General features: G+C 35.7%; 7 protein-coding genes, 2 non-coding genes and 3 pseudogenes across 27 annotated transcripts in view; 9 read left to right on the top strand and 3 right to left on the bottom strand.

Moving 5' to 3' along the window:
• The window catches only part of Naa16 (N-alpha-acetyltransferase 16, NatA auxiliary subunit), a 58,293-nt gene extending 43,953 nt beyond the window's left edge, over nucleotides 1-14,340 (bottom strand). For all 3 annotated transcript variants that reach the window (XR_013092855.1, XM_076871922.1, XM_076871924.1), the window contains exons 1-5: nucleotides 14,058-14,340; nucleotides 9,099-9,183; nucleotides 7,357-7,461; nucleotides 4,575-4,732; nucleotides 1,606-1,740 (exon numbers count right to left, since the gene is read on the bottom strand). Coding sequence is in view for 2 of the 3 variants with exons in the window: in XM_076871922.1 (XP_076728037.1) it covers nucleotides 1,606-1,740; nucleotides 4,575-4,732; nucleotides 7,357-7,461; nucleotides 9,099-9,183; nucleotides 14,058-14,111 (537 nt within the window). In the remaining variant the exon portion in view is untranslated. The remainder of the gene's footprint in view (nucleotides 1-1,605; nucleotides 1,741-4,574; nucleotides 4,733-7,356; nucleotides 7,462-9,098; nucleotides 9,184-14,057) is intronic.
• Mtrf1 (mitochondrial translation release factor 1) lies at nucleotides 13,992-67,367 on the top strand. Of its 4 annotated transcripts, none has more exons than XM_076871927.1 (11): nucleotides 13,992-14,157; nucleotides 28,264-28,418; nucleotides 30,388-30,807; nucleotides 32,522-32,613; nucleotides 34,193-34,274; nucleotides 34,471-34,578; nucleotides 43,659-43,756; nucleotides 48,884-49,001; nucleotides 50,394-50,530; nucleotides 54,590-54,688; nucleotides 59,003-59,151. In XM_076871927.1, exons 3-11 carry the CDS (start codon nucleotides 30,396-30,398, stop codon nucleotides 59,114-59,116), a joined length of 1,260 nt encoding a protein of 419 aa, XP_076728042.1. In that variant the 5' UTR covers nucleotides 13,992-14,157; nucleotides 28,264-28,418; nucleotides 30,388-30,395; the 3' UTR covers nucleotides 59,117-59,151. The 4 variants fall into 4 exon arrangements, with proteins under 4 accessions (XP_076728042.1, XP_076728043.1, XP_076728040.1 ...); XM_076871925.1 differs by having other exon boundaries at nucleotides 13,993-14,157; nucleotides 43,659-43,831; XM_076871928.1 differs by lacking the exons at nucleotides 54,590-54,688; nucleotides 59,003-59,151 and adding an exon at nucleotides 67,118-67,367 and having other exon boundaries at nucleotides 43,659-43,831.
• Nucleotides 67,368-69,520: 2,153 nt separating this feature from the next.
• Kbtbd7 (kelch repeat and BTB domain containing 7) lies at nucleotides 69,521-74,202 on the top strand. Its single transcript, XM_076872062.1, has one exon. The coding sequence runs from the start codon at nucleotides 69,795-69,797 to the stop codon at nucleotides 71,850-71,852; it is 2,058 nt and encodes a 685-aa protein (XP_076728177.1). The 5' UTR covers nucleotides 69,521-69,794; the 3' UTR covers nucleotides 71,853-74,202.
• Nucleotides 74,203-74,719: 517 nt separating this feature from the next.
• Nucleotides 74,720-74,791, top strand: Trnaa-cgc (transfer RNA alanine (anticodon CGC)). The gene has a single exon. It is a non-coding gene; the product is annotated as a tRNA-Ala (tRNA).
• A 3,635-nt stretch (nucleotides 74,792-78,426) lies between these two features.
• LOC143411412 (translocation protein SEC62-like) lies at nucleotides 78,427-86,137 on the top strand (annotated as a pseudogene).
• A 7,340-nt stretch (nucleotides 86,138-93,477) lies between these two features.
• On the top strand, nucleotides 93,478-103,393 carry LOC143411411 (ATP synthase F(0) complex subunit C2, mitochondrial pseudogene; annotated as a pseudogene).
• On the top strand, nucleotides 96,894-97,019 carry LOC143411913 (U2 spliceosomal RNA; annotated as a pseudogene).
• Nucleotides 103,394-109,121: 5,728 nt separating the features above from the next.
• Wbp4 (WW domain binding protein 4) lies at nucleotides 109,122-132,450 on the bottom strand. 3 transcript variants are annotated; one of them, XM_076872662.1, is made up of 10 exons: nucleotides 131,789-132,450; nucleotides 130,754-130,826; nucleotides 128,089-128,151; nucleotides 127,880-128,003; nucleotides 124,342-124,509; nucleotides 122,358-122,404; nucleotides 121,800-121,875; nucleotides 118,770-118,960; nucleotides 114,974-115,137; nucleotides 109,122-109,637 (listed from the first exon to the last, which is right to left on the bottom strand). In XM_076872662.1, coding segments are annotated over exons 1-10 (1,116 nt in total). In that variant the 5' UTR covers nucleotides 131,791-132,450; the 3' UTR covers nucleotides 109,122-109,429. The 3 variants fall into 3 exon arrangements, with proteins under 3 accessions (XP_076728777.1, XP_076728778.1, XP_076728779.1); XM_076872663.1 differs by having other exon boundaries at nucleotides 130,783-130,826; nucleotides 131,789-132,449; XM_076872664.1 differs by lacking the exon at nucleotides 131,789-132,450 and having other exon boundaries at nucleotides 130,758-130,826.
• Nucleotides 131,991-235,058, top strand: Elf1 (E74 like ETS transcription factor 1). Of its 6 annotated transcripts, none has more exons than XM_076872661.1 (9): nucleotides 131,991-132,567; nucleotides 183,079-183,378; nucleotides 211,093-211,273; nucleotides 216,188-216,295; nucleotides 218,284-218,388; nucleotides 222,553-222,636; nucleotides 223,379-223,571; nucleotides 225,664-226,110; nucleotides 233,226-235,058. In XM_076872661.1, the coding sequence occupies exons 2-9, from the start codon at nucleotides 183,307-183,309 to the stop codon at nucleotides 233,827-233,829; spliced, it is 1,794 nt and encodes a 597-aa protein (XP_076728776.1). In that variant the 5' UTR covers nucleotides 131,991-132,567; nucleotides 183,079-183,306; the 3' UTR covers nucleotides 233,830-235,058. The 6 variants fall into 6 exon arrangements, with proteins under 6 accessions (XP_076728776.1, XP_076728775.1, XP_076728771.1 ...); XM_076872660.1 differs by having other exon boundaries at nucleotides 131,992-132,354; nucleotides 218,221-218,388; XM_076872656.1 differs by having other exon boundaries at nucleotides 131,992-132,567; nucleotides 218,221-218,388.
• On the top strand, nucleotides 132,598-132,669 carry Trnae-uuc (transfer RNA glutamic acid (anticodon UUC)). Its single transcript has one exon. It is a non-coding gene; the product is annotated as a tRNA-Glu (tRNA).
• A 3,365-nt stretch (nucleotides 235,059-238,423) lies between the features above and the next one.
• Nucleotides 238,424-275,411, top strand: Sugt1 (SGT1 assembly cochaperone of MIS12 kinetochore complex). Its single transcript, XM_076872066.1, has 13 exons — nucleotides 238,424-238,574; nucleotides 238,666-238,723; nucleotides 244,252-244,342; nucleotides 245,502-245,571; nucleotides 246,587-246,657; nucleotides 249,034-249,087; nucleotides 249,549-249,565; nucleotides 251,660-251,691; nucleotides 253,781-253,877; nucleotides 254,731-254,838; nucleotides 262,298-262,388; nucleotides 273,157-273,338; nucleotides 275,268-275,411. The coding sequence occupies exons 1-13, from the start codon at nucleotides 238,537-238,539 to the stop codon at nucleotides 275,367-275,369; spliced, it is 1,011 nt and encodes a 336-aa protein (XP_076728181.1). The 5' UTR covers nucleotides 238,424-238,536; the 3' UTR covers nucleotides 275,370-275,411.
• A 12,022-nt stretch (nucleotides 275,412-287,433) lies between these two features.
• The window catches only part of Cnmd (chondromodulin), a 24,233-nt gene continuing 23,308 nt past the window's right edge, over nucleotides 287,434-288,358 (bottom strand). For 4 of the 7 annotated variants that reach the window (XM_076872455.1, XM_076872457.1, XM_076872459.1 and 1 more), the window contains one exon: nucleotides 287,434-287,649. In XM_076872455.1, coding sequence (XP_076728570.1) covers nucleotides 287,434-287,649 — 216 coding nt within the window. The remainder of the gene's footprint in view (nucleotides 287,650-288,358) is intronic. The other 3 variants (XM_076872456.1, XM_076872458.1, XM_076872461.1) reach the window with 1 other exon arrangement.

Here is a 288,358-nt window from a genome sequence, read left to right as displayed (position 1 = left end):
CCACAAGGTTGGTAAAGACTAATAAAAAGCTGACACCAAGTGTCAATAAAGATGCAGGAAAACAAAAAACCATAAAACACTGTTAGTGGGCATTTAAATTAGTAAAGCTGGCAAGGGCTGTGGCACATACACTTAATCCCAGCTACAGGGAAGCTGAACCAGGAGCCTCAGTAACTTAGCAAGACCCTATCTCAAAATAAAAATCAAAAGGGCGAGGGACGTAACTCAGTGGTACAGCTCTCCCATAATAGCAAAATTAATAAACAGAGCTACTTCAGAGTGTGACAATACAAGGTCTAGCAAAGCTGAAGATATGCAAAGAGCTAAAACTCTTCAATTCCAGCTTCAGTTTTACACTAATGACAAACTTACAAATATGGCCAATGAAACAGTAGACAAGGGATATTCACCATAGCACTATTTATCTAATGGAATACCAAACAGTAATTAAAAGTGGATAAAGTAGGCCTACATGTATTAACATGGATATGTCTTTAAAAACGTTGAATGAAAAAAACTGCATTATTCACATATTTTTTAAATAATTTTTTAGTTGTGGATGGACACAATGTCTTTATTTTATTCATTTATTTTTATGCAGTGCTTAGGATTGTACCAGTGCCTCACAGGTGCTATGCAAGCACTCTACCATTGAGCTATAACTCCAGCCCTATATTTTAAATACATAAAAAAAAAAGTTTTGGTTTTTTGTTTTTTGGGGTTTTTTTGGGTACCAAGGATTGAACTCAGGGGCACTGAACCACTGAGCCACATCTCCAGCCCTATTTTATATTTTATTTAGAGACAGGGTCTCACTGAGTTGCTTAGGGACTTGATGAGTTGCCGGAGCTGGCTCTGAACTCTCATCCTCTTGCTTCAGTCTCCAGAGGCCCGCCCATGCCACCACACGTGGCTAGTTTGTATCTTTTATAGATTTATGTATAAAATAAACATGACAAAGAATAATGTACAACAATTTCAGAATAGTGGTTACCACTGGAGAAGCATATGAAAGGCACTTACCTATTTCTGTAACTTCTTTTTTAATGAAATCTGGAGCAATTATGCAAAATGTTAACATTTCATTTCTCTAATGATATATAGTACATGCTTTTGTATTTTTCTAATTTATATATAAATATATTAGGACGCATTTATATATAAAACAAAAAATGCATGACTGTATGTATGTAAATATGTGCATATATATATATACACACACACACACACACAAATATATATACACATATATATGCATGCTTTGGGGTTTGGGTTGTTGGAGATCAAACACAGGGCTTTGAGCCCACTAAGCAGGCACTCAACCACTGAGCTACAAATCTTGCCACATAAATAATACATAACAGAGTAACAATTCTACAACTATTTTCATCTTCACATATTTTCTTTATCATTTGGATACGTTGGCATTATAGCATAAGACTTTTTATATTATTTGTTTTAAGAATTTTACATTTAAAATTTTTCCAACTATGTCAGAAAATTTTTCAAGTTTTTCCATAGGTTTCAAATTTGGGAGCAGGGCAATTTAGAAGTCTCTTTTTCAGTTGTGGAAGGTATGAAAATATATTAAAATGAAGCTCTTACTTGCTGAGTTTGTCTAAATTCTTCCAGTAGTTTTAGTGCCATATCATAATCCTTCAGCAAATGGTATGCAATGGCATATCCAATCCAGGAAGCACGCTGTGTTGGGCGCAACTGAAGAAGCTGGTATCTTGTCTCCTTCAAAAAAAATTTTGTTGTCGTTTTAGCTCTTTTTAACCTTCTCTAAAATGTTTATATTTCATCAGAGCCTTAAGAAAAGATCTAATACTTTTAACACCTTTCTAATGAACTGAATCAACAAACGCCAGTTCCAGAATAAGAGTAAAGCTGTCACTGAAAACTTTCTTACCTTTGTATGACAAAATTTTCCTCTGACAAAACATTTTCTAAGAGAAACGAAGGTAGTTTATTATAACAGATATTTTTAAAACATCTGAAATTACAATATATTTACATTGTTAAATTTGAGTCCAAAAATAGGATGGATAAAGCCAGAGAAACAATCACTGACTGGACTCTCATAACAGAAATACACCCAATGCTACTGTAATACAGCGCAAGTCCTATACTATTTAGGGACAAAACACCAGAAATTCCACCATATTTGGCCCAGAAGAGGTATCTACCCTAGCAGAAATTCAGTCTCCCTACATAAACCCATAACTTCAAGTTCATTTCTCCAAGTTTTTTTTTTGTATTGGTTGTTCAAAACATTACAAAGCTCTTGACATATCATATTTCATACATTAGATTCAAGTGGGTTATGAACTCCCATTTTTACCCCAAATACAGATTGCAGAATCACATCGGTTACACATCCACATTTTTACATAATGCCATATTAGTAACTGTTGTATTCTGCTACCTTTCCTATCCTCTACTATCCTCCCTCCCCTCCTCTCCCATCTTCTCTCTCTACCCCATCTACTGTAATTCATTTTTCTCCTTGTTTATTTTCCCATTCCCCTCACAACCTCTTATATGTAATTTTGTATAACAATGAGGGTCTCCTTCCATTTCCATGCAATTTCCCTTTTCTCTCCCTTTCCCTCCCACCTCATGTCTCTGTTTAATGTTAATCTTTTCCTCCTGCTCTTCCTCCCTGCTCTGTTCTTAGTTGCTCTCATTATACCAAAGAAGACATTTGGCATTTGTTTTTTAGGGATTGGCTAGCTTCACTTAGCATAATCTGCTCTAGTGCCATCCATTTCCCTGCAAATTCCATGATTTTGTCATTTTTTAGTGCTGCGTAATACTCCATGGTGTATAAATGCCACATTTTTTTTATCCATTCATCTATTGAAGGGCATCTGGGTTGGTTCCACAGTGTAGCTATTGTGAATTGTGCTGCTATGAATATCAATGTGGCAGTATCCCTGTAGTACGCTCTTTTAAGGTCTTCAGGGAATAGTCCGAGAAGGGCAATAGCTGGGTCAAATGGTTTCTCCAAGTTTTAGACAAATGCCACTGCTTGGAGAAACAGGTCACATGAAGAACAATAATTGCAAAGGAATAGGAAAAATGCCACATTTAGTTTCCACAACTCTGTTGTTAGATGGTTGAAAAGAGTGCCAAGTGAATCCATCCACACAGGGATCCCCTTCAGATTCTTTATTTTAAAAAGAATTTTTTTAATATTTATTTTTTATTATAGGCGGACACAATATCTTCGTTTATTTTTATGTGGTGCTGAGGATTGAACCCAGTGCCTCACACATATTAGGCGAGTGCTCTACCTCTGAGCCACAACCCCAGCCCCTTAAAAAAAAAAATTTGACAAAACTCCTCAGACTCTGCCCTCATATGTGTCTTGTTGCCTTTAACATATGACATTAAGTTAAATCACTCTATCCCTTATTTTCATTGTTACTTCTCTGTCACTCTTATTTCTTAAGTCTGGGTGGTTTTATTCTCTGTCAAATTCTGCCATTAGCCTGGGAAAATGCAACACAATGTGGGTCACCTACCCAATAACCTATCATTTTAGTTCCAAGATTTCCTCATCTTTAATCATCTCCTTCTCCACCCTGCTCCAGGGAACCACTTTCACAACCACACCCTAAACATTCATATGCCACTCAGAAATTATAAATCCACATATCAAACTCTAACCATAGTTCCTATCCTGCCAATGCTCTCCTGTGGTGACATTTCTACCTTTGTTATTTAATACCACTAAAGTTCCCCACATCTTTCGCTTTCACCACCAGTTCCTTTTTAACTTATTTCACGATAATTCTCTTAAATTATTTCACAATTTAGTTTAACAACCACTGCCTTGCCAATATTCTTAAATTCCTAAAGATAACTGATTTAACTTCCACCACACCCAGGTTACACACTGAAGAAAAACACACCTATACACACACCTTAAAGAATGGTGCATTATGAAATTCAACAGAGTCCTTGCAACTGCTGCAAAAATCTAGGTTTGGGTCTGAGCTTTACATGGCAGTTGGAGGGCAAAAGAAAGAAGTATATGAATTTATTTAAAAAGAACTGTTAAGAGTTGATGGTTCCTTCATATAATAAAGTGAGAATTTCATTCTGACATACTGATTTTAGGATACTATGTGGTGTAAGCATGTGGAGATGCCCAGCAGAGCTGAAGATTGTCTGAAGAGGTCTAAACTACAGAAAGACTGACTTATTGCAATCCTTCTCAAGTTATTTTATATGTACTAACTTATAATAAAGCTAACAAATCTATACATTTAATTTCAATTACAAAAGTAGAATATCAAACTCACAAAAGTGTAGCATTTGCACATGAGACATTCTTTTAAAAAAAGCATTAAATGAATAAATCATTTATCCTTATTTGATGCTCAGGTATAAAGTTTCATAATTACTATTGCAGGAAGGTCCCAACTGAGTTCCCCTTCTGCCGTAGATTCTAATCAATCAATCATACACAATATTGGCTTATGCTCACCACATTCTGAATTCGCATTCTTTTAAATTTAATCTGTGGTTTTAAAAAAATGTACATTTAAAACTAAAGTACTTACTCGGTAACCTTCAAGATCTCTCATTTGGATCTGCAACAGAGAAAGATCCCTCAAAATTTGCAAATTATCTTTATCTAACTTGAGGGCATTTCGGTAACACTTAATAGCTTCATCATATTTCTTATCGGAACGCTGCAGGAGCCCATATACATGCCAACCTATTAAGTTAAGGAAATAGAGACATTCACAGAAACTGGAATATAAAATGTTAACAAAATGATATTTTATCTAAGATTTGTTTCAGAATGATCTAGGATCAGAGTAAAGGGAACAATGAGGGGTGATGAAGATGAAACCAGAGAAAACTTGACTGACAATTGTTGAATTGTTGAAACTGAGTGACAGGCACACAGAAGATCATTATTCAATCCTCTTCATTTTTCTATGTACTTGAAACTTTCTACAACTTTTACCTAACTTTAGAAACTTCTTAGCAAAAGTTCTTTACATTTTTCTACCTCTATTCCCTCACTTTTTTTTTTATCCCAGTAGCCTCAAAATTTACTTACACAAAAATCACAATTATCTTTTTTTCAAAAAGATTTAATTTTTATTTTATTTTATGTATTTATTTGTGTTTCTAGGGATGCCTCATACATGCTAGATATGCATTCTACCACTGAGTCATGGCCCCAGAATGCAATTATCTTTTAAAACAAGTTTACATTCAATGAATTCTAAATATGTAAAATATCTAAAATATCTCTAAGTTCACTAGTGATAATAAAGACCACAAAAATTAAGTACTTCTCCCAAATTAAAGTCTTAACAGATCTTGGAGCCAAAAAACCCAACAACTATCATACTTACATGCCCTCTCTCTTCACTCTGGAGTAGGCACTGGGATAGAAAAACAAGTATTTAGTATTTTGGAAGAACACTAAGCTAAATATGTGAAAACACTAGTAAGTCTATTCATGTTCAATATTAGTTGCTAAGTGAGATTGTAACGTAAAATTTAAGATATAAGAGCACTAAGTAAAAAGACTGTGAATAAAAATATACATAGGCAAAAGAAATGAAAATCATTTTCAATGATCCATTTTTTAAAAATATCTTTTTAAAAAATATATTGGAATACTATCTAAAGAAAACTACAATTGTAAAGATTCAGTGAAGTAGCCAGGCATTGTGAAACAAGCCTATCATTCCAGCTACTCAAGAGGTTGAAGTTAAGGGAATCACAACATCAAAGCCAGCAAGGGCAACTTAGAGAGATCCTGCCTCCAAATAATAAATAAAACGGGATAGGCAATCAGATAAATGAAAAGTTGTGCTGCAATTGTGTACAATGAATCAAAATGCATTCCGCTTTCTATATACCTAATTAAAATAAATGAATATTTAAAAAACTACACATTTCTGTATACTTTTAAATCATAAAATACTATACATGTGTATGTCCTTGATATTTGTGAATTTCCTAATTTACATTCTCTTTTCTTAGATCAGTGAAAATATACATTTTTCAAGATAGCTAAAAATTAAAGTAATAAAATATGTAGAATATCAACATTAAATGGGGGGGTAGGGTTATAGCTCAGTAGTGGAGCACCCCTGGGTTCCATTCCCAGTACCAAAAAATTAAAACAAAAATATTTCAGTAAAGTAACAGCTATGTCCCTGTGCGTCAACAGAAACCAAGTAAATAACCAATATAGTGTCTTTCTTGATATTAAATAAATAACACTGAAGGAAGGGATGATTGCTTGTTTGTTTTCCAGTACTCTTAAATTTCATGCCTTACTCCTAAAGACAACTGATTTAACTCCTACAACACCCAGCTGAAAAAAAAAAAAAAAAAACACACCTGGGGCTGGAGCTGTAACTCAGTGGCAGAGTGCTTGCCTAGCATGCATGAGGCACTGGGTTCAATCCTCAGCACTACGTAGAAATAAACAAATAAAATAAACGCATTCTGTCCATCTACAACTACAAAAAAAAATTTAAAAAAAAAAACACACCTATATACACACCTTAAAGAATGTGCATTATCAATTTCAACAGAGTCCAACCTCTAGGTGTAAGGTGTAAGTGTTACATGGCAGTAGGAGGGCAAAAGAAAGAAGTAAATGAAGAATTTATTTAAAATGAACTGTTAAGGGCTGGGGTTGGGGCTCAGCAGCACAACACTTGCCTAGCATGCATAAGACACTGGGTTCGATCCTCAGCACCACATAAAAAATAAATAAATAAAATAAAGGCATTCTGTCCATCTACAACTACAAAGAAAAAAATTTTTAAATGTTATAAAAAGAACTGTTAAGAGTTGGTAGTCCCTGGGGCTGGGTCTCGGGCTCAGCAGTAGAGCATGTGTGAGGCACTGGGTTGCATTCTCAGCACCGTATAAATAAATAAAATAAAGGTCCACCAACAACTAAAAAAAAGAAATGATGGTTCCCTCACACAAGAAAGTGAGAATTTCATTCTGGACATAAATGATTTTAGGATACTAGGTAGAGTAAGCACATGGAGATGCATGCTATACAAGTATTCTACTAGTAAGCACACCCAAAGCCAAACCTGTTTTAAAAAGTAAATATGCACATACACACTTTATAGGGATTCTTTAAAATACACCAATAAACAAACAAGGGGTAGGAAACTGATGAAACTAGTAATTACAAAATGTCAGTAATTATTAGAGATGAGTAATGGTTACAAAGACTTCACTGGATTCTCTTCTATGTAGATTTAAAAGTTTTCATACTAAAGGTTTTTTAGTTTGAATTAATAGAAAAAATAAATAAGTAAAATAAACTATATTACTATAAAAGGATACAGACATGACTCTTGACATCATTACGAAGTCCTTTACGAACAAATTCATATGCTTCTTCTTTTTTTCCTAAACAGTTCAATGTTAATCCTTTCATAGCCAAAGTCTCTGAAAAATAATGTTAACCTCTATTTACACATGAAATATTCAAATTATTCTCTTAGCACTATTTTAATATTTGAAAACTGAAGGATTGGTACTGCTTTAATGCTTACACTAGTCATCTTTTTAATCTCAGAATTTTTCTACAAATACAAAAAAATAAAACTACACTTAAGTATTTTCTTAAAGTTTAGTCCAAATCCTTTTCTAAAAATTCCTTAGGTTATAATTAAGTTGTTCAAATGCTTTCTGTCCTTTCAAAACTATAGAAAATGTTGATATCCTATAGAAAAAAATCAACAAAGCAGACTCTTAAGTCCTACTGAATTAAATGTATTACAACTCACTATTCCACAATTAGATCAATTCTAGCCAATCATCATTTAATTTACATGTCACAAAACAATGAATCTACCTAATAAAGAGATAGACAGAACTTAAATAATATATTCAATATTGGAACAGAATTTCAACTAATTCTTAGCTAATTAACATCAGCTTGAATTTCAAGAACATAGGGACTACAGGAGTGAATAAGTTAGCAAGTTAATAAATAAAGATTGTTTAGAATAAAATAATCTCTCAATAATCCACAGAAGGGAATAGACAAAAACAGCGGTTTTCAAACTGAGCTCCATAGATTTTGGAATTTTCAGAACTCAGTGATCCAGCTGCCCAGACCCCAATAACCAAACATCTCTCATCTCTCTTACATATTGAACTTTTCCAGAGACTCCATTTTGATAAAGGTACCATAGCTAAAAAGCTTAAAACTAAGTTTTAAATTTCAAAAATTCCATAAAATGGAAGATTCATTTCCTTCAACATTACTACAAAAGTAAGCAAGGGTCAGCTTATTTTCCCAATAAAGTATTTTCAAGAATTCCTTCTGTTGTTCAGAGACCTCAACTAGTTTTGCTATGACATAGAATCCTATTTTTTTGACTACCCAGATTCTTTGAAAAACACTGAAAATGGATGAAGCAAACACCAGTGCTGGAAAAACAATACAATATACACAATCTAATGGTAGATCAACAGTACCATATTTATATAAAAGGTCAGCAGATATATAAAAGCACATCTGCCAAAGAATAAAACACATGTGACTATCTTCACACTACTTCTGTATTATAAATATTGTCCTAGTTTTATATACAGAAAATCAAGGTCTAAACAAATTCTATTCAAAAATCAGGCCTATAACTTGAACAGGTTGAGCATCCCTAATACAAAAAACTCAAAAGTCAAAGTTTTCTGATCACCCACAGATTCAACATGTATTCCACAACTTTTAGATTTCAGATTTTTGGATAAGGTATATTCACTTGTAGTCTATGCAAAATTCCAAACTCTCAAAAACTCTGAAATCTAAAATAGTCTGGTCTCAAGCATTTCAGATAAGGGATATTCAGCCTGTTAATTACCTCATCCAATTTTCCCAATACATCTCACCTAAAGATACTACAAACACTGAAGCATAATAAAGTAGTCTAGAGTAAGACTTATATGAAGCATAGCTAAAAATAAACTCAATAGAGAACTGCAAGGCCTTGGAATATGGTAAGTACTCTTTCATTTTTAAGTATCCTATCTGATTTTGGAATCAAATATCTCTAGGGCAATCTCTCAACAGACAATACCTCCATGTTCAGCAAATTTGGGGTTCGAAAGAATCATCTTGCAAAACTTGAGGCAATTTTTGTACTGCTTCTGTTCATAACATTTCTGCAAAGAAATATGAACAAAAATTATTTTATAAATGAATGCATAATAAAGCACCTTTTCATTGCATCATATAAATTCTAAATTCAAGATCCAAAATAAGGTCTAAAACAAGACTTGTAATCAATTTATATCACTTAAAACATGAAGTGTACTTTTGTTACCTACTCTTTGCCAAACTGTTCTAGAATCTGAGTATTTTTACTTTAATAGGAGATAAAGAAAAAAGACATTTAGTAAATAGGAAATTTATCAACCAACACTGCCACAGAATTTAACTGAAAATTCAAAAACAAAACATGTGTGATAACAGAAAAATATTAGAACACTCCATTAAAAGTCTTTGCTATTTCAAGAATGAAACCAAGAACCAAAACACACATTTAAAAATGACATTTATTGAGTTATTACTATGTATCTGTACAAAACTTGGCATATCTTAATGCTTTCTCTCTCTCTTTTTTTTTTTTTTGGTACAAGAGATTGAATCCAGGGACACTTAATCATTGAGCTATATCCTCAGCCCTTTTTATATTTTATTTTGAGACAGGGTCTTGCTAAATTGTTTAGGGCCTCGCTAAATTGCTAAGGCTGGCTTTGAACTCAAGATCTTCCTGCCTTATCCTCCTGAGCCACTGGGATTACAGGCATGCATTACCACACCCAGCTTTATTTGTGTTTTAAGTCATACATAAAGATTATATTTAGTAATGGGATACCATCAAATGTTTCAATATTACATACATTGCAAAATGCTTAAATTAGGCTAAACATTTACCTACTCAAATATTTATCATTTCCTTATGAATGAAAATCCGTTCTTCTAGCTTTTTGAAATCCACAGTATATTATTATTATTTACAGTCAAACTACTCTATAGCAGCATACCAGAATTTCCTGCTCTTCTCTAATTATAACTTGGTACCCACTGTTCAGCCATTACTCATTCCGTGCCCCCACCATTCTCACTGACCTCTGGTAACTACCATTCTACTCAACTTATATGAGATCAACTTTTTCAATATTATTCACATGAGTAATATGTCTTTCTGTACATGGCTTATTTCACTTAATGATTATCTCCACTTCTACCCATGCTGCTGAAAATGTCAGGATTTTGTTCTTTTTTTTAATGACTGAATAATACTCTATTGTGAATATGTACCACATTTTCTTTACCCATTCATTAGTTCATGGACACTTAGGTTGTTTCCATTAGCTGTTGTGAACAGGGCTGCAATGAGCATACGAAGATAAATATCTCTGTCACACCGATTTCATTTCCTTTGGATATTTTGTGAGGAGCCTCCATACTGTTTTCCAAGATGGCTGTACTAATTTACATCCCCACCAACAATGTCCAAGGGTACTTACTCTTCTCCATATTCTTGTCAGCACTTATCTTTAGTCTGTCATCTTAGTTCTTATAACAATTCCTTAAGGTAGGTATCATTACTTCTACTTTGCAAATGTGGAAACTGAAACTTGAGAATGCAAAAACTTATTTATAAGTAGTTCAACTTAGCTGAAAACTCTGGTCTAGCTCCAAAGACCATCACTAGCCCAACACAAGCATAAGCAACATCTTTATTCCTAAATGCTACCAGTTCAGGCTAAGTGATCAATGCACTGATCAAGAGAACATGTCATCTCTTTCATTCTCCCTCACTTATGCTATTCAAAAAGACTGGATGTTCTATCACTCAGGATGATGAGCTTAACCCCACTTTAGGGCTTCTACACTGTGTTCCTTCCCCTGAAATGTTCTTTCTGGGATATTCCCATGGCTGATTTCTTATTATACAAGTCTCACACATTGACATGATCATGCTAGCTAATTTGCTACCCTCCTATCCTTCCACCACTACATAAATTTTTCTTTATAGTGCTTTCATTAATTCAAATTTTTCTTTATTCATTGCCTATTTATTATCTGTTTCCCACTATCGCCTAAGTTCGAAGAAAGAGGTGGTCTTGTCTAGCATAAAAACATTTGTCATAGCACCTTCATAACCTAGACAAATTGGAATACTCGATAAATACAACCTCCTAAATCAAAGCAAAATGGCAATTTATATCACTTAAAACATGAAGTATACTTTTGTTACCTACTCTTTTGCCAAACTATTCTAGAATCTGAGTATTTTTACTTTAATAGGAGATAAAGAAAAAAGACATTTAGTAAATAGGAAACTTATCAACCAACACTGCCACAGAATTTAACTGAAAATTCAAAAGCAAAACATGTGTGATAACAGAAAAATATTAGAACACTCCATTAAAAGTCTTTGCTATTTCAAGAATGAAACCAAGACCCAAACACACATTAAAAAATACAAAAGATAAGGACATGGTTAAATCATTGCAACAGTGGTTCAATGTAGGGTGAATTTTAAAAGTTATCATAGAAAAGAATGTTTAAATTGAGTTTGGTTGCCTCTGAGGAAGGAAACTAAATTTCTGGAATACAATGATAGTAAAGAAACCTAAATTTTCAACCATGTGAATATATTACTTATTCTAAAAATACTGTAGAAAAACAATCTGAGTTGGACTTGGAGTTCACCTGACAAATGACAAGAATGTGGGGAGGGGAAACACAGAAGGAACCACTGGGGAAGAAGGAAAGAAAAATATTATATATTTTTTTCTGACTTACCAAGTGTTAAGTAACACTTTTACTGGAAACATTTACTGTGTGTCAGGCACAGTTCTCAATTAATCTTTATTTAAGGTCCTGAAAGCCTATGAGATACATGATACTCCATTTTAGATGGAGAATCTGAGATAGTTATTGAGCTTACCAAGCTAGGGTCAGAACCACAATTCTTATACAGGTAGTTTGGCTCTGGAGTCCAAGTATTCTAGTAAAGGAGTCTAAGTTCAATAAGGAACTATTTATTGCACATTTAATAGAAGAAAAAAAAAAGACATATTCTGGGTCCAACTTTATTATTAACCTGACTCAGAACCTTAGACACTTGGTCATTTACCATTCCTGAGTTTGATTTGTCTTATCATAAAAGAGAGCATGAAATAGCTCCAAAGTTAATACAATGCAATGCTGACAGCCAGTCTAGGGAATATGACAGATATAAGCCAAAGAAAGTATGTAATAAGCCATTTGCGTAATTTATATGAACGTGTTTAAGTATAGTAATAACTAATAGAAAAAAATTACTGTTGGTGGCAAAGCACTTTGGTTAGTGCTTACATTAATAAAACTTAAATAGGAATTTTTGTTTGCCATGGAATTTGTTGTAGCAAAATTTTACCCACATTTATTGCAATTGCAATGATAAAATCATTTACTTTTCAGCTTCCTCCCCAATTCATGCAACTTTATAGTAAACATTTTGTATGCCCAGTTAAGAAAATGTTTTCCCCAACATTTCCCAATTTATTGGTGATAAAGTTACTTCAGTAGCATCATTATTTTTTTGTAACCTAAGTGTAATAACTCATGGAAATGTTTTCTTCTGTATGCTGATACATGATTTGAACTAGAAAATACTTATACAGAGAGAAAAGAAGTATCCTCTTTTAGAAACAATGCCAAATGGCCTTAAATCCAAGATGATCTCTTATTAATGCTTCAGATCTCCTGGACAAAAAATTTTTTAAATCTGAAGGGGCAAAGAAATTCATTCCTCCAATTTCACAATGCATAAAATAGAAGGGTATAAGAAAAACAAAAGTAATAAACATACGAAGCCCAATGAAGCAATCAGTCATGCTTTAATCATTAGTATTTTTATGTTTTTACACTTGTCTCTGATGGTTTGCTCAACATTAAACTCATATAAAATTAAGATTTAAAATTTTCTTCCCATCTATTATATATCATTCTTAACATTCTGAAGACAGTTGTTTTTATTGGATTTGAATATCTACGAATTTTTATCAGTCGGTGATAATATGTGGAAATATTCTATAATTAGTATTTTATTTATAGTCAAGTCGAGCAACAGCTAACCGCTATTTAGCCAACACATGCTTTCAATACATATTCACCCTTAAAATCTAAACGCTTGTTCTGCAACTACACAACTCGATTTCAGATAAAAAGACAAGATTACGAAAGACAGTTATCAATTAACAACATTAGTTTCAGGTATTGAGTCTCCAGGGTGTATTGAGAAAAGCAAAGGCTCCCCTCCTCCCTGTAAGGACGCAACCTGCAAAACTATGAAGGGCCCAGGGACGCGGGCACACAGCCCAAGGAAAATCCCTTGACGGCTTAGCAGCGGTGTCATTATCGAGTCATTGTTCAAGTTTCTGCTCGGAAACAAAAATAAATGCTCTCAAGTGCAAAACCAGTTGGTTTTACGAGTTAAAAGCAAACAGCTGTTCCAGTTTCTGACAACTTAAAAGTGCAGTTCGAGTCACCTATTCACTTCTCAACAAGATAACACTCTCCCAAAGGGAGTTGGGTTTAATTTTCCCATAACCTTAATCAACCAGGGTCCCCACCCACCAGCTGACCGCTCCCACTTTGACAGGTATTGGGGTGCAGTGTCATCGAGTAAATACTAAGCACCCAGGAACAATCCCGGGACCGGGGGCGGGGTGGGGGGAGACCAGGGAAACAAACAGGGGAGGATCCAGGCGCCGCAGAGGACCCGGGGACCAACGCTGTCCCCGGACTGCGGGAAGTTTCTGGAAAGCGCGCAGCAGGGGCGAGGCGAGCCGCACCGCTGCAGGAGGAGGGCCGGAGCGCGGAGCGGCCCTGGCGGCCTCGTCGGCCGCGGGGCGGGGAAGTCGGGCTCCGAGGGTTCTGAGGTAAACAAAGAGCGCAGCGGAGACCGAGCCCGGCCCGCACCACCGCCGCCACCGCCCGCCCACCGCAGGAGCCCTTGGGCCCTCTGGCCGCTCACCAAAATGCGTTTGAAGAGGTTGCTCTCCTTGGGCGGCAGCTGCACGTTTGGCATCGCGGCCGGCGGTGAGACTGGCTGTCCGGCGTCTCTTTTCCCAGGGGTAGGCACTAGAACTAGTCGCTGCTCTGAGTAGGGCCGCAGGAGACGGGTTACTGCATTAGCCTAGACTCGGGGCTGGGCAGCCAGGGCGGGGCTGCTTGGCAGACTGGCAAAGGAAAGAATCTATGCAGGACACGCTTTTGCTAACTCTGGCCACAGTTTCTGGCGAGCGCTCCCGCGCGCTGCAAGATGGCAGCCAGGGCCCGCCCCCCTGGAGCTGAAGCGGGCGCGGACGCCGGGGGCTGAGCGCACGCGCAGAGCGCAGCTTCCCCGGAGCGCTCAGGGAGGCGGGGGCGAGAGGGCAGAGGACTGGGGCTGATTGGCGTAAGGCTGTGGTCACCAGAACTGAGTGCCTAGGACTTATCATGCACCATAAACCGTAAAACACTGGCTTGAATTGCGCTTCTGGCCCAAGATAACGTAGGCTTTTCCCGAGTCAGATATTTTTACATTTCTCCTCTCTCAGCAACTTAAACCGTGCTCTTCACATAATAGAACCTGCGTGTAGGACAAATTTGTTTTCCTTCCCTTCCCCGCCCTATTTAGAGGGGCCTTCTCTTTTCAGTGCAGATCTAGAAAATGGTCACGCCTACGTGAGGACACATGGGCAGGCCTTGAAGTGAGCAACTTGATGTGAAAGAAACTTCAGACAAATATTCCCAGCCATTTAGAGCACCTACCATTTTCAGTGGGAATTATGATGGTTTTATGGGGCCATGAATCTTCCAGATCTACCTCTTCTTTTCCCTTGGTTCCCTTCTTACAAGCCATGTGAATAATAATAAAATAATTATAATAATAGAAACAGGATTCAAACTCAGGATCTTCGAATTCAGGGATACTTTCTACAATAAATAAAAGAGCATAATGAGGGCTGGGGATGTGGCTCAAGCGGTAGCGCTCGCCTGGCATGCGTGGGGCCTGGGTTCGAGCCTCAGCACCACATACAAACAAAGATGTTGTGTCCGCCAAAAACTGAAAAATAAATATTAAAAAATTCTCTCTCTCTCTCTCTAAAAAAAAAAAAAAAAGAGCATAATGATAGTAATGTTTGTGTTTAGACAAATACAGATATACATTTGTAACACGAATAACTGCATCTACAGCCTTACTTTAGTATTAAGGCATATCTAAATATTAAATACATAAATAGATATCTTGGATGGTAACTTGTGCATATTTATGAAACTATAGAGTGATTGATGCTTAATTGCATTTAATAGGTCGTAATGAGTGCTGAGCTGGTATTTGATTTTTCTTCTCTCTCGTCTGAGTTGGTTGGAAATGGGAGAAAGTAAGCATCATAGGAGTCTTTTAAAATAGGGAAGAGACTATTATAAAAAGTAGAATCCAGAAGGCCTATGTCTTCTCTACTGAAAATAGGCACTCCAGCTATTAGGGAGGAAGAAGTCAAGAAGGACTTTTAGGGAATATGACTGAGTTGTACCTGAGGACTGCCTAACAGCCAGCAAATACAAAGAAGTCCTTGCTCACAGTATCCTCCAACCCAACCACTTCCACAGTACCTACCCACAGTACCTATTACTGTGGCATTGTTAATTTCTGAAAATTCTCTGGCTCTCAATTTATCTACATCCTCTGTAATAATCTAATTATTAACAAAGGGTTAAAACTGAGACAAGCTAAAGCTCCAGTGCTCTAGTCACGTCATCCCCAGACCTTATAGGTCATTTTTCTATAATATACATCAGCCAGCTCAAAGCCACTGTGCCTTTCCTCAAGGCTCATTTCAAAATGACAACAAAAATTTTAAAACAAAATGGAAAAAAGCATAGTACTAACTGTAAATATCTTAGAGACAAGGAATATTTATCTGTTATGAAAATTTTCTGTGGGCCTCATCCAGCCTTAGTCACTACAAATCATTGTTTCCATTTACTGTGGTACCTGCCAAATCTTCACCCTTATTCACTGTGACTCTCCCTCTTCTCTAAATCGGCCAGCTCATGCTGGTTCATCATTTGTACTTTGCTGCCTTCCACCACTACCAACTTCTCCCATTTCCCATGATGGATCCCCAACATGCCGCCTCCACACTTCCAGGGAAGCACAGTAGCACAAAAGAAACCTACAATCCTAAACACTGGGAAGTGAGTAATTATAAATTATTCATATTGAATATTTTCCTCACTTTCACACACTATGCATGCATACCTTGGTAGCTTATATAGAGTGAGGGTAAGGAAGGCAGTCAGATAATGAAAAATAAAACACCAGTTGTGCTGCTGGTAGTTGTGAGCCCCAAACCTTAGAGTATATAAAAGATGTAATGTATGCACAATCAGAAGGCCTATATTAACCAGTTGCTGTAATTTTATTACTGACTTCCTGTTTACTCTGGAGAAAAATCTTATTTCCACCTTTCAACAGAAAATGGAGTTATAACATTATTATAATCTCTTTCACAACAAGGTTATGTGAATTTAATGCTTAGTCATTCAAAGCTTATGATTTTTTTTAAATGCTGTGTAAATATGAATTCTATGTTTCTCAAAAAGAAAGCTAAAGCCCCTTTGAAGGTATCATGGACTTCCATCAATTGTTCGTTCCTGGTATTTCAGACAGGGTGTACCTCAATTCGAATCAGCATTAAATTATAGCTGCAATAGTTTCCTATAAAAACCCTCACAGGGCTGGGGTTGTGGCTCATGTGGTAGAGTGCTTGCCTGGCATGTGTGAGGCACTGGGTTCAATTCTCAGCACCACATATAAATTAATTAATAAATAAAGTAAAAGTCCATCAATAATTTTAAAAATTAAAAAAAAAAATCTTCACAGTTCCCAAAGCAATTTTGGCATACATGATATGGGCCAGTTCTTCTATTTGTTTAGCCTAGTAGATCCAAAGAGAAAAAAAAAAAAAATAGGAAAAGGATTTTCTTCATTCTATGCACGTAACATATCTTGCAGAATCTGCTGGCAGGGTAAAATTAAGAAGTTTGCTGCTATTCCCACAACCAATTCAGCCGTGTAAAGACTGATGGGAAAACAATTTACTGGATTTCATACTAAATTTCACTCAAATTCTCTGATGTTTCTGCTCCCTTCTTCTCTCCTTGCTCTTGTTTCTGAGGGGAAAAAAAAAATGGCACTCTCATTCCTCCCTTGAGTTATCCATTCCATTCCCTTTTTGCTCTTCCTGAACTTTTATTCATCAGTTACTGTTTCATAATTTGCATATTGTGGGAGGAAATAGACAATAAACACATAAATGAAAAAACAAGATAACACCAGACAGTGAGAAGTCCTATGAGGGGAATAAAATGAAGTCATGTGAGGGCAATGGGGGCTGAGGAAGGGACTCCTTAAATCAAGTTCTCAGGAATAAGTACCCTCTGGGAAGGTGGTAACAACTGAACAGAAACCTGAGCATGAGAATAGAGCTATCAAGGTAAAAAGCTGGGACAGCATATTCTAGGCAAATTGAACCATGTACAAATGCCCTAATGTAGGAACAAGATTGGCATGATCAAGGAACCAAAGGGGCAGGTGAGAACTTGTCTCTATTCTCACATTCAAAGAGTGGCTAGAATATAGTGCATGAGAAGGGAAGTGGCATGCAGTTTGGTTAAAAATGTAAACCAGGTTTGTCATTTCAGGCAAAGTTGTTTGGGGGTTTTTTTGTTGTTGTTGTTGTTGTTGTTAATTTGTTTTGGGTTTTGTTCTGTTTTAGTCCATTTTTGTTGCTATAACAAAACCCCTGAGACTTTATAAGGAAAAAGGTTTATTTAACTCAGAACTCTGCAGGCTCGAAAACATAGCTCTGGCATCAGCTTCTAGCAAGGGCCTCGTGGTAGATAGTATCACACGACAGGAACTCTAGTATAAGAGAGGTGTCAACAGGATGGGAGAGGAAGCAAAAGACTGGGGAGGAGTGAGTTTTGTTCTTTTGCTCTTCTATAATAATCCACTTGCTTGTTCTGGGGAACAAATCCACTCTGGAGTCATGACCCAGTCACCTTCCATTAGGTCATACCTTGTAAAGGTCCTAATACCTTTCAACACCATTACATTGAGGACCAAACTTCTAGTACGTGAATGTTTGGGGGACAAACCATATCCAAACCATACCATATCACAAGTTCAATGGGAATCCAATGAAGCATGTCAGCAAGAGAGTGATGTGATTGAATTTATTTTTTAAAAAGTTCACTCTGAGTACCCGGGGAAAATAGACGAGAAAATGCAAATTGTCAAAACTTTGTTTCTTAAGATTTAGCTTCTTCATCCAACAGTGTTCTTAAAGTATTTTCTGAAATATCATCAGTTCATCTGTTCAGTTTTTATCATTGAGTATCTACAACAAGTCAAAAATATCTGCCCTGGTGCTGGGGTTATGGCTCAGGGGTAGAGTGCTCCCCTAGCATGTGGGAGGCCCTGGGTTCAATCCTCAGCACCACATATAAATAAATACATAAAATAAAAGTATGTGTCCAACTATAACTAAAAAATAAATTTAAAAAATCTTCCCTCATGAAGCATACATTTTAAGATTGGTCAGTTTCAAAGATTTTTTTAGTCCACAGTATCCTTTACCTTGAAGTAGCACAGTGGGCCACTCTCTCCTTCAGGAATTTCTCTTCATTAGGTCACCAAAGCTCTATTGTACCCTGGGTTTCCTTCTGACTTTCTTCCTAGTTATCTGCTAAGTCCTGGATTAACTCCGCTTCTCCTAAATATAGGTTGTCTAAACAGTTCTCCCTCAACAATGGGAATAAAACATGTTCATTGAGTACCTACTGTAACCAGCAAATACAGAATTAATAAATTCTCCTCTTGTCATAGCTTTCATTATTAACACCAAGTAGACGTTTTAAATCTGTCTCTAGTTTCAAGTCCTCTTCTAATCACCTTCCCTTCATTCCCATTTTGTTAAATATCTTCAACTAGACATCTTATAAGCATTTCCTTCATGAACACTTAAAATTTATCATCTTCCCATCAAACCAGTCCAAGTCCTGACTTTTCTGTTTTTATTAATGACATCACTCTTGTGCTTGGCCTCAAAATTTTGTAATCAACTTTAACTCTTCTTTCTTATTCTCCACAGTCAAGTTGCCAAGTTAGATTATAGATCTGGTATATTTCTCCCATTCCATCTGAAAACTCCTGGACTTATGATGGGGTTGAATTCCAATAAACCCATCATAAATTGAAAATACCATAAATCAAAAATGCATTAAATGCAGCTAACTATCAAATGTTGTAGCTTAGCAATACAATCCACAGTGAAATATCAGTTGTTTTTTTGTGATGATGTAGCCAACTGAGAGCTATGACGGCTTTCACTGCCCAACATCACAGGGGAGGATCTGATTTTCTTGCATAGTCCTAGCCTGGAAAATGATCAAAATTCAAAATTCAGTTTCCACTGAATGCTTATTACTTTCATACCTTAATAAAATCAGAAAAATCACAAGCCAAACCATCTTTAAGTTGGGGACCATATGTATTACAAAAGCATCATAACTGGTTCCTCTACTTCTAGGTGCTTTCCTCTCGGTAATACTTCCAAATAAGTCTTACCTATTGAAAACTCTAAATGAGCCACTGAGAATATCAAAACTGTAAACAACCTTCTCCATTGTCTAGAACTTGGTCTCTATTCTCAGATTTTTCCTTCACTTTGCTTATACAATTATATTACATACCTGTGAAATTTTATGTCTCTATTGATCCAATATTTTCTAATTATCACACTTTTGTTCAACCTAGTAGGTTTATCAGAAGTCATTTTCTCATTACCCTAGACTTTATCTTTTCAAAACCTTCCTTTTACAAAGTCCTTCCAATTGTTCCCAGGGGATCTGTTCTTTTCCTATTAATTTTCAAGGCACTTTGTCTTTTTATATCTTTGTCTTATCCTGTTTTTTGTCTCATGGATGGTATGTTATTTGAAGGCACTGGTTCTCAATCTTGGCTTTACTTTTGTATTATCTAGAGAGGGTCAAAAACTACTCATGCCTGAGCCCAACCCCCACAAATTTTGACTCAACAGAAGTAAGGTGAAGACTTGGTATTTAAAAAAGCTTCCCAAATTATTATAATATGCAGGATTGAAAATTATTGTTTGAAGGCCTTTTTATACTAATCCAGGCTTAATCGTGCCACTCTTTTCCTTTAGGTTGAATTTACATGAGGCACAAAACAAAACAAAAAAGGAAAAAACTGGGGCTGGGGTTGTGGCTCAGCAGTAGAGCACTTGCCTAGCTTGTGCAAGGCCCTGGGTTCAATCCTCAGCACCACATAAAAATAAATAAATAAAATAAAGATATTGTGTCCAACTACAAATACATATGCTGTGCATGGCATGACCCCCTCAACAGGATTTGGAGCAGCACCCTGTAATCTAATACATTATTTATTCAGTAAAGTATATTCATGTTTACAACAACACTAAAGTGGCTTTATACAGATATAAATTGCTTCACCTCCATATTGATCAGGTTTGCTTACCAAATGTTCATGTTAGGTCAAATTGAAAACCTTTAATCTTCAAAGATTTTGAATTCTGAATCACAAATGAGGTTTTTCAGAGCTTTTGGGATTTGGGAAATTGAAGATAACTGCTGTATTACTAAAATTTTTAAAACTATGAGATTAAAATAGAATTTGGAAATCCTGGAAATCATTCAAAAAACAAGATTTTGAATTTAATTACATTTCTACTTTGGCAAAGTTTTAATTTTTTCCTTTTAAAAATTGCAAAGCCAAAAGCAACAAATTATTGATACAGGGAGGTTTCTCTTTATAAATGTTTCAGCTAATAAAATGAAGAAAGAATTTGATAAAACTTCACATTTTAGTAGCCCTTAATGAAATAATGTACCTAGGTAATTAAGAGTTTATAAGATTATTTTCAAAGACAACTGAATATTTTCTATCTTCTAATGGAAGTATCTAACCCACTTATGAAGCAGTTTTGCAAAATAAATAAATAAATAAATAAAACTGATTTAATATTTTAGATCAGGAAATAACAGTGAATACAAGACTAAAAACATCTTGACTCTTTGACTCAGAGCAGAGGATCTGATTTCATGAACAAATACAATGTAAGGAGAAAAAGAAGTAAGGAAGCCCCAAAGATTGAGATTCACAATAAATATAACAATCAATTGCAATGCATCTATTTGAACCCTTTGAATCCTGATGCAACAAAATATTCATGTTAGGCCAGTAAACAAGAAAAGAAAAAAATCTAATACAATTAGGTAGATTTGAACTCCAGCTGGATATTTGATAATATAATTTTTTTTAATTTTTAGGGATACTTACATTTTTAAAAGCCTTTTATCTTCTGGAGATACTTACTAAAATATCTGCAGATGAAAATATTTGATGTTTTGTATTTGCTTTAAAATAATCCAGTGGAGATGGGGAGAAAAGAGAAGAAAGAGGGCAGGTGAAACAATGTACCTAGGTCTAGTTTAGGTGGAAAGATAGTTTTGTCCTGTCTTTCTTCTTCTTTTTCTTCTTCTTTTTTTTTTTTTTTTAAATAAAAGGAAGAGGGCTGGGGTTGTAGCTTAGTAGTGGAGCACTTGCCTCAAACATGTGAGGCACTGGGTTCAATTCTCAGCACCACATAAAAATAAATAAATAAAGGTGATATGTCCATCTACAACTAAAAAAAAAAAAAAGATAAATGGAACATAGGTTGACTTTGTATGTCTTAATTATTTGAGAGGGGTTTAGTTTCAACAATGCCAGCAGGTGGCGCATTTCTTAGGATTCACTTTTCAAGCTAAGAAAAAATCTGAGAGCCAGTATGAACATGGGAAAATAAGATATTCGGCCTTTTCATCCTTTGTATTTCTGCTTCTCTCAGGGAAAACAGTTTATAAGAATACAATAGAATAACATATGCCTTGCCAGTTCTTTTCATCCTTCATGAGAGTTTGAATTTTATATTAAATTGTTAAATAATTTCTGATTTCATCTTTTCTATTGTCAAACATATCTGATCTTTACATTTCTAGTCTTCATTTTGTGGGACATTAAGGTATTGCCAAGGGCCTAAGCTCCAGGAAACCAGAAAAACAGGCTCATCTTCATGGTGTGCTCAAAGCCAAAGAGTATCATAACTTGTATGCAGGGATTTTAAGTAGCTTTCATGCTTCTGAAAATTTCACAGAAGGAATCAAAGATTTCAGCTTAGTCTGGAACCAGTATCTACAGCAGCCCTGGTTTGGATCCCCAAAGAATGTACAGAAATGTGGAAGCCCTGGTGCTCTGCTCTGTTTCTCTGAAGGAAAACCCTAAGTGGACACTTAACTAATTTGAAGTCCCTACAAATGGACACAAGTTGATTTGTGTCATGCAAACACATAGAGAGAATCTTTAAACTAGCCTAGGAGAAGAAGCTTAGTGAAATTCCCCCAATAACTACCTCTTGGGTATTTGGACTAAGCTTGCTTTTCTAAAAGAATCTGAAAAATGGCCCTGCATAATTTGTTATTTTAGCTTGCTCCAAGTTCTAGAAGGTGGACATTTAGGTTCTCAAAGGGATATAAAATTATCAGTACTATCACAAATTCACTCAACAAAGAAACTCTTTATTATTGACTTTACTATGAGAAATGTTTCAGATATGATAGTTCTTATAACTAATTTAATCAAAATCTTATACGTATATGTTTTTGTCACCAAACTAACAGTTTTTATTATTGATATTACTGTTTTGGGAAATATTTATCTTTTCATGATATTATACTCTTTAGAAGTAGAAGTTATTTAATTTTATAAAATGATCCTTAATACCTTCCATAGGTTTTTTCCTTTTATGGCCTCTTACAATAAAATTCATCACAAAACTAAGGAACCATGTTATGATTTCCATCTTAAATGTCTCCCAAAAGCTCATGTATTAAAGGCATAGTTCCCAGATAAGGTGCTTTTGGGAGATGGTGAAAACATCTGGAAGTGGGGCATAGTTGGAAGAAGTTGGGTTATTGGGTCACTGAGGTTATGCCCTTGAAGAGGATATTATGATCCTGGCTATTCCTCCTCCCCAACCTCCTCAGTTACCAAGTGGTGAACTGACCTGCTTTTCCCCGTGCTTACTGCTGTAAGGTTCTTCTCTCCATAGGCCCAAAAGCAAGGTGACCAATTGACCATGGACTGAAACCTCTGCAATAGTGAGCCAAATAAATCTTTCCTCCTTATACACTGTTTATCTCAGATATTTTGTTACAGTGACAGCTGACACATACAAATATGAAAATAATGATTACTTGTAATTTTACTGGACTTTTAAATATATAAGCATTTAAAATTTTTTTTTTTTTTTTTTTTACTTTCAGTAATGGGAATTGAACCACGGCCTAGCACATGATAGGCAAAGCACTCTACCACTGAGCCACATCTTTAGCCCTAAATATTTTTTAAATGGAATAGCTGCCTATTTTCAAAATATGTTCTTTCAATTAATGATATAATGTGTGGGGCTGGGATTGTGGCTCAAAGGTAGAGTGCTCGCCTACCATGTGTGAGGCACTGGGTTCCATCCTCAGCACTACATAAAAATAAAACAAAGATATTGTGTCCACCTATAACTAAAAAATAAATATAAAAAATGATATAATGTGAATATCTTTGCATGAAAATAAATATAAATAGACCACATTATTTTCTTTCTTTGAAAATTTACAGGAGAAAGCAATATTTATAGTATCAAGAATAAGTTCTTAGTGGGGCTGTAGCTCAATGACAAAGCACTTGCCTAGCACATGTGAGGTACTAGTGTGAGGCACCAGGTTCAATCCTCAGCACCACATAAAAATAAACAAATAAAATAAAGCATAAGTTGTTTTTTTGTTTGTTTGTTTTTGGTACTGGGGAATGAACCCAGGGATGCTTAACCACTGAGACACATCCTCAGCCCTTTTTATATTTTATTTATATTTTATCTCGCTGAATTGCTTAGGACCTCAGTAAGTTGCCGAGGCTGGCTTTGAATTCAAGATCCTCCTTCCTCAGCCTTCTAAGCTGCTAGGATTATAGGCATGGGCCACCATGTCTGCTTAAGAATAATTTTTTGTAAAGATTTTTACAAATTGAGGAATAATGCAATAAAGTGCATGAAGTTTCATGTATATCTCAATGAATTTTTATATATTTAAATGTTAGTCTACTTGTACTGTTGTAAGAAAATACCATGGCCTGGTGGTTTTAAAAACAAAAATTTGTTTTTCACAGTTTTGGTGGCTGAGAAGTGGAAGATCAAGGTACAAATCAGCAAGTTAGGTTTCTTTCTAGGGTGCCTTCTTTTGGCATTCAGGTACATGACCCTTCTGTGTGAGCAGAAAGACTGAGAAAGCTCTCTTGTGTCTCTTTTCAGAAGACACTAATCTTATTGGATCTGGATCAGAGCTCCACCCTTCTAATTTCATTTAACTTTAATCATCTCCTTAAGGGTCCTATCTTCAATGCAGTCACATGGGGAGATAAGGCTTCAATATACAAATTTTGAATATATACATGAATAATATGGCTATGAACAATGCAGTTCATAGGAAGGCTTTCAAAGACTTGTTAAAGACTTTTTGGCAAAAATTGTACTGTAACTTCTTTTAAATTTTTATATTTAATTGACACATAATTGTGCACATTCATGGGGTGTTGTATTATATTTTAATACACATGTATAATGTAGGATAATTGGCCTATCAATTACCTCAAGAGTTTATTATTTGTGTTGGGAACACTCAAAATCTTTTCTACTAGCTCTTTTGAAATATACAATTATATAGTCCCTAAAGCAAAGGGGGACTGTAAAACATCATGTCCCTGAATGCCTACTTTCTGCTCCCAAAGACCTCACCAAGTTAAGGGAACAATGAGAGCAAGCCTGGACTAGAAAGTCCAGATATATATTATCTTAAAGAACAGAGGCTTTCATGTACCCTGGGAATTAGAACAAGTTAGTGTTATCTATAAAAAACTACTTTTTGCATATACACTGGGACAATTGCTCCTTGGGATGCTTGTCAGACAAGCAAACTAATGCTGATGTTATCACAGCTTCTGCAGCCTAACATCTAAAATCCCTCTCTGACAGGAGGTTGAGCCATGAGGATCAAGAGTTCAAAGCCAGCTTCAGCAAAAGCCAGGCGCTAAGCAACTCAGTAAGACCCTGTCTCTAAAAGAAATACAAAATATGGCTGTGGATGTGGCTCAGTGGTCGCATGCCCCTAAGTCCAATCCCTGGTGCCAAAAAAACAACACAAAAAGTCCCTCTCTGAAAGAGGATGGGTGTAAAACTGAAGGCACTGTGGAAAGGATACATGTCACTTATCCAGCTAGCTGCCATTGGACAAAACACTGTGAAAGAGAGGAGGTACTGCTTAGCACAGCACTATAAGGGATGGAGATGCGGCAGCCTGTCACCACTAAACACTTCTTGGAGCAGTTACTGATCTTTTATAAGCGTTCCCTAATAAATCATCTTTCCCATGCTGTCTTTGGGCACCTTCTTTGGCCTGTCTGCAATTTACCCCACTGCCTTGACACAACTGGGCTGTGGATGAAATAACAATCAATTCTTGTCAATCAAGAATACGCTATAGGATATTAAAAATTATTTTCCTATCCAACTGCACATCTGTACCCATTCACCATCCTCTCTCCAGCAAACCTGTGCCAACCTTCCCAGCTTCTGGTAACCATTATTCTATTCTCTATTTCTGTAAGATAAACTTTTTTTTTAAGGAGGGCTTACTTTTTAAGGAGAATAGTTTTACATATGATACTTAAGTTATTAGTTGCATACACAAATCAAAGAATTAAAGGACTTTCTTGAGTAATTTAAGAGAATGGCTGTGCACAGTGGTGCATGCCTGTAATTCCAGTGACTTGGGATGCTGAGGCAAGGAGGATCACAAGTTCAACTTAGTGAGGTCCTCAGCAACTTAGTGAGGTCCTTAGCAACTTAGTGAGACCCTGTCTTTTTTAAAATTATTTTTTAGTTGTAGTTGGATACAATACCTTTATTTAAATTTTTTTTTTTATGTGGTGCTGAGGATCGAACCCAGGGCCTTGAACATGCTAGGCAAGAGCTCTAACGCTGAGCCACAACCCCAGCCCCACCCCCCAGACCCTGTCTTAAAATAAAAAATAAAAAGGGTTGGGGATATAGCTCAGTGGTAAAGCACTAGTACCTCTAGTACCCCTCCCCCCATAGATAATAATTTAGAATGACTTATGTAGAATTTGAAATGTATTCTCATATATATATATATGATATTATAATAAATAATATATATATACATATACAAATTTTTAGTTGTAGTTGGACATAATATCTTTATATAATTTTATGTGGTGCTGAGGATCAAATCCAGTGACTCAATGTGAGAGGCAGGCGCTTTACCAATGAGCTACAGCCCCAGCCCTTGAAATGTATTCTCTATTAGAACATAAGTTCCATGTGGCCAAAGATATTTTTGTTTGTTTGTTCTTTGAATCCAAGGGTACTTAACCACTGAGCCACATCCCCAATCCTATTTATTTATTTATTTAAATATTTATTCTTAAGTTTTAGGTGGACACAGTATCTTTATTTTACATTTATGTGGAGCTGAGGATCGAACCCAGTGTCTCATGCATGCTAGGTGAGCACTCTACCACTGAGCCTCAACCCCAGCCCCCCCAATCCTTTTTATTTTTTATTTTTATTTATTTACTTTTTTAAAATTTTGAGACAGGATCTCATTAAGTTGCTTACAGCTTTGCTAAGTTGCTGAGGCTAGCTTTGAACTCTCAATCCTCCTGCCTCAGCCTCTCAAACTACTGGGATTACAGTGTGTACAACCATACCTGGCTGTTTGTTTGTTTTTTGTTCATTGCCAGATCCCCATACCTAGAACAGGGAATAGCACATAGTGGTGTTTAATATTTTTTAATGAATAATTGAAAGTTTTCTCTTTCTAATTTTTTTTTAATTTTTGGAAGTGGGAAGGGAACCATCTCAGAGCTTAGGAGCCACAGATTATGTAACAGATTGCTTTGCCTGAATCTCTGCTCTGTTATTTATTAGGTCTTTTACCTTGTATAAATTACTTAAGCCCTCTGTGTCTTAGTTTTCTCTTCTGTAAAGTGCGTATTTTAGGATTGTTATGAGTAGCAAATGAATTAATAGGTTTAAATCATTTAGAAAAGTATCTAGTATGTAGCAGGTAGAAGTAGGTATATTTAAGTAGCTAACCAATCCTCCATTTTATTTTGCATTTATGGATAATCTCTTTTTTATGTATGTGATCATAACTTTTAAAAAAACCTTCTGAATTCAATAATATGGGGTATTTTTCACCTTTTCTTTTCAGAAGGAAAAAATGGAGGCACAGAAATCAAATGACTCGTAAATGTGATAGCCAAGGATTATATCCCACTAAAATATTCAAAGTATAGTAATATGTTCGCATTTTCTTGGAATTGTTTAATTGAACTTTAAAAATATTTATTAAATTGGTGGATTACAAGCTATAAATATTGGTTGAGCCCGTGAATTCTATATGTGCATGCAACATTATAGTCATTACCTTATAGAGATATAAATACATATACCTGTGTGTGTATTTACCTGTCTTTTGGATCCTGTTGTAACTTTTAGGTTTAAGGTTTCTTTTAGTCATTGGATATTTTCTCAAGTTTTGGGAGCTGAAAATATAGCAATTAGCATACAGTATCTCCTAAATTTGAATGATGAAAGTGCTTACTCATAAAAAATCAGGGGTTCTGAAAAGCAAGTTCTTGTAATTTCACCTATAATATATTGTAAATCCTGAACTCTTAATCAGAACAGAGACCATCTCTCTTCTTGGTTTGCACATGCCAGTGAAAATCAAAGCTCCTCCACCTTTGGCTCAAGGTCAGGTGTGGAAGTGGTGGTGGTAAGGGGCCTTCTGCAGGACAAACTACAACTCCCAGGATCCCTTGGTGGTGGCCCTTGGGAGTTTTGGTTCTTTGTAGGCAGTGTCCTTCCGTCCTTCCACCATTGGACACACGCTCTGAACTCCCACTCCGGATAAATAAAGCGCGTTTTCGTTTCGTGAAGATTTGTCTCGCTTTGTCATTTCTCTCATTCTAGCTCATAGTTAGGGACGCTCAAAAACTACTCTGCAGAAGAGTCCTGACCGACGAGGAGCCTGCGGCAAGCGTCAACCGGAAGGAGTAATTCACAAAGTGATAGTGTTCCGGGTCTGACCAGCTGAACGGTAGAGGGTCACGGAAGGTTCCGCCTCAGTAAGGAAACTTAATACCTTCTTTTCTTTTTCTTAGGTACTCAGAATTCTCTTCTGGTGTTACCGGGACTCGTTTTCCCCTCCACCTCCTGGTGGTGCCTTCCTATGGAGTCGCTCCATAACAGAGTTGTACAGTATGGTTTGCACGTGCTGCTTTAGCGCCGGCTTACCATCACTTTTGACACGCTAACACCGAGAATTGCTTTTAAGATGGCAGAATCACACTTGTTATTTTGGGTGCTAGAGAAATTTTGCTCGAATCAGATATAAATGACCCTAGAGAGTAAATGTCTCTATTTGATCCCTTAACATGAGGTTCATGACCTTGAGAGTTATTCACTCTACTGCTGTTCATAAAATGGAAATTTTAGCTATAAGTATTTTATCAAAAATGTTTGTCATCTTTTTATTTTTTCCACTATCAGATGGGGGACACACTCACTCTGATGAGCTTGAGGCACAGAAACTGCTGGAGGAGTGTTAAATTTGTGGCCCTGAATAATGTTGCATGCTTCCACAATTCATTTCCAAATGAGGTTCAATATGTTAAATCAGTAGAACCCCAAATGTTGAATATTTTAGAGACCATTTTGAATATTTTATTTCCTAAGCAATAATGCTGTTAGCAGATTTAGAGAGATAAAATGAGCTAATATGTAAAATACACCTTCTGTCTGGAGATGGTGCCAAAATTTAACTCTTATTTCAATTTCAAATCTTAGAATTTTAGAGGCAAACTGTTTTTCTTAGAACGCTTTGTATTTTCCCTTTCTTTTTTTCTTGTTGGGTGCTGGGGATTTAACTCAGGGGCACTCAACCCTTGAGCTACATCCCCAGCCCTTTTTATTTTGAGACGGTGTCTTGCTCAGTTGCTGAGGCTGGCCTTGAACTTGTGATCTTCCTGCCACAGCCTCTCGAGTCTCTGGGATTATAGGCATGTGCCACAGCACCCAACTCTTCTTTTTCTTACTTAATAAAATCATTGTGTACTTTTGTTAGCTCTTGATTATCTGAGGGGAAAACAGGTAATTATTGTACAGAGCCAATTTCTACTAACCTATAATTTTTTTAAAGTAACCTTTTTAAAATTATGAAAGTAATATGTGCTTTATATGTAAAAGACTTGGAAAAGTGCAAATCAAGCAAAATGTACATAATCTCGAGAGATCCTCTTATTAACAGTTTGGTTTGCTCAGCTTTTGGTTTTTTTTTTTAAAAATACTTTCATACTTCCAGTAGAGTTTTTTCCCCACATATTGTAGAATGTTTTGAAAACATAACTGAAATTATATTATTTTGTATCTGCTTAATTATCATCATTGTCCCTTGTTAACCGGACCTACTTTATTGTTCTCTTAGTATTTGAAGTTTTCTTCTTGAGGATCTCGGCTATAAGTGACTGCAGAATTGAGAGTGACAAAGTATTAATCTTGGAGTAGGCAACTTGCATTCAAATAACAGCTCTACCTCTATCCAGTTAGTGAATAATCACGATAAAAGTACTTGAATTCATAGGTCATTTCGATGCCTAGAATGAAAAGAATTAGACAATAGTATTTCCTTTAAACTTTAAAAGGCAACAACCATGAACCACTTAAAAGTTTGCACAGTTGTTTTGTAGCTTCCAAATGTTTATTGACAGACAATTCTTGACCCTGGATATTTTCTAAAAAATAGCTAAGTTAGCCCATTCTGTTTGTATATTTGTTTGTATATTTGTATATTTCCCACTCATTTGCCTTCGTTAATTATATGTGTTGGGTGGGGTGGAAAAGGGGTGCTGTTTTCATTTATTTTAATATGTTGTTCAGAAGTTTGAAGAATTCTTATGAGTTGTTGGAACTTTGGGGCTGTGTTTTGAGCTGGCTGATAAAGTGAGCAAAGCATGATTTATTTGAAGTTCTAGCTCTATTGTACCATATATCTTTAGAGTTTATTTTTCTTTTCAAGTTGTGTTTATTGTATTTCAGGTGCTGAAATGAATCGTCACCTGTGTGTTTGGCTTTTTAGACATTCATCTCTTAATGCTTATCCCCAGCATCACATACACCTGCATTCTCATCAGTTTAGACAGATACATCTCTTTACAAAGCCATTTAGACAAAATAGGAATCACATTCTCCATCATCTGTTAAGTAAGAATTGGTCCAGGAGATATTGTCATCAGGATACCAGGATGCTCTGGAAGCATAAAGCACTACAGAAATATGTGGAAGACTTAAATAAGGAGTATCAAGCACTTGGTCAGTGTTTGCAGGATAAGTCTTTGAATGAAAGGGACCAAAAGTCCTTGAACCAAAGGCATGCTGAGTTGGCACCACTTGCAGCCATTTGCCAAGAAATTCAGGAGGCTGAACAAACAATTAAAGAATTAGAATCAATGTGTGAAAGTAAGTAAAAGATATGTGTGTGTAAGTACAGGATTGGCTTTTTACGTTAAAGCTTTAATGAACTGTATCTTTTTTTAAAACCCTACAAGCAGTAAGCTCAACACTTGGCAAGAAAAGAACTCTGTACTTAGAGTGTTTGACATATTTCAGCTTCTAAAGATAACTACTAAGACATTAGTTTCCTTAAGGTACTTGCTAAGAAGTCTCCACCCCTGACTTCATTGTCTGTTCCTCAAGGACAGGGCTTGAGTCTTATTTTTTTTTTTTTTTTTTTTTACTCTCTTATGCCAATCCTAGGATGTAATAGGCTCCCAAATACTTACTGATTTAATAAAATTGAACTGGACTGGATTTTACAGATTTATAGCAAATAATAAGAGACCACAAAAAAATTATATGATTAGAAAAGAAAATTTTCCCAATACCTTTGAACCAGGACTGTAAGGGTTATGTCAGCCTGGTTTGTGGTGTATGTGCGCAAAGTGATACCAGTAGTGACATTACAATTCTGCAGCAGATGATTTACAAGCTCAGAAAATACCTTAACCAGGAAGCTCTCCTGAAATGCTGAAATTTGGATTATCCCCCTTCATTTGTGTCCTGTGACACAATGGCATTCTGCTTATCACATACCATGATTGTGTGCGTGTGTCCATCTTTCCCAGACTGACCCACTTGAGGCTTGGACCCATGTTTTATTCTTCCTTGAGTCTTCAACAACTAGAAGTATGTCTAGCACATAGTAAGTGTTAAATACTGAAAACGTGAATGAGGCACAGAATCCCCATTAAAGACTTGTGTGACTAGAGAAGAATTTTATAGAGCCTTCTTTCTTTTACAATTATTTCTTCATTTCTATTTTCTTCCTAATAATTATTGAGAATCAAAAATTTCTACTTTCGTTTGCAACTCTCACAACTGATACATGCTCAACATCTAGAGCAATGGAGTCAAAGTTTATGGGATTCACCATACTTGGCCATTCTGTCATTGTTATCTTGTTTTGCTAGAGTTGCATAATTGAACTTTCTGCTTTTGAGATATATGAAAAGGACCGTTGTTTCCATGTAGCACAGATTACAAGGCTATATTTTATTTGACCCACATAGTGTTTTTAAAAAATGTGCTAGACATGAATGTGTCAAGAGATTTCAAGACTTCTTATATATGACTTCTTTTAAACAAATGAGTTCTAGCCACTACACATCACAAGAGTACTGAGTTATGGCTGCCACCTTCAAAGGGAAATGATCACCCCAGTTTTCTCCAAAACTTAACCTTGGTTATTTGGGTTTATATTTAGTTAGCTAGTTCCTTTTAAGACCTCTTTAGTTAATCACTATTTTCTTTTTTAAAAAAATATGTTTTTAGTTGTAGATGGACATAATACCTTTATTTTATTTATTTATTATTTTTATGTGGTACTAAGGATTAAACCCATACATGCTAGGTGAGTTCTCTACCCACTGAGTTCCAGCTCCAGCCCATAGTTAATCACTGTTTTCTGTGCTTACTTATAGATATTCAAATCACAATCTACAGAGGGGGATGGTCAAGATGCTTAGCAAAACTCATTAATTGACATTCTCCAAGTATTTTAATTGCTTTGCCTTCCTAACTGAAGTAAAACATAGACAAAAGATGAGGTGGCTATTTAAGACTTTTTCTGTAACTGTTTAAAAACTTTACCATAATTCCTGTTGCTTGTTTTTAGGTCTAAATAAACAAGATGAGAAGCAGTTACAAGAACTTGCATTGGAAGAAAGGCAAATCATTGATCAAAAAATCAACATGTTGTACAGTGAGGTATGTTTTAGGAAGTAGACTAATCCAATAATGTTAACATTAAGAAATACTCCTCCTGCTAGAGTGAATTGGTGCCTAAAGTACTTCCCAAACACTGGTTTATTATCTTATGAGAGGTAATTATGCTAGGTTTACTGCTGGGATTTGTTATACAATGAGATTGAAGACATTGGAATGTTGAACAATAAAACAGAGGTGCCCAGAACAAAAAAAATAAATAAAAAATAAAATCTGAATCTGTTAACTTGCCAGGCAAGAAAAGATGTGCTAGTAAAGAAATTTAGTCTGCATGGGGAACAATCAGGAGTTTTTAAACTGTTGAAAGGAGATGATGTGAGTCATAGTGGAAATTTGCACTCTGGATAGAATGGAAGGAATCCAGGGGCATTAGAGACAGTTGGTTAATACAAGTCTTTAGTTAGGTTTAATAAGATACTGGGATTTCTCAAGGTTCATGATACTATACATCAGTATCAGCTGGTATCTCCTAGAAACATAGGGGAAATTTTTCTTTCAAGGTGGTTTCTTTTTCTTCTAACTCAGTGGATGGCTTATCTCCAAAGACAGTGAAGAATACATTTCCCTCTATCATATTTACCATCATCTTACCTTCAGCTTTCTTACTCTGGGAATCCAGGAGAATGGCTCTTTCAGGGGTTGGAGGGATGAAGTAGAAGTATCAGTTATTCTTTTTTTTTTCCCTAGTCACTGATGGACCTTTATTTTATTTATTTATACGTGGCACTGAGAATCAAACCCAGTGCCTCACACGTTAGGCAAATGCTTTACCACTGAGCTACAACCTCAGCCCTATCAGTTATTTTTATCACTGCTTTAACCAGTTAATCAAAGGCAAACTAAAGTATCTGACACTTAGTTTAATATTCTTTCTCATGTACTATCTCATTTCTAGCAGAGATAGAGTATTTCAGAAACTGGCAGTAGAAGTCATGACATGTAGGTACTTTTGACTTGGAAGACTTTGAATATTAAGGAAACTTTGTCCCTTTTATCCTAAAAGGAAAGTTGATTGCTTTCTTTATTAGGAATCCACTTTTTTTTTTTTTCCTTGTCATGGCATAGAAACTCTTTGAGTTTTATCTCCAGAGCCCTCAAGCTAGTGTTTAAAGAGTGTCCCCACTGAGAAGGCAAGACATGGCATGGTATATCCACTGACACTTATGGGAGGGGAGAATATGCGATTGTATGTATGTATTTATCCCAAATGAAAACTTTGAAAGCCTTACTTCATTCATTAGATGAAAGAAGCTACTGTTCAGAACTAATTATGAGAGGCAAAATCTGAAGAAAATTGAATGGAACATTCTGGGCTTTGATCTAAACTTCTGCATTTTAGAAAATTAATCTGATAGCAGTGCAGAATATCTGAACAAGTAACTTCATTGTTAACATGAACTGATCACCTGTTTTAGTCTAATTTGATCTACTCATTATAGCATTTAAGGACTAACCTCTTGAGGATACTATATAATTTTTTTAATTACTGATTTTTTTAATGATTTAAGGGCTTTTATCTAAGTTCAAGTAATAATAATATGCTAAAGAAAATCTTTTCCAGCTTTTTCAGAGTCTAGTGCCAAAAGAGAAATACGACCAAAATGATGTTATTTTAGAGGTGACATCTGGAAGAACTACTGGAGGTCAGTAAAATCATGTTATTGTAAATGACCTAAAAAACTCTTGAAGTTTACCTTGATTTGACATCACTATAACATTAAAGTCCACTAAATGAGTTCATCTTTGGAAGTAGTTACTTCTCATTTCCTAAGGGACTCATTTCTAAGGATAGCTCTCTTTAAAAGCTTTGTACTAACTGTTTTTTATGTTTTCTTGTAGGTGATATCTGTCAGCAATTTACCCGAGAAATATTTGACATGTACCAGAATTATTCGCACTATAAACACTGGAAATTCGAACTTGTGAATTATACACCAGCAGATTATGGTAGGCATATTTGAGGATTTTGTCCATAGAAGATGCTGAAAATTATATTACATCTGATATTGATTAGAAACATGCTGCTACATTTTAAAAATCATTTGATCTGTTATCTATTAAATACTATGACACAGACTTACAACAGTTGTTTAGAATTTTACTGTAGTATAGTTCTAAGCCGGGAGAAAAGAACAGGAAGGATGAAGCATCATCCTAAGGTGGAATATTAAAGAAAATTTTCCTGGGCAGAATAGATATACCTACCTTGCCTTAAAATAATTACTTTCTATTATTCAAAGTATATATATATATTTCATGCTCTACCACTGAGCTTCATTCCCAGTCCTATTTATTTATTTAGAGACAGGGTCTACCTAAGTTGCCTGGGCTAGCCGTGAAATTGAGATCCTATCGCCTCAGCTTCCTGAATACCAGGGATGACAGGCATGTACTAATAAACTTGGTCAAAATAAAAATTAATACTAAAGTTTTTACTCTAAAAGAGCTTTATCAATTATGTAACATTATCAGAAAATATTATCAATTAGACTAAGTGTCTAATTGTGTTAAATTTTTATGGGACTGCAAAAAAAGTCATTTGTTTTTATTTTTAAGAAACTTCCACTGAATTGGGCTAATAAAAATTTATACAACATGAACAATAACAAACAGTGTAAGACCTTACACTTTTACCTTTTTTGGGCGGTGGGGGATACCTGGGATTGAACTTAGGGACACTCGACCACTGAGCCACATCTCCAGCCTTATTTTGTATTTAGACACAGGGTCTCACCGAGTTGCTTAGGGCCTCGCTTTTGCTGAGGCTAGCTTTGAACCTGAGCCACTGGGATTACAGGCTTGCGCCACCGTACCTGGTGACCTTACATTTTTAAATACTCAAGTTAGTTATTTAGGGTATTTAACACTAATTCTTTTTTTTTTCTCATTTAGTCCATCTGAATATTTTGTATTCTTAGTTACATGGTGCTATACCACAGTAGGATTATCGGTACTAAACTGCAAACTCAAAATAGGGAAAGAGGATTAATTTAAAAAGTAGAGGGAAATGAAAACCAACATATTATACATATGTAAGTTGTACTTGGTATAGATTTTAAATATGACAGGAAAGGGGAATATCAATAGCAGAAAGAAGGACCCTCTGGAAGCAACAGCATGGTGGTAGCAAAGACTTTGGTTTGTGGGTAGGACAATGAAGAGTTTACTGACAGCATATTTAACGTGATGTAATAGCTGAAATAGATTTGAGTAGGTGGATTTTGGACAGCCTTGAAAGTTGAATAAGCCTTGATTGATAGAGAATAGGGAACTGTATACTGAACACTGAACTGTAAGAATCAGTATAAAGCAGCTGTGGTGGCACACACCTATAATCCCAGCTACTTGGGAGCCTGAGGCAGGAGAATCACAAGTTTGAGGCCAGTCTGGTAACTTAGCAAGACCATGTCTCAAAATAAAAATAAAAAGAGCTAGAGGGGTTGGGGAGGTGGCTCAGTGAAGAGCGCTTGGCTAACATGCATGAGGCCCCGAGTTTAATCCCCAGTACCAATAAATAAATAAATGTGATAATGACTTGATGAAATTTAAATTTTGAGAAGATTCTTTGACAAGAGTATGAAGGATAGATTGAAGAGGCTACATTTAAGGCAATCTTCAAGGTAATCCAGACATAACTAAGAGTTAGAATTAAGAGTAGGGGTACTTAGGCAAATTTGGTAACTAACTGGATACAAGAAGGGCTATTTCTTCTTCAGCATCTCCTATGTGTACATCTCACCATTCTGATCCTCACAACCTGTGGGATAGATATTATTAATCTCATTTTACAGATGAAGATCTGGGCTTGGAGAGTAATTAAATAATCCAGGATCACACAACAAGTAATCCTGGGATTAAATTCAGGTCTGTCTGATCTAGAGTCACACTACATCCCATTATTCTCCTCTGACAGAGGTGATGAGCCTCAGGGATTCTAATCTTTTTAGCTGGGGAGATTGTGATATTTGTTCATTCTACTGAGTGGAGTTGAAGTTAAATAACAAAAACTCATTTGGGAAGAATAATGTTGAGTGGTTTTTCTTCTTGTGGTTGTTGTTTTGGATTGAACCCGGGGTTTGCAGATGCTAGGCAAGTTTTCTACCACTGAGCTATAATCCCCAGCCCCATGAGTGTTTTTTTAACTAAGTTTTGAATTAAGCATCCATTTAGAAATATCCAGTAAATGCTAAATTGTGTAACCACAGATACTGTGAGAACAGAATTCAGGAGACATATTTGATAGTTATTAGCACAGAGATTATGTCTGATTTTGAGAGAATAAGTGAGGGAGAATCTATTGAGAGGAAACATTCAGGGCACCAAGCTTTGGGAAATAACCACATTGAAAAAGAGAATAGTAGGTAAAAGAAACAGAGAGGTCAGATACACAGGAAAAGGAAGACAGTATAGCATTCTGGAGGCAAGAGCAGAAAGTTTGAAAGAGATAATCAGATGCAGCAGCAGATTCTAAAGAGGAAGTAATGGGAAGTGTCATCATTCAAAGCTCTTTTTAAAAAATACTGTCCTAAATATTTCACTTGAATATCTTTAAAATAAAGACGAAGAATAAACTTCAATTCATTGAAATTGTAAAATAATTCTAAAATTGATATGATAAACCGATAGGAGAAGAAAAAAGATGTGGATAGGGAATAGAGAAAAAATATCTTTATATAACATGTATGTTAAATCATATATATTATTATTCTTTCTTTTTTTAATGTTAAATGAAATTAGAATTTTCAGGCATCCTCAGAAGTTCTAAAGTTGAAAAGAAAAATTTTATTTTAAATTTTATATATTAACTCTTAGAGTCATAATTATTTTACTTTGGGTACAGATACAAATAATACTTAATCATTGTATCAGTAGTCAAAACTAAATGACTAACTCAAGTAGTTAAGGGAAACAACTCTTGGTATGTAGTATATGTCTGATTCTGTTATTCTGTAAGCCTGATGTCTAATGAATTGAAATGTTTTTCAAGTTAAAGGGATTCCATGAAATGTATTATCTTCTCCACCCCCAAGAGATTAATGTTTATAATTTTATTTTGTTATTCTTTACTCATTAGTTGAATTCAGGGAGAGGCCACTTGAAATAGTAGTATGATTAATTTTACATCTGCAGGAGGCATACCTTTTACCATTACTGTAAGAAATGAAATTGTGAAGGGAGCCCTAGCAAAGAGCCTAGTGATTACTCTCTATAGGCTAGACCTTATAGTGGGAACCTGGGTCCTTGAATTGGGAACCTATATGTAGTGGCAGTAATTGGATCCCAGAGCAGCAGGAATCAAGTGGTGTTATTAACCTAAAGGCAAGGTAGGTGTAGTTATTGGATAATAGATTCAAAGCAGCAGTCAGAATAATCTGACATTCAAAGACTTATGACATTGATCATAGTATTCCTGGAAGTAAAATAATAGGAAGTCTATAAATTATTTTTTTTAATGTTTTTTTAGTTGTAGATGGATACAATACCTTTTATTTATGTATTTTTATTTGGTGCTGATGATCGAACCCAGTGCCTTACACTTGCTAGGTAAGCGCTCTTCCACGAGCTACAGCACCAGCGCCTCCGTGTGATCTGTATAAGACAAAAATTCTAGGTCATGTGAACAAAAGTCAAACCAAAACATAAATGTGGAGATTCACAGCCCCTCAATCAGTTCCTAGACTTGCACCAGTTTTTAGACCCAAAACTCCTTGAATGAAGAGGAGGATGGGTTCCTTAAAGAACGTCCACTGGTACACTACCAAAACTTATACTATTAATCTTTCTTCCAGTTTCCCCAAAGGGATCTTGATCATTTTAACAGAGTTACTGTGCATTGGAAAAAGAAAATAATCAAATCTTTCCAGGACTATTGGACACTGGCTCTGAACTGAACTAGTCCAGGGAAATCCAAAATATCTCTGTGGTCTACCAGGCAGAGCAGGTGCTTATGGAGGTCAGGTGATCAGTCAAACGAATTTTACTTTAAGTCCATCTCACAGTGGGCCCAGTTGGTCCCCAAACTCATCATCTGGTTATTTCCAAGTTTTAGAATTCATAATTGGAATGAAGTACTCAAGAGCAGGCAAAATCCCCACATTGGTTCCCTAACTGGTGTAACAAATGCTATTATAGTAAGAAAGACCTAATGGAAGCCATTAGAATTGCTGCTACCTAGAAAAATAGTAAATCAAAAACAATAGCACAGTCTTAGAAGGATCTTAGAGATTAATACCACTATCAAGGACTATTCATCTCTTGTTTGACCTGCATAGAAGACAGATGGGTCTTAGGGAGTAACAGTAGATCATCAAAGCTTAACTAGGTCATGGCTCCAGTTGCAGCTGCTATACCTAATGTGGTTTCATTGTTTGATCAAATTCACACATCCCTGGTACCTCATAAGCATCTATTGATCTGGTAAATGCCTTTTTATCCCTACCTGTCAATAAGAACCACCAGGAGCTGGGGTGGTAGAGCACTTGCCTAGCATGTGTAAGGCACTGGGTTCGATTCTCAGCACCACATATAAATAAATGAATTAAATAAAGGTCCATCAAAAACTATATATATATATATATATATATACACACACACACACACACACACATACATACACACACATATATACACATACATATATACATAATATGTATGTGTGTGTGTGTGTGTATATATATATATATATAAACCCACCAAAAGCATTAGCTTTCATATGGCAAGTCCTGCAGTATACCTTCACTGCCCTCCTCTAAGAGTGTGTCAATTCTCCAACTCTCCATAGCAATTTAGTTTGCAGAGATCTTTATAGCCTTTCTCTTCCACAAGATGCCAAACTAGTCTAGGAGAGCTTGTGATGTAGTTCCAATTACTACTGATACTTGTCCACAGCTAAATGTCAAAATTGTACTAAATGTTCTATGTATGTTTGTCTTTTATCCACCTCCCTCAAAAGACCTTAAAGAGTAGGTCAAATTTAATGATGTTGTATGCTTACATTGTCTTTGAGATACTGCTTACATAATCTTCAGCATGAATAGCTCCGCTCTAGCTTAGATATATATTTTATTTACAAATAAGGAAACCAGTACCTGGACAAATTAAGTAGCTTGCATGTGGGCACACAGCTAGGAACAAGAGGACCCTCAAATTTGAACTTGGGCAGGCTATCACTGGCTCTGTTAGTTTATACAGGGAAGTTGTAGCCTTCTCCTTTTCAGCTTATGTAAATTCAAATATTTGCACTCAACATAAAGTAAAGGGATGGGAAGAATAATTTTAAAAGTACAGCATGAGGAGGACTGGGGTTGAAGTTCAGTGGTAGAGCACTTGCCTAGCCATGAGCAAGGCCCTGGGTTCAATCCCAGTTTCACACACATACAAAAATAAATTTGTTGTGGTTCTACCTGTTTTAATTCCTGGGTGTTTTTGTACTAAAACTATCTTAACACACTGAACATGACTATTAAACAATCAAATTTTTCCTACAGTCTGTTCTCTTAAGCACATGTCAGCTTTTTTTTGTTTGTTTTTTGTTTTTTGTAGTGCTGGGGATTGAACCCAGAGCCTTGTGCATGCAAGGCAAGCACTCTATCAGCAGAGCTATATCCCCACCCCACATGTCAGCTTCTTTATGTGGTATTCAAGATTAGCAGTAATTTGATCCAGTGCTGGAGGAAAACCAGCTATATTGAACTTTTTAATAGATAGTATGTCACTCTTTGATACCTTCTTAAGGCATTTGTAAGGGTAATCTAAAACTATACCTAATTTTTGTCTATGTATGTTTGACTCTGGAAACCTGTGGGTTGGGTTTCATAGTACTGTGTGTTCATCAGAAGCGTATTTGGAAAATGACTGCAGCCACAGCAACATAGTTTTCAGTCTTTCTGAAACTGTACATAAAAACACACAGAACAGGGCTGGGGTTGTGGCTCAGTGGTAGAGCATTTGTCCTACATGCATGGGACACTGGATTCGGTCTTCAGTACCACATAAATAAATAAAATAAAGGTATTGTGCCCATCTACAACTAAATATTTTTTTAAAAAAACTTTAGTTAAAAAAACACACAGAACAACTTAATAGCAAATCCAGAACTCCAAAACAGCATTTATACTAATACTATTACAAGGTATCTCCATAAAACCCCCTAATATGAAAGTGATTTTATTGAGGTAAGATTTGTTCAAGATAATCCTGGAGTATCCTGTTATACTTCAGCAAGGGTCATGTCAAAAGAACACAAAAGTAAACCTAAAGAGGCTTCCATTGGCCAAAGATGAGACAAGTTAAGCTTCAAAAATAATAATTGGAATTGATGTAAATATGCTAGATGAGTTTGTACTCTTGAGTTCATTATGATAGTTAAAAAAAATAATCGGTCATCTTGAGAGGATAGAAAGTCCCAATTCATTGTATTGCAGAAAAACATTGGTATATTGGTAAAACTAGTAAAGGGACAGAATCAAGCATTTTATCCTGACTGTCCAATGCAGTTGTATCCCCAAGTAATCAAACAGTGGACAAAAGAAAATAGTTCTCTCTTTATAGATGCTCTTTTTAACTAAAAAGTAAGAAAGAAACGATAGACTATTTTATAACACCATGATGCATTAAGCATCATATCAAAAGCTGTGAAGACCATAAAAAGAACATTATATGTCTTCTGTAATCTTGACAAGGGGCTCAAACTGATGTCTGATTTAGTCTCTGGACCCAGCTGCCAAATTACAGACAATACAGAGGGTAGCAGAATAGTTAAATGTACCAAGTGCATGCAATCTGCAAAACCAGGCTGTTGGAATTTCTACAGGTCAGCAGCCCAAGTTTTTGTCATAGTTTGAATCTGGAATGTCCAAAAAAGGCTGAAGTGTTAAAGGCTTAGTGCCCAGTTGGTGGCACTATTGGGAAGTGGTGGAAATCTGAGGGGGTCCATGCAGCCTCCTAAAAAGTTGGTTACTGAAGGTATCTCTTTGAAGGGAGTATCTTATCCCCAGACTCTCTCCTCCTCCTGTCTGACTTGAAGTGAGCTACTTTATTCCACCATACACTCCTGCCACCTTGATTTTCTACCTTATATAAGGCTTAAAGCAATGGAGCCAGCAGCCAACCTTGGTCTAAAACCATAAATTAAAAAATAAATCTCTCCTTTAAAATTAATTTTCCTAAGGTATTTGTTTTATCATAGAAATGAAAAACTGCCTAAAATATTTTTCAACAGTTAATTGAGAGGAAATGAAAGAAATGAATCATAAATGTGTGGAATAAGAAACTTTTGGTGCTGGGATTGAACCCAGATCCTTGTGCATGCTAAGTACCAGCTTTACCACTGAGCTATAAGGACCTGCAATTTTTTTTAAATTAATTTTTTGGGTTTTTTTTTCGTACCAAGAATTGAACCCAGGGGTATTTAACCATTGAGCCATATCCCTAACCCTTCTTATTTATTTATTTGTTTGTTTGTTTGTTTGTTTATTTTAAGGCAGGGTCTCACTGAGTTGCTTAGGGCCTTGCTAAGGCTGCTTTTGAACTTGCAATCCTCCTGCCTTAGCCTCCCAAGTTGCTGGGATTACAGGTATGTACCATCATACCAGGCTCAATTTTAAGATAGGATGATGATTTTTCACAGGGGAAGTTGAGTTTTAGGAGTGCTTATCCGTATGTTAATGTTTTGTCTCTGACAAAATACCTGAGAAAAACAAGGAGGAAAGATGTATTTTGGCTCTGTTTCAGAGTTTCAGTCCATGGTCACTTGGCTGTTTTGCTTGAGGCTTTTCGAGGCAGAACATCATGGCAGGGATCAAGTGGTGGAACAGAGCTTCTTACTTCATAGTGGCCAGGAAACAGACAGAGCCAGGAAGGGGCCTGGGAGAAGAAATGCCTTTCCAGGGCCTGCCCATAGTGACCAGCTTCATCCAGTTAGGCCCTACTTCCTAGTTTCCTCTACCTAGTTAATTGTGAACCTGTCAATAGATTAGTCCATTGATGAGATTAGAGCCCTTATGATCCAATCACTTCCCCAAAACCCCACTCTAAATATTGCTGTGTTGGGGACCAAGCCTTGAACATAAGAGCCTTTAGGGGATATTCCAGATCTAAACTATAGCATGGGGAGACCAACAAAGTTCTTCTTGATCCAAGTGGTTGTCATTAAGCCATATATTGATTCTTGTGATTTTCTGTATTGTGAATATTATTGTATCATAAAAAATTTTTTTTTTAAATTTTAGATGAAAATAAATTGAGCCTTGATCAAATGGGTGTGGTGGCTTACTCATAATCCCAGCGTCTTGGAAGACTGAAGCAAGTGAATCATAAGTTTGAGTACAGCCTGGGCAACTTAATGAGACCATGTCTCAAAATAAAATCAAAAGGATGGGGATCAATGATAGAGCACCACATATTTAATCCTTGATAATACACACACACAAACCAAACAAACACAGAAGCTAAACCTTAATACACACACACAAACACAAACAAACACAGAAACTAAACCTAAGTATTAAGATTTTTTTGTGTATCTGACATGCTTCCCACTCCACAGATAAGCAAGAGCTGACTTTCATTAAATTCTTGAAAACTTAGAAGGGCCTATTGAGTTATTAAACATTGCAAAATTATTATGTTGAATATTCTTTTAAATGTGGCATTATATTAGCCTAAGACAACATAGGATAATTCAGTGTAGACAGTTCTTAGTATTTTTTTAATCGTATTTTTTTTAAATTATAAAAGTAAAACTTATGCCAGGCACAGTGGTACACACCTGTAAACCTAGAGGCTTGGGAGGCTGAAGCAGGAGGATCATGAGTCCAAAAGCAAAGGCACTAATAACTCAGTGAGACCTTTTCTCAAAATAAAATATAAATAGTAGTATATTTACATTGTGAAAATATACTTTTGTACCTACCTTATGTTCTCATCTCTAGTTCTATACTCACATTCAGACCTTAAATTAAGGACATTCAGGATCCTAATCCCTTTCACAGTAGAATCTGTAACTATTTCTGAATTTTTCTTCCTAGGTGGACTACATCACGCAGCTGCTCGAATTTCTGGTGAAAATGTCTTTAAGCATTTGAAGTATGAAGGTGGAATTCACCGAGTCCAGCGAATCCCTGAGGTGGGGCTGTCATCAAGAATGCAGCGTATTCACACAGGAACAATGTCAGTCATTGTCCTTCCTCAGCCAGATGAGGTAACCTCACCAGGAGGTGTTGAAAACTCACTTCATGTAAATGGGTATTTTGCTGAGAAGCCTTAACTTCTAGGTAAATCTGCTTTTTTAATGGTTATTGATTAGATTTTTAGTTTCTAATGGGAAATCTTTCCCCAGGTAAAGTTGCCTTTGCTCTCCCTTACCAACCTTACCAAGATATTTTGTTTAAAATAAAAGGACTTCTTTTTTGTGGGGGGTACCAAGGATTGAACTTGGGGGCAATCGACCACTGAGCCACACCCCCAGCCCTATTTTGTATTTTGTTTTAGAGACAGGGCCTCACTGAATTGCTTAGCACCTTGCTTTTACAGAGGCTGGCTTTGAATTCTGGATCCTCCTGCCTCAGCCTCCCAAACTGCTGGGATTACAGGCGTGCACCACCACACCTGGTCAGAAGTGACTTCTTTTAAAACTGAATCCACAAAGTTTTTAAAATATTATTATATAAGTTTTATCTTAAGAAAAAAAATAATTCCATAGATACTTCAGGATTAGTAATATAATATCTGTATGGGGTTTCTACCACAACAAAACTTTCATGACTTTTACCTGGAGTCAGGAATTGTTATATTTGCTTGACTCCCATAGATATGTTTTTATATCTTTTTTAGGTAAATTACAAAAGATATAGAGACACCATAAGATTTATTTCTCGAATCTTCCATATTCATCTCCTAAGAATGAGGACATTGTCCTACAAAACACAATATCATCATTTATGAAAATTGTTCGTGATTGTGTAATATTTTCTTTATTTTTTACATTTATGTCTTATTTATTTATTTATTTATTTCCATTCCAGGATCAAACCCAGGGCCTCACACATACTAGGCAAGCACTCTACCACTGAGTTATACTCCTAGTTAAATTATGTAATATTATTTAAATATCTTGTCCATTTTATAATTTCTGCAGTCAACACAAAAGTATATTATGGCTATTTTTTTAGCCAGGATTCAGTTGAGTTTTACACATTTGAAGTCTGGAACAGTCTTTCGCCTTTTTCTCTAATGGTATTGGCTTTTGAACAGTCTACACTCTTTGTCTTATACAGTGTTCCTCATTCTGGATTCATTATTTTTTCTTCATGGTACTGTTTAACATGTTTCATTACCCTCTAGTAATACATTAAAAGTTGTATATAAATACTCTATTATACTACCTTCAGGATACAGGCTTTGAGCAAGAATACTTCACAGGTAAATTTAGAGTTATGTTGCATCTTACCAGAAGGCACATATGTCAGATTGTCCCACTTTTAGTGAAGCTTAGTTTGAGCATTTAGTTAGGATGGTGACCACACAAAATATCTCTACTCTAAAAGTATATTTTCCCCTTTGCAATTACTAGGTAATCTCTTGGGTGCATATTATCCTGTTCTCAACAATTTTAAATCATAGTTTGTTTTCTTTCTTTCTTTTCCTTTTTTTTTTTTTTTTTTTGTGTGTGTGTGTGTGTGTGTGTGTGTGGTACCAAACATTTTACCAAGGGATACACTGGGCCATATCCTCAGCCCTTTTTATTTTTTATTTTGAAACAGGGTCTTGCTAAGTTGCTGAGGCTGGCTTTGAACTTATATTCTCATACTGTAGCCTCCTGAGCCACAGGAATTATTATAAACTCTTAATATTTTTTTTTTTAGTTGTAGATGGACACAATATCTTTATTTTATTCATTCCTTTTTATGTGGTACTGAGGATCAAACCCAGTGCCTCACACATGCCAGGCAAGCACTCTACCACTGAGCCACAACCCCAGCCCCCTCATTATAAACTCTTGATATAAAGTTTTATATACTAAACTCATTATAGATTCACAGATTTCTTTTAATTCATTATGTTGTAATTATTAATCTTTTTGATGTTTATATAATCCCACATTTGGTGGGTAATAGCCTTTTTAGGGTACTCATTTTGCCTTTTCTTGAAATGACCCCCACCAGTCTTGCTTTCTGGTACTATTACTTATCCCAGTCCCAATAATGTCCTGTCTCAGGCCTGAAGTTAGCCTGGTCCTTTTTATTGGGGAATGTACCCCAAAAGCAGTATTTGGGTTCTTGATGTCATCATTATTACTAGAGCATCCCAACTTCTAGAATTCCAATGGACAGAGCTAAAAAATATATTTTAAAATAAGTTTCATATTACCAATTCAAATTTAACATTATAAAGGTTTTTTCCCCCCTTTCTTTTATTTTATATCTCCACTTAAGAGTGAAAGTTCTTGTTTCTTATTTACTTTGTTTACTTATTTGCTTCATTATACAATGTTTTAAAACTTTCAAAATTATAATATCAGTATTACTAATAGTAAACTACTGAGTAATGTGTAAGATTTTGTCCTTAGAATGTATAATCAGAACACTACCTTCAAAGACTATGTGAAATAATTTTTTCTACAGTTGTTTTTTTTATTATTTGGTCAAAACATTACATAGTTCTTGACATATCATATTTCTTACATTTGATTCAAGTGGGTTATGAACGCCCATTTTTACCCCATATACAGATTGCAGAATCACATCCACGTTTTTACATATTGCCATACTAGTGTCTGATGTATTCTGTTGCCTTTCCTATCCTCTACTATCCCCCCCTCTTCTACATAGTTGTTATGGTAAATATTTTGTTCCTTTGTTTATGTTTCTATTTAATTTTAGGATTTCATTTTTGTTTCTCTTTTGTTTAATTTTATTTTTGGTATATGTAAACATTTACAAAGTTCAAAAATCAAACCTAGAATTTTCTTGCTACCATCTTTATTCCTTCCACCCATTCCTATCTGCCCATTATGTCTTCATATTCTTGAAAATTAAACTCATTTAATGTAAATTAACATTTGAAGAATATGACATATAATACCTACACAATAAGTTATATAGTAATATAACTAATTATACTATAACCACAAGAAATGGGGAAATAATCTTTTTAGTGTTTATTGAATTTTTAGGTAGCTTGCACTAGTATATTTTAACAAAAGTCATATAACCCTTTTCTTCATATGTAGTACTTATTTTAGAGGAAACAAAATAAACAAGCAAGTTGTGTTAGATTACAACCTTGACCCTTTATTAGTTTAGTTTTCTTTTTTTTTTCTATTTTTTTTAAGAGAGAGAGAGAGAGAGAGAATTTTTTAATATTTATTTTATAGTTCTCGGTAGACACAACATCTTTGTTTGTATGTGGTGCTGAGGATGGAACCCGGGCCGCATGCATGCCAGGCAAGCGCGCTACTGCTTGAGCCACATCCCCAGCCCTAGTTTACTTTTCAAAGAGAAACATCACACTTGCTATCTGTCACTCATAGTAGTGAATGTAGAACACAATGTTGGCTCTCCCCTCAAAATAGCATGTATTATTCAGCTTTCTGACACTGTGACAGGATACTGAGATTATCAACTTATAAGGAGGAAAGGTTTATTTTTACTCACAGTTTAGAGCCCAATTGTCAATTGGTCCTGTTGCCTTTGGGCCAGTGGCAAGGCATAATATTATGGTGGGGAATGTGTGGTAGAACAAATCTACTTATCTCATGGCAGCCAGGAAGCAAAGAGAGAAGAAGGGACCAGAGTTCAATGTCCCCTTAAGGGCATGCCCACAGTGACCTAACTTCCTTCCATTAGGTCCTGTCTCCTAAAATTCCACCACTTCCAAGAAGGACAAAGGCTGGGGATCAAGACTTTAACACATGTGTCTTTGGGGGACATTCAAGATTCAAATTATAACACAGCCTATTTGGTGACTATTTTAAATACACAGACATACATAAGCACACACAAGCATTTCCAAAGATGCTTGTCATTGTATTTGGGGCCTGTTAGATAATACAGTATAACCTCATCTTAATTACATCTGCAAAGACCTTTTTTCAAATCAGGTTCCATGCGTGAAAACATGAACATATTTTTCTGGGGATCACCTTTCAACCCACTGATGTGTGCATGTGCACATGTGCACATGTGCACGTGTGCTCACACACACATCGATTCTTATTATTTGCAGTAGTTTGCTCAGTAAAGTTCCAGTGAACATTTAGCAAATACTCAGCCACTTAACAGGAATAGTTCAATAATTTTCAAATTAGTTTTAGGAGCAACTGTTCAGTATTTGCTAATTCATACACGTGCATATGTATTCTATCGATTATAATCTTAAATCCTAAAAACAACCCATAGTGCTAGATTCTATTTTCTATCTCTTACAAAAGAGAAAAGGAGCTCAGGACACTAAGTGACTTGTCTGAGGCTTGTCATGGCTGCTGCAGATATTAGAGCTGAGATTTAAACCCTGTCCTAGCAAGGCACTGCTGTGATCACTTATAGCTCTAGTTACTCAGGAGGCTGAAGCAGGAGGATTGCTTGAGCCTAGGAGTTCAAGGCCAGCCTGAGCACTATAGTAAGACCCTGGTTTAAGTAAAACACAAAAGAAAACAAAACAAACCCTATTCAACTGGCCCCACAAGCAAAGCTTCTTGTATCACATTTCCCTTCCCCTACCATCTATCTCTGTCTTCTGGTCATCTCTGAAAACTGAAACAAGAAGGTAGATTGTCACCTTGTCTGACCACAGCTGAAAATATAAGAATATAGAGCAGCTTAAATTTTTAACTGCCCTGTGCATATCTGCAAAGGACTGTAAAAGTGATGATTTGGGAGACACAAATAAATTTTAACAAGTAGGCATATTTACAAGTAGGGATCCATGAATGATGATTTTGAATTAATAAAATATGTGTATATATACCTTTTATATATATTGTATGTTCTATGTAATATAACTGTTAAAGAATGAAATTTCTGAAAAATTGTATATAAACTGGTGATATAATAACATCCTGTCATTGTTTTAAAAACAGCATCCTATCAAAATAAGGAGCTTGTGGTTTTTTCCTTGGTATAGTAATTTCTCCTTTTAGCTTAATGGCCGTAACAACACAAAACAGTCCAATTTATTTGAAAAATATCAGAATAAATTTAATATGCAAGTCTTCATGGAGTGTAGAATATACTTGTTATACCTTTTGTTCTAGGTAGATGTGAAAGTTGACCCCAAGGATTTGCGAATAGATACATTTCGAGCCAAAGGAGCAGGAGGGCAGCATGTTAATACAACAGACAGTGCTGTTAGGCTTGTCCACATCCCCACAGGTAAGCAAGTCCCTTTGCTTTTTGTGCTTTCATGCTTTTTTCACATCTTAACTCTTCAGCATTTGGAAGGAAGTAGTCCTATGTTAGTACCTGACTCCTACAAAATCCTTAAAGGTAACACTGTTATTGTGGGCCCAAGGCCCTCATTATGTTTATATTTCTCTTTCATGTGGAAAAGTTGTCTCTCTCAAAGGCTGCAGATAGTGAGCAGAACTATCCAGGGAAGCTGCCTAGATATACTGGATAGGTGTGAGCAACCAGAGGGGCTTCAGTTCAAATACAAATGAAACACAGAAGCAGTATGGGGTACTGCACTCCATGGGTCTTTTGTCACCTTGTAGATTGACCACTGCTAGCTCCATGAGACTTTGCTACATTAATGCTATTATTTTGATTATTGATAATTTTGGTATACTATTTGATAGTTTTATAGTTCTTAATATGATTTTAGATACATTGCTTGACAATAGGGATTTAACATTTTAAGAAGTGCATCATTAGACAATTTCATCATTGTGCAAACACAGAGGTCTACAAGCTAAAATGACTATGATGTCACTGGGTAGTATAATTTTATGGGACCACTAGAGTATATACAGTCTGTCATTGGCCAAAATGATGTTAGGTAGTGCATTGACAATATTTCTCTCATTTTTCAGATTAAAAAAAATAACTTTTTTGTATCTTTTTTTTTTTTTTTTTTGGTGGTGGGGGTTACTGGGATTGAACTCAGGGGCACTTGGTCACTGAGCCGCATCTCCAGCCCTAATTTTTTAAAAAAAAAAATTTAATTAATTAATTAATTTTAATTAGGTGTATATGACAGCAGAATGCATTTTGATTCATTGTACACAGTTGTAGCACAATTTTTCAGAGGAATATATTACATTCCTTTTTAGAACCCAGACAACTCAAAAGCATAGTCACTATAAATATAAACTTTTCCTTTTAAAGGTTTTCAGTAGCTTCTTTCTTTTGTTTTCATTGTGTAGTTATTTTAAAAACATCAGCTCTGTGTGTATTTGTGACCAAAACAGGAAAAACTGAGTCCTCTTTGAGTAGGACAGAGAATGGAACAGTACTGCAGGGGAGAGGGGCAGTTTGCTATTGTTGAGCTGTCCAAATACATGGATGAGCTGGGAGGGAGAGGCCAAGCTCGGGAAATGAAAGTATATAAGTATATATAACCATCTGCTGCTTTGTGCTCTCTGAAATATCTCATCAGACATTAGAATCTAAGCAACTATTTCCAGATGTTACCAGTTTCTGAAATGTTTTTTATCTTTTGTGATCTTTTCCTGATTAACCTTTCCCCTTTCAAATGGTCCTCGGTTCTGCCTTAATTTGGCCTGCATAGGCTACAATTTACCTCTGATCTCTGTTGTTTTTCAGGGCTAGTAGTAGAATGCCAACAAGAACGATCACAGCTGAAAAATAAAGAAATAGCTTTGCGTGTGTTGAGAGCTCGACTCTACCAGCAGATTATTGAGAAGGACAGGTGTCAACAACAAAGTGCTAGAAAACTGCAGGTAAGGCTTATTTAGTGTAATAATTTATAGACACTGTACAAGTCAACACTCTGTTTAGAAAGTACAGTGTTTTCTCTTGCATAAATGGAAATGTCTTATAACATAGGGAAATGTGCTTTTTTTGTAGATATGCAGTGACTTAAATGCCTGTGAATTGATGAATAGATGTGTGTGTGCGTGTGTGTGTGTGTGTGTGTGTGTGTGTGTGTGTTTTGGTACCAGAGATTGAGCCCAGGGGCAGTTAACCATGGAGCCATATCCCCAGCCCTTTTTATATTTTGTTTTGAGATAGGGTCTTGCTAAACTGCTTAGGATATTGCTAAGTTACTGAGGCTAGCTTTGAACTTGCAATCCTTCCTCAGCCTTCTGAGCTGCTAGGATTATAGGCATATGCCACCACACCTGGCTTGGATTGATATGATTAAATTAGGCTTTCCAATTTACAAATGAGTAAATGAATGATGCATAAACAATTGTTTATCTCCAGTGTGTATATCATAACTGTCTTAAGAGGAAGTTGGTTTTAAAGACAAAATAATTCTTTAGAAATGGGTCAGATGCAGGGCTGGGGTTGTGGCTCAGTGGTAGAGCGCTCGCCTCGCACGTGAAAGACCCTGGGTTCGATCCTCAGCACCACATAAAAATAAACAAAATAAAGACATTGGGTCTATGTATAACTAAAAAATATTAAAAAGAAAAGAAAAGAAATAGGTCAGATGCAGTGGTGTATCTCTGTAATCCCAGTGGATCTGGAGGCTGAGACAGGAAGATCGCAAGTTCAAAGCTACCCTCAGCAACTTAGTGAGGCCCTGAGCAACTTAGACACTGTTTTCAAAATAGAAAAATAAAAAAACAGGTTAGGAATGTGGCTCAGTAGTTAAGCTCCCCTAGGTTCAGTTCCTGGTATCAAGGAGGGAAAAAGAAATTGAGATTTTCAGATATTTTCCTTAAAGAGCTATGCTTTTTATTATAACTCTATATGGATCAAATATAAATGGCAGTGCAAAAAAAAATAGGGTGCCGCAGTCTGGCTGGGCACAATTCAGGAGCCACTTGTCAAAAGAAACAAACTTTATTTTTAGAACACACACACCTCACCACACAGCTCCTCAGGAAAACCCTCAGAGCCCAACTGCCACCACTGGCTTCCCATAAGCCTCTCAACCTCCCCCACCCCTCCTGCTCTTGAGGCTGATTGGATGGGTCCTGTGGGGGGAGCCAAAAAAAGTCCCCCAATGAGCAGCTCTATGGTCTGAAAGGGCAGGGAAACAGCCCAATGAGCATCACTGCAGAGGAGCCAATCAGTTGGCAGCTAGAAGTTTGCTGGGGCCGCTATGAGCCAATCATCAGCTGGCACCTGGAAGTTTGCTGGCAGCTGGAAGTTTGCTGGGGCCCCTTGGGCTGTGGCTCTCAACAATAGGAACATGGGCTGGGGTTGTGGCTTAGCAATAGAACACTCACTGAGCACCTAGCAAGGCGCTGGGTTCAATCCTCAGCACCACGTAGAAAATAAATAAATAAAATGAAGGTGTTGGGTCCAACTGCAGCTAAAAAAAAATTTAAAAAATAGGGAACAGTGATTGCTACTGACAAGAGACTGGGGACAAGGGATAGAGGGAGATTTACTTTTCATTATTATTTTCATTAGTATACTTTTTGAATTTTGTACACTATACATTTATAGTGTTTTTTATTCAAATATGTACACAGATAACTTACAAATTAAAATGAGTGAATGTCATTGTCTTAAGTAAACAAACTTAAATAATTTAAAATTCTAAAAGAAAAGAAAGTTTCTCTTTAAAAAGAGGCTAGAAAAGAAAGTAGAACTCAGAAATAACTGTGCTTTTATGTTATTTTCAGGTAAGTATGACACAGTAAATCAAATTTGAAAGATTTTATGGACTTTTAGGATACTGAAGTATATAAATGTAAATATTAATTGTTCTTTTCATCTAGATATGTTCCTGTCTTTTTACATTTTTCTATTGTTTTAATCATTCTAACTTACAGGTAGTAAAAGTGCCAGGATAAATAATATATTAATACTCTATGTGTTGTAATTCCAGATTGTAGAGCAGCATTAGTACATCTGTAGATAGGACTATTAATTTTCATACTATTGCTTCTTGGCAAGTAAGTGAAAACATAAATACTATGAATTCTGCCCCACTGGAAATTATAAAAGACATTGAGATTTACTTCTTAACATTTTGGCACTAGATATTCTACATAGTAGTTTTTAAGGTAAGTACTTAAGATTGGCTTTATGTAAATTATCTCCTTCAGTAGTCTGATTTAAAGATCCAGAAAGGATCTCTCTGCTTTTAAAATTCCTTGTCTGCTTGCCTGAACTGTTTATTAATAGGGATTTCTAAAGCTTAGAAGTGTTTTCTTCAGCGGCTTTTATACAGAAGGCATGATGCCTGGTGCCAGCCTGGCTCAACCTATCACCTGTGTGCTTTATAGATGCTGACCTGCCCCCAATCCTGGGATTCTAATCTGATTGTTCTGGACTTGGGTTGTGGCTCTGAATATGATACTTTGGGATAATAGTTTCCAAACCTGGCTGATTGTCAGAATGGGTGGCCTGGGGAATATTTTCAGAATATACAATCCCATATACAGGCTTAGGAATCTGTAATTTTTAAAAATTCTCTTGACCATATTGTTTACCTTTGTGTTTAAAAAAATGAATTATAGAATTTCTTTTTTTATAATCTTAAAAAGTAAAAGCAATTGAGGGAGGATGCTGTTTTATGTCATGTGTTGGGAGATGGGGCAGGGGAAATGCATAGACTAAGAATAATATAAATAATCTTAGGTTGAGGTGAACTCTGGTGTGCTTTGAAGAAGATTTCAAGTGCAAAGAGTTTCAAAAGAAGAAGAGAACATGTTAAAATTACCAGAACCAGAAAGGAAGAGATGGTAGGAAAGTGTTAGAGAAGGGCATCTGTGAGATGTTTTAGCACAGTTAACAGGTACACACATAAAAATAACATAATATAATAAGTGGCATCATAGATGGTCACATAATCTTCATAAATAATGTTGGGAAGGTTGGCCAAGTTAGGAAGTATCTTGAATGTTGAGCTGTGTCTGCTTAGAAGACAAGAAGGAATCAAAGAAGAAAACTTACTCAGAAGGCTGTGCCTTAGGAAGATGAAGCAAGTCAGCACAGTATAAGCAGAAAAATCAACAGATTAATAAGGAGAGCTTTGCAAAATTTAAATTTTAAAAATGACAGTATAAATAGAAAAGGCAGATTAAAATTAAAGACTCTTGATACCAATTAGAAATGGGTAGTTAGAGAATGGGATGAATTGGATGAATTGAAGGTAAGCTCTCCCCCAGAGTCTGTATCAAAGCCTGAGATAGTAACCTCCCATGAAGTGCTTGTCAGAGTGTCAAGAGTTTTTTACTTGAATAAAAGGAAACACATGGTGGTATGTATCATTTGTAGAACCAGGAGAAGAAACTAATTGGGGTGGAAAGATGATTGGGTTTTAAGTATTTGGAATTGGAAGCGTTAAAAAGACATTTTTTCTTATTTCATATCTAAGTTTTACAAACTTATGTTTTTTTTGTTTTTGTTTTTATTTTTGGTTTGGTTTGGTTGGTATTGCTGGGGATTGAACCCAGGACCTTGTACAGCATGCTAAGCATGTGCTCTACCACTGAGCTACCTTCCCAGCCCCAAACCTCTAGTCTTAACATTAAGTTCTGGCCTGCTTTTGTCTAGTCACTTTCTGTGTATGACTTTTAGAAAATGCTTAGCCAGGAGCTACTTGGGAGCCTGGGCAACTTAGAGAGACCCCATCTCAAAATAAAATAAAGGGCAGCTCAGTAGTAAAGTGCTTATCTAGCTTGGGCAAGGCTCTGGGTTGATTGAATCCCCAACACATACACACACACACACACACACACACCATTAAAAAAAAATAGAAAGTGCTTAAACTATTAAAATAGAAGAGTCATTTACAAGTACTTTTTCCATTGTTCCATTGTGATGAATGTAATTATAAAGTTAAAGTATGAATTGCTTTTGTCATGGCATAGGTGGGAACAAGAGCCCAATCAGAGAGAATTCGGACATATAATTTCACACAGGATAGAGTCACTGACCACAGGATAGCATATGAAGTTCGTGACATTAAGGTAATACTATTGACTATGCTTTATGTACCTTTGCTTTTCAAAGAAAGTATAATCAATTCTGGAGAGTTGTGTCTAAAATATTACCAAGTAATTTTAAATCGTTAAGCCAATTTTGCTTAATATCCTAAAATTTACATTTTTATTAGTTTGCTGGTAAGAAATATGATCTTTCAGCCACTTTGAAATAGTTGTATTTTAAAATTCCAAATTCTTTGTTATACAATCACAACATATTGAATATACATATTGAATATACATGTATGCATATATTGTTGGGTAACAAATTGCCACAAATTTAGCAGTTTAAAACAATACTTATTCATTTTCTCATGCTTTCTATAGGTCAGGAATCCAGGTACTACTGAACTGTTCTCTCCTTAGGGTTTCACAAGGCCAAAAGCAAGGTGTTATCAAGGCTACATACTTTTCTGAAGCTTGGTATCCTCTTCCAAGCTCATATCTGTGTCAGAATTCTCTTTAGTTAAGGACTAACACTCCTAGTCTTTTCCTGGCTGTCAGCTGAAAACTGCTCTTAGATCCTAAATGCTGCTGGAATTTGCTTGCCATGTGTCTCCTAAATAACCTCGCCCATTTAGCATCTCTTTTATCTATTCTTGCAGGAATAGCTCAGGCCTTTTTTTTTTTTTTTTTTTTTTTTTTTCAGTGCTGGGAATCAAACCCTGGGTTTCTTGCATGCCAAACAAGCTCTCTATCACTGAGCCACATCCCTAGCTGGCTCAGGTCTTTTTGAAGATCTCCTCACCTGATAAAGTCAAACCCACCTAGATAATAGTTCTCTTGATTAACTTAAAGTCAACTGATTACTCACCTAGTCTCTGGGATCATATGCCAACGTATTTACAGGTTCTGTCCACATTCACACGGTATACAATAGAGAGCATCTTATAATTCTATCTTCCATACTGCATATTCATTAGGTGTTACAGCTGTGTATTGGGGAAGAGACCCTGTCTAGATTTTTTGAACAATAACCTACCTAAATGCCATCCAGCCAGCACTACTAACAATGATACATTAATAATGAAGCACAGGGCTGGGATTGTAGCTCAGTGGTAGAGTGCTTACCTTGCAAAAGGGAGGCCCTAAAAGAAATAAATAAATAAAATTAAAGATGTTAGGGACTGGGCTGTGGCTCAGCAGTAGAGTGCTCACCTAGCATGTGTGAGGTGCTGGGTTCCATCCTCAGCACCACATAAAATAAATAAGTAAAATAAAGGCATTGTGTCTGACTACAACTAAAAAAACAGATATTCTTAAAAAATAAATAAGAAGTAAAGATGTTTAAAAAAATGACGCAGAAGAAAATTTCCCTTTTGCTGCCACTGAAGGGGAAAATGAAGTGGTTCCCATAACTTTGTATCTTATATCACTTCTTGCATAGGAACACAGCAGCCATGTCAAAAAGGATGAAATATTTGCTAACTTCCCTTTCCTCAGGAAACACACAGGATTAACTAAACATGTTTGGTCACATTGTTCTAGTTACACCATATTATTTTGGTTATTTTTCTGGTAGTGGTGATAATTTTCCCTGAGACACATTCTTATGGCCAGTAATATCCTTTAGATGGGCCTTTAGGCACAAAGTATAATATTCAGTTGTGAAACAGAAAGGTAACTGGCTTTTGTATCTATAAAATACCTGACTATGGACTATGTACTAACTATGTACTAAATATGCCAGACTCAGAAATAATAAGAAAAAAATTGTATTAGGTGTTCCAATAATCACTAACCAGCCTATTGGAAAAAAGGAAAACACATTAGTGAAAGGGAAAAGTTTGAGAGTAGCATGAAAAAACTGTTATGAAAACATTGAAATCTATATGAAGGAGGAGAGTGGTAGGTGGGGAAAGGGAAGATATTGAAGTGTACAAAGTTTTAGTTAGACAGGAAGAATAAGCTTTAGTAATATATTACACAGAATGGTGACTATAATAAATAATGCATTGTATGTTTCAAGATTGGGGAAAGTAGGGGCTGGCAATATAGCTCAATTGGTAGAGTGCTTGCCTTGCATGCACACAGCCCTGGGTTCAATCCCCAGCACCACAAAAAAAAAATTAAAATAAAGATTGGGGAAAGTGTTGATTTTAAATGTTTTCACCACAAAAACAATGATAAATATGTAAGCTGATGGGTTTGATACTTAACTCACTTTAATCATTCCACATTATAAACAGTATCAAAACATCGCATTATGCCCCGTAAATATATTATTATTTGTCAAGTAAAAATAAAGCTTAAGTCCATAAAAAGGCAGTAAAGAGACTAGTAGGAATGAATAATTTGGGGTCTACATTAATACAGATATGACTGGAAAAGTGATGAGGCAGGTACTGTGGCACACACTTGTAATCCCAGCAGCAACTTGGGAGGCTGAGGCAGGAAGATTGAGAGTTAAAAGCCAGCCTCAGCAAAAGCAAGGCACTGAGCAACTCAGTGAGACGCTGTCTCTAAATAAAATACAAATAGGGCTGAAGATGTGTCTCAGTGGTCGAGTGCCCCTGAGTTCAATTCCCAGTACCTACCCCCATCCCCCACCAAAAAAAAGAGTTCAATGAACACTATGTAATCTATAACCTAGATTCAACAATTGTTAACATTTTTGCTATATTTGTCTTCTCTTTCTCCCCACTTCCTCTTTTCTGCGTACAACTATTGCTGTTGAATCATTTGAAAGCAAGTTGCAGACCTCAAGAGACTTTTACCCTAAATATTTCAACAAAAATATTTTTTTGATTACATAAAACTTCTAGATTTTAAAACCACTGGATTTCCCATTTCAGGGAGAAAAACCTGTTGAAAATCACTTGCAGATTAAATCATGTAAATTTGGAGGATTGGCACAGGAAAGGTAGGCTGAAATGGTCTGAGGTAGTGCCCTCTGAGCTTGATCCAGAGGATTTGGCAAGGAACACTATTTATGCTAATGTGGCAACAAAACATCTGCCTGATTAAGGCATTTCAGTCTTCTTTGCCCTTGGGAATAAGATACGAATGAAAAGAACAGAATTTTCAGGATAAGAATAAAAAGCCTTTTTTTTTTTAGGGTACAGGAAGAGAAAGAATTCACCAAACAAATCCTCCCAAAGATGATTTGAAAACCCTAGAATGGTGTCACAAAAACCAAGAGAAAGAATATCAGAGAAGGATGTGGTCATTTTCAAAAGTTCATTAGGATCTCTCATTGTTTCTGGAGTTATAGAAAAGATCCAAGTCTTGGATTGATTTTTAAAACAAAATCCAAATTTAAACAATTAATTCCATTTGCTCTTTTTTAAAAAATATATTTATTTTTTAGAAGTAGTTGGACACAATACCTTAATTTTATTTATTTATTTTTATGTGGTGCTGAGGATGGAAAGCAGGGCCTTGCATGTGCTAGATGAGGACTGTACTGCTAAGCTACAACCCCAGCCCCCATTTGTGCTTTTGCATTCATTTTGCCCCTAAAAAAATCACTGCAAACTGGGGATCTTCTCCTGTTAGCAGTTTTATTCATTATATTGTAGAACATGAGTAATCCTTTGTTGCTATTAAATATTGATGGTAAAGAAATGAAATTGGGCTAGGAGTTGTAGTTCAGTGGTAGAGCACTTGCCTAGCATGCTCAACTCTGTGGGTTTGATGTCTAATAACACACAAAAAAAGAAAAGAAGTATAAATTTAACTCTTCGCTTTATTTATTTTTATTAATCAGGTGTGTTAGTCAGTTTTCCATTACTGTAACAAATACCTAAGATAAATAAGCTTAAAAAGAGGAAAGGTTTATTTTATTTTTTTTTATTTTTACTTTTTTTGGTACTAGGGTTACTTTACCACAGGACTGGTAAAGCCAGGGTCCCTGGTATCAGCCAGGGTCTTGCTAAATTGCTGAGGATTTCATTAAGTTGCTGATACTGATCTCAAACTTATAATCCTCTTACCTCAGTCTCCCCAGTCTTTGTGATGAGGGCAGGTTTATTATAGCTTGGAGTTTTAGAGATTTCAGTCTATGGCTGATTGGTCTCATTGCTTAAGACCTGTGGTGGCACAGCACATCATGGTGGTTGTTTGTGGCAAAGAAAGCCATTCATGTATGGCATCTAGGAAGCAAAAAAGAGAGACAAGTACCCCACAGTCTCCTTCAATGATGTGTCCCTAATGACCTAAAACCTCCCACTAAGACACCTCCCACCTTCCAATAGGGCCAAACTGGGGATCAAACCTTTAACACATGGGCCTTTGGAGGAGGGTATTCCAGATCAAAACTATAGTATCAGGTTTCATAATAATTACCTCTTTTACCAGGGATTTTTATGTGGTGAGAAAAGCCTGGATCAACTAATTCAGAGACTACTTCAATCAGCAGATGAAGAAGCCATTGTTGAACTTTTGGATGAAAACCTTAAATCAGCAAAATAAATATTTGTTTATTCTTTATTAGCATATCAACAGAATGGTCTTATATCAAGAATCAGACTGAGTATGTATACAATGTCAAAATGCATTCTACTCTCATTATAACTATAAAGAACAAATAGAAAAAATTATGTAAGTCAAAAAAAAGAGACTGAGGCATAGGAATCTTTATGAATATTCATAGAATACAGCTATAAGTACATAGTACTTACAGACATTTTTTTAATGACTCAATCACATTTATTGACTTTAAAGGTTTAAGTTTTAAAAAACAACCTGAATTTCCAAGTAGAAAATAAGCCATTATTGAAAAGAGAAAGAGCGGACTGGGGCTATGGCTCAGTGGTAGCGTGCTTACCTAGCGTGCGCAAGGTCCTGGTTTCGATCCTCAACACCACATAGAAATAAATAAACAAAGTAAAGGTATTGTGTACAACTAAAAAATAAATTTAAAAAAGAGAGAGAGAAAGAGTATTGAGAACTGATGTGTAATATAAGACAGGTCAGTTGTTCTCTCATGCCTTTTCTTAAACAAAACAACCAAACCTTTTTCATATACCGCAGGAAAATGTAAAATTTAGTGATATCAGATTTATAAATTATTTGTAAACCTCTTTTTTAAAGACAAAGTATTGTTAATTATGTCAAAGTTAGGACTTAGACTGCTACTTTTCAGTAAAAATTGTGAAGAATATGAGTCACTCAGCATCAATGAGCATCTCTAGGATACAGATTATGCCCTAGCATTTGATTGCTAAATGAATTCTATATTGTATGAACTAGAGGCCAATATTCAACATAGACTTTCTGCTTGCTTCTATTTCTTATTGTTCTTTGGGTAAACTTAATAAGCATCAACAGATGTAATATGAGTAACTCATTGTGATCTATTTAAGTCAGTGATATATAAAACCCAATGCTTACCTAAAAGAGATTTTTTGTTGGATGAGATAATTAAACTTCTAACAGCCACTGCAGTACATTTAGCTCCATAGAGATAGCACAGGGCAAATGAGAGGCAGACTGATACCATGTGACTCTGTGCCTCACTGAGGAAAATCTGCTAAACACAGTCAAAGGAGATCCTAAGAAGCTGAGAGCAAAATGTCATTATATGTGCTCTGCAAACTTGTCAGAGTGCAAGAAGAAGCACCCAGGCACTTCAATTTCTGAGTTTTCTAAAAAGTGCTCAATGGCAAAGGTGGAAATGAAAACCTATGTCATTTCTAAAGGAAAAAAAAAAAGTTCAGGGATTCCATTATACCCAAGAGATCTCCTTCTTATTCTGTTATGAGTGTTGCCCCCCAAATCAGAGGAGAACATTTGGGCCTGTTGATTGGTGATGTTGCAAAGAAACTGGGAGAGAAATGTGGAATAACAGCTACAGGTAAAGAAACTAAATGAAAAGAAAGTGCAAGTTGAAAGAGAAACATGAAAAGGATATCACTGCCTACCAAGCTAAAGGTAAGCCTGAAACAGAAAAAAAAAAGGAGTGGTGAGGGTTGGAAAAAGCAAGGAAGAGGAGGAAGACGAGATGATAATAAGTTGGTTCTAGTCTATTTCTTTTTCCTTGCCTATAAACCATTTAATTCCTCTATACACAACTCATCCCTTTTAAAGAAGAAACTTGAATATAAGGGTGTGTAAGGTTTGTTTTAAAACTATATAATGTCTCTTTTTGTATAGTTAGCACACTAACAAATATGTCTTTATATAGCCATGTCCTGATGGTATGTCCAGTAGCCACTAAGTTTGCCTGGGGCTTGTAAATTGGCATGGAAATTTAAAATAGGCTTTTGTTGGTGCATAGCACAAATTAGTTACATATGGGATGGTAGTCTTTTCATCCTCGTTATCTCTGATCCATCTTCTATGAAATAATTGTTCTGTTAACTGACTACCACTCCAACTTCAAAAAAAGAAAAAAGAAGTTGCAACTTTACTATTGACATTGAATGCTTATAAGTAAATACAATATTTTTATTACTTAAATAAGTAAGTTACCAACTCTAACAAAATGATAGGATGTTGTTCTGAAGAAGGGTTATTTTAGATATATTCTTCAGACAGACTATTAAGATCAAGTTCTAAGACTAATGTAATTATTTGGAAGAAAAGATGGGAGAAAAAATGTCTTCCCAGGTTCTTATTTCAAAAATGTTCAAGCATACAGAGAAGTTTAAAAATTAAAATTTTAAGTGATTTATTATACACTGTTTATCTAGATTCATCTAGAGTTAACATTTTACCCCATGTGGTTTTGGGGGAGTTTGTGGGTTTTTTTCTTTTTCTTTTTTTTTTTCTGTTACACACACATACACTACACTCTGTGATCAGGCTTTTTGATAGTTGCAGGTTTCATGAGACTGCTTCAAAATTTATTTCAGCATGCATCTTCTAAGAGTAAGCATGTTTATTATCATATCTAATAAAATTAACAATTATATAACTATTATATATATTACAACATAATAGTTATCACTTACTAAAATTTCTATATCTGTTTTAGCTAGTTTTATCCAATCTGGATCCAACTAAGATTCACACATTGCATTTGGATGTATCACCTTGGTTTAGGTTAATCCCCTTAACTTTCTTCTCCACATGACATTGACTTTTTGAAGCTCAACAATGGCAGGAACATTTGCAATTTATTCTAGTCAACACATATCCAATGAAAAGCTGGAACTTCCCTTCCTTAGAGCATTTACTAAAAAGGTAATTGTAAATATGTATCTCTTGCAATTCAAGTATCTCTCTCAAGGACCTGAGTCATTTTTTTGTAATGTAATCATCAAGAAGGACAGGGCCTCTGTCTCAGTCTGTGGGTGGATTGAATCCCAACTTTGGAAACTGCAGCTAGCAGACACCGTTGGCTTCATTGCATGTACATTGACTAACCCTTTGTACTATTTCACTTCTCTACTGAGCCCTTGTATCCTTCCCTCCCTCATCTTCCTTAAAAATTCCTAAACTTGGGCTGGGGATGTGGCTCAAGCAGTAGCACACTCACCTGGCATGCGTGCAGCCCGGGTTTGATCCTCAGCACCACATACAAAGATGTTGTGTTTGCCGAAAACTAAAAAATAAATATTAAAAAAAAAAAATTCCTAAACTTGGCTTGTGTGGTGGCACACACCTGTAATCTCAGCAACTCAAGAGGCTGTGGCAAGAGCATCACAAGTTCAGCCAGCTTGAGGAAGTTAGTGAGACCCTGTCCCAAAATTTTAAAAAAGGCTGGATATGTAGCTCAGTGACACAACACCCATGGATTCAACCCCCAGTATCAAAAAAAGAAAAAGAAAAAATCCCAAATTAATTTTGCACAAATCTGAATGGAACTCAGCTCTTCCACCTACTGTCGGTTTCTTTTCACTTCTTTAATATCTGTCTTTATTCATCTTTGACAATTTGGCTAGAACATAATGAAGCATTGGGAATTATAAAACAGCAGGGCTCTCATTCTTCTATATTTATCTTTTTAATATTTTTTTACATTTGCAATGCTGAGACTGAAACTCAGGCCCTTCCATATACTAGACAGGAGCTCTATCACTGAGCTACATCCCAGCCCAGCTGGCTATCTTTTTGAAAACCCTTCTTCAGAGTTGAGAGATTATTTAATCCTAATTGAATCAGTGCCATTTAGGGTCAGTGTTGTCCCCTAAAACAACTGATATTGTAATATTGTAACATTGGTCCACTTTATGCTTTGAATATAACCCATCCTGCTCTGCCACTGCAACTTATTTTTAAAGTGGATATGTTTCTTTCTCTTTCTCTCTCCATGCTCCTCCCTAACCTCTCCTCCTCCCTAATCTCAGGGGAAACAGGATTACCTTTCTTCCCCATCCTAGTCAGAGTTATCTATCCCTGAGTACACACCATAGAAACGAAGTAATCCAGACTTTGAGGATGGTACCAGAAAATCTCATAAATGGCTATTTCCCAAGTTTACAAGTGAATTATAATTCCAGACAGAGAACACATGGAATGTAGCCTTTGAGTCACTTCTTTGAAAGCCCCCTGTTCCTGCTGATTGGCAGATTCACAGCCTTTGGGACAGGAGTTCCTTGTGTTTTTCCTTTGCTAGCAAAGTAATAAACCTTTTTCCTTTTTCTCAAAACCGTGTCCTGGTTATTGGATTGGCATCAGGGACAAGGACTGAGCTTTTGGTAACAATATCTCTGGAGAATTTGACTTAATTGAAAAGAATATTGAATTGAATGGAGCATTACAGAGTAAAAGATTTTGTTTTCAAGCATTTTACATAACATTTATCCAAAGAAATATGAATACTAAATATTCTGTGAAACAATAAAAAAGGAGATCATCTGATAATTCATTATATTATGTCAAATATGAGATTATATATAATCTTTTAAATTCTACCATTTTTCTTCAGGAAAAATACTAACACAAATCCCAAAGCATGATTTCTGGGGAAAAAAAAAAATTGTTAATTTGAGAAAGTAAAAAGGTTTAAGAGGGAAAGCAAGAGAAGGGTGTATTGATTTCTTACCATCCATTCATGTGATAATCGATTTAACATTCTATACATGCCCAAGAAGGGAAGGGTCTAAGAGGGGAAGGGGTGGGGAAAGGGAAATTGTTTCTTCAGCCAAAGTGAGAACCTACTGTGTCCAGTTGTCCTGCTTTGACCAAACTGTGGTACTGTCCACCCTTCTCTTGCCTTTCCTCTTCCTCCAGCTTTGACTTTTCCTTAAAGCTACAATTTACGTGGAGGAAAAAGGAGTGAAACCTCTGATGTTGATTCAGTAGGTCTGGGGACTGTGATTCTGCATTTCTATCAAGCTCTCAGGTAATGGTGGAGATTGCTGATCCACAAATAATACTTGGAGTAGCAAGGATCTAGGATGTCTATTATTCAGCTAGGGAGTTCTTCCTGTTGTAATGCACCTTATTTTCATACTGTGAGATTCAATTAAATTTGTAATACTGCTTCATTCAGTAGATCTATTAGTTCTCCCAAGCACAAAGATAAACTTAACATCTTTAGGAGCTGGGTGCAGTGGCACAGGCCTGTAATTCCAGCCACTCAGCAGGCTGAGGTAGGAGGATTGCAAGTTTAAAGCCATCCTTAGCAATTTAGGGAGGCCCTGAGAAGCTAAAGGAGACCCTGTCTCAAAATTTTAAAGAGGGCTGGGGAGATGCTCAGTGGTACAGTGTCCCTGGGTTACATTCTCTGGGGATGAGGGTAGGGGAGAAAGGAAGTCTGTAGATGCTATTTAAAAATTAGAGTAAGAACAATACCTGTGGCAGTGCCTGACTATGCACACCTGATATTGGGTTGCTAGGGTAGAGAATAGGGTGACAGTCAGGTGAGAGAAGGTGATAGTTAATCACTTACAAATGGTACTGAAGCCTCAATTCTGAGGTCAGCTGATGCTGTGCTTTTATGGGCCTCTTATGAATCAAAGCATGTAAAGATTGCTATACAGGCCAAATGAGTGAAATGTGGTGACCAATGGATTCCTGAAAACAAAGTCCTCAGATACTTAGACACCAATATGCAGAAACACGGAGGTCTTCAAAATCCAATCAGGAACAAAATTCAAAGATAAAGTTGAGAGGCACTGCCCCAGGAAAAAAGACATCTGGTCTTCAAGTAAAAATTACTGGGCTTAGTAGCATATGCTTATATTCCCAGTGACTCCTTATTCCCAGTGACTCCAGAGGCTGAGGCAGGAGGATTGCAAATTCAAGGCCAGCCTTGGCAACTTAGCAAGACTCTGTTTCAAAATAAAAAGGAATGAGGATGTAGCTTAATGGTAGAGCACTCTTAGGTTCAGTCCCCAGGACCAGAAAGACAGGTCACCCCAAAATAGAAATGGTGGAGTATAAATGAGACACCTTAATCTTCTCAGAAGGGTCCAAGTAGATGTGATTATTGAAAACATGAATGGAGATGAAGTTAAAGATTCCTGAAAAATGAAATGATGGCTTTTTATGGTTAAGACTAAATTACCAAACAGCTCTTTACATCTTCTTATCAAGAAGAATGTGGATTCCGTTGCAGAGAATGATGCAAATTACAAGAAAGCTCAAGGAAACAGATAATAAGGAGCATGCTAGTAATAAAGTTGTGGCAAGAAAAAAAGAATGCTTGGGTATAATGTTGGGCACTCAACTACTCTACAAATTTGAAAAACCCGGTTATGCAGATCGTTGCACATCATCCAGAGGCACTCATGTTCCCTTATGGTGCACCACATCTACTGAATAATTTTCATGAATTGGAGCAATGTTTGCCTATGTAACTCTAGATAAGAATCTTTCTTTATGACTGAAATATCTTTATGATGATTTCCTAGCAAAGAAGTTTGCAACCTTGTTTAGTGCCAGTAATTATGAAGAGGCTCCTCTGAGAGTATATATAACTTACAGTACATAAAATATATAGATCTGAAGGGTACAGTTCATTGGGTTTGGCAACTGCACTCATTCAGCCGTGTCATCACCTGCCCAAACAAGAAGGAAACACTTACATCAGCCCTGAAAGTTTCCTCATTTTCCTTTCCAGTCAATCTAGCAGTCTGTTAAACCCTCACCCCTCACTCGAGAATGGCAGCTGCTGTTATGATTTTTATACATCAAAGCTTATTTTCACGGTTTTGGAACTTCACATAAATGATCATCCAGTATGGACTCTAGTTGAAATGGTCATAGAGTATGGACTAATTTATCTGATTTCTTTTACACAACCTTAAATTTTTGAAGAATTTTCTATATTATTGCATGCACCAAAGGTTATTCACTTTTGTTTCTGAGTAGTATTACACTATACAAATATACTACTTTTTAAAAATTCTCCTATTGAGGTACACTTGGATTGTTTCCAGTTCTGGCTACTATAAGTAAAACTATTATGAAAATTCTTATACAAGTTTTTTTTTTTTTTTTTTAATTTGGCGTGTGTGTGTGTGTTTCCATTCCCCTTAGGCAAATGCCTAGGAGTGAGATTACTAGGTGTTTAAAAGAAACTACCAGAGGGCTGGGGTTGAAGCTTAGTGGTAGAGCGCTTGCCTCTCAAGCATGAGGCCCTGGGTTCGATCCTCAGCACCACATAAAAATAAATAAAAATAAATAAAAATAAAGATATTGTGACCATCTACAACTAGAAAAAAAATTTAAACAAAAAAATAAAAGGAACTAACAGAGTTTTATTTATATAGACATATCCATTTATACTTGTGTTATCAATAGATGGGGGTGCTGATGGCACCATATCTTCAATATTTAGTATTATCTTTTAAAGTTTAGCCATTCTGGTGGTGTGTTATTTTCTCATTTTGAATCTAATATGCATTTATATGATGATGAATGACATCAAGCATCTTTTCATGTTTATTGACCCTTAGGTATATGTATTATGGTTATATTTCCAGATTATAACTTTTAAATTTTGTTTTCGCTGCCTTTTATCAGAAGCTTGAATTTTTGTTGAAGTTCACTTTGCCCTGTTTTATGATTATTATTTTTCTTGGTCCTAAGCAATCTTTGCCAACACCAAAGTAATGGAAATAGTTTTGTCTGTTTGTGTGTGCGGATGTGTGTGTGTGTGTGTGTGTGTGTGTGTTAGAAATTTTACATCTTATTTGCTTTTCCATTTAGTACTAAGATCCATTTCAAATTAACTATTGCTTAAGGGGTCAAGGTTAATTATTGTGTTGCCTTCTGATCCAGTTATTCCAAAACTATTTAGGAAGACCTCACTTTCTCCATTTAATTGCATTTCTAAATTTAACATTTTAAATTCAGCTTTGTAAAGTTTAAAATTGAGTTTCTCAGTTGAACCAGCTGTGTTTCAATTACTTAACAGCTACATATGCCTTCTGAGTACTACATCAATCATCATGTAACAGGAATCTTCACACTTTGAATATAAACCTTGCTGCTCAACCACTAGCACTTTATTTTAAAACTAATATTTTTTTTCCTTCCTCTTTCCCTCTCCCTCTCCCTATCTTTGGCGGAAGCAAGATCAACCATCTTCCTGTCCTAGGCCAGGTTATCTCTCCTTCTACTCTCCAACCACAGGAATGAGGAATCCACCAGTTGACTTAAGAAAAGGCTGTATCTCAAGGCTACTGCTTGAATATAAATTATGACTCCTGATTACTTTTGTGTCTCCCCTTTAAAAGTCCACAGTTCCCCCTGGCAGTAATAATCACAGGTCTTGCTCTCCTTTGCTAGCAAAGAAATAAAAACTGCCTTTTCCTTTTTCTCAAAACTTTGTACTCGTTATTGAATCAGCATAGGGGACCAAGACCAAGCTTTCGGTATCAGTCACAGATCTTACATTATTTCCAAGTTGCAGTAATCTATGGGAAAGCAGAGAACCAGGTCTAATAAATATTTTGGGTTCTGTGAAAGGTAATCTAAACCAAATGCAGTAAGGGGAGATATAAGGAAGTTAGAAATCAATTACTGGACTTATATCTAAAGCAGTCAAATTCATGCAGACAGAAAGTAGAATGAGAGTTGCAGGAGTTAGGAGAAAGGGTGTTATTGTTTATTGACTTTCAAGTTTGCTTGAAATGAGTCCTGTAAAATAATGATGGTGATAGTTGCAAAACAATGTGAACACATCTAATACATACTTAAATTTTAATGGTAAATTTTAGTTGTTTTTCACTGACATTTAAAAAAATTTTTATAAAGTTGCTTTCCCCCTGGTTGGGGTTCAGTGTAGGTAAATAATGTGTGTAACTAATGATGACTAACTTAATTCTGTCTAGTATATTTGAGGGATACCCCCAAACATCACTTTTTATGTACAAAGGAGATACTGATGCCCAGAACCCAACTTAGTTTAATGTCTCTGCCTGGACTATTTTGCTCTACGCCCTATTCAGCTGATAAGAAAGAAGAAGAAAATATGTTGAGGGTTATTCTCCTGCTATGTGTAATTCGCCTATGCATGTATTACTGAAAATTTTTTTCATAAGGTAATTGTAACTCATGGAAAACTAGCAGCAGGAGCAGTCATTGGTTTTAAATAAAAGTTTCCAAAAAAGTCATTTTCTAAATGCTTGTTTTTGATAATTTAACTAATAGATTTTAAAAGAATTGGGTAAAGCATCATAGCTTGTACTACATTAATTCAAGGAATGTCAGGGCTTGTATGAATACTGAACTCTGAAAATCTGTACTTTGTGCTCTTGTACAGTACAAGATGGGTTTGTTGAAATATTTTGATTTAAATTTCTCACTAAAACTCCTTAATGAATGCAATTGGAGAATTATCAATTGATTGGTAGATTAGCAGCGCGAGGTGAAAGGTGTTATATCATACGATTTGAAAACATAAGTTTTTTTTTTTTTCGTTACCACAGGTTGATCCCAAAGAGGCTCAGCCACTGAGCCATGTCCCAAGCCCTTTTTATTTTTATTTTGAGACAGGTTCTTGCTACATTGCTTGGAGCTTGCCGAGATTGGCCTCGAACTTCTTCTTGCCTTAAGTCTCCCAAGTCACTGGGATTACAGGCATGAGCCACCACTCCGTGCAGGGTAGCACACCCCTGTAATACCAGAGGCTCGGGAGGCTGAGAAAGGTGGATGGTGAATTCAAAGCCAGCCTCAGCAACTTAGGAAAACCTGATTGCAAAAAGAGAGAGTAGAGATAGAAAAAAGAAAATACTCTTGCTCCTCAGAGATAGTAATTTGGTGAAAGAACCAAAGTACTATGTTAATATGCCTGATTTCTATATTTGAGGTCATCTAAAAGTTCTTCTTTAAGACCTCAACTTAGTTATCTAAGACTTCCTAATGGATTTACAGATCTCCATTAATATTTAAAATATTGTGAATATCTTTACAAACTTTCGAAAGCAGTACAATTAAAAATTGTGAGTTATCTTTTTAGATATTAACAGCTTTTATTATTAATATTAAGGTTCGTGGTTTCAAATTAGTAGATGCCTTAAATAAATTAAAAAATAAAAGTGAAAAATGGTTTGCTTTATATTCTAGGTAAGCCTAGGACTTTGTTAATTATTCTAATAAAAAAAATCAAAACATTCTTTGTAATTTATATCATTCTGTCTTCACTACAACCAATGAGATATTGTGTTATTTTACAAAGAAGATAAAACAATTTCAAAGAGAATTCACATAATCAGTGAATAACAAAACGAGGCTTCAAATCTGGACTTCAAAGCAGTGCTCTTAACCATCAAATTCAGAGAAATTAACGCTTTTTAGTTCTGTTAATGCCATCAATCAACGACAGGAAACTTCGCAGCATTACACAAACTACAACTCCCAAGATGCCACGCGACTTCTGTCCGTCAGCCTCCGCCCGGGAGTCTGCAGAGCCCCAGCATGCTTTGAGGCACGAAAGGCAACCTGGGAGCGGTAGTTCTCCCGAGTGCCTACCGGTATCGCCAGCGCGGCAGTGGCGGTCCTTGAGGCTCCAGCCCGCGATCTTGTGAGGGCAAGCTGAGGTGGAAAAAGGGCACGGAACGGAAACGGTGAGTCAAGCACTGTCTACGCGATAAAGGGAGGCGGCACCGCAGCGTAGGGTTGAGTTAAGTAAGCGTGGCCAGTCTATTCTGGGACGCTTCTGTCTTAGCGTCGGCGAGCGAAGGTTGAGGAGGAGCCAGAGCCGGGTGCCCGCAGCCGTTCTCGCCCTCAGCACCCCGCCGCCATCTCCACCATGCAGTCCCGGGAAGACGCTCCGCGCTCTCGTCGCCTTGCCAGCCCCCGCGGTGGAAGGCGGCCCAAGAGGATTTCCAAGCCTTCGGTTTCGGCCTTTTTCACGGGCCCTGAGGAATTAAAGGACACAGCTCATTCTGCAGCCCTGCTGGCACAGCTGAAGTCCTTCTACGACGCGCGGCTGCTATGTGATGTGACCATCGAAGTGGTGACGCCTGGCAGCGGGCCTGGCACAGGTCGCCGCTTTTCTTGCAACCGCAACGTGCTGGCAGCTGCATGCCCCTACTTCAAGAGCATGTTCACAGGTGGCATGTATGAGAGTCAGCAAGCAAGCGTGACCATGCATGATGTGGATGCAGAGTCCTTTGAGGTGTTGGTCGACTACTGCTACACGGGTCGTGTGTCCCTGAGTGAGGCCAACGTGCAGCGCCTGTATGCTGCCTCCGACATGCTTCAGCTTGAGTATGTGCGGGAAGCCTGTGCTTCCTTTCTAGCCCGCCGTCTTGACCTGACTAACTGCACTGCCATCCTCAAGTTTGCTGATGCTTTTGACCATCACAAGCTACGATCACAGGCCCAGTCCTTTATAGCCCACAACTTCAAGCAGCTCAGCAGGATGGGCTCAGTTCGGGAGGAGACTCTAGCAGATCTGACCCTGGCCCAGCTACTGACAGTCCTGCGCCTGGATAGTCTGGACATAGAGAGTGAGCGTACTGTATGCCGTGTGGCTGTGCAGTGGCTCGAGGCTGCTCCCAAAGAGCGGGGTCCCAGTGCTGCAGAAGTCTTCAAGTGTGTCCGCTGGACACACTTCACTGAAGAAGATCAGGACTACCTAGAAGGACTGCTAACTAGGCCCATTGTGAAGAAGTACTGCCCAGACATTATTGAAGGGGCCCTGCAGATATGCTGTGGTGACATGCTATACAAATCTGTAGTGCCAAAGCCAAATAGCAGCAGCAGCAGCAGCAGCAGCAGCAGTTCTGTTGTATCTGTAGCAGATAATCCACCTCAGAGACTGGGTATGTGTGCCAAGGAGATGGTGATCTTCTTTGGACATCCCAGAGATCCCTTTCTCTGCTATGACCCATACTCCGGGGACATTTACACAATGCCATCACCTTTGACCAGCTTGGCTCACACTAAAACTATCACCTCCTCAGCTGTCTGTGTCTCTCCAGACCATGACATCTACCTAGCTGCCCAGCCCAGGAAAGACCTCTGGGTGTATAAACCAGCCCAAAATAGTTGGCAGCAACTGGCAGACCGCTTGCTGTGTCGTGAGGGCATGGATGTGGCATATCTTAATGGCTACATTTACATTTTGGGTGGGCGAGACCCTATTACAGGAGTCAAACTGAAGGAAGTGGAATGCTATAGTATTCAGAGGAACCAGTGGGCACTGGTGGCTCCTGTTCCCCACTCCTTTTATTCTTTTGAACTAATAGTGGTTCAGAACTATCTTTACGCTGTCAACAGTAAGCGCATGCTCTGCTATGATCCTAGACATAATATGTGGCTGAACTGTGCATCTCTTAAACGCAGTGACTTTCAGGAAGCATGTGTCTTCAATGATGAGATCTATTGTATTTGTGACATCCCAGTCATGAAGGTCTACAACCCAGCTAGGGGAGAATGGAGACAGATTAGTAATATTCCCTTGGACTCAGAGACCCACAACTATCAGATCGTTAATCATGATCAAAAGTTACTGCTTATCACTTCTACCACCCCACAATGGAAAAAGAACAGGGTGACTGTGTATGAATACCATACCAGGGAAGACCAATGGATTAACATAGGTACCATGTTAGGCCTTTTGCAGTTTGACTCTGGCTTTATTTGTCTCTGTGCTCGTGTTTATCCTTCTTGCCTTGAACCTGGTCAGAGTTTCATCACTGAGGAAGATGATGCACGGAGTGAGTCTAGTACTGAATGGGACTTAGATGGATTCAGTGAGCTGGACTCTGAGTCAGGAAGTTCAAGTTCTTTTTCTGATGATGAAGTCTGGGTACAGGTAGCACCTCAGCGAAATGCACCAGATCAGCAGGGTTCTTTGTAAATATTTCAAAACAAATGTTTCTACTATGTGGAATGTATCTTTAAAAGATACCCTTTTTCCTGAAAACAAAAAAGTTGATCAGGACTGCAGCTTTGGTTTAGAAAGGGTAATATTTTGAAATGCTAATGTACAAAATTTAAACAGTTTCTGAAATCAACCTATTTAATATTTTACTGTGCTAAAAGTCTAAAATTAAAATGTGCAAAAATTAACTACATAATTGGTTAGGATGCTTGGTGGTTTTTTTCATTGTTTTGATTAGATAGTACATTTATATTTTGTTTATTCTAATTTAGTCTGAAGTTAATTTTTAAATTCTGTTTACAGTGCCACAATTTTTTTAAATTTGTGTAACAGAAAATTGGACTAGGAATTGTTTGAGGGTTTTTGAAGGTGTATATTTTCCTTCAGAATAATGAAAGTGGTAGATTTACAAAATCTTTAGAGAGTTTTTAGTATTCTAAGCTGAAAATAGTTTGTTAGAATTTAGTTTGCTTTTCTCCATTTTTGCAAAGAAAAAAAATTGGGTATATGTATTAAGGTTACTGAATAGTGATTTCATTTTGATAACGTGTTGAAAGACCTTACAAGGTCACAGAAAGTAAAAAAAAAAAAAAAAAAAAAAAAAAAATCAGGATTCCACTACTTAAAGGCATTTTAGCTTTTATCTTGGGCGGGGGGCAGCAGGATATAAAATGTGTATTTACTAAATGTGACCAATTTTTCTATATCTTGAAAAAAATCCAGCAGTAGCGTTACCAATTATTTAAATACCTTTCTAAACCAACCAGTCAACAAAAACTAACAACAACAAAAAGCAACTTGCTTTATAAATTTATAGTTTTTATTATACCTGATAACATGCTTCATTGACTCAGAGGAAGAACCCTTTTTCACTGGACATATAATTGGGGAATATAAATTTTTATCCACTGTTCATGCCTTGTCTTAAAAAGTTTATTTGCTTCCCTAAAATATTTTGGTGTATAGTTTTAGGGTTCATCTTAGAGGATTCTTCAGCAGGAAGTGATCTCTATTCTTTACTGTTTTTGTGAAGTAATATTCGGTCTGAAAATATGTATAAACTAAAAAATGTATTTTATTGAGATCAGTAGTTAACAGTGTCTATCAACTCTAAAATCAAGTGCCAGCAAAGAACTTTAAAACTTTAAGCTGTGTATAAAAACTGTTTTGTGTAGCATTGAAATATTGTCAGTTTTGTAAGTCACTGTAAATGTTCTTGATTATCAGCTTGAAGGTATTTTTGTATTAAAAGTTGACAGTTAAAGAACATAAGTGAATGATGGCATTTGGGGCCAATAGTGAAAGTATGTTTCTTTGAAAATATTTCCTAAGCAGTGATATATATATAGTTATTTTATTATGGTATTTGTATCTGTTTGGTGTTTCTCTGTGAACTATACTCCAGTCATTCTCTTTCTGTCACCATATGTAAAGGAAAGTCCAGAAATAGAGACTAAATCACACAAAACTGACATTGTTAAATACAAGATAATATAGGTGCTTACCTTTTGAAGATTAATTAATACATATGGTTGTCACATATACCTGATAAATGGTGTACATATACATATATAGATGTTTATGGTGTGTAAAGGTTTCTGCACACATTTAGAATTATCTTCCTGAATTTCTGTTCAATAACATGCTAATTCTTCTTAGTGTTTATTATCTAGTGACAGAATGCTAATTTTTAATACTCTAGCAGAGGACAGAGGACTCTGGTCTGGAGTGAGAAAGAGTTTTTTTTTAATGAAAACAGAAACAAAAGATATTCTTTAAAAAGTTCAACAAATAATGTTTTCTTCATCATTTTGATTGGCCATTTGAAAAGTCTACTCAACATTCCTGTTTAATATTTCTAGTGAAGAAGATGCCTGCTCTAACAATATGTATTCCTTTAAAAAGATAAACATACTTTAGTGGCCAGAGTCTAAATTTTGTCCTATTTGCTATCAGGGATGTTATAAACATTGCTCTTAATACAGACATCTATTTCTCGATTGGTGTTATTTTTTAGCCAACGTTTTCCTTCATTGTTAACTTCTGTTGATAGCTTTTTATTCTGTAAGGTTGAAACATGACAATTTTTATTTCAACCAGATTATTCATCTGCACAATTGAGGTATATAACTGATACATAAGACAAATTCTCCAATTTGAGAATTCTCAACCTTTGAGTTAAAGCCTAGGCTAAATATTATTAATATCTTGGTTTACAATGAAGTTTTCTTGGGGAGGATTTTGGTTTTGTGATATATTTGTGGATTAAGGAGATGTTAACTATTATTTTTTAGATAAGTGATTTGTATGTGGTTAGTTATAAATAAAACTGGTACTAAACCCCAGACTTCCTGTCTAATTCAGTGGTTCTGCGAAATGTATAAAACCCTTACTTGTGCAATTAGCAGTGTTGAAATCCCTTTTTGACAAGAAAGCACCCTTGTCTCACTTTACATCTCTTAGCAAATTAGCAAATGCTCAACATAATGTCATTTCCAGGGTTACCATTTGTAAGATTTAGAATCTCTTTAATTATCTTTTTTTGTTGTTGCAGGGGGTACTTAGGATTGAACTCAGGGGTACTTGACCACTGAGCCACATCCCCAGCCCTATTTTGTCTTTTATTTAGAGGCAGGGTCTCACTGAGTTGCTTAGCGCCTCGCTGTTACTGAGGCTGGCTTTGAACTCTTGATCCTCCTGCCTCAGCCTCCCTAGCCACTGGGATCACAGGTGTGCGCCACTGTGCCTGTCTTTAAATTATCTTTTATATTATGTATCTATAGTGTGACATGCTGAGAATCCCAGTTTTTTCAAATACTTTTAAATTTATATGGTAAAGGGCTGGGATATAGCTCAGTTGGTAGAGTGCTTGCCTCGCATGCACAAGGCCCTGGGTTCAATCCCCAGCACCACCAAAAAAAAAAGAAAAGAAAAATATATATATGGAGAGAGAGAGAGAGAAAGTGGTGTTGGTGTTTTCAAAAGGAAAAAGTGATTTAGCAAATGCTTGTTTAAATTTGGTTTGGGGATTGAATTTAAATTACAACAGTTACCTGCTATCCCCTCTAGTTGAGCAGTTATTTTTCTGTCTCTCTTTTGGTACCTGGCTCATAATTGAGAATATGATGAAAGCATTTGAGTTATTCCATAGGAAAATGCAAATGTTCATATTTTCCAAATTTCAAGGGTATAAATGACACTTTTGAAGTTCATCCACATACCCAGAATAAGAACACTTATGATAGAGTCCTAAGAACACTGCTACAAAAATGAATTGACATATTTCATAACACACCTAGCTCAAATGTTTGTCTAGGGGAACATTATGTCATTCCTAAAACATGAAGAAATAAAATACATTCACTGTCTGAAAGAGATGTGAAAATTAATGACTGCCTCAGAGTAAAGGCAAAGTTGACATTCCTGAAATTCATGTTTCTTCTTGATATCATTTAATTTACTAAAGGAAAAAAAACAAATGAGCTAATAAGGTATATAAAGGCTTTGAAGCTTAAGTGTGGTACAAATGTAAGTAATATTATTATTGTCCAAGAAAGGGTGCATACATTGGATCTCAAAGCAAAACATGGTTCAAATATTGGAAACCACCAACATCATGACTATTTATTGGAAATTAATAAATATGAATGGCAAAACTTTAATCAGCAGGAGAATGGGTGGTTGGAAATGGGCATTTTACTTAAAGGAGTCTATTTTGCAATATAGTGAAAAATACATCTGCTATTGGCTACACATTAACCCAGGACCCATTGCTTTGTGTCATGTCATTTTTACCAATTTTTGCTGAAATTAGGAAAAAATATCAGATGATGATTAAGTTGTAAAACTAGAAGTATTCAATTGGATTTGTCTTAATATTCATAAATTAGAAATGTAAAACAATTTCAGCCTATCTCAGTCCCTTCACTTTAAAAAAAAGTTGAATGTTTTTGAAATCCTAAAGTTGCATTGCTATATTGAGCTGCAATTTCAACTAGGAAATATTGTCACTAGATGGAAAGCAGTAGACCTAGCTAAAACTTAAGGGGATCTATAGATGTTAATAAACTAATATATTTTAATATAAAAATATCCAGGTTTCCTGAATTCTGATTCAAGCAATTTACAACACTTCTGTGAGCTTTATTGCTATGATGGTCATTTCACATCTCCCTATGATCTTTCTTTCTTTTTATTTATATATGACAGCAGAATGCATTACAATTCTTATTACACATAGAGTGCACAATTTTTCATATCTCTGGTTGTATACAAAGTATATTCACACCAATTTGTGTCTTCATACATGTACTTTGGATAATAATGCTCATCACATTCCACCATCATTTCTAACCCCATGCCCCTTCCCTCCCCCTCCAACCCCTCTGCCCAGCCTAGAGTTCGTATCCTTCCCATGCTCCCTCTCCCTATCCCACTATGAATCAGTCTCCTTCCCCCTATGATCTTTCCATAGTAAATTCACAGCCAAAAGTTAAATTCCATATTCTACCCAATAATAGTGTTTCACAAACAAATGCATCTGTGTATCTTTTTTTAATATTTTAGTTGTTGATAGACCTTTATTTTATTTATTTATTTTTATGTGGTGCTGAGAATTGAACCCAGTGCCTCACACGTGCCAGTCAGGTGCACTACTTCTGAGCCCCAGCCCCAGCCCCTGTATACCTTTAATACACACACACACGATTAAGTCTGAGTATTCCTAGAAATGGCAGAAATTAAGCCCCCAGAGTGCTAGAATCCTCTCCCTAAATCCCTAAACTTTCCCAATCCCGTCACCTTCTCTGGGAACCTACCAGTTTAGCCCTTTCATTTATGCCATACTCCAAAAATTCTCATGCTAAAAGGAGGAAAGGGTGAATGAGCTGGGGCAACTAGCAGTAGGTTCTCACAGTTGACTAAGTGGTAGTGCTTCTATTCAAGTGAGTTTGAAAATACAGGAGACATTAGTAGATGTTTCTGGTTTCCCACATCAAGGACTTTTTGGCTCACCTCTTATTAAGATGAAGCTAGGGTGGACCCTTTCCTACCAAGCTAACAGGTCAATTTACTTTGCTTTTCTTCCTTAAGGCTTTCTGTGATGGAGTAATTTTGTGGCTTTTTTTTTCCCCCTTTAACCAGGGATTGGACCCAGGGGTGCTTAACCACTGAGCCACATCCCCAGCTCCTTTTTTATATTTTTTTAGAGACACGGTCTTACTGAGTTTCTTAGGGCCTTACTAAATTGCTAAGGCTGACTTTTTAAAAAAATATTTTTTAGTTTTTAATGTACCTTTATTTTACTTTTATGTGGTGCTGAGAATCAAACTCAAACTAGCATGTGCCTCACACATGCTAGGCAAGTGCTCTACGAATGAGCTGTAACCCCAGCCCTGAGGCTAACTTTGAACTCATGGTCGTCCTGCCTCAGCCTCCTGAGCTGCTGGGATTATAGGCGTGTGCCACCAGGCCCAGCTAGAGTTTTCTTATGGGCAGTGCTCCTGCAATCACAGCAGAGGAATTGAAGGCAATCCTTAAGCAATGGAGGATGAGAATTGGTAGGTCAGTGCCATGGCATCCCAACCTTAAGAAAGGGACACCCTACATATTTCCTCAGAGGACTTCCTGTTGGATTGAACCTCAGTCTCCCACAACAGTAATCAGTTGAGTAAAACATCTTCCCTGCATCTCAGTCTATGGTCCTTCATGTCACATTACAGAAATTTAATTTGGCAATTAGAAGCTCATTTTTAAAAAATTTTTTAGTTGTAGATGGACACATGCTTCATTTAGTTTATTTTATGTGATACTGAGGATCGAACCCAGGGCCTCACACATACTAGGCAAGTGCTCTACCACTGAGCCCCAGTCCCTAGAAGCTCATTGATAGTACTTTTAGAAAGAAGTTTATATCTGAACAATTTTTGCCTGGAAGGAGAAGACTGATAAGAGGGGATTAGGATGAGTGAGATGATGCTCTCCTCAGCCACAAGCCAAATATGGGATTATCCCTTCTCTAAAGGGCGCAAGCAAAGTCAAGCCTCACAGCCCTCCTTTAAATTCATGTGTTTATAAAAAACAATATGACAAAAAACGTTGAACATAAAAAAGCCATCAGTACAAACTGGAAGTTTATGGGAAGGACACTGGCCAGAACAAAGAAGTAAAATCACCAAATCCAGAATATGGGTAATCTAACAGGACAATTGACATATAATTTCAACCATGGTTTATCTTATCACATGGTGAATGAAAGAAAAGTGACCACAACACTCGGAGCAACCAAGAGATCTTTATTGTAGCAGTGCAACAAAGAGAAAAGAAAGAAGGAAAGAAGTGGGAGGGGGGCAGCTGGGGAAGACTTTTATAGCCATTCTGCTGTGTTGCCTAAATCTAACAGGGTCTCTGGGTTTGCAAGCTGCCTTGTTGGCACAAAAGGGGGTTAAGCGCTCAGCCTTGAGCCGGGGCTTGGGCGTTTGGTCTTGAAGCAAACAGGTGATAAAGAATCAGAGGGTTTGAGCGGCCAGGTTATGCTGCAGCTAACTTTGGCATGTCGTGCAGACAGCTTACTCAGCCTGTCCTGCACCTAACAGTGAAAAGTGAGAAAATGGAATGGTTGGTTCCTAAGACCTAATAAGGGAGTGAATACTCAAATTGTATTTTTGGTTGCTTTTGTTTTAAGCTTATATTCTTGAACACTTTACTAAGGTTCAGGCAACAAGCTATTAAAATAAGGAACATCCTGGGCTGCTGTGGTTTTAACATCCTGACCAAAAATCATGTTGAAATTTAATCTCCATTGTGAGGTATTAAGAGATAAGACCTGATAGAACTTTTTTAAAAAGGACCTGGTAGAACCTTTAAGAGTAATTAGGGGGCTGAGGTTGTGGCTCAGTGGTAAAGTGCTTGCCTTGCACGAATGAGGCCCTGGGTTTCATCCTCAGCACCACATATAAATAAATAAATAAAAATAAAGATATTGTGTCCATCCACAACTAATATATACATTTTTTAAAAAGGTAATTAGGTTCTGAGGGTTCTGCCCTGGTGAATTAATTAATCCATAGTCTATCTCCAGAATGGATCTGTTATTAAAGCCAATTGGCTCTGTCTCTTATATATGCAGACTTTTGTGTGTGTGTAGTGCTGGGGACTGAACCCAAGGCCTTGTGCATGTATACAGCAGGCACTCTATCAACTGAGCTATATCCCCAGCCCTTATATGTGCACCTTATTTTGTGATGCCACACTCTGCCTCAGTACAATACAGAATCCCCATAGCAAAAAGACCCTTGCCAGATGCTGAGCAGATGCTAGAGACTTCCTACCCTCCAGAATAGTGATCTAAATAGACCTCTATGTATAAATTACCCAGTCTGTGGTATTCAGTTATAACAACAGCAAACAAACCAAAAGCTAGGCATGGTGACACACACCTGTAACTCACCAACTCAGGAGGCTGAGACAGGAGGATTGCAAGTTCAAGAGCAGCCTCAGCAACTTAGTGAGGCCCTAAGCAATTTAGTGAGACCCTGTCTCAAAAAAAAAAAAAAAAAAAAAAAAAATTCCTGATTTAAAAAAGGAAAAGAAAAAGAAAAACAGGTCAAGACAATGGGCCAGAATCTGAAAGGAGGGGAAGGAATGGTGTAAATGAGAGGATTACACTAGAACAGGAGCCAAGACAACATCTAAAATGGAAGAAGGGGAGAGTTGACACAGATGAAAATGTTTTCTAAGTATGACCTTGAGCTTCTGTTAGCGTGTACTTCTCTTTTCTTTTTCTTTCTTTTTTCTTTTCTGGAATTAGAATGCAAGATTTTCTGTTGAAAGAAATGGAGCCCCGTGGGGAAGGGTGCTTGAGAAGGGTTCATTAGAAGGGTAGGGCTATGTGGTCTACTTCATTTGTACATCTCGTATAACACAACACAAAGTACTCAGCATTCTTCAATGCCTGAGGGCCTGTCCTGAACAGAGTTGAAAAAATTTAAGATTGAAAGTGTTGTGTTTATAAAACAGAACTGCTCACACCCAAAATCCTAACAATATATGATATATTAACAAATATTTCAATATTCTTAAATGGTGCTAAATATTGAACCCAGGAATGCTTTACTATAACAGATGTTCACTTGATGCTTTGATTATATCCTTTGTGGCTTTGAAACATTTTTTTTTCTTTTTCCCAACCTTATTCTCCCTGACCTTCTCATCCTTCATCTTTTCCCTAACTTTCTTCTTCCTGACTTTCTTCTCTCTGATCTTCTCCTCTCTGATCTTCTTTTCCCTTATCTTCTCCTTCCTGATGTCTCTTCCCTAATCTCATTTTCTCTGAATCATCTCTTTAAAAACCCCTGTTCCCCATGATGGGCAGAATCACAGGCTTTGGGACAGAAGTCTCCTGTGTTTCTACTTTGCTAGCCAAGCAATAAAACATTTTCTTTTTTCTCAAGAACTTGTCTTCATTATTGGATTGTTGTCAAGGACATAGACCGGGCTTTCGATTACATTACCGTTGAACTAATTCCTGGCCCTTTATAATAAAGTTTTGATTTTGAGTCAGGATCTTGCTAAGTTGTTGAGCTTATGAGTCTCATGCCTTAGCCTCCCAAGTAATGGGATTAGAGGCACATATCACTGCACCTTTAGCCTCCCTAGTTATGGGGTTAGAGGCACATATCACTGCACCCAACTTCTGTGTATTATTCTTGATCATAGGTAAGTTTGATAATCTTGACATTTTTGTCAGAATCATAAAATGCAAATAAAGAAGAAAAAAATCATAAAACATTAGTGACCCCTTTTTAGATTTAAATTCTGAGAACTTTAAATAATTTACCAAGAATCACATTGAAAATTATTAGTATTAGTTAAACTGAATTAGAGCTGTTTTCTGTCTGTTAAATCAATGCACTTTCTAGTACAGGCTCTTCGCTGCTGAGGAGCTCTGTCTTGCTCAGTTTATTCATACTTATACTTGCTGAAAAGTTATGGAACCCAGATCGGGAGGCTCATCCCGTGACAGAACCAATACCTAAGAGACAGTGTTGGGGAGAATCAAAGGCTTTATTCAGTGGCCAAAGAATGAAGAGAAAAGCTTGGCTTTCAAATCAGTTTTTCAACTCCAGGGAGTTGAGGGGTTAAGATACTGAATAGGAATAATGAGGGAGAGGGAAAGGCTAATAGAAGGGTGGAGTGTTCCTTTCTTTTCCAGGATTAGGTGGGGATCTTCCAGAAATTCTAGTGCCACCCCTCCCTTGTCATTCCTTTTCATGGTCTGGTTTTTCTGGTCATGATGGCTGGTAGGTGTCCATAGCCTTGGGTCAGGTGGGCCAGGAGACTAGGCAAGACGAGGTCAAGTAAACTCTATGTTATAGATTTGGACAAAACATAATCTCAAATGATCTGCATGTCTACATACAGTGCTGAGTAGAACCTGACCCAAAGGCTAAGACAACAAAGGAGACAGACACAATATGAAGGCAGAGATTATAAACCTTTTCATCCCATTCTGGTCACTCATCAAATATATATAGACCCAAGTAAAGAGTTAGTGTTTTCAGCAAAAGGGGCCTTCCGTTCCCCAGAGAGTAGCCTCTACGCATTACCATGATAACCCTCACAGCAGAGGTGTGTTCTACAGCAAAGCCTGTGGGGCATTAATAATGTACTGCCCAGCTGTGTGACCTCCAAAATCAGTAATGTTTAAGTCAATTGAGAACAAGTAAAGCTAGAGAATTTATTAAGTGTTTTCTTTCTGATTCTGCAATTCAATTTTAAATTAATGTCCAAAGTTGCCTCTTTTACATGAAATTTCCTGTTTCAGGAAGGAGTGCCAAATCAAGTTAGACTACATCCTAAAATGCCAGCATTTTGGGTGCTTGAGTCATTTGTGTACTGTGTAAATGTAATCTCCTTATCTGCTCCTCTTTTGATGCCTGGCTCATTAGCCAGAATACCAAAAGCTCTGTCCTTGTCCCCAGTGCCAATCCAGTAATGAGGACACGGTTTTGAGAAAAAGGAAAAAGAAGGTTTATTGCTTTGCTAGCAAAGAGGAAACACAGGGGATTCCTGTTCCAGAGGCTGTGATTCTGCCCATCAGCAGGAAAGGGGACTTTTAAAGAGGTGACTCAAAGGCTACATTCCACGTGTTCTCTGTCTGGAGTTATAATTCACTTGTTAATTTGGGAGATAGTCATTTCTGAGATCTGGTACCATCCCCAAAGTCTGGATTACTTTGATAACTGCCTAGGATGGGAAGAAAGGTAATCCTGTTTCCCCTGAGATTAGGTAGGAGGAGACATTAGGGAGGAGCAGGGAGAGAGGAAGATAAAGAAACATGTCCATTTAAAAAATAAGTTGCAGTGGCAGAGCAGCAAGGGTTACATTCAAAGCATAAAGTGAACCATTGTCATAGGTTCATTCCCCAGCACCACACACACATACACACACAAATGGAATCCTAAAGTATGTAACCTATTAAAATCGTTATTTTCACTCAGTATAATCCTCTTGAGATTTATTCAAGTTGTCATGTATGTCAAGAGACATTCCAAATGGTGAAATAGTAACTGCCTAAAAATGTCCTCATAAAAGCATCGAGAACACTAAGTGCAAACTGTCAACCTTATTAAAACTCTGGAGATTAAAGATTTGCAACACTCCAAAGTGTTCACTCAAAAAAAAAAAAAATATGAATCTCCTACACAGGAGTTCTCAGCTCTGTGGAAGCCCTGAAACTCAACACCCTCACATCTGGGGAAATACCTGAGGCAACCAGCAGCTTAGCAACCAGTGGAAAAAGCAAAATAGATTTGTAGCCCCTTAAAAGCCCCATCCCCAGTAAACCTCTAGTTTACCTTATTGCTTCCTGAAAATTGCCAATAACAGGACTTTCTTTATTTGACCTATTTCAAAGTGCATTTATCAAAGACAAAAACCCAACAACAATGAAAAAACACAATAGTACAGCAAAAGAAAAAAATAAGTGGTGTCACAGTAGGAAGCTAGATAGACATGAGCAAGAGAGGTAGGGAAAGCACATTCCCCACCTCTCTCTCTCTCTCTCTCTCTCTCTCTCTCTCTCTCTCTCTCTCCCCCTCTTATCTATCTATATATAAGAATATTTTTATGTGGTGCTGCGTATCAAACCCAGTGCCTCACGCATGCAAAGCAATTGCTTTACCACTGAGCTACAGCCCCAACCCCAAATTATTTTTTTTAATAACAATTATAACACTCCATTGTTTACTCCTTCACTTTACCAAAGCTTGTATACCCTTATACCCTGGATTTATGGTCTATTTTTCCATTTCTTACACTGGAGCAGCCCCTCTTTGCTTGTCTAATAATAGGGTGCATTGCTTTATTTCCTATAGAGCCTTTCTCACATACTGAAATTATTGCTATTATTTTTTTTTTTACTCTATAATATCTTTCTCCTCTGTTACAGTGTGTACAACATGATAGGAAGGACCATATCTATCTTTTTCACCTTAGCTACAGGCATAGAGTCATGAAAGAAGAAATAAATGTGTTTGAATTTATATGACAAACACCTGTATTTATAGCTTTTATTTAGTGAATTCTCCAGCTTTGAGGGAGAGCAATTATTATACCTTTCTTTTCCTTTTTTGGTTGTTATAGCAACCTACTGGCCTTCAGAGCTACAAATTAATTCACCCATTTTCCCAGAATAATACTCTCACTTTCCCTGAATACCAAACAATATTTTCAATTATGAGATAATGATGCTATTATCAATCACATTTCTCACACTAGATAAGGGCATTGAGAGGTTTCCTCTTTATCTTTTATGGCAGAGAAATAGAAAGGCAATAGTGTGTCCAAACCAGAGAATGCTAGGAAAAAACAAAGCATGTGACATACATTTCCACTCCTAATTCTTTCACATTACTTCCATGTTCTCCAACCTTTCCACAAGCACCTGTGAATTCTATAGGGTTTGTTGTCCAAGTTGTTTGGGAAGATTTGAAAGGTAATTGCTGCAAAACAAAGAAATTTGAAGAGCTCTGTTACTGCCAAAATATTTTCTCTTTTCTCCTGTTACCTATTGCTCAAATATGCTAAATTGGCAAATCATAATACTCTTTAAAAATTTTGAAATTTGCTCTGAAAGGGTCCAACATATGCTTCCCCACCTCCCAACACCACATTGTAGCACTGGAACCAAGAATTTTTATTAAACAGAATTAGTCACTGTGGAAAACTCATTATAAGTTCAATAAAACAAGGTTTATCTGTGTCATTCAACCAGCCACGAATTTAGTTTTTAAAAGGCAGAGTCTACCCTGTTTATTTTATTTTATTTTATTTTATTTTTTGCAGTGCTGGGGATCAACCCAGGGCCAGGCTTGTGATAGGCAAGCACTCTATCACTGAGCTAATCAGCCCTGCAGTCTATTTTCTAATGATAGAGAGCTAAAGCAATTGTACTATAAATAATGATGCATTTTGTCTTCTGAAGGCTTTGGTCACAATTTCTAGAGTCAGGCACAACTGCAGTTTGAAGGTATATGGCATAATAATTACTTTACTACCTCCTTTTCTGTAGGTCAGAATGTTTTCCTCAAAGAGTTGTAAGACCCATCAGTAAACCATTCTATAACCTTATATAAAAGAAGTTACATTGAAGTTATTTCACCTCCTGAGTATTTTAGTATATATAAAAGCAGTATCACATTGTGCCAATTCCAAAAATGTACAATGGGGATGCTGTCAAGAAGAGAGAAAAAAAGAAAAAGAGGGACATTGTCGAGACTGTAGCTCTTGATATTAGATCTGGGGCTATTTTGATTTATGTGTTTATAAGAACTTCATTTTAGTCTTCTAGAAAACTCCATCTTTTTTATCCTTCTAAATAGACATGCTGGGTGAAAATGAAGTAAGATAAAGGCATAAGGGCTGGGGATGTGGCTCAAGTGGTAGTGCGCTCGCCTGGCATGCGTGAGGCCCGGGTTCGATTCTCAGCACCACGTACAAACAAAGATGTTGTGTCCGCCGATAACTAAAAAATAAATATTAAAAAATTCTCTCTCTCTCTCTCTCTCTTTAAAAAAAAAAGGCATAAAAAATGGAAAAGCTGAAAATTAACCTTCACGTCACCTTGTATCAGTGATGTGAAGGTCAATTTATTGTTCATTTTTATGCAATTTGTGCCAAGGGCACAAGGAAAGACATCCGTTATGATGAATTTCACACACTTGGGGATGGATCAATTAAAAGAACAGGAAACAAAATATAAAGGAAGAAAAGACAAAAAAGGAAAAAGAGAAAAATAAGAGATGGTGAAAAGGAAGAACCCCAAAAGGAGGAAACTCCAGGAACGCCCCAAAAGAAGGAAACAAAGAAAAAATTCAAATTTGAGCCACCTGCTGATAAGGTTTTCTGAACAGAAATGAGGTTCATGTGTGGATCTGTGACCCAGTTCGAATTAAAACATTTGTCATGGGATTAATTCTTGTGATTGCAGTAATCAGCCTTCCTTCTTTGGCCAATAGAAATGAGAACCGGTGCCTATCACCCCACTGTGGGCACAGGCTGTTTTGTAGCCAGCATTCTTCTTGCCGTTGCTCCCTGCATTCTCTTTCTCATCATCTGGCTCATAACTGGAGGAAGTCATCACTTTTGGTTCTTGCCAAATCTGACTGTTGATGTGGCCTTCCCTGACCCCTTGAGGCTTCTGTACACACACGAATACAAAGGACCAAAAGCAGACTTAAAAGAAAGGAGAGAAATCTGAAACAAAAAGCAGCAGAAATCCGATAGTAAGTCAGATAGTGAGAAAAAGGAAGATGAGAAGGGAAAAGTAGGACAAGCAAATCAGGGAACAGAAGGCTCAGGTGGAGCTGGGCTCATTGACTCACACCTGTAATCTCAGTGGCTCAGGAGGCTGACGCAAGCCAGCCTCAGCAAAAGCAAGGCTTTAAGCAACTCAGTGAGACCCCGTCTCTAAATAAATACAAAATAGGGCTGGGGATGTGGCTCAGTGGTCAAGTGTCCCTGAGTTCAATTCACAGTACCAAAAAAAAAAGAAGAAGAAGGCAGCTCAGGTGGAAAACGCATTCAGACACAGTGACAGGAGGGAAGATGACTGATTCCAACACTGTAATGGAAATGGGAATGATTTTGAAATGATCACAAGAGAACTGGAACAGCAAAACAATGGAGACTGTGAAGAAGAGGAGAAAGAAAACAATGAAGGAGAAACACCTAAATCTTCTCATGCAAAAATCATAATCTGAATAATTTGGGGACTGAATAAGTGCAAAAGGTTGGATTCTCTAGGTTGGCCAATCATCATAATGTACACATCTTTTTTGTAGCATTCTTTATATCCATTTACTGAAATCTATTTGACATCCAAGCAATTATTCAGTTCATTTTATAGAATATTGGTACTACAATTAGTACATTCTAAAACCATTTAGTAAGTTTGTCCTTTTTACAAGTAAAATTTACAAGTAAGTAATCTTACTCATTTTGATAGTTATCAATGATGCATTTTCTACAATCACTTTAGATTAATGGCATGGCGGGGGGTGTAGCAGGGATAGAACTCAGGAGTACTTGACCACTGAGCCACATCCCCAGCCCTATTTTGTATTTTATTTAGAGACAGGGTTGCTTTGCACCTCACTTTTGCTGAGGCTGGCTTTGAACTCAGATCCTCCTGCCTCAGTCTCCCAAGCTGCTGGGATTACAGGCATGTGCCACTGCACCAGGCACTTAGGATATTTTTGACAGTTGCATGGCTTTTTTTTTGTTAGACTAATCAAAATAACTTTAGAAGAAAGAGATTGCAACATTTCAGATTATGCAGAGTTATGAAGACTCCATTTTATAGTTTTGGTGGGATGAAATGTATAAATTCTTTGTTCTTGATAGTTTGCTTTTGTTTTTCATTATAAAATTATACCAGGAAATTTCTTAAGATTCTGAGTTGGGGCTGGGGATGTGGCTCAAGCGGTAGCGTGCTCGCCTTGCATGCGTGCGGCCCGGGATCCATCCTCAGCACCACATACAAACACAAACAAAGATGTTGTGTCTGCCGATAACTAAAAAATAAATATTGAGAAATTCTCTCTCTCTCTCTCTCTCAAAAGAAAAAAAAAAGATTCTGAGTTAACAGGGTTCAAAAGCATTTTGTGGAAACAAGCCAACTAGTAACAGTGCAGCTAAACTTTTTGCAACTTGGGAAATCCAAACTGATTCCTACGTTTAATTCAGAGAAAGATGGTCATCTCCAACAGAGAAAGTGAATAGCATTGATTGGAAGGTGATGGGTCTTCTTCCTTCTTCCCCATCTCCTTGTAATGTAAAGCATATTCTGGATATAATTTACTAATAAAACATTTTATTTTTTTAAAAAATAGACATGCTGAATGTTAGCTACATCACTGGTTGTATATCAAACTTCTACCACAGCTACACCTAGATAGATGCTTACTGTTAAAAATTGAAGATAGTTCAATGAAATGGAAGGTTTTCCAGGGGAGGATCAGTTGTCCAGCTACACAGATCTTACATTAATTGCTTGGTAGAATTATCATGTTCCAGATTTATTTCTCTGCTTTTGAGGTTTAAATATATTCAGTTATTACTATATCTTGATGTGGTTATGTTTGGATAGTGAATCAGATTAACCAAATCAATAAGACTCAAAGATATACTAATATTTTAACTTACAATCAGAAAATATAACTTTCAAATAGACTAGATAAATACGGTGATCTCTGACCAGCACATGGATCCACACTTTATAAGAGATGAATTATTGTCAGAAGGTTGTTTGGTGGACATGGACACAGAATTTAAAGAGCAAGTGGATGATTTTAGTGTTATCAAAGAGGTTTAAGAGGCTGATGTATTTGTTGTCAATGAACCAAATGGACAATTTCTCTGGACAAAGCTAAATCTAAATGCCCTTGATGGCATGGCCAAGTCATTTCTAGGCTTCTGTGCTGAAACTCTGCTTGCCACAATCTTTCTTTCTCATTTTTTTTGGGGGGGAGGGGGGAAAGGTGGTTACTAGGGATTGAATTCAGGGGCACTCAACCACTGAGTCACATCCCCAGTCCTATTTTGTATTTTATTTAGAGACAGAGTCTCATTGAGTTGCTTAGCACCTCACTGTTGTTGAGGCTGGCTTTGAACTCTTGATCCTCCTGCCTCAGCCCCCCAAACCGCTAAGATTAGAGGTATGCACCACTGAGGCCAGTTCTTTCTCTTATCTTTTTTCCCCTTTGTATTATTTCTGCAGCTATATCATTTCTTCAATTAGATTTTTAGTGAGTTGTGGCATGAGACCCATTTTGTCTTTTGAAGATTCCATATCTGCTCTGATTTGTACTTATTTTCCTTATAATTTAATTCTTTGAAGACCATCATATATATCTCAATTTACAATTTTATGTGTATATAGGGTGGGGGGTCTGGATGCATCTCTGACCTCCATGTACTACAATGTCTTCAGCCTATCATCAGCATACCGTTAACCTTGTATCAGTGATGTGAAGGTCAATTTATTGTTCATTTTAATGCAATTTGTGCCAAGGGCACAGGGAAAGACATACATTATGATGAATTTCATACATTTGGGGATGGATCAACTCTCTGCCTCTTGGTATAAATTCAGGAAAATATTAAACATAATCTCTGCTGTAATATTATATATTACTTCCTAGATTTTTGTCTAATGTTTCCCCAGAGCTCTGAAGTTTCAGGTGTTGATTTTTCATTAAAAAAAAAAAAAAAAAAAAAAAGAACTAGCGGAAAAGTGACATGTGAGATGACAGAGTCAAACAACTCATTAATAGTTTCTGCCTATATTTCCCATGACTGGAATATATAATAATTGAATTATTAATTACCATGTTCAACTCAATTTGAGAAGGAAGTCCTAAGGGCTGAGGCTGTAGCTCAGTGGCAGAGTGCTTGCCTAGCATGTGTGAAGCACTGGGTTGGATCCTTAGCACCACATAAAATAAAATAAAATAAAGGCATTCTGTCCATCTACAACTATAAACAATAAAATAAAAAGGAAATCCTAAAACATATTCTTGGTAGAAAAATTTAAGAAAAATTGTTCTTTGTGTAGAAATGCAGTAATTTCTATGCAAATGTCAACAAAATTTATCTTCAGATATCAGCGTCAGGTTAGGCTCAGTGGAACCCACCTATAATTCCAGCTACTTGGGAAACAGAGGTAGAAGGATCAAGAGTTCACAGCCAGGCTGGGAAACATAGTAAGACCCTGTCTCAAAAAAATAGCGAACAGACATCTTAGTTTCATTATGTGAAATAATTCAGTGTATGACAGCACTAATACAAAATGTTTAGCAGGAACTAGATGATCAATAAATATTAGTGTCTCTCAATATCAAAGACAAAATGTTTAACATACAATATAATTAATAGTCATACCAAGAATAAAAAAAAGTCATAAATTGACCAAATTAATTTAATTTTATTTTTTGGGGGGTGGGGTACTAGGGATTGAAGTCAGAGGAACACAATCATTGATCCACATTCCCCAGTCCAATTTGTATTTTTTATTTAGACACAGGATCATACTGAGTTGCTTAGTGTTTTTTTTTTTTTCTTTTTCTTTTTTTGTACTGGGGATTGAACTCAAAGGCACTCAACCATTGAACCACATCCCCAGCCCTGTTTTGTATTTTATTAGAGATAGGATCTCACTGAGTTGCTTAGCGCCTCAACATTGCTGAGGCTGTCTTTGAACTCAAAATCCTCCCGCCTCAGCTTCCTGAGCCACTGGGATTACAGGTGTGTGCCACCATGCTCAGTTAGTGCTTTGCACCCCATGCCTGGCCACAAAGTGAGTAATTTAAAGAATGTAAGAAAGAATATGATTCCCTGCCTCCTTTTTTGTTTTTTTGGGGTTTTTTTGTTTTTGTTTTTTGGCTTATTTTATCTCATATAAAGAGGCTCTACAAACAGGGAATCCCTCCAATTTATCAATTGTGTTCAATACATTAAACACATTTATTAGTAATTATTAGTAATGCTTTGTTGCTATTAATAATATTAATAATGTTTAAGACCCCCGGTTCAATCCTTAGCACCAATAATAATAAATGATAGGTAAAGAATGAAATACATATATACATAACCCTTTGTTATTTATCATTAATAATCAGGTTTTCATAATCACTCTGTTTTAGTAGGATTTACTTTGTGGGAAAAAAATCACAGGATCCCCTGATTCAGAGACTGCTTCAATAGCAGATGAAGAAACCAGTGTTGAACTTTGAATGACAACCTTAAACCAGTGAAACAAAGCAAAGGAAATGGGTCTATATCAAGAAAACCGAAGCTCTTTTCACGGCACCTCATAGGCCATTACCTGCCTCAAGATGAAGCTGAATGTCTCCTTCCTAGCCACTGGCTGCCAGAAATTCATGAAAGTGGACAATGAATGCAAATTTCCTACTATTTAGGAGAAGTGCATGGCCATAGAAGTCACCGCTGGTGCTCTTGGTAAAGAATGGAAGGGCAATGTGGTCCAAATCAGTGGTGGGAATGACAAAACTTTCCCATAAAGAAGTGTGTCTTGACCCACCATCCACTGAGTAAGGGACATTCCTGTTCGGACTAAGGAGAACATGGGAGAGAGAGCATATCTTTGGTGGTGGTGGTAGAGGGTGTTGTGGATGCCAATACCAGTGTTCTCAACTTGATTATTATTAAAAATAAATAAATAGGGGCTGGGGATGTAGCTCAAGCGGTAATGCGCTCGCCTGGCATGCGCGGGGCACTGGGTTTGATTCTCAGCACCACATAAAAACAAAATAAAGATGTTGTGTCCACCAAAAACTGATAAATTAAAAAATTCTCATTCTCTCTCTCTCTCTCTCTCTCTCTCTCTCTCCTCTCTCTATCTTTAAAATAAATAAATAAAGGAAGGAAGGAAGGAAGGATATTCCTAGACTTACGGATACAACTGTGTCTCATCACTTGGGGTCCAAAAGAGCAAGCAGAAACCATAAACATATCAATCTCTCTAAAGGTGATGTCTACCAAAATGCTGTCAGAAAGTTCTTAAAAGGAGGTAAGAAACCAGGACCAAAGTACGAAGATTCAATGTCTCGTTAATTCTACGTGTCCTGTAGTACAAAAATGCTGTCACATTGCTCTGAATAAACATTGTACTAAGAAAACTAAGGAAAAGGCTGCAGAATATGTTAAACTTTTCAGCCACAGAATTTCTAGGAAGAGATACTTAACCATTGGGCAACATCACCAGCCCTAATTTGCATTTTATTTAGAGACAAGGTCTCACTGAGTTGCTTAGCGCCTTGCTGTTGCTGAGGCTAGTTTTGAACTCAAGATCCTCCTGCCTCAGCCTCCTGAGCCACAAGTGCAACCGTGTCCCTGCTATTCCTTACATTTTGACCTTGAGAATTCAAGGTGTTTTGGGGTACAGGAAAGGAAGGAAACAGATATTGTTGTATATCATTCCCTCTATATCTGAGTCATTTTTCTTTTAAAACAACCTTATTTATGGGCAATCAACTTTCTGATGGTCAATCAAAATTTGATTACATCAAATTGTTACTTGGAACTTCAAGGCACCTCCCTCCCTCCCCAACCCTCCCTATTTTGGCAGTGCTGAAGTTCAAACCCAGGCCTCCCTCAGGCGAGGCAAGCATTCTACAACTGAGCTATATCCCTGGCCTGTTAACTATCAATTATCTGGATGAGGACTATTCTTTTGGAGCAAACTAATCCTTAATTCTAAGAAAACTCGTTAAGTAGGACTTTTTGTAGATGACATGCAAAGCATTTCTTCCCAAATGGATATGCTTATACTTTAAAGAAAGAGAGGTTCCGGGAATTTAAGTTGTAAGCAACAGAACCTTAATTTAGATCTTAAGAAAATAGAACGTTTTGACTATTGTATCTGAAAAATTCAGCAATACCATTCACTTCAGGCACAGCCTAATCCAGAGGCTCACGGTCCTCAAGGCTTTCTCTGTACAGAAAAATATCACTAGATAATGTTTTCTCTTACTTTATGCATTGGTTAGGATATAGGTTGGTTGTACTGTAAGGGTCTGGCGAATCGTCGGAGGAAGAGACCACCAAGAGACTGACTCATGCAATTGCAGAAGGGGATTTATTGAGGATCCAATTCAGCGTGCTGAGGCTCCAGGCTCACTCAAGAAGGGAGAGTAGCCCAGAGCCCAGAGCAGAGGTCAAGCAGTGCTTAAGTACACTTTTTGGGGAGGGTAGGGGCTTTGCATACATCAGAACAAATCATCATGAGGTTCGGGAAAATTGAACAACAACTCTGAGACATGATTAGCACATTCATTGATGGGAACAGGTCGGGTGGGGGTGATTGGTCATTCCTAAGCAGGGTACACATTCAAACTGATTGGTTCGGCCCTGTATGCCTATGTGACAAGCTGCACAGGGCCCTAGGCTACTAATCAACTAAATGGCCAGTAGGGCGTTGTCTTAACTGCCTCAGGAATTTCAGGTTCTGGGTGTAGCAGAGGAACTTAACAATACAATGCCCAGTCTTTTACACTTTAATTCAGGCTTTGCAGCTTAGAAGCAGCTTAGAAATTTTACCCTTACAGTACATATTAGAAACCCTACCATTGTTTAAATAAATTTCTCATAGAAAGAATTTCAATGTTATGTGGGTCCTGATCTACAAAATCACTGGAGACCCAGGCTTTTCTGTCTTCCTGTTCTGCTGTCCTTAGGATATTGTCCTGGTCTACATGCTTCAAGCTGATTCACCTTCATGTACACATCGCAGCCACAGGGAAGGGGAAGGGGAAAAGGAGGGCACAATTCTGCCCCATTTGGTTAAATTATATATCATTTCTGATGACATGAAATTGGCCAGATCTTAAATGTACAGCCAAATGTAGGTGCAAGGGTGACTGGAGGAGTTAGTCTTTATTCTGGGTCAATGAATATCTATTAAGAATTAAGAACTTCCTTATTCTAAAATGAGGGGGAAATGTTCAGTTAAATAACAGTCTCACAGCATGTTATCCGTTAAGCTAGATTTTATCACATGGCAGCCAAAATGATTGCCAGGACTTTCAAGATCCATCTGGTATCAGCTTAGAAACCCCAATGGAAACGGGCAATATTTTGGTACAACTCTCATAGAAAATTAGATTCCTGGGGGCTGGGGTTGTGACTCAGCAGTAGAGCGCTTGCCTAGCACGTGAGAGGCCCTGAGTTCTATCCTCAGCACCACATAAAAATAAATAAATAAATAAACTAAGGTATTGTGTCCAATTACAACTAAAAAAAAAAAAAGGGCTGGGGATGTGGCTTAAGCGGTAGCACACTCGTCTGGCGTGGCCCAGGTTCGATCCTCAGCACCACATACAAACAAAGATGTTGTGTCCGCCGAAAACTAAAAAACAAATATTAAAATTCTCTCTCTCTCTCTCTCTCTCTAAAAAAAAAAAAAAAAAAAAAAAAATTAAATTCCTGGGCCTTTACTTTAGTGAGTCTAAGGCCAATTTATGCAATACTTGGGCCTGATTTTCCCTGATTTGCTGGAAGGTGAACGGTTCTGGCCAAGAAGATGACCAAGGAGAAGACGACCAAGACAAGGAAGCCGTGTTTTGCAAGCAGTGGCCCAAGGAAGCCGGGACATGAGTTCGGTTGTAATTAGAGAGCACTAATGGGGAGATGAGTTTCTGTGAGGCTAGGGATCCAGATGCAGCACATAAGCCCAGGTCTCCAAAGGCTCTCCTTTTTCTAGGCTGGGCCAGGCCCAGCCAGTATGCTCATAGTTGGTTTTCCATGCCTGACCACAATTAAAGTGGGTAGATGATATGAGCCGTGCCAAAAGCATGGAGTGCTCCCACTCCACAGTGTCCAGAGTAGCAGGAGGGCAGGTGGACATGGGAGGGTGAAGAATTCAGGCTCTGTGCCAGACCCAAGTTTGGAGCAACTGAAGACATGGGTCCTGGAAATTTCTGCCACCAACACAAGATTATCTAGGCCAATCCCCATTTCAGACAGACTTAAGGAACTCCTGGGCTCCTGATGCTCTCTGTCCAGAAAAGGCAAGGACACTTCATCTTGTTTTGATTAAAGCTTCATAGATTTAAGTGTGTACTGATACCATAGCTGATGAGCCAAACTCTTGTCTTGGAACGTTCTAACTTCGTAAGTGAAAAGAGCATTGAGAAATGGCTCTGTATAATCAATGCCATATTAACAGATGTTGCGTCTGTTGAGAAAATAAGAGATGGGGCTGGGGTTGTAGCTCAGTGATAGAGCACTTGCTAGCATGTGTGAGGCATGGGTTCTATCATCAGCACCACATAAAAATAAATAAATAAAACAAAGGTACAGCCGAGTGCGGTGGCACATGCCTGTAATCCCAGCAGCTCTGGAGGCTGAGACAGGAGGATTGAGAGTTCAAAACCAGCCTCAGCAAAAGTGAGGCACTAAGCAACTCAGCAAGACCCTGTCTCTAAATAAAATACAAAATAGGGCTGTAGATGTGGCTCAGTAGTCGAGTGCCCTTGAGTCTAATTCTGGGGACTAAAAAAAAAAAAAGCATAAAAAAAGAATTATAGATTAATGATGAAAACTGGAAATTTCTTAAGCCAATTAGGCTTTCTAGGAACATTTCATCATTTTCTGTGCCTCAATTGACTTTGTAGTGTTGTGCAAATGTCATTTACGTATCTCTCTCTTTGTGGAGGCTCGGATCATTAGCCGTAGTACATGGTTCAAAACTTGGTTTCTCATACGTTGAAGAAAAGACAGCCTTTTTAACAAATGGTGCTGGGAAAACTCATGATCCATATGTAGAATAATGAAACTAGACCCTTATCTCTCTGTACCTGTACAAATCAACTTAAAATGGGTCAAAAACCTTGGAATTAGAAGAAAACACAGGGTCAACACTTCAGCATATAGGCACAGGCAACAACTTTCTCAATAGAATCCCTAAACCTCAAAATAATGCCAAAAGTTAATAAATGGGATGGCATCAAATTAAAAAGCTTCTGCACAGGAAGGGAAACAAGAATGTGAAGAGAGAGAAAACCTACAGAATGGGAGAAAATTTTTGCTAGCTACTTTTCTGACAGGATTAATGTCTGGAATATATAAAGAACTTAAAAAACTTAATACCAAAACAAATATCCCAATAAATTAAACAGACACTTCACAAAAGAAAAAATATAAATAGCCATAAAATACATGAAAGAAAATGTTCAATATCATTAGCGATTAGGGAAATGCAAATCAAAACTACACCGAGACTTCATCTCATACAAGTCAGAATGGCAATCATAAAGAATACATACAATAATAAATGCTGGAGAGGCTGTAGAGAAAATGTAACCGTTTTACACTGTTGATGGGACTGTAAATTAGTACAATGTCTATGGAAATCAGTGTGGAGGTTTCTCAAAAGATTAGGTATGGAACCATCATATGACCCAGCTGTACTGCTCCTTGGTATTTTTATCCTAGAGAATTAAAATCATCATACTACAGTGATACATGCATACCCACGTTTATAGCAGCACAGTAGCCAAACTATGGAACCAGCCTAGGTGTCCATCAAGGGATGAATGGATAAAAAATGTGATATATATACACAATGGAGTTTTATTCTGGCACAAAGAAAAATGAAATATGTCATCTGCAGGCAAATGGATAGAACTTGAGGCCATTATTTTAAGTGAAATAAGCCAAACTCAGAAGGTCAAGGGTCATATGTTTCCTCTCATATGCAGGAACTAGAGGAGGAAAAAGGAAACGAAAGGTGCGGGGTTGGGGGTAGGGATCTCATGGAAATCAAAGGGAGATCAGTAGAGGAAAGGGACCAGGAAGTGGGGGGAGGGGGAATGTTCTGGGGAGTGATACTGGCCAAATTTATTGTTATATTGTGCACATGTATGATACGTAACAACAAATCCCATCATTATGTACAACTACAATGTGCCAATTTAAATAAATGTGGAAAGAAAAAGCAAACAGGAAACACAAACGATAAAAAAGGTAAAATAAATTGGAACTATATCCCGAAAACAATGCATTAGAGAATAAAACAGTTATGTGTGAACTAAATTAAGTTGGCTTAAAGAGTCAAGTAATTAACATTTTTAAAAAATATTCTTTAGTTTTCACTGGATCTTTTATTTATTTATTTATATACAGTGCTGAGAATTGAACCCAGGACCTCACACATGCCAGGCAAGCTCTACCACTGAGCCACAGCTCCAGCCCCTAATTAATATTTATGTAAGTTCCCACTGAGTAAAGAAATTTCAACTAGAATTTTTTGTTATTTTTTCTTTGTCTAGCTTTCATGTCTCTGTTTCACAATGATTACAGGTTTTCCCCATTTTATACCTTGAATAAAATTTTATAATTAGATAGAACAGCTTAAAACAAAACAACAAAAACTAGTTTCCTGCCCAAGTCTTCTTTTCTTTTTTTGAGATAGGGTTTCACTAAATTGGCCTGGAATTTCTGGTCTTCCTGCCTTGTCCTCCTGAGTAGCTGGGATTACAGGCCTACACCTCTGTGTCAGCCTCCTTGCCCAGTTTTTGTACTTAATTGTGGTTTAGTCAATATATAACTATAGTGTCATTATTTTGTGTGTTGTGAAAACTTCAGAATAACTGCCACAGACCATTTGGAAAAATTGCTCCTGTCCAGTATATGGTATAATTTTTGCCATTATAATTTTTATTATAAATAACCATGCTCATTTAAAAATACAAACAACCCTATTTCATAAAAGATCCCTAACCCCTGGGAACAAGCAAGGAATAAATAATACCTGAGTTAGTAGCTGTTTGTTGTCCTCTATTAAAACTTCATTGTCTCAGCAATGGCAAGGTGCTAAGCAATGCAGTGAGACCTTGTCTCTAAATAAAATACAAAAATAGATCTGGGGATGTGGCTCAGTGGCCAAGTGCCCCTGAGTTCAATCCCTGGTACCAAAAAAAAAAAAACTCCATTGTCATTACTTCTCAGCCTTTTGGCTAAGATCATGTACTTGTAGTACCTGTTCTTATCAGTTTAATATCTGATATGCCCTCTATCCGAGGACAATATATTAAATGGATATTTTTTTTAAAAAGACTCTATTGTCCATTTCTACTAAATCTCCTGTAAATTTAAACACAATATTTTAAAAGAATTTTTAATTGACACAGAATAATTGTACTTATTTATAGGGAGTTGCGTGACATTTTAATAAATGCACACAATTATTAATTCAGGGCAGCTGGCATATCCACCACCACAAACACTGATCTTTTCTTTGAATTGAGATACACATTCCTTCTATCGAACTGTACCCTGTAATCATTAACCATCTTCTCTGTATTCCCCCATTCCCATACACTTTCGAGGAAACAACTATTCTACTCTTTATTTCTATGATATCAACTTGTTAGCTTCCACATATTTCAGAAAAAACCAAATTTTTTAAAAATATATTGTGACTAGATTCATCTCTGTATTTTTTATCTATTGCTTGTTCAGTGTCATGTCCCATTTCTTTCTTTCTGTTCATGCCCTTCTAATGCCAACAGGAAGTATTCAGTTTATTGAGTTGTTTGCTCTTTATTATTTGTCTTCTCCACTAGAACATACATTGTATTATTGCAGGGGTCATGTATATCTTTTTGAAAATTCCTAACATAGTCCAAAGCCCTGCACTGGCCCTCAGTGAATAGTTATCCAATGAAGAAATACATAAATGTATTTGGTGCTTATTTGCATTTATATGATAAACACCTACATACCCAGCTCTCATCTCTATGTCAATTTTCTAGCTTTGAGGGAGAGCTATTATTAAACTGTTTTGTCTGGTTGTTATAGCAACCCACTGGTCTCCAGAACTACCGCTTATTTCTGATGTGCATATTCTACCAGACAACCAAACAATGCATAATGTTTTTAATTATGGACTAATGCTGTTATTATGAATCATATTTCTCACACTATATATTTCTCTACCTTTTATGAAGATGGTGGAAAATTAAAAGGGAAGCTTAAATCTGGTCAAACCATCGAAAGCGAGGAGGCAAAAGAAAAACAGTGTGATACACCTCCACTCCCAACTCTCATATTACCTGCAAGTTTCTTCACCTTGCCACAAACCCCCATGAATTTGATTGGGTTTTCCGTCCAAGTTGTTAAGAGCGTTTTGAAAAGTAATTGCTACAAAACAAATTTAAAAGTGCTCTGTTAAAGCCTTAAATTTCTTCTTTTTCTCTTTGTTGCCTGTTACTTATAATATTTCTTATTAAATTAGCAAATGATAATAGCCCTACCAAAATTGAAATTTACTCTGAAAAAGGTTTCAAGTGAGGTACTCACCCACCCACCCCCCGCCCCCCTCTCCCTTTACTCATATTTTAGGCACAGGAACTGAAAAGGGTTTTATTAAACTGGGTTAGATCATTACAGTACACTCATCACCATTTCAATAAAATAGAGTTTATCCAAGTCATTCATTCAGCCATGATTTTTTTTAAGATAACCTCAACATTTTATTACCTTCATAATAAAACAAATAATGAAGCTTAGAACTAGATCACTTGCTCCTTTTCTCATTTCCTTCCAGTTCAAAGTACTTGAATTTCTTAATACCCAGCCTTCTCTTAGATCTGCAGTTAGGCTCATCACACTCAGGCATCAGCAGAATTTTGGTAGTTTTAGACTTTTTCCTGAAAATTGGCTTAGTCTTCCCACCATACCCACTCTGTTTCTTGTCATTAGTGCTGCTTTCCCTGCGCGCACAGACAATCCTTTCCCTTCTTGAACTGCATCATTTATGGGATTTGTGTTTACCACACTTCTTACAAAATGTCCAGTGGGTTTAGGAAAGTTCACCATGTTTGCAGAGGCATTATAGGCATGGAAAGAAAGAGGTCCAACAATATGTGCTTTTTTTTTTTTTTCAATTGTTTTTTAGTTGTAGACTGACACAATATCTTTATTGATTATTTTTTAAATGTGGTGCTGAGGATAGAACCCAGTGTCTCACACATGCTAGGCAAGTGCTCTACCACTGAGCTACAACCCTAGCCACCCAAGAATATGTTTTTTAAAAGATAAAATTTATTTTGTAATGGCAGACACCATACGGGGATTTTACATGTATGATGCTGTGTGTTCTCTCCTGTAGGTTTTGGTCACACATGTCAGGCACTTCCCAGATTCATCACTCACTAGCAAATAGTCCCATAACCTCATTTAAAATAATTGTAATGCAATTTTATTACCTCCTGGGGTTATTTGATAATATAGAAGCAGTATCCACTTTAATACATGCAGCTGTCTTTAATAATACACTTTGGGGAGTGCTCTCAAGAGGAGAAAATGAAAGAGAAGAAAGAGCAGTATAGAGGAGTGTCAAGATTATAGGTCCTGGTATTAAAACCCTAGGCTTTTCTGATCTGTGTATTTGTAAAAACTTCATTTTGGTTTTCTAGAAATCTTCATGCATTTTTATTCTTGTACATAAGCACTGAATGCTGCACAACACATCAATCATCAGACTCTTGAGATATCTGTCTATTGTTTAAAATTAAAGGATATTCTGGGTAGAGAAGTGCACACCTGTAATTCCAGCAACTTGGGAGGCTGAGACAGGAAAATGACAAGTTTGAGGCCAGCCTAGCAATACAGCAAGACCCTAAGCAACTTAGTGAGATCCTATCTCAAAATAAAAAATAAAAATAAAAAGGGCTGGGGATATAGTCTGGTGGTAAAGCCCCTGTGTTCAATCGCCAGTACCAAAAACAAAAACAAAAAACAAACAAAAACCCTGAAGAATGAGAGGATCTGGTGTCTAGCCATACAGATCTTGCAAAGATTACTTGTTAGAGAGTCACCATATCCCAGGTCTCGTTCTTTAGAAGTTTGGATATTCAATTAGTACTATACCTTGATGGGGTTGGGTTTGAGTACTGAAACATATTACAAGAGTAAAATATATAAAAGTTATTATTAATATAATATATATGTATATTTTAAATTTTTTTATGGACACAATATATTTATTTACTTATTTTTATATGGTGCTGAGGATTGAACCCAGTGCTTCACATGTGCAAGACAAGCGCTCTACCACTGAGCTACAGCCCCAGCCCCTATATGTGTATTTTATATATAAATATTTCAGTACTGGGGATCCAACTCAGGGACACTCCATACCTGAGTTACATCTCTAGCACTTCCTATTTTTCATTTTGACACAGGATCATGCTAAGTTGCTTAGGGCCTCGCTAAGTTGCTAGCCTCAAATTTGCAACTCTCCTGCTTCAGCCTCCTGAGTACCTGGGACTACAGACATGAACCACCATTCCTGGCTGTCCCCATCATAAGTTAATTTGTAATTAGTAAATATGACTTATTGGTGTTCTCTTATCAACATGTATTCTTGTTGTCTAGAATTCATGAAAAACACAATCTCATAATTTCTTGATTTAAAAACATGTACAACTAGAGGAATGAAAACAGTATGGTACTAGCAGAGGAAAAGCATATAGACAAATGATATAGATTTGAATGTCCAGAAGTAAACCCATAGATGGATGACCAGTTAGTTGGTTTTGAGATGAAAAGACTTCAGCAAATGATGCTGGATGCTTATGGGTAGTAGAATAAAGTTGTGCATTGTTGATAGGAATATAAAATGGTGTAGCCACCATAAAAAAATAATTCTTCCAAACTTAACCAGGTATGGTGGGACACACCTTTAATACCAGTGACTTGGGAAGCTGCGGTAGGAGGATCTCAAGTTTGAGGACAGCCTCAGCAATTTAGTATTACCCTGTCTCCAAAAAGGGGGGTGCTTGGGATGTGAATCACTTGTAAAGCACCCCTGGGTTTAATTCACAGTACCAGGAGGAATTAAAAACAAACAAACAAACAAACAAACAAAAAACTGGCCCAGAAATTCCACTCCTGTTCAACCACAGGGCTGCAAGGGCCCCAGCGTAAGTACTATTTTCTGATCCCAAAGAAAGAAATTGAAGGACCTCACTGAGAGATTTTAGACATTTTATTACTCACAAGTCCCTTGGTGGCAGTATACCAGAATAAAATGGAGGGCTGCCTAGTCCAACTGCTCATATGGGTTTCTTCAGACATTTTATGAGTACATGTTTTACCATCAACATCCTTCTGCTTTGTTCTTCATTTAAAGACTGGAGATAAAGGAATTGATCAGCTTGCTTTCTCCTTGCTCCCCTCCCCAACACATTCTTGGGATCCTTCTTAGTTCACCTTTAGAAACATCAACCTTCTAGGCACTGACTTACGTTTAACCCAATAATACCCAACAGATTTGAAAACAGGAATTAAAATACCAGTATGCTGCTAGATATGGTGGTACATGCCTATAATCCCAGCTACTTGGGAAGCTGAGACAGGAGGATTGCAAGTTTCAGGCCAGCCTGGATAACTTAGTGAAAAGCTGTCTTAACATAAAAAATATAAAGGGCTGAGAGATATGATTCACTGGTAAAGTGACACTGGGTTCAATCCTAAGTACCAGGGAAAAAACCCCATCTTCTATGTTGCTAGTATTTGAATAAATCTCTCCCAAAGGCCCATGTTTTAAAGGCTTAGTCTCCATGGCATAATTGGGATGAAATCTTTAAAAGGTGGCCCTAGTGGAAGGAAATTAGGTCATTGGGGGTGTGCTACTGAAGATGATACTGGGATCCTGGCCCCTTCCTGTCTCTCTTATTTATTTATTTAATGTGGTGCTGAGGATCAAACCCAGAGCCTGGCACACGATAGAGGAATGCTACTGCTGAGCCACAACCCCAGCCCCTTCCTGTCTTTCTTATTCGCTTCCTGGCCACCATGAGGTGAGCAGTTTGCTCTACCATGCATGCACTCCCTACCATGATGTTATGCCTCATCTAAGACCCAAAAGGAAATGGAATCAAATGACCATGGACTTAAACTTCTGAAAGCATGAACCAAAATAAACCTTCCTTCATTATAAATTGATTATTGCAAGTATTTGCTACAATAACAGAAAGTTGAATAACACATGTAACTGTCCACAGCAGCACATGGTATATCCATAAAATGGAATTATTTTCAGCTATGAAAAGAAATTGAAATACTTATACATGCATGATATCTTACAATAATCATCCTAAGTGAAATAAACCAGGCATTAAAAAGACAAATTTTGTTTGATTCTGCTTGTATTAAATATTATGAATTATATCAATATCTAGGATAAATTAATTTATAGACACAGAAAGTAGGTTAGAGGTTATCAGGCAGGGGCTGGAGATGGTAAGTTAATTTTTAAATTATTATCATTATTATTATTATTTTGGTTCCAGAGATTGAGTCCAGAGGCACTTTACCACTGAGCTGCATCCCCAGCTCTTTTATTTTTATTTTAAGATAGGGTCTAAATTGCTTAAGGCTTTGCTTCATTGCTGAGGCTCCTCAAACTTGTGATCATCCTGCCCCAATTTTGGGAGTCTTTGGGATTGTTGGTATGTACACCATGCCTGGCTCCTTTTTCTTTATATTTTCTGTTTGTTGTAATTAGAATATATTTGATATATTGAGATTTATGTGGGAGGGAATTGTGCAAGGACATTTTTTTTCCTTGTAATATTTTTCTGCTACTTTTGTGAAGGATGAGCAAAAGTTGAGAGAACAGACTGGAGGTGAAGATAGTTTAAACCAGATTAGCGGGCATTCAATCAATATAGGAGGTATGAACTCTTACTGCCCTAGCAAGACAGTGATGTTTATAACAATATAATTTGCAAAATAAATGTTGTGGTAAAACATAAAATCAACTATTTTAACAATTTTTAAGTATACAATTGCGTGTCATTAGGTAATTCAAATTGTAAAACTATCACCACTATCCCTCTCCAGTGAATTAATTTTGAATTATTTTAGCCTGAGAATAAAAAGTCAAAGGGTTTTTCCTGGTGCACACTTGTAATCCCAGATACTTTGGAAGCTGAGGCAGGAGAATTGCAAGTTTCAGTACAGCCTGGACAATTTGTTGAGGACCTGTTTCAAAATAAAAAATTAAAAAGGTCTAGGGATAGGGGTTGAGGTTGTGGCTCAGTGGTAGATCACCTCTCAGCTGCTGAGCCAACTACTGTTTGCAATAGTTCTGAACTGACCAGAGACACTGACCTATGAGAGCTTCAGCAGCTTGGCAGTCCCATGTCCCCTGACCTCACTTATCCCTCCCCTTAGCTTCCAAACCAGCACCATTTCAGGGACATTGACACAGCAGCCAAGTTCATTGGGGCTGGGGCTGCCACAGTTGGGGTGGCTGGCTCTGGGGCTGGGATTGGGACTGTATTGGAAGCCTTATCATTGGTTATGCCAGGAACCCTTCTCTGAAGCAACAGCTCTTCTCCTACATCATTCTGGGCTTTGCCTTCTCAGAGGCCATGGGGCTCTTTTGCCTGATAGTGGCCTTTCTTATCCTCTTCACCATATGAAGGAGCAGTCTTCACCTCACATTCTTTATCCCCTATCTTGTCTGTTCTGTGTGTCCTTTTTCCTATACCTCCTCAGGCAGTCTGGGGAAAGTGGTTGGCTCAGGGTTTGACAGAGGGAAGACAAATAAATACTGTATTAATAAGAAAAAAACAAAAACAAAACCACATTAATTCTTTTACTCCTCAAACAAGCTTGGGAGGTTGGCACTTTGTACTGTTTTTCAGTAAAGAAATCGAGGCACAGACAGATTGCAAGGTCTTACAGGGTTTGGCAATGATTGGGGATTGGCATTAGAACTTCAGTCTTTAAACACGCACTGTTCTTCCTGCTCTGAATCTTGCTTTTTTGACCTAACAATTATGGTGAAGGTCAATTCATGTAAGTACACATAGGTCTCCTTTCTTTTAACACCTGTAAAATATTGCACTGAATGCATATAGCATGATTAATTTAACCAGATTTGTATATATAGATCATAGTTTGTTTCCAAGTCCTGATTTAGAAATAATGCTACGTTTATTATATATATTGTTTCTCACATGCATAAAAGTATCTGTAGATAAATTTCTGGAAGTAAACTTTCTAGGTCAACAGATATGTTTTAAAATTTTTTCTTTTTAAAAAATTTATTATTTTTAAAATTTGTTCTAATTAGTTATATGTGACTGTAGAATGCATTTTGACACATTGTACAAAAATGGAGCAAACTTCTCATTCCTCTGGCTGTACATGGTGCAGAGTGTTTTCAAATTTTGATTTGTGGAAAAACTGCTCTCTGTAAAGGTTGAATCAATTTATTATGTTCTAAAAATGTAAATGCAGCATAGATATAGTATGGTAAAGTCCACAGAAGGAAACAAGAATGAGGTTGGAAGGAACAAGTTCATTATACTCAGGTTCCAGACAGGGGGTTACCACATGCCATATAGGGCCACAGAGGAAAGGCCAGGTTTTGTTCAGCGGGCAGCAGATAGGATGGACAGAAAAGTCTAGGTCTGAGCCTTCATTGGGAATTATAGGGGATAGTCAAGGCAGGAAAGTGTACACAGTTTAGGGTTAGCTAATTTGAATAGTTCTGTCAGGCTTGGGGCAATGGGGTGGTCTCTAGTTACCTAGTATTTGTGTGTCAGAATAATTTAGGGCAAGGGAATTAAAAGTTGGCCTGCTGTATCTTTGGGTTCTGCATCCATGAATTTATAAACTGTGGGTTAAAACATTCAGTAAGGGCTGGGGTTGTAGCGTGGTGGTAGAGCACTGGCCTAGCACGTGTGAGGCACTGGGTTCGCTTCTCACCACCACAGAAAAATAAATAAATAAAGGTATTGGGTCCATCTACAACAAAAAAATATTTAATTTTTTTTTTTTTCAGAAAAAATTGGGACCGTGTTTGTTGGGGTAAACAACAGTTAGTGCCTAGGAAGTCTTGCAGTTCCTGCTAGAGATATAAGGACTTGAAAGAAAGTGATAATGAGGATAAGAAGGAAACTGGCCACTTCCCTTGTATCTGAATCTTTAGGTAGGGATCAAAACAGAGTGATCTTGGTCGTAAAGAAAAAGAATGCATTTATAAAACATCTGAAGAAATTCATCTGTGCAAAAGGCACACAACCTTCCCTGTATATATTTTCCTGCTTGTAGGCACAGTGGAGCCCTCCTTGTCCTGGACTATTGGCCCTAAGAATTTCTTTATTTTTTAAAAAATATTTTAAAAATATCTTTTAATTGTTGATGGACCTTTATTTATTTGTATGTGGTGCTGAGAATTGAACCCAGTGCTTCACACATGCTAGCCAAACGCTCTTCTACTACTCCAGCCATGCCCCTAGGGATTTCTGAGGGTACTAAAATGTCCAAATTGCTCTCTCTGCCTCTGCTGTCATATCCCAAGCCACTTTCCTCCACCACAACCTTCCTCCATGATGTCCTGGCTTACTCTGAGGAGTAGAGTTGGCCATCTGTGGACTGAGACCTCTGAAACAGTGATAAACTTTTCCTCCAAAAGATAGAGAGAGAGAGAGAGAGAGAGAGAGAGAGAGAGAGAGAGAGAGAGAGAGAGAGAAAGTAGTTAAAAAAAGAAAAATGTCCAAACCTTCTCTGTTGAATTCTCCAATCCACGTTCTTTCTTAGGCATCCATAAATAGTATCCTGGGGCTTTTGGAGTCCTGGGGTTGAACAATACTGAGACTGTGGTTTTTTTTTTTTTTTTTTTTTTTGGTCTTACATTAGGTATTTTAAGTAATCTAAAGTATGCTGAGGACATGTATAGGTTATGTGCACACACTATGCCTTTTTATGTAAGGGATTTGAAAATCTGAGGATATTGGTGTCCCTAGGGGTCTTGGAACCACCCCCATATCAGCTTGTGTTAGATGAGGAGGTGGGTGGAACTACAACAACAACAAACTAAAAACTGCTTGCTTTGTATATGAGAGAATGCACCAGTGGTATCTTCACCATCTTTAAGAAAGGGCTTATAGGGCTGGGGTTGTGGCTCATCGGTAAAGCGTTTGCCTCTCACATGTGAGACCTGGGTTCGATCCTCAGCACCACATAAAAATAAACAGAATAAAGATATTGTGTCCATGTATAACTAAAAAATTAAAAAAAAAGGGCTTATGCTGGAAGGACAGTTTCAACTTTGTTAGCAAGCTTTTTAAGATGTCAAAATACTATAAAACACAGAAAAAAAAGATTAATACATATCCTTTCACTAGCAGTATAGAGGATTATCAATTTTCCACATCTTCACCAATATTATCCAATTATTTGATCTTGTATTTGACAGGTGAAAATGACATCTATACAATAAATGTTATGATATGCCAGATTCTGGTCTATATTCTGGGAACAAAACAAAGCACTTGCCCTCAAGGAGCTTCCATTTCCAGAAATGTGCAGGGTCTTTATGAAGAAAACTGTAATACTTAAGACTTTTTTTTTTTTTTTTGGTGGTAGGGATTGCCTTGGGCATGCTCTCCTGCCCCTACAAAACTTTAAAGACAAAAAGGAACTAAATGGCCAGGTATGGGGCCATGGTGGTGCATACCTGTAATCCCAGCAGCTCAGAAGGATGAAGCAGGAGGATTGAGAGTTCAAAGCCAGACAAATACAAAAAAAGGATAGGGGATGTGGCTCAGTGGTCAAGTGCCCCTGAGTTCAATCCCTGGTATTCTCCTCCCCACCCCCCCAAAAAAACTAAATGACAAAACACATATTTATGAGATGAATGAATGTTAGAAAGATGGTAATTATTGCCAACTCAATAGGTGGAGTATAAAATCACAACACTTTGGGAAGAGCAGAGGAGACAACTTGACAAAATGTTATTTGAAATAACAAATGAATATGAACCATGAACATTTTGAAAAAGAAAGGTTGTTTGAGGATATTTGCTCTACCAGAAGTTAAAAACATTATAAAAACACATTAAATCAGTATGGTGCTGACATATTAACAGACACCCAGAAACTCTAGTTTATATATATGTTGTGCCTATATATGAGCAATCATATTATTTTAATTATAGCTACTTAACATAAAAATCTGATAGGTTTGTTTCTTAGTACAGTTCTCAGAATTGATATTGAGAGACAAAGCCTTGATAAGTTGCTGAGGCTGGCTTTGAACTTGCGATCCTCCTGTCTGTCTCCCAAATCACTGGGATTATAGGTGTGCACCACCACACTCGGTGACCATGCTTCTTTGAATGCGATTTTACCAGTTTACCTCAAGAATCCCAGTGTCAGAAAGGTTATCCATACACATCCAGTGTTAACATGGTGAGGAAAAAAAACCTCTGATCATGGGGGAGGGGTCAGAGATTACTGGAATAAAAAACCCCTATTATTTGGATATTTACATTTATAATGTATATTATTATATATAAAATATATTGGTATCAAACACCAAAACATATTTTCTGAGTAATCTTTAAAATCTGATTTAGTTCAAGATTTACCTAGAGATATTATTATGAGAACAGTATCTAATTTTGAAGGTAAAGGAGTTAGCTTTCTTAAAAAATCTCATCTACAGCACTGGGAAGGTAGCTCAGAGTATAGTACTTGTCTGGCATGTGCAAGGCCCTGGGTTTGATTCGCCCATACTGAAAAAAAAAAAAAAAATGCATCTAAGAGAGCTGAAGTATAGTTTAGTAGGAGGACATGTGTATCTCTGTATGGAGGAGTTCAAGGTCATTCAGGGAAATATAAGAAGAACGCATAAAAAAAAAAAAAAAAGTCCAGTACAGTGGCACATTGCTGTATCCCAGCAATTTAGAGGCTGAGACAGAAGAATAGTAAATTCAAGGCCAGACTCAATTAAGTTATTGAAGTCCTAATGCACTTAGCGAGACCCTTTCTCAACAAACAAAAAACCTTTTAAAGAGAAATACTTCACATAATTAGATGTGGTTTAAAAAAATGTCAATACTGTATTTTGTAGGAGCTAAATATAAGTATAGGAGCATTCCACTTGTATTTATCTTTTCCAATTGAGAATTGAGAAAAGTAAAGGATCAAAATGTACTGCTTAGCTACCTGACAAGTGAACTATAAAATACTTCTTCATAACAAAGGGGCAAGTTTAGGCTTTTCCATTCACAAAGTATCCAAATAAGCAGAAGGAACAAACGTAAAGACGAATCTCCAAATACTATCTCACCAATGCTAATTTGACTCTTAATATTAGAAGGAAAAAAAACCCCAGTATTTAAATTACTTTCAAGAAGTTTTTAATAAACTATTGTTTCCTTACATGTATACTAATAATTGTAAAAAAACCAAATATTTGCTAACAAAAGTTAAATACTGTACAATTTATGAAAAATAAAATTTAAAGAATTAGAAGCACTAAAGAGAGGTACCGACTTCAAATAGGTTAAATTAAGAAATTTAACCAGAAAATGGGGATTTGTAGTATGTCTAAGTGAACGCTAAAAACTTTTATTACTAAAGTCAGAGACCTTACTATTTTAGTTCAAATCTTTATCTACACACTTTTTAAATTTTTTTGGGTACTGGGGAGTAAATCCAGGGGCACTCAACCACTGAGCCACATCCCAGCCCTTTTTTATATTTTATTTTTAGACAGGGTCTCTCTGAGTTACTTACTGCCTCGCTAAGTTGCTGAGGCTGGCTTTGAACTTGTGATTCTCCTGCCTCAGCCTCCTAAGCCACTGGGATTAAAAGCGTGCACCACCATGTCTGGCTCTACACAGCTTTAAATAAACCTTAAAAAATATTTTCCAGTACATTTATAAGGTTGCTAGATGGCATGACTGGGAAAAAAAAAAAAAAAAAAAAAAACTATTCTAGAATGTGAACTACCTTAGAATTGGGATGTGTTTCTTTTATCTATTTTATATCCCAAGTTCTTGGAATAATGCCTAGAGCTCAAAGTTAAAATGCTTAAGTAATATTTGTTGCCTTGAACTGAACTGGGGGCAAATACATATTTTTATTTTTGGTCTAGTTTTTGCTCTACTTCAAGTTCTATATATGAAGTACCCAAGAGGCTCCTGGTTTGAGCCTTTATCCTTAAATTGAGTATGGTATGCCAATATACATACATTTTTTACATCAGCCTTCTAAAGGATCCTTGGAACTGAATTGTTACTGGGCTCTGAATCTTCTCTTATATGGCTTGATTCTTATTTCTTAGGTAACAGTTAATATGAGTTTGCAAACACAATGCATTTTCAATGCAGAAGAAGTATGTCCAGATGAATAAGAATAAAGGTTTTATCTTATATTTCCATGTTTTAAATAACAGATACATAGCATCTTAAATGATGGCATAATTAACAATTTTTAGACACCCAACATAATACACTGTATTACAATGCAACATGGTAGGTTTCCATTTTAGGAACAAAAATAAATTTCACATAAAAAAAGATTTATTATTTTAATTCACATAAAATACATTTAGAATAAGTCAATTTTAGCATCAGTGTACAACAACAAGCACAGAGAAGCTTTAAGAAGAGTAAGTCTCCATTCTGTCCAAAACACACATATAAAATGCTTTTATAATTATTGATCATCACCTCGTTGCCTTAAATTTCTAGATTTTCCATTTTCGATTCTTCTCTTTTTGAAAACTGGGGCCACACCATCTGCTGCAACTCCAAGAGAAGTAACTGTTTTTTCTTTAAATACCACTTTGGGTTCCCCAATATCACCTTCTGAAGTTGACACATATTCATTTTCAGGGCTTGGAAGTTCCAAATCTACCTCTTCACTGAAACATAAAGCAAAAATACAACCATTATTTGACAGAATAAGACAAATGTTTGCCACCAAAGCCCCCAGATCACCTAATGATGACTAATGGTGAAAAGTTAGAAGGTGGTCATTTTGAAGTAGTAAACTTTTAAAATACAGACTTTACAATTTTATTTAAGAGATTGAATTCTTATCAAGTGGAACATCAACTTTTTTCCTACAAAAAGTCTCAGTTATTAGTCTTTCATTTCTACTACAGAAAATGCCCGTGCTTACATAAGATATACAGTACCAGTAGATACATAAGGGAGAGGTATTTATGGAAACTGATTTTGCCATAATTAAAAAAGACTTTGAAGGATTATACAGAAGATGAAAATCATGGAATCTTGATATCCTAACACAGAAGACAGTGTGGCTGTTTGCCTAGGACCCCTTTTCTAAAAACCTAGTTCTTCAACCATCCACATGGTTTGTATAAATAATCAGTTGATTGGTCCTGACTACAAGTACAGTATACTATAGAACATTACAGAATCTTTTTGAATTACTGGAACAGTTACAAAAAACAATGATATAAGTACCTCCACAAAACCAGAATCATTTCCAAATTCAACATGCAAAAACTGTAAAGGTTATACTGAGACATACTGCAATAAAAGTTGGGGGGGGGGGAGAACCAAAAAGGCTTCCCATCTACCTGAAAAACCACCAATTCAAAAATTATGCAGAAACACTATATTAAAAACTATTTCAAAAATGATGACATCAAGGACAGTTCATTCCAAGTTTATGGGGTTTATGGGCAGAATTACATTTAGAGACAAATCAATTGCTTTAACTTTTCATTAGGAAACAAGAACAGACCCTCTTTCATCTCTTGTCAATATTCTAAGTGTTCATCCGAAGAGAGTAAGAAAAACAGGAAACCTAAGAAAAGTCAGAGCAAGAAAATGATAAAAACAAGAAATAAAGAAACAAAGTATAATAATTAAATTTAAGAGCTGGTTTATTGAGGATAAACAAAAAATCCTTTGGCAAATTTTATTAAAAAAGGAGAGCTGGGTACTGTGGCACACACCTGTAATCCCAGTGACTCAGCGGGCTGAGGCAGGAGGATCTCCAGTTCAAAGGCAGCCTCAGCAATTTATTGAGGCCCTGAGCAACTCAGTTAGACCCTGTCTCTAAATAAAATATAAAAAAAAAATAAATAAAAAAAAAATAAAAATAAAATATAAAAAAGCCTGGGGATGTTGCTCAGTGGTTAAGCACCTCTGGGTTTAATCCCTGGTACCAAAAAATAAAAATTAAAAGAAGGAGAAAACAAAAATATTTAACAACTTAAAAATTAGAACACAGGGAAAGCTAAAATATTCTGAATGTCTACTATGTGCCACATACTACACTAGGCACTTGGAGTAGAAACAATTATTTTGACTCTTCTAAGGCCTCATTTCCATTTTTCTAGTACTACAACTCTCTTTATTATTATTATTACTTGTATTTTGGGGAACTACTTTTCCGTCTTTCTAAGTTTATGAATTCTGAGTTCAGTTCATGTCCACTCAGTGGTTAGCTCAGGAATGGGTACTGTGTACATGATAAAAGTTATGTAGGACAAATTCAGGAACTGCCAACAAAAACACTCTATTTTTGCTGGGATACTTTACATAAGTATGACATAAACTTAAAGCTTTGCCATCAGGTGGGAAGAGCCTGCCTGGAGAGGGGTCAATTCAAAGGAAAGCAGAGCGGTAATAGAGACAGACAGTGTCCTGATCATTTTATTCAAGCCCCTATCCCCAGCTACACTTGAAACTTCTTCCAGACATACGTAAAATTCTGTCATTTGCAAATGAAAAGAAAACTGGAGTACATTATATATACTTCTACAACAAAAACAATAAAATGAAAATTGTGAGCCCTCATCAATTCTGATAATTGCAGTTTAGAGGTAATGTGATTTTTTTAGGTTGTTTAATAAGACTTAAAAATTTTAACAAATGCTATTCAGTTCAATGATCTTAAACAAAAAGACAGGATAACAAATTTTCTTCTTCCACATTTAGATGATGCAGAAAGAGCTATGAAGACAAGTATTGAGAGTTTTTTTTTTTTTTTTTTAAACTGAAAATTGAACCCAGGGGCACTTACCCACTAAGCGACATTCCCAGCCCTTTTTCTTTTTTATTTTATTTAGAGACAGGGTCTCTCTCTGAGTTCCTTGGGTCTTGCTAAGTTGCTGAGACTGGCTTTGAACTCATGGTCCTCTTGCCTCAGCCTCCCAAGCTGCTGGGATTTACAGACATGTGCCACCTTGCCCGGACTAGAGATCTTACAAACGTGGATACAAATACAGGTCTAGGTCTAGAGCTGTTGTAACAGTTGTAAATGTAAGAATAAGTTAGGAAATTTGCTAGGATTGCAAAAGCAAAACAAACAAGAATATAAGGACAAAGATAAAATTTCAAAATCGTAATGATAGTTCAGAAAAAAAAAACCATTCTGTATAATATAAAACTTGAAGAACATTTATCTCAGTAGATCATAATGTTATACTGACTCCTCCAAGACTGATGAGGGGATGCGCTGACAAATATATGAAAAAAATTTTCAACCTTATCAGTAAAGAAAAGTTAAAATAAGGTATGTTTTGCCAAATTAGAAATTATTTAAAATCCAGTGGGATAGGAACTTTCAGAAACTGCTAATGGAGTATCAGTATACTCTTTCTGGAAAATAAGTGGACTCTGTGTATTAAGATTTTAAAATGTTCACAGCCATGTGTGGTGGTGCATGCCTATAATCTCAGTGACTCCGGAGGCTGAGGCAGGACTGAAAATTTGAGGCCAGCCTAGGCAATTTAGGAAGACCCTGTCTCAAAATAAAAAATAAAGAGAGTGAAGATGCAGTTAGGGGTAGAATAACCCTGGGTTCAATCCCAGTGCCACAGATTTAAAAATGTAACTGTTACACAGATTTTCCACTTCTAGGTTGTCAGATACGTGTACAGAGAAAGATATCCATATAATAATGAGTTCATTATAAAAATAAAAAATGGGCCAGGCATGGTGTTGCATGCCTGTAATTCCAGCAGCTCAGGAGGCCAAGACAGGAAGATCACAAGTTGAAAGCCAGCCTCAGCAACTTACTGAAGTCTTAAGCAACTTAGCAAGACCCTGTCTCAAAATAAAAAATACAAAGAGTTGAGGATGTGGCTCAATAGTTAAGTGCCTCTGGGTTCAATCCCTGGTACAAAAAAAGAAAGGATAAATAAATGCCCAACAAAAAGAATGGCTGAGTAAAATCAAGGTTGAAATAGTGTTTATAAAACTTTAATAGGAAAATATTAATAATGTAAAATGAGAAAACATACTGAAAAAAATATTTTAAAATGTTAGTATTATTTCTGGGTAACTGAATAATAAATTATTTTTATATACTTAATTTTCAAAATTTCCTACAACATTCAGCTGGATGTGGTGTGAATTCCTGTAATCCCAGTGACTTGGGAGACTGAGGCAGGAGGAGCACAAGTTCAAGGTCAGCCTTAGTAACTTACCGAGATCCTGGGCAACTTGGTGAGAACCTGTCTCAAAATAAAAAACAGGGCTACGAATGCGGCTTAGTGGTAAAGCACCCCTGGATTAAATCCCTAATACCAAAAACCAATAACAAAAAAACTACTGTAAATATGCATGCTTTAATTTGGGGTAGGAACCCCCTTTAAAAAAAACTAGGTTGACCTATTTATGAAGTTGGCCATAATCCATTATATATTAAACTATCTGACTAGGCTAAGATTTAATAAGAATGATTTCAGCATATATTCATCACAAGTAAAACAAAAAAAAAAATCTCAACTTGGAAGTACCGATGTAGGACCATCTTCTATTTTAAGTCAAATAAGAGCTGAAGTAATGGAGCAGTCTATTATTTCTGTAACCTTAATATATATAGAATCATTATGCTTATCATGGTAACTGAAACTATGTAGCATTCAGCACATATTTCCTAATATTTCATTTAGTAATACAATTTGAGAAGTTGAGGCAGGAGTATCACAAGTTTGAGACAGGTCTGGGCAACTTAGCGAGACACTATCTCAAAATAAAAAGGGCTGGGAATGTAGCTCAATGGTAGAGTGCACCTGGTTTTAATCCTCCTGTACAGGGAGGAAAAAAAAAAAAGTACTATAAATACAACTTGAACAATTTCATAATAACATTTTCACAGCAATCCTAAGCTGTATTATATTATATCATACTTAAGGAATCAATTCTAAGATGAGTATATAGAACTGTCCAATACTCATATAACTCTATCTTTTGAAAAATATCTTTTCATTAAAATATAACTTTAAGGGCTGGGGATGTGGATCAAGCGGTAGCGCGCTCGCCTGGTGTTCGTGTGGCCCAGGTTCGATCCTCAGCACCACATACAAATAAAGATGTTGTATCCGCCGAAAACTAAAAAATAAATATTAAAAAATTCTGTCTCTTAAAAAAAAAATATAACTTTAACAATCATTTAGCTGTAAAAGTATACATAAAGAAACCATCTTACATTATTATTTGAAAGCACTGAGGCTTTGAAGAATACTCCTTTATGCATGTAGATACTTTTTTTTTTTTTTTAAACCTGAAGTTTCCTTTAAGCATTGCAGAAAGACTAAATGTGAAACTGGTAGTGACATCTTTCTTTCATGGTATAAATATTCCTAAGAAAATAACTTATTTGAATAAATAAACTAATAATGTAAAACTTTACTATGATTTTGTTTAACTGATAATGAACTGGTCTGTTTATCGAATATCTGCTTTATAATTCTGAAGTGTAGTAAGCTACTTTCAAGAGAATAACAAAGCAAAAACTTTTTTCTTGCCTTTAGATATATCCTATGATATATGTAAAGCATCTTGCAAAGCATTTATTGAATATGAACATATTTATTCCTCAAAAAAATGATGGTGAATGTGAGAATGTGCACATGTACATGTGTGAGTTGGTCAACAGAAATGTCATGCATGTTTTGGTAAGAATTAAAACAATCCTTACCTTCCTTTTAAAAGTAACCAGTACCTTACATTTAAAAATAAAAACCACTCTAGAAATAAAGAAATGAGCTACTCTATACTTTTTAGTGTTTTTTTTTTTTTTTGGTGCCAGGGATTGAACTCAGGGTCTTATGCATGCAAGGCAAGTGCTCTACCATTGAGCTACACCCCCAGTTCCTGGGCTACACTTTTAATAAGAAGAGTACCCTTGAAATTAATGGTTGCAATACATGTATATTGTACTGGAATATGCAATACTTGTAATAACAGTGGGATTAAGGTTTTAAGTACTTACTGAGATTTGACTTCTTGTTTAATTTCTTTCCATTCCCCGTATGGATTTGGCTTTTTAAGAGTTTTGGGTTTTTCTTCATTTGGACCTGATGAATTCTGTTTTGGGATACTTTTTTCCTTCTGCATTTCTGGGTCAGCTCCTTCATTACTCTTTTTATTTTTTTCCTGAAATGTAACAGTCAAGAAACAACACTTCAAGTAAAACTGTTATCACAAATCAAAAGTTAACTTCTTTTAAAAGTCATCTTACAGATTTACCCTTAATAATATATTAGATCTCACTTAATAGTTTAATTTGTACATAATACATGGGAGAACTTTAATGCCTGATGTATTAGTTTTTCATTACTGTGACCAAAATACATGGCAAGAACTTAGAGAAGGGCTGGACATGGTGGTGAATGCCTGTAATCCCAGAGATTCGGGAGGCTGAGGCAGGAGGATTGCAAGTCCAAAGCCAGCCGCAGTAATTTAGTGAGGCTCTAAGCAACTCAGTGAGACCCTGTCTCTAAGTAAAATATAAAAAAGGGCTGGGGATGTGGGTCAGTGGTTAAATGCCTCTGGATTCAATCCCTTGTTTAAAAAAAAGGAACTTAGAGAAGGAAAGACGGCTTATGGTTTCAGAGGGTCAGTCTATGGTTGGCTGGCTCCAAGGCAGAAATAACATGACAGGAGGGCATGGTGGAGGAAATCTGCAGAGCTCATACCAGTTGGGAAACAGAGACACAGAGAAAAGTGCAAAGGACAGATATAGTCCCCATGGCTATGCCCCTTGTGACCTACTTCCTCCAGTCATGTCCCACCTGTGTATAGTATTCACCACCTCTCAGTAAGTGTATTCAAATTATATTATTTTTCTATTTTTATTTTTTCATGTTTTTTTATTGGTGCATTATAATTCTGTATAATGGTGAGATTTGTTTTTACATATTCATACATGCACACAGTATTACAATATAATTTGGCTACTATCATTCCCTTGTACTTCCCCTTTTCCTCTACTTCTCCCTCCCCATGGTTCCTTCCCTCTACTCTACTGATCTTTCTTTAATTTTCATGAAATCCCTGCCCCGTCTTTTCCTCTCCAGCTTCCACATGAGAGAAAACAGATAACCTTTGACTTCCTGAGTTTGCCTTGTTTTTTTTTTTTTTTTAAAGAGAGAGTGAGAGATGAGAGAGAGAGAATTTTTTTAATATTTATTTTTTAGTTATCGGCGGACACAACATCTTTGTACGTGGTGCTGAGAATCGAACCCGGGCCGCATGCATGCCAGGCGAGCGCGCTACCACTTGAGCCACATCCCCAGCCCCTGCCTTGTTTTGCTTAATATGTTCTCAAGTTCCATCCATTTTCCTGCAAATAACATAACTTCATTCTTTTTAATGGCTGAATAAAACTCCACTATACACACACACACACACACACACACACACGGCCCACATTTTTTTTATCCATTGATATACTGACAGACACCTAGACCAGTTTCAGTTTAGGCTCATTCTCATTCAAACTAATAATCCATTAAGTGGATTAATCCACCGATAAGGTTAGAGCCCTCATGGTCCACTCATTTTACCTCTGAACACTGCTGCAATGCCCAGCACAGCAGCTCTTGGGGGACATTCTAGATCTAAACCATAACATTCAAGAAGGTTTTCCATTATGTCTAACATATTACGTCTCTCTTTTCTGCTTTCTTACCTAGCTTACATATCCAACAGTGATCTCCCTTTATATTGTTCTCCATTTGAATTTGATGCTATGTAATCAGACTCTTCTATAGCTATGTCTATTTAGAGAACTCCTTCAACTTGTTAAGATTTAACTGAAAATCATCTTCACTCTGAGGATACTGCCAGAACCTCACTGGCCTGTATAACTAGCAACTATGTATGAATTAGAAAGATACCTCATTGGGGTAGAAGCAATTCCCACAGATGCCCCTGGATAGGGATGGTACTTTATGGCATCCCTTCATCGGGATAACACACCTCTGTAACTTAGTTTAGCAAGTGGATCATGTACTGATTTAATCCTCTTTGCAAACTGTACAGCTATGAGTTACTGGCCTGGGACACTGTTTCCTTTGCAATTCTTTGAAAGGATGTCAACCCATCTCTTCATAAGGTTGGTATTATAGGACTAGGATGCAGTGTCCACTTTTCTTAGCAATTCTGACTGCTTGCAGGCCATGACTCTCTTTCTCTCTTTTTTTTTAGTTGTAAATGAACACAATATCTTTATTTATTTTTATGTGATGCTGAGAATTGAATCCAGTGCCTCATGCGTACAGGGCAAGCTCTCTACCACTGATCTACAACCGCAGCTTCCCTCCTTTTTAAAAAATATTTTTTAGTTGTAAATGGACACAGTATCTTTATTTTATTTATTTATTTCTACCATGACTCTCTTAAAAAATAATTTTTACTGAAGCATAAAAGGTCATGATAGCTGGTGTGTGGCGCATGCCTGTAATACCAGCAACTTGAGAGTCTGAGGCAGGAGGATACCAACTATGAGGCCAGCCTGGGCAACTTAGTAAGACCCCGTCGTAAATAAAAAGGTGTTGGGAATGTAGCTCAGTGGTAAAGCACCCTGGATTTCATTTCTAGTATGCGAAAAAGGAGGCCATGATACTTTATACTTTGATTCTTACACAATTAAGATCTCCTCTGAGGATCACACCCACCACTGTCTATACTATTCTCTCCATTATTCTTTACATGATAAAATGACTTCAGGTGACTACTCTATATTCACTGATGATGCTGGCAAACGGCACTAATCTCTCTCTATTCAAACTCCTTTTATTAACAAAGAAAACTTTAAAATATTCTGACCTGTTTTATGGGTCTCAAAACCAATGATATTGGCCTTCACTGTGCTTTAGTCACCTAGTGACTAAATTAGTTATTCATCTACTCTGAGATTTATAGTATCACCAATATGCTAATAATATTCAAATAGTATTTCTAGTCCAGACATACAGACTAGGCTATTTTGACAGCTCTTTGAATGTTACAGAGGCTTATTAAACTTAGAAGGTCTCAAATAAACTTAAAAATTTTGTTCTCCAATAGGTATTATAGCCATTTATCCAGTTACCAAAATACAGTAGCCTCACCTTATTTTGGGGGATATATTCTAAAATCCCCAGTGGATACCTAAAAGCATGGATAGTGCTGAACCTTATATTCTGTGGTTTTCCCCTATATATACATTCCTATGATAAAGTTCAATTAATAAATTAGGCATAGAAAGAGTTAAAAACAATACAGTAGGGGCTGGGATTGTGGCTTAGTGGTGGAGCGCTCACCTAGTATGTGCAAGGCCCTGGGTTCGATCCTTAGCACCACATTAAAATAAAGATATTGTGTCTGACAATAGCATATGATAATTTCATCACATCACTCAGAATGTCATACAATTTAAAACTGATGTATTGTTATTTCTGGAATGTTCCATTTACTATTTTCAGACCTTGGTCGAATATGGGTAAATGAGACCACATAAAGCAAGCAAAATCAAGGACTGGAAGGGAGAACTACCAATATATCTTAGCTCTATTTCTACATTTTTTTTTTTAAAGTTTTTGGCAGACACAACATCTTTGTTTGTATGTGGTGCTGAGGATCAAATCCGGGCCACACGCATGCCAGGCGAGCGTGCTACCGCTTGAGCCACATCCCCAGCTATCTTAGCTCTATTTCTATCTTATATCCAAATACTGAAAAAAAAACTGTGGAACTTTCTTATAAACTGATAAAATTCTGTGAAGATTAAATCAAGAACCTACCTTAAACTTTATTATTAGCTTTTTTTTTTCTGTGGAAACCTTTTCTTCTGCTTCCTTTTCCCCATCAGAATCACTGGGTGAATCTGATGATTTGGAGTCTTCTACGGTGCCAAGTGACTTTTCATCAATTTTACTAGAAAGCATATCTCCAGTATGTGGAATGAAATCATCAGGTTTTTCCCATTTGGATTCTGCTCAACACATTTTAGCACTAGTGTTATTTAGTAACCAATTCTACTTGGAAGTAATTCCATTATAATAATTTCTATTATTTACAATTATTAAATGACAACATTGCATCTATTTCACATTACTATTTGATTGAGAAGTTTTAAAATAAAGAGTTTCCAAACATCTTGCTTTTGTATCTTTCACAAACGAATTTCAAACAACTTGGTATTTATTAGATGTAAATTACATCTACAATTCCAAAGCAAAGGGAGGCTTAAAAAGTGGGTGATCCCCAAATCACGGCATTTGCAAGTAAACGGATGGCTTTGGAGAAGATAATGCTAAATGAAGTTAGCCAATCCCCCCAAAACAAATGCTGAATGTTTTCTCTGATATAAGGAGGTTGACTCATAGTGGGGTACGGAGGAAGAGCATTGGAGGATTAGATGAATTCTAGATAGGGAAGAGGGGTGGGAGGGAAAGGAAGGGGGTAGGGGATTAGCAAGGATGGGGGAATGTGATGGACATCATTATACAAATGTATGAAGACTTGAATTGGGTGTCAATCTACTTTATATACAAACAGAATATAAAAAATTGTGGTATATATGTGTATTAAGAATTTTAATGCAAAAAACACTAAAATACATGTATAAAGGCATAAATTGGCATGAACATACTTTATATACAGAGATATGAAAAATTGTGTTCTATATATGTAATAAGAATTGTAATGCATTCCACTGCTGTTGTGTATTTAAAAAAATAAAATCAATAAAAGATTAAAAAAAAAGTGGGTGATCCTTTTATGGACTCACAATTTATCCAATAACAATTTTAGGAAACATACTAATAAGGAACATATGTGAGATTCCCTGAAATTTACTTATCATAAAGATTTCCTGGAATTTTCACAAAAAAAAAAAAAAAATTAAAATTTTTTTTTTTGTAGTTGTAGATGGACATCATGCCTTTATTTTATTTGTTTCATTTTTATGTGATGCTAAGGATTGAACACAGTGCCTCACACATGCTAGGCAAGCGCTCTGACACTGAGCTATAGCCTCAGTCCTAAAATCATTCTGATATGATTATGAAGATATGATTGGATATAATCTGTCACTTTGATAGTGGGAGGAGGACTTCAATCGATTCAGCTCCACTGCCATCTAGTGGTTCACTAGGCTTTTAGTAAAATGAAAACATTTCTCATTGTCTTGAAAATATTCTCTATTTTTAGTTTAAGTGATTATTCAATTCACTGTCCAACTGAGATAGTTTTAAAGCTGAAAGGCCTGCTATTAACAATCAATGCTCCAAGTATAAGCTGAAATCATTTAGGGCAAATCAGTATGAATAGCCTCGTAAATACTTTCCTTTATCTATATTTCATACAAATAACAAAAAGAACTATCAAGAAATAATTTACTAAGCACTTCCTATGTTCCAGGCACTGTTTTGGGAACTTTATAGGTATCTAATCTTAATGACTCCATGGAGTATATACTATGACCATCTATTTTTACTGAAGAGTGACTATAGGCTCAATGACAGGCTCACTAACACATCACTGGTAAAGGAAGAAGTTGTTCATTGAGCTTAGATCTGTCTAATTCTAAAGCCATATTATATCACTCTTTGTTTTATCTCTATAAAAAGTTAGCACTTTACTTGGATAGAAACACTGCTATAACTGGGCAGGCTTGCTTGCTATCTGTTTAAGGGTTAAAAGGGCTATTTTTCACTAAAAGATTTAATGCTATATAGAAGTCTTTGAATAGTAGAAATTAAAAAATAAAAAACCCCTTCAAAGTTACATCAAAGCCATAGCCAAACTGATAAGTTTAACTGTAGTAGGCCCAAGTGTAATTAATTACTTGAAGTTTTATGAAATAAATTTGAAAAATTTAGATGACAGTAATTATGCATGTTTTATAAATATTTATACAACTGAAACATTAGACAAAGTGAAAATGTGACAATTTTAGCCACTGCTAAAATAACTTGTTTTATTTTTTAAAAAAGGAAAAAGAAAGTTCAAGTGCTGGGGGGAGGTGTGCAGGTGTGCACTATAGCGCTATGATAGAACAAACATAAAATCCTGGGTATAATCTCTAATGCCCAAACACATACAAAAACAAAAACAAAGAAAAGAAAATTGAACATTGGCGATCTCTAAGGTACTTTCCATAGAAATTATCATATTTCTAAAATCATAACAAAACCCAGTAATTTTAGAGTAAAAATTATTAAATTTGCAAATGACATATCAGTTGAGAATAACATTAATACACTGAACAATATATTACAAGTAGAAATCTTTTTGCTTTTCTACTGTACTAATGTTATTATTATTATTATTATTTTTTGGTACTGAGGATTGAACCCAGGGCACTCAACCACTGAGCCACATTCTCAGTCCTTTTTTATATTTTATTTATAGAGACAGGGTCTCACTGAGTTGCTAAGAGTCTCGCTAATTTATTGAGGCTTTTATCCTCCTGCCTCAGCCTCTAGAGCCGCTGGGATATTACATACATGCATCACTGCGCCCAGCTGTACTAATGTCTTTAAATTACGAAAAGCAATACAGGCTTTCTATGGAAATGTTTATTACATACTAAAATCCCAAGTTCAGATGAACTTTAGCAGACTAACAAGCAGTTTTAGGTACAATTTAGACAGTTAAGAAAATCAAAGAGGGCTGGGGTTCTACCTCAGTAGTAGAGTCCTTGCCTTGCATGTGTGAAGCACTGGGTTCAATTCTCAGCACCGCATATAAATAAATGAATAAAATAAAGTCCCATTAAGAACTAAAAAACAATTAAAAAAAAAAGAAAAATCAAAGATAATTCTTACCTCCTGTTTCAGTATTATAATAATAGCTAAAACCATCTTCACTTAAACCTTCTACCCAAATGGCCTTCACTGCTGTCTAATAGGATGGGGGGAAAAAACAGAATAAATTGAAGATAATGATGACAATAGTTATATATTGCATTATTAAGGTAGATTTAGCCACTTTTCCCTTTTCACCCGACACCTGGAAGTTAGGTATAGTGATAACCCTGATGGCCAGGAAGTTTGATTTTTGGCTAATCATGAATCAAATTGAGAGAATGTCTCACCTCTGAAAGCCAGGAATTCCTCTCAGGGGACAAGGACATGTGAATGATAACCAACTGCAAACAACTATTAATATTCACCCTGCATGGGGTTTCTGAATAGACAACAGTTTCATTTCCACCCAGCCTTCTAACTTAAAGGATTACAGGAAGAAAGGAACAAAGTTGGAGGTGGGGATTGGGGTAGCAGGCTTATTTGGAAGTAAAATTTGCTTAATAAAACTCTGTAAAAGCCCCAGAAGTCAATCACTTTAAAGAATAAGCAAAAACACTATGAATGTGCTTCCATTACCTTTTTTAAGTTTCCATGAAATCCTTCAGGTTTCTCCCACTGAGATGCTTAAAACAAAATATATTGCATTTATAAAATCTTTTTGCTTAAAAAAAAAAAAAAAACTCCAAAGAATTTAATTTGGCAAAAATTTACAAACTAGTCATTGTGTATAAAACACTATAGAAATACAGTTTAAAACATAATTGAAATGTAAAAAAAAGCCCCATACATGCCAGCAACATTATGCAAAAGAATATATGTGTTATGTAACCAAGAAGAAATGACAAATCAAAGGATCAGAATTTACTAGATCAGAAGTTACTAGAATGTTTTATCTTCACGAGATGGCTCTCTGACATGAATTCCCATGGAACTTGCATAGGATGTATTAGAACTACATAAGACTTCTTTCAAAGATTTCATGGAATTTAGGATTGGGTTAGAAAGAGAATAGCTTTTTGTTATCTTAGGGCAAGGGAGACGGTGGAATGAACAGTGACTTGAAAGAGGAAAAGATGAAGTAAAGAATTAAAGACAAATATTACTGAGGGCAAGAGTATATAAAGTAGAAAGGTGAAGAAATGATACCCTAGAAGGGAGAAAAGAATGAATAACATGTTTTTAAGTAAATCTGAGAAAGACTACTCATCCCTAGAATTTAATTATTTAGGGAAATCTTTATTGCTGTACACTATTTATTTCACTTAAGCCTCAGTATAAATTATTACCTATTATTATTACTGTTATCACCATTTCTATGTAGTCCCAAACTGATTATGATTCTAATCATAATTATGACAACATCGTCACTTCAAATTTTTTTTCATTATTAACTTTTTTTTAATCTCATTTCCAAACCTTCCTGATCATTCTGAACTTTTTTGCTGGCTTTTCTTCAATCCATTCCTTTAATATATATACTAATCATATATATATATATATATATATGTTTTTACTTTTTGTTCCATTGTTTGTAATTTCATATACTCCTAAAAGTAAATATGTTATCTACAACCCCAAACTCAATTTAGCTCCTTAACTCAGATTCTAATTATCAATTAGCCACTGAAAATTGCCACATGAATGTTTTACCTCTGCCAAAAGACTCTCTATGCCTTAAAACTTTCAATTTTTTTAAAGTTTATATTGTTCCATTTGTTGAAATGCTGTACCCTCTTAATCTATTGAAATCTTTGGATTCATTCAAAATACTTATGGAATATTTGCACTTTGCCAGGCAAGCACTGTGTTAAGTGGTAGGGATACAAATGGCAAGACACCATTCTTGATGTCCCAAGATTAGCTCAAAAGTAATTCCTGTGATAATCTCTCACATCCTTATAATCACAATTAATTAGTCATTATTTTGAGATACCATATAATCTTTACTACTACACTTGGAAGTTCCTCCTGGAATCAAAATTTATTTCTGTCACTAAATTTTGTTTCTGGATAATAAAATAAAGTTATTTTTCCTAGAATTTATATAAAGGAAAAATCCCAAATATATTTAGTTTTTAAGGAAAATAAAAAGATGTTTTTGATATTCCTACTGAAAAACACCATTATGTATTTCATTTGAAATTGCTAACTGACATTAATATGAATGGGGGAGTTTACTACATCAATCAAGACAAGTACACAAAAAAAGAAACCAGTTTCTGGCTCCCAGACTGCTTTTGGCTAGAAAATCTTAACATTTCCTTTCAAGAACCTTGCAATTTGTAAAATGAATTAAAAAGTCTTATTTCCGTGTAGTTCATATTTTCAGAAAATTTTTCTGAGAAGATATAAAGTTATTAAAACCTTAAGTATGACATTGAGTCACAATGAGAAAGGTACTTTTTTAAAGGGCACATAATTTTTAAAACCTTTTGGCTAAAATAAGTTATAGTCTTTCACTGTTTAAAATGTTCCAATATTAAATAAAAATCCTAACACAAAATAAACTATTTGTTCCAATGGAACTATTTTCTACTAGTTCTATGCTTAAATGACTTACCTCCTGTGATGAGATCATAATAATAATGATAACCCTCAGAGGTTATGCCTTCTACCCATCTACCCTTTGAAGGATCTTTTTTTTTCTTCTTCTTTTCTTTCTGTTGATTTGATGCAGAGGTGGGTGGAATAGTGGGGGTTACTGGTGATATGGTTGGCTCTGAAATTTCTAAAAAAAAAAAAAAAGGATGAGAGAAAGGCAAAGTTGTCAAGTAACCTCACTTTTTTTTTCTTTCACAAAATATTAATAATGTTATTTTAATCAAAAGTTTGACAAGATTTGGAAAAATAATCATGCAAGAACACACTGAAAAATTTAAAAAAAGTGGTAAGGGGAATTTAGTACAACCTTATATTAAAACTTATTCTACAACTATGGTTAAAAAAAAAGATCCAAGACTGGGAATGTAGCTCAGTCTTAAGTGCCTGGCGCATATTTAAGGTCCTGGGTTTGATCCCCAGCACTGAGGTGAAATGTTAGAGGATCCAGCAGTGTCAAATGATACAGAAACAGGCAAAGATATGATTGAAACAGAATGGTTCAGATATAGAGCTAACTCCAAATTCCTGATATATTTTATTAAAAGGAAAAAGATCATATAATAGAAGATGTTAGAATAACTGGTTAATTTTTAAACAACAACAATATAAAATAAAGTAAAAGTTATTCTCCACTCTTTTACATAAAAATAAATATCAGACCAAAAATACTTTACTAAAAGAACATGAAGTTAAAAAACACACATGCTGAGGATGGTGGTGCATGGCTGTAATCCCAATGACTCTGGAGGCTGGGGCCAGAGGATCACAAGTTCAAGGCCAGCCTCAGCAACATAGTGAGGCCCTAAGCAATTTAGTAAAAATCTATTTCAAAGTAAAAAATAAAAAGGGCTGGGGATGTGGCTTAGTGGTAAAGTGTCTCTGGTTCAATCCCCAGTACCCAAAATAAAACAAAACAAAACCACATACAGACAAAGTAAAATAATGTTAAATCCAACCACATAAAAATTAAGACATTGTGTATGGCAAAAATAAAAACAAAAAATCAAATATATGTTTTTTTTCACAAAAGACAAATGAGAAAATACAACGAATATAAGAATTAATGCATGGGCTGGGTTGTAGCTCAGTGGTAGAGCGCTTGCCTAGCATGTGCAAGGTGCTGGGTTCGATCCTCAGCACCACATAAAAATAAATAAATAAAATAAAGGTATAAAAGAATCACATCATTCTTAAAAAAATAAAATTAATTAATGCCTAACAAAGATTCCTTACAAATCAAACATTCTAACAAGAATGCACAAAAGCAACTCAGAGAATAACATTTACCTTCACTAATACTCAAATATAATTAATTTTTGTAGGAGATCAGTAAGTACTGTAAAGAATGATCAAATCCAGTACTAGTCTGATCTATCAGGTACTTACACAGATGTGAAAAAATATGTAGTTTTTATGACTTTACTTTTCCCCAAAAGATTGGACAATATTTCCAACACGTTAATAAATGTTTTATTTTTAGTGAAAGTGTAAATCAGCCCAACATTTCTGGATAATAGCTACAACATATATGATATTCTCACTCTTTGATATTGTAATCTCATTTTGAGAAATTGTCTCACTTTGAGAAATTGAACGCTCAAAGAAAAAGAAATGTGCAAAATGCATGCATAATGATCCATATTGTAGCATTCTTTGTAAAAGTGAAAAACTGTAAGCAATCTAAATGTTAAACATGAAGAAATTAAATAAATTAGATACACTGTATAGATAGCTACCTTTTATTAAACACTATTATGGATGGTTACTATAATAAGAAATTTGTACACTAGTGTTACTTAAATTTAGTAAAAGTCCAAGGTCATATAATTAGAGAGAAGAAATTGTTTGATTCTAAAGTTTGTGTTCCTAACCATTCTGTAATCACTAAAAATGATTTATAACTGTAAATGTTTAAAAGAAAAGATGTATTTAACTTGTTATTGGAGGAGAGGAAAACTTCTAAACAGACCATAGCATAAAATGTACAATTAGAAAAAGTTCTAAGGATGTCAGAGAAATCTTAATAGCATTTAGTAAATTTTTTAAAAGTTGTCTTTTTTTAAAACTACATTGTTGTACTTTTAAAGAAATAAATATCCTATTTAGGAAAACAAGGCTATGAAAAATATTCAATAGAAAAAAATCAATTAATTTATAGTATGCTGATTTATTTGGGCAAAGGGCAACATAATGGAATTTCTCAATTCATGTAACTGATAAAGAGTTACATTTTTCTTTTTTTCTTTTTCTTTTCTTTTTTTAAAGAGAGAGTGAGAGAGTGAGTGAGAGAGAGAGAGAGAGAGAGAGAGAGAATTTTAATATTTTTTATTCTTTAGTTTTTGGCGGACACAACATCTTTGTTTGTATGTGGTGCTGAGGATCGAACCTGGGCCGCACGCATGCCAGGCGAGCGCGCTACCGCTTGAGCCACATCCCCAGCCCCAAGAGTTACATTTTCAACTACTATTCTCTAATTCTCCAGGACTGCCTACATCTTTTTTCCTATCAAATGCTTTATCTTAAAGGAACCATGGCACCCTCACCTTAACTATCATTGTCCACAATAATACTTTTAAAGTCTAACTACAACTGTTCTTCTTAAATGAAAGCAACGCCCATTAATAGGTATTTTGCTCAAAACCTTAAATGAAACCTGTTTTTAGTAGAGATTAAAGGATACTACTGAATGTTGACTATCCCAACCACTATGCAAGATCAATAATTGAGATTTACTATATGCTTGGATTAATGAACAATGGATTTGTCATGGAAGAAATATTCACAGAAACTTCCCAAATTAGAGCAATGACAAGATAGGCACATTCTAGTTAAATAATGTTTTTAACCTGGAACTTGGCTATATTGAAAGCTTCAAAATAATATGCCCTCTAGTAGTAAAGTCAGTTAATTTGTCCAAAAAGGCTATTTCACCATATATTCAACCATATAAACAAATACGATTCATAGTTTTTATCATATGGATAAAATGAACTGTAGTTTTAATACAAGGTTTATTTTTGATTTTATTTTAAATATTTTTTTGAGTTGTAGATGGACAGAATTAATGCCTTTATTTTTTTATTTTTATGTGCTGCTGAGGATCGAACCTAGTGCCTCACGCATGATAAGCAAGTGCTCTGCCACTGAGCTACAGCCTCAGCCCAAGGTTTATTTTTTAATGAATAGTGCTTTTAGTTGAATCACGAGAATACCTAAAAAAACTGATGGTGTCTATGAAATGAACCACTCAATTAGAACAGAGCTAGGACTAGGTAACCACAAATGTAGATTGGCTGATGTGAAGGAAGGCACTAATAGATGAGGCAAAAAAAGTAAAACAGAAGTGCAAAAGCCAAGTCCTACTATCTAAATAGGGCTATGATACATAATAAAATCACTGAGAGTATACCCTGGGTACATAACCTCTTTACAGAAACAATAAAAGCTCTCAGCATGACCTCTGATGTTACCTTTAAAACATGCAGGCTGTTTTTTACCTGACTCTAAGCCAAGTCTTTTCAAATCCTCTTGGTATGCTTTCAGGGCAGCTGCCTCCATTGCAGCAAACTCCTTTGATGCCTTTTCTTCTTCTTTTGCTTTATCCAGGCTTTTCTGTTTAATCTATATAAGATACACATAAAAGTGAAAGTGAGATAAAGAATTGACATTTGCACAAAAAAATTAGCAGAGAATCAGTCCAAATTACCTCACTGATTCTCTTTGCCACATTTTCCTTATGATTTTTTCCCCTTTCATGAAATTCAACACTCTGGAAAATAAGAAAGAGAAAATATAAAGGTAAATTACATGAACAGTATAAAATTCACAATAAAGCATTATAGTAAGTGTGAGGATAGAAATAAGAACATTAAAGTTAAAATGACTGGCAAAAAAGATAAAAACTCATTAATTTTCAGGCAAATTAGCCCTTTTGGGATAAAAAAAAGAAACTGAACCTAGAAATCCTTTGGTTCTTAAAATAAAACAGAATGATCATATTAATGGGAGAAAAATACAAGGTACCAGTGATGACTGATCTTGTAAATATGATTATAATAAAGACTCAAAAAGGCCACGAAGCCAAAAGGGTTAAAAAAAAAATTAAAGAAACACCTTCAAACATCAAATGTCAAAACCATCAAGTCTCTAGAATTTTATTGTTGTATTTGTTATATTAAATAAGAGACATAAAGAACAATGTTCCTTAAAGCCACTATTAATCCTCAAAATTTTAAGAAAAATAGACATTTAAAATTATAAACATATTTTTATACAATATGATAATGATGTAAAACGTGCAACTTCCATTAAGGACAATTTGGCAATATTCGTCACAATTATACATACATTTCTCTTTTGACCCAGCAATCCCATTTCTGGGAATTTATTCCATAGATAAGCTTGCACATGTACAAAATGGTTTGGTTTTTTGGGGGGGAGTAGTGGAAATTGAATCCAGGAGCACTCTACCACTGAGCTACATACTTACTTCTTTCCGTTTTTTTTTTTTTTTAATCTTAAGATAGGGTTTCTCTAAATTACTGAGGCTGGCCTAGAACTAGCAATCCTCCTGCCTTAGCTTCCCGAGTTACTGGAATTACAGTTGCAATGATGCTCAGTTCAAAATGAGGTTATATATGAGGTTATTTACTGCAGCACTGTAACTAAATCGTGGTACAATCCCACAGGCTGCTATAATAGAAAACAAATTCTCTAACTGAAGAGACCTCCAGAGTATATTGTCAATTTTAAAAAATATGGTCCAAAACACTACATCTACAATGTTACCTTTTATGCGTACTTGAATAAGAACCCATACCTATATACACATGGAAACGACAAAAGAATAGGTAAGAAAGTGGAAAAAAAAAAGTTAAACTATGTGCAATGACAGTTGGGGACATGGATCAGAGAGTAAGCACTATTATCTATTTAAACAACCAAAAATTCGCCCTCAGTTACAAGTATCTGGTAGTAGGCAGGAAGAAAGTCCTGGTAAACTCAGCAAAATCAAGTTCTGTCTATCAAATCTTATGCATTAACACTGAGTTATTCTAAAATACTGTGAATTCCTCTTTGAAGTGTGACTTTGTAAATAATCATCTCTATTTCTTATACTGGGTTTCCTAAAGTTGATTATACCACATAAATAATAATATTGAAAGACCATTAAAATTAAATTAATTTTGTTTCTAATTAAAGGCTAAATCAGTGTGTGTCAGCAATTCAAGAAGATGAATGCAGACGGTACTGGAAGGGATTATTTACACTAGCTAACTCATAATATTCATTTTACTGCCTCTAAGGAAGAAACTTTCTGTGATTTGCATGAAATCAAATTTTAGAAATTTGATTTTAAAAATTCATGACATTTATTTATAAGAACAGTCTAACTCAAAAAAAAGTTAAAAACTTTGGCAAAGTATTCAAATACACCAAAAGAGAAAAACAATAACAAAAACCTCAACCAACCAAAAATACTAAAGAATGTAAATGTATACTAAAGAAATACAGCATTGTTAAAGATTCTTTTGTGTGTCCAACTCTGTCAATTAAAAAGCATTTGAATGTATATTTGATACTCTGGTTTTTATGTAGAAGGTACATAATACTATGATATGCAGAAAGGGGGCAAAATCGGTGATGTGTTTTTTATGTCTTAAAGTTGGATCAAAGCTGAGGCACTGTGCCACATGCCTGTAATCCCAGTGGCTCAGTAGGCTCAGGCAGAAGGATGATAAGTTCAAAGCCAGCCTCAGCAACTTAGAGAAGGACTTAGAAAACTTAGCCAGACCTTGTCTCAAAATACAAAATAAAAAGGGCAGAGGATGTGGCTCAGAGGATAAGTGTCTCTGGGTTCAATCCCTAATATCCAAAACAAACAAAAGTTGCTCCTAGACTATAAGATGATAATAATGCACTTAACAGTTATTATTTTTATATTTTATGATGGAATAATAATGATCTTTCAAATTTAAAACTCTGCATCATATATATTTAATTACATGTAGAGCAAGAAATATACAAGAAAAAGCACAATAATGATCTTTTTATATTTTGAGTTTTCCACATTCACTCTGTATGCATTATAAGCACCACCATTACAACATAGATGTTTCATAAACATGGATGAAATTACCCACTCATGTCCATTTCTTGAAAGTCCACAGAATAATTTGACTTCATAATCAAATTTAATTGATAAAAAGGAAGGTTTATAGCTTTCATAAGCAGAATAATATGACAACAGAAATCTTTTGATGTTACGAATTATCAGAGCAATGTAAAAGAAATGGACTTTGATCTAAAAGCAGCACTTCACATGAATATTATTCACATGAATACTATTAGAGTTAGTGGTACTATCATACAGGCCTATTGTCTGCTATCCAACACTTGCAGTAATCACAGAATTTCTTTGGCTGTGACTTCCAGTAGTCGGCCCTGAAAAAAAAGGAAAACAAGTGTGAGCTCATCCAAAAATTAAAAAGGTAAAAATTCACTTTTTTTAAACTCTTTTTTGGAGTTTGAAAGATAAGTGTTGGCTACTGAACGTTTTGTTAACAAAGCTCCCTATTTTATTACTTATGTGGCTGAAGCAATTAACTGAGATTCTGTTGTCTAATAGAGTAGAAAAAGTTGGCACAGGACTTACAAACTACTTCGAAAAATAATTTTAAAATTTTCCTTTTTTGTTACTAGCGTCAGTATGAGGAAATAAGGAACATCTCAAGAGAAAAATATTTATTCTTTACGTTCCATTCCAACTTTTTGGGAGGATGCTATAACGGAGGCCTACAGAAACTCAAGTATGTCTTAAATGTCATATTCACCAAAACAAGTATAAGACTACTCTGGGGAAAGATGTGGCTCCTTCGAGAGTATCAGTTAATACAATTTGTTCTTGAGCTTCGGGATGAGTTGGAAAAGCAACGGGATCTCACAGAATGCGATCAAAAGAAAGTCATTATGCTGTCTAAGGCTGGCCGCTTCTAGCGAGCGAGGACTGCAACGGTGGCGGCAGCCCAACTCCAAAGTTTCACAATACCCCAGGATTCAAGCGCTAAGGAACCAGAAAGGGCGCCGGCGACCCCCGAAACAACGTAGAAAGAAGGAATCCTAAGCTGCAACCATTTCTGCAGTGCAACCTGCCACTTCAACGGGCCGCAGGCTCCCAGCTTAGACTCAGTGCAGCGGCATTCAGGTGGCTCCTAAGGGTAGCACTTCTACCCCGCCCAAAGAACCGGCCTTGCAGGTCCGCTGCTGGACCTGAGCGAGTTAAGGGCGCGTCCGTCACGCCCCCGGCCCGAAGGGCGGGAGTGGGTGGCGGCAGCGGAGGGACCCGGAGGGAAAGAGATGTCCTGAGAAACAACACCTCGTTGTTCAGAGCTTGAGACCCGACTCACATGACTGCGCCTGCCGCTCCGCGCGTCGCCGGGGATCCGACTCACAGACACTCAAAGCCGAGAGAGTCGGCCCGGCTAGCTACGAGGCCCACACGAACCTCACCCTCAGCTCTGACACCTCCCACCTTCCCTGAGACCAGCGTTCCACAGTTCCCAACTACGGGTGCCCAGAAGACTCAGTCCGCGTTCGAAATCTCCTCCTCCTCCCCTCCCCCTACAGGGGCGGTACTCTAAAATCTTGAGAGGTGGGGTCGATATAAAGGAGTTGAGGTCACGAAGAAGGAGCGAAAGCGCGACGGGACTTGAGCCGAAACACAGAAACTTCAAGCCCCTGCGCCGGCCCATCTGCTCTCTGTCCTCCCCTGGGATCCAGAACTTCCACTCTCCTTCTAGGCTCGCTGGCTCGTGGCCAAGGAGCTTGCACGCCGCCTCCGCCCTGAACGCAAACAGCTGTTCCCAGAGACGTCGTCGCTCTCAACTTTGCCAACTAGTCCGCACGCACTTTGACCAACGGAGCAACCCGGACCTGTGGGCTGGGGGCCGTTGGCGGAGTTAAAAAAAGAAAGGTGAAAGAGTTGGTTCTGGGATCCCCGCGAGTCTCGGCTTCGCCTTAGAACTTTCCTGTGGCGCCGCGCGGCGCGGCCCCACCCCTCCCCCGCTCTGGCTGCGCGCTCTGGCCGGGCTCGTTCCCGCGCGCGTGGGCAGCGGGCGGCAGCCGCTCGAGTAGAGGCGGCAGTGCACGGCGTAGTGAAGGCGGTAGCAGCGCTTACGCTTGTCAGGTGGGTCACGACGATATCTCTAGCAGCACTTCCCATATGGTCTAGCGGTTAGGATTCCTGGTTTTCACCCAGGCGGCCCGGGTTCGACTCCCGGTATGGGAACAGTGTACCCCTGTTTTTTAAAGGCGGGTTTGGGGGGCTGTTTTATTTCCAGTGATTCAGATTGACACCCGTCTCTTGTGCGGGTCAGTTTGTATAAGAGAAGCATTGATGTAGTCGTTAGTGGCGTCCAAAGCTGGGGTGCTCCTTTGAGACCAGGAGTGCCCAGCCGTGCGGGCTGGAGGAACGTTGAGGCTCCAGGTCCCGAGCAGGGTCCCTCTAGCTCCAGGTGTCTGATGGTCGGGGAGTTTCACTTTCTCCGGCGTTGCTCCCCCGCCCTTCCAGTCCCGGCCCGTAGTTTTCCAGACGCTCGGGAGGTGATGATTAACTCGGGTCTCGCCTTATCTCCTCCCCAGGCCCCCCTCGCGCCCACACCCTGCTTGGCCACCCCCTCCTGACTCCTCGGGGGAGAGACGCGGGACGGTTTTGCCTTGCTCTGGTGCTTGCTCTGGGCGTCCGGGGTTGGTGATATCGTCCTTATGCCGGCTGTTTACGAGACCCCCCTCTCCGGAACGCCCATTGCCTCGGGCAGCGGCCCCAGGGGCGCGCTTTCCCGGCGGCGCAGCTGCCCGTCACCCCCACCCGCCGGGTGTGCGTGCGAGGTTAGCCCACTGGACGCTCCCGGCGCTCGCTGCGCTCTGAAAGTACCCAAGCCAAAGGAGAGGGCCTTTGGGAAGAGGATTCCCCCCCCCCCCTTAAAACACAAAGAGCTACGCAGAAGGAAAATACCACTGTGATGAGATGTCTTTGAAGAACAAAATTGACTTTCCGAAGGACCAATGTTTTAAGTGCCACTGATTAAAAAGTCCTGGGGGGAGGTGGGTCTTGGATGAGAGAAAATTGTCCGGAGACTGGGGAGGGGATGTTATAACAAAGTTTCACTGTATTTTTAAATATAGAAGCCCTGTGTTTATTACAAAGAAGGGGCAGCTGTGTCAGCAGCATGTGAGCTGTAAATGAAACAAAAGCGTTATCTTAAATGCAAGTTGAAATTAGAAAATAGGAGCAGCTATAATGTTTAGTCTATTGGGTTTCTGGGAACAAATAAGGAAAAAGTGACTCTTGTGGATGAGTTTGTCATACCCATTGCTAAGAGCATGTTTTGGTTGTTATATGTGTGTTCCAAACTGTTAACTGCATAGTAAATTTGAAAATGATCTGTTAATGTGATCTGCATGATTAAGGATTAATTAGTCTTTCACTTGTAAATAAAAGAAAAAGATGAAAGAAAAAAACTGCCACAACTACAAATTTTGAATCATCTTCATTAATTCAAATATTTGTTTACTTCATGCCAAGTCCACCAGATGCTTTTGAAGTTACTGATGTTCAGGTGCTTTATGTTTGTGAGTAGGTAATAGAATACTGAATGGAATCACATTTTGTCCTATGATTAACTGTGTGAACTTGTGGAAATCTTTCACCTTCTCTGAACTCTAGCTTTACCCTCATAAATTCTTGGGAATACACCTTACAAACTTCAGATAGCATTTCAAGAATAATTCTTGTGTAGGTAATGAAAGTGGAGAAGTTTCATTTAAATAAGGAGTGATATTGTGCTGTTATTAATAACCAGTTACTGAAGAGTTAGGTCCAAATTTGGAAGGAAGGAAATTTACCTCTACTTTAGTTTGTCTCCACAGAGGGCTTAATTTTTGAAATGACTTGGTATTATGTGAATCCAATGGTGCTAAACTGCATTATTTTACATTTGAATACTCCTAATTGTAACTAGTTATACTGTGTATTTGGGGTGAGCCAAGGGGAGTGGTTGATGGCAACCCTGTCCAAGACAGATTTCTTTACTATAGTTGTGCACCAGATGGAATACCATAAGGCAACACGTGAGTTGTAGAAATTGCTACTGGAACAGAGAGATGAAGAATCAAGTTATACTCGGGTAAAAGAACTGGAGAAGAGACTAGGAGGGAAGAGTGTGTGTTCTGGACCTTGAAGAACTGGTTGGATTTCTCCTGGTGGGGAATGTGAATCATAAACCTAGATGGCGGGGGGACAAGTACCAAGAGGCTAGCAAGTAGTCTGGTTTGGCAGGAGCAGAGTGCCTGGAGGGAGAACTATGGGAAATCAAGCCCGGACCCTAGAAAGGAGTTTTGACTAGGTAACAGGTTCTTTTATCAGAGCGACCTTTTGTGTCATTAGAGTTTTGAAAATATTTTTTTTTTTCCTCTTTGAAAATCCTGAACATAGCTGTAATATGCAGAGGGAAAAAAAAAAAAACTTATTTAAAAAGACTCAAACTAGGACTAGGTGACACATATCTTGGAATGCTGAGGCAGGAGACTCAGAAGTTCAAAGTTAGCCTGAGCAACATATGAGACCCCACCTCAAAAAAAAAAAAAAAAAAAAAGCCAGGCATAATGGTTGACACCTGTAATCTCAGTGTGACCGTGGAAGTTCTAGGCCAGCCTTAGCAATTTAGCGAGACCCCTGTCTCAGAATAAAACATAATAAAAGGGCCTGGGGATGTAGCTCAGTGGTAGAGCACCCCAGGTTTAAATCCCTAGTACTGGGGTGGAGGGGGATTTAAACAGTATAAACATGTAGACTATTATTTTACTCATAGGTTTAAGGTTGAATTTTTAATAGAATGGAAAAAAAACAGTTAAGTATAATTCAGTTTATAAGAATGAAATCTAGGTTTAAATTATGAGACTAAGCTTAAGCTATATTCTTAATTGACTTTATTGAAATATGATCTTGATAATCTAAGAGAGCTGCAAATTATTGTCAATAAGGCTTTCTTCTTAAATTGGCTAAGACTTTAGGAGATAAATTTGTGAGGATTCATACATATGGTTGTGCCTTTTTACCAAAACTCCATTGGAAGCCATATTTTAGGTGTTCTTTCTTGGCCTCTAAATAATGATACTAAATGAATGGTGCTGATGTACCTAAAAAGTCTCTTTAATATTTGCTAATGTGTGTGTGATCAGAAGATACATGAAAGTTCAGTAAATGTTTGCAGAAATGAGCACCCATATTTATTTATTTATTTTTTCTTTTTTATTTTTTTTAAATTAATTTTTATTGTTGATTGTTCAAAACATTACATAGTTCTTGATATATCATATTTCACACTTTGATTCAAGTGGGATATGAACTCCCATTTTTACCCTGTATACAGATTGCAGAATCACATCAGTTGCACAACCATTGATTTACATATTGCCAATCTGGTGTCTGTTGTATTCTGCTGCCTTTCCTATCCTCTACTATCCCCCCTCCCCCCTCCCCTCCCCTCTTTTCTCTCTACCCCCTCTACTGTAATTCATTTCTCCCCCTTATATTTTTCCCCCTTTCCCCTCACTTCCTCTTGTATGTAATTTTGTATACCCCTGAGGGTCTCCTTTCATTTACATGCAATTTCCCTTCTCTCTCCCTTTCCCTCCCACCTCTCATCCCTGTTTAATGTTAATCATCTTCTCATGCTCTTCATCCCTACTCTGTTCTTAGTTACTCTCCTTATATCAAAGAAGACATTTGGCATTTGTTTTTAAGGGATTGGCTAGCTTCACTTAGCATAATCTGCTCTAATGCCATCCATTTCCCTCCAAATTCTATGATTTTGTCCTTTTTTAATGCAGACTAATACTCCATTGTGTATAAATGCCACATTTTTTTTTATCCATTCGTCTATTGAAGGGCATCTAGGTTGGTTCCACAGTCTTGCTATTGTGAATTGTGCTGCTATGAACATGGATGTAGCAGTGTCCCTATAGTGGAGCACCCATATTTAAACAAAGATAAGAGATTAGAAAAGGATTATGGCATTTTAGGCAAAATTGAAAGACTTTATCCTAATCTGTGAGACCTAAGGTTATCTGGCCTCTGCTTACCTTCCCAACTTAATTTGCGCATTTTGCCTTTTCATTATACTTCATCCACGTTGGCACATTTTTACTTCTCAAACATGTACACTGTTTTATTACTTGCCATTTCCTCGTCTTATAACATACCCACCTCCGGTTAGTTCTTCACATTTCAGGTCAGCATTACTTTCGCAGAGAGGTCTTTTGTGATCATTCTAGAGTCCCTCTTGTTTGGTTACTTCCTGATTGATTTACTCTGTTTTTTCTTCATTTTTGTAAAAATTGCCAGTTTGTTTATTTGATTCTGTGTATTTTTTGTTTTGTTCTATCAGAATATTAGGTAAGGATTTTGTGTAGTGGGATTGTTCTTGTTCTATAAGATTCAAACAAAAGTAAAGAAGTTGGAACCCCCATGGTGGAAATGTAGAATGGTGCAGTCATGTTGGAAGTTTGATAGTTCCTTGAAGTGTTAAACAGAGTGATATGATCCAGCATTTCCTAAGTGTATATCCAGGAGAAATGAAAGCATATGTCTACCCCAAAACTTATACACACATGTTTATAGCAGCACTATTCATAAGCCAAAAGTGAAAACAACCGAAAAGTCCCACTGATGAATAAATTAATAGTGATGTGAGTGTACAATGGCATATTAATTGGCAACAAAAAGAAATGAAGTACTGATGCATACTGTAACGTGGAGGAATTTCAATAACATTATGCAAAATGAAAGAAACAAGGCACAAAAGGCCACATTTTATATATGATTCCACTTATAAAATGTTAATAGTTAACTATAGAGAAAGAAGAAAAACTAGTGATTACCTTGGAAGAAAGGGGGGTTGGTAGGGTACCTGCTGATGTAGGTACATAAGGTGATTAAAATGTACTAAAATCAGATTTTAGTGATGTTTGCACAACTCTAAATATGCCAAAACATTGAATTGTGAACTTTATACTTTATGGCATGTCACACCTCAGCAAAATATTAAGGATTGAATAAGTAAAAAGCATATAGGACTTTGAAAAATTTTTTCTGTACTGGGGATTTGAACCCAGGGCCTCAAGCATGCTAGGAAAACACCTTACCACTGGGCTACATCCTCAGTTCTCTTAATTCTATTTTGATTCACAGTCTTGCTAAATTGCCCAGGCTGGCCTCAAACTTGTGATCCTCTTACCTCAGCCCCCTGGAGTCACTGAGATTACAGCTGTGTTGCCACTGTGCCCTGCTGCCTATAGAATATCTCTAGATTTTAAATTTATCATTTGAATAATACATATTTTAAAATGATAATGGGATAATTTAACAATAAAATTCTAACTCTTGGGTAATTTCAGGAATGTAGGAGATACTTAGTAAATACCTGATGAAAGAGGTTAGATAAATATACACATAATTACGTAATAATTACGTAATTACGTTACAATGCATAGTGTGCATAGTCTGATAAATGCTCAGAGGGAACTAAACCAAGGTTAAAGGTCTCCAAAATTCACATCTGTTTTTGTATTAGGGAATAAGAAAAAGCCCTCCTCTAGGAGGCAGTTTTGAGATGAACTTTGAAGACTAATTAGGCTTTATATAGATGGGGGAGGGGAACAAGGTTTTTAGAGGAGGCAAACCAAAGCAGAGATGCATTCACAATTGCTAGCAAATTTTGGCCAAGCTGAGTCTATAAGAGGGATAGGAATGGGAAATAGGGCTGCAAAAATAGACTAGGGTTGGTAGGGAACAATGTTAGTGCTCTGGCAGATCTCTCTTAACCAATACTCCCAATCCCTGTTGTGTTTCCAGTGGCTTGTACTTTGAAGGAACCTCACTCCTACCTGCCTGGAGCTGGAAATGCCTGGGGCCTTTACCTGCTTCCCTAAATAGACTGTCCTGTCAGGAGGAGTAGATACTTTGACTTGTTTCCCTTTATATCACCAGTCTTGGAACAGTGCATGTCACCTGGTAAACATTTAGAAAATATTTGATTAGCTGAGTTGCAAGGTCTCTTCAAAGCAAAAGTTTATTTTATAGATGCCTTTGGCTCTTGACAAAGAGATTTTGGAAGGTTCTTGAATTTTAGGTTAAGGAGTTTTACTTCACTTGGAAACGTGATATGAAAGTAATTAATTAATTTGGTAGTATTGTGTTAGATGAACTGGAATTTGGAAGGATTATATCTGTGTCCTTTCTCACCTTCTTTCCTACTTCTCCTTCCACTCTCCTTAGGTTAGGACCTACCTGACTAAGTTAGGCAATCTCCTGCCAGTAATAATCTCCCAACAGCTCTCCTTGTATCTAGTCTCCCTAAATAGGGTGGTGACAGCAAAATAGAAAAGATCATATACAAGAGATTTATTGAAGGAAATATTTAAGATATTACAAAGTAAATACTACTAAAAGGAATAGGGAAGTTAAGAACATAATTTTTTGGACAGGACAGGCAACTTTTACCCTTCAGGTTGATCAAATAATAATTTTTTAAAAAATATTTTCTAGTTATAGGTGGATACAATATCTTTTTTAATGTGGTGCTGAGGATTGAACCCAGTACCTCACACATGTCAGACGAGCGCTCTATCTCTGAGCCACAACCCCAACCCCTCAAATAGTAAATTTATTACACATCTTTGTGCATGTAGTTTTTTGAACACTGAAGTTGTGCATTGAATCCAGGGACACTTAAGACTGTGAGACTGCCACCCTGTGGACAATACAAATTTAGAACTAAAATCCGAAAGAATTCTAGAAAAGCTTCATTCCTTTGATAAATTTCAAATTAGTAAATTCTAATGTATTCATTTTGGTACTGTGGATTGAAACCCAGTATAAATAAAAAAACACAATTTTTTTTTATTTGTTCTAATTAGTCATACATGACAGTAGAATGCATTTTGACATCATACATAAATGGAGTATAACTTCTCATTCATCTGGTTTTACATGGTATAGAGATATACAGGTCAAGTAATCATATATGCACATAAAGTAATAATGTTCTATTATATCATTCTTGCTCCCATGTCATCTTCTCTCCCTTTACTCCCCTCTGTCTAGTCCAAAGTACCTCTTTTCTCCCTCCCCCACTTTGGTTTTTTGGGATTGGCTTACTTAGCATAGTATTTTCTAGTTCCATCCATTTACTGGCAAATGCTATAATTTCATTCTTCTTTAAGGATGAGTAATATTTCATTGTGTATATATACCATAGTTTCTTTATCCACTCATCTGTTGAAGGGCACTTAGGTTGGTTCCGTGGTTTAGCTATTAGTAATTGAGCTGTCCTAAACATTGATGTGGCTGTCACTATAGTATGCTGATTCTAAGTCTTTTGGGTATAAACCCAGGAGGGGGATGACTGGTTCCATTCCAAGTTATTTTAGGAATCTCCAGGAGTGTTTATTACATCCCTGGCCCTTTTTTATTTTTTATTTTGAGACAAGGTCTCAGAAATTGAGGGACTAGATTGCTGAGGATTTAAGTTGCTGAAACTGTCCTTGAACTTGCTGTCTCAGCCTCCCCAGGGCTGGGATTACAGGTGTTTGTCACTGCACCCAGCATGAAATTTATTATTTTAGAGCCGACTTGCTCTCTTCTCTCTCATTGGTATATGTGGTTGAAATCATTATTTTTGGGGGGGAGAGGGGTTGGTGTACCGGGGTACTTGGCCACTGAGCCATATCCCCAGTCTCACTGAGTTGCTTAGTGCCTTGATTTTGCTGAGGCTGGCTTTGAACTTGAGATCCTCCTGCCTCAGCACCCTCCACCCCCCCACCCCCGCAGCTGCTGGTATTACAGGTGTTTACCACCACACCTGGCTGAAATCAGTTTTTTTGTGGAAGCTTTTCTGAGGCTTTTAAATGGAATCTGAAATACAATTAATAGCTTTAAAAAGTTGCAAAGAAATTCACTGCTTTTTTAGAAGGTATGTTTCTTCAGAAATTTCATAAAGGGTTTGTTTTTTAAACCATATGGCATGTAGTTCTGTTGTGAAATGATGTTTTTTTTTTTTACTTTTATTGTACTAATTTTTTAAAATCTCATTTTATAACACACACATAGTATTATCATTTGAGAGTTACACTTTTTTAAATATGTATTTTTTAGTTGTAGTTGGACATAATACCTTTATTTTATTTATTTATTTTTATGTGGTGCTGAGGATGGAACCCAGGGCCTTGCACATGGCTAGGCGAGCGCTCCACCACTGGCCACAACCCCAGCCCCGTATTTTTTTGAGTACTATATGAATCCCTCACCTACTGCCAGCTTTCTTCTTCTTCTTCTTTTTTTTTTTTTTTTTTAGGAATTTAGGTTCTAGGAATTCAACTGAGAGGTGCTCTATCACTGAGCCACATCTTTAACCTCTTTTTGTTTTTATTTTGAAAGCAAGGTCTCCTTAAGTTGCCTAGTCTAGCCTCAAACTTGTGGAACTACTGCCTCAGCCTCCCAAGTTACTGGGATTACAGGCTTGTGCTACTGAGCCTAGCTCTTCTCATTTTTTGTGCAGTTGGTTTTAGTTAAAAATTCTCCGTGGCTTGATGAAATGGTTTAAATGTACTTATGTAAAAGAGTTTGGAGTATATTGTTTCTTATTTAGAAAGGCTGTCTGCTCACAGATCAAACATTGGTAAACTAGCTGGATATAGAAGTGAAATGGTGATTGTGAAAGACTAATTTGCTCTCTTCTACTCAGGAAATGGTTCAGTCTTGGATTCTACAAAATAACTTTCCCAGCAGATGAGTTGTTTACTGCCTATAATGTCATAAATGACTTACACACTTGAATTCCCCGAGATGTCAGCAGTGGTAGAGCAGCCATTTAGTGCTTGAAATAGAAAAGCAGAAGTGAGCTGAAACAACATTCTGAGGTCAGCAGTTGTGCATTCTGATGAGGATGGATGAAGTGTTAGTCTCTAGCTTATTAAGTTACCTTATACTTTGCTTTATGGGCCCTACATTTTGGTATTATTGAGTAATTGTCAAATGTTAATGATTATTAATTTTGGTTTTGATACTGGGGATTGAACCCAGGGGTGCTTCACCACTGAACTACATCCCTAATTCTGTGTGTGTGTGTGTGTGTGTGTGTATTTAAATTTTGAGCCAGGGTCTCCTAAATTGCTGAGGTTGTCCTTGAATTTGGTGTCCTCTTGCCTCTGTCTCCGGAGTCATTGGTATTCCAGGTATGCGTCATGGTGCCCAACTGTTAATGATTTTTAATATTTAAATATTACTGTTTTTTAAAAATGTATAGCATAACAAATCTGGAGTAAACTTTAAATGTGTGGTTTTATTTAAAATTATCCTGTAACTGTTTGGGATTGTGGGTGACTTTTCAGAATTACTTTTTGCTCCCTGAATATTTACATTCTACAATCAACATATATTGTATAATTTTAAGCTAATTAGGCCATGATGAAAATACAGATGATTAGCAGTATGTGGTGGCATGCCCCTGAAGCTCCAGCTAGTTGGAGTCTGAGGCAGGAGGAGGGCTTGAACCAAGTTAGAGACCAGCCTAGGAATAGTGAGACCTCTATCTCTCAAAGAAAAGCAAATGTTTATACAGGTCCACAAATAAGTAAATTATCATGTTTTTAAAAGTACTATTTGAGCGGGGGTGTGGAAGTGTAGTACATAGTGCTATAATCCCAGCAACTCAGGAGGCTGAAGCAGGAGGATCACAAGTTCAAAGCTAGCCTCACCAATTTAGTGAGACCCTGTCTCATAATAAAAAGGGATGGGGATGTGGCTCAGTGGTTCAGAGCCCCTGGTTTCAATTCCCAGTACCCAAAAAACAAAACAAAACAAAAAACCCAAAGAATTATTTAAATATGGCTTAAGAAAAGTAACTTTCTAAATACGTCATGGTTTATTTGCATCTTTCTTAGGTATTGCAATGAAGAGTTGATAAAATTAGGGATATATTTGGTTCCTTCCTTCCTTTTTTTTTTTAAACTGGAGATTGAGCCCAAGGGAGCTTTACCACAGTTACATCCCCAGTTCTTTTTAATTTTCACTTTTGTTTTGAAGCAGTCTCACTAAATTGCTAAGGCTGGCCTTGAACTTGTAATCCTTTTGCCTTAGCCTTCTGAGTCGCTGGGATTACAGGTGTGAATCACCACATCAGGATATATTATATTTTCTAAGGACCTTTAATTATTTGCTGTCATAATCTTTTTAAAAACTGTGACATTGAACTTACATAAAGAAACTTAACATTTAATCTACTCTTAAGAGACTTTGTTTTCACACAGTATCTACCTTTTTATGATATATAATACTATTTTAGGATTATTGGTAGTCAAGTGTTCACTTTTACTTTTCATACCTAGGTTTGTTTTCACTAATACAAATAAAAAAAAATCTTTGAAAAGTAATTCTAGCATAGATGACTTGGAATTTTGATAAAGCAGTTATCACTGTTTCATAGACTGTAAATTTTAGTATTTTTGAATGCAAAATTTTCCCTATTAAATACTTTGGACGGCACATACTAGTGGGGATCGATCCCAGGGAAGCTTTACCACTGAAATACCACCAGTCCTTTTTATTTTGAAATAGGGTCTTGATAATTTGCTGAGGCTGGCTTTGAATTTGTGATCCTCTTGCTTCAATTTCTGAGTTGCTGGAATTATAAGCATCACCACTAAGTCCTGCTTTCATTATTAAATACTTTCTATTTAAAACTTTTTTTTCCTACTTTGAAATCTTTGGGAAGGCACTTGGCCCAGTGACTTCTTCATCTGTATTTGTAGTTTAATCTTTTGAGTTGAAATCTTTTTTTGGATTCAGAATCTAGAGACCAGGATATATTTCTGATTTAGAATGTATTCACATATTGCTCCGTGTGAAGCTTTAATTTTAATTTATTTTATTGATTTTATTTTTTTAAATACGTGACAGCAGAATGTGTAACAATTCTTATTACACATATAGCACAATTTTTCATATCTTTGTATAGAGTATGTTCATACCAATTCATGTCTTCATACATGTAACTTGTTTTTTATTACACATATACATAATAATAATTATACACATAATAATTCTTACTACACATATATACCACAGTTTTTCATCTCTCTGTATATAAAGTAGGTTGACACTCAATTTGTGTCTTCATACATGTAGTTTGGATAATGATGTCCAACACATTCCACCATCCTTGCTAATCCCCTGCCTCCTCCTTTTCCCTCCCTCCCCTCTCCGTGTGAAGCTTTTTATGTTCCAAGATTTAATCAGACATTTAATTCAGCCTTTCAAGATTGGAATGGAATTTTTTTTTTATCCCAGCTTCCTTAACTTTTGTGTTTATCAGATACTTGTCTTTTGCCAAGGGACACCTACAACCTATTAATTGGGAAGGATGCAGCTGTGCTGCTGAATCACCCTTGAGGAGGCTAGCAGGCATGGACCCAGTTGTAATAGCTGAGTAGACAGGAGGGGTATGACAGGAAGAGAGTGATCACAGGCAAAGTTGATAAGGAAGGCTGCCCAGCATACAGCGGTGGGTAGAGGTTAGGGGAAGTACCCTGATGGGAGACAAACACAGGTTTAAGTAATTCAGAACTGCAAGTGTTCAGGTGGCATCAGTGAATTTCAGAGATGAGTGGGAATGCCTTTCCTTTGTATTCCCCTTTTTTGTGTCGTTGCACATGAATCACAATTTTGGTTTCCTTTGAAATTCTTCTTTGAGATATGGTTTATTCTTCTGCATTGTCAATATTGTCTAGAATATGTTTTACTAGTTTATGGAGCCTTATTTATTTATTTTGGTACCAGAGGTTGAACCCTGGGACACTTAACCACGGAGCCATATCCCCAATCCTTTAAAAAAATATTTTATTTAGAGACAGGGTCTGGCTAAGTTGCTTAGGTCCTCGATAAGTTGCTGAGGCTGGCTTTGAATTTGGGATCCTCCTGCCTCAGCCTCCAGAGCTGCTGGGATTATAGGCATACATCACTGAGCCCAGCAATGGAGCCCAATTTTAGAGAGCCTTTTACCACAAGTTTATGCAGAAAACAAGATACATTTTTTTGTTAAATAAAATTCACATTTTTAATATATTAATTTTTAGCTTTTTTATCTTTTGGTATATGCTTTTTTAAGGGAAGGTAACAGTTTTTTAAAAAATTTGTTCTACTTGGTTATACAAGACAGCAGAATGCATTTCAATTCATTGTACACAAATAGAGCACAACATTTCAATTCTCTGGTTGCACACGATGTAGAGTCATACCATTTGTGCAATCAGACATGTACTTAGGGTAATGATGTCCATCTCATTCCACCGTCTTTCCTGCCCCATGCCCATCTACCCCTCCCCTTTGCCCAATCCAAAGTTCTTCCATTCTCCCCCCCCCCACCCCTATTATCAGCATCCATTAATCAGATAAAACATTCAGCCTTTGTTTTTTTGGGGATTGGCTTACTTTGCTTAGCATGATATTCTTCAGCTCCATCCATTTATCTGCAAATGCCATAATTTTATTCTCTCTAATGCTGAATAATATTCTGTTGTGTATAATTCCATATTTTCTTTATCCCTTTATTGATAGGCATCTAGGTTGGTTCCACAGTTTATCTGTTGTGAATTGAACTGCTATAAATATTGATGTGTCTGCTTTACTATAGTATGCAGATTTTAAGTCCTTTGGCTATAGACTGAGGAGTGGATAGCTGGCTCAAATGGTGGTTCCATTCTAAGTTTTCTGAGGAATCTCTATACTGCTTTCCAAAGTGGTTGCATCAATTTGCAGTCCTAGCAGCAATGTATGAGTATACCTTTTTCCTCATTTCCTCGCCAACACTTATTATTGCTTGTATTCTTGATAACTGCCATTCTGACTAGAGTGAGACATGTTAATGTTTATGTAAGAGCAAACTCACTGGCTGACGTTCAACTGGAATGGCTAAAATTAAAAAAATTGGTAAATGTTGGGGCCAGGATGTGGAAAAAATGGAAATCTGGTGTATCTTTGCTGGGGATATAAAGTGGGGAGGCCACTATGGAAAACAGTATGGCAGTTCCTCAAAAAATTACGTAGAATTGACCCAGTGTAATGGTTCACACCCGTAATCCCAGCAGCTGGGAGGCTGAGGCAGGAGGATTGGGAGTTCAAAGCCAGCCTTGTCAAAAATGAGGTTCTAAGCAACTCAGGCCCTGTCTTTAAATAAAATACTAAATAGAGCTGGGGATGTGGCTCAGTGGTCAATTGCCCCTGAGTTCAATCCCCTGGGACAAAAAAAAAAAAAAAAGATGTAGAATTACCATATCACCCAGCAATTCTACTTCTCAGTATATACTTAAACGAATTGAAAGTCTCAGTTGAGGTAGAAGTAGCCCAAGTGTTTATCAATGGATAAATGGATAAATAAGAGAAAAAAATATATATTTTATTTTATATATAATATATATTATATATATATGAGAGAGAGAGAGGAATATTATTCAGCATTAAGAAGAAAGGAAGTTATGACAAGCTACAGCATGGATGAACCTTGAGGACATTATACTAACTGAATTAAACCAATAACAAAAAGACATACGCATGATTCCACTTACATGAGGTACTTAGAGTAGTCAAATTTATAAAGGTAGTATAACTGGTGTTGCCAGGGAAAATGAAGAGTAGTTTTTTAATTGATATAGTTTCAGTTTTGCAAGATGAAAAAAGTTCTAGAGATAGATAGCTTGTACACAACATGAGTGTACTTGAAATGGTTAAGATGATTAATTTAATGTTATGTATTTTTTATCCCTGTTAAAAATCTTGTTTATTATTTATTTATTTGTTGCTGGAGATTTAACCCAGGGGTGCTTTACCACTGAGCCCCACATCCCTAGCCTCTTTTTTTTTTTTTTTTTTTTTTCCTGGAGACAGGATCTCATTAAGTTGGTGAGGCTGGTCTTGAACTTGTGATCCTCCTGTCTCAGCCTCTTGAGCCGCTGGGATTATAGGTGTGGGCCACTATGTCCTGCTATCCCTGTGAAAATTTGTAAAGAAGCAAATTCAAAGTTTTATTTGGTTATTCTGTTGAAAAAAACAAAAACAATCCATGTCTTTTCTGTTCTCACCAGAATCAACACAAAAGATTTCTGATATCAGAGAGATGTGTGGGGATTTACCCCCACCGAAAGCAAGTAGGAGTCAGTTCTACAGTGACACCAGCTGAGTGTCCTCTAATCCTATTTAGTTCAGATTCTGTCTACCTGGAGATAGCATCAGATTGCCCAGGTTGAGGACTCAGTCACCAAGACTGCCCCCCTCTCCTGCTTTAATGCCAATTCCAAGTCCTAGGTTTTTACATGTGTTTCTGACTAGTTTGGAATCAGGTTCTCACAGCCCCTTCTTTGAGTTCCATTAATTTGGTTAAGTGACTCAACAGAATTCAGGGAAACACGTTTACCAGTTTATTATAAAGGCTATTATAAAGGATTCAGATGGAAGAAATGCATAGGTTTAGATAGATGAAAGGGTTTGCCATCCTCCAAGCAATCTCCATTTGTTCAGATATCCAGAACTGTCTCAGCTCCGGAATTTTATTCAGACTTCAGTGTATATCTAATGCTAATAGACTGGGTGGTGTTAGCCTTCTCTCCAAAGTGTTGGGGTAGTAGCCACCCCCAACACCAATGAGGAGGGTCTTATGACCTAACATCAGACAAGGATAGGTTAGAGAGGTTTCTTTATGGCCAGCTCTGAGACAAAAAATGTGGCAGTGAAAACAGGGTTTATGATGACTCACCTTGGGAAAGAGAAATTCTAGTTTCTAAGGCCTTCCTATGAGCGACAGGAACTGTGGGTAAAATCCAAATAGTATCAGAGGTATACGAATTATTTTTGAGTGCAAAAAGTATTTGTAATGAGATGAAATTACTAATTTCACCAGTATTTACGTGTTAGGTGCTAGGGGTATAAAAATGAGAAAAACCAGACAAATCCTTATGAAACTTATATTTTAGCAAAAGAGATGTTGATTGAACAAGTAAAAAGCATCCTTAAGTGTTATTAGCAAAAGTATCCTCGAGTGTTAATGTGCATAAAGACCCCCAACAAGCTGGGAGAATGGACTGGATTGAAAAAGTTTCCCTGAGGAAATGGCATTCAAATAGAGACCTTAAGGGAGTAACCTTCTGGTTTAGGAGAAATGAGGAGGGGAGGGGGAAGAGAAAGGCTGAGGGGATAGTAATTTGTAAGTGCTCTGTAGCTGGAAAGAAAGGGTAAACTTTGAGAAATGAAAAATCCCTTTGGAAGTTGTGACTAGAAATGGAGAGATGAGGATGGCAGGAATTAGATTATAGAAGACATTGTAGGCTATGTTAAGGATTTTAAATCTTAACAGAATAGGCAGATGTTGATGTTTTAAACAGGGAGTATGGAGGTAGAATGGTTTGGGAGTAAGGAGAAAAGTTGTGTACCTTTTTGTACAATAAGGTCTGTAAATGTAAATTACTTATTTAATCTGGTACTTTAATGTTGGAAAAAATTCAGTTATATTTATTTAGATGATATTGGTTGCCACTGTGTTTTGTTAATGTGGTAAAAAGTAAAGGGTAAATCTAAGGGAATTGTCAGGGTTATCAAGCATAGGTGGTTTTTACCTTTATACTGTAACTTGGTAGTTTGATGCCCTGTAAATAGATAAATTTGCCCACAAAGAGTAAGAGGGTACCTTTGAGCTGTTAGGACCTCCAGTGTTGACAGTGTTGAGTGTTTAGGAGGTCTGCCGGAAAACTGAGGAGGAAAACTCGAGAAATGGTAGATCAGGAAAGAACTTAGCTTTCGAGAAGTCGAAAAAGTGTTTTAAGTAGGACTAACATTTTGTGTTAATTTTTTTTTTTTTTCTGGCCAGGGGGAGATGGGGTTGAACCAGAAGTGCTTTACCACTGAATTACATCCCAGGCCTTTTTATTTTTTTGAGACAAGGTCTTGCTGAGTTGCTGAGGGTGACCTTGAGATTGTGGTCCTTCTGCCTCGGCTTCCTGAGTTGCTTGAATAACAGGCATGGGCCACTGTGCCTGGCTTGGATTTAGCCCTGTGAGGTTGTTGACTTTTATGACACTAAATCTGTTGTAACTTGAGAGGTTAGATTAGATTAGGGTGAATTGAATAATGAGTGGGAGATGAAGAAATGGGAGTGGGTAAGTATAGAAAAATCTTTGAGGAACTTAAGCTGTGAAGTGAGGGGATAATAAAGATTGGGATTGGGTTGTGTGACTATAGGACTTTAAATGATTATGCTTTTTTAAGGGAAGAACTATAATTTAAAAATTATCAGGGTCTGTGAAATACTTGAAAAATATTCACCCTGCTGATTCCTTAAGCAGGATCTAGTGAATACAAATATGAGAATTGTTGCTCCAAGACCACTCTGCTTTGAAACTTTCTGAATGATTTTAATAGCTCTGTTATAAGGATTAAATGAGATGTGTGTTGATCACTTAGCAAGAAAAAATTTCAAGATTTTGACTGCTCTTATGGCTAGGGTGTACCAAAATTTTTTTTTTTTTTTTTTTTTTTTTTGGTGCTGGGGATTGGACCCAGGGGTGCTTTACCACTGAGCTACATACATCCCCAGCCCTTTTTATTTTTTTTAATTTTAATTTTTTTTTTTTTTTAAGAGAGAGGGATAGAGAATTTTTTAGTATTTTTTTTTTTTTTAGTTTTCGGCGGACACAACATCTTTGTTTGTATGTGGTGCTGAGGATGGAACCCGGGCCGTATGCATGCCAGGTGAGCGCGCTACCGCTTGAGCCACATCCCCAGCCCCCTTTTTATTTTTTTGAGACAGTGTCTCTCTAAATTGCTTAGGCCCTCATAAGTTGCCTAGGCTGATCTTGAACTTGTGATCCTCCTACCTCAGCCTCCCAATTTGTGGGGATTACAAGTATGTACCACCACACCTGACAATTTTTTTGTTTTGTTTTGTTTCTAGCTCAGTTCTTTTTTCTGAGTATAAAATGACACAAATTCTGTAAGAATACTTCTCTAACTTATCTCATCTCCTTTCACTCTCACTGAGGTGCTTCCTCCTACTTCATTGCCTTTGTAAGAAACTGTAATTTCCTTCGCTAATAGGATTCCTCCTCAGCCTCTTTACCTTATCATTTAGGATTCTTAACATTTAGGTCTCTGGGCAGCTGTCACCTTTTCAGAAAGGTTATTCCTGATCACTCTAAGTAGGTTTTTCTGGCCACTTTTTATACCATTTGTTGATTTTCTTCATATGTGGACAGGGCCTGTCCCTGAATTGTCCATCTACAGGTAAGTTGACTGTATTCTAAGTCTGAAGGATGGTGCCAGAAACATAGTATAGCTACTTAAATACTGCATAACAAATACAAATAATAAAAAATCTGACTATCCAGAATAAGAATAGTACTGTTAACTTTGAATTTGCCATATTTTACCCACTGAAAGGTAAATCATGAATATTTAAATGTCGATTGTACCTTCATTTATACTGTTTTCTAACTTGCACATTTCACAAATTTATCCTAGAGATTTTCCCATATCTATGCTACTTTATATAGATAACCACTTTTTATTTTATTTTACTTTTTTTTGGTACTGGGAATTGTATGCAGTGGTTCTTTACCATTGAGCTATATCTGCAGCCCTTTTTATTTTTATTTTTAAATATGTTAGTTGTCAGTGGGCCTTTATTTAGTTATATACATTACTAAGAATTGAACCCAGTGCCTCATACATGCTAGGTAAGCACTCTATCACTGAGCCACAACCCCAGCCCCAGCCCTTTTAATTTTGAGACAGGATCTCACTAAGTTGCTTAGGCCTTATTTAGTTTCTGATGCTGCCCTGGAATTTGATATCTTTCTGACTCAGCTTCCCAAATTGCTGGGATTATAGGATTGAGCCTGGCTCTTCAGTAATCACTTTTGATAACTGAATACCATGGAACCTTCCATATAATGTGACAGTTTCTATAGTAGTTTCTCCTGATTTATCTGTTTCCAGTTTTACTGTTTTGAACAATACTATATCACATATTTCTATCTTAATATATGCATATATTTTGTTGAAATAAATTCCTAGGACTGAAACTGCTTAGTCAAAGATATACACACACACTAAGACTTTTTTCCCCTTTTTTGGCCCGGCTGGGGATTGAACCAGAGCCTCACACTTGCTAGGCTAATAACCCTATCACTGAGCTACATCCCCAGCCCCGTACTAAAGCCTTTTGATTATAAATTTGCCTTCTAGAATGATTCTCTTTTAAGTCTCATGAATAGAGAATGAGAGCATTTGTTTCTCTTATGCCCTCTCTAATCATTTGAATTTTTGTTAATTTAGTGAATGAAAAATGGTATTGTTTTTGTACTCTGAGATTGTGAAGATGAACCTTTTTTCCTGTGTTTATGAAATGCCTATCCAGGCCCCATACCAATTTTTCTACTAGAATATTCAATTTGATTAATAGTAGACTTTTCCCTCTATATTGTATTAAGAATGTTTTAAAACATGCAACAAAGTTGAAATTTTATGAATACTTATTTACCAACTGCTTGTATTTTACCATTAACATTTTAAAATATTTATTTTATTTTACATTTTTCTCTCTATCCACCATTTTATCTTATATTTTGGAGACATATTAATTCATTGGTACATTTCTGCCTAAGTACTTGAGCATACAAATTATTGACCCATGGTTCAGTATTTGATATATATATTTTTTTCTTTTTAAAGAAAGCTTTAAGCTGAGTGGCGCATGCCTGTAATCTTAGCACCTTGGGATGCTCCGGCAGGAGGATTGAAATTTCAAAACCAGCCTCAGCAAAGTTTTTTCTTTTTTTAAGGCTTTTTGGTTGTTATTTACCCCTAGTTATCCTTTGTCATAGCTTTGGTTATAGTGCTTCAGTCTCCAGAATCACTGGGTACAGGTGTGCCCTGTACACTGCTATTCTGATACTTAAAAAAAAAAAAAAAAAAAAAACCAAAAAACATTTAAATCTCTAATTGGAATAATGTGATAATAGGATTGAAAAATATGAGTAGCAGTGGTGACTTTGTTAGCTAATTCTAGTTAAATGAAAGATCTTCCCTTCTGTGATTTTTTTAAAAAACAAAATAGAATATAATATTTTTATTGATTGTTAAGTTATAACTTAAGCTTATATGTAGTATCAGGTCTATTTTTTTTCCATATCTTCTTCTATTCCTACTTTTAGCCACTTGAGTTTATTTGTCTGGTAAAGGTATAAAAGTCACTTTTCCTATTTTTAAAAATTTCTTAGGTACTTTCTTTTGATGAACTGTAGCAGAATCTTGAAGGATGGGGAGAAAATGTAGTGGGGAAACAGCAGGAAAAGCAGAGAGATTGGTAAATCTTAGAAATTTATTTCAGTAATTTAAAATTGCCTGCATTTTTAATCTGGGTAGCAGATCATAATTGTGTATTTTATTATCCTTAAGTGTGAGAAACAATTATTTAGATTGTTCAAAGTAAATTCTAAAAGTCCAAAATATTTTCAAGGTTTTAAAATGGGATAAGAAAGGACATAGGATTCTGGCATGAGAATGGGTTTAAATCCTGGCTTTATGTTTACTAACCATGATGCCATGGGCAAGTCATAGTTTTTGAGCAAATGTATGTGTCATATTTCTGTTGCTTGACTGGGTGATTGTTCACATTTGGGTTGACTTGGCTGGGACAAGATAATAATCTAGAGGAGCTATACTCACCTGGTCAGGGCCTTTTTCCATGTGGTTCTCATATTCCAGTGATGGCAGAAAGGATCTCAACATTGAGAGGACAAGCCCATTGTACCTACACTTTCAAGTCTTTCCTTGTGTTACCTTTGTTGTTATTTCCTTGGGCTAAAGCAAAAGCAAATAAATCGCTAGGCCCATCTCATACTCAGGAGGTGGTGAAGTAGACTTGACTGCTACTTTTTTTTTTTTTTTTAAATATATATTTAGTTCTAGATGGACACAATACCTTTATTTATTTGTCTATTTATTTATTTATAGTGGTGCTGAAGATTGAACCCAGTGCCTTACATGTGCTAGACAAGTGTCTCTACCATTGAGCTACAACCCCAGTCCAGTACTGGTCTTGTTAAATTATAGTCCCTATGCTTCATTGCCCAGAACCTACAAGTCAGAAAATCTTCTCTTGACTCCTCTCCCAACAAAATTACTTTCTATTTTTAGTTTCTTCCCTCTCCTTCTGTCTTAAACATTCTCTAATCAGATTTTAAAAAATCTTTTTTACATGAGCAAAACTTAAAAAAAAAATTAATAGTGGCCTCCATGTTGCTGAATTGACTTAGGGGCACTGAGCCATATTCCCATCCCTTTTTATTTTTTATTTTGAGATAATCTTGCTAAGTTGCTTAGGACCTCACTAAATTTCAGCTGTCCTTTTTTCTTCAGACTTCATCTTACTTGATCTGACATCAGCATTTGATATAGCTGCTCATTCCCTGTTTTTGGAAACACTTAAATTCAAGGTTAATAGTACACATGTTTGTTTTTCTCCTACATTTCTGGGTATTCTTTTTCACTTTCCCTTATTACTTCAGCATCATTTTCCTACCTCTAAATGATGGTATGTCCCAAGAAGCTGTCATTATCTGTTACTTTAATATGATATATTCATTATTATCATGTGTTAATGATCTCAAAATTTATTATCTCTAGCCCACAACTCTGCTCAGAGGAGGATGTAAAAACTTTTGAGTGATAGTTACTTTTCTGATATTATATAACTTAAATACTAATGTAAAATGAATTATGCTTAAGTACTAATGCAATGTTAGTACATCTTATGATAAAGGACTAAAAAGAAAGAAAACAAAGGTTTATGCTTCATATGTGTTTTTATTCACACAAATGTATTTTCAGACCTTATTTCATTAACTGGTCATGTGGTAGAGGTGGCATTTAAAAATTGCCTTCTGCTACCTGTTCAGTATTCCCTATATCTTCACCAAGCTGGTCTTGACACAGGACTGGAGAGTTGATACACTTCTTGAGGTAGAGTAGGGGTGTACTGCCAGCTGAAAACCAACTGTTTCTGGTGGATTTTATGGGCAAGTGTGGAGAAAAGGCATTTGTGAGATCAGTAGCTACATACCCAGGTTCCAAATATGTTAATTTGCTCAGATAGTGAAGCCACCTCTGGTACAATAACTACAATTGGAGTCCTCTTGGTTAAGTTTATAGTAATTCACTGTTGTTCCCCAAGATCTGTCTTAAATGATCTCTGTGTGTCCTGCACTTATCAACAATATTGTCTTTTGGTCACTGCTGTCTAGTAAGGAGCTGGAACAATGGCACACAGTAAGTGCTTAGTAAATATTTGTTAAATGAATGACAGAGTTTCTAGAATTAGTCATTAACTTGAAATTGGGAAAATCCATTTTTTTTCTATATACTACCTCTCTCTATTTTTAAAATGAGGTTGGAGTTTATCAGTGTTTTAGGCTTTCTTGAAACAGCGAAGATTTAAGGTTGTGTTAAGGTTTCCTGAAAGTTTTTATAAGAATCTAACTGTTAAAAGTTTATAAACCACTGGACTGGATAAAGGATCTGTAAGGTCCCTTTCCATTATGCTAAGCATTTACAGTAATAAGTATAAGGGGGGCTGTTGAGGGAAGGCTTCATGCAGAGGAGGATTTTAAACTGAGACTTGGATGGATATTCTCTAGGCAGGCAGAGAGGATAAGATGGGAAATAAGGTAAGTGCATTCTAATCCCAGGAAACAGTGGTAAGAAAGGTAGACAAATAGGAATGGAGAGATTCCAGGAGGTTTCAGTGTCTGGAGTGTGTGTGGTATATATGTGTATGTATGAGAAAGACAGTAGGAAGCCAGAGAGTTTAGGACTGGAAATGGAAGGTGAATAGAAGCCAAACTATGAAAGTCTTTGAATACTGTGATAAATAGTGTGGCTTTTTATTTTGCCTTTAGGCCAGTCTCATCAACTTAGCAAGGCCCACAGCAATTTATAGAGATCCTGTTTCAAAAAATAAAAAGGACTGGAGAATGTAGCTTAGTGGTAGAGTGCTCCTAGGTTCAGTCCTCAGTACCAAAAAAACAAAAAAGAGAAATGAAAGTTGCTTTTTTCTTTTAGCACGAGCAATCATCATATCATTCTCAGAGTTGTTCTTTTTTTTTTTTTATTTAAAGAAAAAGAAAAAGAGAGAGAGAGAGAGAGAGAGAATTTTAATATTTATTTTTTAGTTTTTTTGGCAGACACAACATCTTTGTTTGTATGTGGTGCTGAGGATGGAACCCGGGCCGCACGCATGCCAGGCGAGCGCGCTACTGCTTGAGCCACATCCCCAGCCCTCAGAGTTATTCTTTTTTATTCACTATAAAATTGATATATTATAGTTGTACATAATGGTGTACATATTTTTATACGGACACATGGACACAATATAACAGTATAATTTGCCCAATATCATTCCCCAGTATTTCCCCTTCAGAGTTGTTCTTTAGGAAGACTGCAGTTGGTGATAGGGAAAGGACAGGTGGTTTGTGTGATGTTCATTTTCTATGACATGATGCTTTCACGTAGAGAGTAGGGAAGATTTTACTGTAAACTCGATATAAAAGATATAAGGCTTCCTTTCTGCGACATTTAGAAATAATTGAATAGTGGCTGTTTTGTGAAGTACAGCACAACTTAGAAAGAGCCAGTGGTTCTCATAAATCTGGGCTCCACCTGCACCACTGGATCCATTTCTGGGAATGAGCAAGTGTCTTCAAAAAGTTCTTCCTGGTGATCCTGAGGTGTTTTTTTGGTTACAGTCCACTGAAGTAATATTTGTTGTTTTTAATATTGAATTTAAAATTGTGAGAGAAAATATCATGCCTACATAAAACAATTTAAGATTATAGACAACATGTTACCTGGGCATATCATATAGAATACAATCAGTTCTTGGTTATTTTTTAATGACAGGAAAGAATAACATCCAGAATGAACACTGCCAATGGAATCTTGTAACATAGTTACATGAATCCAGCTGTATCAAATCTTGGGCCAAATCATGTCTTTAAAAATACTTCAGCTGGTAAGGTGGTGCATACTTACAATCCCAGCTACTCTGTGATCCCAACTACTTAGGAGGCTGAGGCAGGTGGATCACAAGTTCAACACCAGCCTTGGCAGTTTAGCAAGATTCTGTTTTTAAACAAGCAAAACAAAAATTCAGTGTGTAGTAAATTCCTGATTAAATACATTTTCTCCTGAATGAACTCTTTTTGTTGTTGTTTTGGTACCAGGGATTGAACCAAGGGGCTATTAAGCACTGAGCCACACCCACTGAACTTTTTTATATTTAATTTAGAGGCAGGGTCTCCTTAAGTTGCTTAGGGCCTCGATAAGTTGCCGAGGCCAACTGGCTATGAACTCAAAATCCTCCTGCCTCAGCCTCCCGCCTCAGTTTCCCAAGCTGGTGTGCCACCACAACTGGCTGAATGAACCATTTTTGAAACAATATTTATGTGTCTTGAGTTTTTTGTTGAGTTTAGGTTCCTGTGCCAGGTGGTGGAAATAACAGTAGTGAGCACAATCAAAACCATGGTCCTTTTGCCTTTTGGTATGCCTCTTAAAATGCATAGACAATTGTTCGGGAGGCGTATTTCTTATAGATGAGTCCTACTAACTTCAGTCTGTACAGAACAGAAAGTGATGAGAAAATAGAGAATTAACCGTTTCACATTAGAGCCCACATTTAAATATTGTACACAGGTATTGGAACCTGGGATCATACTTTGAGAGATGTTAACATCAATAAAATTAATTATGTCAGTTGGAATATTTATAATATTTAATCTAATTCTCTTAATTTTTATATTTAAATACTGGAGAACATTGATATTTTGATTTTCTTTCCTCTTTCTCCTCCTCCTCCTCCTCCTCCTCCTCCTCCTTTTTTTTTTTTTTTTGTGTGTGTGATACTAGGGATCAAATCCAGGGATATACAACCACCAAGCTACATCCTCAGCCCTTTTTATTTTTTATGTTGACAAGGTCTCTAAATTACTGAGGCTGGCCTTGAGAATTTGTGATTCTCCTACCTCAACCTCCCAAGTTGTTGAGATTTACAGTGAGGCACCACCACAATCAAAGATCATTTATCATCTTAATGGTTCGATCTTTTCTTCCATTTCTGATAGGGATAGCATGTGAGCTCCTGACCAGAGGATAGATTCAAAACAAGCTTTTTATTTAAGCCTAAATTTCTTAGGTATGGAAATTAGATGGTTCTATGTTTTCATGTACTAAAAATTTCAAATTTGAGTCTTTTAAAGGAGAAGATGCCACATAAGAAGGAAAAGTGAGTCCTAGATCATATAGTAAATTCGTTTTTTTTTTTTTTTTTGACAATTTTAATATTTATTTTTTAGTTATCGGCGGATACAACATCTTTGTTTGTATGTGGTGCTGAGGATCGAACCCGGGCCGCACGCATGCCAGGCGAGCGCGCTACCGCTTGAGCCATATCCCCAGCCCAGTAAATTCGTTTTTAAAGGAAGAAAGAAGCTGTCTTAATGTCAGTTGACATTTAATAAGTTCATTCCATTGACCCAGTCTTTTCTCAGCTAGTAATTAAAAGAGGCAGCCATGACAGCTCCACATTAAGGTATATACTGACTCAGTGTTTATCTAGTTTTTGAAAATGATATATTCACAATATGTACAGGTACATTATATTCCTATCACAAGTCTTAAGTTGCCTTATTTATGTAAAAGTTCTGAGGTTTAGTTAAGGTTTATCATCCTGAAGTATTTGATGCTGGTTGTTTTAATGAATCATAATAATAGCCATTATTTATCAGGTGGTCAGTATGTGCCCAATACTGTTAAAACACTTCAGGAACTAGATTTCTTTAGTCATGTGTGTTGAGGTGTAATTTATATATGGTACAGTTTGCCCTGTTTAGTATTATAGTTACATGAATTTTGACAACACAAATATAAAAATGACTATATATATATATGTATGGATATATAGTACTACAGTCAAGATACAGAATATGTTCCCTTGTTCTCCTTTACTTCTTTAGAGTCAGTCACTTCTCCTCATTCCCTAAACCTTGGCAACAACTGATAGGATTTCCCTTTTTTTGTCTTTTCTGAATGTCCTATAAATGGAATAACATTGTACATATTTTGAGCCTGGCCTCTTTCGTTCAGGTTAATGCTTTTTAAAAAATTTTCAGTTGTAGATGGACACATTACCTTTATTTATTTTTATGTGGTGCTGAGGATCCAACCCTCACACATGCCAGGCAAGCAATCTACCATGGAGCTACAACCACAGGCCCCAGGTTGATGCTTTTGGATTCATCATGTTGTGGCATATATCAGAAATTTACCTATTTGTACCTGTTCACTGCTGAGTAGCATTCCATTGTATGAATATTCCACAATGTGTTTATTCATTCACCATATTGGATTTCATTCAACTGGCTTTCCAGTATTTGGTGATTATGAACAAAACTGTTACAATTATTTGTATAGTTTTTAAAAAGATACATGTCTTCATTTCTCATGGATAAATACTAGGAGTGCTATTACTGGAGAGTATAAGTATATGTTTAACTTTAAAAGAAACTGCTAAAGTGTCTCCTAGAGTAACTGTACCATTTTGTGTTTCCACCAACAATATGTGAGAATTCTAGCAGTTCCATACCCTCATTAGCATTTGCTCTTATCAGGTTTTTAAAAAATCTTATTATTTATTTATTTGATGGTTTTGGTGGTCAAGCCCAGGGCCTTTCACATATAGGGAAGCACTCTACCACTGAGCCAAATCCTCAACCTTTATTAAGAAATTCTTTAAAACAGGTTCTAACCAAGTTGCTCAGGCATCCTCCTACTTGAGATTTCCTGCTTCAGCCTCCAGGTATGCACTATTGTTCCCTGCTCAGTATTTTTTGTTTGCTTTAAACTATTCTAATGATGTGGAATGGTAGTGGGAACTTACTTTGCATTTCCCTATTGTGTATTAATGTTGATCTTTTCATGTGCTTTTTGCTATCAGATTTCCTATGGTGAAATATTTGTTCAGATCTGACCATTTGAAAAGATTGGGCTGTTTTCTTAAGTTGTGAAAATTCTTTATATATTCTAGAGAGCAATAGCAATACATGAATTTAATTTAATCTTCAAAATAATCCTTCACAGTGGATACTGTTAGCCTGTATTATAAAGAAGCGATGTCCACAGCATTGTTAAATGATTGCTCAAGATGACACAGGTAATAGCATCAGAGCTGGAATTTGAACCCAAGTAGATTGACTCTACCTGTGCTAAATTGTTTGCCTGTTTTTTTTTTCTTTGATACTCTAGTGTGTGGCTATTTATATTTTTTTGATGTGTGGGGAGTTTGCTGTGAATAAAACTAGGATCTATTTCCTATAGATGGTACAATATTTCTAATAGGTATACTGCTGAGGAAAGGGGCAATATATTATAATAGCAACCTTAGAATCATCTCCTTAGGAACATATTTGTGTTGAAAAAGGTAGTTTTCTACTTTAAGTCTTTTACTTCACTTCTGTATATTGGTGATCAAAAGTATGTTTTTAAAATTACATTTCAAATATCTGTTATTATCAAGTAATAAGATATTTTGTATAAATGGATTTTCTCAGTAGCAGAGGCTTATCCTTTAATATATCTAAACAGCATAAAATATCTTCATACTTGATGTTATTCGCTTTATCATTTGGAAACCTGTATCATACTGATGCCATATCTTCATGACACTCGGCATATGGTGATATACTTAGAGAATATGTACAATTTGTTGACTTTACAGAATGGCTTAGAATTTAGACACTTTTTTTTTTTTTTTTTTTTTTAAAGTTCTGGGGTTTGCACCCAAGGGCACTCTACCACTGAACTACATTCCCAGCCCTTTTTATTTTGAGTTGGGGTCTTGCTAAATTGCTGAGGATGGCTTTGAACTATTGATCCACTTACTTACGCTTTCCAAGTAGCTGAGGTTAGAGGTGTGTGCCACCAGGTCCATCAAACACTTTTTTCCCTCTTCCCTATACTGGGGATTGAACCCAGGGGTGCAAAACCACTGAACCACATCTCCAGCCCTTTTTATTTTTCATTTTGAGATAGTTCTTGTTAAACTGCTGAGGCTGGCCTTGAACTTGGGATTCTCCTGCCTCAGCCTCCCTAGTCACTTGGATTATAAGCATGCACCACCATACCCAGCTGAGGCTAATCACTTTTGTAGTTTATTTTTTTTGGTACTAGGGATTGAACGCAGGGGCGCTTGACCACATCCTCAGCCACATCCCCCAGGCCTATTTTATTTAGAGACAGGGTCTCACTGAGTTGGTTAGTGCCTTGCTTTTGCTGAGGCTGGTTTTGAACTTGCTATCTTCCTGTTTCAGCCTCCCAAGCTGCTGGGATTACAGGCGTGTGCCACTGTGCCTAGCATTTTCATAGTTTTATAAGAGGTTTTTTGTTTGTTATCTTCTCTGATTATTAGCTCTGTTACTTGTTCTGATATCATCTTTTTACTATTATCCTCTTTTATCCTTTATAATTTCTGTTTCTAATTAGCTAAAAGAAAATAATGAGATATTAGGCTTACATGGATATTGTCCAAAAGGAGTTTCAGTTGTGGGGCTAGGGAGATCAGTGGACTTAATTTGCTTGAAGAAGCTTGTTTCTTGGTGTTTGGACTCTGAATAATCATTATGGATAAGTGTTTAGCTAAAGTAAGCTAAACAGGACATTTGGCAATAGAAAAAGTGATGTTTTTTTCTCTTTTGCATTTTTTGTTAATTTGTTAAATCATGAAGATTATTTAAGAAAAGCAGTAAACTCATACATGTTAGAGGAATGGACTAAATGGGCACTTCATAGGCAGAAAGTTGAATTACACTGCATCATTGCAAGCACTTGGGGAGGTGCTTACTATTTTCAAGCCATTTTAATTAACTTAAGCTTTTAGAATAAATTAATGTTTACCCAGGGGCCAGGGTAACTAGCTATAATGTTTTTGCTCCTTGGCCACCTTGTCAGATAGATGATGACTTGGAAAGCAGTTTTACTGGCTTTAGTTGTTTGCTCCTTCTGTTGGTCATTGTACAGTGGAGCAGAGCTGTAGCAAGGTGCCTGGCACATGGGAGATTTGAAATATATGCAGAAAGTCTTGTTGCAAAGAAAAAGCTGTGTATATCATTTGGAAATGGTAGAATTATGAAATAACTGATTGTATCAGTAATTTTTGATATTATTATTTATTTATTTTTAGCTGTAGATGGACACAATACCTTTTTATTTATTTATTTTTATGTGGTGCTGGGAACTGAACCCAGTGCCTCACACATGCTAGGCAAGTGCTCTACCACTAAGCTACAACCCTAGCCCTGATAACTTTTTCAAAATAAGTTTTTTTTTTCTTCAAACTTGCAGTTCTATTTAAAATCATTTTGCTATGTTGGACTTTATAATGCAGACTAAAAAAAATTTATAAACTTTATTGACTCACACTTTTTCATTGAACTTTGAATTTTCTAGTGGATTTTATGTCTTTAGAGAACCTACAGGTCTGCATCTGGTATTGTACTTTGTTAGCTTTTCTGGATTACATAGTAATATATCCCTTTCATATATGGGTTAATGAGTAGCCAGATTAGAACCACCAATCCATTGTTACAATTAAGAACCACAGTTTGTTCTCTCCCATTCTCGTATACTTTTTGCCTTTCATTGTTGTATTTATTTGATATTAATTCTTAAAAACTGAAATTTTATATTTTAAAATAACATGGTTTTTAATTTTGTTTCCTCGTATGTTCTCATTCTATTTTATTGTTAATTTTAAATTGAGGCAGTAAACATGAGCTTAGTAATGGTTTAAATGAAGGTAGATCTTGCTCCTTGGTTGTATCTTTCTCCTGGCCTATACCTACCCCCCCCCTTGCCATTTTTTACCTGTAGATTTGCATGTTTGACCTAGTAGAATAATTGAGTCCACAGCAACATGGGCGTGCCTCCCTTAGAAACAGTTTCATGTATGACTCATAAGCTGAAGCACAGACACCACTTCCCCAATCTACAGGAGCCATTTTAACAGCATAAAACTTGCCGGATTGCTTTTTATTTTCAAGCCCAAAGGACAAAATCTAAAGAGAAAGAATGTTTGAAGGTAACTTGTTTTATATATTTGCTTCTGGTTATTTCTTGAGCTGATAAACGGAGGGTGGTTCTTACCTGTTGAGAAGAACATGGCTGAAAGTGTTCTTTAACTCTGATAAAATGTGTGTAGTCAGTCACATGCCTGATTGCACTTAACTACTAGGGGGAAACAAAGCATTATTAAGATACTGGAAAGTTTTAGGTTTTCTTGGTAAAGAATCTTAAAAACTTTTTTTGCATGATTGGTGTTTTCCCCCTATGTGACTTCAGAAGAAAGGATTTTTTTCTTTTTTGACTACCATAAAACAACTAGATTAAATTTTAGTTTAAGAAATCTAATCATTTGTGGGACTGGCTGTCAAGTTATGATTAAACTGTAATGCTCTTGCGATATGGATGTTAAAAAATTTAGGGGTAGTGGCTTTGTTTTGTAATTTAATTAAAGATGAACTTTGGGACAACTCATTCACAGGTGTTGCTCATGGACAATTCTATTTTTTTAAGTTAATGAATTATGCTAAATATTTTGAATACCAAAAGTTTAAATAAAGTGAACAGTTATTTAGGTAACAAGTAAAAGCGAGTTTAGAGTTTTATGTAAAGAGGAAGAAAGATTCTAATGATTCATTTACTGCTAGAAAAAAAATGAAGCCATCATTCACATTGGAAACTTGTTTTGAATAACAACCTTGGAAGCAAGGCTGTCAAAACACATACTATTTCTGTTTTGTATAAAAAGGAAAAGTGGAGAATTGTCTTCCCTTTTTCCTATTCTTAAGATTTGAATATTTTGCATAAACAAAAAACTTTTCGGGAGAAGATTGCTCAGTCTTTTTCTGAAATAGTTGTCATTTTTAAAATTGTGAAATTTTAGCTGGCAAGTATACATTCTGGTGTGCCTTGAAGTTTAGGTACTCTGAGAATCTGAGTGCAATAGTATTTTACTTCTAAAACATATTTGAAACTAAAATTTGAATAAAAGTAAAATTTGAATATGCAATAATTAGGTCTAAAGCTTTTGGAAACAAAATTAGCCAAATTATTTATTATTGACCAAAATGATAATTTAGCTGGTTCATTGAGAATTTATTCTTAACAATTTTCTGAAGTTGCCTAAAGCCCTATCAGATTTGAAAAAGAATATAGAAAAGCATTTATTACTTCTTACCCTTTTGAAAGGATTGTTGATATTAACAGATCTCAGTTTTGTGGAATTATAAGAAAGACTTAGCAGACATTTTGCCAATTCAGGTCTGAACCATTTGTTATTATCTTTGTTTGTGTATTGCTGGTTTAGTCAGCCTGAGTAAGCAAAGGCTGTATTTACTTCAGGTCTGGACTGTTTGAAAAATCTAATGAAACCTTTTTGTCTTTTTTTTTTTTTTTTTTTTTTAATTTTTAAAGGCCAGTGATCCATAAAAGAAAAATTTAGAGGCACAAAAATAAGCAACGTAATTAAGGTTTTATTTATTAAATAAAAGTAGAAGAATCGGTGATTAAAAGTAGAAGAATTGGCTTCTTAAGATGAGGAAGCTAAATAAATTAAACTAATTTTATATTTAATTAATGTATTTCATGTTATGTGAAGGTCTGGGGTAGGGCTTTAAGAAGGGAGAAGGTGGTAGGGAAGGAAGAAAACTGAACTTCAACTTCTGTTATTACATAGCTCTCCTACATTGTTTTCCTTCCATAAGTTGAAAGTTTCAACCAGGTCACCTGAATTAAACTTAGAGTTTCTGATTTAAAGAACTTTTGTGCTGAAAAGTTCTGCCTCACTTTTGTAGATGAAGAAATAGTTACCCAGATGCTGAGACTGGCTCTGGGTTAAGCAGCGCATCCAGTCTGGAGCTCCTCATGCTAGTACACACTAACAAGTAATGCTTTGTTTGAAATGGCCTGTGTTTCCTTAAGAATAAATAAAACCTTAAGTTGTTTGGTTATAATTATCAATCAAATGAGTTAACCAATGGTTTTGAAAAGTAAAAAACCAGTGGTTTTTTAATCAGAGAAGATGATACATTTGTTTAAATTCTGCAATAGTTTTTGTCATTTAGAATTTTTTATAGTTGAAGCATAGTTTGTAATATTGCCTCTGTAAGATAGTCCTAGATGTTAATACAAAAAATTGGGAACTTATTCGAACTTCTGGATACAAGAAAGGTTTTTTTTTTTTTTTTTTTTTTTTCCTCAGTTTTACCTCATATTCTATTAGGAGCACAAATACTGATTAGTATTACACCTGTTCTACTAAAATAAGTGTGATATGTACGTGTTCACAAAATCTACAGTTCTCTAAGCTTTAATAATACACATTTTAAATTTAACCTTCTCATAGTAATCTAATTCCATGTCTTCATATCCATATATGTCAGTTATCTTTAAAATCTAGAGAATACAAAATCTTTTTCTACTGATTTTTAAAATATGTGTTATTGGGATGATTGGAAATTGACTTTTAGATCAGCTTGTTCTTGAGGTGTGAAATTTTGTTAGGTTCAATTATTTATTTATTATTAATTTTAGCACTGTGTACAACTGTTGAACCTTCAAAATTTCTGAATATTCTTAATTCAATATCAGATCTTCCATAGCATGGCCATCGTTGTCCTAAAGCAACAGATGGCACAAAGACTAGATACATGGGCTCTATCCTCACATACTTAAATTTCTTGTTGGGAAAATGGCTTGGTAACCACAGGTTGAAATAAGTAAAGAATAAAACCAAACCACCAATTAAATTCAGGGTCACACTGCCTAGAGATGAAAGATGACTAAAATCTGAAATAGGAAAGTTTATCTTGAAGGAATTATGAGTATTGAAGAATAAATAACATTTACCCAGGTTAAGAAGAGTGATTAAAAATGATACAAGCACTGGGTGCAGTGGTGCACATGCCTATAATCCCAGGGAGGCTGAGGTGGGAAGATTGTGAGTTCAAAAGCAGCATCAGCAGCCTAGCAAGGCCCTAAGCAAGTGAGGAGAACCTGTCCCTAAATAAAAAACAAAAAAGGGCTGAGGATGTGACTCAGTAGTTAAGCACCTTGAGTTTAATCCTTGGTACCCCAAAAATAAATAAATAAAAATAAAATATATGCAGTTGGGAATGTAGCTTAGAGGTAGAGCACTTGCCTAGCTTTCACAAGGTTCTGGGTTAGATTGCCAGTACCCATTTTAAAAAACAATAAAGATATAAGCCCTATGAGATCAGAGATGTTGTATCCTATTTTTTTTTTTTTTTGTCTTTTTCAACCTTCGAGAAAGTACCAAGCATATATGGGTAGGCAGATACCACATATGGTATTAAATTCTTGATTACTCTAGTTTGCTATTTTATATGGCATTGTGACAAATTCAGATGGACATGTCCAGAATTTAAGAGTGGCAACTCTAAAAGGTATGTAGCCCTCTCTGGTGTGTGTACATTGTAGTCATTCAGAAAAAAAATTAACACCTGCCAGACTGGGGATGTAGCTCGGTGGTAGAACACTTGCCTAGCATGGGCAAAGCTGTGGGTTCAATCCCTAGTAATATCAAAAGAAGAAACAAGCAAACAAAAAAATTAACATCTATCTGCGTGTCTGATATTATCTTTTTTTGGTGGGTGTACTGGGGATTGAACTTGGGGGCACTTGACCACTGAGCCACATCCCCAGATCTGTTTTGTATTTTATCTAAAGACAGGGTCTCACTGAGTTGCTTAGTGCCTCACTTTTGCTGAGGCTGGCTTTGAACTCATGATCCTCCTGCCTCAGCCTCCTAAGCTACTGGGATTACAGGTGTGTGTTGGCACTTACCCCCACCACTCTGCCCTATCTAGAGTTCATCTAATCCTTCCATGCTCCCCTTCCCTATCCCATTATAAATCAGCCTCCTTATGTCAGAGAAAACATTTGGCATTTGTTTTTTTGGGATTGGCTTACTTCACTTAGCATTATCTTCTCTAACTCCATCCATTTACCTGAAAATGCCATGATTTTATTCTCTTTTATTCTTTGGAACTCTTTGTAAAGGGAATCACATCATATAATATACTTCAATGATTTGCTTCTTTCATTTAACTCTGAGATTTATCTTTTTTAAAAAATATTTTTGTAGTTGTCAGTGGACTTTCATTTTATTTATATGTGGTGCTGAGAATTGAACCCACTATCTCTTTCCAGGCAAGTGCTCAATCACTGAGCTATATCCCCAGCTCTCTCATATTTATCATAATTTTCATTGCAGTGTAGTATTCCATTGTTTATCTATACCAGAAGTGTGTGTGTGTTTCTTTTAAACATTGGGGATTGAACCCTATGGTGCTCTATCACTGAGCTACATCTCCACCCCTTTTTATTTTGAGACAGGGTCTCCCTAAGTTGCCCAGGCTGCCCTTGAACTTGATTCTTCTACCTCAGCCACCCAGATCACTGGGATTACAGGCATGCACCACTGCCCAGCTATCTGTTGTGTCTTGACGGCATTAGATTATTCCCAGTTTGGAAAAATTCTAGTACATATTTCGTGGAACATGAGTGTTAGAGTTTTGGGGCAGAATCTTGTGAAAACTGAAGTGTGTGAAAACTGCAAAAAGATTGGGTCTTTCAAGAAAAGTAAATTTTTTTTTTTTTTTTTTACTTTTTATCAAGAATATTCTTGAGTGAAACTGCCTTTTAAAAATGTGCCTCATGGTAAAAAATGCAACTAGTATGGTTTGGTAGCATGTCCTTGATTTGTGCTAAGGCACTAGCATTTTCATCTACATTTGCTCTTGCATCATCATAACAAATGTCAACACAGAGAAAAAAGGGTAAATAATATGTTAATATTATAATGATTGTTTTGACCTCATGAACTCCATGAAAAGTTTTCCAGATCCTCTGTGGGTCTGTGGATTACTTTTTGAGAATCATCATAGTAGTGCAACATTGGAAATAATCCAAATGTCCAAACAATATAGGTTAGTTAAATAATAGTATATCCACAAAATTATGTAGCAGAAATTTAATTTAACTACTAATATAGTATTTTTCTATTTTTCATGTCCCTCTAATAAGGAAATCAACATTTCTCAAAGAAAGTGAAAGTGTTTTCCAAGTCTCAGTATTTCCATTTAGTTGGTTCCTTTGTGATTAAGAAAAGGGAAGTTGAAAGGCAGATTCAGTTACTGGCTTCTCTTCTAGTCTAAGAGATCTCTGTATAGTAACTTTAGTTTTTATGGTAAAAGGAATTGGCAGTGTCATCAATAATTTTTATATGTTTTATAGTAATAGGTGTACTGTGCCTTCAAATTAACCTATTCCTGTAGATTCAGTTTCTCATTAGTCATTTTCTGATTTACAGTTTCTTAATTTAAATCAAAATGTTCTTAATTGACTTCCCCTTAATTGAAAGAACTTTAACTTGCTGTGTATAGGGCTAGGGATGTGTAGTTCAGTGATACAGCATTTATCTAGCACACATGAGAACCTGGGTTCTATCCCTTGCACCACAAAAAGAAAAAATAAAGTTTTATACTGAATTAATGGAGTGAGTTTTAATCTGGTTATCTTGGGTGACTCTCAGGTTTCCTCAGCATAAGGTCAGAACACTTTTTGTGGGAGGCACCATTGAAGATAGGCTATTTTGTACATCTGAGATATTGCTTTGTATTATAATGGAAGTCTAATAATCATGTGTAGGCCTTAGCATTAAGTTATAAGGAATATTAAAATCTTAAAATTCCTTTCCGAATACCCATTGTGTTTGTTTAAAAAATTTCTGTTTTAAAATGAACTTGTTGGAGTATGCTGGGGGAATATATACAGTATAGTATGCTATTTTTTGTTGTTGTTGTTTGTTTGGTACTGGGAATTTATTTCAGGGGTACTTAACCACTGAGTCACATCCCCAGCCATTTTTATTTTTTATTTTCAGACAGGGTCTTGCTAAGTTGCTTAGTACAACCTTGCTAAATTGCTGAGGGTGACCTTGAATTTGTGATCCTCCTGCCTCAGCCTCCTTAGTTACTGGGATTACGATTACAGGTGTGCATCACCATACCTGGCATAGAATATCTACAGTCCACTATTTTATAAGGTCTTATTTATTTATGAGACGCAGGGGATCAAACTCAGGGCCTTGTATATGCTAGACAAACACACACATTGAGCTACTTTCTTAGATCCTACATAAGGTTTGAAAAATCTACAAAACAGAAGCAGGACATGGTGATGCATGTCTATAATCCTAGGGATTCTGGAGACTGAGGCAAGGGGATCACAAGTTTTGAGAACAGCTTTGGCAACTTAGCCAAAACCATATCTCAAAATAAGATAAATAAATAAATAAATGAAAGGCTTTGGGCTTCGAATTAATATCACATGTGTTTTAGTTTGCGAGGCAACCTAAAACAATTTGTATTTAGAAATAAGTTATGTTGTGGTTATCACTTTATTCCAAACATTTTTATGGTGTTAACATTCTAAGGTGGGCATTGTATTTGATCCTTTGATATATGGATCAGAAAAAAAATGTACATTGTTAGATAATTTATAATCTGTTAATCCTAGCCATAAACTTGAAAGGAAAGTGTAATATGCATCTAGCCTTGGTAGAATAGAATAGTTGTATATCATTGTTAACATATTTGGTTGTTAAGTGGTAGACATTAGGTTCTTTGCAGCTGCGTTGAGACTTTTCCCTCCATTTAGGGTTATTGCACCAAACATTGGAGCCAGAGGCTGTGGGGGAGGGGAGCTGAAGTGTACAGAAATGGACAAAGTCTCTCTTTCTTCAGGGGACTTAGTCCTTTTTCCCTAGATATCAGGGACAACTGAGATAATACATGTACAAGTAAGGACAGAAGTATACTAAAGAGCTGCTAGGAAGGTACTAATAACTTAGACTCTTGAAATGAATAGCCAGATCCTACTACTTGAAAGTACCAGGCAAAAATGGTATTTTCTTTTCAAACCACTCATTCAAGAAATCTTACTTTAGGAGCATAGTGCCATCTTAAAACTGATTATTAGGTGTATATTAAATTCTGTTTAGGGAAGAGAGGTTTCAGAAAGCTCAAGATGTACTTGTATGCAGTAAATTATGAGGGGTCATTTTGGACATTGATCTGGAATGGAGTGGTTATACTAAAGCCTGGTAGAATTATGGTTGTGGAAGCTTATATTTATAGTTAAGGTAAAAGTTGATCAGTATGAATAGAGAAGATAGCTGCATTTTTATTTTTTACTCAGCCATAGTGTTTTTTTTCAAGTCTGCATCTCTGTAACATATACTCCTAAGAATCCTTGAAAAGTCTATAATAATGAATTTTGTGTGTATATCGAGTCTTGGATCCCAGTACCAAAATAGTTTCATTGGCTCTGTTTTCAGAAATACTCTTTACCATTATGTGTTTCTGATACAATACTTTGACATATTTTCACATAAACTATTGAACTATTTATAAAATAAGACATAAAGATAGAGCAGAGAAGGCAGGAAATACTTGACGTTTGTATGCCATATCTTATTCTCTGCTTCCTGTCAGTTAAACCACGATGAGAGGAACAGACACAGATGTACAATTGCTGCTTTAATTTTCCATTGGGGAAACCAGTTAGGCACAAAGCTTGTTTCATTAAACTTTTGATACTTGTTGATTCTAGGGATGTTATAGGCTCATTTTATATTCATGGATCATATGGATTATCTGGTGGCAAATAGATATTTGCCATAGGATCTAATAGGAAAGCAAAGCTTTTTATGTTGAAAGTGTGTTTCCTATTATGACATTTTTATAGAACATAAAGATTGACATTCTCCAACCCAGCTAAAAAATAAAATTTAAGTTAAAAAAGTCAAATCTTAAGGATTCAAATTTGCTTTTTAAAGATTGAATCTTTAATATTTAAGGATTTCACAGGAACCAATAAATAGTTTTTTTTTCTTATGTTTTCAGACAGTGTCTTGCTAAATTGCTGAGGCTGGCCTTGAGCTTGAGAACCCCCTGCCTTAGCCCCCAAGTTGCTGGGATTACAGGCATGTACCACTGTGCCTGGCTAAATAGTCTTTGGTTTACTGAAATGACTTAGACTTATGGAAAATAGTTTTTAGTATACATGTGAAGACTGCCTTTTTTGTCCACTTGTTGGGAATGTGAATGTATATCTGTATTTGAATCAGAAAATACATATATCTGTTACTTTGAGGATACTCAGTGAAGCCTCATTTAACCTCAGTTGGTTCTGGGAAGCTAGACATTTAGTGAAATTCTATATGATACCCAACCATAAACATGAGACCACCATATTTTACCATTTTAATGAATGTTAGTAAGTAAAAATAATTATTAATAAAAGAGAGTATCTGGTTTAATTTGACTTTAATACATATGATATTCTTAGTATGTTCAATAATAAAAAACAGAAAAATTATCTTTTACTGTCAAGTAGCTTATAATTTTACAAGATAGGATATAGGAAATGATTGCAAAACAACTGGGGAGAATGAGCTTTACACCTGTTTCTGCTGTGGCATGTCTATTATTGTAAATTGTATTTGCCTTAGTCAAAAAATTGTGAGCACCTCCCTTCCCCCACCAGTGTCTGGCTGTTAAGTTTCTAATGAGTGCTTGTTGAATAAATAAAAGGATATAGATAATATTATATAATTTCTGAAGACCATCTGGTATATAGAAAAAACAATACAGAAAGAATTTTCTCTTCTTTCTCAAGATGTTTATTTGTGAGTTACTCCTATGCAAATCAGCATTGTATATTACAGTATGCCTTTGAATTTATCTACCTATTTTTTTCCCCAGATATTCTTTTCCTCTTTTATGCACTCTCAGATTATCTGAATGGTAAGCACCTTCTCTCTAAACTCTTACTTCCACTTTGCGTAGGAGAGGTCACATTTTTTGTATTCAGTTGTAGGAGAGGGGTTGTGGTGTAGCTAGGCGGTAAACATTGAAGGAGAGTGGCAGAACTTTCTATTCATGGATTACAAGATAGCAATTGCAATGTATTGCCTGACATTCCCTCATTTTAAAAACAAATATTTTGAGGAGGAACATTTTTTTTGTGTGTGTACCAGGGATTGAACTCAGGGGCACTGTACCACTGAGCCACATCCTCAGCTCTTTTTTGTATTTTATTTAGAGATAGGGTCTCTCTGAGTTGTCTGGCACCTTGCTTTTGCTGAGGCTGACTTTGAACTCATGACCCTCCTCCCTCAGCTTTCTGGGTTGCCTCTGGGATTACAGGTGTGTGCCACCATGCCTGGCAACATATTGTTTTGAAGATCAATAAATTAGATTATGAGCCATTTCAGGGCAGAAATCTGGTTTATTTTTATTTGTTGCAGACCTAGAATATGGTCTGGTACATTGTAAGTATTAGGTGGATATTTGTCAAATGGATAAATAGATGAATGAGCTTGACGTGAAATCAGACATGGACTCACATCCCCATTGTAACTTCAAATACTTTTGAGTATTTCCTTGACAGATCTTTGTTGTGGACTTTCTGGGATCTGTCAGTACAATGATGAGTATAATGAGGTTCCTGCCCTTATTTGGTTAACTATCTTGATCTTTTATATCTTCATACATTTAGAGGTGAGTGTTATTGATATGAAGATTAAATAGGTCCTCTGCTAAATACTGTTTCCTAACTCATTTAAATAGTAGTTATTATTTTTTAGTTATTTGTTATCTCTTTCCTAATCTCCTTGAGGAAGTGTCAGATTTTTTTTATTGATGCAAAAACATCTGTAAGTTACTAGAGAGGTTCAAGGATTAAATATAGTAATAGGTATATATATTGCTTTGCAAATTGTAGAGTAGTTATTAAACATGAGGCATTACTAACAAATGATAATATAAATGAACTTTATTGTGCTATAGTACAATTCCTGAATGTGTCTTTATGACGAAGTATTTTTAAAAAATCAAATAGGCCTGTTATATCTACTAAGCTCAATGGCAGAGAATGCAGTCACCTTTGAGTTCTTGAACATCCTGGAAGAAGACAAAGCCATAAAACAGAAAATATCTCCAATAAAGATCCAGGTTTGAATGAAGCTTTACTTAGTCAAAATAACCATTTTTATAGGAGCATTCTTCTTTTAAACATCACTTTGGAGGAAGGTAAAGATTTCTCAAATGGTGATGACTGTAGTCTGTATTAAGGGATTTAAGGAGTTTGAGTCTGTCATGGATATCATGTCTTCATTGAATAACTAAGTCAGTATTGACTATTGAAAATATTTAATACTAAATGACAAGATACAGTCATTAGTAGATATTCAAATACTTCAAAGTTTCACTGGTACCTAAATGAATGGAAGGATGATTTTGCTGTTTAGTTTAATAACGTGTAAGGACATAGTAATGAGTCATACCTTTTGAAAATTTTATAATTTTACTGTTTCTACTTTTTTCTAATCTTGTGCAAAGAACAAAAATGTCAAGTTAATCAATTAAGTGAATTTTGTTTTAAAGAATTTTTCATACCTTGAGCTGTTTAAAAACTATTGTTGAGAATGTCTATTAGTGATTTGTGAAGTAATTTAATCAGTAATTGGTGAAGAATTTAAGGAGGGCAGCATACACATTAGTGACCTGGAGCTGTCAGAGTAGCAATCAAGCTATGGAATGTCTGTTTCAGCTGTCGTCATAATTTTTGGATGATATATCTCAGGTCCTATTAATGTGACTTGAACTGGGTTTTTTTTTTTTTTTTTTTTTGGTACTGGGGATTGAACTAAAGGGTGCTTTACTACTGCTTTACCACTGAACTATTTCCCTAGCTCTTTTAATTTTTTGAGACAGGATCTCACTAAGTCTCGGAGGCTGGTCTCAAAGTTAACATCCTTCTGCCTCATACTCTTGAGTTGCTGGGATTGCAGGTGTGTACTACATTGGGTTGTTTATTTTGTTTTTTGGTGTTATCGATCAAACCCGGGACTTTGTGCTTACTAGTCATGTACTCTGCCACTGAACTACATCCCATTGCCTTGCATTGGTTGAGTTAATAGTCATAGGGACCATTCTATGTTATTGAAATGGTACTTGAAACCCTCCAGGAACTTCTGAAAGCATGCAGTATTGACCAGCTTTGTTAACAATTAAGAACTACATTGTGGAATTTGTCTTGTTTGTCTTGTTTCCTGAACTAAACTTCATGGGAATTAGGACTATGCATTATCTCTTTGTATTTTCTATAATGTTGAGCTTAGAAGTTCAGAAAAGATTTGTAGGGTATAGGAAAATACAAAATTACACGTATAATTTATTAAATATCTGTATTTTAAGTACATATATCCTATAATACTAAGCCCATGACTTTCTGCATTCTTATTTCTTATTTGTGGTTTTACTGCAGCTGTTTTTTTGTTGTTGTTGTTGTTGTTGTTGTTTGTTTCATTTAGTTTAGAGGCTTAGGATGACAGGATGATTACAGGAATAATTTCATCTTAAGATTCTTGACATGGAATATCAGAATTGTTTGATTATATCCAAACTTATTTAAAATAGTTTTCTATTATTTAGAGAAGAAAGGAGGTATACCATTAAAAAAAAAAAAAAAAAAAAAAAAAAAAGGCAGGCCATTTAGGTCTCACACATGGGAAGAGGGAAGTTTTGCCCACAAAGAATCTTAAAGTCTTAAAAATTTATTGGTAACCTGGGAAAAGCTGAAATGTTTTGTTTCCCTGGAGTTTATCTTCTAAAGTCTGGTTGTGTTGCGTCTTGAAAAAGGATCCTAAAATGTCATAGAAATAAAAGGTCTTTATTCCACAGAAAATATGTGGAAAGATCTGGGTTGAACTTGGCAGTGTGCACAAACAGATAGCCTGGGTAGTGTATGTTGGGTTTCTTGGTGGAGTCAAGACAGGGTACTTTGACTTCTGTAATTGTGAGGTTGGGGGAAGGTAGGAAACTGAAAAATGCAGAAATGCTGAAACTGCTGCTGTTGAGATGATAGTTGATGCAGTTTGGATCTTGAATGTGCCCCTGAGGCTCATGTATGAAAGGCTTAGTCCCCAACCTGTGCACTATTGGAAGTTGGAACCTTTAGAAGGTGGGATATAGGGGAAGAAAATTAGGTCATTGTGCTGTTGAAGGACATATTTGGACCCCATCCCTTCCTCTTTCTGTTTTTGATTTTTGGCTGCCATGAGGTGAGCAGGTTGCTCCGCCATATGCTCCTTGCCATGATGTGCTAACTCACCTTGGGCCCGTTATAATAATGGAAAGGGGAGTAACATAATAGCAAAGAATTACACAAATTATGACAGAGGTGTACTTTTTTTTTTTAAAGAGAGAAGAGAGAATTTTTTTAAATATTTATTTTTCAGTTTTCGGTGGACACAACATCTTTATTTTATTTTTATGTGGTGCTGAGGATTGAACCCAGCGTTCCGTGCATGCCAGGCGAGTGTGTTACTGCTTGAGCCACATCCCCATCCCAAGAGGTGTACTTTATAAAAAATACTTTTGTTTTAAATAAGCAGTTTTAAACCCACACCAAAATTGAAAGGAAGGTAACAGATATTTCCTATGTATCATCCAACTCTGGCACATGCATAAATTCTTGAATTATCATCATCCCCACCAGAGTACATTCATTAAAATTTATGAACTTATACTGACTTTTCCTTATTACCAAAAGTCCATAGTTCACATTAGGATTTACTGGTGATAGTGTCCTTTCAATAGATCTGAACAAATGTATGTAATGTCTATTTAAATTTCCTCCATATCTTTTCAGGTTTGATGGATCATTTCTTTTTAGTGCTGAATAATGTTCCATTCTCCAGATGTATCACAGCTTATTCATTCTCTTACTGAAGGACATCTTGGGTACTGCCAGGTTTTGGTAACATAAGTAAACTTCTGTCTACTCCCAGGCAGGTTTTCTTGTGGACATAAGTTTTTACTTTCTTTGGGTAAATACTGGGTAGCCCTATAGCTTGATCATGTGGTGAGAGTATGTATAATTTTGTAAGAAACTCTTCCAAATTGTCTTCCAAAGTGGCTGTACCATTTGGTATTCCAGCTAGCCACAAATGAGAGTTCTTGTTGCTCCACATCTTCACTAGCATTTGGTGGTGGTAGTAGTGTTCTGAATTTGGGCCTTTCTAATAGGTATGTATATTATATATTATAGTATATAACTTGTCATTTTAAATTTTGCATTTTTCTGATGACATATGATATAGAACATCTTTCATATGTTTATCTTTTGCCAAGGTCTTTTAAGGTCTTTGGACTTCTTTTTATTTGTACTGGGGATTGAACCAGGGGTGCTTAATCACTGAGCCACATACCCAGTCTTTTATGTATGTATTTTACTTTTGAAACTGGGTCTCACTAAGTTGCTTAGAGACTCTTTAAATCGCTGAGGCTGGCCTCAGACTTGGGATCTTCCTGCCTCAGCCTCCTAAGTCACTGGGATTACAGGTGCGTACCATCATGCCCTCATTGGAGCATTTTTTTTTTTTTTTTTTTTTAGTTGTATTTTTATGTGGTGCTGAGGATCGATCCCAGTGCCTCACACGCACTAGGTGGGTGTTGTACCGCTGAGCCACAACCCCAGTCCCTCCTTGGAGCATTTTTTAATTGGGTTGTTGATTCTTTTATTATTGAGCTTTGATTCTTTCATTAAGTTTTAAGCAGATGTCTTCTGCAAATATTTTTCTTCCAATGTGTCGCTTGTCTTACTTACTCTCTTCACATTGTCTTTCAGAGAGTAAAAATTTTTAATTTTAATGAAGTCCAGCTAATCAACTCTTTCATAGATCCTATTTTTGATATCATATCTCTCATTACAAAACCATAGTCATCTAGTTTTCTCCTGTGTTATGTGAGTTTTACAATTTCTACATTTTACATTCATGTTTGTGATCCATTTTGAATTAATACTTACAAAGGATTTTAATTTTGTGTGTAGATTCTTTTTTTTTTTTAACATATAGACATTCAGTTCTAGTTGAGAAGACTTACCTTCTCTCCATTGGACTGCCTTTGCTCCTTTGTCAAAGCTCAGTTGGCTATATTTATGTGGATCTATTTCTGGTCTCTTATTTTGTTCCATTGATCTATTTGTCTCTTCTTTTATCAATACTTCACTGTCTTGACTACTGAAGCTTAGAGATGGATGTGTAGGTTTGATCCGTGGTATATCCTCTTTACCTTTCCAGTGTAAGGAAACCTTTTACATATCCTATCTTACAAATCTGACTGAAGTTTCCTTAAACGTTTGTCATATCATGAACAATTTAAATCCTGATAATGAATTCCGAGTTTTTCCTATCAGTATTGAAAGCCATTGGTTAGTTTTAAGTTAGAGAAGTAAGTTGATTGTATTTTCATTTTTGGTAAATGGCTCCTATTCCAGGGTGAAAAACCACTAACTAGAGTTAGTAAGGGCAAATCAAATGAAAACAAGAAGCAGCTATCACCTAATAATGTAGGGCATTTCCATTAAATGATTTATATGATCTTGAAAATTTTCTTTCAGCTAATAGTATGTCTGTCTACTTCTAAGAGTAGAACTTCTTATGATAGAACAGTTTCTACCAAAAGAGTATTGTGCCAAGTGGGAATTAGAGGAAGGGAAGGCAGTCACAGTGAAATCTCCTGGAGATACTTTTAAACAATGTATCCTTGACTTTTCTCTGTCAATGCCAAAGCCTAATGGAGTTATTGATGGGAATCCTGCCATCTCAGATGGGGAAACGATTGCATTAGAGACTTGCCCCATCCATCAAGATGAAAATATTAACTAGGGGGAATAAACAGCCACAGAAATTAAACAGAATTTCCTTGAAGTTAATTCTTGTTTGTTGGAGAGATTTTTTTTTTATCATTAATTGCCATAACAGGTTGTGCTGATAAGGACATTTTACACATTTTAGCATGTTATGAATAGAATAGGGGGTCTTTTTTTTTTTTTCCCCCAGAGTTGAGATTTAGGGTGCGGCAGGAAGAAAGCTTTTCCAATCTGTTAATTTGCATAAGAGAAGCATGAATTAATGATGTTTCATGATCATAACTCTAAGGCTTTAAATTTTTTTTTTGAGACAAGGTCTCACTAAGTTGCTCAGGCTGAGGCTGGTTAAGTTGCTGAGGCTTTTCTTGAATTTGTCATGTTCTAGTCTCAGCCTCCTAAATTGCTGGGATTATAGTTGTGTGCTACCACACTTGGCTACTTTCAGATTTTTTGAGCCAGGAAAGAAGTTAAACTTATTTCATGACCAGAGTGAAAATTATCTGCTAACGGGTAGATATTTCTCTTTTAGTTTTAAGTTCTCTTGCTTTCAGAACATGCTCAAAAAAAGGGTTAATCTTAAACACATGTATGGACAGGTCTAGGTATGCCTAGGAATGCAGTCGGTCTGTTTTGCAAGGTGCTGTAGATGCTGCCTGACTGTAATCTGACACCAGGTGGACCAAGTGGCCAATGATAGAAAGTGGAGAACTATGTGAAAGAACTGGAATTTCAGGTCTGGAGAGTAATTGTGGCCTGCTCTCAGACTCTTGGAACTGTTCAACTGAGTGTCAGCAAAAAGGCAAAGAATACAGAAGACAGACTGTTTAGTTTTTAATTTGATCATACTTTTTTTTTTTTTTTTTTTTAAATTAACATGGTTGAAACTAAGGTGAGCTCAGACAAGTTTGGGAAGACCTGCTTCATTTTAATGTGGGTTACCAGAAGTCTGAGACAGTTTGTATGTGTGTGGGGTGGTCGGGTGGGGTGGGGTGGTGGTTACTTGGAATCAAAACCAGTGCTCATGCATGCTAGGCAAGAGCTCTACCTCTGAGCTACACCTTCAGCCCCTGACTGAGACTTTGTATACAAAAGCCATCAATTTGTGCTTCCTTTACATGAAAGCAAACTATGCTTTTAATAGTCATGGGTACTTTGCTCTCCCCTCTGGGCCCTTCCATCCCATTAATGAATGACAAATTTAAAGTAAAGAATGTCTAAATTTAAAGTAGTTATGCAAAATTGCTGCTTTAAAGATAGCAGTGCTATACATGACTCATATATGAATTCTAGGAATTTTTTGTGGGGTAGGTTATGGGGATTGAACCCAATGCCTCATGTGTGCTGGGCAAGTGCTCTACCACTGAACTACTCCTCTAGCCCCCAGAGACATAGTTTTAAACTTTTTCTGAACTTTCTTAGACTCTTTGAAAATTTGAAAAATTTGAAGTTTGTAGTTTAGAATAATTTTCTTTTTAAATTAAGTTATGAGAATACTAAGTGTAGTGAGAAATGTTTCGGACACTTGTGTTTTTCCTCTGTTTTATGTATGTTGTACATAATTTACAGAGGGCTTTATAATATGGTATTTTTTCAAAATTAGTGTTGGCCCCCCCACTGTACCCCCTTTTATTTCTGCAGGGACTGAGAAACTTAATATCCTTTCTTGGGGGGAAGTTCAAATCTCATTACTTAACTCTAACTACATTGTGGTATGTTTCTTAATGGTCTTTTCAGTATCCACATTTTTGATGTAAATGATAGATAGCAACAATACTGCTTTTGAAGAACTAGAAAGAGCTGGATGCAGATGGCACAAGTCTGTAATCCACCCTACTTGGGAGGCTAAGGCAGGATAGAAGATTTTCTATCTAGTGGGATCCTTTCTCAAAAAAATTAAGGTACTGGGTTGTGACTCAGTGGTAGATCCCTTGCCCAGCATATGTGAGGTCCTGGGTTTTTATCCCCAGCACTGGAAAAAAAAAATAGAACTGGAAAGGAAAATGTCACTAAAAATCTGTTTTATTAAAGTATTCTAATGAGTTATTAGTTGTGGTCACCTTACAAAAAATCTTGTTTCCTTTTCACTTTTTAGGCTGGGTGAAGGTGTAAAGTTAAGACTATATGATATGGTAGACTTGGAAATTAACAATAACAATAAGACTGATTTAAGTAAATCAGTTGTTCAGGTAAAAATATGGTTGACAGTGATCCATCACATGTATCAAGAGGTTGCAGAAAATATTATATGAGGGGCTGAGATTGTGGCTCAGCAGTAGAGCATTCGCCTAGCACATTCGAGGCCCTGGGTTCGATCCTCAGCACCACATAAAAATAAATGAAATAAAGATATAAAATAAATAAATAAATTCCGTTTAAAAAAATATAGGGGTACAAGGAGCCTGGTTCACTTTTGCCTTCTTTTCTACTAATGGTTGTGTATCTTCAGACAAATCAGATTGCGTTAGACCCTAATTCTTTATTTTTTGGGGGTGGCAAGGGAATTGAACCCAGGGTCTTGTGTATGCTATACAAATGTTCTACCACCTAATTGTATCCCCATCCCATTCTTTCTTTTCAATGAATGTGTTGTCCTAGGTGATCTTTAAATATTTTTCAGCTCTAAAATCCTGTGGTTTCACAATTTTTATATTGAGAATATTGAGACCTTTTGAAAATTGTGTTTTTTCTTGATACCATGGACTAATTTACTTTATTTTATTATAAACATGAACACTGTCTGAATACTTTAAAGTCAGGGTGTTCATTCAGCCACCTCATTACTCTTAGCTAGTACATTTTACCTTTATGCCATAATTATCTAAAACCTTGGCTAGAGTTGTGGTTCAATCAGTGATAGAGCGATTGCCTAGCTTGTGTGAGGCACTGGGTTTAATTCTCAGCACCACATAAAAATAAATAAATAAAAATAAAGGCTCATCCACAACTAAAATATATATATATTAAAAATAAAAAAGAAATCTTATTGCTTAGTTTTCCTGTGGCATGTCTTCCTAGAGAACAAGAGTATGATACTGACCCAGCTGAAAGATATCAGGATCCAGTCTGTGGAGTTATTATGCCTTACTGGATTACTTCTTAAAACCATGCAGATAAATTGATACTTATGTCTGTGTGGTGAATGAGCAGTTTTCACTTATCTTTTTTCTCCTTACTTAATTATATTGTGAAAACACATTCAAGAACTATTAATATAGCAGAATGTTTCTGAAACAAAATATTAATGATGGGTAAATTTAAATAAGTTTAATATTTACTGTGGACCTTAAAGTCTATTAGGGTAGAACAGAAACCATTTCCCTCTTTCAATTTTAGTACCTATATTTGTCCCATACTAGAGTACATTTGAGGAAATATGATACATTTAATTTTGGGCATATTTTAGAAATGCAGTGACTTTGAGGGGCTTGTCTAATAGTTTACTGACTGCTTTTGGAGATCAGAAGCTGAATTAGATGGAGTTTTTTTCCTCCCCTTAAATTTGATTATGCATTTATTAAATATATGTTCTAAACTATTACAGCATAAAGGATTTGGGTAGATTGAGGTAAGACTGTATACTACAGTAATGGAAAATTACTATATTTAGGTAGTGAGAATTCTACTTCTAACTCTGTATTGCTTGCAGACTGAGATCTTGGATCCCTCAGTCTATTTGATGAAAAACTGAATTACTGATTTGGATTTTCAGTTTTGTCTGTTACTGAAAAATTTTAATATACCTCTGTTATTGAAATATCTCTGACATGTACAAGTGATAACTCTGGATTATGTGACAAAATTTATTCCCAAGAACACTTTGATGCCATAGGGAATATAATTTATACAGAGAAGAGGAAGAGGAGCAGGAAAGATGAAAGAACAGAAACCTGATTAAGCCAATAAAATGTTTTCCTTTAATTATACATTTTCATTTTGTGAACTTCTGTATACAAATTAATAAAAGCTGTTATCTTTTTCTGCCCCAACAAATGACCTACTGATGGTGAGGAACCATTTTAGTTTTGGCTTATTATTGTTGATTATTAGCATGTGCTTTAACACGTGGATATGTTTATTGCTTATTCTTATTTTTTTGTGATTCTTCAAAGACAGTTATTAGTTTTTTTTTTTTTGTAGATGGACACAGTATCTCTTATATATTTTTATGTGGTGCTGAGGATCAAATCCAGTGCCTCACACGTGCTAGGCAAGCACTCTACCACTGAGCCACAATCCCAGCCCATCAGTGACAGTTATTAAAACACAATGTGCCATCTCTTTCATAAAGCCTTCTAACTTCTATGTCTCAACCCATGCGAATTGCTCCCTTCTAAAACACAGTACTTACCAGGTGTGGAAGTGCTGTGGAAATGTTGCTAAGAAATCATATGTAATTGCAATGGAAAAGAAAGTGAAACTTTACAGAGACTATTCACATTGATGGTTAGTATAGTGTCACTTTGTATTTATGAACAAACAGGTTTTGGAACAGCCTTTTGGAACCTAACTTAACCTAAACTAGAAAACCTTTTGGGTCAGGAATCATCCTTGGTTATATTTTCTTACTGTATGTTTCTATATTGAGGATAATAGGTTCCTTATTATCAGAAGTACTTCATTCAAATTATTTATTTATTTATTTTTGAACCCTGGGAATACTGAGCCACATCCCCAGCCTTTGTTTTATATTTTATTTTGAGACAGGGTCTTGCTAATTTGCTTAGGATCTCACTAAATTGCTGAGGCTGGACTTGAACTTTTTTTTTTTTTTTTGCATCACTGGGGTGTGAACCCAGGGCCTTGTGCATGTTAGGCAAGCGCTCTACCACTGAGTTACTTCCCCAGCTCTGGACTTGAACTTGAGATCCTGCTGCCTCAGCCTCTGGAGTTAATGGGATTACAGGCCTGTGCCTGTCAAGTACTGTGTTTTTGAAGGGCGCAGTGCTTACAGGTTGAGGCACAGAAGTTTGGAGAGGCTTTGTGAAAGAAATGGTACATGAGTTGAGCATTGAAGAATGGAAAAGGTATGATGTAGTGCTGAGAGAGGGAGTGGTGTTCCAAGCATGGGTAATAATAGAAGTTGATAAGAGAGACACAAATGAATGTAGTTTGCGTGGAGGAACATGGAGAATAGTCCTATGAGGGCAGGATTGGGTTGTAGGATTAATTTAAGGGAAAAGATAGTACAAGTAATGTGTGTGCAAGGCCAAATATATGTCCCAAGTTTATATTATCTATGATCAATTTAAAATGAAAAAAATTCTCCTCTAAATATGGTGCATTGCTCAAAAACTACTGAATGTATTAAAAATACTTTTTCAGTGTTGGAATTGAACTCTTAAAAGGAGTAGAGCAGAGGGTAGTTGGAAACTACTGGGTTGGAACTGAGTTTAGTGAGTAAAAATCTGAATTAATTTATTAACTCTAATTTTGACTTCAATTTATGGAAGTCACAGTAATCTATGAGGATGCCTAGAACCTAGAATATATAGGAAATTGGTTTTACTGAAATTAGGAAATGGAGTACACTATTTTTCTAGCATATAGCTAGCTGTTTCAAGAAAACTGAATCACCATGTCAGGCTCATCCCCAAACTTGCCTGTTTAAAATTTTTAGGAAATTAGTGGCCATACTTTCCTTGGAGTCAACTTCTTTTGAAAATATTTGTATTAAAATGGTAAAGGCTATTTCAAAGAACTAGATATTATTTAATGTAATTTTAAAAAATATCTTTCTTTTTATGTCACATTTATGGCCATAACTATTTGATTCAATATTTAACAAAATTGTAGTAAATACCTAAATCAGTTTTCACTTTTTTTCTGTTAGTAGTGGTAACTTAAAAAAAATACATCTTTGCTAGGCATTTTTAAAGCATTTCTGTCTTCACTATGAAATTGTTTTTTTTGCTGTTAAGTTGCGTTTCTGTTTTTCTACTATTGTAAAGTGCAGTTCTTTGCATGTTCTAATTTGCCATGACGTGGTCAAGTGCTGTTTCCTTCCTGTTGCTTGCAGCCTTTTGCTAGAGATAAGAATACATTGTAGTGCATTAAAAAAGAAGCCACTGAAGAGGGGCTGTAAGCATGGTAACTCTTAAAACATTCTAATTATCAGAAGCCTTTTAAAGAACAGAAAAAGTAGGCTTTAATTTCTGCTTATTTTAAAAAGCTCTTAAAATGTTATTTACTAAACTTTAAATGTACTTGATTCTTAATTCTTAACATATTATTAGACCTAACAGGGATGCTGTCTGTTTCTATTAAAGGCAAAAATATACACAATATGCATTATGAAATAGAGCAGCAGTTCTGATATAGGTGGTTTGCTGGATTAGTAGAAAGCAGGAAATTGCTTGTATATCCTTTATCGTGGCTATAAACCTCATTATTGCTGGACTTTTTAATTTTTTGTTTTTTAATATTCAGTACTTTAACCTAAGTTTAACTGAGAGAAGGAGAAACTTCATTTTTAGTAATAAGGGGTGATCTTGGCAGAAATGAAGTCTTCAAAGAAATTTATGTCTAACTTAAATAAAAATAAGCCTAACAAAGACATAATTAGTCATGTTGATTTTTATTTGAAGATCAGCAGTAACAACAAAACGCTTTGGAAATACTGTGCTTTGGTTATATTTTAAATGGATGGCTGCTTTTTCACAACTAATTTAAGCTTTTGTTTTTCAGGCCAGGAAGCTTGAGAAAAGAAAAATTTCAGAAAAATTGCTTCTGTTTGCTTAGAATATCAATGAACCAAGAAAAATCGAAACACCTTCCTTAAAGATAACCTTGGTATACGGTAATTCACAAACTTGGCTGAGAAGTTTTACCCAAATTTCTCACTGGATTCTACGGCCTGATAACTTGAATCTGTTTGGAATTTTTCTCATGTGGATCTAAGGGGAATGCTTTATTATGGCTGCTGTTGTCCAACAAAACGACCTAGTATTTGAATTTGCTAGTAACGTCATGGAGGATGAACAACAGGTATGGGACCTGAAAAAAACTGAATTTTAATAAATTTGTTAGTTTTTTCATTTGTATCAGAAAATTACTTACTTTAAAAGATGGAGCTTTATTAAAGTCACAAAATTAGAATATTTGGAGGTAATATGATTTTAAATAATATTTATAACTGGATTCTTTTTTTCAAGCAGATGAAATAATGCCAGCAGTACATGATTGTACATCATTTCAGTGTAAAGCATGTGACAATGAGGAAGTTACTTAACTTCTCTAGATTTGAATTTCATCATTTATAGGGGGACTGAACTGAAGAATTTCTAAATTGGCTTTCATTGAATTTATACATGACGTGCAAATAATGAGTTAGATTCAGTTTACTAGGAAAAATATTTTGAGAACCAGTGGGTCTAAAATATGCCTAATATGACTGATTTATATGTTAAATAAGCCTAATCCTGACTACTTAAACAGGCCAATTATAATGTCATGCTTTTGTTCTACAAACATGGCTACTACAAATCCTAAAATTGATTTTTAATTTTGGTCAGGACATGATAATTTCTTAGCTGTTTGTAGTGTTCACTGAAGTGGCAGAATAAAAAGTTTATAAATAAACCTAAAAGAGGTGATAATTTGAATTAGCTTATCTAAAGAGCAAGATGAGCTTCAGCTAGGTAGAAAAATAGTTTGAGGGACAGAATTGCCTGGCTCCGATTAAAAATGTATTAATAGTGATTTGGATTTAATCTAGAGATAATAGAAAAATCATTTTAGGAGAAGAAAGTGTTTTGAATTTGTTTTAAGACAGGATGTTTGTATATATTAAGGTTTGAAGACAGTGTGTTTACTGTGCCATCTCTTAGAAAAGATCCTGTGATAGATTCTAGGCTTGATGTGGTGAGGTTTGATCTCGGGATGTGGTAGCAGAGGACAGAGGCCTTAGCCACTCATTGGTGTGTTCTAGTGCAGTAGCTTTGACATTGTTTTAACCATGAGAAATGCATTTGACATTGTAGTGTCATATTTATACATGCATATATGTAGCTATAAAAAAGTTTTGCAAAAAATACTTATATACCTGTGTGTATAAAGCACTTTGTTTATCTTATAAACATATCTGTGTTAATGGTGCTGTTAGCTTTATATCAGCATATACAAATATCTATTTCTTTTTTTTAATGTGATGCTGAGGTGTTGAACCCAGAGCCTCATGCATGCCAAGTATGTGATCTTGCTGAACTACATTTCCAGCCCTGTATTTTATTAAGTTATTAATTTTCAGTGGACAGAATGAATCTGTCCAATGTTAGTTTGGGGCAGGTATTATCCAAGGACTTTTCAGATATTAACCATATGAGGTAAATACTAATGTTCTCATTTTACAGTGAGGAAATTGAAACATGAAGAGATTAAATGACTTTCTCAGAATCATATAGCTAGCAAATAGTGGTGCTACAACTTGAACCTCTAGCAGTTTGACTTTCACTAATGATGTCATATTTTCTTGGAGTGATACATGACAATCTTACTGTATTATAATCATTGCCCAAATATTTTAAACTATTGGCCAGGTTCAGAGTTTTTCTCATGTACAATCATAAGCATAGCAAAGACTTAACTGCTTCACATGAGGTTAGAACCAGTGGTAATTGGCTTTATCTGACCTATGGTTCTACCTCCTTGTTTATTTGCTAGTTAGTTTTTTGTTTTTTATGTTTTTGGTACTGGAGATTGAACCCAGGGGCACTTAACCACTGAGCCACAACCTCAACCCCTTTTCATTTTATTTTGAGACAGGGTCTAGCTAAGGTTTCTTAGGGACTTACTAAGTTGCTGAGGCTGGCCTTGAACTTTCAGTCTTCCTGCCTCCGTCTCTCAAATTGCTGGAATTACAGGTGTGTACCACAACACACAGTTTGTTTTTAATATAAAAGTAATCACTTGCTATTTATAAAAGAAGTCACCTAATATAAAAATATATAAAACAGTGGAAATCTCTCTTCACCCTTACTCCTTAATCTTTTTTTTTTAAAGAGAGAGAGAGAGAATATTTTTAATATTTATTTTTCAGTTTTCGGTGGACACAACATCTTTATTTTATTTTTATGTGGTGCTGAGGATCGAATCCAGCGCCCTGCACATGCCAGGCGAGCCCCGTGCACAGGCGAGTGTTACCGCTTTAGCCACATCCCCAGCCCCTCCTTAATTCTTTTTTCCTCCCTAGAAGAAACTAGTATGAACTAGTTGTGGGTTTTATATACCTACAAAACTACACGCAGAATTTATTTTTAAGATATAGATGACATTATCCTAAATGTATTTTGTGACTTGTTTTCACTTAATGTATGATAAAATATTATATGTGTGTGTTGATTGGTTCTGTATTATTTTTCTATACTATGAATGTTTATTTCACCAGTCTTTGATAATGGCTGTATTTCAATATTATATACATTATATACAATATTATATATAGTACTGCAGTGAAAATTCTTATTCAGGGAGGCAGTAAACCCTATCTAGTGGTAGTAGTGGTTAAGAGCTCAGGTATTGGAGTCAGAATTCCTGGGTTAAATATTGGCTCCACTCTTTACTACTTGTGTGATCTTGGGCAATTTCCTTAACCTTTCTGTGCTTTGGTTTTCTTATCTACAAAATAGGAATGAAAATTATAGAACCTAAATTGTATTGTAGTTTTGTTATGAGAATTAAATGAGTTGATACTTACAAAGAGCTCTTAGAATTTACACATAGCTAATATTTACTGAGCAGTATCATTCTCTCATGTGTCTATGTATATATTACAGACTTCAGGTTTGAACTTACTAATATATTCTGTTTCATTGAGCTATTTTTTATTGTACCAGTATCACTTAAAATAATGTGACATTATATTTGCTGTCTATGGGATACTCACCCCTGAATTGAGATCTTGTATGAATTTTAGAATCAGCTTATAAGTTACATAAAAACTCTGTTGGGATTTTAACTTTTCAAAATAAAATATTTGTCTTTTAAAAATAATTCATTCTGTTTTATGATTCAGTATTGCTTGATTGGTTGGTTGTTTATAAAATCACTGTTGAAAGGCACCAGATTAGAATTTCCTGTTTTCAATATTGGTCTGTGGTTGTATAATGACACTGTTAATGTCTATTTGCCAGCACATTGATCATTTTCTCTCACATAAGTTTGTACTGTTTTCAAAACTGTTTTGGAATTTTTTTAGGTAGAGATAGTGGTAGGGGGACAGGTGTTGGAAAGGGAAACATGAAACACTGTTGATTCTGACATTTAAAATTCTATACTAAGCTTTTTTGTACTGGGGATTGAATCCAAGGTTGCTTAACCACTGAGCCATATCCCCAGCCAACCCTTTTTATGTTTTATTTAGAGACAGGGTCTGGATAAGTTGATGAGAGCTTGCTAAGTTGCTGAGGCTGGCTTTGAACTCACTATCCTCCTGGCAGCCTCCTAAGCTTCTGGGATTTCAGGTGTGGGCCACCCTGCCCAGCTGCTCTTGCTATTCTTAACTGAGGGATATTTCTAGCTGGAAATGAAATTCTTGCACTGATGTGGGAGAACGTCAGTATTGAAATTCAGTGTACTTTGATGTGAAAGTGCTTTGGTTTGAGTTCATTAAATAGGTATGTTTGCCTGGTGAATGTAGGAAAATAAGGAAACTGAAATAAGGAAACTGAAAATAAGGAAGCTTTGGATACAAGTTTCTAATAGAAGTAAACATGACAGTACACAAATATTTCAGAAGCTAATTTAATGAAAAATACCTCATAGCTTAATATTTTTTATATATTATTGACATATTATGTTTCTTCAGTTTTTGTTTTTTTCTTTTTTTAAATAACTGATAATCAGTTCATTAAAATAGCTGACTTAGGCACTGCAATGGGGACTTCAGCCTCCATTTCTGCCTTGATACTGATGGAAGTAATCTTCTTAACAATCTTGGACTGTGCAAGTTAGTTAGTCACTTATGGATTCTCATCTGGAAATGATCCCATGTTTTAGGACCTTCACCACAAGGTGTTTTTAAAAGTAGACAGGAAATAGGAAAGACAGAAATTAATCTGACTTGTCTTTCCTAACTTTCCTATGTACTTACATAAGTACACCTCAGTGAATCTTTGTCATGTACAAATGAACGTAGGTTTTAAGGTGAAAGAAGAATTATTATGACATGCAGAACAAATATTTTTGATAGATTCTTATCACAATATAAGAAGGTAGTTTTAGGACTTTGTTTCTCAAGTTATAAATTGACTTGCCGTGACTGTTGTTTCCTAGAGGTTAAAGGGTAACTTTGAACCTCCTACTTTGTGCATTTTTTAGCAAGATGCCCAGTGATTTTTTTTTTATGCATTGTTTGGGAATCACTACTCAACATAACAATAGAAGTAAAATCAAAGTGCTGGGGTCACAGAGAATGGAGGCATTTACTGACTGCATTGGGATTTGGGGAAAGCTTCACTATGAAAGTTGCATTTGACCTAGATCTTGAAGGGTAATCAGTTTATTCTGCAGATGAACAAGGTGAGGTGTTGCAGAGAAGCAGGTTTCTCGTGATTGCGTAGTCAATCCAAATACCTTTAGAAGCTTTTCATAGTGTGCCATGCTCTTATTTCTTATACTACATGTTTTTGCCAGTCTACTGTATGATTTCCCCAAATGCTTGCTTCCTCACTGATCAGGAATGATCTCCCACATTTTATACTTGTGGCATGTTTAAATCCTAATTGTCTTTCAGTATTTTGAAACAAAACCCACTTTTTCCAGATACTCATCCTAAAACAAATCCTTTAGGATGATCCTATTATTCCTATTACACTTATTGTAGTGTCATCCATTTGGCATGATAAAAAAATCTGTTTTATTAAAAAAAATAAAACTTATCTGTTGATCAAATGATTTGGGATATATATGTGGTCAGTTATAGTTCTTATCATGTCAGAAGATCTTTGATGAGAAGTGATAACTTACTCTACAACTTTCTTGACTATAGTATATGTTGTCTTCTGTTTTACCACTGAGTTACATCCCTAGTCCTTTTTATTTTGAGCTCCTCTAACTTTTTTTTTTTTAAAACATACATTGTTTTTTAGTTGTAGTTGCACACAATACCTTTATTTATATGTGGTACTAAGGATCTAACCCAGAGCCTCACACACTCTCTACCACTGAGCCACAACCCCAGCCCCTCCTCTAGCTTTATATTTATAGTACACATTTTCTTGGGACATATTGTTCATATTCTCATTTTGTGCAATATTGTTATTTCTCTGTGATTTCAAGACCAGAAACAGATATTCATAGACTCTTTTTAAAATTTTTTATAATTAGTTATACATGATAGCAGAATACATTTTGACTCATTGTACACAAATGGAGCACAATTTTTCATTTCTCTGGTTGTACACACTGCAGTCTCATACCATTTGTGCAATCATACACGTACATAGAGTAATAATGTCTGTCTCATTCCACCATCTTTCCTACCTCCTCACTCCCTCCGCTCCCCTCCCCTCACTCTCATCTGCCCAATCCAAAGTCCCTCCATTCTTCCCTTACCCTCCTTTACCTTTTTGGATCAGTATCCACTTATCAGAGAAAACATTTGGCCTTTAGTATTTTGGGATTGGCTTACTTCGATTGGCATGATATTCTTCAGCCTCATCCAATTACCTGCAAATGCCATAATTTCATTCTTCTTTATGGCTGAATAATATTCCATTGTGTATATATACCACATTTTCTTTATCCATTCATCTATTGAAGGGCATCTAGGTTGGTTCCACAGTTTAGCTATTGAGAATCGAGCCACAATAAACATTTATGTGACCGTGTCACTGTAGTATACTGATTTTAAGTCCTTGGATATAGACCGATGTTATGGTTTAGATGTGGTGTCCACCAAAAGCTCACATGTGAGACAATGCAAGAAGGTTTGGAGGAGAAATGATTGAGTTACACCTTTAGCCTAATCAGTTAATCTCTGATGGGATTAATGGAGTGGTGACTGAAGTGGAAGGGTGTGGCTAGATGAGGTGGGAGTTGGGGTGTGGTTTTGGTATATACATTTGTATCTGGCAAGTGGATTCTCTCTCTGCTTCTTGATCCACCATGATGTGAGCTGCTTCCTTCTGCCACGCTCTCCAGCCATGATGACCAATGGAATTGTCTGTCGACCTCTGAAACCATGAGCTCTCAAAAAAACTTTTCCTCTTCTACAGTTGTACTGGTTGGGTCTTTAAGTCATAGCAGTGAGAAAGTTGACTAAAACAACCGAGGAGTGGGATAGCTGGATCAAATGATGGTTCCATTCCAAGTTTTCTAAGGAATATCCATACTGCTTTCCAGAGTGGCTGCATCAGTTTTCAGTTCCACCAGCAATGAATTAGTGTACCTTTCCCCCACATCCTTGCCAACACTTAATTGTTGCTTGTATTCTTGATAATTGCCATTGTGAGATGAAATCTTAGAATAGTTTTTTAAAATTTTTTTATATATTTGTTTTGTAGTTGTAGATGGACATCCGCTTTATTTTATTTATTTTCGTATGTGGTGCTGAGGTTCGAACCCAGAGCCTCACACATACTAGGCAAGCATTCTGGCACTGAGCCACACCCTCAGTCCCCTTAGAATAGTTATTTTTTTATTATTTATTTTTTGTACACAATGACTTTATTTTGTTAATATTTTATGTGATGCTGCGGATTGAACCCAGGTCCTCACATCAGCTAGGCAAGTGCTCTACCACTAAGCCACAACCCCAGCCCCTAGAATAGTTTTGATTTGCATTTCTCTAATTGGTAGTTGTTTGACAGTTTTTCATATATTCGTTGATCAATTGTATAGCTTCTTTGTTTTGGGTACTGGGGATTGAAACAAAAGTGTCTGCTCAGTTACTTAGACCGTTTATTGATTGGGTTGTTTTTTTGGTGTTAAGTTTCTTGAGTTCTTTATATATCCTGGAGAATAGTGCTCTGTCTATGCATGTAGTAAAGATTTTCTCCCATCCTGTAGGCTCTCTCTTCACATTGTTTCCTTTGCTGAGACGAAGCTTTTTAGTTTGAATTCATCATATTTATTGATTCTTGGTTTTATTTCTTGCACTTACGGAGTCTTGTTAAGGAAGTCATGTCCTAAGCTGACATGATGACGATTTGGGCCTGCTTTTTCTTCTGTTAGGCACAGTCTCTGGTCTAATTCCTAAGTCCTTGATCTATTTTGAGTTGAGTTTTGTGCAGGGTGAAAGATAGCGATTTAATTTCATTTTGCTGCATATGGATTTCCCGTTTTCCCAGCACCATTTTGTTGAAGATGCAATCTTTTCTCCAATGTATGTTTTTGGCGCCTTTGCCTAATATGAGATAAATGTATTTATGTGGGTTTGTCTCTGTGTCCTCTAATCTGTACCATTGTTCTACAAGTCTATTTTGGTGCCAATATCATGAACTCTTTTTTTATAATATTGGACACTGTTCTGTTGTACATGTTTAGTGAATAACACCTCACTTTTACAAATTGTTATTGAGGGGTAGGGATGTAGCATGGGCAAAGTCCTGGATTGGATCCCAAGTACCACTTAAAAAACATTTATTGAAAATGTAATTAAAATAGTTTTTCTGATTTCATTATTATTACTATTAGAAAAACTAATATCCTTATAGTGTTTCCCTCTTTCTTAGGAAACTGGAGTAGAATATTTTTTTCTTTCTTCGCTTCCTTTCTACCCCCACTCCCCGTATTGGGGAGTGAACCCAGGGGTTCTCTACCACTGAGCTACACCCCCTGCTAATTTTATTTTTCATTTTGAGACAGAGTCTTGCTAATTTCCTGAGACTGGCCCTCAGATTCATGACCTTCAATTTACATGTTTGAGAGTGTGAAAATGTATAGAGTATAGATCATAAAAACCTGCTATTTTTTCAAGACAGGAGTATAAGATTTTTAAAAGTCAGAGACCAAGGTTTCCTCATAAAAAAGAAGGAATGTCAACTCCTAGTGCTCTGTGTATAATTTGTTTAGCACCAGAGATGTGGAAGGCTGGAAGCTGGAAAGATGCTATTAATATGTATAAGGATACAGTGGGATATTTACATAAAATTCCAGGTTCTAACTTGGTTGCTTTCTTTTTAAAATCTTAGCAGACCAGATTTATCAAATCCCTAAACTGGGTCATTTGAAATAAAACATACAGAGGTTCCTTGTTTCTATTCTGTATATTTTAGCTTGATTACTTTTGAGAAAGTCTGACTTGTATCTTGCTTATAGCCCTCTTAAGGTTAAGTGAAGGGACAACCCTGTTGTGGTCTAGCATTTGGCCTGTGTTCTTTCCCTGCCAACTTTGGAAGTAAAGAAGATAATTGTTACTGTGAAAAGAAGTGGTAAGGGGAGTAGGAACTTAGTATCATCCCTTCCCAGTCATTAATAGAGGCAAATAATGAAAAATGTCCTAAAAATGAATCTAGATGAGATTATTTCAAAAGATAGCATATAGACTTGTGTGGTGGACTCCAGAAATATTCACATATGAATTTTAGTAGGTAATATTTACTGAGCATTTTATCCTGGTACTGTGCTATGTCTTGTATAAGAATTATCCTATGTAATTCTAAGCGAGTCTAAGAGAGTGAGGTACTCTCATTCTCATTTTACAAAAAAATTAATTAAGGCCAGAGAAGGGAAGTTACTTGCCTGCAATAGCATAGTTACTAAAGGAAAAAGCTTGGAGCTGTTTTTTTCTTTTCTTTCTTTCTTTTTCTTTTTCTTCTTCTTCTTTTTTTTTTTTTAACATTCAGAGCCAGAACTTTAGATATTAAAGTTACCTTAAAGTAAACTCTAAGGTACCTGGTAAAAAGCTGGGAAATGTAACCCAGCCTGAGCCTTCAATCATTATTTGAATAATACTAGCCAGTGTGACATGTAAGGGGTGAAAAAGTAATTTCAAATGTGAGGAAATTATTTCACTCAGCATTTTAGTGGGGGGAAAAAGCATTATTCATTCTAGTTAATTATAGGTCGATAAGCAAACTATTGCAGTACTACTCATCTACTTAAAATGTACAATTCTGCCAGGTGTGATGGTGTATACCTGTGATCCAAGAGGGGAGGTTGAGGCAAGAGGATCACACGATGGAGACCAGGCCAGGTGATTTAGAAGACCCTGACTCAATATAAAAATACTTTTAAGAGGGCTGAGGATGTAACTCAGTGATAGAGCTCTGGCCTAGCATGCATGAAACCCTGGGGTCAGCAAAATAGATAAATACAATAAATAAATATCAGTGGTTTCAGTGGTTTTAGTCCATACACATAGTTGTGTGTCTATCACCATATTAAATTTTAGAACATTTTATCATCCCCCAAATAAATCTGAATACATTAGCAGTCAGTATCCTATTTCTTCCTTTTCCCAACCCCTGAGAACTATGAATCTACTTTCTATTTCTATATATTTCCTATAAATGAAATCATATAATATGTACTGTCTTGTGACTGGCTTCTTTCACTTAAGCATTAATGTTTTGAAGGATCATCTGTGTTGTACTGTGTGTCAGTACTTCAGCCTTTGAATTGATGAATAATAATTCATTGTATGATTATATCATGTTGACTCTATTCATTCTGTTTACTTTTCAAAAGGGCACACTTTAAAAAAAATGAGATTCATGGTGGTAAATTTTCTCTTGGAAATGGAATTGGCAACCTCAGTTCTCTCAGAAGGTACTCAGTTGCTTAGAACATCATTGCTGGGTAAATCAATAGTAATTCTGTTTGTTGCTTGGTGCAATGGTGAGTACCTGTAATCCCAGTGGTTTAGGAGAGTAAGGCTCCAGAAGGTTTGCAAGCTCAAAGCCACCCTTAGCAATTTAGCACCCTGTCTCGAAATTAAAAAAGGGCTGGAGATATGGCTTAGTGGTTGAGTGCACCTGAGTTCAATCTCTGACACCCACCCCTGAAAAAAAGTAATTCTATTCTTATTTCTAAATATGCTGTTTTATTTTGTAAAAAGCTTCCCTTAGGGCTGGGGATATCACTCACATGCACAAGGCCCTGGGTTCGATCCTGAGCCCTATAAATAAATAAATAAATAAATAAATAGCTTCCCTTAAACATTTGAAACCTTTGATATTTCTTAGTTTTGCTATATGACTTGAATTTTTTTTATCTTTCCATTTCTTTTAAAGATTTTTCAAAATTTTTATTTATACATGACAATGGAATGTATTTTGGCAGAATACACATACATAGGGTATAACTTACTCTATTTAGGTTCCTACTCTTGTGGTCATGTATGATGTGGAGTTACCCTGGTTGTGTATACAAAATAAAGGCTGGAAAGTTATGACCAATTAATTCTATTTAGAATTTACTCTTTAATATTTCCTACTTAATATTTCCTAATCCCCTCTTTTACCCTCTCCTTCGTTTCCCTTTGTCTAACCCAATGGACTATTATTCTTCCCCCTTTCCACCCTCCCTTGTTATGGGTTAGCATCCACAAATCAGAGAGAACATTTGGCTTTTGTTTTTTGGGGGATAGGCTTATTTCACTTAGCATGATATTCTCCAGTTGTATCCATTTACTGGCAAATACCATAATTTCATTCTTCTTTATGACTGAGTAATATTCCATTATGTATATATACTACATTTTCTTTATCCATTTATCCCTTGAAGGACACCTAGGCTGTTTCCATATCTTGGCTATTGTGAGTTGAGGTGCTATAAACAAGGATGTGGCTGTATCACTATAGTATGCTGCTGTTAAGTCCTTTGGGTGTCTACCAAGGAGTGGGATAACTGGGTTAAATGGTGGTTCCATTCCAAGTTTTCTAAGAAATCTCCATACTGCTTTCCATAGTGGTTGCATCACTTTGCAGTCCCACCAACAATGTATTAGAGTACCTTTCTCACATAATCAAGAACATGTACAGAGCTCATACTGATTGGGAAAAAATCTTCACCATCAGTACCTCAGATAAGGCATAATTTCCAGGATATACAAAGAATTCAGAAAACTTAACACCAGAAAAATAAATAACCCAGTCAATAAATGGGAAAAGGAACTAAACAAACACTTCATAATAGAAAAAATATGAATGGTCAAAATATATATGAAAAAATTTTCTACATCTCTAGTAATTAGAGAAATTCAAATTAAAATTACACTGAGATTCCATCTCACTCCAGTCAGAACAGCAGTTATAAAGAATACAAGTAACAGTCATCTTCTTTCCAATCAATACAGCAGATGTAGGATAAGCAGTTACATAAAACAGTATCATCAGCTTTTTAAAAAAGGTCATCTTCAATATTGTTTTGTTGGTATTTATGAAAATGATGTCCTTTGATTTAGTGAAGTAAGAAGAAAACTGTTAATGGTTTGAGTGTGAGTTTAAGAAAATGATCTTCTCATAATAGTTATCATATATTTAATAATGTTAGCCACTGCTACGTAAGTTAGCATGCCTGACACTAAAGAAGTTAGGAAGCAGGTAGGAATCCCTCCCACCTTCTCTTCCTCACCTCCTTGTAAATTTCTCAATATTAGGGGAATTCTTCTTTTGAAAAATTGTTAAGAAATTGTTACTGAAAAAGCTACATTATGATTTGACTAGTAAAAACATTGTAAGTTTTTTAACTTTATTTTTTACACAAATGGAGCACAACTCTTTTATTTCTCTGGCTGTACATGATGTGGTTACACACCATTCGTGCAATCAAACCCATACATGGGGTAATATTGTCTCTATCATTCTGTCATCTCCCCCTCATACCCTCCAGCCCCTCTCTCCTCTCTGCTCAGTCCAAAGTTCCTCCCTTTTTCCCTTACCCGCTGCCCATTATGGATCAGCATCCACTTATCAGAGAAATCATTTAATGTTTGTTTTTTTGGGATTGGCTTACTTTGCTTAGCATGATATTCTCCAGTTCTGTCCATTTATCCCATAACTGCCATAATTTCATTCTTTTTTAAGGCTGAGTAGTATTCTGTTGTGTATATACACCACAGTTTTGTGAGGTTGTCTTTTTAACCTGTGCCCATTTAATGTGACATTCAGAGAAGGTAGTGGAAGTATGAGATAGGACCAGGTAACTTAGCAAGGTGGTGTGAAGCCTGAAGTTAGGGGAGAAGTTTCTGTCCTAAAAGGTGGTGTTTTGTATGACACTTTGAGGTTTTATTATATTTTAATTTATGAATTTTATGAACTTTATTTATGAACTTTATTTATGAAATTTATGAACTTTATTCTGCGGCAAGGGAAAAGGGAAAAACAACATTTATAACAGATTTCATTTTCCTGTTGGAAGGCAACTGGTGGGAAGCTCAAGTAACTCTGCTTTCCTTCTTCTTGTTTTCTACCTCATCATATAACACATTTAGAAATAATTTAGTATCCGAAGGCTTAGCTGTGAGGTGTTTTTTTTTGAAAAGTGATTGACTAATGTGCACCCAGTCTATCTAAAACTGTTATAATATTGAATGCTGAAAATTGATGTTTCTGGTCAGTCAAGAGCATGTGTGGTATCTACAGAGCATCAGTTTGGCTAGCTGTGTGACTTTTAACTATTTTTTTCCTCTCTAATATCAATGCAGAGCCTTGCTAAATTGCAAAGGCTGCCCTCAAACTTGAAATCCTTCTTCTTCAGCCTCCATAGTTGCTAGAATTAGAGGTGTGTGTCATTATGCCTGGCTGCTAGACAAGTTTTAAATATAACTGAATTTTATTTTTTCTATCAAAGATAAAAAAATACCTCCTACTATTAAGAGTATTAAATATTTTTGTAAAGCATTTACCAATAACTGGTCAAAGGAGATATAGTCAGTATATGTGGCAGATGCTATTTGTGCTGTAGTCATGATGTTAATGAACTAAGTTGAATCAAGAAATGACATTTGTTACCTTGATCTTTGTACTTTATATTACCCAGTTGTTTGGGGATAAGTAAGGTCATGAAGGTGATTTTTGTGATTTCGATACCAATCGTACAAATTCATTCAGCTTTTTTTTTTCTTTGTTAATTGGGAATGGTGGCTTGATTCTAGAATAAGCCAATAAATGGTTGCTTAGAATTTTAAAAATCTGGCAGCTTTACTCTCTAGGAGAACTCTTTCCTTTTACATTGTAGCATTTTGTTTGGTTTGACATGGTTTGACCTGGTATTGATTAGTTTTTTTTTTTTTTTTTTTGAGTAACTTAAATTTACGTCATTGCCTATGATCTGCTAGTGTGACTTTTTCATTCTCGAAAAGCTCTGATGAAGCTAAACTGTCTGTATTCAGGAATATCTTGTGCTCAGTACATATAAGATTCTTGTCAAAGGCCTTTTTAAAAAAAAAAGAAAAGAAAAGCAGAAAATGCCCTATTATGATTTTATTTGAATTCTTAGAGTTATATAGATTTTGCATGTTTAAGTTATCATTCTTATGGTGACTGTTGTGATGTTTATTTACTTAGTTCATAAGTAAACATTTAAATCTGGTTTAAATTTAATATCTCCCCACCTGCCTCAATCGACCTGCCTACTTTACCTCATAACTGATTTTGTTCACATATAGTCAGACATATGCACAACTCACCAATATATTTAACTTTTAAAGTTGACACTCCAATAAGAAAACAAATATAATTTTCATTGACTTCTCTCTCTCTCTCTCTCTCTCTCTTTGATACAGGGGATTGAACTCTGGGGCACTTGACCACTAAGCCACATCCCCAGCCCTATTTTTGTATTTTATTTAGAGGCAGGGTCTCACTGAGTTGCTTAGCGCCTAGCTTTTGCTGAGGCTGGCTTTGAACACTCCATCCTTCTGCCTCAGCCTCTTGAGCTGCTGGGACTCTTTTGCTTTTTGATGCATTGTCAAATTTATCCTGGATAAAAAATGAAAAATCTGTGCAAAGACCAAAGAAAGTCATTTGTCATGAAAGAGAGACACTAGGATTAAACTTTGTTTAAACAATTCCGCAGGAATTTACATTGAGATTCCAAATGTTATCTTGGGGAAATCTGGAGAAAGGTCCATTTACTTAGACTTTTGTACTTTTTTTTAAATAGTTGTAGATGGACAACATGTCTTTATTTGTTTAGTTTTTTATGCGGTGCTAAGGATCTAACCCAGTACCTCACACATGCTAGGCAAGTGCTCGGCCACTGAGCTACAGTCCCAGTCCACCTTTGTACTTTTTGATTGTGCTGTGCAAGAGAGAAGCCACACTTCTTCAGAAATACTCATCTATGAGCCAACGGAAGAAAAACATAACTTGTTTAAGCTGTGGCTCTGAATACAGTGTTCACAGCTTAAACCTGAAGATAACTATCCCTATAATTTTTTAAAACTCAAGCTTTAATTGAGATGAAACTTTGATTATGACAAGGATCCAGTACTTGTAGTCAGTTGTCGTGTTTAAGCTTGCTGACTTGAGTTAGATTGTCAGGGTTCAGATTTCAGCTGTGTGTCTTCCAGGTTGGTTGACCAGTAAGTATCAACAATACAGCATAGTGTTGTGGGGATTCAGTGGGATAAGTTGTTTGAAGTACTTAACATGATAGCTACTTTTATTATTACTACCACATTTGGAGTACCACTTTATTCTATTTTGTACTTTACTATGTAGAAGGATTCACAAAAATAGAGATTCGAGAACACGTTTTACACAGCACTATAGTGAGTTTCTTTTTAGTTAGAAGTACTTTGTTACCCAAGAGTTGAAAATCTTTTTTCCTTTCATGTTAAGCTGCATAACATACTATTCATATACATCATGATAATTGTAACAGATATATAATCCACAAAAACTAGAACATTGATGAAAGAAAGCCATTAGAAATGAGGAGACTCATAGAGACATGTATTTATATTTTCTATCCTTGTACTGCTTTGCATAGAAACCTCTGCCAAGAAAACATTCCTGCTTTATTCTTAAGTGCAGTGTAAAGATAACACTGCCTAGCAGTTTGCATAGCTCTTTGTACTTTAGTCTTCTCTACTTATACTTTGATTCTCACAAGTCACTATGTAATAGAGGTAGCATTTTTCCCCCCACCTCTACCCACTTCCCTTTTTAGTGCTTGGGACTGACCCTAGGGCCTTGCCATGTTAAGCATGCATTCTACCACTGAGCTATTATGCCCCCTAGCCTTTCCATTTTCTATAGTTTATTATTACCTAGGATCTATTACTGGGGAACTAAAAGACCTATGTTAGAATCTTTCATCTATAGTAGATTTGTAGGGCAAGGTTAAAAAGGAACACAGAGTAATTACTCTTCAAAATAACCTGGCTTAATGTATGTCTTGATTCTAGTTCTGATTTCCACTCTTTTGGAGTATCTGCTAGTGGATAATTTGCTATATTAGCTGTTCAGTTATTTCTTTAATTTTTAAAGCAGTACAGTACTTGATTTTATTTTATGTGTGTGTGTATATATACACACACACATATAAATGTATAAAATATATATATATAATACATATATAAATCTTAAATTGTCGATGGACTTTTATTTTATCACACATGCTAGGTGAGCACTCTACCACTGAGCTACAACCCCAGCCCTTGATTATATTTTTACTAAGGGTTGACAGGATGATGGAGAACTGTGGGGATTTGATATAGCATTTGAGTCACAGCACTGAAGTATTTTATGTTTTTAAATGGTAGAAATCTGTATTTGATATTTGCTTGAAATTAAAATGCAAAGTAACAACAAAAGAAACTGAGAAAAGTGCCAGGGAACAATCCCCACATACACAAAACAGAGAGACCCAAATAGTTTTATTTCAAACTTGAATGAATTATTTAAAGTTTCAGCTCAGAGTTTCCTAAGTCATTTTTAAGATTAAATTATTTATTCTGTTTTGTTATAAATGATGACAGAATGTAATTTATTTCATATTACACAATTTTTCAAGTCACTGATTGTACACAGAGTATTTTCACACCATTTGTGTCTTCATTCATGTATTAGGGTAATGATGTCTAACTCATTCCACCATCATTCCTACCCGCTTTCTGCCTCCTTTCCCCTATCTAAAGTTCCTCCATTTCCCTCATGTTCCCCCCATCGCCATTATGATTCAGCATCCTCATATCAAAGAAAACATTCAGCCTTTGGTTTTGGGGATTGGCTTGCTTCACTTAGCATTGTATTCTCCAACTCGATCTGTTTGCCTGCAAATGCCATGATTTTATTCTCTTTTAATCCTGAGTAATGTTACATTTTGAATAGAAACCAAAGTTTCCCTATCCACTATCCATTCATCTACTGCAGGGCATCTGGGTTGGTTCCACAATTCCTAAGTAATTTTAATAAAAACAACATAATGATACCAAAACCTGGCTAAATGTGCACACACATATGAGCAATAGGCTAATTTCAAGATGAATATTTAATTAATTAATTTAAAAGTTTTTGGTATTGGGGACTGAAACAAGGAAAGCTCTACCACTGAGCTACATTCCCTTTTTAACTTATTTAGAGACAAAATATCTATCCCTAAGTTACCAAAGCTAGCCTTGAACTTGAGATTCTACTACTTCAGCCTCCCAGGTGGAATTATAGGCACGTGCCATCACACCTTGTTGAATATTTTATTTAAATATAATAATAAGAGTAAATATTTATTATCTCTTACATTTATCAGGGTCTGTATATGGTATATTTTTCTTTTTTGATCTTTACAGTGATTCTTGTTAGTAGTACAACTCTTAATATCCCCATTTTATAAATAAGGAAATCTTTTATAAAGAATCTCGAAGGCTGAATCCTTCACTGGATTTGAATCTCTAACTCTAGAGAACCAAAACTCTTAATCATCATTCTGGGATATAAGAGATACAAGGGTTGGGGGCGGTGGCACACGCCTGTAATCCCAGCAGCTCAGAGACTGAGGCAGGAGGATTGAGAGTTTAAAAGCTAGCCTAGCAAAAGCGAGGTGCTAAGCAATTCAGTGAGACTCTGTCTCTAAATAAAATATAAAATAGGGCTGGGGATATGGCTCAGTGGCTGAATGCCCCTGAATTCAATCCCTGGTACTGCCTGCCCCTCAAAAAATAGATAAAAGGAAGCTTAAAAGAGAAAGGATTTGGAAGAATAGTAAGTAAATTATTTTAAAGTTATTATATTTGGGATAAGTGGGAATTTCATTTCTCTCCAGACATTTATGTAGAAAAATTTTAAAAACTGAAGTTTACATTATCACACTACTTTTTCAGTTAGCCCATTGTGTTGAACAGTATATACTAAACTGTATAGAATTTTAAAAATCTGGTATCACAGAGTTATATTATTTTCTTTTACTCTTAAAAGGTAGAAGGTATTTATAGAGAGCTTGAATTAATCAGAAATATTCTTATTTGCAGATAATGAAGCTGTTTTAATGTCATATTTTTCAAAATATGCAGAGGATTTGGCTGTGAAGAATTCTTCCCATAAAACTTTGTACTGGTTTTTAGAAATCTATTGCACAATTCTAGCTTGTTTATGTAATTCATGATTTTTGAAATCGTTTAAAATGCACTTTGGAAATAGCTGTTGGGGAGTGGTACTCTATGGAAGGAAATAATATTTTATTCTCTTGGAATATGAGTATATTCATGTATTATTTATTTCCCTAAGTCATTTTTTAAGTGTGCCATGGAACTTGTTTAAAGAATTTTAATTTCATTTTGTGCACTAGTCACCCTGTGTGTGTATGTGTGTGTGTGTGTGTGTTTCCAACTTGATGCACTGTTTATATAGATTTCCTTTTATTATGGTTTACACGAGGTGACGAAGGAATACTGTCATAGTTATTTGATCATTTCCCCTCTCCTCAACTGCTTTGCTCCCACCTCTGCCCTGGAACAATGTGTAGAAATGAGAGAAACTAGATAAAAGTGAATTGAAGACATTTTAAGTTTCTGTTTCTCCTATCAGATAAACCTGTGCTTTTTAAACAAATAAATATATAATGTGCATAAATTTAAAATGTGCATAGGTTCTAGAACCTGATAAATTTTCACAGTGAACATAGATATGCATCAGCTTTTGTTTTTATTGATGCTAAATGTTATTGCTAAGGGTCGGTGGTTAAATTTGTTCACCGTTTTTCTAAAAGATTATTCTTTTTTTGTCATTTTTATTTTGTGGTACTGGATAATGAATCCAGGAGTAATCTACCACTGAACTATGTCCCCAGCCCTTTTTGTTTTTGAGATTGGGTCTTGCTAGGTTGCTAAGACTAGCCTCAAACTTGTGATCTCCTTCTCATCCTCTAGATGAGGATGGGATTACAGGTGTGCACCACCTTGTCTAGCCTAAAAAGATGATTGGCATGGTCTTTTTTTGTAATGAAATCAATGTAAAATTGTAGTAAGCCAGCTTTTATGAGTGTTTATTTCCATCAATATCAGATATTGAAGTACTTTCATTATCAAAATATTTTCTTGAGTACTTACTATATGCCATACATTATAGCAAGTGATTTATTTACAAGTTCTTACAATAACTAGAAAATATTGTTATTCTTGTTTTAGATAGATAAAAAAAACTAAAGCTTACCAAGTGCAGTAGAGCACACCTATAATCTCAGTAATTCGGGAGGCTGAGGCAGGAGGATAGTGAGTTTGTGACCAGCCTCAGCAACTTACTGAGTTCCTAAGTAATTTAGTGAGACCCTGTCTCACAGTTTAAAAAGATGGAGTGTGTGTGGCTAAGTGGTATGTGCCCCTGGGTTCAATCACTGCTACCAAAGAAAAAAAAGAAAACAACAACAAAAACCCAAAAGCTTAGTGAGTTCAGATACCCAGGACATGGTGGAGTCTAGTTTTAAATAGAACTGGAGCTCTTACTTTTTACACTTTGCTTTCACCATGTGTATCTGTAGTTCCATTTGCTACATAAAAATTATTGTCAATTCTTGTTATGATAGAGTGAGTTGATTTTGGTTTTATGTTTTGTTTTCAAAATCAATGGCGAAGAAAGTTATTCTAAGAATGAATGAGAGGTCCTCAAAGTGTAGTGTCTTCATAGGTTGAGGGTTTGGATTCTTAGTCCGATAGGAAGGCAGGTCATTGTTTAATTTGTTACTGGGGAAAGTCTGGAGTCAGGGAGCTTTGGAAGAGGGAAGACAGGAGGAGAAAGGCCTGGCCCATTGTTGATATGGTATGAACTCATTGAAAGTGTGCTCATTTTGCATTTGTCTTTACAAAAAAGTATCTGTGGTGGGGAAATATTTAAAGACTGTTTTAAACCTGCTTTTTGTTTTAGGAAGATGATACTTATTTCATTTTAATATATTTTTCATAGAGGACCTTGGCAGGATGTTTCACAACCACTATGTAACAGATTGAGCTGTGCTGTAAGAGAACCTTGGCAAGCAAGTTATGTGAGAGTTCATGTGCTTTTTTATATCAATAAAACCAGTTGAACAAACTTATTTGCTTAATAGAGTGGGAATAATGATCTGTTTCTTAAATTTTCAATGTAGGACCTTGGATTGTGTTGTAGTGAGGAAACAAGCAAGCTTAGTTAGGGGAAGTAATGTACTACTTATATTGGTTACATTTTTTTTCTCTTTTTGAGTACCCCCCCCCCCTTTTTAATGGCATTGCCACATATGTAATCAACCACAACATATAGTAACTAAATAGAGGACACTTTAACTTTGGGGAACTATCCCTCTGTTTTGCTAAAACTTGATCTTATTTTTATTATTGCTGCCTAAACATTTGCTAAATTTTTGCTTTTAACATGTCTAAAACTTACTTGTTAATGTTAAAAAAAGGGGGAAATTGATATGTGTATTTTTTCTCTCTGTAGAGTTGACTTTTTGTAACAAAGTTACAAAAAATATAAAGTCATTTTTTAAATCACTGTAGTTTAATTTTCCCATAGAAATGGTTGCTTTTGAAACTAATTTTTGATGAATTTTAACTCCAGGATATCTTCTGTAGTTCTCATGGTTTGTGATTTATTTTGATTCTTTTCCAAAAACAAAAGTAAAAATAGCTTGCAAGTGCCAAATAGCAAAAAATCTCATAATAATATCTGGATTTACTGGTAATTACTAGATATTGATATTATTCAGAAATTGGCATGAACAATTAGTTGATTCAGTTTAGGGAATGTAGTTTTAAATGTTTTAGTTAGTTAGAACAGTGATTCTGAACCCTGGGGAGCAAATAGGACTCACGTGGGGAGCCTTCATAACAGGCCTCAATCATAGCACCAGATAGTTTGATTTATGTGATCCTTTGCAGGATCATATCTTGGCATTTTTAAATCTTTCCCAGTTTATAGCCAAGGTTAAGTACTAGTAGAATTTAGCAAGGTTCTCTTAAAAATAAAAGGACTTGGGGAAGGGTCTCATTGGTAGGGTGTTCGTCTAGCATGTTCAAAGCTTTGAACTGATCCCCAGCACAGAAAAAAAAAAAAAAAAAAAAAAAAAACTGCTGTAAGAATAGCTTTTAGAGATATTTGGAGTCATTTTATGAAGAAGTAGCTATATCTAGGTCTGGTGGCATATGCCTGTAATCCCAGCGATATGGGAGGCAGAGGCAGGATGATTATAAGTTTGAGGCTAGCCTTGACAATTTAGCAAGACCCTAAGCAACTTAGACAATGCTGAAAATAGAGAGCTGGGGATGTGGCTCAGTGGTTAAGTGCCCCTGGGTTTAATCCCTGGTACCAAAAAGAAAAAAAAAAAGCCAGCCAAGTGAAATATAGTATTTTTTTTTAGAGCATCATAAAAAAACATGTTGACACTTTCATGTCTTAAAAGGAAATAACAGATCCAGTTGCTAATTGTTAGTAATATTGCCAATTGATGAATAGCGTCAACCTTTAAGAAAAAGTATTTATATATTTATTTGAGACAGAGTCTCACTGTATTACTCAGATTGGCCTTGAATTCTTGGGCTCCCGTGATCCTTCTGCCTCAGCTTCCAGGGTAACTGAGATTACAGGCACATGCCATTGTATCCATCACTTCAACCATCTTGAAGCTCTTCTTTTAAATAAGTCTTGGAAAGAAGTCTGATTGAAAAGATGTAGAAGAAGCTAAGGTAAATAAGATTTGATGATGATCAGCATAGAAACCTAAAGAGTAATATCTAGTCTCAATTTAAAAACTATACTTCTCTTGGTACTGGGAATTGAACCCAGGGATGCTTAATCACTCAGCCACATCCCCAGCCCTTCTTATACTTTATTTAGAGACAGGGTCTCACTGAGTTGCTTAGCACCTCACTAAGTTGCTGAGATTGGCTTTGAATTTGTGATCCTCCTGCCTCATCCTCCTTAGCCACTGGGATTATAAGCATGTGCCACTGTTCCCAACCTTCAATTTAAAAACATTAAAAAGGTTTTATATATGTATTGTAATCTTTATTGCCATAAACTTTGTCTGTCTCTCTGTTCATACCAGGGATTGAACCCAGGGCCCCTTAACCACTCATTCATATCACTTAAATCTCCAGAGTCACTAGGATTACAGCTTGTGCCACTGTGCAGCTGTCATAAACTTTAGAAGTTATTTTAGGGTATAGAGAACCAATTGTCAAATGATAAGCTAAATTGAGTCCTGTTATGGGTTGAATTGTGTACATACTCATCCGTTTATATATGGTACCTCAGAATATGACCTTATTTAGAAATAATTACATTGCAGATATAATTAGTTAAAATGAGGTTCTATTAGAGTAGGAACAGGGGATGTGCTCCTATTCCAGTATGATTGATGTCCTTATAGAAAAGAGGAAGTTTGGATATAGACACACAGATCACCATGTGAACACAAAAACAGCCATTTATAAGCCAGAGAGGAAGGCCTAGAACAGATCTACAAAAGGAAACAATCCTCCAACACCCTAATTTCAAATTTCTAGCTGTCAGAACTGTAAGACAGTACATTTCATTTTTTTTGGTAGGGGGTACTAGGGTTGAACTCTGGGGCACTTGACTGCTGAGTCACATCCCTAGTCCTATTTTGTGTTTTATTTAGAGACAGGGTCTCACTGAGTTGCTTAGTTCCTGGCTTTTGCTGAGGCTGGCTTTGAACTCACGATCCTCCTGTCTGAGCCTCCTGAGCCCTTGGAATTACAGGTGTGTGCCACGATGCCTGGCAAGATAATACATTTCTGTTGTTTATAAGGTATCTATTTTGTGATGTCCTAGCAAAATAATGTAATAGTTTATTTTCTTAATATTTTATTTATTTTTTTAAATCTAAATCTTAGCAAAAATTCACATTGAATTTTCTATGACTTAATTTAAGAGATTGGGAACCAGTTTTCTTTAAGGAATTTTACAGTATGTAGTATGAAGGTTTTAGGTTCCTTATGACTCATACTTTAGTCAGTTGCTAGACAATCCAGTTTAAAAGACAGTTTATCCTGAGTCCAGATCAGCAGCTGGGGTTACTGGAGTGTATATTTTTCTTCCATATTTGGTAATAGAGGCGGAGAGTCTTGCCAGTCACCCCAAAGGTATTTCCTACATTTATTTTGTATATACAGAATTAGGCCTCTTAGACCTAACTATTCGTATTATTGCAAAGATACCCAGTTGGTCTCTTTTTTATATGTGGGTTAATAGCATTTTGGAGAAATTAAAGGTAAACAACTTTGAATATACATTCCTGTTTCAGTGCACTAGAAAAATGGCCCATGTTTTTCTTGAGAAGAACAAGTACCTCCAAAGGAGAATGTATGACTGGTGATTCTGGGATGGATCTTGCATACTGAGAGAACTATGTCAAGAAAGTTTATCACTGGGTGGGGCTGAGGATGTGGCTCAAGCGGTAGCATGCTCACCTGGCATGCGTGAGGCGCTGGGTTTGATCCTCAGCACCACATAAATATAAGATAAAGATGTTGTGTTCACCGAAAACTAAAAAATAAATATTATAAAAAAGAAAGTTTATCATAGACTCAGATGGTTCAAGCCCTGGGAAAGATAATATCTCCATTCAAATCACTCCTTACTTATTCTGTTTGTCTAAATAGAATCAAGAAAATAAGCCAACAACAACAACAAAAAACTGTACCATATTTAAGGCTGACTATTATATTGTCAGGTAAAGAACTGAAGTGAGTTCAAGTTAGTGTGCTCTCTCCCGCTAGCCATGACTTGTGGTAATTTACAGTTGTCCCTCAGTATCCAAGGGGGATTGGTTTGGGGACCTCTGTGGATAAAATCTGCAGAAGCTCAAGTACCCTATATAAAATGGTCATAGTATTTGCATATAACCTAGGCACATCCTCGCACATACTTTAAATCACCTCTAGATTACTTTTCTTATTCCTTTATGATTTTGGTACCAGGGATTGAACTCAGGGGCGCTCAACCACTGAGCCACGTCAACAACCCTTTTCTTTTTGTATTTTCTTTAGAGACAGGGCCTTGCTGAGTTCCTTAGGGCCCCTGTAAATTGCCAAGGCTGGCTTTGAACTCAAGATCCTCCTGCCTCAGCCTCCCAAACTGCTGGGATTACAGTTGTGCACCACCATGCCCAACTAGATTATTTTCTTTAATGCAACGTAAATGCTTTTAAGTAGTCTTTATACTGTGTTCTTTAGGGAATAATGACAAGAAAAATATTTCTACGTATTCAGTACTGATTGAGTTGTTTTCAAATATTTTCAATCTGTGTTTTGTTGAATCTGTTGATGTGGAACCTGAGGAACAGTGGGCCTATTGTATTTCCCTTTGCCTCTACATTCCTTTGTAAAAATATAGTCCAGTATATCTCCCTCGTAGAATTTTGTAATGATAAATGTGTTAATCATTTAAAGAAATGTCTAGGGTCTGTTAAGTTATGCTAATAGCAAAGGCAAAGCTGTGGGTTCATTGTACATGCTACTCCCTCCCCTATGTAGTGCATAAAAATAAATGGTATCTCTTATTGTAAGGTTATAAGCTCAGACAGTTTTAGAGTCTGTAACTTTAAAATACATCTTAACAAACTAAAATGGGATGATCTTCAGGTCAACTGGGTGCTTTCCCTTCACTTGAAAGTAAGGAAAATATGGTCAGGACCTTGACACTGGAAAAGGCCCTATGTCTCATGATTTCACAGGTTTTGGTTTTTTTTGACTGCATGTTATTGCCTTCTAAATCAAAGTCATGTGTCCCTTTTCACTCTTAATTAACCCAGTGAATCCCAAAATTTCAAATATTCTACAGTATTTCACTGAAATGACACAGGTTCATTAAAAGTAGATTTGATGTTTCTAAAGCTTATATAAAGTAGTGATGGTATTATATAATATTATATATTATATACTATATTTAAGTTTTTGTAGGTGTTTCACATCTGGGGTGATGGGACAAAGTGGGTTTAGCTTTTGCTTCAAAGGAAGCATTTTTTTCTCTACTTCTGTGCTTGCAATTTTTCTTTTTCCTCTTTTTTTTCTCTTCTATTTTTTTCCTGCTGTTGGGGAGTAACCCAGGTTCTCATGTATGCAAGGAAAGTGTTTTACTACTGAATTTTATCCCTACACTGAAATTTTCTTAATAGTTTTTAAACTATTATTTGAACTGAAATTACAATTATTTTTTAAAAAGCAAAATAGACTATGCTTGGCTGTACATAGACTGTCTCTGTTAGGGAACAAAGAAACTGATAATAGTTTTCTCTGGGAATGGCACTGGAGTAGAAATTGCATTGATTTTATTGATATTTGATAACATATTCCTGAGACGTATAAATTCTGGGGAAACAGTGATCCACTTCTCCAGTTTAATTATAGGTTAGTAGAATAAGACAAGAAAATAGTAACAAATTATCTGCAGTTACTTAAACCTTGGGAATATATATATTCAGGTAAAATTTGGAGTAATATCATTGTTTATAATATTTTTGTAATATTATTGCCCTTGCCAGTCTCTATCAAATTGTAGGAGCCAGATAGATAGGGAGAAATACCTTTGTTTTATCTTGGTGAGGACTGCATCTGTGAATTGCATTTGACATACCTCTGTTTCTTGGTGTCCTTGGATAAGTTTCTTAACTAAATTCCTTATCTGTCAATATATGGGGTAGTGAGTTGTGTTCTAACCTTAAACCTAGGCTGTAACAGCATAAAATGAAGTCAAATGAAAATTTTTTGAACTCTGTGCTCAGTTTTGTTAGAGGAAGATTTGGAGCTTAAGTTGAACTCTTAGGAGAGAAGAGAAGCCAAAGTGCTTTAACAAGCAAATATTTGTGCTAGTTTGGATTAAATGAGTTACTGGTTATTTCTCAAGAAAGGAAAAGGAAAGGCCAAATGCCTATATTTTGCTTTGGATATTTTTACAAAATATTTTCTTAATTGCACGTGTGTGTGCTTACAACATAATTGTTGAGCCTTCTAGTTTATTTTAAAACTTATCTCACAATTTGAAGAGCTAGTTACTTCTGCCTAACTTCCTGTTTTTTGAAGCAGGAAGAAACATTTTGAAATAAAATGATCCAGATGTGCTTAGGGTTATTATGCATAAATTTCAGAGCATAGCATTTTTGAAGGCAATGAAACTGTTTACTACCTTTGATTATATATTAAATTTAGGTAGTTAAATGCTTCTGACTAAAGTAATATAAAACCTTAGTGTACATTCTGTAAATTTATTTTTAATATTGAGGCTACTTGGTTATAATTAAATCATATTTTCAATATAGTGGATTTGAGGAAAATAGCAAAGGACTTGACATTATGGAGTAATATCATTGTTTATAATATGAGCAGGAACTTTTTCTCACATTTAAGATTATACTATTTGCTATAATCTTGCTAGCTATGACTTGTGGTAATTTGCAGTTGTCCCTCAGTTTGGTAACTGAGTAGCACACACCAGTATTCCAGCAACATGGAAACTTAAGGCAGGAGTACTGCAAGTTTGAGGCCAGCCTCAGAAGCTTAACAAGGCCCTAAGCAATTTTAATAAGACCCTATCTCAAAATAAAAAGGGTTGAGGCATCCCTGGATTATAAGGAAATTCTTTGTTAAGAAACAGGATGTTTACATAGTCTTGAGGTGTCTTCCTACAAGAAACTTATTAATTATAGAAGGAAAAATAGTAACTTTATATAGTGAAGAAACCCTAAGTAATCAAAGTTCCCATGGTAGGACAAATAAATATTTTGAACTTCATGACATAACATATTTTCAAGGACATCATGTGACTTCTTTAACCCTAACTGGATCTAATTATGAGAATTATCTGAACCAGAATTGGGGGACATTCTACAAAATGCCCACATTCTTCAGAAGTGTTAAGATTGTGAATGAAAAGGCTGGAGAATTGCTCCAAATTAAAGGAGAAGAAACTGTTAGATTAAATGAGTTGTCCTTAAGAAACAGAATGTTTACTAAATGAAACCTATGATCCTTCAGACAATGTCAGTGTTACTTTCCTGGTTTGGTAATTGTGCCACCCTTATAGAAAATCGTATTTGACCAGGTGTATTGGTGCAGACCTGTAATCCCATTGACACCAGAGTCTGAGGCAGGAGGATTGCAGTTTAAGGCCAGCCTCAGCAATTTAGTAAGAAATTGTCTCAAAATAAAAATATTAAAAGGATTGGGGATGCGGCTCAGCGGTTAAGCACCCCTGGGTTCAATCCCCAGTACCAATATAATAATATTTGATTATTTAGGAAATAATCACTATAGCATTTTGTCTGGTATATGTCTACCACTTTCAAATAAATCAGGAAAAGTATTGGAAGAAAATCATAAAGTAAATGTGATTAAATGTTAGGATTGGGGTCATGTGGATTAAGGTTGTATGAGAATTTTTTGTGCTATTTTTTGCAATTTTTCTTTTTCTTTTTTCCTTGAGACAAGATCTTGCTTATTTGCTAAGGCTGGCTTCGAACATGACGATCCTCCTGTGTCAGCCTCCCAAGTAGCCAGGATTATAGCATATGCCACCATGTCTGGCTTTTTTTTTTTTTTTTTTTTTTTTTGCAGTTTTTCTAAGTCTGAAATTTTTTCAAAACAAAAAAGCTAAATTAATAATTTAATAAAGTTTGTCACTTTTTAAAATTTTAAGTAGGTTGTTAAAAAACCCTCTGTGTCAGTTTTCTCATAATATGAGGTGGTTGGACTAGGTTAAATTTTCAGGGTCCATTCAATATAAAATTCCATGATTTTATAATCAGTCATTAGTATTAAAAATTTATATCCTTAATATAGTCATGCTTGAAGGAGACAATAGAAATTGAAAGCTGATGTTTTCCATGTGAGTCAATAATGTTAAAATGAGACTTGTGTGCCAAGCAACAGTGTAATATTTATTCAATTCAGATTGTTTTTTCTTCCAGAGAAACTTAATTATTGAGATTTTATTTGTGTATTTGTATGCTACTTCTTGGTTTATTCTTATTACATCTTTATGTAATATCATTTAAAAATTTACTTTTATAGAATATCCAATGAAAACTTGGTTATTCAGATCCAAGATTAATAAAAAGTTTATGTGGTATATAGTTCTCTGCAGCTTAGAAGGATTGTCAAGATACAAGTAGCTGGGGCTGGAGATGTGGCTCAAATGGTGACGTGCTCCCTGGTATGTGTGAGGCACTGGGTTCGATTCTCAGCACCACATTAAAAAAATAAAATGAAGATATTGTGTCCACCTAAAACTAAAAAATAAATATTAAAAATATTTTTGGGTTATTTCTAACAAAAGCAAAACTTTGTTAATCTTTTGTTTTCCTTAACCTCTGCTCCTACCCTCCCAGCTTGGTGATCCAGCTATTTTTCCTGCTGTAATTGTGGAGCATGTTCCTGGTGCTGATATTCTCAATAGTTATGCTGGTCTAGCCTGTGTGGAAGAACCTAATGATATGATTACTGAGAGTTCACTGGATGTTGCTGAAGAAGAAATTATAGATGATGATGATGACGACATCACCCTTACAGGTGAGTTTGTCTCCAACAGGACCTTGCTATAGCATAGTTTTAGGCACTGTCCTTAGTCCTGACTTTTTTTGGAGATAAAAAGTTTCTAACTCGTTTTTGAGTAACTTCATTACCTGTAGAAGCTAGAGCCCTGTAGAAAGAAGAAAGCTACGTTTTTTTTTGTCATCTGCCTATTTCATGTTGCTTTCTTACCTCTGTTTTCTTAAATATATTGAAATTGATATAATAAAATTACAGGCATGTCAGAAGAATCAAATAGGAATATTCTTTTCTTACCACTTAACAGGAAGCAAAATAGTAGAACATGATGAGAATGTAGGATAAGGACCTGTGATTTATTAGAGATTTCTCTTTAGGTTCAGTCACTACTAGTAAGATATTTCAAACTTGAAGAGTAGATTATATAAATACAAGGTAGTGATAATAATATTTCTGTCAACTTTGGAAATTGATAAATGTTTTGTAGTTTTATATGTTGGCATTCATGTGTCTTGGCCAGAGATGTTAGGAATTTATTTGAGAAAATTATTCAGAAATAAATATTGATATCTTAATTTTTGAGGGGGGGGTAACCAGGAATTGAACTGAGGGACACTCAGCCACTGAGCCACATCTCCAGCCCTATTTTGTATTTTAATTTAGAGATAGAGTCTCACTGAGTTGCTTAGTGCCTCACTAAGTTGCTGAGACTGGCTTTGAACCCTCAAGCCTCCTGCTTGAGCCTTCTGAGCCACTGGGATCACAGGCATGCACCATCATGCCCAGCTTATATCTTTATTTATAAAAGAAAGTTACCAGAAGTAGGCATAATGAGGTTTATCTGCAGTTTTCTTGGTGACAAGTATTGGTTGCCTTGTTCTCTTAACTTTAACTTAACACCTAGCACAGTGCCTGTTATATACTATATATACAATATAGAATAATCAGTATATCAGTAATATATGTATATATGTATATAAATATATATGTATGTATATTCAGTAAAAATGTTTTATACCAGTAAGTATGCTACCAAATACTAAAACTTTTTTTTCCCCCTAATACTGGGGATTAAACCCTGGGGAGCTATATCCACAATCCTTTCTACTTTTCCATTTTGAGGCAGGGTCTCACCAAATTGCCTAGGCTGGCCATGTACTTGTGATTCTGCTACTTTCTGGGTTTCTGAGAGTACAGACATTTGCCACCATGCCTGGCAAAATACTAAAACTTCCTAAATTACAGTAACTGAAGTAGGTGATATTAGTGACAGAATAGTCAGTTGGAATATTGGAAGTGAATAGTAAGTCTAGGTGCAGGTAGTGGTCTACTTAAGGAGTTTACATGTAATATCTTGACACTTTAAATTAGAACAGAAGGGAAGAATGTGTATCCATTTGTTGGGAGAGAAAAGAAAGTTAGAGCTCTGCCTTGAAGTGCTCCAAAGTATCAAAATAAATCCCAAAAGGATTAAAACATGTAATATAACAATTGAAACTATTAAAAACCTTTTAAGAAGTTGACTATTTGATTTGAAAGTAATAAAGGATTTTGTAAGCATGAAAATTAGGAGAAAAATACAAAGGAAAAAGATGAATAGACACTGCTAATAAATAAAGAAAACATCTTTATCCCCACAAAACATATAACTGAAACAAAAAGGCGATTGATAGATGGATACTTGGAATTTACACGGTAGACAAAGGATTAATTATTAATACATAGAGAGCTTTAAAAAATCAGTAGCAACTTTAAATGGGCATAGAATTGGAACAATAGTAATAAAAAATATATAAACATATATTGATATGACCAAGAGATTTTATTTAGTAAACAAATATGGTGTAAAATAAGATAATTTTACCCAATATATTGAAAAGATGATGAAAGATTAACAAGATGATAACTTTGTGGCATATACTTGGGGTCAAAGGGTTGGAAATTGGGTTGACGCTTTTTTTATCCAAAAAACCTCTGGGGTGTGATGTTTGTGGCTGGCATATAGAATCTTATATGGCCAAAGATAAACAATAAAGATTGGAAAGGGGATGAATTGTGAGTTTGTTTTCTACATACTTGGAAAAACTACAGCAGGAATAGTGTTTTTGGAATTCCCCATAGTGGCTAGCTATCAGTGGGGGAAAGGAATAGAAGATTGTTTTGAGACTGAATAAAATTTAGGTTATCTGTAGTAATAAATGTAATAGTGATGATCAAAATAATAATTATCATTTGCTGAGTGCTTATTATATACTAAAATTGTGATAGTTTCTTTAAAACTTTTAATTTTAAATTGTTTTTAGACTTATAGGAAAAGTTACAAAAGTAATATTAAAAGTTTCCTGATCTTCTTCCTGCTTCCCATGTTCATATCTTATCCACTGTACATTTATTAAGAATAGAAAATGAACATTGGTCACAATATTGTTAACTAAACCTAAATCTTATATTTTATCAGTTTCTTACTAATGTTTTTTTTGTTGTTGTTGTAGGATCCTATCTTGAATCTTATATTTCATTTTGTTGTCATTTCTCTTTGATCTCTTCCAGTTTGTTATCGTTCTGTGTTTTCTTAATCTATATGTTTCTCATAATATTAACAGTTTTGAAGTTACTGGTTACATATTTTTTAGTATGTGCCTCAATTTTAGTTGTGTGATGTTTTTTCCTGATTGGGGTTAAGGTAATACATTTTTTATAACATGTTACAGAAAATGGCATTGACTCCTCAATATATCATATTGGTGTAATAAGTGTTTTTTGAAAAACGTACATTATCTTATTTAGTTCTCACAATAGAAAAAAAACTGAAGTTAGGTTAAATTATATATCAAGTGGCAAAATCTCCATTGATAACACTGGCTGACAACACCTAATTTTTGTACCTGTTTTCCGTTTTTTTTTTTTTTTTTTTTAAATCAAAGCATTGTATCATTATTTACTTTTTTGTGAGATGGGCCGAGCTGAGGGTTGAACCCAAGGGCCTCAAGCATGCTAGACAAGCACTTTTACCACTTAGCAACATCCCTCAGGCTCAATATTCATATTTTTTTTTTATTCAGAGAAAAACCAGTGAAAGTTTTTAGTGAATCTGGACTAGTTTCTCTTATCAGTAAAAGAATTGGATTAGTCAGATTAGAAATTTCTTTGCATTGCTGCCTGTGATCTATGTAGTTTGTTTATGATCACCACTACCATGTATTTGTTGTGTAGCTAGCATGGGTTTTTTTTTCAATGTATTCTGATGCAACTTGTTTAAAAATTCATCCTTGTCTGAGCAATGCCATGAGAAAGGTAAGTGTCCTTATTCTAGAGTTGGGAAGGAGTATTGTGCTTTTGAGAAATTCTGGGGGAAGAAAGAACAGTTTAGTTCTTAAGGGCAGTAGATGATAATTCAGATAATGTATTTGTTTGCTATTTCTGCCATAACAAAGTACTACAGATTGGGTGGCTCAAAGTACTACAGATTAAGTGGCTTTTCTCACTGTTCTAGAAACTAAAAGTCTGAGGTCAAGGTGTTGACAGGTTTGGTTTCTTCTGTTGCTTCTTCCTTGGGCTTATAAAGATAACTGTCTTCTTTCTGTGTCTTCGCACATAGTCTTCCCTCTGTACCTGTTTATGTTCAGATTTCTTTTTAGAGGGACACTAGTCATATTGGATTAGAGTCTATCCTAATGACCTCATTTAACTTATCTCATTAAAGACATCACATAGCCAGCGCAGTGCACGCCTGTAATCCCAGGGGTTCAGGAGGCTGAGGCAAGGGTGATCCTGAGATCAAAGCCAGCCTCACAGCAAAAGTGAGGCACTAAGTACCTCAGTGATACACTGTCTCAAAATAAAATACAAAATGGGTCTGGGGATGTGGCTTAATGGTTGAGTGCCCCTGAGTTCAATGCCTGGTACTAAAATAAGAACAAACAAAAAACAACAACAACAACAAAAAAAAACGTGGGGGCAGAGAGTAGGGCTTGGATAAAAAAGACAATTGACTATATTTTGGTAATGTTTGAAGCTGGAAGTGAATACATGGGGTTTCATTATATTGTGTTCCATGATTTTGATTTAGTTTGAAACTTCAATAATAAAAAGATTTAGCTACTTTATGGAATTTGAAGTTTTTATTAGATTGTTGCTGTACCTATAACCCCTGATTTCAGATTTTTATGTTCTTCAAACTAGTTTTATTTTTGTTTATTTACTTTTACCTTCATTCTTTAAAAAAAAAAAAAAACATCAAATCATATATTTATTTATTTTTATGTGGTGCTGAGGATTGAATCCAGTGCCTCAAACCTGCTAGGTAAGCGCTTTACCACTGAGCCACAACCCAGCTCTTAAACTTCATTCTTAATCATTGATTTACTTCATATCAAATTTGCTATAAATTTGAACCTATAAAAATGTATAATGAAAAAAATACCACTTTGTCTTTAAAGTTCTACCCAAGTTTTCATTTGGAAAGAAGGTTGCCAGTAAAAATTTTTGAAAACCCATGACCTCACTCTTACTTTTGTGGAGATTCTTTTTCTATAAATGTTGTATTTATATTTGCTTTTAAGTCTGTGTAAAATTTAAAGGGTTACAGTTATAAACTATCAATCCAACCCTGAATCTGAGAGTTACAATTTCAGGTATATATTCAAACTATTTAAAATAATGCATAGTTGTACATTGTGTTAATTAAAATCCCTGGTAGAGTAATTATTATTACATAAAACATACCCCAAAATGATACCAGAATACTATAATTACCAAAGGATATTTAGATTCTTACAATGTGACTGTGCCTAAAAGTTGTTGGAAATGGTGGTAACTCGTTCACTGATGGGAACATTAAATGATGCTTCCTGGTTCAGGAGATCAGCAGTATCTGAATTTCAGGGTAACAGATATCTTGTAGCTAATTCTATTTATTCTTTTAATGTATTGTAGTTGAAGCTTCCTGTCCTAATGGGGATGAAACAATTGAAACTATTGAGGCTGCTGAGGCACTCCTTAATATGGATTCCCCTGGCCCTATGCTGGATGAAAAACGAATAAGTGAGTAATTGATTGTTCATGTTTATGTATGCTGTAAGTTTATTCTTGCCATTTCTCTCTAGTAGATAGTAAATATCAAGAGATCAGAGACCATGTTTTATATTTTAGAGTACTAAGCATATTTTAAGCTACAGTACTAGTTGAGGCACCTTTGCTAGAGTGCTCAGTTAAAGATGACTTTTTAATTTGGGAACAAAAAGTAATTTACTAATTATCAAATAGTACATTATGCAGAATTTCTTAACCTCATTGGTGAAACTATTAGGGTATTTAATCCCAGACTGTTATAATCAAGTGATCTTTATAGATAATCATTGAGTAGGCAAAGTCATTGAAATTTTTACTATTCCTTTTAAAAAAAAAACTTTTATAATTGTTGATGGATCTGTATTTTATTTATATGTGGTACTGAGAATTGAACCCTGTACCTCACACATGCCACACCAAAGCTCAATTTTTACTGTTCTTTTGTGGCATAAAATTAATTGCCACATCATCCAGATCCTTCCCCCACTCCCCCAACCCCAGTGCCAGGAATTGAACTCGGGTCTCACAAATGCTAGGTACGTGCTTTAACATTGAGTTACACCTGTAGTCTCCACATTATCTATTTAAAAATCCATGGTTTTGGGGGCAGGGGGAGCTTTTCTGACCTGGAAGCAGTCAAACTCATGAAATTAATTATTACTAAACCAACTCAAGATATTTATTGAATGTTTGCTTATATATGTGTGATAGCAGTGTATTAGGCATGAACACAAAAGGATGTTATTTCTTTCCCCAATCTTAGAATTCAATTTTGAAGTTAGTTACTTATAAAATAGGCCATTGTAGTGACACATGCCTGTAATCCCAGTGTCTTTGGAGGCTGAGGCATGAGGATTGTGAGTTCAAAATCGGCCTTAGCAAAAGTAAGGCACTAAGCAATCAGTGAGACCCTGTCCCTAAATAAAGTATAAAAAGGGCTGGGGATGTGACTCAGTGGTTGAGTCCCCCTGAATTCAATCCCTGGTACCCCCCCACCAAAAAATTGTACCATATTTCTTGCATAATCATTATGACCACATACATTCACGAGGAATCTGTGCATCCTAATCTTGCACCAAAGACTAATCAGTGATTTTTAAGTAGTATACAGCTTGAAAAAAAATCTTCACATAATGATTGCACCCCACTTTTTTGCAAAAAAATAAATTTATCTAAAAGTCTCTGATTATGCAGTGAAATTTGGTAAAAGCCAAAAATAAAGGACAGGAGCATTCAGGAAGCAGTCTTTCATACTAGAGACAGGCTTTACTGAGAAAATGTTTTGACTTGGGCTGTAAATGATGAATAAGCTTTTAAGGAGACAGGAGAGGGGATTCAAGTTAGAGGTAATGGATTGAGCTACAGACATAGACCTGTAAATAAATAAATACATACATACATACATAGGTAAATAAATAAATTTTGAGGTGAATGTTTTGGTACAGATAAACTGTAAACTTCATGGTAGTTGGGAGATGTGATTGGAAAGGTTGGTTTAGATTGTGGAAGCTTTAAAAGACATGCCATGGAGTTTGGGTTTAATTTTTTCTTGCAAATTATAGGAATATATTTTTTTGTATAATTTTTTCTTCTAATTTTTAGCGTATAAAACTTTTGTATAGAGGAATAATGTAGTAAGAAGAATAACGTGATGAGATCAGACTTAGATTTCAGGAGATAACTTCAGCCTGGAGGAGAGAGACAAGATAAACTGATAGGAAGTCAAGTAAGAAAGACATTGAAATAGACAGTCAAGACTCCACTGATCTAGGGTACTTGATTTAAGGCAGAGAATAGATTTTAAAATTTTATTTCTACTTTAACCTTCATAGAAATGTAAAATTATTTTGGTTTATAATACACAGCATGTTATAATTAGTTGATTTTACTTCCTTTAGATAATAATGTATTTACTTCATCTGAAGATGACATTGTTGTTGCCCCAATTACCCATGTATCAGTCACATTAGATGGGATTCCTGAAGTGATGGAAACTCAACAGGTGCAAGAGACATATGCAGACTCACCAGAAGCCTCTTCACCAGAACAACCTAAAAGAAAGAAAGGTAGGTCATTAATTTTTGGGGGGCAAATAGTCAAATCTTGATGTGGAATCTATATATAATTTTATTCAAGGTAATTTTGGGGGGCAAATAATCAAGTCTTGATGGGGAATCTCTATATAATTTTATTCAAGGATTTTTTTTTTTGCACTAGGCATTGAACTCAGGGGTGCTTTATCACTGAGCTACATCCTCAGACCTTTTGATATTTTATTTGATACAGTGTCTTGATAAGGTGCTTAGGGCCTCACTAAGTTTCTGAGACTGGTCCCAAACTTGTGATCCTCCTACCTCAGCCTCTGGAGTTGTTGGGATTATAGGCATGTTCCATTGTGCCTGCTCAAAGATATTTCTACACCAATTAACACATTGAGGGCAAAAATCCAAATTGAGGTATTTCTTCATATTAGGTCATTTAAAAAATAGAATTTTATGTATTTAAAATACTTAGTCTATCACAGAAAAAAGATTTACCAACTTTTTAAAGCCTCAGATTTTTAATCTAACCCTGTTAACTCAAACCCAAAAAAGAGCTTGTGGGTAAGGAGAGATCAGCTTCATCCCCAAAGAGGATTATTTGAAAATCACCATTCTATACTTGTGATTGATTCCAACATAAGATTCTAATTGGAAAACTTGTGCATTGGAAATCAACTAAAAAATTGAAGAGGAAAATTTTAAGGGGATTTTGAACTTTTTACAAATTGGCACCACACTTGCCTTCTGAAGTCTGTTGCTCTTTCCATTTCATTGTTCCTGCTTGGTTAATATTTTGAGTTTAATATTTTGGTTAATGGCCTCACCAACCACCAATAATCTGAGCTCATGTGAAAGTAAGGGAAATTCCAAGAGAAAAATGAAGAAGAAAGTAAAAAAGTATAAACTAACATTGTAACAGCTCTCAAGGGCTGAGAAACCTAAGTCAAGGGGCTTGTTTTTATTGCTTATGTAGTGGCAGCAGCCTAGGTCCTGGGCCTTTGCAAGATGAGGTATTAGACTGAGACCTGAAAATATAACTGGAACCCTAAAAGAGATACAAACTTTGGGGAAAATCCATCCATTAACAAATACAAGGAAACATGTACAAGTTTCTTGTACAAGTGTCTGCCAGGACTCTGGAGAATTCTTCCTTTGGGAATTTATGATCCTTGTCTCCCTTAACTAGGTTTATGATGAGATTTTAAACTATCACTAATTTTAGAATTCCCAGCCAAGTAATTAACATAAAAGTGGCTCCAGGCTGATAATAACATTGGGGCACCAGGCTGAAACTCACAAAATTGTTCTGGTAGGTTGCACATTGAACCTAAGTTGCATAGGATTTCCTCAGAAAAAGCCCTGTTAAAGGTGGACTGACATTATGGTATCACAAAATACACAAGGAAGACATTTCTTGAGTAAAAAGTAGCAGACATAGAAAACCCTAGGTTTAGTTCTCTAAGAAAACAACAGATAATAAAATGATCAAATAGAAACTTTGAGGAAGATTACAGTTTCTAAAGCAAAAGAATAAGAAACAGTCAAAGAATTAACATGGTTAATAACATGATCAAAGAACAAGAAGATTTTTTAAAAGACCAGGGGGAACTTCTACTTGTAGTTGAGATGGAATAATAGAACATGGATTTACCCTTCTACCTGAAGCAACTAAAAATAGGCAAAATATATGAAACAATGATAATAGATATCAGTCAAACAAAAGTCAGTGTTACCTGAGAGACAAGAAACAAATGAGTTGAGTCTTATGATGGCCCCTTCTTCATGAAGAAAAATTGGGAAATAATTTGTCAGTTTCTTAAAAATTTTAATGTATACTTGTAACCTTGTCATTCTAAATATTTAAACAAAAGAAATGAAAGTGTATGTTTAGACAAACTTATATTGAATATTTTTAGCAACCATATTTTCACTTGCCCAAAACTAGAAAAAAACCAAATGTCTATCAACTGCTGATTGACTAAACGGGTGGTATATCAATATATTATCATTCAAGTATAAATAGAACATACCATTGATACATAAAACAAAATGGATAAATTTCAAAAATTTTTATGTTAAAGGAAGAAGCTAATGATAAAAGAATATGCTTCTATGTACATAAAATTCCTGAATCTACAGCAGTTTTTATTTTTTATTTAGACATAGGGTCTTACTAAGTAAACTAGGGTGCCCTCAAATGTGTGATCCTCCTGCTTCAACTTCTCAAGTTTATGGGATTTACAGGCATGCACCACCATGCCTGGCAAAGAAATAATTGTAAATCAAGAATTTTGTATCCAACCAAGCTATAATTCATGTAAAGCTGTGTATATTGCCACCTTGAAATAGTAAGGGAGATGATGGATATTGCATAGGCTGTGGACAGTGTCTGTCATGACTTAAACTAGTTAGACATTTTCTTTATTCCTATTGCCTACCTCTATCAGAAGACCATGTATATAGTATAAAATAAGACAATAGGTTACCAAAGTCTTGGTTTCTAATGATTTCTTGTCATGAACATAGCCAGAGAATCTGCCTCATGAAGGAGTTCTCTACAGATGTCTGACATGCTGAAAGTATTACTAGAGATATTTTTGGCTTTTTCTCCCCTCACCCCCATAATGCTGAGGATTATAGGGCCAATGCATGCTCTGCAAGTATTCTACCATTCAGCCCCCACCCTGCCACCTATTTATTCCCTTTTATTTTGAGACAGGGTCTCATTAAGTTGCCCAGGCCTGACTTCGAACTTTGAATCTTTCTGTCTCAGTTTCCTGAGTAGCCAAGATTATGGCATTTGATAGTCTTAAGGCAAAATTTAAAAGAAAAAAAAAAAAGGCTTTTCTGACCCCTTTTCCCCATACTCTTACTCATCCAAATGATTTCAAAAATGTTTTCCTACTCAGTTTCTTGGGATAGGTTGTTACCTACCTTGTGATTTTTAGCTCTAAAATTTTGATATTCTAAGTTATTGTCTTATATTTACCTCAAATTCACCCTGTGATCTAGACCAGAGAGTTAGTCTCAAGAATATTGGGGAAGAGAGGTAGTAACTACATACAGAATGGTAGTTTATTCAGACAGCATGAGTGCCTCAACTAAATACAGTCAACAATGCTACCAAGCTGCAGAAGAGTGGCAAAAGTAAATCACAGAGACTTACCAATCTGTATTTAGGCTGTCAGGATGGACTTAGAGATTGATGATGGATAATCATAAAATTTGCTGAGAATTTCAAGAGATATAGAAAACTGAGGTGTTTAAAAATACACAAGCCAAGCATGGTGGGTGCTTCCTGTAATCCCAGCTACTCAAAGATTGAGGCAGGAGGATTGCAAGTTCGAGGCCAGCCTGGGCAACTTATTGAAACCCTGTCAATAAGGTTGACAAAATGAAATAAAAATGGCTAAGGAGGGGCTGGGGCTGTAGCTTAGTGGTGGAGTGCTTGCCTTGCACGTGTGAGGCACTGGGTTTCATCCTCAGCACCACATAAAAATAAATAAGTAAAGATATTGTGTCCATTTACAACTAAAAAAATATTTTAGAAAAAAGTTTTTAAAAAATGGCTAAGAATATATGTAGCTCATTGGCAGAGTCTTGCCTAGCACATCTGAGGCCTCCAACACATATCAAATATACAGAAATAAATTAGGTGGTTCAACAATTAGGTGGTTCACATTTTGCCTCAGATATTTTCTATATCTATAGAATATGGAAAAGTTTCTAACATTTGAAAATTTATGTAGAAATGTCTTTTATATAAAGAGAGAAAAGCTCAAAATCTATTTCTCTTGCCTTAAAAAGCTTGTACAACCAAGAGTCAGACAAACCTATGTGGCCAATTTTTTAAGTCTAAGTTTTATCAATGTCAAGAATATTCCCCGATTTCTTAAGAAGGCACTATCAATATGGTTACATCAAAGACAAGATTCAGTATTTGAAATTTAACCTCAATTTTATGGACGAGTCAGTCATTTCTTACATAAATGTGTTTGTGATCTAACCTACATTAATGTTAAGTTTTTACTGAAATTATTTTTTAGTAGAAGCATTTTAAGGTCAAATTTATTGTCCTATGTATAGATATTTTGGCCTTTGAAATTTATGATAAATGAAAAAATAGCTAAGTTGTTCATTATTTTTCATTTTTGAGGGCAGATATTTACACGGTTATTCTGATTTCAGGGAGGAAAACTAAACCACCACGACCAGATTCCCCAGCTACTACTCCAAATATATCTGTGAAGAAGAAAAACAAAGATGGGAAAGGTAAGTATTGCTATAATTTCTCAATAATACTTCCAGGCCAAGTAACATTGAGATTGCTTTATAATGTCTTCATATTGTAAGTAGAAACCTCCAGTTTTCTTGATAAATTGAAATGGAATATATTACTACCAATGTTTATAAGATAGAGTTGCCAATTTCTGTAAATGAACTGGTAATAAGGTAGCTCTAGAAATCCTTTTGAGTTATTTTCATTTGTATGTCAAAATAATCCATTTATTCATTTAATAATACGAGGCTCTTGGAAGAATTCAGCCCTGTTAGATTTCAGTTCATACACATTATTAGGTTGTCTTGAAATTCTAGTATTTTCATAACCATTGCTCAAATTTGAAGAAAGCTGTTATGGCTGATGCTACTTGTTCTGATATAAAGACAACAACTATGTAACGTTTTGTATAATTCTTTCATGTTTCTTCTATGTAATGGTTCTTAAATAGAAAAAAAAAAATATTTGAAGTGCTTTCTCCCTAAGTCATCGCAAATCTAATGGGTAAGATATTGTTTCTTTTCAGTCATCTTACATGGGACTGATTCAGAGTTCTTTCTTAGACCTTAAAAATTATGAACATCAAATCACCAATTCTAACTGAATATATCAGCGATACTAACTGAATTATATAATAATTTTGTGTTAATATGGTTTACAAAACTTTTTTTTTTGTTTTATTGTGCTCTTTTAAATGAAATTTTGTTCATTTAAAAATAAGTTGTTTTGTTTCAGGAAATACAATTTATCTTTGGGAATTTTTACTGGCCCTGCTCCAGGACAAAGCTACTTGTCCTAAATACATCAAATGGACTCAACGAGAAAAAGGCATTTTTAAACTGGTAGATTCTAAAGCAGTATCCAGGTTGTGGGGAAAACACAAAAACAAACCTGATATGAATTATGAGACCATGGGAAGAGCACTCAGGTGTGTGAAGTTTTTTTTTTTTTTTTTTTTTGTTAAGAATACCATTTCCTAGGTATTGAAAAAATAGGTAACTTTTTAAAAACTAAGGGATTAAATAAGTGAATTTCATTGAGTTACAAAACAACAATTGTTTAGAGGTTTAGTGGAATAGACAAAGGTGAATGGAGGGAAGGTGGGGGGTGGGGGATAGGAAAAGGAAAGACCGTGAAGTGAATCTGACATAACTTTCCTATGTACATGTATGAATATACCACAGTGAATCTCACTGTTGTGTACATCCATAAGAAATTAATTTAAAAAATAACTATAGGTAAATGGCAGAAAGATTAGGAGAAGGAAGGGATCAGTGGGGATGGGGAGAGGGAAGGGGAAGGAGAGGTATAGGGGTCTGAACTAGAGCAAAATATATTCCATGCTTGTAAATTATGTCAAGATGGATTCTACCATCATGTATAACTGAAGAAATAATAATTTTTTTAAAACCACAATTCTTGTAGAAATCAGTGTACATTCAAACTAAAAGCTTATTCTAATCAGGGAAGATATTTTCCTTCTTAAAAAAAGGAAACAACAACAGATACAGGTTGAACTAAACAAAAATCTGATTTCAAAATGCTACAAACCTGACACTTTTTGAGCAAAAAAGTTGTGGTGCCTAAAAGGTTTTGGATTTTGAGAGGCTGGGGGAAGAGGCTTAGTGGTACAGTGCCTAGCATGTGCAAAGACCTGCACTGCAAAAAACAAACAAAACCAAAAAGATAAAAAGTGTTAGATTTTTGGAGTATTTTTTTTGGAGTATTTCCAAATTTGGGTGATTTGTATTAGGGATGCACAATAAGTAAAGTCTATATGCAGATATTCAAAAACTCAAAAAAACCCTAAATATGAAATATGTTTTGGTTCCAAGTATTTTAGATAAGACATACTTAACCTATAGTTTACTAAGAAAATATCTATCATTAGGAATTGTATGTGAACTGTAGGGCTCATATTTTGAACCATTATGTTTAAATTTAGCCCGAAATACTAATAGTGGTAGTGCAGGTACTTGTAAGAAGTTCATTTTTAAACATGAAGCTCAGGTATGATGTTATTTATTATAATGGAATAGATTCATACTTCAGTATTAATATTAGAAATTTTGAATGAGGTACCATTTTATTCTTAAGTTTGCTTTTACTTTATTTTTCTAGGATCATGTCATTTATTCTCAATATATGCACATATTTGAGAAAGATTAAAAATAGGAATGATCTGACTAGGCATGATGGCACATACCTGTAATCCTAGCATCTCTGTAGGCTGAGGCAGTTAGGTCAGCCTCAGCACAAGTGAGACCCTGCTTCAAAAAATAAAAAGGGATGGGGATATAGCTCAGTGGTAAAGTGCTCCAGGTATCAATCTCTAGTAGTTAAAAAAAAAAAGAATGATCTGAATAATCTTTTAGAATAATCTTTTTGACAGTCTTAAACTAGAACTCTTCTTAGATCCTCAGCAATTTATTGAGATCCTGTCTCAAAATAAGAAAGGGATTAAAGATGTGGTAAAGCACCTGGGAGTTTAATCCCTAGTACCTAAATAAACAACAACAACAACAATTAGAACTAGTTCAAGTTTTTGGTTTATTTAGCTTACACTTTGTTTTGGCTCTTGATTTTGTTAAAATCAATGACAGACTATTTGGATCTCTGTACTGTACATCATTAAAGTTTGCACACAAATCTGAATAAAATTTAAACTCATATTAATGTTGCAGAAAGCTATGGAGAGGAAACAGTTTCTTGATATATGTAGGATAGTTGATTATTCCAGAAAGTTAGCAGCAAGATAGAGAAAGGAAGAAAATTGAAGACTGGTGACTTTTCAATGGTACCCTAATCAGAATTGACTTTAGATTTAATTGGCAATAATGACTTTTCTCTAAGTGTTAAGTGAATCCTATATAAGGTAACTGTCCTTAATTCAGAAAATTTTTCACTTGTTTGATTCTAACTTTAAAGTTGCATATGATTAGGAAAATTTGTTTTTATTGAATATTATTTTAATTTGATTGATTGAATATGATATTGATGAAATTATCTGCTTTGAATAGGTACTATTACCAAAGAGGTATTCTTGCAAAAGTGGAAGGTCAGCGCTTGGTATATCAGTTTAAAGAAATGCCAAAAGATCTTATATACATAGATGATGAGGATCCAAGTTCCAGCATAGAGTCTTCAGATCCATCACTATCTTCATCGACCACTTCAAGTAGGAATCAAGCAAGCCGATCAAGAGTATCTTCAAGTCCAGGGATAAAAGGAGCCACTACAGTTCTAAAGCCTGGGAATTCTAAAGCTACAAAACCCAAAGATCCTATAGAAGTTACACAGCCATCAGAAGTTTTGAGGACAATGCAGCCCTCACAGTCTCCATATCCTACCCAGCTCTTTCGGACTGTTCATGTAGTACAGCCAGTACAAGCTGTAGCAGAAGGAGAAGCAACTGTAACCAATAGCATGCAAGAAGAAACATTAAATTCCTCTGTTCAGAGCATTAGGTGAGAAAAACCAAAGTTCCTATGCATAATTACTATATGTTTCTGACCAGCACCATTATTTATTAAGTGGGTCAGGGTTCAGAAGTGAACATTTTATTTTAAGCTAGAACTTTTAGTTAACAGACTATTTCAGGAGCCATATGTATTGTATTAGCCCTCTGATTATATCAGTGATTCCTTATTTTTAAACTTTAACATTATTTGATGTTATTCTATCACTTTAACTATAGCTTACTAGATAGACCCATATAAGGAATGACCCAAAGGTAAGAAAAATCCAGAGAAGTGTTTCAGATCTTTTTTCAAATCAAGTCAGAATCTGAAAAAATTCAACATAGATTGTCATACTTTGACATTAAGAATGTACTGAGTTCCAAAAAAGAAATGTTATCACTTGGGAAGATCCTACTATGGAATACTTCTACAAGTTCAAACAAGTGGGGAGGCTAAAAATTTAAAGTTGTCTTTTTCAGGTTTCAGAGTGCCAGAATTTGGAAAAGTAGTTTTCTCAGTTTAAAAATCATACTTGTCTTAAGAGCCTGAGTATAGATGCTGACCAAGAAAACCCTGCTTTAGATTGGTTTTCTAAAGAATTTTGGAACTGCCCTTACCTGATTTTAGAATAGGGGCAAGGAATAAGGAATAAAAGTCAATGGATATTTATCAGCTTTTGTTGTTTTGCCTGTTTATACTGTCATGAATTTCAAGAACATAAAATGTAACAGCACACAGGAACCCTTCCAAAGCAAATAAAAATGATTATTATCATTTGCAGATTTCCATATTATGTTTGAATATTCCATAATATAAATGCTGAGGTGTTGGTTCAGTTGGTCTTGATACAAGTTAATTTTATCTAGAATCAAGAACACACTTGGATAATTCAGCCTTTCGTACAAATTAAAATTTTTGCCATTGCGAAAATCTTAAATTTTCAAATGATTCAAGTTGATTTTTTTCTTTTTTATTAGACAGGAATGATATAATCTCAAGCATTTGCCTTCTAGTGTTTTATTTCCTGTTAGTTTGTTACCATATGATTATGTAGTTGGGAATATATGGTTCCTCCCACTAGATTCTAGATTGTCATCTTATCATTGTGTATATATGTGCTAACAGACACAAATGGCTACATCTAGACACCAGGACCCAACTGTTGGAGGGATTAAGTGGAATTTTATAGCAATTGTATTGAAAATTTCCATTTTAGAATTTAAAAATGCCTCTAGCTTTGAAAAGTATTAAATTGCAAATACTGTATTAGATATTACTCTGAAAGTCAATTTGTGAATAATACCCAGTGACAGTTATTAAAATATTCTAAGACTTGCCAGAAAAATTCAAAGCTATCTATTTCCTCCCAGTGGTTTAAAAACTGTCCTTAGTGTCCCTTTCAAATTTCATTTCTAGAATACCCTGACAGTTCCATGAAATCTGCCCGGATTCTAATATGTTTTTTCAGATCAGGCTATATACATGTTATATCCCTTATCTGAAATGTTTGAGATCAGAAGTGTTTCAGATTTTGAATTTTATATTGGATTTTGGAATATTTGCATATACATAAAGAGCTTTATTTTGGATAGGACCAAGTCTAAACACCAAATTCACTAATGTTTTATATATATATATCTCATTCATACAGACTGAAGGTAATTTTATACAATATTTTGACAGTGAGCTGTCACATGAGGTTAGGAATTTTCCACTTGTTTCAGATTTGGGAGCACTTTGGATTTTGTATTTTTGGATTAGGGATGTGCAACCTGTATTACTACAAGTCATTTCTAAACTAGCTTTTTTAGATTGCTTTCTTGCAATTCTTATTAGATCCGTGTTCACATAAAATATGTCCAGTTTTGGTTACCTCAACTCTTAGCCTCTTATACTTCTTTCTTGTTCTCTAGTTTAAGCTGATTGCCTGGCCATACTATCTTCTGTTTGTTACATACAGCTGTCATTTCAGTTGATTTTAATGCCTGCCTCTTACATATTTAGCTGTGTAGGAGCCATATTTTATTCATTATCATTTTCCTAGTGCCTAAACATTCACATTTTAGAGTTTATTTTGAAGTAGTGCATGTATTCATTCTTTTCCCTCATTTTAGGATAAGGAGTTTTTTAAATGGGCTATTTATAGAATGAAGCAATATAAAATTTAACATTTTCAAGTTAAAACTTACATTCTTATTGTAGTAAATCATTCCTTTATATGTATATATACTCACATTTTAAAATCATATATATGTTTAAATTTTTTTCTGTCATTTGGTTTTATCTTTTATTTCTTTCCCCAAATTCTACTTGTTTTCAAGCAGTTTAACCTTTAATAGAGTTGGGGATATAGCTCAGTTGAAGAGCATGAACCTCAAGCAAATTGAACATATCACTCTGAAATTTTAACATTATTGGTTTTTATTAGAATAATTTCTAATAAGATAGTGATATTTTATTTTTTGAAGTTGTATTTTATAATTACCCAGCTTTTATTATAAAAATTTCAAAATGTGGAAAAGTCAAAATAGTATAATAAATACTATTTACCATGCACTTAGATTAAAAAATTGGTAGCACTTTGCCTTTTCTCTGTAGATTAGTTTATGACCTTGTTTTTTTTCTGTTTTACTATTTATCAAGTAAGTTAAGATTATCTTGACTTTTACCTCTAAATAGCTTCAACCCATAACTCATAAGAATAGATATTATTCTAAATAACCATTATCCTGGGAAAATAAATAGTAGTTTGATTACATTGCTCATTTTTATGACTAATAAAAACAGGGGCCTCTTAAAGATTTTTCTCATTGTGGTTGAGAGGAAGTAGAACATCTACAATTTAAAATATAGATTTTTCAATTATTATAGTAAGAATTTGACAAGCAGAACTTTTTATATTTTACTTTACATATAGTGATATATAGAATTCTTACAGTTCAATGAGATGTGAATGATATTCCCATTTTAGCTGGGCATAGTAGTGCATACCTATAATCCCAGCTTCTTGGGAGGCTGGGGCAAGAGTATTTAAAGTTGAAGTCCTTCCTGGGCAACTTTGCAAGATTCTATCTCAAAATAAATAAATAAATACATTTTAAAAAATTAAAAAAAAATTGAAGGGCTGGAGGTGTAGTTCATTTGGCAGAGTGCTTACCTAGTATGCAATCCCCACCACTGCCACTGAAATTCCTATCTTACAGATAAGGAAACTGAAACAGAGGTGCAGGAGCTTGGTTATATCTAGTACGTGGTGGAGAGAGCATTTTAATGCAAGCAGTTTAGTCCAAAGCAGTGAGCTTGATGATTTGCCACATTACCTACTGATTTATAACAGATCACATGAACTGTCATTTATTTACAGTGAGGCATGTAGCATCTCAGTGTATTTCCTTCACCCATTTATTTTCATCTCATAAATTGCATTTATCTATGTTTAGTCAATTAAACTTTTTTGATTTACAGCATTTGGGTTTAGTTTTTACAAATTTTGATTTGACTATGGCTTCATGTTAGTCCAAGAAACAACAAAACTAAACCACTGACCCTGTTCCAAAATGGTCTATGATGTAATTAATGGTAGAGTGCCACTAGGTTCAGTCCTCAGTACTGCAAATAAAAAAAAAATCTCTGATAAAATATTTTCACAAAATTGTCCATTGGTAAACTTGAAGTCTACCTAACCTAACTTCTTCTTCTCTAATATTTATTCAAGCACTAAGAGTTTGTCTTAGTGCCTTGTTTTTCTTTCTTTTTGGGGGGATACTGGGGATTGAATTCCAGGGGTGCTCTACCAGCTCCCTTTTTTTTTTTTTTTTAAGACAGGATCTTGCTAAATTGCTGAGGCTGGTCTTAATTTATAATTCTCCTGCTTCAGCCTTCTAAGTAGCTGGGATTACAGGTTTGCTCCACCATGCCTGACTTGTCTTAATGTCTTGTAGCTGGGCATGGTGGCCACGCCTATAATCCAGGCAGTTTTGGAGGCTGAGGCAGGTGGATCCCAAGTTAAAAGCAAGCCTCAGCAACTTAGAGAGATCTTGTCTCAAAATAAAACGGGTTGGGGATGTAGCAGTGGTAAAGAGACCCTGGGTTAAATCCCCTGTACCTCCCCCCTGCCCAGTCTATATACATGTACAGTTTATAATTTACCTTAAGTGCAGCGTGGTGAAGAGGGGAAGAAGGTAAGCATTACCTGCCAGCCTTGTCAGTTATTAAATGTGAAAATGAACTAAATATTTTGAGTGGTTCCTCATTTGTAGAATAAAGATCATAATACTTACAGGTCGTTGTGATAATCACTTCCCAGTATCTTAGTAGATCTTCAACAAAAGTTATATTATCTTTCTTAGCCTCAGAAATTTTTAAAAAATTTTTTAGATGTTGATGGATCTTTATTTTATTCATTTATTTTTATGTGGTGCTAAGAATCAAACCCAGTGCCTCACATATGCTAGGCAGGTGCTCTACCACTGAGCCACAATCCCAGCCCATCTCAGAAATTTTGATGAATTATAAATTATTACTGTGGTACCAGTTGGTTATAAGCAGCTTAGGAAGGTTTTAAAAAGTAACTAAAATATACTCTGTTATATAATATAATGGGATATAGCTGACAGTTTAACCATTAAGGGGAAAAAAAGAAATTTCTGTGTTGTTGGGGAAGAGTTTATAATATTTTATTCTTAAATCTTTGAATTTTTTTATTAGTGAAACTTGTTTTAAAATTTGTTCAAATAATCATCATATTTACATTGTATATATCATATATAATAATGTGTATTTTCTGACAGACAGTAGTCTAGTTTCTCAAACCAGAAAAGACTTGTCTTTTAAAAATTCAAACAAAAGGGGCTGGGGTTGTGGCTCACAGTAGAGCACTTGCCTAACACATGTGAGGTCCTGGGTTCGATCCTCAGCACCACATAAAAAATAAATAATAAAAATGAAGGTATTTTGTCCAACTATAACTAAAAGATAAAATTTTTTAAAAATTTGAACAAAAGCATTAACTGCCTAATGGTAGCCCTAATTAGTAATGTGGACAATTTTAAAGTACATTATTGTTTCTGCCATATCTTAGAGAAGGAAAAGGGGGAGAGATAACAGAGTTAAAATGGCCTGTAGTTTAATAATATAATTGTAAATATTCATCTTAGCTGAAATTATTCAGAACTCCAGAGGTAGAAGTATGTTGTAATAGTGCCTGACTATACAGTTTCTATATAGACACATAGAGTGTCTGCAGTCAGATGGTCTCTTTCTTATCTTATTGGTTATCTTATGCAAGCTGTTCAACCTCTTTTTACATGTAAAATGGAGAAAATGTGTTTATACAACATGACAAGGCTATACATATTATAGAATCTGTGTTAACTATATGCCAAGTACTGTTTTACCTGTAGTACATGTATGTAAGCTATTGTCCTGGAAAGCCTTTTGGGACCTTATTTTTAAAATGGTATCTGGCTCTAGGGTACCATACTCAGACTCTCATTCCACCGAAGTTATCCAATTCAGGTGGGAAAATAAATGGCAAAGAACACAGTGTGTTTTGGAAAAGCTCCCTGACTCCCAAAGTGATGGTTTCCTCCCAGTTTGTCCATTCCTGCCTAGTATTAGCTCATCTGGCCTTTATTCCCAGCCATATTCTGCCTACCTATCAATACCCTACTACCTTTATACCTTTATACCCCACTCATGATCTCTTCTAGCTTTGTCCTTCAAGAGAGCTGTTAATATCCTGCTGTAGACTGATGCTTACAATGATGACTTGAGTGGCAGTCTGAATTTGTGAATCACTATCACCCGTGAATGGGTAGGCTCTAGTCATCCTGCGTCTTCCTATACTTTGAAGTTCTCCCTAAGTTGTACTGGGTTTTTATTTCATCTTTCCACCTATCTCATTTATTTTCTCAAGAATTTCATTTCTCACATGTGACAGGCCACATAACTATAACATACTAAAATTTAGCTTTAATAACCTAGTTTATGGGGACTCTAAACTAGCATTTAGCCATTTAAAGTAACAGCTAAGTATCTTTTATAAAATTCTTTACAGAATTCAGAGAAGACAGTAGATATCCAGATGCAGTTTTTCACCTATTTTTTATAGTGACCCAAATTGTAACTTTCACAGGTGTCAACTTTTAAAGTTATATTGCCTCATGATATCATTTATGTACCTTTTTAATAAATGAGATTATGTTAAATTGTAGCTCTGTAACTAAAATTTGTGAAAATTATTTAGGCCTACAAAATTGCTAAAACATGCTCCTATTTTATTTTTGTCAAAGCTTGACCTTATTTTATGCTATCAGCCTAAGAACTCTCATAAATTATAATCCTGACTTGTTTTATGTAAATACTATGAATTATGAGCTATTAAAATCCTAAGAACTCTGTCATATGTACATTTAAGACAGGGATTTTGTTTTAGTTAATAGAGCATTTTGCCTCTTTATATGTTATTTTAAAAACATTGAAAATCATGAAGTTTGGTAATCATTATGGATGAGCACATTGATATCCTGTAAGTATTTAAAAAAATGAATCAGATTTGATTTTAATTTTCTAGTTTTTTCTTCAATCTTTTTTGTTTTTGCTGTGGTATTGGGGAATGATCCCAGGACACCCTACCACTGAGCCACATCCTTAACCCTTTATTATTATTTTGAAACAGGGTCTCCTTAAATTGCCTAAGCTGGCCTTGAACTTGCAATCCTCCTGTCCCAGCCTCCCAAGTCACTGGGATTACAGGCAGGTGCCACCATACCAACTTTCCCAGTTTTTTCCCCCCCAATAGCTTGTACCTAACTTCCTTACTATTAAGCATTTCCATATCTCCTCCTTCCTCACCAAAATTGGTGTGCCAGATGTGTTGATGTGGCACTTTATACAGAGGTTTTTTTTTTTAAATAGCACTCATGGATGATATCATTATGAATGGTTTCAGAGATAAAATATGTATGATGTATGCCTGGCATGATGTTTATTATTCTGTGTAAGAAATATGGGAAACAGCATTTGAAATGCCAGACTTGTATTTTTTCAGGATGACTTGTCAAGCATTAAGGTTTCAATAATGAATATGTTGTCTCACTTTTATTTGGTTATCTCAATAGGACTATACAGGCTCCAACCCAAGTTCCAGTGGTCGTGTCTCCTGGGAATCAGCAGTTGCACACAGTAACACTCCAAACGGTGCCACTTACAACGGTAATAGCCAGCACAGATCCATCAGCCAGTGCTGGATCTCAGAAATTTATTTTACAAGCTATTCCATCATCACAGCCCATGACAGTACTGAAAGAAAATGTTATGCTACCATCACAGAAGGCAGGCTCTCCTCCTTCAATTGTCTTTAGCCCTGCCCATGTACAACAGGTTCTTACTAGCAATGTTCAGTCCATTTGCAATGGAACCGTCAGTATGACTTCATCCCCGTCCTTCAGTGCTACTACACCTGTGGTGACCTTTTCTCCTCGAAGTTCACAACTCGTTGCTCACCCTCCTGGCACTGTAATTACTTCAGTTATCAAAGCTCAAGAGACAAAAACTCTTATACAGGAGGTAGAAAAAAAGGAGATTGAAGATCATTTGAAAGAAGATACTGAGAAAACTGAGCAACAGCCACAACCTTATGTGATGGTGGTATCCAGTACCAATGGATTTGCCTCTCAGGTAGCTATGAAACAAAATGAACTGCTGGAACCCAACTCTTTTTAAATAATGTACCAAAGGATTTATGGATGATTGTTTTATAATTGAACTCATTTTCAGTTGTCTGTAAACTGATTCTAAGATAAATCTACAGAGGTTCCTAATTTTGCGATTGTTAAAAAAAATAATCGAGTTAATTTTGATTTTGTTAGTTGAGGGAGTAAAACCCAAGTGTTTCTCTTTATTCTCCAAATGTTTCAGAATTCAATTGTGAAGGAACAGGCATTTTATACTATGAAGACATCCTTTTGAGATTTTTTTTTCAGTTGTTATACCATAAACATTTTAAAAGTTTCTTTTCTAATTTTACATTGTATTAGCTGTTTTGATTCTTTTGTAAATACATTACTTAAATGTAAGGCAACAGGAAATTTATATAGGAAGTATTTTCATTCCACTTGTATAAGTTAAGTCTTGACTCTAAAATGCAAGAAACTTATTCTTTGTTAAAATTATGTCTCTTAGATTGACTTTAGTTGGTTGTACTGTATAACAAACTATGAAAAAGTAACATTAAAAATTGAAATATGCCCATGATATGGCTCAACCTGTTTCAGCAGAGTAGTATAAAATATCATCCTAAGAGTGGTTCTCCCCCTAGTTAGCTGTGTAATCTTGGGCAATGTAAACCACTTGATTCTTTTTGGGCCTCAGTTCTCATAAGGGACGCATAGGAGTAAATGATCTCCAGTTTCCCTTCTAGTTTTAAATTTTTATTCTAACACCTATATTTTAAAATTATCAATTAAAACATTATCAAGTTATTTCCTAATGCAATATAGCTTAAATATTATAGAAAAATAAGTGATCTCTACAAAATTCACTCTATTATCAATAAAATCTGCCATAAATTCATCCTAATTTTTTTCATTAATTATTTAGATCACTGTGTACTGTGGTCCATTATAGTAAACTTTTGTTGCTGAGTGTTAAATGGTATACTGCTATTCTAAGAAAGTCAAAGCACTTTCTTAAAGACCAAGAAAACAACTTGAGTCTTGGGCTAATCTGGCTTGAGTAGTCATTTGTTATAAAAGCATAATAGCTTTATATTTTGGATTATTTTTTACTGGGGGTGGAGAGGGGAAGGGAATTGCATACACATATATCCAAGTTTCTGAAATGAAATAGTTTTTAGATTTTTCAACTGTAAATAATGTACATTTAGTGTCACAATAAAAATTGTTTTCTGCAAACTTTTCTAGTAAAAATTTTGTAGATGAAAAAAATCATGTTTAGAGGTCTAATGTTATATGTTTTCATATTATAAAGTGAATTTGTATTTAAATGAAAATTTAAATTTTGGAATCCTCTAAACGTTTTTTGTATCTTTAATTGGTTTATTAAATAAATCGTGAAATTCTCAATATTTGTTTTTGGGCAAAAATTTCTTAACAAGTGTACAGAGATTGTTGGCTAGTATTTACAGTGTTACTACTAAATGATTATATATATATATAAATTTATTTCTCAGGTGGGTGCAGTGGAAATTTAAGAAATTTCAGAGACTGGGGCAGAAGGATCAGTCTTGGCAACTGTCAAATATTTTTTTTTAAATGGGTTGAGGGTTGGAGCTGGGGATGTAGAGGGCCTTTCCTGTTCAATCCCTGTATGGGGTGGGCGGGGTGGGGTGGTGGTGGTGGGATCCTTGTCACAGTTCTGGAGACCAGGAAGTATGATACTGGCATTTCTTGAGTCATTCATGACAGAAAGCAGAAAAGGGGGCTGGTTTTATAACAGATCTACTCTGATGATGATAATCTTAAAGGTTCTACCTCTTAACAGTTACAGACATTCAAACCATAGCACCCAAGCTCCAAGAATCGGGTAACAATAAAATATTCTCAACAATATTAAACACACTTGTAAAAAACAAGTTTTTTTTTTTTTTTTGTGTGTGTGTGTGTGTGTGGTGCTGGGGATTGAACCCAGGGCCTTGTACATGCAAAGTAAGCACTCTACCAGCTGAGCTATATCCCCAGCCCAAAACAAGTTTTTTAATTAGAAACTTAATTGCTAAATTTGGAAAACATTAAGAAAAATATAAATAAAATTGTAATTCAATACCTATACCCAGCAGTAACTTTCACTTATTTTCTCATTCTAATTATTCTAAAATGATTTTTAAGAGTATATAATATTGATATATTATAATCCAGGCCAATAAAATCTTTTTAACGAGACTAGTATTGCAGTTTTTCACTGCATAAATCACAATATAAGTACAGTGTCTTTGTTTACTTATGTCGTTAAAACAAATACCTAAGAGTATATAATTTACAATAAACATAAATTTATTTTTGGAGAATGTGAAGTTCAATATCAAGGTACTGGCAGGTTTTAGAACTCCGATTCCAAGATGGTGGCTTCAACATTACATATGACAACAGAGGTGCTATACAATTTAAATAAGGAGAAATGAAAAACTTAAATAAATGTGTCTGGATCAATTGGATATTCCTTTGGGAGAGAAAATGAACTTTAAACCCTAACCTCATACCTTTAACACAATTAATTCAAGATGGGTAGTAAACATGAAAAGTAAAAGCATCTAGAAAAAAGTATTTTCACAGGTTTGGTGTAGGGAAAGATTTAAATGAGACACAAAAAGGCACTGAACATACAAGCTGGATTACATTTTTACACATATTAAGAGGATGAAAGACAACAGAATATATCTGCAATAGATGTATCGAATAAATGACTCCATTCTAAACCATATGAACTACTATAAACCGGTAAGAAAACTTCAAAAAAAATGGTTATGTAAAAGATTTCAAAAGGTCTCATCATTATGGTCTTCATTTCTTAGTGTATGCTGTGAACTCCAAAATTTTATATCCAAATGAATACTCTTCACCTCTCTGTACAAATCTGCTTCATTTCAGTTTTATAATTTAGCTACTGGTATAATCTTTCACCAATTACCCAAACCAAAAACTTGTTTCCCTTTCAATTCATATCTTTTTCTTTTTGTGTTTGTGTGTGTGTGTGTGGGGGGGGGATGGACAAGGAATTGAACTCGAGGGCATTCGTCACTGAGTCACATCCCTAGCCATATTTTGTGTTTTATTTGGAGACAGGGTCTCACGAGTTGCTTAGGGCTTGCTTTTGCTGAAACTGGCTTTGAACTCTCAATTCCCCTGCTTCAGCCTCCCAAGATGGCTGGGATTATAGGCTTGCTCCACCATCTGTGCCTGGCAAGTCCTGGCAGTTTTATCTCAAGATTATCTGCACTCATACTTTCCCTCTCCTACTCTAGGGTGGGTTAGAAATCATTTCTTTGACCTATATTAAGTGTTATTTCCCAACAACTATTATCCTTGTCCCTTTAATCATTCCTTCACAATACAAATAATTTACCTAAAAAATGCAAATCGATTGATGACTTTGCAGATTAAGAAAAAATCTCATAATGAATTGGCCAGGAGAGTTAACACCCATGTTTCTTGGCATACCACACCTTGCCCATTAAGATCTAGCTCTAGTTTCTCTGACTGAATTTAAATTCAAATTTTAGCGATTATGTTTTCAAACACATTGTTTTTGTCTGAATTAATTGCCTTTTCCCTCCTTTCATCGACTCTCATCTTTCAAGGACGAGCTCCCTTATCAAAGTTAGTCTTTGAGGAAGTTAACTTTGTAGTCTTACAGCTAAGTGCGCCTTGTTATCACTTCTTTCATTCTACCGCTTAGAACAAAACGGATTTAAACTTCTTGAAGGCATTAATATCTTTGAGACTCGGAGTTTAGTGTGGACTATGGATGTACCAGACACTCAAATTACTTAAATCTACAGTGCCTCTCACTCTCCCTCCAGTTCCCCATTCTAACCCCGTCCCGTGAAACTTGTTGGAAGCTTCCTAGTTAGATGTACTTGGGCCAGAGAACGGTGGAAGAGGGCTTGGCTAACTGGGTTGGAAAATAAAGCAACAATGAGACAATGTTAGGCCACTTTCCTCCCTTGGGTGTTTTCGGATTGAAAAGATTGTTCTTGGTCCGACTAGGAAGAAAGGTTGGGCCACAGACTGATAGACACACACGCCCAGGAAGAATAAGTTTTCCTCGGTCGCCTCTCTAGGACCAAAACGACTTCCGGCGAGTTTCTACCCATTCGAGTACTCAGCGAAAAGATCGCGAGAATCCACGCGCCATCCGGGACTCTGCTCCCGGAAAAACACTCGCAGTCGCGAATGACGTCACGGCTCACGAGAGGTTGGGCTTCGGCTGTAACCATGATGAGAACTTCAGTGAAAATATGTCAGTGCAATTTGTGTTATTAACAGACATGCATACGCTCCAATCACCAAGAGTTCATGAGGGATAACAGTGCGTTACAAAAGTGCTTCTGAAAGACTATTCCGGAAGGCTTTCTTAGAGTGCTGGCGGGGTTTGGGCGAACATGGAGGAAGAAAAAGCAAATGAGTGTGCTGGTGGCTTCGGTAACCATGGCTTCCAGGGAGAGGGGAGGGACTGTCAGAGCTGGTCACGGGACCCCAAACACGGCGGCGACAACCGGTCCTCCACTTTCCCAGCTGGCCCTGCGCCTGCTGGTCGCCTCCCCTCCCCCAGCCGCACGCTGCGTGCCTGCTCGTTGGCTACTTAGGACGGAAGCTCGGTTGGTGTTTCTCCAGAAGTTTCCCCCGTGGGCGGCGGCGGTCCTGGTAACTGCGGTAGTAGCAGCTCCCGCGGTAGCGACAGTGGCTGTTAGGGATGGCGGCGGCCGCAGCAGAACCTGCAACAGCTCAGCGGTGCGTGTTTTCCTTTTCCTTTGTTGTTTATTTTAAACGCCCCCCCTTCTTTGGTTAGCGAGCTCTGCTGAAGTCGTTGTTTTCCCGGCAGGTTTTTCCAGTGCTTTTCAGATGCTTTGATCGAAGAGGATCCCCAGGCGGCGTTAGAGGTGAGAGACCATTTCTTTCTCCTCCGCTCTGTTCTGGCTTAACCCCTCCTCTTCCCAGCATTGCCTTTTCGGGACGGAGGCTAAAGTTTTTACTGTGTCTCCACCTCAGTATTGAGATCCTCAGTTTCATTTCTCAGCCCCACACGGACCCTTTTGGGCCAGACCCCTGCTCTTACTCTTCTCCCGGACTCCTGCATCCTGCATCCCCGCAGTTCCTGAGAAAAAACACCTTCTCTGATTTATTTCGTGGGGGCATAGTTGGTTTCAGAGAAGCTTCTTTTCTTTTTTTAAATGGCATTTCTGCCTATAGGAAAAAGTGAAATTTGGGCTTGATGATATTATTTCATTTGACTGTCATCCTTGCCATTCTTACATAACAGGCTCAGTGTTAAGCGTCTGTATGAACTCAGTATACTAGAACAAAAGCCTTTTCCCATATGTCCCTAAAACTTTACAGATGTCCTGTAAGGCTCATTATTAATTCGTTTGTTGATAAATATTTTTTTCGAGTTGCAGTGTACAAGAAGTGATTGTTGTGGATCGGTTCTCTTTATGTACTGGACTAAGTTAGCACTTTGTGTTTTTGCACTCTGGAAGACCATGAAGTTGTAAAGGAATGTAAAAGTGTTAAGAGTTCAATAAAAACAATTAAATAGAGCCTAAGCTACAGCCATGCTGCTGTAGTTCACAACATCTTAGCCAGGAGTTTCTTGCTTTCAAGTTATGTTACAAGTTAGGTTAGCAATACCAGGCAAGAGAACCTTTTCTTTCCTAGTATGACTTCTAAAAGAATTTTGCTACACTGTACTTTTGGTCTACTGCTAGAGAACATTCATTCTCAAAAGTGTGGTCTTCAGATCAAATGCAGTATCATCTTGTTAGAAATGCATATTCTTGGGACCCACCACAGACCTGAAATCAGAAACTTTTGAGTAAAAGGAGGGTGATCATGAAATAAATCCAGCTATATTAGGAGGAAATGTTATTTCTTAACCTTGAGATGCCCTCACAAAGAGGAACGGGTAAATGTAAATTATTAAATAATTGGTAACTATAAGTAGGTCCAGAACATTGATGCTGAATATTAGTCTGTTTCCCCAAGGGCTACTTTAGCAGGCATTTTGGGGTTCAGGTCACTTGCTATCATATTGGTTAAAATCTGTATATTTGGTCAAAAGCTGTACTTAATGGTAGAGCATTTGCCTAGCATATATGAGACCCCGGGCTCAATTCCCAGCCCCCTTCCCTGCTCCACAAAAAAATGAGTATGTTTTACCCAAGACCATCCAATCAGGAATAAGGAAGAAAGGGGCTGTGTAGCGTAAATTGTTTCACATTTTTCTTTCAGTCACCAAACAACATTTATTAGTGCTGAATGTTCTCCTGGGGGCCAAGACTCTAAAGAAGAAAAGACTACCATGAGGGATTTTACAGTCTTGTGGACAGACAAGTCATCAGATTATTAAAATATAAGATAACTATTGTAATGGGCTTTTGTATGAAGTACAATAAGAGCATAGCAGGATAGAAACTGACTAGTGGGGTTTAAAAAAACAGAGAGAGGACCAGGGCTGTAGCTCAGTGGTAGAGTGCTTGCCTAGCACATGTGAAGCACTGGGTTGGATCCTCAGCACCATAAATAAATAAATAAATAGCTAGATTGAATAAAACATGGAGAGGATGGACAGTGGGTATGGGGGGGCAGTTAGGTAAGGGGAAGAACTTCTGATGTCCTCTAGCTCAGTAGGGTAACTGGTTTACAAACAGTTAATTGTATATTTCAGAATAGCTAGTAGAGAGGATTTTGAATTTATCCAATATAAAGAAATGGCATATATCTGAGGTGATAATAACAGTTACCCTGATCTAATCATTATGTATTGTATACATTTATTGAAATGTCATATCTTACTCCATAAATATACAGTTGTTCTGTCAATTAAAAATGTATTAAGTAAAAACACACAAGTTTGTACAGAGGAAGTTGCAGTTCGTAGGAACAGAAAAAAATATGCAAATAGTGTTAGATCATGCAACATAAGGAGGCAAGTCCTTTGGGAGAAAGGCTACACAAATACAGAGGCCAGGCATTTAAGACATTGAGGATTTTCAGTTTTACCATAATCATGCAGATCTCTGAAGAATTCTGAAAGAAATGAAATTACCTGAAATATGCGTGCTCTAAAAGCAAAGTAGATAATAGATTGGAGGAGGCACAGGGATAATGGATAACAGAAATATAGTGAGAAGTTGTAAAGAGGTGAATGTTGAAATCTAGGGCAGTGATTGAGGTCTTGGAGGGGAATTATTTATGAAAAATGCGCTAGACTTAGTGACAGTTTTAATATAAGTTTGAAGGGATGATTTAAACTTTGAATATTGTATATGGATTGTTTCTGGAACATTTCAGGTGAAGTCTACAGAGAACTGGCTATATGTGGATGTTGCTCAGGAGCACTGGCTAGGCTCAATGTAGACTTGAGTCACCAGCATACATCAAAATATGTGTGAAGCTCCGACACTGGCTAGGTCAGAAAATATGCTAGAGAGAAGACTAAATATAAATGAGTTTTAGGGAAACAGCTTTAAAGAGGCTAGCAGAATAGTAGATTGAAAGGCCTAGTCAGTATTGTCAGGGGCCACAAAATGATCAATTAGATAGTGCATTGAATTCGGTAACTGGTGTTATTTATAACTTTGAGAAAATTAAGGACTATGGAGGCAAATATTTTTATATTCTTTGCCAAAGGAAACAAGGGCAAAACCGAATATAGGAAAGACTGAGAAAAGGTGCAAGGAGAAAAATCAGTAGCTTTCAATAATTGCATACTGGATGCCACATGTAGATCTAGGTTAGTTTTATTGGGGATTTTGTTTTTTTGGTACTGGGAATTTATCCAAGGGATGCTTTACCACTAAGCTACACTCAGTACTTTTTAAATTTTTGAGACAGGGTCTTCCTAAGTTGCTTTGGTCCTCCCAAAGTTGCTGAGGCTGGCCTTGAATTTGCAGTCCTCCTGCCCTGAGTCACTGGGATTACAGGTGTGTGCCACCATGCCTGGCCCAACTGTAATTTTAATGCCTTAAAAAGAGAGTTTTCCTCTCTCTTGTTCAGACTATATTAGGGTTGAGATTTGTGAATTGCTGACCTAATATATAACTTTCTCTCCCCTTGCAGTGCTGGGGGTTGAACTTGGAGCCTTAATCATGAGAGGCAAGTGCTCCACTATTGAGCCACAGCTCCAGCCCACTAACTAGTTTTCTCTGCACATGTTACCGTGTTTAGCATAGATCTTTACTAAATAATAGCCTTTTGTTGCTGTAATTCAAATTTGGCACTGAAGACCTTGCTTTATCTATTTTACTTCCTTAGACCCATTGTAGTCTAGTAGACAGCAGTGATTGTCAAAAGAACAGAAAGAAAAAAACAGAACTCTAAAAATGTGCCATAAGTTAGATGTAAAGACCATAAATCATTATTTTAACTTTACTTTTCCTTGTTTTATTGTATGTTGCTTACTCAAAAGACAAATTGTTTTATTCATGATTTTATAAGTTTTAAAATCTTATAAAATCATGAATAAAACTTTTATAAGTTTTTTTTTTTTTTTTTTGCGTGTCAGACTTTAAAGTTTGTACTGTGGTTTTTTGATAATTTTTTTTCAGTAACAGTCTAAGTTGCTTATCTTATTTAACTGAATAACCATAATCAGTTCTCCTTAACCAGAAATTGGATTATGGTTTTAAAGGTCATTTACAGAGGTGCTTTAAAATGCAGAAGCATTTAACTAAATTTTTCTAACTTTTAAAGAAAAGGGGTGTGTGTGTGTGTTTTTCCCAAATCTTCTCTCCCCATCCTAGTGTCTGGCTTATGTCTCTTCTGTAATACTTCTAAAAGTACTTTATTTTTTTTCTAAAAATACTTTTAAAATTAATCCAATCATCAGTATGATCTGTAAGTCTTTTGACTGTAATATTTCTGTTTTCTTACTGAGAAGAAGCTAGAAGTTTGAGTTGAAAATGTAGTTTAGTAAATAAATAACCTATCTGCTACTTTCAAAATTGTTTTAAAGTTTGGTGCTAGAAATTTTGAGAATATTAGAATACATCAATACAGATAGATTCCTGATAGTTTTGCAACAAGGAGTAAAAACATGTAACTAAGAGGCAGTGTTGTTTTGTGGTTAAGAGAGTCAGAAAGCCCTGGATTTAATCCTGTCTTTGGCTGTCTGGTCACAAACTAGGAAGTTAGGGAAGGCATTCTCTGCACATCTGGGAGAGGTGCATTCTAGTTACTGAGGTAATTGAGGAGCTTCATTTCTCATTACTGAGGTCATTGTGGTTGGAAGGGAAGAGCCCCAGGGGGAGGGTAGTAAGAGGCAAATTAGAGAGATGCAGGGAATCCTATCAAGGATGGGGGCCTTCTGGAAGAACTTGACCTTTGCTGAGTCAGCTAGAAAGGTGTTGGAGAGTTTTGTGCAGAGACATAGTAGCAAGATCTGATTATCATTACTGGTTGGACCAACAAATTAAGATGTTAAAAAGTGTTTGGTTTTAAGTGTTTTTTTTTTTTTTTTAGAGAGAGAGGGAGAGAGAAAGAGAATTTTTAATATTTATTTTTTAGTTTTCGGTGGACACAACATCTTTGTTTGTATGTGGTGCTGAGGATCAAACCCGGGCCACACGCATGCCAGGCAAGCGCGCTACTGCTTGAGCCACACCTCCAGCCCGTTTTAAGTGTTTTTTGATTCTGTAGTATACATGACTTTGTTAATGCAGAGGCATTTTACCAAATGTCTAGGGGCTGGTGGTGGCAGTGGGCAGAGAATGAAGTGTTTCTATTTGTCTGTAGTTGTCCTTGATCTTACTAATTGAGAGATCTTTTCCTATGTAGTTATTTTTCCAGCTACCATCTATATGTTGTGACTATCAAAGGTGTTAAAAGTTTAATTTCTCTAATACTAATTCTTGGTCAGTTGACACTAGCTATCTGTGAGAGTCTATCTGGGCTTGAAACAGTGTAATCATTCAGGGTTTTTGGCATTTACAGAGAATAGGACAGGGCCAGGTAAGCTTAATTTTGTATTTATTGATTCTGTTAACCTCTCTGAGCTCTAGATTTAACTTCAATGGTTTATTTTTAAAATTGGATATCTTCCCATTTTCTAGGCATCTCAAATTCTGTATGATCTTTGAGTCTTCCCCAAATTTGGAGAAATTCTGTGCTGGTCGAAGTATACAAACTAAATTTTTCAGAATAAATGGGGGATAATTTTTAAGTTTCTACTGTATACCAGAAACTGCTAAGTGCTTTACATAAATGTTACATTACATTGTGTTCTTTGAGCATGGAATGGGGAAAGGGAAGGAAAGGTTGATCAACTTTACAAGGAAGAGCTCCCAACTTGTTTCCTGTTCTTTTCTTCAAATAGCTTGTAATAATAGGTTAGTTGGTTAAAAGTTATGTTTTAATTAGAATTCAGTGGCTTTAAAAAACATTTATTAACACTCAACATTTTTATTTGTAGGAGCTGACTAAGGCTTTGGAACAGAAACCAGATGATGAACAGTATTATTGTCAAAGAGCTTATTGTCACATTCTCCTTGGGAATTACTGTGGTAACTTCTCTTATGAAGTGTATTATTGTCTCTTCTCTATCAGTTACTCATAAATTTTGTCTAAAACAAACTGAATCCAAAAAAGTTGAGGAAATTTTTGAGGGTTTTTTTTTTTAAATATTTATTTTATAGTTGTAGTTGGACACAATATCTTTATTTCACTCATTTATTTTTTTTAAATGTGGTGCTGATGATCGAACCCAGTACCTCATGCGTGCAAGGCAAACGCGCAGCCACTGAGCTACAACCCCACCCCATCATACAATTTTTAAGTTGGTCTTTCACAACAATCAGTAAAGTAGCCACAGTTTGACAAACATTATATTGAGAAACACCTGTTTAACTGTTAAGTGTGTCTCTTCGGTGGGTAGAGAATTTGTATAAATTTCAATTATAGTCATTGGATATACTAATAAAAATGGTATTATTTCACAGTATTTAAATGAAATGCTCTTTTCCTTTTTCTAATAAAAAAGAATGTATTTATGTATTGTGTAACTTTTTAAAAAAATTCTGATTGAGGGTGGGCATTGTGTTGCATACCTGTAATCCCAGGGGCTTGGGAGGCTGAGACAGCCTGGATTGTGAGTTCCAGGCCAGTCTCAGCAAAAGCGAGGTGCTAAGCAACTCAGTGAGACCTTGTCTCTAAATAAAATATAAAATAGGGCTGGGTATATGGCTCAGTGGTCAAGTGTCCCTGAGTTCAGCCCCAGTATCCCTCCCCCCCCCAAAAAAAAATTCTGATTGAGAATCCATAGAGAAGAATTAATATCTTAAGCTACATTACATAAATACTATTGATGTGAAAATGGCTTTGTGACATAGAGCTTTATTAATGGAAGAGCTTTAAGAAGGAAGCTAAATATTAGACCAAAAGAAATTTATGAAGGTAATACTTACTTGAATTTCATCTCAAATAAACTTTCCCAATTTAAGACCATTTGGGACTGAGATGTAACTCAGTGGTAGAAAGCTTGTAAGCAATGTGTGAGGCCTTGGATTCTATCTCTAGCACTGGGAAAACAACAACAAAACCATCCAACAGATAAAACTGTATGCCTTTCCGGGAACTTAAGAGTATAAGACTGATTCTAGTGTGTAGTATTTGCTAGATCTGTAAATGACTGGCTTTTAAAAAAACTTTTCTTTTTATATACAGATGCTGTTGCTGATGTAAAAAGGTCCCTTGAACTCAATCCAAATAATTCCACTGCTATAATGAGAAAAGGGTATGTAATGAACTATTCTTCTTGTTGGGCTTGGACTGTAGCTAGTAGGTGTTTCATTTTTTGAATGAAGTAATTGTAAACTTTATGTATAGATATATGGTAAAATGCTGTATTTATACATTTTACAGCTGAGAATTGATTCAGTTTTACATATAACAGTTCTAATACGTTAACTAAAGTAGGAGATTTATATTTGATGTGTTTAAATTAGTGACGATTGAAGTAACTGCAATTTATAGATGAAACTGATAGATTTCACATTCCATTTTTGTTTATCATTTGGAATTTATGGTATTTAACTGACTAGAGAACATCCTGTTCCCCAGCCAAGCTGAATGGGCTACAAATGCTAGGAAAAAAAAAAATTTTTTTTAATCTATTTTTTTTAGTTGTAGTTGGACACAATACCTTTATTTTTATTTATTTTTATGTGGTGCTGAGGATAGAACCAGGGCCTCGCACGTGCTAGGCAAGTGCTCTACCACAGAGCCATAACCCCAGCCATTATTTTTATTTTTTAAACCCAGTTTTTTTCTGTTACAAATGGGACTTAATATTTAAGAATTAATTTCTTTGTATATTTTGAAATGAGCAATTTTGTACAATTAAAATCCTTGTGAAGTGAATTTTAAAATTGAATTTTAATGAGAGTTATACTAGATGTTACAGTAATTTAGAAAATCTCTTGGCTCATTAGCATATACTTAAATTCTTTCTCTTTGGTGGTTTGACCCTGGCCTGTATTTCCAGCATCTTGGGAGGCTGAGGCAGGTGGATTACAAGTTCAAGGCCAGTCTCAGCAACTTAGTGAGGCCCTGTCTCAAAATAAAAAGGAGGGGGTGGTCTACGAATGTAGCTTAGTGGTAATGCACACCTGTGTTCAATCTTTGAACACCTCCCCCCAAAAAAAGAAACCTTCTAACAGTAGAGAATACTAAGAAATTTTTATTTAGAAAGGGGACTGTTTTCTATGATCTGATACGTGTGTTAATTTGCTCTTAATATGTCCATGCAGGATATGTGAATACCATGAAAAAAACTATGCTTCTGCTCTAGAAACTTTTACAGAAGGACAGAAATTAGATAGTAAGTATTAGAGTTATACTCAAACTAATCTGTCATTTGTATATCTTAAATACCATAGCTGAATTTTATTAATTTCAATTGTAGAAAGGCAACACCTTTTTTCTTCATTACAGACTTTGAAGGCATTTAAAATGGATTAAATTGGCCTTTCTTTAGCATTTAAATCACAGATAAATCTTACAGTTAAAAGTCAAACTAAATACTGAGTATTCTCTCCATACTGAATTTGGCTTTATTTATTTTTTTTTTTCTAATGGAAAAGTTGTCTTGTTCAAAAGTTTGTTCATTTTTACGTTATTAAGATTGCAAAGATGGGAAATCTGAAAATATGACCTTTATGGAAGTGTAAATTTGAGTAAATTCTGAGAGGGTACAGAAGAAATATGGACCTTTGAGAGTGTTTGAGTTCTTAAACATATCATCTTTTTGAGAGGAATATGTACATTATCACAGCTATGTATTCTGTGAACACAAATTGTGAGAGCTGAAAATTTAAAAGTCTGTAAAAATATTGAAAGATAATGGGTTGTAAGTAATCTTGTATAATAATTACAGACTGCCTAATTCTGATTGTACTTACTATATCTTACAATAGAGTATTATCACAAGTCTCTAAAGCATTTTTTTTTTTTTTTAATCTAGTGATAGTTTTGCTTCCTGGGAGAGACTTGCCAATGTCTGAAGATTTTTTTTTATTATTATGATTGGTAGATGGGGATTATGCTCATATTGTCTAGTTACTAGAAGTCAGGAGGGCTACTAAACATCCTATAATGCACAGGACAGCCCCCCACCATAAAGAATGTCAGTGCTGAGGTTGAGAAACTCTCCTCTAAAGTATTATATTTTTTAAAAAATTTACAACTTTAACGTTTGCTTTTCTGCTATATACCTACTCAGAAAAAAGGATTTTGGATCCAGCTGTGCAAGTGAAAAATACAGAATTAGAAAGGGATCTGGGCACTAATAGTTGTTCTTAAACTTGCTTATTCCAATTTTGGTACATGAATTATGTTTATTCAATAAGCAAGTCAGCATGTCTGTTCTTAGCAAGTTTTTAAAGAGTCTAATTGTCTAATACTTTGATAAAATATTGGAAAACCTAAAGAGACAAGAGTCATCCTCTACATTTCTAAGCTTTGTACCTTTTCCCCTCCCTTTATATGATGGGAAGCTTGGTTTAATTTACTAATTATTTGAATAATAGGTTATTCCATAGGGTTCTTATTTTATTTTATTTATTTTTTGTTATTGTAGATTGTCAGAATGTCTTTATTTTATTTGTTTATTTTTATGTGCTGCTAAGGATGGAACCCAGTGCCTCACATTCTAGACCGGTGCTCGGCCCCTGAGCTACAGTCCCAGCCCTTCATAGGGTTTTGATACACCTTTCCCTAGAATATAGCATGTGTATTTAAAATTTTTATTAAGGCATCTGTAGTTTAATTTCTTTTATAAATTAAATTAGGAAATTTTAAGTTTTACTGCTTGTCATTTTTCAGGTCTTGCCTGAAGTTACCTTGAATTTGTAGAGTACTTTTAATATTTTTGTTTATATTTATATATAAAAAATTAAATTGTCAATGGACCTTTGTTTTGTTTATTAATTTATTTATATGTGGTGTTGAGAATCGAACCCAGTACTTCACACATGCTAGGCAAGCACTCTACCACTGAGCCACATCCCCAGCCTTTTTAGTAGGGACTATGACTAGTTAGATTTCAGTGTTCTGGGTCTCAAGAATAATTTGCTTTTATGTATACTTTCACATTGTTACCTTTATATAGTTTGCTGTGTATATAGTCTCTTGATTGCCATGTAAATTTTGGAGACATAACAGAACTTCACAAAGTATAAGTACGAAAGGCATGACAACAAGTAAAGTCCCTAAGAGAGAGTAGACAGAATAGATGTCTGCATTGAAGAGCAGGCTGGGGCTAGGAGAGGCTTTTCAACCTCATCCCAGTTGCCGGTTACTAGGTCTCCACCCCACCGTGTTTGATGGCATATTGGGAATCTGATTCGGGTCTGATTTTGTTGGGTGAGAGGATGTTTCTTTAAGAGAAGGGAGGTGGGACAAAATGTCGATTATAAATACCTGAGAAATGAATGAGTTCAGCTGTAGTTAAAACTAATCTAGCATACAAAGCAGAATTTTCCAGGTGAATAACTGAATGTATTGGTAAGTTTATAGTAAAAATATTAGGATTGCGGTGCTCTGCTACATATGGTAGGTGTATTTGTCTTTTTTCATTGCTGAATCCCTAGTGCCTAGAACATTGCCTGAGACATAGTAGATATTCCCTACGTATTTGTTAAATGAATATGTTATATTGTACAGATGCATGATGTTATAGTTAGTTTTTTCTTTGTAGGTGCAGGTGCTAATTTCATTGCCTGGATTAAAAGGTGTCAAGAAGCTCTGAATGGTAAGTATGTTATATAGACTTCCCATAGTCTTTCAATTCAAAATAGTAGTAAATATTTCAAATGTTTTGGTTTGAACAAATATTATTTTTAATCTCTATAAGTAGTACATAGTCCCTTAGATATTGATTTCTAATGATATGTTGATGTTTGCTTACTTTCTTTTATTGAAAGGGAGATTTGAATGAATTTCTGTGCAATATATCATGATATTACTAAGAAATGACTGAAGGAGGGCTGGGGTTGTAGCTCAGTGGTCGAGTGCGTGCCTAGCATGTAAAATTGGAATAGCACTCCTTAGAAATAAGGCGTCTAACGTGACTCCAGGATGCAAAATTAAACCAGTTTTTTATTTGAAAGATACAGAGAATTGGCATTCTTTGTATATTTGTGCTACAGAAATTATGTAACTGCCTACAGATGCACTGTTGTCTGAGAATGTTTCCATTTTTATGTTTTATAGGGTCAGAATCTGAGGTGGTAAGTCCATAGTTTTCCTCATTTTTTTACTTCATATTAATTTTCATGTATCAGACATAATTTGAGATAGCAATTGGGATGATCTCAGTTAAAAATTTAAGCACTTTGATTTAAATAGTAGTTCTTGTAGCAATTGAAATAAAATCATTTTTATGAAATAATTATAAAGGTTTATAGTCATGAAAGTTATTTGGCTGTTTTAATGAATTTAGTGTGTAGATTAAATTAATTTAGTATTATGATGATTATTTCCTGCCATTATTATTAAAGAGGCATCACATTTATTTAGTTTTAAACAATTGGATTCACTTGTAGGACTTGTTATGGTTGGCTTAAAACACACAGGGTAAGTAAAATTGGAAATGCTTATATTTATCTTATTCATTGTTAATGTTTGTCATTGTTTTGGACATGAAACTTCAGGTCTTTTCAGTCATTAAAAATTATGGCAGAGTTAAGAGATTTTTATTTTTTAATCAGTTTAAGCTTATATGTAATATATTTAAATCATGGCTAAAGACAAGGTCTAAGTTTCCTGGGTTGGTTTAGGATTCAGGATCCTTTTAATGATTCTTCTTTTTCACTATTCTGAATAGCTGGAATCATAGGCATGCTTCATTATATCTGGCTCCTAATTCTTTTTATGGGCAATTACCTAACATTTTGAGTTACTTTGTACATTCTCAAAGATTTATTTACATCTCAATCTTTCAAAATTACATTGTGACATTAAGAAAGTCACTTGTTCCCTGAAATTTCTTCATGTGTAAAGTGAAGCTGAAAGAACTATTCTACATCACACAGGTTATTGTGAGCTTCAGGCAAAATACGTGTATGCATAGTAACAAGGGCTTTGAATATCTGCAAATGTGAGTGCTATCTATCCCTGTACATCCATGCTTGCCCATATTCCTAGGTGTGATAGGTAGGGAATGAATTGGAAGAGGTCTTTAAAAGTCGACTTTCTATTTTATTGCTAGTAATTTAATTCAGGTTTTATAATTTTAAGATTGAGGCTAGGGCTACAAACAGCAGAATGGCATTTGAATTAAAAACAAAAAGGTGGGGGGGGGGCTGTGATATGGCTCAGCAGTGGAGTGCTCACCTAGCATGTGGGAGGCCCTGGGTTCAATCCTTAGCACCACATAAAAATAAATAAATAGATAAAAGGTATAGTGTCCAACTTCAACTAAAAAAATAATATTAAAAGAAAAAAAACAAAACAGAAGAAGAAGAAAAACATTTAGTCCAGAGTTAAGTTATGTAGACTTAGCACATTTTATTACTGCCATGGTTCAGTCTGGTTTTTTTCCTGGTATCCGGATGAACTGGAATAATCTGTTTTGGTTAGTTTCTCTACTTAATATGATCTAGATGCACATTCTTTCTCAGTCCTTTATACTGAAGAGTAATTCTGAGTTAGATTCAGACCTCTAAAGTAGTTTTTATTTATTTCCTTGATACCAAACCTCCTGTCTTCCCTTTTTTGTTTTGGGTCAGTTTAGAGGCTACCTAAGACCCAGGACAAGTCTTTAGATTTAGTTTTAATAGGTGCAGGCATAGTTTAGGAAAGTAGGTGTTGGACAAGAGTTACTTTGTTTCTTGATGATATGTCTGTTGGAGAAAGGTCACAAAATGGAGTTTGAGGTTATTTGGAAATCTCCATGGAAGTGGTTCCTTTATAGGTTTTCAGAGCAGTCTTTACATTGTTTAAACTGGAATGTTATACTGTTTCTTTAAAATAGTTTTAAAAATGTTGCTAGGAGTTACTTCATCTTAGGACTGGACATTTTGGATAAATAACCTTTTCATTCATACCTTTAGAAAAGTTTTCTGTTATTAAAATGTTTTAAGAAAAATATTTTAAAAAATTTAAATTAATGAAATTATAAAAATGCCAACATGTTGTTTTTTTGTGAAGACTAGTATTATTTAATAATGCATATACTATGTTTTATCTTTGAAGAAAATTTTCATGTAGTTATTCCATATCAAAAAAAAATAGAGCAGTGAGTAATTTAATAGTATGTATATTTTAATATACAATTGCTAAATTAACTTAAAAATCTTTCTCTTTCAACTTGACAAAACTAGTCTGCATCCCAGCGGACTCAGTCAAAAATCAAGTAAGTGTTTCTTTTCATAAAACAATGCATGATAAATATGCTTAAAGGGGGAGGGGAGCCCATATTTTAATAAGTGAGTCCTTATAGTGTGGTTTTAAGTTTCTTAATTTTTCTTTTAAAAATAGTGTTATAGCCTTATGAAAAACTTAATTTTTTAAGACTGTTTACTGGTTAGTATTAATGTTCTACTTAAGTAAATTTAAATCATTTCTCTGTTGCCATAGTATGTCACCTTTCCACCCATAAAGGAGAACATCTTTCAGTTAAATTTGTTTTATGACATAATAAGCTCATATTAGGGTTAACGGATTTGTAATTCACCTCTATCTTATATTTGAAATAAAATTTTTATAGGAACCTTCTACATGAGCTAAAAGTTAATATTGCTGAAGATAGCAATTATAATGAGTAAACACTACTAAGTCTTTGATTATGTTTTTTGTTATTCATGAGCCATGTGTACAACTTGCATTCTTAGGACTGTAACAGAATCACAAGGCATTGATCTGGAGTTTTGCATCCTCACTGAATTTCAGAGACAGACTATGACACTCTGAAAGTTTTTTTCTTTAATCTAGGTGCTTTTTGACATAATTACCTAAAATGAATTAAAAATGTTACAACAAAACAATTTATTCATATTCTTTTTGGGGAAATGAAATGACTCCAAGTACTTTGTAAACAGGGAACTTTGACTTGCCTGGTGACCATAGTGAGGATAAGAACACATAAACATCAAATGACAATTATGGAATTTGGAGCATAAAATAATTCAGCATTTGATTTAATAAGTATATTGTATAGTAAGTAGACATGTGCTTGTTCCTGAGAATAAAATAGTATCAGGGTAAATAGCTCTCCCTTCAGGGAGATTATAGTCTCATTTGAAAGTGAGGATTACTACATTTTTAGAGCATTCAGTATGAAAGGTACACATAATGATAATTCCTGAACACATTGGTCTTCTTCCTGAATACCATAAGATTTGAAGGGGAAGGTATTGTTATATAATGTTGTACCTGGCAAATGGGTAAAGTTTAAATAACTGTAGCTTGAGCTCATTTGCCTCTGTTCCTGTGCTGAGGTCTGTTTACTCCCAGCTTCAGTGAAGAGCTTGTAGTATTGACTCAGGTTGACCAGATCCACCTCAGTACTGCTGCCACTGAGCTTTCTGTGTTTTCATCTGTAAAATAGGAATAGAAGTGTTTAATTTACCTTAGCATTCGGTGGAAATGAGAGTATAAAACTGTTGATAATGTATAATTAGTGGCTGTTTAGAATGATTTTTATCTTTTTTTGTTTTGGTACCAGGGATTGAATTCAGGGGAACTCAACCACTGAATCACATCCCTAGCCCTATTTTGTATTTTATTTAGAGACAGTACCTTACCGTTGCTGAGGCTGGCTTTGAACTCCCTATCCTTCTGTCTCAGCCTCCTGAGCTGTGGGGATTACAGGGGTGCGCCAGGTACCTGGCTTATTTTTATCTTTTTTTTTAAATATATAATTTTTTTAGTTGTAGATGTGCACAGTATCTTTGTTTGTTTATTTTTATGTGGTGCTGAGGATTGAACCCAGTGCCTCACATGTGCTAGGCAAGTTTCTACCACTGAGACACAACCTCAGCCCTAATTTTTATCTTTAATATTAGCTTAAGTGCAACTATATTAGAAAATGATGGATGTATATTTTAAGTCCACTGGAAAGATGTGAGCATCACCTACCTTACTGTTTTCTCTTAATTAGTACAGATAATAGAAGATTAATTACATATAATAGCTTCTGTGAATTAACAGCTGTTTTGCTGTTTTGTTCCTTAGGGTGGAGTTTTTTATCAGACCTTTTTTTTTTGATAAACAATTTTTTATTTTTTTATTTATTTATTTTTAAATCTTTTTTTTTAAAGAGAGAGAGAGAATTTTTTTTTTTAATATTTATTTTTTAGTTCTTGGCGGACACAACATCTTTGTTTGTATGTGGTGCTGAGGATCGAACCCGGGCCGCACGCATACCAGGCGAGCGCGCTACCGCTTGAGCCACATCCCCAGCCCGATAAACAATTTTTTAAAGTTTCTTTCCTTTTTAATAGGTATGATTGGTATCAAACAGAATCTCAAGTAATCATTACACTTATGATCAAGAATGTTCAGAAGAATGATGTAAATGTGGAATTTTCAGAAAAAGAGGTAATCTCTAAGCCATATTTTATATGGCGATTACATACTATTATTTGCCAGCTTAGTATATTGCAGAATAATCTATAGCAGTTTATCAGCTATATGCCATTTCTTCTTGAGATAACATGGAAGATGCTGAATAAAATTGGAAGCATTGTTTTTTAATTTGAGTTAAAAATTTTGAGATAAGAGCTAAATATATTTTTTTCTTTAGATTAAGGGTATAAAGCAGGAGCTGGGATTGTGGCTTAGCAGTAGAGCGCTTGCCTAGCACATGCAATGTACTGGGTTCGATCCTCAGCACCACATAAAAATGAAATAAATGTTATTAAAAAAAACTTACGTTATAAAAAGAGTATAAAGCAGAACTTGGTTAACGATTAATAAGATATGTGATTTGGTTATACTTACATGGTGAACTTTATGAAAAAGATCTAGTTATTAGCTGTGTGGTTTTGGAATTTACTAATTATATTTAATGAGTATGACTTTAGAACTTGGTTTCTAAGCATTAAGTAGAGAACCTTATGATAGATATTAAGAAAGATGGTTAGAATTAAATATTTTGTGCAAGAATAATTTCTTTTTGTTACTATATCATTTGCATTTGTGTGTTGTGTTTTCTTGAGATTTAAATGTGTGATTAAATATGATAAATACTTCAAATGTTGTTTTCTGTTCTTTGAATATTTGAGAATTTACATGAAGAATACCACTGAAAGATTATTTTGAAATTCTTAAATCTGACACACTACACAACATGTTTAATCTGCAACATTGTCAGAGTTCTGTATTCATTTAAAATCTTTGTACCCTTTATTATGTAAATTTACAAAATGTGTTGCTAATTTGTGTTCAATAGTTGTCTGCTTTGGTGAAACTTCCTTCTGGAGAAGATTACAATTTGAAACTGAGATTGCTTCATCCTATAATACCAGAACAGAGTACGTTTAAAGTACTTACAACAAAGGTGAGGCCATTGGAAAGGTTTTTCACCTGTAATGTTTTCAAAATATAAACCTACTGGTGAATTAATCACCTATGTGATAATAAACTTGTAAATCCTATTTAAATTAAAAGAGACAGTTGCCAGACACGGTGACACTCCTGTAATCCAGAGACTCAGGAAGCTGAGGCAGAAGGATCACCAGTTCAGGCTAGCCTCAGCAATTTAGCAAGACCCAGTCTCAAAAAAGGGAGGGAGGAGTCGCTCAGGAAATTAAAAACAATGATTGTTTAGTATCACTGTTTTCTTAACCCCAAAATTTGAATAGTGGAATATAAAACTAATAGCTTGTGTGGTGTTTGTGTACTTATAAAGGTAGCTATAGGATTTTTCAATGAAGATTTTCAAAGTGGATATAATAAAAATAGCTTATATGATTTGATACTGATATTGTCTCTTCTGAAGAACTTGTCAGTTTGATCTGTTTTAATGTATAAATACTTTTCTTACCCTGCCTTATGCAATTAAAAATAGAAACAGTTATAAAGATAAATCTATTTTTTTGTTTTATTTTTAGTTATGCTTAATTTCAGGTTACTTTACTATGAAGCAGTAATGAATAACAATTTGAGTATATAATGTTTTAATTCCTTTGTATTTTGAAAAAGTAGAATTGATATTTATAAGATTTAAGCATCATTCAAAAGATGTAGGTAGTAGTGAATTTAGTAGGAGAAATACTGAATTGAAGATTTAAAAAATCTGTCTCTTAGCTTGCCCTGTGAATTTAGTCTAGTCACAATGACTTTGGATTAAGTATTCAGCATCTATATAATGAGGAGTATGGGCTCTAAAATCCCTTTACCAGTAAAATTACATGAAATTGTATGAAAGTGAGTTAATAAGAATGAATGATATAAACTTTTTCCATTAGTGTATGGTTTTTTATACATGGGTCTTGCAGAAAGTTGCATTATTAACTCAGACTCTTAAGTTTAAGTTATAAGGACATGTGAAGTTTCCTATCATGGAATAGGATCAGTCCACCTGTCCTGAAGAGTGGTAACCAGGCATACAGAAAGGAAATTACACAGGTTTGGAGCAAAAAATATGAAGTAGTATTTTGTCTCTAGTTTAATATGGTTTGCCCTTTTGAAGTTTTATTTTTTATTTTTTTAAAAAATATTTTTAGTTATAGACAGATGCAATATCTTTATTTTGTTTATTCATTTTTATGTGGTGTTGAGGATCGAACCCGGTGCCTCATATGTGCGAGGCAAGTGATCTGCCACTGAGCCACAACCCCAGCCCCTTGAAGTTTTATTTGAAGATTGCCAAAAGTAAAGCTGATTAATTATGTGGCAGGTGTGGAACAAGTGCTCGAGATAATAGAAAGTCAGAAAAGGGATGAAATCTCACCAGGATTTTAGTCTATCCCTTATTCTATTCACATAGTGTAGAATTTGTTCAATAAAATAATTCTGAGTAATCAAGCACAAAACACTAGGTAGATTTGAGAGGAATATAGGTCAGAAAATTATGATTTTGGTATTTTTTATGTATTTCTACCAAGAGATTCTTAATGTATATGCATTTGAAGTATTGTAAATTAATTTGTGTGAATAGGTGATAAGTAACTTAAGGACTTTAATTCAGATAAAGTGTTTGAAATACAGATGAAGTTTGTATTTCAGATGAACAATGAATAATTTTTTTTTGTATAACCAGGTTCCATGATATATTTTTATTTACTAAACTTGGCAGCCCTTTCTCATTCCATGCATTGTACATAACAGGTGCTTGGTACTTTTGGTGGGGGCGGGGAATACTGGGGATTGAACTCGGACACTCAACCACCAAGCTACACTCCCAGCCCTGTTTTGTATTTTATTTAGAGACAGGTTTCACTGAGTTGCTTAGTGCCTCACCATTGCTTGAGGCTGGCTTTGAACTCAGGATCCTCCTGTCTCAGCCTCCTGAGCTGCTGAAATTACAAGTTTGCACCATCGTACCTGGCTGCATATTTAATTCTGACTGCCAACCACGCTTTGCTTAGATTTTTCAAATTCTGGATTGAAGAATTTAGATTCTAAGGTGATACATCCTAAAGAAAGATTGTTTTTCTTGTTCTGATCTCATAATTTCCATGTTTTAAACATGGGGCTCCTAACCTATATATTATATCTTGTAGCAAATAAATTTATACCTTTTCTTAATGATATTTTGAAAGAAATAAGTGATGAGATCTTTTGAGTCCTTTCCATTTCATACAGCAGAGGGAGACAGTGTTTTAAAATATTGAAAATGAAATCATTGTTACTGAGTGATGGTACTTAGGGAAAAGTACAGAAATAAATTATTTTCATGTATTTTGTATATCTTGAACCTTGTGTGAATTAAGGAAATGATGCATTTTGCTTAGGAGAATATGCTTAAAATAAGATTCTGTTAAAAATCTAGTTTTACAGGAACTATTTCTTTTCTTTGAGAGTCCTGTTTTTCCCTATCTTCCACGTTGAATGAATGTTGTGTATCTGTGTGTAGCTAGTTAACTTATTTGTGTGAAAAATAATAATTTGTGATGAAAACAGGAAGAGGTGGGATCCTTAAACTAATGAAATAGTATTTAAGTATTTCCAATGTAGTATCTAGAACATTTTTTCTGGCCAGACAAATTTTTTCAGTATCTTTGCTAGTTATTTCTACCATTACATAGCACTTACAGTTATGAATGCAGTGTACATGTCAGCCTGTTGATCCACTTTCTAAAATTAAGAAACCCTTATTTCTAAAATATGGATGATAATCTTTTTTTGTAGTGTGGTTTTATAAAATGACATGACATGTGAAGCACACAGAGTATATAAGTGCTCAATAAATGTTATTACTACTATTGTTGTTTTTTTTTTTCTCCCTGATTATTTAGATTTTTATTCAGGCTATAAAAGCAGTAAATGTGTATAGAAATTTGGGGAAGTGTGACGCAGCTGAGAGAGTAGTTACTGAAGACTCATCACTAATAGCATTTTAGTATACTACCTTCTAAATATCTCTATTTCCTAGCATGGGGTCTGTCACTACACATTGTATGCTTGGGCCTCTCAAATCCTTGTTCAGGTGCCAATTGTCGCAGCCCTCTCATCTCTCAGCTAAGACCATTAATTAAGGAGATACCAGGTGCTCAGGAGCAATGGGGGATAAAGAAAAGACAGACACACATAGGGAGAAAAGGCTGGGGCCAGGTGGGTAGCCAAGCCCTTGGTGAGGCTTGACAGACTCCAGAACTAGCTCAGCAAGTTTATTTTATAGGTTTCGTCAAAAGGTTATTTGTGGGAAAATTTCAGTAAAGCAGGCAATCTAAAGGCCACAGGACTGGCAAAATGTTAGAGTCATCTTGTTTTGCTCAGAATTCTGTATCAGGCCTTGACTAATATAGAGCTGTACCTCCCTGGCCGGCATTACTATAGCAACTGGGTCATGTTGACCTGTACCTTCATACAGCTAGCTTCCAGTGCAAATGCAACCATGAGAGACAATAATTCAAAATCACCACTCTTCACAATTATATACACTGGAATTTTTCGTTGTTTTATGAGAGAACAAAAGCTGTTTCCTTATGAGCACAGTGCCTGGCACTCAATAAATACTTAAATTAAGCAGTTAGAATTTTGCCTTTCTTACCATTTTTTGTATTTTAAAGAATGGTTATAGTGACTTGAGTGAAGCCAACTATTCCGGGCCTGTAATCCCATCATATCAGGAGACTGAGGCAGCAGGATCACAAATCTGAGATTAGCCTAGACAATTTAGTGAGACCCTGCCTCAAATTTTTTAAAAAGCTGGGGATGATACTAGGGAATTATATTGGCCAATTAAATTATTATATTGTGTGCATATATGAATATGTAACGAATCCCAAAACTACATGCACTTACAATGCACCAATTAAAAAACTCTGGGGGGTGGGGGCCACGAAAGGGCCAGGGATGTAGCTTAGTGGTAGAGTGCAAAGCACAAGTCCTTAAATGGAATCTCTAGTACCATGCAGAGGGCTGGGGGACACAGATTTGAGTTTAAGAATAAACGAGATGTATCAGTCTGGCCTGCAAAGACTGAGCTACTGCTCCAGTGTTGGACAGAGGGTTTTGTGGTACCAATTAAATTTGCAAAGAGTAGGAAAATTTTGGAAAGGCTACATTCTAAAGATAGGGGAACAGTTATTTAATAACTGTAACCTTGAGGCAGGTTAATCTCAAAAGTTTGCCAGTAAACTGCTTTGGTTCTTTAGACTCTGGAGAGAATTCCTTCACTGCTAGTCTGTAGCACTAAGTGCTTCTTAAGAAGCCAGTGTCTTTATGCTATGATTACTTAGGAGTAGTAATGGCTTCTTTTTTTTTTTAAGAGAGAGAGAAGGAGAGAATCTTTTTTTTTTTTTTTTTTTTTTTTTTGTAGATGGACACAACACAATGCCTTTATTTTTATGTGGTGCTGAGAATCGAACCCAGGATGTGCCCATCCATGCTAGGCGAGCACTCTACCGCTGAGCCACAATTCCAGCCCAAATGGCTTCTTTTTTAATGTGAAGTTCCTTTCATTGAGAAAAAAAGAAAATCTCAGAGGAAACCTCAGAGGTGCATAGTAGATCATGATCAAGCAAAGTAGGGATTCTTATTAATAACTTGTGGATACTGCTTTGGGATATTATGGAACCTTGAAAACCTTGCCTGTGCATATAAGAGCAACATTGAAGCAATCAAAGATTTAAGTTAGGAGGCTGGGGTTGTGGCTCAGTGATGGAACACTTGCCTGGCATGTGTGAGGCACTGGGTTCAATTCTCAGTGCCACATATAAATAAATAAAGGTGCACTGATGACCAAAAAATATATATATTAAAAATGATTTAAGTTAGCTTTTAAAGTATTTTTTTACTTAAATGAAAATAGAATGGTTTATTAGTGTTTACAATAATAAGTCTCTGAAATTGGACTATAATATTAGAAGTATCTGCCAGAAATGTCAAGACTTCAAACTTCATTTTTAAGAGCATGTGTAAGCATTGAAAGCGAAGTAGGTATGAAAAAGAATTCACAGAAAGTTAACCCCCTCCTATCCCTATTTTCACCTTTTAAAAAGCTGTTTTACATGGTTTATTCGGTACTGCTATTTTAATGAATGAAATAAGTATAATTTCAGGCTTAGGTTAGTTTGTCTCACTTGAAACAGATTGTTGCTGAGAGCTTTGACTATCTTTATTTAAAGGCCTTCTTGTTCATACTGCACAATTCCTCAGGTTACGGTGGCTTTCAGTAAATGTGACTGCAAGTATGTGCTGCTCTTAAAGTGAAAAAATGAACTTTTATGTAAAAATGCATGTAGCATAAGGATATGAAGTGGAAATGTACTTTAGTACGATGATGTACACACTGCCATCTGGGTTCTTGATTCTGTTTGAAAGTGAAAGAAGCAAGATGCAGGTAGAAGAAACATTATCAGGAATTGCAGATTTAAATGAGTTATCTGATTAAAAAGAAGTCCGAGAACAAAGGGGTGAATAGGCTGCTCTTTGTTATATCTGTCTCCCCCATTTACAGAAGTAATAATCCTTTTCATAAAAGTATTTCAATGTAAAATTTAATTTGATTCTTAATTTAATCTGCATAATATTATTTGATGCAGTTTACTATAATTTTTACACTGAAAATACTGATTTTTGTCAATCTAAAAATGGAGATGGGAACATTATTTGAATAGGAAAAAAAGGGTAGAGGTGAGTGAATATATGAGGAGTAAGGGTAGATGCTGGGGACAAGCCTTGATGAGAGTAAAAGTTGCTATTAGGATACTTGTTTTCTTTTTTTGTAAGTAAACTTAGTTTAACATTTGAAGTCTCTATGTATTCTGCTCTTTTTCCATCTAGTCTTCACTGCTCTTATATAAATTCTGGACTTGGCAGATTGGTTTTTTTCATACTCCCTGATGTACTTTGGCCTTTTGTGTCCCCAGAGCTCCAGTTTTAGGCCATTCTCTTTGCCTCTGGAGACTGGGTTACCCCTTCTATCCTTGCAAACATTATCTACCCCTCAGCACCCTTTAAACTGCATGAAACCTTCACCTTTTGCAGCTGGTGTGATTTCCTGAGCTTTTGACATGTATTTGCCTATTTTGTGACTTTAAGTATCTCATATATTTCCAAATGGTCAAAGATATATCATTAATATTTTTTAAATTCCCTACAACCTTGAAGAGCATACCTATTCATTGTGGGTGTTTAGTACAAGTTGAACATTCCTAATATGAAAATTTAAAGTTTAAAATCAGACACTTTTTGAGTGCTGACGTGAGGTCACAAGTGGAAAATTTACCTTATGTTGCAGGTTACAGTCAAAATGGAGGTGCACTAAAATATTGTATAAAATTAGTTTCAGACTATGTGATTAAGGAATACATAAAACATAAAGGAATCTCATTTTTAAACTTTGGTCCCATCCCCAAGATATCTTACTATGTACATGCAAATACTCTAAAATCCAAATTCTGACGTACTTCTGGTCTCAAGCGTTTCAGCAAAGGGGTTCTCAACCTGTAGTTATTTGTTGAATGAATGGTTGTAAAAATAATGTATTAGAATATGCTGTATTATTTTTACACAGTAGAATAAATTACTCTAAAGCAGATTAGTGCACATGTGAAAACAGCAAATTCCTATAGAAATTGGGTTACTCAATGCTAGCATTATTGTCATTTGGGGCTGGATATTTCTGTTGTAGGAGGTTTCCCTGTATAGTATAGGATGTTTAGTACCATCCCCTGGTCTCTACTTACTTGATGTCTGCACCAACCTTTCCCTTACCCTAGGTGTGACAACCAGCAATGTCCATAGACATTGCTAGATGTCCCCTGGGTGAGAGGATCATCCTTAGTTGAGAACACTGCTTAAGAAGAAAAGTAAGCATTTAAGTCTTGAAACTCAAATTGTAGTGTTTATGTCGTTTTTTTGGAAGGATGAATTTTAATAGTAGAAACAAAATAAATATTTTTTTTAATGTTTATTTTTTAGGTGTAGATGGACACAACACAAAGCCTTTATTTTTATGTGGTGCTGAGGATTGAACCTGGGTCCCGCCCGTGCTAAGGGAATGCTCTACCGCTGAGCCACAATCCCAGCCCCTAAAAATAAATATTTTTTAATTCTTCAAATTTAACCTTTTTCTTTTAATTTTTTGTTTTAACTAGTTATACATGACAATAGAATGCATTTATGTACTTTGATAAACATAGATGGGATATAATTTCTCATTTTTCTGAATGTACATGTTGCAGAATCATGTTGGTCATGTAGTCACATAAACATACAGTAAAAATGTCTTTCATTCTACTAAGGAAACTATCATTTATAAAACGTCAATGACTTAAGAAAATTGCATTTTTACTGTTTTATTTATTTTACATTTGATAATGGATTTTATTTGGTGTTTCCTCTAGATTGAAATTAAAATGAAAAAGCCAGAGGCTGTGAGATGGGAAAAGCTAGAGGGGCAAGGAGATGTCCCTACTTCAAAACAGTTCATAGCAGGTTTGTTTTCTGGCTTTGATAAGCTTTAAAATTTGTATTATGTTGTGTGGTTGAAACTAAATAGTAATGAACATTTTTTCTACTTTCATTATTTATATTTCTAAGATAAGATATATTGAGTATAATAGGGTTGCTGTGTAATGAATACAAAGTAGCCTTGTGACTATTCTAACTTCCTAAACTCTTAAGAATACAAATGAATGGCAGCAAAATCCCAGAGAAATTGGGATTGCTCACCATGTCAGTTTATGACATTATTTGGAGTTTGTTTGGTTTTGTTTGTTGCCCTTTCTTATTGCTGCTTTTTGCATTGTAAGTTAATTAGTTTGCTCTGATATATTTTCTTATCTTCCCCGCCTCTCTTTCTTGTTTATTCCTTTATGTTCCTTCTACCAATATTGTCAACTCTAATTGCCGTAAATTTCAGGGCTTCGTTGAATAATGTTTCTAGCCCATTTCACTATATTAATTTAGAGAAGGATAAAAATAGGTAATAAGTACTAAAGAAAAGCCTAGGAGAAGAGAGGAAAGTAGGGTCGATTGGGTAGCTCTTTACGGGATGTACAGGGTTTCATTGAGGTCAATTCTAACCACGTGCAATAAGTAGATAAGCATTTTTCTAATGAAATAATTAATCTGCAGGATACTCTTAGAACTATAACCTAAGATTGTATTTTACTGTAATAACTTCATTAGTAAATGGAGAGAAATTTCTTTTTGATGTATTAGTTAATGCTTTGATTTGATGACTGAATCAAGTTAATATTGTGTCTCAGCTACTTTCAGATTTTGCCCACTTTCTTCTGTAGCAGAAAACATATTTCCTGTGGCCACTTTTAGGAAATGGGTTGTTCAGTGGATCATTTATGTGTGCATGTATTAATTAAGAAGTAATTTTAGATGCATACAGAATTTGCAAAATAAGAGTTCCCATAGATTCTTAACCCCACTTGCTCCAGTGATAAAATCTTAATTAATTTGAGGTATAATTAGCAAAACCAGGAAATACATACCAACAGGTAATTTTTAGGGAACTTAAAGTATTTTTGTTTGATAATTGTAAGACAATAAAAATGTTACATGCTTCTTTTGTGACTAACAGATTTTTGAACTTATGATTTTATGTAGTGCAAAACTTTTCTAAGAGTAGTATCTCACATAACAGCCATGTATAATAGGCAGCCCAGCATTATTCCTTCTGTTGTACAGGTTCAGAAAGATTAATCAACTTGCTCAAGATTGCTCAGCAGGTTTCATTGTCTAGGACTAAAAGCTAGGTCTTCAGAGTATAGGTCTTGTTCTGTTAGCCCCATGTGAAATACTTTTTGTTGCTATATTTTCAACATGGAAATGATCTCTGCTGGCATGAGTATCTTTGTAGTTATTTGATTGAGTAAAGAAGTTAGGTTTCTTAGCTCTATAGTTCATCAACCATCTCCATGTGTTAAAAATTTTTATGAGATTAAAAATCAAGGTTTTTTTAGTGTTACACTTAGTAAGTTTTTTCTGAATTCAATACCTTAGATATTCAAGATGCTATTCTTCTTGTCCTGTTATATTTTTGTAAGGAATTAATATGCTTGTCAGATTTCTGTGTACTGCAAGGTGGAGACTGTAGATAAGGGCAAGTCACTTAACCTATCTGGGCCAGCTTTCTTATCTGTAAAGTGGAGATTAAACCTCTATTTCCATCTTTCCAGGGAATGAGTATTAGAATTAATTAAATCCATGTTTCCTAGGCTCTTAACTTACCATGGCCTGCATTTTTTTGTTTTATTTGTTTACTATTGAAAATGTACAAAGAAGGGGGGATTTCTAGTAGATGGAAGATAGATAGGGTTTTTAAAACAATATACCTGCCATGAATAAAATCATATAGGGTCTTGGGTTTGGTTTTATTTCAGGGGTTTATTTTTTTTAATAACTTCTAATTATTGAAATAATCAGTTTTATTTTTCATTTATTGTAATAACATTAGATTTGCTTTTATAATATATTAATTTTTGTAGAAGAAAAAAGTGATTGATTAAAAGAAAGTAAATTAAAGCATGGTAATACTACCAGCACACAACAGACATGGGAAAAAATTAAAGCTATTTTATGTAAATGAGTGGTGGTAAATTCCAAACAATACAAAGAGAGGGGAAAAGAATTTCAAGTAGATTTTTCTTTTCAATTGATTAAAGTCTTTTATTGAAGAAAATCTCCTTTTTTAAAATTATTTATTTATTTATTTATTTTACTGGTTGTTCAAAACATTATAAAGCTCTTGACATATCATATTTCATAATTAGATTCAAGTGGGTTATGAACTCCCATTTTTACCCCAATTACAGATTGCAGAATCACATCGGTTACACATCCACATTTTTACATGATGCCATATTAGTGACTGGTGTATTCTACTACCTTTCCTATCCTCTACTATCCCCCCTCCCCTCCCCTCCCATCTTCTCTCTCTACCCCATCTACTACAATTCATTTCTCTCCTTGTTTTTTTCCCCATTCCCTCACAACCACTTATATGTAATTTTGTGTAACAATGAGGGTCTCCTTCCATTTCCATGCAATTTCCCTTTTTTCTCCCTTTCCCTCCCACCTCATGTCTCTGTTTAATGTTAGTCTTTTCCTCCTGCTCTTCCTCCCTGCTCTGTTCTTAGTTGCTCTCTTTATATCAAAGAAGACATTTGGCATTTGTTTTTTAGGGATTGGCTAGCTTCACTAAGCATAATCTGCTCTAGTGCCATCCATTTCCCTGCAAATTCCATGATTTTTCATTTTTTAGTGCAGAGTAATACTCCATGGTGTATAAATGCCACATTTTTTTTTTTATCCATTCATCTATTGAAGGGCATCTGGGTTGGTTGCACAGTCTAGCTAAGGTCTTCAGGGAATAGTCCGAGAAGGGCAATAGCTGGGTCAAATGGTGGTTCCATTCCCAGCTTTCCCAGGAATCTCCATACAACTTTCCAAATTGGCCACACCAATTTGCTGTCCCACCAGCAATGTATAAGAGTACCCTTTTCCCCACATCCTCGCCAGCACTTGTTGTTTGACTTCAAAATGGCTGCCAATCTTACTGGAGTGAGATGGTATCTTAGGATGGTTTTGATTTGTATTTCTCTGACTGCTAGAGATGGTGAGCTTTTTTTCATATACTTGTTGATTGACTGTATGTCCTCCTCTGAGAAGTGTCTGTTCAGGTCTTTGGCCCATTTGTTGATTGGGTTATTTGTTTTCTTATTGTTTAATTTTTTGAGTTCTTTGTATACTCTGGATATTAGGGCTCTATCTGAAGTGTGAGGAGTAAAGATTTGTTCCCAGGATGTAGGCTCCCTATTTACCTCTCTTATTGTTTCTCTTGCTGAGAAAAAACTTTTTAGTTTGAGTAAGTCCCATTTGTTTATTCTTGTTATTAACTCTTGTGCTATGGGTGTCCTATTAAGGAATTTGGAGCCCGACCCAACAATATGTAGATCGGAGCCAACTTTTTCTTCTATCAGGCACAAATCAGTCTCTGATTTGATATCAAACTCTTTGATCCATTTTGAGTTAACTTTTGTGCATGGCAAGAGAAAGGAATTCAGTTTCATTTTGTTGCATATGGACTTCCAGTTTTCCCAGCGCCATTTGTTGAAGATGCTCTCCTTTCTCCATTGCATGCTTTTAGCCCCTTTGTCAAATATAAGATAGTTGTAATTTTGTAGATTGGTCTCTGTGTCCTCTATTCTGTACCATTGGTCCACCTGCCTGTTTTGGTACCAGTACCATGCTGTTTTTGTTACTATTGCTCTGTAGTATAGTTCGAAATCTGGTATTGCTATACCGCCTGACTTACACTTCCTGCTTAGAATTGCTTTTGCTATTCTGGGTCTTTTGTTTTTCCATATGCATTTCATAATTGCTTTATCTATTTCTACAAGAAATGCCATTGGGATTTTGATTGGCATTGCATTGAACCTATAGAGAACTTTGGGTAATATTGCCATTTTGATGATGTTAGTTCTTCCTATCCATGAACAGGGTATATTTTTCCATCTTCTAAGGTCGTCTTCTATTTCTCTCTTTAGGGTTCTGTAGTTTTCATTGTATAAATCTTTCACCTCTTTTGTTATGTTGATTCCCAAGTTTTTTTTTTTTTTTTTTTTTTTTTTGAGGATATTGTGAATGGGGTGGTTGTCCTCATTTGCGTTACAGAAGATTTGTTGCTGATATACAGGAATGCCTTTGATTTATGTGTGTTGATTTTATATCCTGCCACTTTGCTGAATTCATTTATTAACTCTAGTAGTTTCTTTTTAGACCCTTTTGGGACTGTTAGATATAATATCATATCATCTGCAAATAGTGATAATTTAAGTTCTTCTTTTCCTATTTTTATGCCTTTAATTTCTTTCGTCTGTCTAATTGCTCTGGCCAGTGTTTCGAGAACTATATTGAATAGAAGTTGTGATAGAGGGCATCCCTGTCTTGTTCCAGATTTTAGAGGGAATGCCTTCAATTTTTCTCCATTCAGAATAATGCTAGCCTGAGGCTTAGCATATATAGCTTTTACGATCTTGAGGTAAGATCCTGTTATCCCTAGTTTTTCTAGTATTTTGAACATAAAGGGATGTTGTACTTTGTCGAATGCTTTTTCTGCATCTATCGAGATGATCATGTGGTTCTTATATTTAAGTCTATTGATGTGTTGAATAACATTTATTGATTTCCGTATATTGAACCAGCCTTGCATCCCAGGGATGAATCCTACTTGATCATGGTGCACTATTTTTTTGGTATGCTTTTGTTTTCGATTCGCCAGGATTTTATTGAGGATTTTTGCATCTATGTTCATTAGAGATATTGGTCTGTAGTTTTCTTTCTTTGAAGTGTCTTTGTCTGGTTTCGGGATCAGGGTGATGTTGGCCTCATAGAATGAATTTGGAAGATCTCCTTCTTTTTCTATTTCTTGAAATAACTTAAAAAAGTATTGGTATTAATTCTTCTTTGAAGGTTTTGTAAAACTCCGCTGTATATCCATCTGGCCCATGGCTTTTCTTGGTTGGTAGTCTTTTGATGGCTTCTTCTATTTCCTCCTTTGTTATTGGTCTGTTTAAATTGTGTGTATCTTCCTGACTCAATCTGGACAAATCATATGACTTAAGAAATTTATTGATATTTTCACTATCTTTTATTTTATTGGAATATAGGGTTTCAAAATAATTTCTAATTATCTTCTGTATTTTTTTTTAGAGAGAGAGAGAGAGAGAATTTTTTAATATTTATTTTTTAGTTTTCAGTGGACACAACATCTTTATTTTATTTTTATGTGGTGCTGAGGGTCGAACCCAGCGCCTCGTGCATGACAGGCGAGTGCACTACCGCTTGAGCCACATCCCCAGCCCTATCTTCTGTATTTATGTAGTGTCCGTTGTGATATTGCCTTTTTCATTCTGTATGTTGGTAATTTGAGTTCTCTCTCTTCTTCTCTTTGTTCGCATGGCTAAGGGTCTGTTGATCTTATTTATTTTTTCGAAGAACCAATTTTTAGTTTTATCAATTTTTTCAATGTTTTTTGTTGTTGTTGTTGTTTCAATTTCATTGATTTCCGCTCTGATTTTAATTATTTCTTGCCTTCTACTACGTTTGCTGTTGTTTTGCTCTTCCTTTTCTAGGGTTTTGAGATGAAGTGTGAGTTCATTTATTTGTTGGTTTTTTCTTTTATTGAGGAATGAACTCCAGGCAATGAATTTCCCTCTTAAAACTGCTTTCATTGTGTCCCATAGATTCCGATATATTGTGTCTGTATTTTCATTTATCTCTAAGAATTTTTTGATTTCCTCCTTTATGTCTTCTGTGACCCATTGATCATTCAGTAACATATTGTTCATTTTCCAGGTGATGCAGGATTTTTCCTTCCTTCTTTTATCATTGATTTCCAGTTTCATTCCATTATGATCAGATAAGATGCATGGTATTATCTCCACACCTTTATATTTACTAAGAGTTGCCCTATGGCATAATATATGATCTATCTTTGAGAAGGATCCATGTGCTGCTGAGAAGAACGTGTATCCACTTGATGATGGTTGATATATTCTATATATGTCGGTTAAGTCTAGGTTACTAATTGTGTTATTGAGTTCTATAGTTTCTTTATTCAGCTTTTGTCTGGTGGATCTGTCCAATGGAGAGAGTGGTGTGTTGAAGTCCCCGATAATTATTGTGTTGTGATCAATTTGACTCTTGAACTTGAGGAGAGTTTGTTTTATGAACGTCGCAGCACCATTGTTTGGTGCATACCTATTGATAATTGTTATGTCTTGTTGGTGTATGGTTCCTTTTAACAGTATATAGTGGCCTTCTTTATCCCTTTGGATTAACTTAGGTTTGAAGTTGATTTTATTCGATATGAGTATGGCCACTCCTGCTTGCTTCTGAGGACCATGTGAATGGTATGATTTTTCCCAGCCTTTCACTTTCAACCTGTATATGTCTTTTCCTATCATATGAGTCTCCTGAAGGCAGCATATTGTTGGATCTGTTTTTTTAATCCAGGTTACTAGCCTATGTCTCTTGATTGGTGAATTTAAGCCATTAACATTTAAGGTTACTATTGAAATATGGTTTGTACTTCCAGTCATGTTTATTTATTTATTTATTTTAGTTTGGCTCGTTTTTCCTTTTTGATTATATTTTTTGTTCTTCCCTTTACTGAGTTACCTCCCAATGTTAGTTTTGGGTGCTGTTTTTCAATTCCTCTTCTTGTAGTGTTTTGCTCAGAATGCCTTGCAGTGCTGGTTTTCTGGCTGTGAATTCTTTAACTTTTGTTTATCGTGAAATTTTTTAATTTCATTGTCAAATATGAAGCTTAATTTTGCTGCACCCAGTATTCTTGGTTGGAATCCATTATTTTTCAGCATTTGAAATACGTTGTTCCAGGATCTTCTTGCTTTCAACGTCTGTGATGAAAAATCAGCCGTTAACCTAATTGGTTTACCCCTGAATGTAATCTGCCTTCTTTCTCTCGTAGCTTTTAATATTCTCTCCTTGTTCTGTATGTTGGATATCTTCATAATTATATGTCTTCGAGTTGGTCTATTTTGGTTTTGTATGTTTGGGGTCCTGTAGGCTTCCAGGATTTGGCAATCCATTCCATCTTTCATATCTGGGAAGTTTTCTAGGATTATTTCATTAACATCCCATACCTCTTGGATAGATTGCTGGTGATTTTTTAGCATCCTTTCTGTGTTGACTATATTCTTTTCAAGTTGATACACTTTGTCTTCATTATCTGATGTTCTGACTTCTATTTGATCTAGTCTATTTGTAATATTCTTATTTGAGTTTTTAATTTGGTTTATGGTTTCCTGCATTTCTAGGATTACTGTTTGATTTTTTTCAAAAATCTCTGTCTCCTGGTATAGCTCGTACTTTGCCATTTGAATTTGCCTATTTAATTCGTTTTCCAAGTATACTTTCATTGTTTGGACTTGCTGTCTAAAGTCTTCTCTAAGATTCCGTTCCATCTGAGTTAGGTATGCCTTGAGTTCTTTCTCTGACCATTTTTCTGAAGCCTCTAGGTTCTCCTGTGAATTTAAGTTGTCCTGCATTGTTTGTAATCCTTTTTTCCCTTGTTTTTTCATGGTGCTCACGTTGTTTTCCAACTCAGTTTGACTGTTGTGTTTCTGTTTTCTTCTTTAAATTTGTTTTGGTTTTTATAGTTCCAATATCTCTCCTTTGTGTTGGGAGACAATATTTAGAGATGTTGGGTTTAATTGTGATTTAAGGTAAATTCATTAGTTTCATTAGAGGCCTATAGAATTTGATGGCATGTATAGAATTGAGGTTTGAGCTTAGGATTTTATGTTGAGGTCTGGTGCTTTGATGGTATGGAGGTTAGTATATGTTAGCTTCTTTGGGGGGTTGCTCAATTGCAGGTGGATATTAACAAGAGAATAGACAGGAGTACTTGGGGGTAGTTAAGGGCTTAGGTGTACTTTGGACCGATTTGTAGTATTCATCTATTTGCATTTAGTAAATTGTACGTAATCTGGGTGGTCATGCTTAAGAGGAAAGATGGGGAAAAGGTAAGGAAGCAAACCAAGAAAGAGAGAGGGAGAGAGGATAGAAAGAGAAAAGAATAGAAAAGAAAAGGAAATGATAATAAAAAAATAATAAAATGCAGTAAAATAGAAATTACATTTAAAAAATAACAGTATAACTGTAGAAAAGAAAAAAAATTAAAGTTTAAAAGAACAAAGGGACACTGTTAAGCTTATATTTTCTTCGCTTCCAGTAGGTGGTGCTGTGCCTTCTGGGCCAAGATTTTGCCCTCCGGCTGTAGGAAACAGTCCCTGTGAGGCTGCTCCCTCCTCCCCGAACTGGTGTCTCTCAAAACCTGTTAGCTTAGGTTAATTCCTAGTTTCTAGTCCCCTGGCTTCTCCTGTCAGCCAGGTCTATCCCCTGTGTGATACCTCTTGGCAGTTCAAACTACACTCTGTGCCTGCAGTTTCCAGGATGTGGAGCCTCGGCTTTTGGGAACCGCACCTTATTGTTTTGACTCCCTCCGCTAGCCCCTCCTCCTAGAGCTGGCATAACAGGTTTTGTTTCCGCTGCTGGTGGGAGGGTGGAGTTGGGGGTCAGGTGCCTTTGCCTTCCCCCTTGCCTCTACTCACTCTCACTCTGTTAATCACGCCCCCGGAAAGCCGGGGAGAGATTTTATGTGATTTCCCCACTGTATGGAAGATGGTCTTAATGTCACAGACCTGTTTTATCACTGAACGAGCTGCGATCAGTCGAAAACTGGCGATGTTGACGTCAGCTCTCCAAGATGGTGGCCGCTGGCTTCCTTGGTGGTCTGTTCGGTGTGGAGAACCGAACTGGTCCGCTTCCTTCCCCCGTCTCAAACCCAGAATTCAGCACTGAGCATAGTGAGGGCACAGCCGGCAGGAGCCCGCAGAATCAGCAGCGCCATATCTTTGCGTTGCTAGCTCGCTGTTTCTAGAGACGCCGTTTCCCGGCGCGCGCCGCTGTCTCTAGCAGCGGGGTGAGTCGCTGAATAAGCAGCTTGACTCTCCATGCAGACAAATCGCTTGCGGTTGAGCCCCAGTAACTGATCCTCGGGCGATGGAAATCCTTCCTCTAGGTTTTGGTGCACCCCAATTTTGCTGGAAATTCCTAACAAGATAGCTTTTGGCCATTCTAACTCGTCATTCACTCGCACAGTGGTGCAGTACACGAGGGTGATGCACTCCATTCCCCGCCATCTTCCCTTCTCAAGTAGATATTGAAAATACATAAAGGTCTTAAGGAAAGAGCTTGGCATGTAGAGAAAATGACTGAAGCTGTTTTACCTTTTTCATTGCTCTGACCTTGGGTTTTGTTTTGATGGAGGATGGGCAAGGAGAAAATTGGTTTATAGGTGTAAAGAAAGGATGAAAATCAGGATGAATGTTTAGTAGTTTCTGTATTAATATATAGAAATAAAGAAATTTCAAACCAGGATTTTTCAAAGCCCCATAGTTGTATAGTCCAGTACAGTAACTGCTAGCCACATGTATTTGATGAGCACATGAAATATGACTAGTCTGCGTTGAGATGTACTAAATTGTAAAATATGTACCAGATTTTTATGACTTGGAATAAAATATAAAACATATTTTTTGATTTCATGTTGAAATGCTGTTTATATGTTAGATTAAATAAAGTACATTATTAAAGTATATTTTACCATGATTGTTTTTAGTAACATACTCCTAGAATTTTAAAATTATATATGTGGTTACATTTGTGGTCATCATTTATGTTTTCATTGGATAGTGAACAGAACTGCTCTTATACCTACTAGGTCAGTTTATTATTTTTTAATTATTTGTGTGCCCAAATCTTCATTCTTTTCATCTTCTGGGCAACCCTGGCTGTATCATAAGCCCCTGGGCCACCAACCTTTTCTATCTGTAAGCAGCCTGTTTTACCCCAGAGTGCTCTACAGATACTGTTGTTTTCTATACTGTACAGATATTATAGTTATTGTCAAGTATTGTATTTGTAAATAAGTAATATATTTCGACTTAAAAATTCTTTATTGTTGAAGCAATCTTATTTTTAATGTGGGAAGAGAAGGAGTCTTAACTCACTCTTGTAGCTTCTGTGATCATACTTTCAGTTTACTCTGAAAGATACGTGAGTTCTCTAGAAAAAAACAACATTTTTATTTTATATTTTGTTGCCCATATTTTATTTTATATTTTGTTACTTTTGGGCGTAAATGATCCTTCCCACTTAGCCTTCTGAATAGCTTCAGTTATAGGCATTTGCCATTGCACCTTGTTCCTAAAATGCCACCCTTTTTTGGGGTGTGTGTGTGTGTGTGTGTGTGTGTGTGTGTCAGAGAGAAGGAGAGAGATACTGGGTATTTAACCCTGAGCCATCTACCACTGAGCTATATATCCCCAGTTCGTTTTAAAAAATTTTTTAACTAGGGTCTTCTTAAGTTGCTGAGGCTGATCTCAAGCTTGTGTCTTTCTCATCTCCCAAGTTGGTGAGATTATAAGCATGCATCATCACACCCAGCAAAAGCCACATTTTTAACATTAAAATCTTATTTATAAGAGAAGTATATTAAGCATCTTTTTAAAATAATGTTTTTATTTAAAAAACACTTATTGCAAAAATGAAATTTGGTGACCTAAATTGCTCACATATTCTGTTTTTCATGGTCAAAGTGTTACATATTCTTGGTATAATCAAAACACATCAATTAATTTCTTCCTTCACTTCACAGATGTAAAGAACCTATATCCATCTTCATCTCATTATACAAGAAATTGGGATAAATTGGTTGGTGAGATCAAAGAAGAAGAAAAGAATGAGAAGTTGGAGGGAGATGCAGCTTTAAACAAACTATTTCAGCAGATCTATTCAGATGGTTCTGATGAAGTGAAACGTGCCATGAACAAATCATTTGTAAGAACACCACTTTTTTTTTCTCCCAAATATTGTGGGGGAGTGAATTTTAGACATTTTCAGTAGATAATTTGACACCAAATTACTTATACTGTGCCTGGAGGGAGACCTTTTTGAATGGGATTTGTGCAAATGTTTCTTCTTGCTCTAAACATAGAGTAGTTGTTGAGGAAGTTGAAAACTTGTAGAAGAGATGAGAACAAGTGATTATTCTAAATTAAATATATATATATATATATATATTTTTTTTTTTTTTTAATTAGTGAGTTAGGGAATTATCTTAGTTGAATCTGTCATAGTAGCTGAGTTAGCTTCCATTATTTACCTCCTAGAATCTCTTGTCTCAGTGTTAAGAGATGAAGAATATAGAGGGGAAATTTCCAAATTGTGTTTAGCTAGTGGAAAAGTATACATTAGTTATTCATTGCTATAATAATTTTTCTGTTGATTAGGAAAATTCAGGCTTTTGCTAGGGCATCATGAATACCATCCGAATCAGATTGAGATTTAGTGATAGTTTATCACTGTGGAACTATGTAAATTATTTTTCTTGATGTATTTTTCATTTGACTTTTTCAAGGAGAAATACTTCAGTCTTCCCAGAAAGGAAGTCTTTCTCACTATTAACTTTTAAATGCATTCTAGACAAAATAGCACTGTGTCAAATCAAAGATGTAATAGAGAATCTGAATATATTTTTATACTGAAACTTTGATAATTTTAAGTAAACTGTATATACTCATAAAACAAGCGATTTCTGTGGCAACATTGACCTTAAACCAAGGACTTGCTTCTGTCTTGTGGGAAAACAAACTAACCCCAAAATTCTCTCTCCTGTGTGATCTCCCAGTCTAATTAGAATAAATAAAAAATTGCATTTTTATTACACCAAAACAACAAACATCATGAAGTTTTACTATTTTTATATACATTCATTCATCTCTCTTTAACAGTGGAACACGTTCTGAGAAGTACATGTTTAGGTGATTTTTGTCATTAGTGCAAATATCATTGAGTGTATTTATATAAACCTAGATAGTGTTTGGTCAGTCACTTGATGGGTAGGTTTTTTTTCCCCCCTCATGTTAACTCATTGACCATCATCTCTTGATAGAATCAAGAGATGGAATCAGGAGATGTGAGAAGCTCCTGCTAGTATAATATGGTATGTTGTTTTTATATCAGTGGCAGCACAATAGATTTGTTTATAGCCGTAATTTGTTTAACCCTATGCTGTTACAACTGCTATGATGTTATTAGCCAATAGGAATTTTTCAGCTCCATAATAATCTTATGGTAACACTGTCCTATGTATGTAGTTCATTGTTGACAAAACATCATTATATAGCACATGATCGTATGAATATGCTAGGGTCATTGGTAGATGATATATTCAGTAGGTAATTAAGTAGATAACCAGATCTTCACTGAGACACTGTTGGTTGTTAAAATTTTAACTGTGGTTAAAAAATTTTTTTTCAGAGGAAATTTGTTTGTGTTTGACACTGGGGAGTATTAATTAGAGATCCTTAAAGTTCTGCTTAACTAGTATAGAAAGAGTTTATTTTGCTTGGTCTTCACTGTCTTCAGTAAAAAATTCTTCAGTAAAAAAAAATTATAGCATCACTTTTCATTTGAAGGTGGTGTTTCCACATATACCTTTGTTGATTAGCAGAGGGGAACATGGTGCTTGATGTGGTAATATATGTGTACATAGTACTTCTACCTAATTATTCTAGTTTCCTTTTCACATTTTCATAGAATTTGTTAATTTCTCTGAAATGCCTCAGTTTAAATAAAAATACTTGAGTTTATGTTGAGCTATATAATAGCCTATATTTGAGACTATAGTTAGAATGGTTTTAGGAAAATAATTCTATTTTGATTATATGGGCCCAGGAATTAACCTATTTTTATTTTTTATTCCAGATGGAGTCTGGTGGTACAGTTTTGAGTACCAACTGGTCTGATGTAGGTAAAAGGAAAGTTGAAATCAATCCTCCTGATGATATGGAATGGAAAAAGTACTAAATAAATTAATTTGCTATCATTGTATTGCATATACTCACCTAATGCCCATTGTGTATTGGTGTTGCATTCTTGAATTTTGAATACTGAATATCATTTTGAAAGATTATACCTCTTTACCTCTTTGTGCTTTAGAAATTATTTTCCTTCAAGTATTCTAAGAGTCTAATGAAGAATGAAGATCACATTTTTATCACTTCTGTCCTTAAGGATTTCAAACTTGCTGAAACTGAATGAATTTGCTACTAGACAGATTAGTTCTGTCTAGTTGTGAGGGTGAAGAAATCTTTAATGGCATATCTTGGATTATTGCCTTATTTTTGATGCAGTATTCTGTTAATAATTTATTAAACCTGGCAACTTTGGTTTAGCATAAATTTTTCAAATTCAGTGTTATATCGTGTTTGCTTTTAAAAACTGCTTTTGAAGTTGTAAATACAATTTTTCTATGAAAGTTTGGTTTATTTACCTTAAGTTTTTAATGAGAACTATGAGAAATTATTTATCATAGGAAATTCCCATTTAGTTATTTTTATGGGAAGTATTTGTAATTGCACTGAGATTTTGGTCCTACCTTCCAAATTCCTGTATAAAAAATCATAGATCCTTGAATTTAACACACAGCAAATTTAACTATAGTTAGGATAGTCTGTGAAGCCAAGGTAAAGAAAGATCTAGAAAACCCAGCTTCTCTTTTTTGTTGCCTTTACCACAATGGTATTCTTGAAGCTATAGCAGTGATTGAGTTTTTTATTTTTATTATGTTTTTTCTTTACTAGAAAATCTCTGTTCTGGAATCCATACTTGTTTCAGTGGTTATTGGTAGCTACTTTAAAGTAAATTAATGTGTATATGTTGAGTATTTACTCTGCCTAAAAACTATAGATACCACGGGAATACGAAAACTAAAAGACATGATCATTAATTTCAAGAATTTATAATATAATGAAGAAAATGAAAGTGAACATTAATGAAATAATTATAGAATGCTTACTGAGCTCATTGTAAATGTAGATGGGAAAAATTGTTCTGTGATTAAAATCCTTTTGTCTAAGCTCTTTTATAAGGTGTAGGTCATGGATGACTTGTAGATCTCGTGTTATAATCTCACCATAATATTTTTAGCCTGTATGCCCTGGAGGTTGATCTCTGCTGTGTTAGGTGTCACTGACATTTTGTGGCAAGACACTGCCTAGAACTGAGGGTAGGATGAATGAGAAGCAAATTGGCCATCGATTTCAGCCTAAGAGTAGATATTCAGCTTCTTCCTTCTATGCCTTATGTGAGATGTAGGGGAGTTCATAAGAAAAGCGATGGTAGCATGTCCTAGATAATGTTCAAACCTGTTGTTAAAACTTGTTAAAGCATGTTGCAGTTCTTGCTTTTCCTTCTACCCTACAAGCTACTTTTTTATGTTCTCTGAGTATGCCTATTAGCTAGATTTGTTTAATATTGGCAGGATTCAGTATTTTGCTGGTCTAAATGGAATTCCTAATATATATGAGATTGAAAGAAAGCATTATAAAATGCATGTGATCTAAATATGTTAGATTTGTAAATCAAGGTAGTTTTGAGAGAAGTAGGCCAAACTGCTGTGCAAAAAAGTACTACTGTGGTTGTGCTATTATTTCACCCTTCTAGATAATGGAAATTTGTAAGCTCACAGAGAGTTTTAAAACATTCTGATTAAGAGCCTCTTACTGTATTCTTACTGTCTACTAGTCTCAAAGTACCTGTTATTAATTGGTCTCATTTTTTTTCTAGATTCTCATTTTCATTTTTCAAGTTTTGGTTCTCTTAATCTTCTAAATTGTTCCTTCAGAATGTACTTTTTTCTGCATTAGTGTTTCTTTTCCCCTTTTTAAGGTTGAGTTCTGGAATGTATTTTTTTTCCCTTAATCATAGAGACTTTATCTGTTCTGATTTTGTCTTCAAAGACTTTTAAATGAGATAATCTGCTTCTTTGAACTCTGCTATGTAGTGATCACTTTGAATGGCCATACAGTAGGTTCAAAACAAGGTCCATTTTGACAATTTCTTGTCTGTCCTAATACCCATTCAGAGTTGGTTGCCAACTAACTAGTTTGACATGTTGACACTTTCTGGTCATTTTTTCAAGATATGTTTTCTGTCTTTTTGTGTAATGGAGAAAAGATGGTTTGCATTAATAACTACAATTATTTTTCCTTTTAAGTGTGTGTGCTTGGGTAGGTAAATGAGTGTGTGTATTGCTGAGGATCATAGACCTTTACACGTGCCATGCAAGCACTCTACCACTAAGCCACATTCCCAGCCCCACTACAAATATTATTATTATTATTAGGTACTAGGTATTAGACTCAGGGCACTCAACCACTGAGTCACATCCCTAGCCCTTTTTGTATTTTATTTAGAGACAGGATCTCATTTAGTTGCTTAGGGCCTTGCTAAATTGCTGAGTCTGGCTTTGAATTCCTTAGCTTCCTGAGCTGCTGGGATTACAGGTGTGCGCCACTGTTCCTGGCCTTGGTCTTTTATTTTATTCCCTTATTTATATGTGGTGCTGGGAATTGAATCTAGTGCCTCACACATGCTAGGCAAGTGCTCTACCACTGAGTCACAACCTCAGCCCTACAGTTATTTTTAACACTTTTGTTTTAGACTCACTATAATCACTAATTGCAGAACATTTGAAGGATTATTGTTAATGTATCCCTATGCTTGGAAAAGCTTTGTATTTTCTTGGCGGTCTAACTTATAGAAGAGAAAAATAATGGAACTGTCATGTAAATTTTCTAGATGAATTCAAATAAACATTTATTAAAATGAGGTGTATTGGCATGTCATAAGTAATTTAGATAGAAATTTTAATTCAGTATTTGGATGTTATTTTTTTTCTCCCATTTAATTCCATATCAAATGAGGTAATTGATCTCTGAGATAGTCTCAATGACCCAGAGCAAAATTGCATATTAATTTACCATCTGATCAGCCTAATACACTTATAATCCCTCTGGGATCTGCTTTGTCCAGATTTGTTTGTATCTATTACTAACACTTCTAAAAATAGATAGAAAATTCCTGGGTTGGGTTTATTTTTGTTAAATACTAGAGCCACTTCTTATACTTTGTAACCAGCTCTAAACTTGAAGCTTTCTTCAAGTATTGTAAGAATACGTATTTCAGTTATGTCTGCTTTAGAAGATATCAGAGCTGAGGGATGATAAAAGCTAAAAGGACAAAACTCTGCTTTCCCTGTAGAAAAGGGTCTTATGTAATCTTTTTTTTTTTAATATTTATTTTTTGGTGTAGATGGACACAACACAATGCCTTTATTTTTATGTGATGCTAAGGATCGAACCCGGGTCCTGCCTGTGCTAGGTGTGCGCTCTACCCCTGAGCCACGATCCCAGCCCCCATATGTAGTCTTAAGTAAGAGAAATCATCCACATTGATCTTGATTTTGTCTCCGATTGTGTATTTTCTTAATAAAAAGATTGTTTTCCATTAAGATACTTTGTTCTGGAAATTTGTCGGCATATTGCAATTGCTGATGTACCCACAATGTTACTATTTGGGGCCATCCTTGTTACTGCTTCTGGAATTAATTTACCTCTTGGCCTCTCTTCTTACATTAGTAAACTTGCCCCCCACCCCAATCGTCTAAAATCATACACATTGTGAACCCATAAGGTAAACAGTAGAAGATACTGTGTGACAGCATTTTTCCGTAGATAGGGTGATACTACCTTGTTTATAATCCTTTGGGGTAGTGATAGCATCCCATTATGACAGATCAGAAAAATGAGGCCAATTTTGGGCTGGGTTTGTGGCTCAGTGGTAGAGTACTTACCTAGCATGTGTGAAACACTGAGTTTGATTCTCAGCATCACATATAAATAAATGAATAAAATAAAGGTTCATCACAACTGAAAAAAAAATAAAAAGAAAAATGAGGTTAAATTTAAATTCTTTGCCCAAATTCATTTCATTGGTAAGTGATGAAGCTGGAATGTGAAACTAAACTTGACCCTTGCTTTAGACAACTGTGGCTCCCTCTTCATGTGAATGATTTGGTTTGGCAGTGAATCATTTTTATTACTGAATCAGCCATCTGAAAATGAAGCAAGTTGAGAGTTATTTATTTTTTTGTACATACATTGGGAAGGTATATTCCTAAAGATCACAACATTATCCTCACTTTGTTAAATAAGATAGCTTATTAGGAAACCAAGGTCTTTCCTTTTATAGAAGGTTCTGCAAATAATTAGTCAATGAGGGGGATACTATTGTCATCCCAGTTTTATAGATGGGAAAACTGGCATAAAGCAGTACCTATTTCTGCCCCATTGGCTTTTATGAGTTCATATAATTTCACAATCATTCTAATTGTAAAAGCTGAAAGTACCAGGTTTTTTTGGTGCATGTGTGTGACAAGTGATATAAAACCTGGCCTCAAGTTACAATATGAGTAGTCATATTTTGCTGCAGAAATAATATGTTTAATTACAGAAAGCTAGCATAGATCCTGCTGACATTGTTAAGTTAATGATATATCTGTATGACATTGCACAATTGTGAATTCAGAAACACATCTTTACCCTAAGGATTTTGACTAAGAATTACGTACCTATATGTGTGAATTGCAAAGAACAGTGCTTAATGTTACAGATAACATCAGATGATCTTACATGAACTTAGGTGAGAGATTTAAGGCCTAGAGAAAGACTTCTGTGTTGTAAGTTCAGTCTTTGAAGATTTGGGGTTCTGTCTGAGGAAAGCCAATTAAAAATTGTTGATTCAGATCCGGGCATCCCCTCCCAAAAGTAAAGCAAAAATTATTAAAATTTCTAGTTTTGAGAGCATAAAAGTTCATAGAAAACAATACTTTTGAATGAATACTGTAAATTTTGCCACCAATACTTTAAGAATCAAGTATGATAAATGGAAGAAGAAAATACAAACTATACAGAGGGACTTCCCTAGAAGTCCTCTGCTTTTTATTTCATTTTAACTTTTTGGTACTAGAGATTGGTAAAGCAGGGGTCCTTTACCACTAAGCTACTTCCCAAGTTCTTTTTATTTTTTATTATGTGACAGGGCCTCACTAAGTTGCTGAGGCCGGTCTCCATCTTGTGATCTTCCTGCCTCAACCTCCTGAGTTACTGGGATTACAGGGGTATGCCACAGTGCCAGGTCCATTTTATCTTTCAAAACAGAGTAAGACTATTGGATTGTAAAAACAAGTTACAGATTGGTACAGTTGTAAACCACACTGTAAACCACATTTTGATTTGTTCTCATTATAAGAGAAGCTGATGTTTTTATATGCAGGATTATCAGTCCTGTTCTCCCCTCACACACCAAAGAATCTGAAGCAGGCACTGCTGTGGATTCACTGTCAAGTTTATGGTTTTTCTACTGGTTTTTGCTGGTAATCTGTACTCTAGCATTACCCTTTTCTATGGCTTTAATTGAGCATTTTCATAAGTTAGGTAACTTAGGTTAGAGATATAGTTAGTGTACATTAAATATGCTAAGAGGTAAATACATTTTCTTGGCTTTATTATTATTTCTATTATTAGATGCCAAAGGGTTTTGTATTGTTTTTTCCTGCTTTACTTCAGAGGAGCTGTTTTAGAGTAGAAAAGATACTAACGTGAAACTGGAATCTTAAAATCCATTCTGATATTATAATATGTTGTATTTTGAGGAAAAGTTATTTAATTTATATTTTTCTCGTCTTTAACACTGAATGTTAGTTCTTTTCTTTAATACTGGATGATAGTTCCTCTCAGAATTGTGAGGATTTAATTAACACCTGACTCAAAGTATGTGTCCAATACATTTTATTTAAATATAAAGATTGTGATTTTTTTTTCTTCAGTCCTGTTATTAGAATTCCTTAAAGGAGGGCAAAAAAGTCTGGTTTTTCTTCCCCCCTGCTATTCAAAGGCTTTCATTATTCAGCCCCAACCAAAGATTTTACCTGCATTTCCTTAATTGCTTCTCTATGCACCAAAACTTCAGCTTCTTCCACTATAAATACTACAGTGCGTGCAAACTTTTTCTTTGAAGGACCATATAGTAAACACTTCAGGATTTGTGGACCATGGATAGTCTTCACTCCATATTCTCTGGTTTTAGTTTGCAGATGTCTACTCTCTGAATATACTAGTATTTTTATTCTTTATTCTTCTCTCTGAATATACTGTTATTTTCATTCTTTTCTTCTTTCTTCTCCCTCCCTCCCAAATTTCTAGTTTCTATACTTCATTTCTCTCACTGTAGTTTTGTTGGTTTGTTTTGGGCTACTAATTGAATCCAGAGATGCTTTGCCACCAAGCTGCATCCATCCCCAGCCCTTTTTGTTTTGTTTTTTTCTGGTTTTGGTTTTTTATTGTTGCTGTTTTTAAATGAGACAGGGTCTTGCTAAGTTGCTGAGGCTGGCCTCATATGTGATCCTCTTTCCTCAAGTCTTTCTGTTTGCTGGGATTACAGGTGTTTGACCCCATATCCAGCTTTGTCTTCCCCCGCCCCCCAAGTATGTCTCTATCAGTACAATTTTTTTTTCTTCCCTTTTAGTGGAATTTACTATAAATGTTAGACACTGGCACTGTTTGAAGGAAAACTGGAATTTACGTTATACATCTAACAGGGATTGGCTGCAATGGATTTTGACTATGGATACCCTAATTGTGTTAATGTGATTAATTTAAATTATAGTATGTGATCAGTGGGCATAATTGAAGCCCTCAGTCTGAATACTCAAACTTATTTCTGCCCTTTCTTACACATTAAATTAATGGTAATATCATGTTTATGCAATGTTTGCTTAGGAAAAAATTTTTCTTTCTGGAATGTTAGTACAGTTATAGCAGAAGAAATACTGAGAGAAGATTGGATTAAATAGAATGGTTGTGAACAGGGACTTAAGAGTAAGTGTGATATAGTATTTTATATTTAATAGAATTGTTAAAATCAAGTCAGCAGAGCATGGTTTTATGGGCCATCTGCCAAGACTAAAGGTAGCTTTGGAACCTCTTATTCCCTTAACCATGTATTTGCATTCCATCCTTTGTCAGTACGAGGAAAGAAAACAAAAATGACACTAGAATTTTAGACCTAGAATGGGTCTTAAATACTGTCTATGTTTGGGTTAAACTTTTTGTTTTATAGATGTTTGTTTTTCAAAGTGCTCTCATACTTTTTTCCTTCACGACAGTTTGTGAATATAATTCATACAGAACTTCTTTCAAAACTAATCATGTAGTGACTGGCCTACTGATAGTTGCTCAAAAATACCAGGCAACTGAAATACAGCATTGGGCTGATATTTTGTATAATATAAAGGGTGTGGTCCTTAAATTTAATAGTGACTAATCTCACCTGGGAGACTTGTATTTTTTAAATGTAGACTTTGTCTCCTGAGATTTTGAATCGGTAGGTTTAGGATAGGTTCCCATAAGTCTGTGCTTTCATGATCTCAGGGATTGTACTTAGAAGACATTGAATTCAAGGACTAAGGAGAGAATAAAGAAAGAAGTGAGTTAGCACAAGTCACATATAATGCCTTATTTTTAATAAATTTTAGAAAAGAGTAAAAAGCTACTTGGGTGATCCTTTACAAGATTTGTTTTCCTCTTAACATAGAAATAAAAAGGCAAAAGAGAATTGTCCAACGATTATTTTGTTTTTCTGTCATTTAAACCTTAGGATCATTATGATTGTCTTTGAGTCTATATATTGGTGTAGTATTGCGCATGATGAAAGAAAATCAGAGTCAAAATGAAACAAATCGAGAATCACTTTGAGTATGACACTAGTTTATTAGTGCAAGATATTTCTAAAATTTAGCAGAGAATATTTGATTATCAAGCGTTCTTGGAGGACCATGACATAGTACTGATGCATGAGGCACTATTTCTTTAGGAGTGGACATATTCTCAGATGTTCCCTGTCTGATACTCACATGCGCTAAGTGAGTACGGTGTTGATTGAATAGGCTGAGTGTAAAGTGCATCTTATGGAGATCTTTTTACTATTTAGTTTTATAGTTACCTCAGTAACTGAAAAGAAACTACTTACCTTTAACAGCGTTATGTCCTGCTAAGAGAAAGTTCACGCTTGACCAGTTTTTCCAGGTCTGTCTATATCAGTATAAGTCAGATTCATTGTAAGAAGATGGGTAACAGTCTAAGCTAATTAAATATAGGAAATTAAAAGAAATGTCCTAGCAATTAAGTAATCTGCACCTTAGAAGGTGGAAAGACAGGGAACCACAAAATCATGTTTTGCTTTTTAAGTAATTACAAGTTTGCAAATGTAGTGAGTGCTCAAAAACGAAAAAAAGATTGTGTAAAGATATTTCTTCCAAAGTGTCTTTCTTCTTGCTGTTAGAATTTTTGTAGCCATCTACATAGGAGAAGAAGGAGACTGAATGGTTTATGGTTTATGGTTTTGATTCATTTGTAAGAATTTCATATGAAAGGATTTTGGCAAAAGAAAAAAGATATGACACCTGATATCTGTAAATTAATACCAAATTTGTAGTGAGAATTGATTGGGGTATACCACTTAAATTGTTATAAATAATTTTATGTTTTAACTAGTAAATTGCTTTAGCTCAGCTTGAGTATATTATTTCCAGTGCCACCATGATTTTTATCACTTTGAGGTGATAATATAAAACCTAATAGACTGACTCCGATATATTTGACTTTAAAACTTGTAAAACATGAAAAAAGGTTCAGTAAGCCAAACATCTTAGAAAATGGCATTTGCTAAGTTTAGATTATATGTGCATATGTTTTATATATAGACATACTTATCACATATATATAGAGAGAGATTACTTACACAGTAAATACTATATAAATTGAATAATGTTTGAATGTAAGTAGTTTAAAATTTGTGGTGAGTCTTTCATCAGCCAACAATAACTTATTTGGAATATTTGATTCTAATATTGTTGGGAGTTTTTCCAATGGAGTACACCTGTATATACATATGGAACACGGGCATGCATATATATGTACAAAAACTCTTAAAAATGAGTTCAGCTTTTATAAACACTAAACACACTCTGCCTGTAAAATGTTTTGCTGCAGTTTGTATCATTAACTCAGATTTACACCTTCATGTTTGAGATTGACTATTGGAACTACCTATGCATGTAGATTTTTGTCAATTTCCTCTTCTCCCCAAATAAATCAGCTAATTAAAAAAAAAAATTGTGACCATTTTTATAAACAACTACTTTATTAAACAAATCATTTAGTTTAAACATTAATCCATTCCACCCACAAGGAATTTTTTTTAGAGTATGATAAAATCTCATGAAATAAAATAAATGACTGAATGGTTTAAATAATTATTTTTAGGATTTTTGCTTTTTTTTAAAAAATTGTTTTTTAGTTTTAGGTGGACACAATATTTTATTTTATTTATTTATTTTTTACTGTGGTACTGAGGATCTAACTCGGTGCCTCACGCATGCTAGGCGAGTCACAACCCCAGCCCCATATTTGCCTTTTTAACATTACATTTATTTGAGATGGTGATAGGAGTTAAAAGGATAAGGTTAATGTGTTTTTAAACCTGTTGAAATACAAGCTTGTTAGTATTTTTCAGTGACATACATTAATGTGACAGAAAGAACAATTATATGTATTAAAATCCTGCAATACCTTTTCTTCATTTTTCTTACACCCAGTGGCAGCTACCTTTTGTAAGCGGTTAGAGCCCCCTTCCAATTGGAGTTAAACTAAAACCTTGAAAACTAGCCTAAAATGTTCCATAAGGATTGATTTATATCACCACTAAAAAATACGTATCTAAAATAATGAAGTATCACTGATATATTTGCCTATACATATGTACTGACCTATCAGTCAAGATTTAGCACAGAAAATTGTGGTGTGTTTGCAACTTTTGGACTGACCTGGTTAATTTAGGGAATGGTACAAAGTTGTATAGAACTTTGTATTCTTCCCAGTGTCCTGTTTACTTGATGTTCTTTCTCTGTCCATTTGCTGCTGCTTTTTCAAAGTAGTCCTTAGTTTTCTTCTTTGAACAAAATTTGGGTCTCTTTTATTATTCCCACCCTTTATCTAGTCTTGAGTTTCCCTCTGCCCTTAAAACATCCAGTTTCTTTTTATGTATTAAATTATTTGCCTCCCACATTTTTATCCAATTATGAGCTTTGAAAAGGGAGTATCTTTTCATGAGGCAACCTTCCTTTATGATATGCTCTCCTTGCTGAGATGCCCCTTTCACCTATCTGGAACCTGCTTGATTCTCACATAGAAAGCTACTAACGTGATCCATTTGAAATGAAACTTAACCAGGCACCTCCTTGCCTGAAATTTTTCATTGGTTTCCTCTTTCTTGTCTAGTAAGAAAGGAAAAAAAAAAATTCAAGTTAACATGCTATATAAAGTACAGCTTCTACCTTTCCCTTTTTTTAAAATTTTTTAATTTAATTTTTTTTTAGCTTCTACCTTTTCCATTTTGATATTTCCTACCTCAGCCAATGCTTTTTTTTTTTTTTTTTTTTTTTCATATACCATATAGCCACACACCATCTGGGTTTACTCAAAACTAGTCTCTGTCTGGAATGCCCATCCTCTTAACTTCACTTGGCTAACTCCTGCTTATCCATGTAGGCCTCAAGTAGGCATTATTTTGGTTCTAGAATCCAATACAGGTTGCTGAGCCATGTGGGTGGGAGATGGTGTGCAGAACTCTTGGCACATGTTTTACTTAGTTAATAGACGAGCAAGCATTTTAAAGAGCATGTAAAACTCAACTGCAGGAAGTAGCTGCTGCCTAAGGTCAGTTGTGACCATTTCATGTCATTCTAGTGTGTATATTTCATTCTTTTTTTCCTTCAGAGACCAAGCTTTTTATATGTGTGTTCCATCAAGTGGAGGGATCTGATAACTAGGTTTTTAAACATTCTGATCTTTTTACAGACTTTAATTGGCAAACATTAGACAAAGTTATCAGGTATATTCAAAATATGGTAGTTGTATTAAGGACTTTCTGTCATCCTAGAATCCTGTGTTTTGGGTAGCTTTTATTTTCCTCTGGAACAATGTTCTTTATCTCTAAAACGTAGGGTTCAAAACTAAAATGTCAAAAATGTGAAGTTACCTGCTCATCTTCTTCCTGATCTTATATTTCAATTTCTAAAGACAGTTCTTGTTCCTGGGAGATTTCCTTTATGTCATTATAAAGAAATAGGCTATTCTTCCTTAGCTGCATCTGCCAAGCAACACTGGCAGCCCTATTACTAGGATAGTAACTTATTGGTAATTGGGCTACACGGCAGCCTGATTTGTACTACAAAGGTAAAAATCATTATGCTGCTTCTTGCTCAACAACCACTTATTGAAAAGAGATTGAAAAGGGTATGAAGACCTGCTTTTCAGAATGTCAATAAAGTGCTTCCTCACAAGTTTAGTTTACCTTCTATGTTTTTCTTTATTGTAATACTCTTCCTGGAGGTGACTAGACTACATAAGACAGCCACCTGTTAGTCACATGCCAGCATAAATTATAGATAAAGAGTTCCTCATAAACCACCACAGTGAGATTGCATTGCTTACTTTTAGGTATATTCCATTATTTGTCCTATTTTTTGTGTTTTTATCTGGGAACTCCAGGCACTTTTGCAAGACTGGGAAGAATAATAAAGATTAAAAATAATTGGGAATTTTTTTACAGATAACAGAATGGCTTGAAATGATTTTGAATGTGGTTGATGAAAAAAAGAACTCAAATGTTGAGGTCTTTGACAGATTATAAAATTTTTATGTTTATTAATAGCTGGGGAAGAATTGCATAGGCCTTGTTAAAGCAAAGCACATAATAAAGATACCGCACTATAGACTTTATACCATCTTTTCAGTGTACTTCACATACTAGGTAAAGTTCTGGGAAGCAGTTGAGAAGTTCTGTTTAGGATAACATTGCTTAGGTTTAGAATGAAATACTTTGTGGTCCCTCAACATCAGCATGCTTTATGCTTCTTTGGTTGTCACAAGTGAATTTTACTTGACAGCACCTGCTATATGAAGTGATGTCACACCATGCCCAAGATACGGGCAACCCACCAGCTACATGGCATGATAACTCTGCAGGCCGAACGGCAACCTTGATAATTATAAGGCCATGGATAATATCCCCCCAGGGGTTCACAGATCTTCTGGCAGTGGGTGTAGCTCCGCCTACATTCTATACAGCAGATTCCTTCGTGATCCAGTCTAGGATCAAATGTCATGCTTTCTCCTTCCTGCTGCTGTGAAACAAAAGAGAATTATCTTTATTTTCTTCATAATGAGGTTATAGCATCCTGAGATTTTTTTGGACTGAATACGCCATAAGAGATCAGCAAAATCTACTTGTAACTGCCATTTAGAATGTCTTCTGACATGAAGGAATCCTCACCTACCTAATCTGTTATTGGCAGAAAATTGTGGGGTTTTTAAATGGCACTCTGAAGTTCTTCTGTGCCTTTAATGAGCCATGATTATGAATATTCACACGTGAATAGTATGACTCAACTAGTTTCAAGTAAGAAAACAAATAATATGATCAAAAGTAGCATTTCTGCCGCTGCTAATTTTAAGTCGGTGAAACACTGGTGCCCTTCTTTAGTAATTTTTTCCAAGGCTCCAGGGTGCACATTTTGAAACCCATGGGTCTAAGCTAAGAACAAGTTTCGGTCCCAGTTCTACTTGCTTCCAGAACATTGTCAAGTCATTTAATTTCTCCTGTCTTCTTTTCAGCAATAAAATGGGAATGTTATCTCCATAGAGTCATAAAGGGTCTATAACATTCAAGATCCATAAGAATTCAAGACAGCTTTGCCAACAATCATAATTGATGTAAAAATGTCTTTTCATTGCTGGGGAAATTATAAAGCTGGGAGGAATCTGCCCCCTGCTCATTTGCATATCGGGTTTACCTTTTCAAGAGTATCTAGGGATCAAGATTCTGTATGCTCT

This window comes from Callospermophilus lateralis, chromosome 12, assembly GCF_048772815.1.
Source record: "Callospermophilus lateralis isolate mCalLat2 chromosome 12, mCalLat2.hap1, whole genome shotgun sequence".
Lineage (NCBI taxonomy): Eukaryota > Metazoa > Chordata > Mammalia > Rodentia > Sciuridae > Callospermophilus > Callospermophilus lateralis.
Note: the sequence above shows the minus strand (reverse complement) of the source record. Positions and strands in the feature narration are given on the sequence as shown.

Coding starts and splice junctions, on each gene's coding strand:
- Wbp4 (XM_076872662.1), bottom strand. Junction 121,876..122,357: donor TTCATGGAAACTTAAAAAAG/GTAATGGAAGCA, acceptor CCATCCTATTAG/ACAGCAGTGAAGGCCATTTG. Junction 118,961..121,799: donor TTATAATACTGAAACAGGAG/GTAAGAATTATC, acceptor TGTGTTGAGCAG/AATCCAAATGGGAAAAACCT.
- Elf1 (XM_076872660.1), top strand. CDS start 183,307: ATGGCTGCTGTTGTCCAACAAAACGACCTAGTATTTGAATTTGCTAGT. Junction 183,379..211,092: donor TCATGGAGGATGAACAACAG/GTATGGGACCTG, acceptor CTACCCTCCCAG/CTTGGTGATCCAGCTATTTT. Junction 216,296..218,220: donor GCTGGATGAAAAACGAATAA/GTGAGTAATTGA, acceptor TACTTCCTTTAG/ATAATAATGTATTTACTTCA.
- Sugt1 (XM_076872066.1), top strand. CDS start 238,537: ATGGCGGCGGCCGCAGCAGAACCTGCAACAGCTCAGCG. Junction 244,343..245,501: donor TCTCCTTGGGAATTACTGTG/GTAACTTCTCTT, acceptor TTTTATATACAG/ATGCTGTTGCTGATGTAAAA. Junction 253,878..254,730: donor TGGAATTTTCAGAAAAAGAG/GTAATCTCTAAG, acceptor TGTGTTCAATAG/TTGTCTGCTTTGGTGAAACT.
- Kbtbd7 (XM_076872062.1), top strand. CDS start 69,795: ATGCAGTCCCGGGAAGACGCTCCGCGCTCTCGTCGCCTTGCCAGCCCC.
- Mtrf1 (XM_076871925.1), top strand. CDS start 30,396: ATGAATCGTCACCTGTGTGTTTGGCTTTTTAGACATTCATCTCTTAAT. Junction 32,614..34,192: donor TCAACATGTTGTACAGTGAG/GTATGTTTTAGG, acceptor AATCTTTTCCAG/CTTTTTCAGAGTCTAGTGCC. Junction 54,689..59,002: donor ATGAAGTTCGTGACATTAAG/GTAATACTATTG, acceptor CTCTTTTACCAG/GGATTTTTATGTGGTGAGAA.